Here is a 255948-nt window from a genome sequence, read left to right on the forward strand (position 1 = left end):
TTAAGGCATAAGGCATAAGACCTGGATCATAATAGAGCCCTCAGAGTGACTCAGTGGTGGTCTAGTGGTCGGATGGACAGACTCTCAGCACAGAGGTACTTTGACATTTTCAAGGCTAAAATACAATAGAACAAGTCCTCCTACAGAGAACCTTGACATTTAAATACAAAATAACAATTCAAAAACACTAATAGACATCAGCTCATAGTGACTGATGTCTCATCTAGCAGACTAATGACCAGTCCTATATTTAATCTCTGGAGTATTTTGACATTTTCAAGGCTAAAATACAAAAGAACAAGTCAAAAGCACTAAGTGTCATTTCCTCACAATGACAGTGTGGTGGTCTAGCGGTCTAATGACCTGACTCTGACCACATATGTTCCCTGTTCAAATCCCAATCAACCTGTTGTTCCATGCTAGAGTATTTCACCTTTATTAACTGAAGGCTAACATACAAAAGAACACTTCAATAGTAATTAGAGTCAGTGTGATGGTGTAGAGGTCTAAAGATCAGACTCTGAACATTGTGCTTCTGTGTTCAAATCCCATTATGACATAGTAGATGTAATTTCCTGTTTTCTGGTGAATTTGGGGAGTTTGATTCCAAATACAGGAGAAATTCAGGAGAAACTAGAAGCAGTGCTCTTCCGAGCACAGGTCTCCACCAGGCTGTGCATCCTGGTGGTGCTACTGTATAATAGGCCAATGTAAAAAGGGTGGCATATGTTCTTCACCTTAGATCTTTCATAGCAATCGGACGCTGCATGCATGATTTGAAGCATTGTGTTCCAAAAATGTGTTTTGCTAAAGTCTACCTGCTGGTGGCGCTATAACAGGCCAATGTGAAAAAGGTAGCATTTGTTCCTTGACCTAGTGGGAATATGTGTGGCAAATTTCACAGTAATCGCAAGCTGCGTTGATGATTTGAGGCATTTTGTTCAAAAACGGAGCAATCCTGCAAACTTTGGAAGCCAATATTAGCCAATCAGGATGGAATATGAAATATCAGACGGATTGGACTTGATCACATGACTATAGAGATACTGTGTACCGATTTGCATGATTTTTGGATAAAATCTCAAGGAATAATAGGAAAAATTGTGTTTTACATAAGTCGGCCTCCTGGTGGCGCTATAAAAGGCTGATGTGAAAAATGCAGGGAAAGGGTTTTTCCTTGGCCTCTAGGGAATGCGCTTACAAAGTTTGAAACTGATCGATGGAGTTATAGGTAAAACCACAAATCGGCCTGTTATAGCGCCACCATGAGGCTGCTTTCAAAGATTTTAAGTGGCATGTCTTCTTCGACCTAGTGGAAACGTGTGTGCGCGATTTCATGATAATTGCACTTTGCGTTTGGGATTTGAGGCATTTTGTTCCAAACGGCTCAATCCTACAAACTTTGGAAGCCAATCTTAGCCAATCAGGATGGAATATGAAAAATCGGACAGATCCGTGTCGATCACATGACTGTCGAGATACTGCCTACCGATTTGTAGGATTTTTGGAACAAATCTGTAAGAGTAGTGCACAGAAATGTGTCTTGCGAACATCGGCCACTAGGTGGCGCTAGAAAAAGCCCATTTGAAAAATTTAGGGCAGAGGTTCTAGATTGGCATCCAGGGAATGTGTGTGCTCACTTTGGCAGCGACCGGGCCAACGGCGACTGAGATTAGCTGCACACAAACTGCGAGGACACACACACGGACGGACACACGGACACACGGACGGACGGACGCACGGACGGACGGACGGAGGGGAAAACATACTCTCCCCTGATTTCATGATAATTGCACTTTGCGTTTGGGATTTGAGGCATTTTGTTCCAAACGGCTCAATCCTACAAACTTTGGAAGCCAATCTTAGCCAATCAGGATGGAATATGAAAAATCGGACAGATCCGTGTCGATCACATGACTGTCGAGATACTGCCTACCGATTTGTAGGATTTTTGGAACAAATCTGTAAGAGTAGTGCACAGAAATGTGTCTTGCGAACATCGGCCACTAGGTGGCGCTAGAAAAAGCCCATTTGAAAAATTTAGGGCAGAGGTTCTAGATTGGCATCCAGGGAATGTGTGTGCTCACTTTGGCAGCGACCGGGCCAACGGCGACTGAGATTAGCTGCACACAAACTGCGAGGACACACACACGGACGGACACACGGACACACGGACGGACGGACGCACGGACGGACGGACGGAGGGGAAAACATACTCTCCCCTCAGCCTTCGGCTGGTGGAGACAATGACTATTCAGATGCACTGCAGGAGATGGTGTTCGGGAGAGTTCTGCTGATTCAGGAGGGTTGGCAACCCTGTGTGAGAGATGGTGTAGTTGTATAAAGATCTGACTCTCAGTGCAGAGGACCCATGTTCAATTCTCAGTCCTCCCACACATACATTTTCAACATTAAAATACAAAAGAACTTCTCAAAATATCTGTATTGGCATATGGTTTAGCAGACTGGTGATTAGACTCACAGTTCAAAGGATCCATGTTCTAATCCAAGTCCTACTAGGAATAAAGTTAATACCTCTGATGAGAGATGGTCTTGTTGATTCTGACATTCCAATGTTGCCAACCCTGCATATTGTCTAGTGGACTGATGACTGGTCTCTCAGTTCAGAGGTGTCCTGTTCAAATCCCAGTTCTCCCATAGGTCACTGCTCTTTTACTTGGACCTTTTCAAGGTTCAAATACAAACGAATTACCCAAGAGCACTCAAAAGTTAGTGAGAGATGGTGTAGTGGTCTAAAGATTAGCCTCTCAGTGCTGAGGTTCCAGGTTCAAATCTCAGTCCTCCTATGTTGCTGTATTGCTTGGACCTTTTTCAAGGCTAAAATACAAAAGAACTAGAAGCAGTGCTCTTCCGAGCACAGGTCTCCACCAGGCCACACAAATCGGCCTGTTATAGCGCCACCATGAGGCTGATTTAAAAAATGTGGGGCAGAGGTTCTGAATTAGCATCCAGGGAGTGTGTGTGCTCAGTTTGGCAGCGATCGGGCCAACGGCGCCGGAGATTAGCTGGTAACAACCAGGCCACACAAATCGGCCTGTTATAGCGCCACCATGAGGCTGATTTGAAAAATGTGGGGCAGAGGTTCTAGATTGGCATCCAGGGAGTGTGTGTGCTCAGTTTGGCAGCGATCGGGCCAACGGCGACTGAGATTAGCTGCACACAAACTGCGAGGACACACGCACGCACGGACGCACGGACGGACGGACGGACACACGGACGGACGGAGGGGAAAACATACTCTCCCTCAGCCTTCGGCTGGTGGAGACAATTACTCAAAAGCACCAGGATCTATCTATGTTGAGAGATGGTGTAGTCGTCTAAAGATTAGACTCTCAGTGCAGAGCTTCTGTGTTCAAATCTCACTTCTCCTATGTTGCTGTTTTACTTTAACATTTCTTTCAAGGTTAAAATATAAAAGAGTTAGTCAAAAGCACTGGAAAATGCATCTAGTGGTCTAAAGATCAGACCCTCAGTTCAGTGGTCTCATTTTCAAACCCGAGTACTCGTACAGATCATTGTTGTGTTACTTTTCAAGGTTAAAATACAAAAGAAGTATTCAAAAGCATCAGTTAAAGTCTGCTGTGGGAGATGGTGTAGTGGTTTAAACATCAGACTCTGAATGCAGAGGTCACATGTTCAAATCCATTCCTGTAGTGCTTTGACCTTTTCAAGGCTAAAATACAAAAAAAAGAATTACTCTAAAGCACCAGAAGATATCTGTATTGAGAGAAGGTGTATAGTGGTCCAAAGATTTAACTCTCGGTGCAGAGGTTCCATGTTCAAATCTCACTCCTCCTATGTTGTTGTGTTACTTTAACATTTCTTTCAATGTTAAAATATAAAAGAGTTAGTCAAAAGCACTGAAAAATGCTTAAATGGAGAGATGGTCTAGTGGTCTAAAGATCTGACTGAGTACACCTGTGAGCAACTTGATCTGTGTTTGGAGAGCCTTCTGAAGCCAGGAAAATCAGTTTATTTTCGCCTAAAGACTTGATTTTTTTTCGAATAGCAGTTTGTTATCAGTGTTTCTTTAAATCCCCCAGCAGCTTGCTGTTTGGGGGATTTCTTCGTTGGGCCGTTTTGGTTCTTTTGAGGCAACAATGGAGGTCGGGCAGGGACAAGCACCAGAGGGACCGAATGAGAATGTGAAGGAAAGAAAAGGAGGATATGAAAAGGCTTTGACAATAGGAGTCGAGATACAAGGAAAGGATTCTGTTACGATGATGGAAATGTTGGCGGTGGTGAAGAAAGAATGTGGAATTGTTCTGGGGTGCAGGATTAAAGAGGGACGAAGATATGAGCTGACGATGAAGGACAACAAAGGCAAAGCAAGGCTGTTGGACGGATTGAAGGTAAAAAATAGTCGGATTATGGCAAAGGAACTATCAATGAATGAGTTGGTGGTGTCGTTTTTGAACCTGCCGACATACATTGAAGACAGTGCAATTTTAGAGAAGTTGGCCATATGGGGAGTGAGGCCTCTGTCCCCAATGAGAAGAAGGATGTGGCCTGGAACAAGTATTGCAGATGGCACGAGAATGCTCAAGGTACAGTTCACAGATAAAGTGAAATCATTGCCGTACTCTGCCCGATTCGAAACGCTGGAGGGGGTTGAACATTTCCGTGTCATCCATGACCGGCAGGTCAAAGTCTGTAGACTGTGCATCCAGCCTGGTCACATACTTAGGGACTGCCCAGACTTCAAATGCCATAACTGCGGGGGCCAGGGACACTACGCGAGAGAGTGTGGGCGCTGTGGAGGCTGCCGAGCATTGAAAGACAGCTGCATCTGCTACGCTGAAGAGAAAGGGGCTCCTGAGGCTTCTTTTGGTGAGGACAGCAGCGAAGAGGATGAGAAGATCGACGATGTGGAGAACAACGGCAATGAGGAGGGAAACGGTGACGAGGAGGGAAACGGCGATGAGGAGGGAAACGGCGATGAGGAGGAAAACGGCGGCAAGGAGGAAGACGGCGATGAGGGGGAAAGCAGCGAAAGGGGGGCTCAGGAGGAGATGGAGATGCAGAGAGAGGACAAGGAACCGGAGCCTGGGGCACCAGCCCCAGAGAATGCTGTGGATGGAGATGGGCTTTCTAGTAGTGGAAGCCAGCTGCCCGCCGGGCAGGGCAGGGGCACTGCCAAGGATGGAGATGCTGCTGGAGTGGGAAAGGGCGATCCAAGCAGTAAGCCGGCGGGATACTGGTCGCAGTTCCTGCCGGATATCGGACATGAAGAAGTTGAAAGCGAGATGGCGTGGAGGTATGGAGAGAGTGATGGCAAGGGACAACAGGGTTTGGGGGGGAAAGGGGAAAAGGGGGCTGGGGAGGAGGGGTTGGCTCAGAGGTTGCGTGCAAAGAGGAAGGCAGAAAAAGACAAGGCATGGGAGAGCAGGGTCAAAGGGCCGCGGAGCGGGATGTAAAATGTGTGCATAATGTCTGGCTTTAATTTCTTTTTTTTGTTTGCTCTCATGGCCACTGTTACTTCTGTAAATGTAAACGAAATGTGGGAATTATAGACTTATTCAAGTCGTTAATGAGGAGAGATGTAGGGTTAATTTGCAAATATGGAGGGGAGGGAGTTAAACAGTTTTTTATGAGTGGGAACACATTTGTTGTTGAAGGAGAGGCAGGGGGCATTAAGTTTGACTGGTGAAGTGTTTGATTGCTGTTCAGAATTGTGTCCACTTGAGGGAGACACAGACCACGGGTTGATTTCAAGGGGTTTCTGGGTGTTTGGTTGCTGTAAGAATTATGTCCACTTGAGGGAGACAAATATCATGAGTGTTCTTTATTTTTTGTTTGTTCCCATGCTGCATAAATGTGATTGTGGACCTGTATATTGAAGATAAAAAAAAAGATAAAAAAAAAAAAGATCTGACCCTCAGTTCTGAGTGCTCAAGTTCAAATCTGGGTTCTCGCACAGATCATTGTTGTTACTTTTCAAGGTTAAAATACAAAAGAACTACTCAAAAGCACCTGATAAAGTCTGCTGTGGGAGATGGTGTAGTGGTTTAAACATCAGACTCTGAATGCAGAGGTCACATGTTCAAATCCATTCATGTAGTGCTTTGACCTTTTCAAGGCTAAAATAGACAAGAACAATTCAAAAGCACCAGGAGAAACCTGTTGAGGGCCCAAAGGTGCCTTGGCTCAATGGTATGGTCGCTTGATCGGTTGTCCCTGCTTCAGGCAGGTTTCAGACAGGTTCAAGTCCCATGCCCAAGGTACACGGAGGACCATCGTGGAGGGGTGTCCCTCCCCCTGTTTCCTGAGAGCTAAAGGTGGGGGGTTATATCTGAAAGAACTCTGTCCAACAAAAATTTTACTGAAAGAATCTTACCTACATGCCTTGAGAGCTCTTGTAGAAGTTGAGAAACTTTTAGCCTTAAAAAGGTCAATGTACCCCTGAGATGGACTGTAGGTTCAGTGGGATTTGAACATGGAACCTCTTAACTGAGAGTCTGAGCATTAGACCATTAGGCCATCTCTCACGGTAAATGTGTTCTCACGGTAAATGTGTTCTGGTGCTTTTGAGTAATTATTTTGTATTTTAACCTTGAAAAGATCCAAGTAATCGAGCAGCAATTAGTAGGGTGACTGGGATTTGAACACAGAACCTCTGTACCTAAAGTCTGATCTTTAGACCACTACACCATCTCCAACCTAAAAAACATCAGGTGCTTTTGAGTAATTATGTTGTACTTTACCCATGAAAATGTCAAAGTAAAACAGCAATGTAGGAGGACTGAGATTTGTACATGGAACATCAGCAATGAGAGTCTGATCTTTAGACCACTACTCCATCTCTCACTAACTTTTGATCGCTCTTGAGTAATTCTTTTGTATTTGAACCTTGAAAAGAGCAATGACCTATGGGAGAACTGGGATTTGAACATGGTACCTCTGAACTGACAGACAGATCATCAGTCCACTAGACCATATGCAGGGTTGGCAACATTGGAATGTCAGAATCAACAAGATTTCGATTTCTATTTTTTTAAGGGGGTAGGGGGAGATTCCCTAAACGGGGTCTGAGGATCCTCCCCCAAGAACTTAATCTTAACATATATATATTTTCCTGTGTTTTATTGAATTTTACATTAATGATTCGCCATGCAACTCCTTGCAACAAAACTGTTCTAACTATGTCCAATACTCCTCCCCGACATAATAAGATCGCCTTATCTCTTCTCTGTGTAGGTGGACGGAGGTATTAAACAGTTGAGGTGTGGAGATGGTGTGCGCACGCGAGGGATAAATATGGTTCACGTTTGCGAGGGCACAGCAGCTTGCCGACGGAGATTATATCCATATGCATGCGTCCATCTCTCATTATTGTGGCACACAAACACGTTTAGGGAGATTCCCTAGGTCAACCGCACTAAAGCAACTCTTTGCAACTGCCATAATGGTTGCATGATGTTAGGCCAATCGTTGGTGTCAGGGCATGACATTGAAGCTTGGCCTGTTGTCCGGGACAATTAACACATGTTTAAACGTAGCCTTCTGGCTCTTGGTTTCACCTTTTCTGTGATGCTCCTAGCAGCTTTTGCTGTCTGCAGACTATGGACGGTGGAGTGGAGGGGGCCAAGGGGGGTCTTATTTATTTGTAAAAACAAAACAAAAAAAAAGAGAAGAAGAAAACATATATTTATAGGGGTGCCCTGATCCAAAAGAGTTTGGGAACCACTGGTCTACATATATAAATCCTGATTGTCCTGTGGTTCAATGCTGGAGTCTTTAACTTTACCAACTCAAAGCTAACATACTAAAGAACACTTCAACATTACTAAGAGACGTCTGGTAGGTGTATGCTACAAACAGACAAACATATAGCTTGCTACAAGGAGCGATGCATGCAGCAATCAAAAATTATGTCACATCAGAATCAAGGCCAAACACCTGGAAAAAAGTGAGTCCCAGTGACATGCGTCCCTCAGTGCTGCAACCACAGCTTGCAATTTCCCAGAAATGCACCTTTCTAGTTTGGGCATGTTATTGTACAGTAGGCTGCATTTTAAAATTAAAAACATTTAATGTTAATACAAAAATAGAGAATATAGCAGTCTGATTCACAATCTCACAATGCATCGTGACATGTTGTGAACTTGTAGATCAGCTATTTTCACTCCTTTTGCATGACAGAGTGTATACAGTAGAACAGTTTGAAAATATTGTGGTTAAAGAAAATGTTCCGTGGCAGTAATAATGTTTTCTTGTAAAGTTCCCTTTCTTTCTCTTTTCATTACACACATGCACTTGTGTGAATGTGTGTGCGTGTAGGCGTTACCAAGCAGATGACGTGTGGGAGGCAGGCGGGGGTGCCTGCGTGTTTGTGTGCCACAATAATGGGAGATGGACGCATGCATATTATGAATATAATCTCCGTCGGCAAGCTGCTGTGCCCTCGCAAACGTGAACCATATTTATCCCCCCGCGTGCGCACACCATCTCCACACCTCAGCTGTTTAATACCTCGGTCCACCTACACAGAGAAGAGATAAGGCGATCTTATTATGTCGGGGAGGAGTATTGGACACAGTTATTAAGTTTGGGAATGGGTAATGAGAGGTGATAGTAATCTGGCTGGACGGTCATTCGAGTCTGTTTCAGAAGGCTGGTTTAGGCTCACTTCATAAAGCCTGCTCTGAATCACTGGGATTTACTGTACTGTTCAACACCGCTACTCCTACGTTTGGAAGTGTCTATCAAAGTGGTACTACCGAATTGTTTAACTGCATGGCTGTGACAAAGCATTTTAGGACCCAATCACGGTAATATTTTGCTGTGTTACGATAGTATTTGGTGCAAATTAATCTTAATGTCACATTTGATACGTGTAGGAGGTCTTGCAGATGGAGAAACAGATGGGCGGGAAGTTACTGGATGAACCAAAGACCCTCAACTTTAAAGACAGCACCCACAACCTGAGACTCTCCATCCATGACGTCCCCCACTCACTCTGGAAGAGCAAGCTACTAGTCAAGTACCAGGTACAGTTATAAGAGGAAGGGGACACGCCATCATTACCCATCATACCAGTGGGCAATTTATCGAGAGAATATACCGGTAGGTGTGAGTTTGACATGGTCAGTGACACAAATGGGAGCGGTCCGTAGGAGATGTGTTCTCCGGTGGTTTCCATTTCTGAGGGACTGACGATTTCATGTCATCTGGAGCCTTCATTTATAGATAATTATAGTAACCATTAACCATCTCATTAATTAACAGTCTGATAGTGAGGTGTACAGTAGCACATGAATTAATTACCTTGTCCCCCAAAGTGTGTCAGTATCATGGTCAGTATCATGTCAGTATCATGGTCAGTATCATGTCAGTATCATGTCAGTATCATGTCAGTATCATGGTCAGTATCATGGTCAGTATCATGTCAGTATCATGTCAGTATCGTATCAGTTAAAGGGGCATTTCACGTTAAATTTGGTTCTTTAACGTGAAAAGCTCACAAAAACAGAAAATACACTAGCATAGAGCCCTGAGGGACTACGCACATTATGGTCAGTATCATGGTCAGAATCATGTCTCTGTCTCTCTGTCCCTGTTGCTCTCTCTCCCTCTCTCTCTCTCCCTCTCTCTCTCTCTATCTCATACAGTTTGACAGTTGAGTAAAACCTACACCGTCCTCCCCTGTCTCTCTCCCCTTATAGGAGCTGTCCTTCCAGCAGGTGTGGAGCGGTTCTCACAGGAATCTCCACTGTAGCTTTACCCTGGAACGCTTCTCTCCCAGCACTGTAGACCTGGCCTGTAAACTGTGTGTGCGCCAGGTGGAGGGAGAGGGACAGATCTTCCAACTGGACACCACCCTCTCAGAGGTGCAGTATATATACAGTACACACAGTACAGTATTAAATATATTTGAGGTTAACTTTAACTAACAAAAGTGGAATTTAAATATGGGAAGCTGAAAACAAACACATCTGAGGGTACAGGCCCTTGCTACCCGTCTGATGAAACCGTTCATTGGTCAGTCAGTTTTTAACCTAGTGTCCATGTCGCCCCAAATGATGTGACATTGCGATTCGACAAGAGCTTGTAGATTGGCTATTTTTGCTGTCCATCAAGTTTCGCTATCCATCAAGTATATAGGCCTTAACTGGTCAATTCAAAATAGTATTCAAAACAGTATGGCAACATATCCTGTGAGTTTTATTTGGATGCATTGGTGCATTCTCTTGGACTACAGATTCCATGTCACAGCCATGAATAACTCCTCCCTCCCTCCCTCTGTCACACTCCAGGACACCCAGAGCATTGACACATCTCTACTGGACCCTGCCAGTAACATCACCACCCTTGTGGGACCCAATGCCTTCCGCATCCCTGTCTCCATCCGACAGAAGCTGTGTGGCAGCCTAGACGCACCGCAGACCAGAGGCAATGACTGGAGGATGCTGGCACATAAACTCAACCTGGACAGGTGTGTACAGTTTGGTGTGTGTGTGTGTGTGTGTGTGTGTGTGTGTGTGTGTGTGTGTGTGTGTGTGTGTGTGTGTGTGTGTGTGTGTGTGTGTGTGTGTGTGTGTGTGTGTGTGTGTGTGTGTGTGTGTGTGTGTGTGTGTGTGTGTGTGTGTGTGTCAGGGACGTGCAGAGAATGTTAGAGAAGCAGGGGCTGACATTTTTAAAAGGGCCTTTTGGTGCAGGGCTGGATTAACCATTGGGCCGGTGGGGCCGTTGCCAGGGGCCCTTTGCTCTCAGTGGTCCTTGGGAGAACTGGGCCACGTGGTCATTGACAATTTACTATTACATTTATATGTTAATTAAAAACATATAAATGTATAAACGTATTAAAGTGTGGGCCCCTCCTCTGTTGCCTACAGGTGTTTTCTTGGCCCACAGATGATCATCGTGGCTTAAAATCCGAGCTGGGTAGTGCGCGTCAGGAGGGAGGGGGGGTTATGGTGGAGGGGCCCTAATTTTTTTAAATTATTGACCAGGGGCCCTAATGGCCCTAGTGGTCTAATGATCTGACAGAGAGGTTCCATATTCAAACCCCAGTCTACCTGTAGTTTGATGATGGATTACTTTGCAATGTTCTTTGTAAAGATATGCATAAGTAACTCAAAATGTCTTTGAAAATGCACTGGGCACTAGTGATGCGTAGATAGGCTTTTGATGTCGTCCGAATCCATCCGTGCAAATTAATTATCCGCCCATTATCCAACCGCATTAATTATATTATCCAATTTATATATCCGCATCCATCCTCATCCGCAACTTCCAAACTATTATTATTATTATAATTTTCTGGTAGGCTATTCCCCGTTAGTTTTCTTAGTTGTGCGATCACATGAATGCATATAGCCTACGGAATGTCTGTTCGTCTTTTTTCCTTTTTTTTGAGTCGGTGGTGCGCCTGATGCGAGACAGACAGCAGCCAGAGTGGTGGCGTAATGGTCTAAGCATCTGATTTTATGTGCAACCAGTCCTTGTTCAAAACCCAAGCCTCCTATTATTCAATGCTGGCGTAAGCATACCTGCCAATCCTCCTGTTTTAGGAAGAAGTCTCCTGTTATTTGACCACGTCTCCTGTTCCAGAATGTACCCCAAAACAGGAGATTTTCACCCTTTTTCAAATTATAAAGTAGCCTTAGTAGTAGTTTTTTCTTTTTCTTTTACCATTTCTCATTTCACACTTTTTGTGTGATAAGTAGGCTAATGTGTCAAAGACCCACTGATATGCAGCCACGGCCATTATACTGTAGTTCCTTGGCTATTTGATATGGGGGGGGGGGGGGGGGGTTATTTGATTGTTCTTTTTGTTGAAAGGTGTGAGATCTAGCTCTCTCTCTAAAATCAAGGCGAAACACCTGAAAAAAGTGAGTCCCATCAAGGCGAAACACCCGGAGGAAAAAAAAGTCAGGCTAGAATCTCTCGATTACAGACAGATTGGCCTTCTAGAGGTCTGACTTGGACCTCATTTGCATGATTTTTTTTCCCTCCGGGTGTTTCGCCAGGTTTCTCCTTGATGGGACTCACTTTTCTCCGGTGTTTCGCCTTGATGGGACTCACTTTAGAGATGAAACCACAAGCCAGTAGGCTACGTTTAAATATCTATTAGTTGTCCCGGACAACAGGCCATCTCTCAATGTTATGCCTTGACACCAATGATTTGCAACATCATGAAACCATTAAGGCAGTTGCCAAGAGTTGCTTTGGTGCGGTTGACCTTAGAACAGTTTTGTTGCAAGGAGTTGCATGGTGAATCATTAGTGTAAAATTCAATAAAACACAGGAAAATATGTTAAGATTAAGTTCTTGGGGGAGGATCCTCAGACCCCGTTTAGGAAATCTCCCCCCTACCCCCTTAAAAAAAATAGAAATGGAAATCTTGTTGGTTCTGACATTCCAATGTTGCCAACCCTGCATATGGACTAGTGGACTATTGATTGGTTTCTCAGGTCAGAGGTACCATTTTCTAACCCCAGTTCTACCATAGGTCACTACTCTTTTACTTGGACCTTTTCAAGGTTCAAATACAAAAGAATTACTCAAGAGCACTCAAAAGTTAGTGAGAGATGGAGTAGTGGTCTAAAGATCAGACTCTCATTGCTGATGTTCCATGTACAAATCTCAGTCCTCCTACATTGCTGTTTTTCTCTGACATTTTCATGGGTAAAGTACAAAATAATTACTCAAAAGCACCTGATGTTTTTTAGGTTGGAGATGGTATAGTGGTCTAAAGATCAGACTTGAGGTGCAGAGGTTCTGTGTTCAAAACCCAGTCACCCTACTAATTGCTGCTCTATTACTTGGATCTTTTCAAGGTTAAAATACAACATAAGTACTCAAAAACACTGGAACACATTTACAGTGAGAGATGGCCTAATGGTCTAATGCTCAGACTCTCAGTTAAGAGGTTCCATGTTCAAATCCCACTCAACCTACAGTCTATCTCTGGAGTACATTGACCTTTTTAAGGCTAAAATTGTCTCAATTTTCTCAACTTCCTCCAGTGCTCTGTAGGCATGTGGGTAAGATTTTATTTCAGTAAAATTTAGTTGGACAGAGTTCTTTCAGATATAATCCCCCACCTTTAGCTCTCAGGAAACAGGGGGAGGGACACCCCTCCACGATGGTCCTCCGTGTACCTTGGGCATGGGACTTGAACCTGTCTGAAACCTGCCTGAAGCAGGGACAACCGATCAAGCGACCATACCATTGAGCCAAGGCACCTTTGGGCCCTCAACAGGTATCTCCGGGTGCTTTTGAGTTGTTCTCTTCTAGTTTAGCTTTGAAAAGGTCAAAGCACTACAGGAAAGGATTTGAACATGTGACCTCTGCATTCGGGGTCTGATGTTTAAACCACTACACCATCTCCCACAGCAGACTACACCATCTCCCACAGCAGACTATATCTGGTGCTTTTGAATACTTCTTTTGTATTTTAACCTTGAAAGGTAACAACAATGATCTGTACGAGAACTCGGATTTGAAAATGAGACCTCTGAACTGAGGGTCTGATCTTTAGACCACTAGATTCATTTTCCAGTGCTTTTGACTCTTTTATATTTTAACCTTGAAAGAAATGTTAAAATAAAAGAGCAACATAGGAGGAGTTAGATTTGAACACAGAAGCTCTGCACTGAGAGTCCAATCTTTAGACCTCTACACCAGATAGCTCCTGGTGCTTTTGAGTAATTCTTTTGTATTTGAACCTTGAAAAGGTAGACCATCTCTCATTAGAGGTTGATTGTTCTTTTTGTTGAAAGGTGTGAGATCTAGCTCTCTCTCTAAAATCAAGGCAAAACACCTGGAGAAAAAAAACTCATGCAAATGAGGTCCGCCTAGAATCTCTCGATTACAGACAGATTGGCCTTCTAGAGTTTTTTTTTTTTGTTTTGTTTCGCCTTGATGGGACTCACTTTTCTCCGGGTGTTTCGTCTTGATGGGACTCACCTTTTTCCAGGTGTTTTGCCTTGATTTTGGAACTCACTTTTTTGGGTGTTTTTTGGTATTTTGGGACTCACTTTTCTCTGGGTGTTTCGCCTTGATGGGACTCACTTTTTTCCAGGTGTTTCGCCTTGATTTTGGGACTAAGTTTTGGGGATTTTGGGACTCACTTTTCTCCGGGTGTTTCGCCTTAATGGGACTCACTTTTTCCAGGTGTTTCATCTTGATTTTGGGACTCACTTTTCTCTGGGTGTTTCGCCTTGATGGGACTCACTTTTTTCCAGGTGTTTCATCTTGATTTTGGGACTCACTTTTTAGGTTTTTTGGGGGATTTTGGGACTCACCTTTCTCCGGGTGTTTCGCCTTGATGGGACTCACTTTTTTCCAGGTGTTTCGCCTTGATTTTGGGACTAAGTTTTGGGGATTTTGGGACTCACTTTTCTCCGGGTGTTTCGCCTTAATGGGACTCACTTTTTTCCAGGTGTTTCGCCTTGATTTTGGGACTCACTTTTTTGGGGATTTTTGGGGATTTTAGGACTCACTTTTCTCCAGGTGTTTCGTCTTGATTTCGGGACTCACTTTTTTACTCCGAGGCAATTATCATAACAACTGCACCACTGTGGTTCTTATTTAATCTGTTCTCTTGCAAGCTGTCGTCATGTGAAAAATTAGAGGTAAAGGTACAAGAGCCAGGTTAAACCCGGTTGAAAAATCCCTATATAGGGTTTGAACCAGAAACCTCCTGCATGTCAGCACTGTATCTACTCCACTGCACCACCATGGCTCATACATCAACTGTTCTCTTGCACTATTTCAAGTAAAGATTAGTTAAAGGTATAGGAGACAGTTAAACTTTGAGCAACACCCTTGCCAGGTTTGAACTAGTAACCTTTTGGCCACAATGCCATCACCTTAACCACTAATCCGTGAAGGTTTGCACATTTTCAGTAAAAGATTAGGTGCAAGAGTAAGATAAAAGTTGACAGAATCCTCTGCTGGAGTCGAAACCAGAACCCTATGGGTAGCTAGTCAGGGATCTTACCACTGCACCACTGGAATATTTTATGTGTTTTCATTCAAGACTACAAAAAGGTAAAATAACTAGTAGATAAAAGATGGAGAAAATTCCATGCTAGTTTTGAACCCATAACCTTCTATATATAAGGGCTGCAGTTTAACCTCTAGTTTACTGAATTAAACATGTGGTCTTCTCAGTTTTTCAGTTTTTAATGAAAGATTAAGTTACTAGAGCCAGACAAAACATGGGAAATGTTCTTGCTGGTTTCAAATCAATCATCCTGATTGCAAGCCCTGTATCTTAACCACTGCATCACAAATCCAGGTAAAAATAGGAAATAAATAAAAATAAACAACACATGGTTTTGCTTGTGGTAATGGTTCAAACTTGAAAAATCAAACTTCGGTTCGAAGTGAAGCGGTGAACTGTTATTCTATGTGTTCTAGAGTTATGAACTCTGTGATCTGTACATTCTTTATATTCTGAATGATTGAATGAATGATTTTATCTGGAGGGCCGAATTGTCATGTGAAGCTTGAACACACATTTTGTTTTTGAAAAAACCTGTTCATTCTGGACTGAAATGACCATATATGGGCGTGGGACACACAAAGCCAATCATTGGAAGCGGTTTTCACCGCTTCAAAAACACACCTAGTGGTTTGAAACGGAGAACCTCCAGATAATAAGACCTGTAGTTTAACCACCGCTCCACTCCACTTGCATTTCTTTCACCATGGTAAAAACTGCATTCATGGTCTGGAGAGGGCCCCTTTTTACAGACGGATAGAAGGGCCCCTGCCCTTCTATCTTCTATCTGTGCGTCTGTATCTGTGAGTCGGACCCATTATTCAATCTCTTCATAATAGTCAGCAAGGTGCACAATGAGAGAGTACATCAATATGAGGGAAAAGAAAAATGTCCGACAGCCAACTGTATAAATCATTGACAATGTGCTGTCACCCTGAGAGCACACTGCTAGAGAGACATAGAGGGAAAAGATGAGATGGAAATATAGATTCAAAAAGACAGAGAAAGGAGCTCTCTCCACTTCTGAGACACCTGCGGTGTGAGCCCCCCAGGGTGAACCGACTGACCGAGTGCTTATGACATGTGGATTGAGGTCCCAGGGATTTCAAAAACAATTATAATAATAATAAAAAATATGTCTGCTTTCCTTCCCTCTGCCTACCTAACCTCCCAGGCACGTGTACACATAGACATGAAAGGAGGCTTGAGCCCCTGCCCTTTTATCCGTCTGTAAAAAAGTGCCCTTTCCAGACCATGAATGCAGTTTTTACTATGGTGAAAGAAATTTCGATGCCATACCTGAAGGCAGCATTCAAGACAATTGCCTTGTCCAAACTCTCCTGAACTAAATGCATCATCTTATGTTGAAAGAATTGCCCTCTGTGTAGAAATCCGTGCCGTATGCAACGTCACCAGTATTGGCTTTTTTATGCTTAGTTTAGTGTGGTATCAAATACTGAAAATAGCTGACCTCCAAGCTCACAACTGTGACGCGTTGTGAGCTTGGAGGTCTGCTATTTACAATATTTTCATCAAAAGGCCCTTTTAGAAATAAACATCCTAACCTCGCTCCCTCTCCTGTCGTGCGTCCCTCCAGGTATCTGAACTACTTTGCCACCAAGTCCAGTCCTACAGGAGTTATCTTGGACTTGTGGGAGGCTCAGCACTTCCCCGACGGCAACCTCAGCCGTCTGGCCCACGTCCTGGAGGAGATGGGCCGACATGACAGCCTTTTTCCCGCAGCAACCGAGCACTGACATCTGTCTGTCTGGGAATATAACATTCCGGTGGACGGGGGAGACGGGGAGGGGGGATGAGGAATAGAAGGACACCAAAAGGACAATTGGAGAGACAGTCAATCTATACTCAAGCTGGCACTGCGGTGATAAATGCCCTTGCTCACACGAACACGCACACGCACACACACACACACACACACACACACACACACACACACACACACACACACATTTTAGGATGCCGATTTTATGCAAATAGCCGATCTACAAGCTCGCACAACGTGTCACGTTGCAACACGTTGTGAGTATGTAGATCAGCTGTTTTCAGTGTGCGACATCGGTGCACACCTAAGTTAATCAGGTACAATTTTAACCGTAACCCCCTAAACCTAACCTACTAAATTTCTCATTTTAAACCGCGAAACGACTCTTGGAATATGGTATTTCTCAAATTCTGGGGACATTTGGTCCTTACAAGTATATTGCATTAATACAAGTCCACACACACACACACACACACACACACGTGCGTGCACGCATACAAACACACACACACACACACACACACACACACACACACACACACACACACACACACACACACACACACACACCAAATAGTATGTGGAAAGTACACAAAATAGGGTTTTCTCAGATATGACTCCTCCTTTTAAATTATTGCCACACGGAGTGTAAGAACTCGGAAAGAGGACAACAATCTGTGCCAGTCATCTCTCTGTCTCCCTGCTACCACTAACTCTGAACCACAGTGTTTGTGGCTCTGCTATTCCTTGGACATACAGCTGACTGGGGGACTGTCCAGATACGTGGCTGAGGTCCTAGCCTACAGGACAGCAGACTCAGCAGTGTTAAGACCCATTCAGAACGGGTACACATTATTGTGTATCAGTATTTTATGCTTTAACTATTGAAAAATAGCAGATATACAAGCTCACAGCGCGGCACCGAGTGCCGCGCTGCGAGCTTGTAGATCTGCTATTTTTGAAAAATCGTGAAAATTTGAAATTTGAAAATAAAAAAATTGAAAAATATGTTTCTATGTCAGCAATCGGTTCTTGAGAGACTACTGTGTCAGTGGTTCTCAAACTTTTTTTTCATGTGAAGGACCCCCAAAATGATATTTACCGGTATTTGGCCACGGACCCCCATCTCAAAATATTTAGTCCCAGGGACCACCCAGAAGCAAAAATTTAGTTACAATCGTTCGCTTTGAAAATACATATATTCAAAGATTTGCTCACATTTTCACGACTTTTTCAAAAATAGCAGATCTACAAGCGGTGCCGCGCTGTGAGCTTGTATATCTGCTATTTTTCACTGGTTAAAGCATTCAATAATTCTAGGCCTAAATGGGTTAAATTAAGACCCCAGTGATGGACTGACTGCCAGGGGTCTCAGGGTCGAGGAGAGCGGGTTTGGAGCGGACCACCTCACTCCCCCCTGACACCTCAAACCATTCTGCGTTGGGTAACTTGTTCAGTGGATAACATAGTATTTAATAACATCTATTTATACATGAATATCTCTTTGCTTTTGTATTTTTTTTTCTTCCATTTCTTGTCTTTAGTTTTTTTGCTGCCTGGTATGGATTACTTTGTATTACTGCCATGTGTCCTCCCAGCCTTCTTGTATTTTGTTACTTTTAAATTGTGTCACAGCACCCCCTGGTGGACTCTTGACGTTAAGACAACATCTGTCAGCCTCAAAACATTGCAACATGTACATAAAGAAGGTGAAAAGCTGTAATCATTTTACACCAATTACGGTTTGGTATGGCTGTCATAATTACAAATATTGGTTTTAATTCATATTATTATTATTAATTGTATTATTTTAAATGTATGTGTGCTTTCCTACATTGAAATTATTTAGAGAATAATTGTCTAGAAGATTGTTTTGGTTATTTTTTATTTAGTGGATCTTTAATATTTTGGGCCACAGGTGAGATATTTATCTTAGCCATCTCCAGCCAAAAGAAGCAAAGAAAAATAGACCATTAAAGTTCCATAAAGACATAATAAATCATTGACATGAGAGTTCCATGAATAGAGCAAAGGAAGATACCCTAGGGGGAGGGAAATATGTGGTTTGTTAATATAAGTATATTTTTTTAGGACCAATGCAACCGAATACAATTGCCTTTTACCAAATAATTGACATACATTGTTATGAGGTAAATTTAATACAGATGTTGATAATCTTAATACAAAGTGTTGTTGTTCTTTTTTTGTATGTCAGAATTGAATAGCATTAGTCATATTTGACTTTGGATGGAGGAGAAATAAGAATACATCAGATTCATGTTTTTTTTTATTGATTACAGTTAATGACAGAAAAAAAACATCAATATGACGACGTTGACTGTGTATAGCAATTAATGATAATTGTAATTACAACATTCCCTTGATGCAGCAGCAACACTTCTGGAAGTGTTCTTGATTGACCCGATTGATTTTTTTATTTTTTATTTTTACATGACAGTTGTACCAGTTTCTTAAAGCCGTCTATGCAAATTTGCATTGTTTCTAAACAATCTGTACATTATCATTGCGCAAGCTGTTGTATTCCAATCGATGTATACTTTGTTGCGCACTGGTGTCTCGTGCCAGAAATAACTGATCGTACAAGCACCTTGCGATTGCTTGTGTGTCGTGAGCTTGTACTGTTAGATTGCCTATTTTCAACATGCGACACAGGCACGTAACAAAGTATAAATTACGCATTACATTTCAAGGCTATTATTGTGTATAGTGAGAATGTGGCTTATCCGTTTCTGGCACTCTCATGATGTTAATGGCCACCGCTTGCATTTCGTCTGTCAAGTTACTGTACAAAGTGTAAGAAAGAATTTTTAAGACTAATAATAAATTATATTTATATGCAACACTGAAAATGATGTCTTTGGTTCATTTATTGACTACATTTCTCTCCGATTCAATAAATAACAAGAATGAGACAATGTTGTATTTTAAACCAAAACAGAGACAAACATATTTTATTGGGGGGAATGTTATCCAGATCCACTCACACACACTCACAATCACATAATGTACTGATTAAATAAGGCACATGCCATAGTGGTAGAGTGGATGGGGACTTACTGTATTTCTGTACACAAGTTACAGACTAGGGATGGGACGATATGAAAATGTCATATCACGATTGTTGTGACAAAAGAAATCGCGATTTACGATATTATCGCGATAATCAAAATCCATTATCCTTTTTGCCAAAAAATAGCAGACGACGTCGCCTATTTTTTGGCAAAGACATTTGATAGAGAGTGAAAAAAAGACTGTATCAAGTAGTTGTTGTTGGCTGATTTACCACTGTTTCAGGGTTGTGCCACGAGCCGCAGGCTGTGCCACCTTTTCCTTATAAATGAAAGAAAACACAGTTGTAACTTGCAAGGATCTTTAGTTACAATCATTAATTGTTTCAGTGGGCGGGGTCTATGAGCCAACTCAAGGCTGTTGGCCTATTTACCACTGTTTTAAACCAATCAGAATCCAGTATTTGAACATGTGACTAGAAAAAGTGGTAGAAGTATCTTTTACCAATTCCAGAGGGTTTAAGTGGTACCAGATGCAGCTCAGCAAATAAAAGGTGAATTGAACCCAGTGCATGACAGAGAACGATATCACCATGAATTAAATCTCCACGATACGATTATCGTGAGTGTTTTTTATCACGATATATGATAATAACGCGTATCGTCCCATCCCTATTACAGACAAAATAAATCAAAAACACACATCGTTGCTGTCGGGCAGAAACATCTCCATACATGTTTTCCTTTTGTGTGTGTTTGTGTGAATTAATGCCCTACTTTGTCGCACACGAGTGTAGCAAAAATAAAATATCTACATGCACGTAGATTGGCTATTTTTGCAATTTTAACATTTAACATTTTGAGAAATATGATTAAGGGTGTCTGGGTTTTATAAATATTGAAACAATGTGACTAAACAACTACACTGGATGCATTGGATCACAGTTTGTTGTTTGTTTCTTTTCCATTTCCTTAAAAGTAAATGGTTTTGGATGTGCGCGCTCTCCGCCCGGCAGCAACAGTATTTAACATTAGTGCCATTGAGGCAAGAAAATAATTATCAGTCGATTTCAATATTTTCTATGTAGGCCTACAGTATGTACAATTGAATTGCCAAGAGAACGGAGAGAATGACAGAGACAAGGTCTCAACGTTATACTCTGCAGTGCAGGCCTGAGGAAATACACATCAAATCCAAATTTCTGTGAAACCACAGTAGTTAAATAAAAAATACTGGATTACCCAGAGAGTCTGATTTAAACATGGCGACATGTTCCAGACCAGCCAATGATAGGCTAAATAAACTCAGCACAAAAAGAAAGGAAACATATTAATAATGAATTATATCTCCCCTTTAATAATACCAAATTGTATTGTATATCATTTTTATTGTTGATTCGTTATCTTTACAACGAGGTACAGCTTGTAAGCATCGGGCATTCGAGGCATGAGCTACACAGCCAAACGTGTGGGTAGTGCCGACCAGAATTTTGTGCTGAGTTTATCTGTGGGCATAGGAATGTGGATTTTAATGCAGCTGGACTAATGGGTCTTCCTTGTTATATCGTCTGTTCTGTTGATTGTCTTTCTGTATTTTTCTCAATAATAATAATAATAATAATAATAATAACATCAACAACAACTACAACAATAATAATAAAATTTGTTTTTGACATATAAGTTTCTGAACATTAAGCAAAACATTTCTTTGGGTGGCTGAAGCACTAAATGCAGGCTGAACAGCCCTTATACGTTTGTGCAGACAAAATAACCAAATGCTATTGGCCGTTGCGTCCGTCTCCAGTTTACACAGTCTGCGTTGACAGCGCAGGTATCGTATACAGTGATTGAGAAACAAATACAGGCAGCTGTTACAGTACAAAAAAATGCCAAACATATTGTACATAAAATACTGTTATATGGCTTTAGATTAGAAGGACAGAGCAGGACCGAGGACCGAACGGAGGCAATTAGTCCTCCTCTCCCACAGGGGTCACTGTCTGCCTGTCTTTCCAGATCCCTTCACAAAGCTGGACCGGACGAGCACTCAGCTTTCACAGAAAGCACCGCCTGAATACGTCCACAGGCCACTGGGTCTGGGGTCACAGGTGACTCAGGCAAAGGGAAGGTAAACCTGGCCCCCGACATCGCAGATCTCCTGTTCCTCTTTGTGGCAGCTCTCCGTCCCCTCTTCATTAATATTCATTCGCCCTGTCAGCTTCCATTGCGCTCTCTTTCACAGCCTTTTAGTTCTTTTTTTTCTTTATTCCCTTTCTGCAGCGGGCCAGTGTTGAGTGGCGCTGGGGCCAGTGGCAGTGACATGTCTGAATGATGAATGAGTCTGTCCGTCACAGTTTGATGTCCTGGGACTCCAGCATTTTCGCCATGGTCTTCTTAACCCTCAGGGCTGTGAGCCGACATGCTGGATTGTGGTTCCAGCACTCTGACATCAGCTTCCCCATCTGCCGTAGACACTGGAGACACACATGCATGCAGATTCCAATTAAACACAACTATTATACCATTATGTGGGTCAGTGGCAAAATGGGGTCGGCAAGATGACAAATTAAATAAATATCAAAAGCATCGCACTGTGGTGAAGAAAAAAAGAGTTGAGCCGGAAGGCAAAGCTCTCTGTCTACCGAGCAATCTTCGTTCCTACTCTCACCTATGGTCATGAAGTGTGGGTCATGACCGAAAGTATAAGGTCACGGGTGCAAGCGGCCGAAATGGGTTTCCTCAGACGGGTGGCTGGTATCTCCCTTAGAGATAGGGTGAGAAGTTCAGTCACCCGAGAGAGACTTGGAGTAGAACCGCTGCTCCTACACTTGGAAAGGAGTCAGCTTAGGTGGTTCGGGCATCTAGTACGGATGCCCCCCGAGCGCCTTCCTAGGAAGGTCCTCGATGCGCGTCCTACTGGGAGGAGACCCCGTGGCAGACCAAAGACCAGATGGAGGGATTATATCTCCAAACTGGCTTGGGAACGCCTCAGTATACTCCCTGAGGGAGTGGAGGAAGTTGCTCAGGATAAGGAAATCTGGAGGTCTCAGTTGGAACTGTTACCCCCTGCGACCCGATTCCGGATAAGCGGTTGAAGATGGATGGATGGATGGATGGATGGATGGATGGATGGATGGATATCTCCAGATGTATTTTAGGATGTTATTGTTACATTGAGCAGGTCATAATGCTGAGAAAACCATGCATTATTAGATGTGTAATTTTTGATTCATCCCCCCAAAAAAATGTCATGATGATAAACAACAACAACGTGCGCATGTGTTCCCTGGGTATCTCTGTTATGCCCATATATGGGCATTTCAGTCGGATCGGCGGAGATTGACACGGTGCTGTGGGTGTGGTAGGCAGGGGTCTTAACCTCTATACAAAATGGCTGCTTGGTTGGTGGAGCAGGTGGACACCATGTTGACACTTCACTTAGTTGACTTTACTGACCTAATTCACCAAATCAATTATTATATTCAGAGCTTTGAATATTTCAGACCATTTCTTTGGAATGACTATTAAATATCTCTAATGATAAGATCACGCCCAAATATTTGTTTGGGTTACACCAAGTTAAATTTTCGTCATAATTCCTCAATATTCCATCCATATTGAATAAAACTAGACATTTTAGACTAGGACCAAAAATAACTGGCTTTAAAATAAAAGTTTTAAAAAGCTACATTTATATAAAGAAACGATAAAACATCTAGAAAGAGAAATAGTCAGGGATTTGGCCAACTGCTGAGGTGTAAAAGCAAACGTACCTCGTCACTGCTCCAGCGGTTGGCAAAGGAGGGTCTCTGTCTCTTGATGCAGACCACCTCTCTCATATCCTCATAGGACGGATCTGTGGGAACCAGTTCATGATAGGGCAGCTGGTACTCCTCCACGATACCTGCAGGATGGGGCAAAACAAACATGCACGTCAAGTACATGCTAGCAATACAATACACAAATTATATCAATGGCAACATGTGGTTGGGCTGGGCGATATGGACAAAAACAAAGACACATCACAACATTTCTATTTGAATACCTGGATATTGATATTGTGAAGATAATATCTTATTGTGACGATAAATAATTTTTGTTTATTTAAATAACTAAAATAGGTAATCTACAGCTTGTAGATCATACATCTCTGCTATTTTATATATTTTTTTTAAATTGAAAGTATAAAATAGAACACATAGTGTCTATGACTTCAGTGTTTTTTTTTATCCTCGAATTGTCTTTTTAACCTTTAACCTTTGTATGTTGGTTGTGAACAATTAACCCATTTAGAATGGGTACACTTTATTGTGTATAATTATTTTATGCTTTAACTATTGAAAAATAGCAGATATACAACACCGAGTGCCGCGCTGCGAGCTTGTAGATCTGCTATTTTTGAAAAATCGTGAAAATCAGAATTTTTACCCGATTCTATAAGTGTCTTTTGAATCAAGAGACATCATTTTTTGAAAAACCTATGTTTCTATCTCAGCAATCTGGCTATAGCCATCGTCAAAGAAAAGGTCCTTTTCACTTAAATGGAGCTCAGTTAGTCTGTTCTTGAGAGACTACCGGTACTCTGTCAGTGGTTCTCAAACATTTTCATGTGAAGGACCTCCAAAATGACATGTATTTGGCCACGGACCCCCAACTCAAAATATTTAGTTCCAGGGACCACCCAGAAGCAAAATTTGAGTTGCAAACGTTCGCTTTGAAAATGCATAATATTCAAAGATGCGCACACATTTTCATGACTTTTTTCAAAAATAGCAGATCTACAAGCTCGCAGCGCGGCACCGAGTCACTGGTTAAATAATAATGTAAATATACGCTGATATCCAAATATCCAGTCTCATTTCAAGTATGGACTACTATGGATATATTGCCAGAACCCTATAATGAGTATGAACAAATGGAAGTACTGCATTGTGTCGGACCTCCAGAGGTGCAGCGGCGTGTGATCTCCCAGAGGATGAGGCCGAAGCTGTACATGTCGGCCATCATGAAGGACTGGAAGAAGTTCCTGTTCAGGGTCTCGTCCAGCACCTCGGGTGGCATGTAGCGCTTTGTGCCCACTCGCAGGTTGGGAGGGATGTCCACTTTGTTGGTATCACTGAGGGGCAACAGATATGGAAAGTTTAGTTGATATACTGTAAATGAGATTGTGTGCTAGACTCTAGAGCAGTCAGATCCCCAGTTTTTTTCTTCTAGATACACATACGTGTATCCAGAAGATACACCCCTGGGGGTCCCTGGGCCCCATGTTGAGAAGCAATGTGCTAGAGGACTGCATACTGATGATATTTTCTATTTGTCCCATTGAATATGACTCCCAGTACACTTGACATACTGTAAGTGCTGACCAAAGCATAATGTCATAATTTTCAAGGAAGCCTTTGGATTCAATTCATTTCAGTATGATATGAAAAACAAAAGAGACTTGAAAGTTGCTTAAAAATGTAACACTTTTTTAAGCAACAGTCAGTTATGATATCGTTGATTTCTAAAGGATTTTTGGTTTCGTTTTGTTCAGTTTAACCACAAAAGATTTATTCATACTATAGCTTTAGTTCACATAGTTTCACATGGGGTTCCATGTGTACATTTACAGACTGGTAAGGGTCCATTTGGACCTAAACCATTAATCATTTAGCTGTGGAATCCCCCTGGAATCCCCTCAAGGAGAACCCCAGCCGCCCCCCTGGTTGTCCTACCTGTTCAACTTGACAGCCAGTCCCAGGTCAGCTATGCAGCACACGCCATTCTTCTTCACCAAGATGTTCTTGCTCTTCAGGTCTCGGTGGGCGATGGCTGGCTTGCCCTGGGTGCCGTAGATCTCGGTGTGTAAGTGGCAGAGGCCTGATATGGTGGAGTAGGCCAGCCTGAGCAGAGACTTGATGTCCAGGGTGTTGCCCTTGAGGTAGTCGTACAGGGAGCCGTTCTCGTGGTAGTCAGTGATCAGGTAGAGCTGCGTCCACGAGCCTGTTCCCTTAATGTCAGCTGCTATGAAGCCTGAGGGGTGGGGAGGGAAACATGAGTGAGAGCTGACTTAACGCAGACACACACAACGAGAAACAATACAGACATCACAATATAACAACAATAAAATGTGTGTGTTAACAATAACACTCAAGGTACAACTCCAATCAACAATAGGTATTATATTAAAATCTAATTTAAAGTGGGCCAAGTCTATAAAATATTATACGTGATTGCGTGTCTGGTTATCTCTCAAGCGCTGTTTTAACTGTCCTTTGAAGGCTGAGAATGTGAGGCTCATCCTTAGGGTAACTGGGAGACGGTTCCAGTCCGAGCAACCTTTGATGGAGAGGACATTTTGTCCAAAGATGGTCCGCCTACGGAGGACCTCGCAGTCCCCTCTCCAGTCCCACCTACAGTAGGGCCACATCCGTGTCCCTCTTGGGGAGCCAGTCCATGTAGGCATTTGTAGATAAAACAGACACTTTTGAAAGTTCTACATTTTCAAAACGCAATAGGTGATGTTTTTCCAGAATAGTACAGTATGAGCTAGAATGGTATGAGTTGCGTTTCTTATCAAACACCTTTTTAAACAGTTTTTCTACGCAATTTGATCATTGTGACACCAGCAAATGATCCGTTTGTGAAACAGTATTCTACTGTATATGAGATAGGAGCATATATTTTCTGAAAGGTTCACATTAACAGGACCATACAAAGCATCATATTTGAAAACAGCAAAAAAGTCAAATCTATTTTTGATTTAACAGATGACATTTGATATCTGTCCAGTGTCTTGAATGTGCAGCTGCTGTTTGTTCCGTTTTATACTACATTTGAAAAATGTAGAAAATAGCTATTTTTGGGCATGTACAATTGTAGATCAGCCATTTCTGAAAATAGGCCACACTCATGCTCATGCTCGTGCTCACACGCACACACACAAACACAGACACTCACAGTGTGATGTAACAACCACCTCTTTGCACACCTGATACAACATCCATTCCATTGTGTTGTGATATCTCAATGTTGAGCCTGAGCTGGATGAACTGATGCACCCTGGGTAATAACGACACCCAGACCACCCCTGTTGTTATGCTTGGAGCGTTGATAACCGCATGCTGCCCCTGCTGTTCACACACATTCTGACAAGAATGTCAAGTTTCAAGCTTTGTTTACTGTCCATAATATGCAATTATGCTCGGTATGTTGGATTCAGTGTCCCTATTGTGGATGATGGAGACAGCGTGCAAATGGACCCGTGGGGCTTTGACTGTTGCTTTGAGCAGGTTTTTGACTTGATGGCAATCAGTATCATCATTCCTGATATGGACAACATCTCTACCACCGTCCCTCAAGGACAGAAGGAGATCTTTGTAACCACAACCAGCACTTCTAAAAAGCATTATTTTAAATGGTTAACCATGAACATTTTGTTATTTTTTGTTATCACAAAGTCTTGTGGCCCTCATCTTCAAGTCACTTTACAATAAGTGGTCCCCGTGCCTACAGTAATCTAGTTGAATTCCCTTGACCTGAAATATACGTATATGGTGTTTTTGACCAGGTCCCCCCTGTGGTCTGTACTCGGTCCCCTCCTTCTCTCCCTATCAAATCTCTTTGCTGAAAAAAGCTCACAAAGCATTCAGATCTACAAGCTCACAATGCATCACAACGTGACATGTTATGCTATTTTTGCCAAATATCCAACCTATTTTCAAGTGTTCGCCCTAATATGCCCAGAATAAGAACACTAGGTTCCATGTGTGTTTAAGATACAGTTTGTTGACTCAGTTTCCTTTGAGGTCAAACTGTGGAAGGTCCAAACAGAAAGAGTCAAATATGGAGAGGTCAAACTGGGAAAGTTCAAGCGAGATGTTGCAGCATCTCTTGTGGAGACATTAATGGATGAGGCTCCTTGACCCCTTGCACTTTGGCTCCAATATTGTCAATTGAGGGCTTCTATAGAGGGAAAACTCTAACTCTAGTCCATGTTATGTTCAGTATGCTTTGGATGCTGTTACTTTATGATTTATGATGATTATGTATGAAGTACAGCAACATACAGTAACACACACAGACAGCGTTCCTACCCGCCTCCAGTCCTTACCCAGTATGTTGTCATGTCTCATCAGGAAGGTTTGATAGATCTCGGTCTCTCTGAACCAGCTGTCCTCCTCGGTGGTGAAGAACACCTTGACCGCCACTCTCTCTCCTCTCCACTTGCCCATCCACACCTCTCCATAGCGGCCCTTCCCGATCTGCTTCACCATCTGGATCTGTTTAGCGATAGTGCGCTGCACCTGGTGGTAGGAACGCATTAAGACTCATGAATGATCACCCTTAATGTTTTTAAGACTCATGAATGATCACCCTTAATGTTTTGAATGGATTTGATCAACTGCAGGCGACATTCATTTGCAGTAGGAATGTCAATAGGTGCTGTGCACTGGTGATTTGTGCCAAAAATAGCTGATCTACAAGCTCACAACACGCCGCACCATGATGTGTTGTGAGCTTGTGGATCAGCTATTTCCAGGCTTAAGGCTTCAGTCAGGGTTCATTGCACTTCTAACTCCAGCTTTATGGTTAATATGCAATGACGTGTTCTTACCAATAGAGGGAGTCCTGACCCTGAGCCGGACCCAACACTCCGAGAATGTTCAATCAGGTCTTTCAGAGACTCTCCAGGAGGGATGAAGGTCTCGTCCTGCTCAAGATCAATACTGTAGCGAGGCCGGGACTCCTGACGCTTGTACCTGCCATGGTGGGATTAGATGAGGACAAATTCAGCGTGCCTGAGTGCTGCATTTTCTGTTTCTATATTCTCGGTTGGCAAGCTTGTATATAGTAGGCAGTGTACATTCATTGTGTGTTTTTGTGTTGTTATTTACCTGAAGTAGCAAAAGATGAGGATGACACCGAGGACTATGCTGCAGACGGTGATTGATATAAAAAGAGCCATATGGTGGATACTGTTGTCCACGTAATCTGCAAGGAATAAACATAACACAGTATAGAACATCAATTGTCTCTTGTGATCTTGTCATTGCCTAAATTGAACTGGTAAATACTAGCCTCAAGAGGGCACACTTTCTATGTCTTTGCCTCCTGCAGGACTCTCATTCCAAGAGGCATTTAGTAAAGATTATACCACTGTTCTCAGCGTGGTGTACGGGGACCCCCAGGAGTCCTTGCCACACCGTTCCAGGGGTTCCCAAGCTAAAAGATTGATAGCCAGGAACCAAATGTACAAATGGATCCATTTGATTCCACTCAAAGTTAAATTAAGACAAGGACTTTACGATGTACTGTAGCTTGGGATCCCAGAGATAACATAATCGTATCAAAGGGGGGTCCTTGAAATTAAAAAAGAAAGGTTGAGAATCACTGAACTAAACAATAAAATTCCCTGCAGAGAAATAATGAGTTGATTTTGCCTTTACTTGGCTTACAACAGTGGTTCTCAGAGTGGGAAACTCAGGGTTCCTTGGGGGAGGGGGGTTCCAAGTGGACCCCCGCCTTGTCTGTAACACAGAGTGCACAAATGGAACCAAATGGACCCTTACGGTTCCATTTGTACACTCTCAGAGTTACAGGGGTCCTTAAAAGGTTTGAGAATCAATGCTACAGAGTGTTTGTCCAGTAAAAGGGGGCTCCGGAAACGATGGGGGTACATTTATCGTAATAAAATTATTGTCTTAGGAATGCGACAAATACAAAAAATAGATTATTGAACTCAAGTCTCCATGGCATGAGTAATCAATAGAAAAATGTCATTTTGGGGGTGAACTACTCCTTTAAATAAGACGGAGTACCCATTTATCAGCTTACATTTTCTAGCATTCCAATGGAAATTTTGTCTGCATTCTTTACAGGTCCATTTGGTCCCAATTGTACACTCTCAGATTTATGGTGGTTCTAGAAATTAAGACGTTTGAGAACCACTGACCTACGATATTCCAATCACTACAATATTCACCCAATCATTACCAAGAGCATTGGCTCTGTGTCAAATGCAACACCGTTTCCCTTCCACTGCCAATCCCCCCGCCCCCCTCCCCCCCTCCTCCCACTGCAATGATCGATCACATCCCCTTCCTGAATCCAGCAGATCGGGTGTCACACCCACATCGCTACGGCAACCCCAGAGGCCCGCAGCAGCTCTGGGGCTCTAACCTTTCTGCCATGCCACTGTCAATCAAACACACACACACACACACACACACACACACACACACACACACACACACACACACACACACACACACACACACACACACACACACACACACACACACACACACACACACACACACACACACACACACACACGTGCACAAGTGTTCAAAAAGCCAGATATCATACACAAGCTACTACAGTATGGTACATCAGACACGGATTGAAGTGGTTCACAATGATTCAGTTGACACCAGCATTTGTGTGAGATTGTGAGTGAGCGTGAGAGTGTGTGTGCGCGCGTGTGTGTGTGTGTGTGTGTGTGTGTGTGTGTGTGTGTGTGTGTGTGTGTTTGAGGGAGAGAAAGAGAGAGAGACAGAGAGAGAGAGAGAGAGAGAGAGAGAGAGAGAGAGAGAGAGAGAGAGAAAGAGAGAGACAGGGAGAGAGAGAGAGAGAGAATGTTGGTGTGTAGCAGAGTGACAGATGGACAGATATCTCACATCCGTGTGCTGGGGGAGGAAACTCAAGCAGGCCCTGGGGAGAGGCTGTCCTTTTCATTAGAGGGTGAGAGAAACAAGCCAAGCCTGCAGGCTCTGTTTCACCTGCCGTTCTCTCTCTCTCTCTCTCTCTCTCTCTCTCTCTCTTTCCAAGTTCCTCTCTCTCTCTCTCTCTCTCTCTCTCTCTCTCTCTCCAAGTTCCTCTCTCTCTCTCTCTCTCTCTCTCTCTCCCTCTCTCTCTCTCTCCCCCCGTGACCCCAGAGCAGCATGCGCCACTTCACTCCAGCACCACACTGTGGTTTGTAACAGTTTAAACTGTCACTACCCATCACACCCCAGTATGGACTCTGTGAGTGAGCGCACTCTAAAAGCCACTCATGCTGGAAAGCGGTAGAGCAGGATTTCAGTGTGTGTGTGTGTGTGTGTGTGTGTGTGTGTGTGTGTGTGTGTGTGTGTGTGTGTGTGTGTGTGTGTGTGTGTGTGTGTGTGTGTGTGTTAGGGCTGTCCCCGGCCCTCATAGTCAATTAAGCACTTAAACCCTATATACTTGACCGGGTTACCCCCAGGTCACTATACTCCCAATGCGTCGCAACATGCTGTAAGCTTGTTCTCCCCCCAGAACACGGCTGCTAGGGTTCATTTGGTTAATCAGTCGGTTTGGTTTAGTAGATTAATTGTGGTTTTTTCCTTTTTTTTTCACCAACGTCTTTCTGCCAGTCTATAACTTTCAATAGCCAGTAGACATGATTATGAGGTTCAAAACGATGTCGTCATAATATGAAAGCATGTGTGAGAGACGTTTATGTATCTTACCAGGTGTCCTCAGTGGTGGCAAAGTAGGATGCAAGTCTCTGTTGCAGAAGTCATCTGTACAACACTCGATCGCTCTCCTAGGACGAGGATTCCGTGTGTCCTGCACACACACACACACACACACACACACACACACACACACACACACACACACACACACACACACACACACACACACACACACACACACACACACACACACACACACACACACACACACACACACAGTGAGATTTGCAAATACTTTTGCAGGACTAAAGATTATTTACTAAGGCACTTACAGTATATCTTAGAGAGCTGGCTTTACAAACAACTGCAGACTCCTCACACGTCTCTTCCATTAAAGTTTAAATCCGCTTTAGTGAATAAAACCTTAATTAAATCTTGGGTGTTGGGAGTTTACAAAAACGTACTAGTTAGTGCTCACACACACACACGCGGACAAACAGACACTAAAGCGTGAGTTATACTTTGTTGTGTATATTTTCCAACCAACAGCCAGTGTATGAGCTCACATCGCAACGCGCTGTGAGCTTCTAAATCATCCATTTCGGTTGAGGGACAAGGTTGTATGATGGAGAATAAATGAAGCATTAACAGGACTTACTCTGCACTGGAACTCAGAGCCGTCGCGGCCCAGACAGCCTGCTGTGCGAACAGCCATGCCACCATCCTCCTCCTCCACCATGGTGAAGCAGTAACCGTCCGTTCTGGGGGGAGACAACACCTTATGGTCACTATCATACCAGTAAGACTCCCTAATCGGGAGATAAGCGACTGTCAGGTCGCATACACAAACTTTAGAAGGCAATGGTAGCCAATCAGGAGGGAATATGGGAAATGGATCCATGTTGATGACATGGATCCATGTTGATGACATGACTTTAGAAATACTGTGTACCGCTTTGCGTGATTTTAGGGCAAAATCTGTAGGAGCAGTGTCCAAAAATGTGTTTTGCAAGAATCTGCCTCATGGCGGCACTAGAAGAGGGACATGTGAGAAATGAGGGGTGGAGGTTGTGGTTTGCCAGCCAAGGAGTGTGTGTGCAAAACTTTGGCATGGATAGGGGCAACGGTGGCGGAGATATGAGTAGGGCAAAAGTGTGACGTAACGTGACTGACTGACAGACTGATTGACAGATTGACAGACAGACAGCCGCCAGTGGAGGTTTTGATAGTAACTGCAACCTGACAGTCGCAATAACCGTCTTCATCATCCTCCTCCTCATCATCACCAACATTCTCTACCTCTGTGCAGTTAATTACAGTTCTTAAGGAAAACTACTTTGAAAAGCTAATTGGGTCAGTTAATCAGTTAATTGGGCACCCCTGTAAATTACCTTTTCATCCACAGCACCCCTGAATTATATATTGTTACTTTATAGTACCTTACATTTATGTTAAAATTATTTAAATCTTTCCCCTTAAGATTACAGTATGTCACCAGGAAAACTTGAGAGAATATCTGTTTACATTAGGACAGATCCAAAATAACTTTTATACTTGGCGTTTAGCCACTTAAACGTTAAGCATTAAACCATTAAACTAAGCATCTCTAATCTAGGGGAACATTCACCAAAAATAGCCGATCTAAAAGCTCACAACGAGAGATTCGGCGTACTGTAGGCTGAAAAAGATCTCCCCAAGTACAGTTCAACTCAGGTTTTACTAAGTATAAGTGGTTAAGCTGAATTGATATTAATAAATGCCAAATATTATCGAATCCTCTGTACCCACTTTAAAAGAACCCTGATCTATCCACCTGTTTCCGCGAGAATTTACTGTAGCATTATCTGTGGAACACTTCCGTTTAACAGCAGACACACAAGCTCACGTCGCGTCGCAGATGCAACAGTTGTGAGCTTGTAGATCATTCTCGGCTGCAACGCCGGAATAAACTGCCGCACACCTTCTGCGCAATGCACGACGGGACGTGGGAAAGTTGTGGATACAGTACGTACATGCATGTGTCGTTGATGGTGTTCTCAGGACAGTGGTGGTAGCAGTGGCACCAGATCATGTGCTGTGGGACCACTGTGGCCGCGCCGCCTCCGCCACTGTCCTCCTGCCGTCGCTCCGACTGCCCCTTCCAGCCGCTCCTCACCAGCATGTCCAACTCGTTGCCTGTAGGACCCACAGAGAAAACACACTGTTAAACCACCTGTCGTCTTACGAGCACCGTTTCCCCAAACAGTGGACGCTGGGGTTTAATGTCACATCTCAGGTTTACAGGTTTTGTTTTGTTGTTTTCAGGAAGACATAAATTAAAAGACAGAAAAAGGAAAAGAATTATCAAAAGGTAAATAGAAAAATTGGTGGTAATTTTTTAGGCAATTTTTTGGGTTATAATGTATGTCTGTTTGGGCTGTTGTTCAAACTATATCAAAAATAGCTGATCTACAAGCTCACAATGTGCCATGATGTAATGCGACATGTTGTGAGTTGAGGATCGGATAGTTGGAGGCACGACCACGTGTTACAGTGGTTCTCAAACTAGGGTCAAATGGGCTCCTGGCAGGTCTGTAACTCTAAGAATGCACAAATAGAACCAAATGGACCCTTACGGGTCTGTCCGTTTGCCATGGAGGTCCTCGGACTTAAACAGTTGGGAGAACCGCTGGATTCTGCTGGCTGTGCCAGAGCACCAAAAGCGAGATTTCCCCAGCACCAGTAAAACTTAAGTACACGTGGCTGAGGTAAATTAGAGGCGGAATAAATCAGGTGATCAAAATGACAAATTTGTGTTATTTTTCGAACGGGGGCCTTTTGAAAAAACCCATGAGCATGAAGAGTTAGTTCTGCCCTAGCTGTACACCGTCCGTCGCCATGGCAACCGCTAGCCACAGAAAGTGTGACCGAGTGTGTTGTTGAAAGCAACCCCGCTGTTCTGGGCCAGACGACTCCATGTACCTGTAAGCTGCCCCCAGTCTGGAGGCACAGCCACACTGTACTGTACACCAGAAAGAGCTCTTTGTGCTGCGTGTGCGTGCAGTACGTGCATGCATGCATGTATGTGTGGGCAATGTAAGTACCGTGTGTGTGTGTGTGTGTGTGTGTGTGTGTGTGTGTGTGTGTGTGTGTGTGTGTGTGTGTGTGTGTGTGTGTGTGTGTGTGTGTGTGTGTGTGTGTGTGAATGCCAAATGTACCCACGAGTATAGCAGAATTTGGGAAACTCACAATGTGAGGACACTTTTTCCTGGTTCTCACAGGAGGAGTGGTTGTTTTATGGGGTTAGGGCAGGGGTTTCCAAACTTTTTTTGACTCAGGGCACCCCTGTAAATAACTTTTTCATCCACGGCACCCCTGAATTACACTGTTCATTTTTAGAATCTTACATCATATTGGAGAAATATCGTTATACTTGACGTTTAACAACTTAAACCCCAGCATGCCTATTCTGGGGGGACTTGACTTAATCCTCTTCACCCCGTTGAGGGGCATAGGGCGTCCACCAGAGCTCTCCATCTCACTCTCTTCTGGGCCAGGGCTTTCTGGGGGAGATTAACCAAAAATACAAGCTCGCGTTGTGAGCTTGTAGATCGGCTATTTTTGGTGAAGAGAGTTGTCGTAGATAGAAAAAGAATTCATCAAGTACAGTGCAAATCAGGTCTGTTTTACTAACATAGTGAAGTGATATTGATGTACTGATATTGATGAATTCCAAATATTATCAAATTATCTCGCGGCACCCCTGGACTGGCATCACAGCACCCCAGGGTGCCCCGTCACCCACTTTGAAGACCCCTGGGTTAGGGTTATGATTAGCCATTTAGAGCTTACAGTAGGTTTAGAGGTTGGGGTCTGAGTTATGCACCGAACTAGCCAATGTACATGAATTCCAGACTTTTACTTTACTTTTACGTATTATTTCTACATTGCCGTATTGATACTTTTACTTAAGTAAAACATTTGAGTACTTTTTTCCATCACTACTCACAGCAGCAATATTTTGCTTCAGGGTTTGGTAAACGATGTCAAAAAAAGTAATTCATAAAAATCGTCATCTTAAAATTCGTGTCCTCACAAGTTTAGTAATACAAACAAGTGTGTTTGTGTGTGTGCATGCGTAGGCCTAAGTGTGCGTGCATGTGTGTGTGCATGCATGTACACACTGGTCTCTTAAGAGAAGTTGTTGGAAAATAGTTTGTGGCATGTCACCGCAATATTTAAGACTATATATCTAACACTCTATTTGGCAGAGAAAGTGAACAGTCAGTGTGTCTTGTGCTTACTGTACACTACAGTATACTGTACTGTGTGTCAGTGTTTATCACTATGTGACTTTAATGTAACTGAGCCCTCCCATCCAACTACAAACATTACTGTCAATAACGACGGCCCTGCAAGAGTACACAGAGTACGTCAACGTTAATCTCCTTAATTGGTGTTGTATATTACGGCCATATAGTTTAATTTTCCCCCGCCCATGACACGCTGTGAGAAAAAGGAGACATTTTAATGTAACTCTGGGCTGTTAGTCTGAGACAGAATTCTCCACCCTCACACCTATTTCCTCCATTTTGACAAAAACACACATTTGCCGTTGCAAACTTGTATTAGTTTGGCTATGAGAGTGGAAATGGATCTGCTTAAGGCTGAGTCGTACTTTGTCGCACATCTGCGCCGCACACTGAAAATAGCCAAACTACAAGCTCACAACGCGTGCAATGTATTGTGAGCTCGTAGGCTAGCTATTTCCGGCATCTGACGAAGCATAAATTAGATATTAGGTCAGTTGTTTTGTGCATAATCTTGTGATTATACTTGATTGTAATGCTGTACATGTGTGAAAGTTTTATCTACTGATTTCTGTTTTTTCTCCTTATACATTTCTATTAGCTTATTTTATTGTACTGTATATATTTCAACGTGTCAACTCTTTGTATATATTTGTACTATGTAACCGGCTTTCCTTTTTACATTTCTTTTCTAGCGTAGTAAAAGTCGTCCCTGGGACATGCTTAACATTTGCTTAAGCTACCATGGTATAATAACATGTCTGATGGTTGCATATTCCAATTGTCAATGTGTAACGTATACCTCCCTCATCAAATAAACTATAATAATACAAATAATAATACTAGCACCTCAAGAGTCAACCGAAACACACAGCAGAACAAGGGCCTCCTCATATCGTTTACTAGAAAAACTAGAGCGCTCCAGTTAGCCGCAAACCTCGCCTTTTCCAGGCTGTACAATTTATCCACTCAGTCACACACTATAGTGTATAAGGCACATAAAAAAGACGTATTTCCATGAGAAAACTAAAGTAACAGCACTGGGCTTCATCACTGTGGGTGTTCTTATGGCTGGAAGGAAGGTAAAATGATAAGTCAATGGGTGAATGTATTCCTTATGCTCCAAGGAGAAATACAACTCCAACCGTGTCATACCTATGAGTGAACTACTGTACCATAACATTCCCTCATATTCCTGGAGCAACATACACACTTCAGTCATATAGTCACAAGATACATGTGCATCCACTTAGGACATAGGAACAGGATAAATATTGTGCCCTGGACTTGCTCAAGCCTGAAAGTGTTAACAGAACAACTTGTGGAGTTGTTCTACACAAGCCACCTCAGAGAAAATATCTAGTCAATCCAGGACTGTTTTTGTGTGAGGTAATGATCCAAGGTGTTTCAAGGTTTATTTATCATAATCTCACTCATAGTCAAAATTAATAATTCTTGCAAAATGTGTTGAATGCATGGACAGCTTTCAGGGGTTTTCATTTCATTGCACTATAGTAGCTTATTATTGGTACTATCCTGACAAACTATCCTGTCAACGAAACAGAAGATATGAAAAGTAACTTTTCTTTTCCTGCTGCAAATGCTCCAATGGGTTAATGCAGAGGATACCTTGCAGGTATGGTAATGGTAATAAATACACATACCTTTACAAGTCCCTAAAGGTCGCTCTGGTTAGAGAGTCAGACCAGTTGTTCTGCTGTCCCATTGTCTCTTTATTTCTATATATGAGAAGATCAAAACGCTTATGACTGCTGATACGTTAAGCTGCCAGAAGACTGGTCAGAGGTAGGCGTAAGTCTTAGTTTTACAATTAGCAAGTACGTCTCTAGTTCCAAGACAATTCCCAAGATGAAAACATAAGTGTCTAAAGTCAAAAGTTATAACGATCAAGTCAAAGACCAAGTCCCTGACTGAGTTAAAAACTTTACTGTAATGAACATTTTTGAACTTTAGTGTATTGGCAAGTCTAAAGTCAGCAAATGAATGACTCGAGTTCAAGTCACAGTGAATAGTGTCCAAACCTCTTGGATGGAAAATAATACTAAAGACAAAAAGGATTCTTTAATCTTCACAAGGCTCTGCACATGCTTTCAGTCAGCAGAACTTCATGAGGACAAACACACCCCTTATCTGCCTTTGTCTGTCCATCTCTCTCTGATCTCTCAGCATTGTACAGTCCAAGACACTTAGAGTAAACCACCATGTGCTCTGTGCACAACTATGCTGCTTGTCACAGCAGGAAAGACAAGTTCCACATGAGACAGTTACTGCACACAATAGTATTGAAATGCTTTCTTCATTCCATCATATGCAAAAAAAATAAGTAACAAAACAAAACCAAGACCCTTTTAAACATGGTTATTCTTTTGAATCATGATGAAATCTTCTACAACTGGGTAGCAGAAAGAAAACCAACCCATGGCCTACAGGCCTAGTTATTCAGAACAAGATCTGAATCTTGTATGTTTGTGTGCGTGTGTGCTTTGTTTCAACCCACACTAAACATCTATTCTATTCCAGCCAAGGAGCAAGTGTACAGTATAGTAGTTTGTGTGCGTGCATGTGTGCGTGCAGTACGTGGGTGTGTTTGATAATAATGCCAAGGCAGAGCCTGGCATGGGAGACAGAGAGTTCTTTAAGCAGCACACTGTGTCTGTCTGTGCACCCTAATCTGTGTTATTTGAAACATTGAAAGCAAGTTTGCAGAAGGTGCCGACACTCCCTAGCTCTGGCCATGGGTATTGGATCTTACAGATTCTTAACTTTTCCTTCATTTCAAAGACCCCCGGCTTGATATGACCGAGGCCACGGGCCCCCATTTAATACGATTTTTATCTCTGACACCAGTCCCCTGTCTACAGTACACTACTAAAATCCTCAGTGTTCATTGAATTCTGGACACTTACTGTACATGTACATGTACAGGTCCAGATGCAGTCTATAACCATGTGGAGAACCACTGCTCTATCACACTTTCCATTTCATCTGTCTATCTGCTCGGTACAAATGTGGAAAAACAAAGAAGGGATCCCTTCATGGATATTTCAGGGCAACGATTCCTGTTGTGATTCAGTTTTTGTTTTATTGAAACTCACATAAAGGCAGCCAGCGAGAGAACATGACGGAGAGCGGCTCCTTTTTTTCCACAGAGGGAGTCAACAGGAAAGCTCCATCCATTCCAGATCAGTGTTGTCATTTGTCTTGTAAGCGAAGGAGAAAGAGGGAAAATCCCAGCACGCGGCACAAGGCCAGTGTGCCATGATTTCAATCTATAAGGCAGCTCACGCTCACATCGCTTTCTTAACCGAGTACCAATTAAACACTTCTTGAACCCTAGTGTCCCTATTCTGGGGCTAACATTCTGTGAAAACATCCAATCTACAAGGTCGTAATGCGTTGACTGTTTTGAGGATGATAGTGTTCGGGAAACTAAGTAGAGGGTTTAAGTGATAGGAAATAGGACCAGGTGAGATCTGGGATTCAGGGACTTGGTGTTTTTCTCCATGGCAAGAAGCAAGCTATTGCTATTTGAAGTTACCTTGCCTGATTTCAGACTCAGCTGACGCTTGAGTCTGACATTGTGCCCCGTCTGAACGATTTCTGGGGGAGGGAATTTTGTGCGAGCGTGCACGCAATTTTGGAATCGGGAAACTTCTGATTCATTTACTCAACTCCAGACCAGAGAAACAGTCCACTCTGAGAGTGGGCGGGGTCTATGGGCTGGAACCAGGCTTGAAGTTACCCTTACCCTTACAGTGTCAACGTATCTGTGCATGTGTGTATATCTACACCTGTATGTGTATTTGTGTGTCTCTGTGTGTGTGCTTGTGTGGGTGCGTGCGTGCGGCCGTGCGCGTGTGATGCTGACGAGGTTCTTCATGCATGGTGTGTAAGGGCAGGTTTACTACAGAGTTGCTGTGTGTTCGACAGACTATTAAAGAGTCTATGGGATGTTAAGCCAGCGGGAAACCCAGGGCGACTTCATCTCAGTTACATCAAGCCTTCTTTAACAAAGAGCTTTTCTTTCTGGACCTAAACACCACTCTCTCTCTCTCAACGGCAACAAAAATCATCCAAGTTTAAAGTCATACCGTTTTATTAGGTTCTAACACTGACAAAATGGCGTGGGGCTCCTCTGGAGTGCATACAGTTACCTGCGAGTAAATCACTGGATGCAGAGCATACGACACAGTAAAGAATACTCAGTGTTCGTTTACTGAGGGTTTTATTTCTCCATTACTGTGTGTTTACCCTCGTACGGCGTTGCCAACAACCTGAAATTCAAATAAGGAACACCCCGGCCGGGCGGCCCTCATTTCTAAGAAAAACAAGGGACGCCCAGAAAAAGATAAAAATCTCGATGCCTGTTTTTTTGTACATCATATGAACCACTTGAACCCCAGCATCCGTATTGTGGGGGGAACATGCTCCAGAAATAGCTGCTCGATTTTTTTGGCAAAGAGATTTTGGTGTAGACTTTATTAAGTCTAGACGAGGGTTTACAGTAAGTGTTAACAACCTGTATTATAGCATACACTAGAACAGTGGTTCTCAACCAGTGGTCCTTGAGGGGCTCCCAGGTGGTCCCCAGCTAAATGATCGAGAGTTGGTAACTAAATGGACTCTTATAGATATTTAACTCTTGAGTGTAAAATTAAACCAAATAGACCCTCTCAAGAGATGTTCTTAAATCTTACATCTGCATTACTTAATTTATGAGAAGTTTACACGATTAGTGAAGAATTGTTATTTTTGATCCACGTTTGCCTGTCATCTCTCCTATAGCACCACATCAGTAAAGCATGAAATCGTGGGGAAAAAATCGTATCTAGAAAAATGTTCAAAGTTTCGTGGCTGAGAGGCTAACCCTACGTTTTAACAGAGGCGACTCTGCGATGATTATCGCGAGTGTTTATCACAATAAACGATAATATCGCTTATCGTCCCATCCCTAGCATCGACGTACATGCACTACACACACACACACCACCTACTCGCACACACACTGACGCACAGTACAGTACATGCACGGCACACACACATCCAACACTCAGTCACCCGCCCACCCACACACCCACACAACACACACACCCATACAGACCTGGTGTTGTGTCAGCTACAGGGCTCTCCCAAGGTCACCCCGAAACCTGATCCACATCCCCCGCACATTCCAGAGGCTGTTCCACTAACTAGGTAGGCCAACACATGCACTATAACACTATATTACATGCACACACACAGACAGACACACACACCAAAAAAAATGCACCAAATGCACAAAAACTGCAGGCAGGGGTCATCGCCATGTTGGCTTGTGGTGTGGTGGACATTTTTGTCAAAATGATTTTTTTTTTGCCATGGACATACCAAACTGAGTGGACAATAATATTATCAGATACAAAAAGAGCTAGCCCTGAATGACCATAACAGGTCTGTAACTCTGAGAGTGTACAAATGGAACCAAATGGACCCGTAAGAGTTATGGGAGTGCTTGCAAATAAAACATTTGAGAACCACTACACTAGTACAGCGTCAGACACATTCAGAAGAAAACCTGGAGACCTGATATTCAGTAATTGAGTATTATGACCAATAAGAAGAACATTTCAATGTCCACGGACAAGGACAAGTCTTGCCACGGACACATTTGTCCGTGTACGCACGGACAGATGTGAGGATAGAGCTTAACAGTAGCTTGAGACCCAACATCCCTATAATGGAGTCCTCAACAGGGGATCCGGGACCCCTAGGGGGTCCTTAGAGTTCCTAAAGGGCAGGGACCGCCAAATCTTTGTGGATTTTTCACATTAACCACTTGAATCCCAGCATCCCTATATTCTGAAGAGAACTTCAGCCAAAACTAGCAGATCTTTCGGCAAAGCAGGTTTGGTGTAGAAGGACAAAAGAGCAGACCAAGTACAGAGTGAAAGATCAGGTTTACTATGTGTTGACAATTTAAGTGGTTAAATGTGTGAAATGTACACATTAACATGAATACAACATACACTGATGATACAGTCTATGATATCAATGAAAAAGTATAATCTGCAACATAGTTTTATACAATATGTAGTGGGGGTCCCTGCTTCATGTCTCAGCTAGGGGGTCCGTGGCCTGAAAAATGACCTGTCCTCTGAACTCAATGGACGGGGGCGGGGTGGTCGCTCGTTCTATATTCTGGGGGAAACATTCGCCGAAAATAGCAGAACTTCACGCTCACAACGTGACTCATTGTGAGCTTGTAGATCAACATAGACATTTGTTGTAGAGGGGAGGAAAAGAGCGCACCAATTACAGTGGCAACTCAGATCCGTTTTACTAAGTAAATAGTGTTTAAGTGGTTAAAAAGCTATCCTTAATTTGGGATTTCAACTGCCTAACCCTGCAAAAAAGGAGAACATGTTATTATTAGCAGTAGAAATAGTAGTCTCTTCAGCAAAACATAGGTGAACCTTGATAAGATGCCAGGGACATTATTAACACTTATGTTGCTATGATTTTTTCTCTTCAATGTCCCGCGATGCCATGGTCTCCATAGACTTCCATGTAATTTATAGTGCACGGATCGTGCACGCCCATGCCTAGATGATGCACCACGTGTGTGCCCACTGTTCACAGCTTTCAAACAAAAAAATCTGCTTGGAAATCCGTTCAGGAATTCATGATTTATCAGCCATTATGTTTTCTTCAGATGTAAACAAACATGGCTGCCATGTTTGAAAGAATATGGGGGTTAAACATGCAATTTCGCGATCGCGATCATGCCTAACACATTTCTGGAGGTCCAAAAAACATTTTTGAAAAAAAAAAAAAAAAAAAGGAAATCTTCAAAAACGGCCCAAACTCGGGAAACTCGGGGTTGGCACAGCGGTGGTACCAATACAAACTCGGGAAACTCGGGGTTGGCACCATATGTGTTAAGAGTCAGCTCAACAATATCTTCTTCGTAGAAGCAAGAAGAATGCAGTGATCTCTTGCAGTGACTTTTATGTGAAGCATGATGTAGCAGGTCAATTATGATAAATAAACAGTAGCCTAAACCAGTGGGGTCCTTGAAAGGGTTCCAGGGATCTCAGCAAAATGAGGAAAATATTTGAAAGATATTTGAAAAATCCCTTCTGGGGGTCTGTGGCACAACATTGTTTCACATGGGGGTCCACAGGCAAATAAATATACATTTGGGGCTCCTTGACATGAACATGTTTGAGAACCAGGAACAGCAGAGAAAATGAATCACGCTAGAGACTTTGCATTGGTTTTGCAATGTCGTTATATGTTCAATAATCTCTCAATTGTTTTCACACAGTTTTAGCCACTATATTGAAATCAGATTGGTGGGGGAACCATTCCATTAAAAAAAGATAGTTTTTAACAAATACAGCATAGTTAAAAGTTCCCCATTTCAACTAGCAATGTTGTTACCAAGGTTGGTACCCACAACAGAAAACTGTGTTTGGGCACCAAAAACATCTACAAGCTAGGGCATTCACCAAATATTCGAATATTAGAATATACGAATATCAAACTCACTATTCGACGTTCACCCAAGTCGAATTTCGCTTTTTTTTTCTCTCTCTTTAAAAAATATATAGTTTATAAAGCTTGGCTAGATAGGAAGTCATAAGAATGAGTTGTCAATGGTTCTCTAAACTTTTTAGGCCGTGACCCCCAAAATAACCATATTTGAACTGGGGACCCCCACCCTGACAAGCACTTGAAATTGTAGCTATTACATTTAATGTGACTCGGTTCCACAGATAAATATTGTGAAAATAGCAGATCTACATGCTCACAACGCGCGTTGTGAGCATGTAGATCGGCTATTTTCACAATGTTCGCCTCTTGCTTACTTAATATTTGACAGTTTGGCCAGTCCTGTCGAATATTCGACTATTCGTATACTTTGAGGTTGAATAATTCTAATACTAAAAATCACTATTCGTGAATGCCCTACTACAAGCTCACACCGCAACGGATTATGAGCAACAAAGTGCAAATCAGGCTTAACTTCGCGGCACTGAGATGTTATTACATCTGTGGGCTGAGGCCTTCACGTAGAATCTTCATCACAAAGCAGCCCGAAGAGGAGTTTGAGGAGGAAGGAAGAAAACACAGGGATAAGTTACTCCAGGTGGTCATGGTAAATCACCTCCTCTTCCCCAGTGGATCCAGAGTGCACTCTGACCCTGCGGGGGTCACCAGCGAGCTGCGCAGGAGCCATACATCAACCCCCATCCCACCACCCCGCCCCAACCCCTCTTAACCTCTATAGGCTTCAAAGGCCTCTGTCACACTAGATACGTGCACGCGTGTAGACGCGCACGCACACACATTACTATACTTGCGAGGACATCAAGTGCAGGACGCCGGTGTCGCTCACCCAAAAAAGCCAATCGCTCGCGCGCACACACGCACACAACACACACACACACACACACACACACACACACACACACACACACACACACACACACACACACACACACACACACACACACACACACACACACACACACACACACACACACACACACACACACACACACACACACACACACACACGCTAGATTGAACACAAGCTAGATTGAATCCTGTCCTAATATCAATCATCCATGACCTTGACATTTCACACAGTGTCACATCATGGTCACAATGCAACACATTGTGAGCTTGTAGATCTGATATTTTCAAAAGTTTTTTATACATTTGAAAACTTGAAATGGGACATTCTGCATAATGAGTACTTTCTATTTTTGTTCTCTAGTACAATTTTGACACTTTTGTACTTTTACTCAAGTGAATTTTTAATTCCAGACTTCTACTGTACTTGTAACATATGATTTCTACATTGCATTATTGATAACTTTACTTAAGTAAACAATCTGGGTACTTTTTCCACCACTGTGTCAAAGTGTCCTTGAGTCAAAGTGACTCTGAACGCCTAGCTGCTCCTGATGGGTGTCTTGGATAGCTGCCTCCATCGTCGGTGCGTGTATGCGATGTGTACCGTGTGTAATGGTTTTCCACCATTGCAGTGTGTGTGAATGGCTGAAAGTGAAGTACACTGTAAAGCACTATTGATAATGAGTGGTCCGAAAGACTGGAAAAGGCAATATATAAATGCGGTCCACTTGCCATTACTTGCATGTTGCGGTATATTTGTCAAGCACACTCGAACATACTTGAAATTCATTCTCTGCATTTAACCATCCTAACTATTAGGAGCAGCGGGAGTCTTTGTTAACTGCCCTGGGAGCAGTTAAGGGTTAAGTGTTTCGCTCAGGGCCACATAGACTGGGCATGCCAAGGGTTCAATTAGTGACCTTCCAATCCCCAAACTGCCTTTCTACCAGTGTAGTCCGAGCGTTTCAGGCAGACATCGTGCACTTTATGAAAGAAGCATGAAATTTGGCACACAGTTAGAACATGCCATATGGAACATTTTTGGCTATAGGGGCATCGCAGATTTGTCTTGGGAAACTTGTGGGAGCCAATCAAAGTTGCTCTCATAGACTTTGCTATAGAGTCAAATAAATATAAAAAATAAATATGCTTTAAGTAGCATGTGAGAGGTCAAACTACCGGTAGGTGTTATTCGGGATTCTGAATCCAATGCAAGCATTTGTTTTGCACGAAAAACATTCCTTTCCGAGAAACGGCCGCCACTAAACTTTGAAAAGTGATGACTCATCACTAAACCATAGCTTTATGGGGTCCGTTTTTAGCCCAAGGAATGTTTTTCCTGCAAAACAAATGTTTGCATTGGATTCAGAATCCCCCAAAACACCTAGTTTGACCCCTTACATGCTACTTAAAGCATAGGTATTTTTTGTATTATTTTACTCTATAGTAAAGTCTATGAGAGCCCAATTTTAATTGGCTCCCACAAGTTTCCCAAGACAAATCTGCGATGCCCCTATAGCCAAAAATGTTCCATATGGCATGTTCTAACTGTGTGCCAAATTTCATGCTTTTTTCATAAAGTGCACGATTACATCAAAATACTGCCCAAAACGCCTGGACTAGTGGTGGGAAAAGTACTAAATATTTGTTTTACTTGAGTACAAGTATCAATACCGCAATGCAGAAACACTCTGTTAGGGTGCCCTCACACCAAAATACCTAGAGTGGAATCTGCCAATGCATTTCATTGAGAATGGAGCGTTTTTTGCAGGAATCCTCTACTGGCAAAAAAACGCTCCATTCTCATTGAAATGCATTGGCGGATTCCACTCTAGGTATTTTGGTGTGTGGGCACCCTTACAAGTAAAAGTCTGGAATTAAAAATGTACTCGACTAAAAGTACTGGCACAAAATGTACTTAAGATGCAAAAAATTAAAGTATTTATGCAGAATGTTCCATTTCAGATTTCAAATGTATAACAATCTTTTGAAAATAGCAGATCTACAAGCTCACAATGCATTGCATCACAACGCATTGTGAGCTCACTGTGAGCTGGACAATTAAACAGTATGGCTGTAATATACATCATCAATCAATTAGATTAACATTCATTTATTTAGATGGGAGCCAAGGGCCCAGTTACATTAAAGTCACATGGACACTGGTCATCAATCCCCTCGGGGATTAATAAAGTATATCTCATTTTATCATCATCATCTGACATACAGTATACTGTAGTGTACAGTAACTAAGCACAAGACACTTTCTCTGCCAAAAGGAGTGTTAGATCATATATAGTGAGCTTGTATAGCTGCTATTTTTAGCGAGCTTGTATAGCTGCTATTTTTAGCCAACGCAAAAAATCTAAATTGACACAGATGCTTTCGCGTTTTGAATAGATTAAATATCACAGTGACATGCCCCACACTCTTTCCAACACTGAGTGCACACTGGTCTTACATGCATGTCTCACACATACAGCCCTCCATTCATCTGTCTGATCCCTCTCAACATGCTTCCCATCCAGCAGGTCATCTGTTTCCACGCTGAAGCCACCATCAACCTGTTCTGGGTTTTCTGGCCGTGACCAGAGTACTTTTACGGAGGAGCAAGAGGGACAAGCCCAAGGTTCAAACACCTGTGGAATTAATTCCTCTGCACATGTACGGAAAGCATGGAATGCGTGGAAGAGAAGCCCGCCCCAGCCTCGGACAAATGGCTGCTAATCAGATTAGCACTGTTGCTCAGTTAGTTAAACAAGTGTGTAACCACAGATTACTAGGTGGGTATTTGTCACACACTGTACACACATTAGTCTTCTCCAGTATTTAGCCATCCTAACTATTAGGAGCAGTGGATCCCATTCAGGTTCAGGTTCAGGTTCGGTTTATTAGTCAAATGCGTATCTATACAAGTACAGACAAACAATGAAATGCTTGTGCCAAGAGCACTCTCAGCCTTATTGCACACAAAACAATACGACAACAACAGGTCACCCAGGACAACCCAAAAAACAACAAAACAACCATACAGTGTGACAGTGTACAGTTTAAAAACTGCGTATATTGCACATGACTACCTACGTCTCGCTTCCATCTCTTCGTTAAGCAACCTGATTGCTTGAGCATAAAAACTATTACTGAAACGGGTGGTGTGAGATTTGATGCTCTGGTAACGTTTTTTTGAAGGGAGGAGATAGAACAGGGAATGGGCGGGATGACAGCTGTCCTTTAAGATGTTCTCTGTCTTTTTCTTACAGCGTGTGTTATAGATTGTGTGTAGCTGTGGTAATTCTGTGCCAATGATTTTGGCAGCTCTCTTCACAATTCTCTGTAACTGTTTACTGTCTTGAGCAGTCACGTTACCAAACCACACTGTTATGCATCCTGTCAATACACTTTCTATGGTACAGCGATAGAAATTAACAAGAGCCTTGGTGCTTAGGCCAAATCTCCTGAGGCGCCGCAGAAAGTACAATCGCTGCTGCGCTTTCTTAACACTTTCAGTGCCAGGGCGTCATATGACGTCCGACACGACCTTGGCAATGATGCCAGAAAATAATATTGGCGTCATATGACGCCAGATGCTTTTTTTTCATATTACAGTAGTACAGTGTTGGATCTATGCGGTAACCAAGATACAGCCCTTTTGGACGATGGGACGGTCGTCATGCATGACAATTCAGTGGCGTCAGTTCAGAACAAGCTAAGGTATGGCAACATGACTGGTGTCTGGTGAAGACACCAGTCATGTTGCCATACCTTAGCAACAGGCACGATGAAAAGTACATTTTTATTATTTCCCCCTGTCAAGGTATGGCAGCTGCATACCCCTGCCATACCCAATTGACGCCCCTGCATGACATCACACGCTTATGTGACCAAATTCAAGCATGCTGATTGGCCGGTTCCCCCCAGAAACAAGGGTCTCAAAGAATTCAGTGACTTTTACCGTAAGCGGACACACAGCAATCAGAGGGAGAGAGAGATATATTGAGAGAATGAGCTAGAATTAGTTATAAAATCATTAGATGTAGTATTATTTAGAGAGATAGAGATAGAGAGAGAGATCGGAAGGTTTTACCTAGGAGGAGTGGGGGAAGGGAAGGGCTAGTTTCTTTGTAGGTTGGGGTCCATTTTGTAGAAAAAGAAAACGCCGTCCCAGTTACCGGACCGTTGCTCCGCTGATCAGAGAGCAAGTCATGGCCGCACATGGAGACCAAGCAGGCAGCCGAACCATGCCCCGTGGCCGTGGACACCAAGCCCGCAGCTGCCCAGCGCCGCCACCGACCATAATCAAAACCCGAAGCACCAGTTGGACTTTCGTTTGTTGCTGCGCGGCTGCGTTTGGGACTTGACTGAGGCGACGCGTGAGGATGAACGGTGATGCCGTTGAACGCTGATGCCGGCGATTTGAAGAGAATTCTGTGTTTTTGCTGCTGTGTCGGGGGAGCCAAGGAACGTCGCCAGCCATCCACAGTGGACGGAGGAGCTACGGCGGTGATCCGGACCGGAGGCAGGCTGTTTGGAGCAGTGTATCATCTTACGGCGCCCACCGGCTGCACCGATAGGTATGGCCCCGGAGAGCGGAGTTGCAGCGGGCGCTAATACACCCAAATGAGGCCGTGCGTGGACTTAGCCAAGGAGGACGACCCGGTCGCTCGGTGTGCTGCGATCAGCGAACCGGGTAAGCATTATAAAGCTATGCTTTTTACGTTTCAATATGTTCTATACGTCTGTCTGTCTTTCAATGTTATATGAGATCAGTGCTGTGTTCTGGGGACTCACCGGGGACTACCCTCCACACCTCGCCCGACTTGGCACACCCTCGCAGGCACGGCGCCGCCAGGCGCCGGCCTCTATACCTCCGTGATGGAGGAACAATAAAATATGAACGGCGTCTGCCCTCGTGAACCTTTCAAAGTAGCGTATTTGATAGGGATTATGTACTATAGCGTCTGCCCTGGCCAAACGAATAGTAGCTGATCGTATGCCCTCAAAAAAAGTCTAGAACACACCACTGTATGCATATCATAAAGTGTGTTCCTGTGGAAATGAGCCATGAATCTGTAGGTCTACTCTAATGCAAGCTTGTAATACATTCTTCAATCAATCAATAACCGATGTCAATAAGCCTGACCTGCTATTGTTTTTTTTCCACGTAGGGTGCATTTGGTAATATACAATTCAATTCAAAGGAGCGTTATTGGCATGAGAAAACATACGTTTACATTGCCAAAGCAAGTATCACACATACAATAAAACTAGACCAGGTCAACCTGGTTGTGCCAGACCCCCTGTCTGTCATCATCATTTATGACATCATGCCTTTTGTAGGCATGTCATCATCATGTCATCATCATATATACCCTTTATATAGAAAACCAGGACAGACAGACCGACATTTGCTTATGTAGGCCTACCCATTTCATGGGTCTGGCAAAAAACAGTTGAAAATGCTATGTCGCATTGTCATTGCCAGACCCATGAAATGGGTAGGCCTACATAAGCAAATGTCGGTCTGTCCGGTTTTTCTCCATAGATGGTCATGATGATGACATGATGATGACATGAGGGAGGGATAGACCGACAGACAAAGCCTTCATGTCATCACAATGTCACAAATGATGATGACATGAGGGAGGGACAGACAGCCTATAAAGGGACAGACAGCCTATAAATGTACCATTAAATTTATAGGCCCAGAGGGTTGGCAGAACCGGGGTCTGGCACAACCAGGTTGACCTGGTCTAGTTTTATATATATACAGGGTACAAATAGCAGCATTATTTTCCTCATAGTACATAAAGGTATCAGCTCTGTTTCATACTGTATGTGCAGTAGGTCTAGATGTCAATCCATGGTTTGTAGTAGGTGTATGAAGTTCCTCCAACTTCTTCCAGTAAGAATACATTTCTTTATAGTTTAGTTTTTTATTGTGTGTGTATACCTAGATAGATAGTTTAGTAATACAATCAGTGTGTGTGTGTGTGTGTGTGTGTGTGTGTGTGTGTGTGTGTGTGTGTGTGTGTGTGTGTGTGTGTGTGTGTGTGTGTGACATAATAATCTATCAAATCGATCTCAAATCTGTATCAAATTTGTATCAAAGCAGAGCCTATAGAATTCAGTGGCCACGTATATATACATATATACATTTGAAATTATTTAGACTAGTGAAAACAGCCGATCTACAAGCACACAACGCCTCGCTTGTAGATCTGCTGTTTTCACTACTTTTGTGCGACAGCCTTTGCTAAAGAACATACAAATTATACAGAAGCACGTTCATTTAGTATTTTGTATTTATTTCTATCATATACAGGGCCCGTGGAGTCTGACTGGATGGAGGAAGGATGGGAGCCCGATCTGCAACCAGACCAATGACAACGCAGAGGACAGTATGATGGCGGAGATAGCGAGAGCGGAGGAGTCAGACTTCTCTTCCTCACAGCTATCGTTCACAAGCCGGAGATTGCCATGCAGTGGTCAAAAAAACATTGCCATGCCGTACTTTCCCAGAACAATGGCAAGGAACAGGTACCAGGCCATTTTGAGGCACCTGAGGTACACACACACACACACACACACACACACACACACACACACACACACACACACACACACACACACACACACACACACACACACACACACACACACACACACACACACACACACACACACACACACACACACACACACACGGTGAACAGTACCATCTTTGACCTTTATTTGTGGTGCCTTTGACTCCTGAATGTTGGCTTGTTGAATGCCTTTTTTTGAGAATACAGTACAGTACAGTACTGACTTTTATATTATTTTATTTATTCTTTACTTGCTGCACATTTATTTTATTTTACTTTTATCCAGTTATATTTTATTTTTGTGAAGTCATATTTGTGATTTCTTTTTTTTTGGAAATATTTGTAAATATTGTTGAACATAAATATGTTCATGCTGGATGTGTGAGGTACTCACCAGGGTTAGGGTTCGATGTTGCCATAAAATAAAAGGTTGACATCGCTTTTCTGACTTTTTGTCTTCCTGACCTTCTAGACCAGGTAAAAACACAGTGAATTCACAGTGCATAGTTCTATCAAAATGTAAGGCAATTTCTACCTTCTGAGTCATTTCATACTTTTTCACTTTGCCCCCTTGAAACTAGACGATGGTACAATATTTTTTTAACTTTTTTTGCACATAATGAAAGTAGGCATGTCATTCTTTCTGTCAAGGGTACTTGTGTTCCGTTACCATTTACCAATTTGTTGCTATGGCTTCCTAAAGTTTTTTTTCTTTGAACTCAAATATCTCAGAATCTAGATTTCTGAGGTTATTGACTGGTTTGCGCAGTGCGCACTCTCGAGCACCTATCTCCAAAACCGCTCACCGAAATCACTCCAAAATTTTTTTGGTAAAAAAAAAAATCCTCTTTTACCAAACCTCCCATTTTTGTTCCGATGTGAATATCGGATCATTTCCAATTTATTCCCTGGAATTGGGGCAGAAATGAATGGGACCTAATGGTGGCACTGGTAAGGGACGGGGGGCAGGGGGGGCTGGCACTCAAAGTGTTAAGGATACCTTCGCTGTTTTGAGACCATGTGAGTGAGTTTGTTATGTGAACACCCAGGAATTTGAAACTGTCCACTATGTCTACAGGTGAACCATTTATGGTTACGGGACTGTGATTGACTTCAGATTTCCTAAAGTCAACGATGATCTCTTTTGTTTTACTAACATTTAGAGAGAGATTGTTATTCTGGCACCATAGGGTTAGCTCTTCAATTTCCCTCCTATAGGCCCTCTCATCATAACGTGCCCGGTGCCCGAGAAGCAAAAAAAATACAAACTAGGGCATTAACGACTTGTGATTTTTGCAAGTCGACTCAACTCAGTAAACAGTTGAGTTGAAGTCGACTTTATCATTTGATGATGTCATCACATCACACACGACCCCCCAGTTATTTTGGGTGATGATTAACTTAATGTGAAACATTGTTTTCTAACTCAACTGTAAACAAACCAACATAAAGTTAAAGTTTAAGTGTATAGAGGGTATCTTTTTTAATACCTCTAAAATGACAAATTAAACATTGGCCAAATTGTCAAATATATAGAGGCAGACATTTTGAAAATAGCCGATCTACATGCTCACAACGCCTCGCCTTTCTACTTTCTCTGGTGGGAGTCGACTTGTGTAATGAAGTCGACTGAGTCGACTTGTCGACTTTTTCGTTAATGCCCTACTACAAACAGGACAGGATTTGGGATTCTGGACAACTGCCCATCATGTCTCTAATTATTTGGGCTGGGACATCTGGCTACCATAGTTGCAGGATGCAGGCTACATTGTTTGGCTATAAAAAAAAGGTAAATATTACAGGGCTTAAGTGGTTAAAACCAGAAAAGACATCACTTGCCATATCGCGAATTGATACTACGATATTCAAAATCCCAGGCGATATCTAGTGTCATATCACTATATCAATACACTGTAATATCAATACATTGCCCAGCCATAAAGTGTGGACTGTAGGCTACAGAACCGTCATTCCATGAGTTATAGTGAATATTATGGCATCGCTATGAACATATACTGCATATCATTAAATGCTTTAACCAGAACACTACTTTGCATGTTCCTGTTCACTTATCACACAGAACACCTTTAGCCAGAGGCTGTGCTCGCTGCAGGCAGCGTGGTGGTGAGATGATGATAAAGATAAGATGTTACAGTACGTCACACTGAGGATTGTGTCTTCTCACATTCTCTATCAGTGATTGTCAGGCTCCCACAGCAGGATGACCGCCATATAATTGAAGAGCAATAAATAAATTGTGTGTATGAGGGTGTGCGTGTGCCTGATTTTATGCACGCGTGAGTGCATATGTGTGCATTTAAATAACTAGAGGGCTGCATAGCACACACACGCGCGCGCACACGCACGCACGCACGCACGCACGCACGCACGCACGCATGCACACACACACAGTTCAACAGTACAAACCCCCTTGTTTCATGCCAGCATCAACAACACCTGTTGTGTCTGTCAGCCTGTGTGTGTGTGTGCGTGCGTGTGTGCGTGTGCGTGTGCGTGTGTGTGTGTGTGTGTGTGTGTGGCAAGAGGGGGCAGAGGGGCATTTGCCACAAACACACAACGCCTCACAATTCAAAGGCGCTAATTCGGCGTGGATCAATTTACTTTTAAGGTCCTATTTACTGTATTGCTATCACAATGAAATTGTTTTTTATCCCACAATTCTTTTCATTACATTGTCTAATGTAATCCTGGGTGCTACGCTCCCTCTGCCAACCTGGGGAGGCCCATATCTTGGTAAACAATGCTATAGGCCACTGGTTCCCAAGCACTGGGTCGGGAGTCGGGACCAATTTGTTGGTCGCGTACACATTTTATGTTTCCATTTGTCAAAAGACATTCCCGAAAAAGCAAAGATTTTCATGGCAATGATTTTTCGAAGTAATTTCATTAATAAATAAAAGAAAAATCCACGAAATTCCATAAATTAGAAAACAAATGTCTTAGAAGTAGTGAAAATAGCCGATCTACAAGCTCACAACCTGGCGTGTTGTGAGCCTGTAAATCAATCAATAAATTTTCAGTTTGGGTCCCTGGGGTCTAATTTCTCTTTTGGGTCTCGAGCTAAAAAGTTTGGGAACCACTGCTATAGCAGTGACGTCATTACGTGCGCATCCCGCGTCTCTGACGCATTCACGTTGCCTAGAGACGCATTCACGTCAGTGTTCTGGGGTCCCACGGACGCATCGCCTCCATTGGAGTCCACGTGAAAATAATTTACCACGTCGCGAAAAAAAAAATATTTTAAAAAGTCCACAGACGCCACCATTGTTCATGGGTGAAGGCATGCTACTGTACCCTACGTTAACACAAATGAAATCCGCGTAGAAAGTCTTAAAACAGACGATAGAACTAACGACAGTGTGTGTTTGGAATCCACCGACGCTATTGTGTGCTCCTTGCATGGTCACAGAATTCAATGGGTGCCTTAGTTTTAGCGTAGCACCGGGCCGCTCTCTGACCATAGTGGCACAGCGTGTTAGGTGATACACCAAGAAGGGTTCCCCCACCGAACGTGGGTTTGGCTTGTCGAGCCTGTTATCGGGTAAGCGTCACGTCATGGGCTGCTATAGCGGCCGGGGGCCGGGAGGTACAATGTGTCATCGATAGTTGTGTGCTTTGGAAGTGCATGCGTGCCGCGGAACAACGGTGGAACGCGTGAAACACTAAAAAGTTTGGTTACCTTTTGGAAAAGACAAGGGGAGAGCTAAATACAATGGCTATATGCAGCACGGTTGTTACATCATGCTCGGGAGGGAACACTGTCTTCGACAATGCAGACGGAGCCAGGCACTTGTCCATAGTGCATCACATAAGACCCAAGTGCAATCAATAACTTTGCACGTCTGCGACTAGCTCTGGTCCATAGCGTTAGTGGAGTTCTCCTCCACTAACGCTATGGACCAGAGCTAGTCTGAGACGAGTTGAAACAACTCCAACGCGGGCTGTTGAAGCAGCGCGACACCCGTTCTCTACCCACAGTATGTGGTGCTTGAAAATATGAATGATTCCATCGATAATAATCCGTTTGGGACACTCAAAATCACTGCCATAGAGTTATAATGTATCGCTCCGTGCGAATGAATCCGTAGCGTTGCCAGCGCGACTTCTGAGTCTACCGAAAATAGCAGATGTACAAGATCACAACGCGGTGCGAGCAGACACGGTTTGAGCTTGTTGATTGGGTATTTTTTTTGTTGCGTGACACCGTCTTACTATGCATTATAAATTACACTGTTAAAGAGACGGTACACATTTAGTTTCTTCAAATATTTTCCAAAAATAAAAAGGTTGACTTGCCTTCTGTCTGTTAAAGTACTGTATTTGAAGGCCCTGGTCAAATGTATTTAATGGAAAAAATAGATATGCATTTACTGTAAAAAAAAAAAAAAAAAAAGGAGAGACATGGAAATGTTAGCCTATAGTTTATAGTATAGTTTTACAGTAGGCTATTATTATTAATTCATGAATAGTACTGTAATTATATATATATATATATATATATATATATATATTAGTGTCTCATGTCTTTCCACAAAATAACAGAAAAAAGCTCAATAGTGGGCTCGATAAAAGCCCGGCTCGATAAGCAACATCGATAAAGTGCTCATTATCAATAAAAATTAACGAGCTCCATCCCTAGTGCTTCTTCATCTCAAGGTACTATTATAGTTTAATTGTTTCATTCGTTTTTGTATGTATTTTGTAAGATAAACAATGTAAATAACCATATAATAACCAATTCAAGTTAAATGCTGCACTTTGTCAAAAATGACATGACGCGTTGAATTTTTGTGGGACCCATAAAATATCCCTGGGACTCATCCGAAAGACCCTCCTTGGGTCCCGGGACTCATTACATTAAAAACCTATTAACATCACTGCTATAGGCTATGGTTGGGTGCTCTGTCGGTGGTAAATGTGTGTGTAATGTCTGCCTATACATACATGTCCCTGTGTGATGTACTGGTCAACCACTATCAAACTGCTGTCCTCATTATCCCCACAAGGAGGCCGGAACGGCCAAAGGCAGGGGATCATGTACTCACTCATGTGTGACAGACAGACAGACTCCTAGTGCATGAGTCTGTCTGTCTGTCCGTCTGTGAACAGCTAATCTCCAAGCGGCGCGGTTGGACTGATTGGAGTGAAACTGTGCACGCCCACTCCTTGTATAGTAGGCCAAGGAATAACCTCTCCCCCTATTTTTTCAAATTGGACTCATGGTGGCGCTATACCAAGCCAAGACACATTTTGGCCTATACTGTAATTCTTGAAACGTGAGGCATACATATAAAACAAATTACTCTGGATTCCTTGGATCATGGCACAACTTCCCACATAGGCCACGTCCATTTCCGCCTGACAAGATCTTCCGCCATTTTGCACACTTGTCGTACTACTCCAACAGATTTAGTCCAAAACGCACGCAAAGTGGTACACATCATCTCTGAGGTCACCTGATCATAATGTATCAATCGGTAAGCTTTTTCAGATTGGTTACGATTGGCTTTCCAAGTTTGCGGGAGAGGCTGTTTTGGGCTTGTTTGGGCCCCTCCAAACAAATGGAAGTATTTCTGTGACCTACAGTACCTCTCACGCATCTAAGGTTTGGCAGTGATTGGTTCAGTGATTTGTTTGTTTAGCTCCGCACGCACGCACGCACGCACACACGCACGCACGCACGCACGCACGCACGCACGCACATGTTTGTATGACTTTGTATATACTTGTGAGGACGTCCACATTTTGGCCGATCAACAAGCTCACGGTCACAACACGTCACACATGCACCTAACCTCTAAATGCCTAATAATCCTAACCCTAACCCCAGAATGAATCTTTCCCTGTGCGTAAGCTTAACTCCCCAAATATCTGAAAATATCATAAGAACAAAAAAGAGTTGGTCGGGCAGAAACCTTGTATCTCCAAGTTTCAAATGTGTACGTTTTTTCGTAAAGTAAAGACCCGCTTCATCATACCAGACTAGTAAAAATAGCAGATCTACAAGCACAAAACACAGCCACACCACAAGGCGTTGTGTACTTGTAGATCGACTATTTTCACTATTTTAAATCATTTTTAAAATGATAAAATAGAATACAAAACGGACGGTTTTGGACATACAAGGTTTCCATCCAACAACAACGATATACTGAACGATATACTGGGAAATTAAGGTCCTCACAAGTATAGTAATACAAATATAGACACACACACACACACACACACACAAACACACACAAATCTTCACTGTCGCGCAGAAACCTTGTATCTCCAAGTTTCGAACTTTTTTTCCGTAAAGTAAATCGTGCTTCACCACACCAAACAGTGGTTCTCAAAGTGGATTCCAGGGTCTCTGTGGGTTCCTTTATGGGGGTCTAAATTGACCCATAGAAGTATAGAACTCTGACTGTATCAAATTGAAAATGTGGACAATGTATCAAAATGAACCCTAACAGGTTCATTTGTTCCCACTGTCAAAAGAGTTAAGTGGAGACCTTGAAATTTGAAAGTTTGAGAAACACTGACGTAAGTAATATCATTCTAAAAATCACACCCGTGTGAAGTGGAGCTGTGTGTGTGTGTGTGTGTGTGTGTGTGTGTGTGTGTGTGTGTGTGTGGATCATGTGTACCAATTTTTGTGACATTTGAAGAAAATATGTAGGAAAAGGAGCAAAAAGTGTGTTTTGGAGAAAATTCAAGATGGCGGACAATCTATCATGGCGCAAATGGGCGTGGCCTATATGGGGAGATGCGTCATGGCCCAAGGAATCCAGGGAAAAAATATTTTTAATTTTCCGACCTACGGTTCAAGAGTTACAGGCCAAAACGTAAAGTGGGGTGTTATGGCGCCACCATGCGGCCAAATGACACAATTATTTTTCATTTAATCCTTGAAATCATTATGAACCTCCTCTCCAAGTCTTGAAACTCTAGCCCCTATGGTTTGCGAGAGACAAATAATTGAATGTGAGTTTTTGCGATTCCCATTATAAGTCAATGGGGAAAATTAATTCACTAATAAATTAATATCAATTAAACTATAGAACCTTTCTCTTAGAAAAGTAATAGCCCACGATTCCCGAGTAAGCCGGTCGATTTGACATATGGCGCGAGTGTGTGGTGGCAAAACTGTGGGACTAGTGGCGTGCCGAAGTTTAGGAAGTTCAGGCTACATACACACACACACACAGACACACAGACACACAGACACACAGACCCACACAGCCACGTATAGGGAGCCTGTGCTTCACACAGCTCCAAAAAAAGGGGAGGTTTCGGACATACAAGGTTTTCCACCCGACAGCGACGAAACGAAGTGGCTGCTGCACGCTGGCTGCAGTGGCGTCAGTTCAGAAAAAGCTAAGGCATGGCAACATGACTGGTGTCTTACACCAGTAATGTTGCCATACCTTAGAAACAGGCATGATACATTTATTTTAAGAAGTACATTCTATTTCTACGGTTTCTTGGGCTGGATACAGCCTGGAACGGTTGTTCAAGTGCAGCTAAACTTGGCATGTTAGTAAACGTACCACAATTAACAATAATGCATTGCACCTGTGCAGCTGACCTGTGGAACCTGGGAATATACCATTCTGTCAAGATGGGGAGAATAAAAGTGTGGAGAATACAATTATAATACCTTGTTAAAGTGACCATTTTGTTAAATTTATAGTTATTTTACTGTAAAATAGCTTTACTGTAACTTTTAAATATAAAAAGTAACTTTTATTTTCCCCCCTGGACCCAGGGTATGGCAGCTGCATACCCCTGCCATACCCAATTGACGCCCCTGGCTGGCTGAGCTCCCATGCCCCACCGCTGGAGCAGCACATCTGTCCAGGGATCAGGTTGTGTTTGGGGAACCCAATCCACATCCTGACAGGAAGCAGCTCACAGGAGGCTGAGGGCCCTGCCTGGGACCTACGGTACACAGTCCAACCCTCACTGTTGATTCAACCACTTAAGCCCCGCTGGAGACTAGGGACGGGACGATATGAAAATTTCATATCACGATTATTGTGTCAAAAGAAATCACGATTTATGATATTATCACGATAACCAAAATCCGTTATCCTGGGGGCGGAACATTTGCCAAAAAATAGCAGATCTATAAGCTCACAACACGTCACAACGTGACGCGTTGTGAGCTTGTAGATCGGCTATTTTTTGGCAAAAACATCTGATAGAGAGTGGAAAAAAGACTGTATCTTTTACCAATTATAGAGAGTTTAAGTGGTACCGGAAATGCAGCTCGGCAAATAAAAGTTGAATTGATGATTGACATTGATGATTGACATTACATGACGGAGGACGACATCACGATAAATTAAATCTCTGCATTACGATTATCGTGAGTGTTTTTTATCGCGATAAACGATAATATCACGTATCGTCCCATCCCTACTGGAGACTCTGCCGTACCACGCTGCCGCACAGAAAAATAGCCCCGATCTGCAAGCTCACGACGTGTCGCATCGTGATGCGTCGTGAGCTTGTATATAAGCTATTATTTTTTGGACAATCTTCACCGTGCCCAAAAGTGTGACACCCCAGATTGAAAGTGATTAACTCTCAGAGTTAAAGATGGATAAATTATCACTTAAAGATTTTACTGTGTACGGTTTTTGCTCCTTTGCAGCTACGTAGACATTCCAAATCTTCAGAGTTAATTTAAACATAAGAGTTATGAGTTGATTTGAGTCCATTGTTCACACGTTCAGAACAAAAATAAATAAATACAACGATTTCAGGATCCTCCAACAACCCCATTTAACCCTCTGACCGACAGGTCAACGGTTTGACCCCTGGCTGTGTAGGTTTGGAAGTGTCCCTGAGCAACATACTGTACTTAATATAACCCCCAATATGAAAACACACATCATAGCCATCTGAGCAGCTGGTTGAATCCTGCCAGGGACCAGAAAATACTACTCCTGTCCTTTACACCAGGAGTTTTCAAAGTGGGTGACGGGGCACCCTGGGGTGCCGTGACGGCAGTCCAGGGGTGCCGCGAGATGATTTGATAATATTTGGAATTTATTAGGACACTTGAAAAAAATATTTATTATCATTTATTATCAAGTACAAAGTTTTTTTCAGTCAGTTCTAACCAAAATGGCTATTATCTCAACGTTTTCCTTGCAACATAATCACTAGAATATCATCACTGTCGGGCAGAAACCTTGTATCTCCAAGTTTCAAATGTGTACGTCTTTTGGTAAAGCAAAGCCCTGCTTCATCATACAAGACTGTCGCACAAAACTAGTAAAAACAGCCGATCTACAAGCACACAACGCCTCGCATCTAGTTTTAGTACATTTTATAGATAAATACAAAACGGTTTTGGACATACAAGGTTTCCACCCGACAACGACGATATGCTATAAATATAAGGTGACGGGAGTGAAAATTATAAGTGTAATAATTAAACTGAGTCTGTTGTTCTAAGTGCTACAGGGAGTTTATTCCACAGCTTGGGGGCCAGGAGGACAAACTGTCTCGGACGAGTGGGTTTCTGTCCTGGGGCTTTTAGCGAGGGTTCTGTCAGCATCCCTGTATTGGCTGATCTAAGTGAACGGGTGGGGGTGTAGGGGTTGATCAGGTTTTGGAGGTATGGAGGAGCCAAGATCACTGAGCAGATAAAAAAAGTGAAAATACTCCTTTTCTTTACAATGACACCTACTGTGCAGTGTGCATCACATTTACCTCTTATCTGATCTCATAAATGCCAACTCCTTTAGTTCTAAGGCAAGGCAGTCTAAAGACATTCGTTTCCTCATTCTGCACATAAAGTGAACTACAACTCCAGGAACAATCATATAAATGCCAGAAAATGAGTGTATGAACCCAGGGGACGGTCATAAAAATGTCACCGGCATCTCCTGGGCCTTCTGAGAGCGACGAAATCAGCCCACAGAGAGAAGCGTGTTGTCCTCCGTGCGCTCTGCTCATTCCGCCTATCATCACTCCCAACAGTCAGAGAAGGATGGCGGCAGCGTGACCTTGTTGTCAGCCGTCTACATTTCTCAGTCTAAGGCTGAGAGAGACATTAAGAGCTCGTATTTTTAAACAGCCACTCTCTGCATGTCAGTCGGTCTCCTGGCTGCCACGCAAACGCGTGCCATCTCGCCGTCTCAAATTATACGGGATGTTTTGTTCATTTGAATTGGATATCAGTGTTTTAAGTGATGGGCTTATTGTGGCCGAGGCTTTCTCCTTGACTGGCGGGCGGTAGGTACTCATATCATCGCCCACGGCGCCAGTAGACTAAGATTTCACTGTCACTGAGCACTTCTATCTACCAAACGTGAGACATACTGTAGTAGGAGAAAATGCCAATATGAGGGAAGTGATTTGTCATTTCTCGGCACAGACAGCAACACAAGACAGACAGCTTGACTTTGACTTATGGTCTTTTTGTCTTCTATGAGGAAAACAGAAAATGATGCTGGGGAATCTCTCTCTCTCTGAAAGGTTCTATTTTCAGTTGCACACCATCAACATAAAGAAACAGGTGGTAAATGATCCACACTATCTAGATTTATGAGCGGCCTCCCATGTGTTTTATTCATTTGGGAGGGAGACCCTTGAAAGATCAGTCCCATGCATGCACAGGGCAAAGAAGATGCAGACAATTCAAGGGGAGGCTAAAGTGTGATTTATACACTGAGGTATGACGGTGTCTCGCGCCGTAAATAAGGGATCTACAAGCTCAAATTGCGTTGCTTTGCGATGCATTATGAGCTGGTAGATCAGTAATTTTCAACATGGGAGATTGTCATACGATGCCGTATGAATTAATCATGTGGCAGCGGACTGAGACATATTGGGCAGAATTTAAGTGAAGCAGTGGGACTGAAGAAGTTTGCACCATTTTTCTGAGCTGGTCCACATTTTCAATGCTTCTAGTTCTTCTAAAGACTCAGCAGAGAAAATATGAAGCACAGGACCTTGTGTCCCAACGCATTTCAGTTTGTCAATCTGCCAATGGGATTTCCACATCTCTTATTACAAGAGATATAAGATACAAGAGATATAAGATAATAGAGTCGTATGTATGCATACCGGTATGTGTACTGACTAACACACTGGCCTTAGTCTGGATGAGAAGTTAAGAAGTTTTAGTTGACATAGTCCCCACAGGAGATATTCTCTGACCACACATTCATCATCCACCAAAGTATTTCAAGACAAACTGTGAAAAACTGCCCTGCACCAACAACTGAATGGTCTTTCAAAGCTGGCCTTGATTCCTGATGCACTTTAGGTATTTGGCATATTTAGTCCATAGTGCATGAATATCAAAACCTCAACACAGCATCCCAAGGTGAAGTACAGTATGCAGTACATAAAATGTTTTTGTTGTGTGCTTTTTCATATGATAGATACACTGTTACTCACTGTTCTTTTCTACATTTGTTATGGCACGTAATGTGATGAGTGGGTTACTATATATTCGTTGTGTTTAATACATACGTAAAACAACTTGTCGTGTGATACTGCCTGGTGTCATATCTCTGATCTGTCTGCTTGCTCACAGAGGAATACTACAAAACATACATTAACCACTTCAGGTGTATATACAGTACGTTTTGGCCATTTGGCCAATTGCCGATCAACAAGCTCACAATGCGTCGCAATGCGACGCATTGTGAGCTTGTAGATCTGCTTTTTTCTAAAGATTTTTATACATTTGATAACTTGAAATGGGACATTCTGCACAATGAGTACTTTTACTTTTGGTACTTTTAGTACATTTTGATACCAATACTTTTGTACTTTTACTCAAGTACATTTTGAATAGAGGACTTCTACTTGTAACAGAGTACATCTAAACTGCAGTATTGATACTTTTACTTAAGTAAAGAATGTAAGTACTTTTTACACCACTGCATCCAAGGTCTACTTAGTTCACAACTATTTGATGTGAGAACGTGGGAGGCCAAACTGAGGTAAGTCACTTTTTGTTTTTGACAGTCGCAATTATTACACAATAGCCTGATCGCAATTACTTGAGATAATCACAATTAGTTTTCATAATGGACATAATCATTTCCACTATGAAAAATATTCATACATAAAAATTTAAATAAAGCGGAAATAACAGATCTACAAGCTCACAACGTTGAGCTTATAGATAATTTTTTTTAAATAAATGATTTAATGTAATTTTTATGTTCCAATGTTAGATGCCAAAACACAAATAAATCGTTAATCGCAATTGGTTGTGGTACAATTAATTATCAAGTAAAATGTCATCATGATCATCACAGCCAAGATCTTGCTATTTACCTCCTCAAATCCCCCACATGACTATCAACCAGAAAAGTTAGCTGAAAAACATCTTCAAAAGTGGACCGATGGCTAACACAGCACAATCAGTGGAAACAGGCAGATAGTGAAGTGAAGCTGTATGGGGGTGAGGTGGTGATCATGTGTGTGGAGAATGTAAACACATTTTGAGAGAAAATAGTTACGATATCAGAGAAACTGATCTGATCCGAAAGAGATCTCTTTGTGTGTGTGTGTGTGTGTGTGTGTGTGTGTGTGTGTGTGTGTGTGTGTGTGTGTGGACTCACACATCCAACAGATTGTGAGATTGGTTTTACAGCTTGACGCCCAACTGTGTTCTTAACAAGTGAGTGACGACCGAGCACTTGTGCTCAGGTCAAGCCCATCCGTCCAGCAGCAACAGGCACTACTGTCGGGTTCATCATTGTTTATGGCTAAACTAATTGGACTGTCAGAAACAACGGAAATTATTGTTTTGTACACAAAACAACCATAAGACAGATTATGATTTGAGTATATTAGAGAAGAGGTTTTGTAACTTTGGGATCCAAGTGATGCTCAAGGGGAAAAACTTTCATGCTCACATGGAAGATGACGATTTATGTTTTTATTGTCTTCTTTCTTTTATTTATGTCTACTCTGGGTCTTGTATTTGAGTTAAGTACCTTTTTTGTTTTAGGTTAATGTTAAGTGTGTACGATTGAAAGAAAGAAAGACAGTGATTTGACACACTGCTATGAACAGAATTCATATTAGACATACAATCTCAGCTTTTCACAACAACAATCAAATATAAAAAGTTTATGATTTATAATTGGTTGCATGTCTCCCACCAAAAATAGCCAATGTACAAGCTCAAACTTGGCCGTTTTGTGAGCTTTTAGTTCTATTTTCGGTGTGCGACAAGGTGCGCAACCAAGTACAAACCAGGCATTATGGGCCAATGACTCTGATGACATTTATTGTAAAAGACAACTGGATGTCTATCTTAAAACAATTCAAAACATAACTGTGGGGGGAGGACAAGGCAGAGGACAGGCCAGTTGAACTTACACATGCTCACATGCTACTCCCCGCGGAGATGATAATAGCTTTTGCCCATCATAAATACCAGAGGGCAAAAAATAGACAGCCAGCCAGCCAGCCGCACAGCAAGCAAAACCAACTTCTCACCCAACAACTGACATGCTCAACCTGCAAACCACTCCATGAAAACATGCCTCCACTCTAGAATAAAGCCTTGGGAGGTGGGAGAAATGCAACTCTAATACATCTTTAACTACCTACATTACTTTGAAATAAGTTCAACTGGATGTGCTACACAGAAACCACCCACAGCAGTTGCTAAAGGAAAAGGTACTTCAGAAAACATGTGATAACAACAAACAGTGAGTGTTTTGCAGTGTAGTGACATATGATATAACATAACAGTGTGCCGATAAGACAGACAGAGGCATCAGAGGCAGACAGAAATAAACTCACCCTCAGTGCCATGGTTCAGCCATGCCAGTCCAGTCACCAGGAGGATGGTCCGCCAAGCCAAGTCGCGATGCCACCACAGCGTCACCATCCTTGCCGGCGATATATAGTCCACTTGCCTGCCTTGGGTAAATCCCTGAGATGCTGCCGACACACAGCAAACACACCCGCGCTAAGAGGGGGTGTGAGCCTGTGTAGTGGTGCGAGTGAGTGAGTGAGCGCTAGTCCCCTCGCTCTCGTTCTGTGGCGCTCTCTCAGGAACTCCCTACAGCGCACACACACCCTGCAGCCTCCAGACCAGCTCCACACTGACAGCCTGGGAGAGACACAGACACAGAGAAAGGGGGAGGGAGGGGGGGGGGGGGGAAGGGGGAGGAGGTTGTCACTTAGTTGCTCTCTCTAGCTGTGCTATTTGGCCAATCCTGTCTCTGACCACTTCATGGGGCAAACAACAGAACAGCTGAGCTTTATGTGCATGTGCACGCACGCACGCAAGCACGCACAACCTATAACCAGAAAGGGGGACAGAGTGGCAGAGGGGCACCAGCGACGAGAAGGGGCATGGGTGGGTGTACAGTAGGTGTTGGGTGTCCCTGGTGGGTGGCAAAGGGGAAAAGAGAAAAAGCATTATGAACCTCAGGCAGTGGCACGCAAAGTGAAACATGTTCGGGAAAACATAAATTCTAAGCCTATTTTACTTTGTTGTGCGTCGGCTTGGCATGCCGAAGATAGCAAGCTCACAACACGTTCTGAGACTGGAGATTGGCTGTTTTTTTGGGGGTGCGACGTCGTGTATAAATTCAGCAGCAAAGTGCCTCCAGACAATGTTAAAACATGCAGGGGACAGAGCCAGATATCCTACCTACCATGAGTGCGTTGTCTTGTGTGAAGCCTGTCTATGTGTGACAGCTGTGTCAGAGCTCATTACGGAATGTTTCAACAGCCATGTTGAGCAGGGTGAAAACACACACACACACACACACACACGCCTCCAGTGTTACAAACAGGGATCAGCCCATCACACGTCAGGTGATTAGAACTCACACCTCCAGGCACCGCCGTAGTTTCACTCACCCTAATCCTGAACACACACACACACACACACACACACACACACACACACACACACACACACACACACACACACACACACACACACACACACACACACACACACACACACACACACACACACACACACACACACACACACACACACACACACACACACACACACACACACACAAAACAATGCCTGTGTGCACGCATGCAAATACAAGTGCCTGTGTGCAAATACAATGACACATGAAGGCAAGCGCGCACACATTTTGACAAATTAACGTGCGTGCATATGTGTGCATGCAAACACATGCAAACACACGTACACACATGCATGCACACGCACGCACGCACACGCACGCACACAAAACTTGACAATAGGGACAAATTCCACCAGCGAAAGTCTCATGTGGGTTACAAGTTAAGAGGATTAACCAAGCTATTAGCCAGATTACATCAAGTCTACAAGGGCACCCACACAAAACACCAAACAGCCCGAGAGATGACTGAATTCACACATAAAGTCCCTGTGAGCATGAGAAGCTCTGCCAAAGCGTTGATTGGCCGCGTGTTCTTACTCACTCCAAATGGTGGGCGGTGTGTGTGTGTGTGTGTGTGTGTGTGTGTGTGTGTGTGTGTGTGTGTGTGTGTGTGTGTGTGTGTGTGTGTGTGTGTGTGTGTGTGTGTGTGTGTGCGAGGAACACAACCAGAGTTAAGTTGGACCGTGCTGTAAAAGCTTTAACAGGGAGGTAACAACAACAACAACCTGACAGTACATGACACCAAAATGGGCTCCTCCACCCCGCACCTGTTGCTCCCCAGAAGGCCTGACAGCCTGCCTGGGTGGAACGACAGCTTCTCTCCTCTGGTCCTCCAGTACAGTGTTTCTCTAACTTTTACATTTCAAGGTCTCCCATTAACTCTGACAGTGTACAAATGGAACCAAATAGGGTCCATTTGGTTCTATTTATCTTCGGTAAATAGCTGATCTTCAAGCTCACGCCACGCAGATCTGCTATCTTTGAAAAAACGACATTGTTCCATTGTTGTTACACAGGTTCTTTTTTCCCCCATTTGCCGAAAAGTAACTTTTTTTTTCTTCTTTGGACATACCCGGTTTCCACCCGGCAGCGCGGATGTGTAATAAGTCAGACTATTATTGAGCAGGAGTTCATGGGGAGAGATGTGAACGGGTCAGTGCACCTCACACACCCTTCTGCGCTCCATCAAACGCCCAGCATGAAGCCACGCAGCCCGCCTGCCTTCTCAGGGCAGCCAGCCTTCTGAGCCCCAGTGGTGTAAAGCGCCAAACAGTACACATTTTTGGGTCGCAGACCTTTTTTTTAATGAGTCACAACTATAAAAACATTTTCAGAAATGATAAATATAATAAATAAAAAAGAGAATTCCATAAAGAATTCCGTTAAAGGAATATAGTTGATCCCCAAAATGACTTTTTTTCTATTTATTACTTACACCATGAGGACTTGAGTTCAATAATATTTTTCTGTATTTGTCGCATTCCTAAGACAAAAGTTTGGATAAAGTAAATGTACCCCCATTGATTCCGGATGGGGACGCAAATGCATTTGGGTCCCCATCCGGAATCAATGGGGGTACATTTATTATAATTACATTATTGTCTTAGGAATGCGACAAAAAACTAAAAAAATGTATTGAACTCAAGTCTCTGTGGCATGAGTAATCAATAGAAAAAAAGTCATTTTGGGGGTGAACTACTCCTTTAATCCCTCTCACAACCGATCACGATAAACGTAATCAGAAACATTGCAAGTGGCAAGACCAAGACGTCATGAGAATGAGTCATGTTTCGGTTTGAGAAGCAGCCCGTGTCTGTGGGAGCAAAAACACCTTTCATCACGCAGGGAGAGCAACGGGCTGGATGTCTGTGAAAGATCCCCGCTAACCTGTGAAACAAAACGCTGTGGCGGAACCCAGATGATGGAATTACAACGGGCAGCGGTGGAATGCGTATCATGAGCGATGTTCCACCCTTGGCCACACTGACCCTCAGCTCTGTGAAATTAAGGGGATTTTCAGCAGCTCAGTAGTTAAACCTGCCATCATAGAACCTCGGAAAGCTGTTTAGAACCGTGGCAACACAGCTGTCTGCTGCAAGCGGTCCAATCAGGGCGCAACAGTTGAGAAAGTGTGACATCATTAACATTGTAATCATCAACGTCATCATAATCAATCTTGATCTTCATAATCATCATCATCTAGCCAGACAATGATTTGTTTCTTCCCTCTTTTCAGTCATCAACTAGATTTCTCACTGTAATATGTATGACATCTTACTTATTACATAACATTCTCAGGCTCCTTTTTATTGCAAGCCATAAGATTTTATTATTACAATATAATCAGCAAACCATATTGATTTGTAGATCCTGATTTAAAAAACAGCTAGTTCCATTCCTTGATTCTGATTGGCTGGTTTCCATTTAATTCCTGTGTTCTGCCTACAAAATGATGTCATACTTAACAGCCCCTATCAGTTTATGTCAAACCCAGGTGCGTTATTTCTTTTCACAGTGTTCCACAGTGCACCAATTATCTACACCTGTGTCGTTGGCAAAAAAGCTGGGAACTACTTTCTTGCTGACCTTGTAGTGAATTTGTGAAATAGAACAGTTTTAATTAGTACATGTTGGAGACAATCGGCTTCGCCTCATGTCTCACCACGCCTCTCAGCCGTTATAAAATACCAGGTAACAACATGCCTCTTGTGGCTTATTGCTTCAGTTTACAACAGTAAAGTATAGGGCGAATTATACTGTAAGAGCAAGTTAGTTGCTGATTATTCGTACATTTTGCAAATATTTATGAACTGGCATATTGATTTGTTTTTTGTCCGGTCGACAGCATAAAGGCAGGGCCATTAGCCAATGAGGGAGCACCACCAACAAGTGCGACCTGATATAAATAACAAGGCGCAAGTTGGCACCTCGCCTCATGACTCGCGTCAGGGCAAGCACACTTGAAAATTAATTCTGCTCTTGTCCCTTTTATGCCCAAATATGGAGATCCCTGGTGTCATCAATATTAGGCCCATATCTGGGAATGCCCATATATGGACATATTGTTTCAGTCTCATGATAACCAGTGTGGTCGTCGCGAAGCGAGTCACACTTGCAAAGGAATTCCGTCCTTATCCCCTTCATGCCCATACTGTATATGGAGATCCCTGATGTGATCAACATTAAGTCCATATCTGGGAATGCCCATATATGGACATATTGAGTCAGTCTCTGTTGTTTCAGGGCGACCTCCCCCTTTAGGGCGAGGTTGCTTCTCGCCTTTAGGGCGTCTTACTGGTTATTATTATAATATTATTAATACATATATCTTGCATGTAAAACCAAGTAAACAATAGCACACACACACACACACATGTACACCCATGATCTCTGGGATGACTGCATATGGTGAGATCCCACACCATCCCCTGCATTCAAGAGACTTTCTCCCACAGCTTCCACAGCTCCCCCCAGCAGCGTCTCAGTCCTCCCAGAGAAAGAAACGCTCTGATGAATATGCAGGATTCACACAATAGGAGGGACAAACCACTCTGCTGGGACTGATGCTTTGAACTCTAAAAGAACGCTGAGAGGGAAGTCACAGCGAGAGTCTCCCTCTCTGTCCCTGTGACTTTGTCCGTCTGTCAGTCTCACCTATTCATGGGTTGCATTTGTAGTCCAAAACGGCCATGTTGAGGACCAACACAGGTGTTTTATTTGTCTGACTGGCACAGAACTAATGTTCTATGCCAATCAGAACACCTGTGTTGGTCCTCAACATGGCTGGTGTAGGACTACAAATGCAACTCATGAATACTCTAGGGATGGGACGATAATCGTTATTATCGTTTATCGTGATAAAATAATCATATCGTGGAGATTTACATTTATCATGAAATTATCCTCCGTCATGCACTGGGATCAATTCTTTTTCACACTCTACCAAATCTCTTTGCCAAAAAATAGCCGGTCTACAAGCTCACAGCGCGTCGCAACGCAAAAAAAGAGCTTGTAGAGAAATTAAGGTTCCGCTTCAGGATAATGGATATTGGGGATATTTTGATCGTGAATCACAGTTTCTTTTGTTACAATAATCGTGACATGAGATTTTCTTAACGTCCCATCCCTACTGTCCGTGTACGGACAAATGGGTCCGTGGCAAGACTACGCCTTGTTCGTGGCAAATTTTTGATTTTGTTCTTATACTCCATTTTAATGTTCTTATTTTGATCATGAGACCCAATTACAGAATGTCAGTCTCCAGGTTTTCTATAGATTATGACACTGATTTACTGTGACATGTATAGCACATTAGGAGACCACTGGGACAGTACGTGGTTCAAATGGTACAGGTCCATTTGGTTCAGAGGGGGAAAAAGAGAAACAAGTTGACGTTGGATATCTATCTATAAATGCGAGAAGTCTCTGCGTGTGTGTGTGTGTGTTTGTAATCCGCGTATCTCGAGAACCGTTCGTCCCACCGGCTTCAGATTCGGCACGCGCGTTCCCCGTCGAGAACCGTTCGTCCCACCGGCTTCAGATTCGGCACGCGCGTTCCCCGCCGAGGCACGGAGTGCAGTGCCGGGTCTCGACCCGACCCGACGCGCGGTTTTCCCAAACCGGCGCGAAACGTTCGGAATCTCCTTATGCGGGGTTGATTGTTGACATCAGGCTGTTTCTGAGGAAATCGGCGAAAGCTCTGACTCATTGTGACATCACTTCATAAAAGGCTCTGACATCACGTACGCCACATGAGTCAACAAAAAATCTCTGTGAGTGTGTATGTATGTAGGTAATCCACGTATCTCGAGAACCGTTCGTCCCACGGGCACGCGCGTTCTCCATATGGGCATAAAATGAATGCCCCCATATGAGAACCGTTCGTCCCACGGGCACGCGCGTTCCGTCCCACGGGCACGCGCGTTCTCCATATATGGGCATAAAATGAATGCCCCCATATATGGGCATAAAATGGATAAAGGGACACAGACAGACAGATTCAGAGATCTCCGAGAACCGTTCGTCCCACGGGCACGCGCGTTCCGTCCCACGGGCACGCGCGTTTGACAGATTCAGAGATCTCCGAGAACCGTTCGTCCCACGGGCACGCGCGTTCCGTCCCACGGGCACGCGCGTTCTCCATATATGGGCATAAAATGAATGCCCCCATATATGGCCACGGCACGGAGTGCAGTGCCGGGTCTCGACCCGACCCGACGCGCGGTTTTCCCAAACCGGCGCGAAACGTTCGGAATCTCCTTATGCGGGGTTGATTGTTGACATCAGGCTGTTTCTGAGGAAATCGGCGAAAGCTCTGACTCATTGTGACATCACTTCATAAAAGGCTCTGACATCACGTACGCCACATGAGTCAACAAAAAATCTCTGTGAGTGTGTATGTATGTAGGTAATCCACGTATCTCGAGAACCGTTCGTCCCACGGGCACGCGCGTTCTCCATATGGGCATAAAATGAATGCCCCCATATGAGAACCGTTCGTCCCACGGGCACGCGCGTTCCGTCCCACGGGCACGCGCGTTCTCCATATATGGGCATAAAATGAATGCCCCCATATATGGGCATAAAATGGATAAAGGGACACAGACAGACAGATTCAGAGATCTCCGAGAACCGTTCGTCCCACGGGCACGCGCGTTCCGTCCCACGGGCACGCGCGTTCTCCATACTGTATATGGGCATAAAATGAATGCCCCCATATATGGGCATAAAATGGATAAAGGGACACAGACAGACAGATTCAGAGATCTCCATATATGGGCGTGAAATGGACGCAAATAGACAGATATCTCCATATATGGGCATATATGGGCAGACGTACGCCACATGAGTCAACAAAAAATCTCTGTGAGTGTGTATGTATGTAGGTAATCCGCGTATCTCGAGAACCGTTCGTCCCACGGGCACGCGCGTTCTCCATATATGGGCATAAAATGAATGCCCCCATATGAGAACCGTTCGTCCCACGGGCACGCGCGTTCTCCATATATGGGCATAAAATGAATGCCCCCATATATGGGCATAAAATGGATAAAGGGACACAGACAGACAGATTCAGAGATCTCATACGGCATAAAGGGACACAGACAGACACACAGACAGACGGATACAGAGATCTCCATAAATGGGCATAAAATGGACGCAAATGGCATATATGGGCATAAAATTTACGCAGAATCACAAAGATCTCCATATACGGGCATAAAGGGACACAGACAGACAGATTCAGAGATCTCCATATATGGGCGTGAAATGGACGCAAATAGACAGATATCTCCATATATGGGCATATATGGGCATAAAATGGACCCAGAACTATATCTGCAGTGATCTCCATATATGGACATAAAATGGACGCTGACAGACAGACAGATAACAGATATCTCCATATATGGGCATAAATGGACACAGGCAAACAGATGGTCAAAACGGGTCCTATGACAACAGGTATAATGGGGGTTTGCATTAAAGGGCGGGGCATTCATTCCCTATTTACGTTGTTCCGAGTTGGCCAGGTCGCCGACTAGACGCTGGGAAGGGCGGCCCAGCTTCTAGTATTTATAATTGTAATAAAATCACAGAACAGGCCTCAGAAGACGGAGACACGTCTTCACATATTTGAGTCAGACAAACTGCGCTGTTGATGCTGATTTCAAATACAAATATCACATCTAAGAAGGTAGCTTTTTGTCCTGACAGAGCTGTCAGACTCCAGCTAACGAGGAGTCTAACAGTCTGCACCAAACAGACCTTGAGAAGAGAACACTGAAAGGGAGAATCTACTCAAATGACTTTGAAGAGTCTTCCTCCTCCAAGAAAAAGATAAGGAGGGTTTGCATGATCTCCTGCTTAAACCCATCAGAATCTGACGCGCGTGCAAGCCAGGGTCAAGCGTAGGATTCTAATGAGTTTGGAATGTTTCAAAAGCCAGGTCATCTTAACATGAATACAACAGAAGGTCAATAACGACCTTGCCTGATTGTAATGTTTTTTAGAGTTGAGAAGAGTTTTATATTTTTTACTTCATACCAACTCAAACTCTAGCTATCATCCCTATTCTGGGGTGAGTGAACATACAGAAAATAGCCGATCTGCCAGTGTGGCCAGATTTGGTGTGTCGAGGGGGGAAAGAAATCTGATCAAGTACAGAGCCGACCCCAGTGAACTAAGAACCAGTTTACTAAAAACAGAGGGTATAAAAAGTGGAAAAACCTGGAAATAAATAACCTCTGGCTATGTCAATTTATTCAACAATGTTTATTCTACCAAATGATTCCATATACAGTATGTGTCATCTGTCTTTGTGTCACTCAACAACGGACCCGTCTGACAGAAATGAACTGTAACGTCTTTACCGGGCGCTATAATCCTGTGTTCCAGTACATCGTGTGTATTCACATACTTTGACTTTGCTGCCATTATGTATGCATAACGATGTATAGTGTATAGGTAATAATTAGGTTGGATGCGGGTCGGGTGTTGAATGACTCTGTCTCACAGAGTTCCTGTGGGCTGAGTGCCAGCGTTGGGTAGTAAATGTCATGATGTTTGTGATGCTCGTAAACATTTCACCCATACACACACACACTCACACACAGCTCCAAGCCAGACAGCTTCCTTAACATTAATCTCAGCTTTCTTATGAAAACACACACAAAACAAATAACAACCCGAATAAAAAAGACTAGACAGGTTTTTCCAGAACACTAAAAATGGTCTACATGCTCACAATGCACTTGCAGAATAGGCTATATATTGGCTATACATTTTTTTTTTTTTTTTTTTGAACTTTTGTTTATTGGGTTTTTTAACAAGCATTCATTGTATGAATCAAGAAAATGTTTTAACGCACATGTTTTGGTCATGTCCAAATTTGTCCAACTTTTGGAATACTATATTTAAAACTCTCTCGGATATTCTGGGATATAGAGTAGATCCCGACCCTGTTATGGCAATGTTGGGGATTCCGGGAGAGAATAGTCCCCTTAGAGGACGTGACTCCACAGTGGCGAGATTCGTGACCTTTATGGCACGCAGGTTAATTCTAATGAATTGGAAACAAGCTCAGCCTCCTTTATTTAAAATGCTGGTTAATGATGTCATGCAGCACCTTAAGTTAGAAAAACTAAGATTTACTCTACGGGGTTCTATAGAAAAGTTTTTTAAAACCTGGCAACCTTTCATGGACTATGTAAAGGCCAGGTGTTGAATCTCTTCTGGCTTACGGTGGTTCGAAAATGGGCCAATGGTCATCACGGAGAACACATGAAGAATATATAATGATGAAAATGTAACCTTCATGCATTGTTTTGTTTTTTTCTCTTTTTATTTTGTCTCGTCTTTGGCTCGGTTGTGTGTTTTTTTCCTTTTTGTTCTGTTTAATGTATATGTCTGATGTATGTTTCTGGGGTGGGGGGGAGAAGGGTGTGTGTTTGTTTTGTGTGGTATATTCATCTACAAAGTATAACCAATATTGTATAGATTCATTTGTATGCCTGTATGTCCTTAAAAAACTTGTATAAAACCAATAAACAGATAAAAAAAGAAAAAAAAAGAAAATGTTTTAACAATGCCTCGTATATCCCCATTATCACAAAAAACATCTTAATTATATATCATTTTTCCCCCCCAAACAAGAGAAAAAGAAAAAAAAAACACTTACAAGAACAATAAGACAAAAAGGAAATAACAACAATAATAATAATAATAAAATAAAATGAACATACAAAATAGACACCTCAGTCCGCTTAACCATACAGGTAGGATTATTGTACAGTATACCCGACAAAGCTCCCGACCTAACACACATTTTTCAGAGTTTACACATCACCAGACCTCGCACAGTGCTTTAATCTGGAATGAAAGGGAAGCGTATCCTATGTAAATATAGGAAGAAAGGACTCCATATTTTCGAGAACTTTTCGCTCGAGCCATTCAAGGAAAGCCTCATTTTTTCCAATTTAAGAAAGTAAAGAATATCTCTCATCCAGTGCGTATGTGAGGGAGAGACAGGGGATTTCCATTTTAACAGGATAAGGCTATACATTTTTTTTAAAGAAAACATTACAACTATTTTTGCACTATACAGTGGTCTCCCTACTCAATTTTCCAATTTAAGAAAGTAAAGAATATCTCTCATCCAGTGTGTATGTGAGGGAGAGACAGGGGATTTCCATTTTAACAGGATAAGGCTATACATTTTTTTAAAGAAAACATTACAACTATTTTTGCACTATAGAGTGGTCTCCCTACTCAATTGTTTTTGCATGCTCAAAAAGGGAACGGAGAGGTGTAACTATCCTAATCACGTCAACTAATCACGTACACACATACAGTATATTGGTCCATGAGGTACACTTCGTATGACTCACCCGATTATGTCAGCGAATTCAATTTGGATTAGTTATTTTAATTGACCTTTTTTTGTTTGTTTGCTAAAGTGTGGTAATCTGGGTGAGAACAGCCCATTCTACAGAGCCCAGGGGAAGTGGCCGGGCGAGACGGTGACTCAGCCCCTCATACGCTTACAGTGTAAGCAGTGAAGCACGCAGTGGTGGAAAAGGTACTCAATTACAAATGTTACTTTAGTAAAAGTATCAACACTGCAATAGAGAAATACTCTTAGGGTGCCCTCACACCAAAGTACCTATAAGAGTGGAATCCGCGTTCCGCCAATGCATTTCAATGAGAGTGAAGCGGTTTCATGCCAGCAGAGCAAAAAACGCTCCCTTCTCATTGAAATGCATTGGCAGAACGCGGATTCCACTCTCATAGGTATTTTGGTGTGAGGGCACCCTTACAAGTAAAAGCCTGGAATTAAAAATGTACTTGAGTAAAAGTATGAAAGTGTTGTCATCAAAATGTAAGAGTAGTTCACCCCCAAAATGACTTTTTCTCTTTTGATTACTCACGCCATGGAGACTTGAGTTCAATAATAGGTTTTTGTATTTGTCGCATTCCTAAGACAAAAAAAAGTCATAGTAATTTTAGCCCCATTGTTTTCGGATGTGGACCCAAGTGCATTCGGGTCTCCATCCGGAATCAATGGGGGTACATTCATTGTAATGTCATTTTGTCTTGGGAATGCGACAAAAAACTAAAAATATTATTGAACCTAAATCTCAATTTTGTGAGTAATCAATAGAGAAAAAGTCATTTTGGGAGTGAACTACTCCTTTAAAGTACCAAAAGTAAAAGTACAAAATGTTTGAAAATAACAATAGCAGATCTACAAGCTCACAATGCGCTGTGATGCGTTGTGACGCGTTGTGAGCTTGTAGATCTGCTATTTTCAAAGAGTCTAGGTATAAAATAGGGCTTAAGTGGATTAATGTTTTATAATATCATCATTTATATAAGTAACTAGTAACGAAAGTTTTCAAATAAATGGAGTGGAGTAAACAGTACAATATTTGTATCCGAGATGTAGTGGAGTAGAAGTAAAAGTATTCGAAATTGGAAATACGCAAGTAAAAAAATACCTCAAAACTGTACTTAAGTACTGCACACTATGCACAGTACTTAAGTAAATGTACTTAGATACTTTCCACCACTGGCAGCAAGTGGGCGATCCCCGGCGCTAGCTGTAAAACGTGAAATGAGTCTTTGGCGTGGCCGAGACTACTGAAAATTATGACATAGCTACGTCTGAGGGCATTTTAACTACACAGGCCTAGGTTCATTTTACGGCCTCCAGACAATCTTCCTAATTGATTTATGGCCTTATATTTTAAGAAAATAGACTTGCCTCGCTCGCTCCCAACACCAACAATGCAATGCTGTTGAATCGTGGAGGTAGGAGTATATCTAGTGTGAGTGGTACTGTCAGAAATGACGGCTGCATTGCCTGCCTTTTGGTTATAACTTCATTTGCTCTGTAGGGGAGTGCACTGATTCTTAAAATGTTAAGACAGGTGGAGAGTTTTTCAGTCTGAAGCATTAAGAGAAAATACAATCACTCTATTTATTACAAATTCCATTTTCCACTGCAAACATGAATTTCTTTCTTAATCACTTAAAAAGGCGGTGCCATAGTTTTGCACTTTTTGTGTCTATGGAGTTAACATTACTCTAATAGACCCCTAGATGTGGTTATAATATGCTCGCTGTGTATTTTTGGTTTCTTCTTGAAAGCTGAATGCCTCTGAGTCAAAAGGCCCAATCGAAATACACAGCTTTAGTGACAATAAAATCACCCTCTCCCCTTTTTTACCATACAACAGCTGTACGTGGGTGGCTAGCTTCAGGTGGGTCACCATACCAGGTATACTTAATCGGTACACCTTTTTGGAAAAAAATGCTATGTTTGCTTTTTTGAGTGTATGCGTGTGTGTGTGTGTGTGTGTGTGTGTGTGTGTGTGTGTGTGTGTGTGTGTGTGTGTGTGTGTGTGTGTGTGTGTGTGTGTGTGTGTGTGTGTGAGAGAGAGATTTCTATTCAAACAAAGTGAACTTTTCAACCTGCTAGGTCTTACGTTTACTACAAAACAGCTGTGATCTATCACACCAGTCAGCTGGGATCTCAGGTAAGTTGAAAGCTCCCCAAGTGGTTCAGGTCCTCTCATATTTCCCCGTAAAATGTTCATCCTCACGTGGTTCAAGCCACCGGACCCTCCTCTAAGCACCTGTCACAATACAAGCGACAAAAGGTGTAGCTTCTTTACTGGTAATCTTAGCAATCTTAGCATCAGTGGACGAATCCGAGACAAACAAACACGTTGTAATCTCTTCATATCAGGCGTACCACTGAAGCTCAGTGAATGGCTGTTGTTCTAGCCAGGCACAAGGCCCCTTTTCTTTGGAACAGCAAAATCTTTAGTGTTCGTTTAACTCCAGAGGATGTAAAAATAGACTTACAAGGGTTCATGTTATTACACTCTCAGAGTTAAATAAACACTCTGTATTTCACCGCGAGCCTGCCCCTGAAACACACCTGCATCTCGGGTTTCTCCCATGCATGGACACACAAAACAGCCACACAACACAAGAGATGGATTTCCTGTGTCACTGTTTGGCCATTTGTTTGGAGCGCCATTCTCTGATTTTCCAAGAAGTCGTCCACATCCTGCATAAGCCAAGAACAGCATTAAGCAACTCTCTCTCTCTCACACTGTATTTGTCCCTCCATCCTCTCTCACCCTATCTCCCTCCCTCCCACTTTCTCTCTCTCTGTCTGCCTTCCCTCCACAGGCTGGGTCTTCTAGCTGGTTCTCTGATATGTAAGGCCCCCTTGTTTATGTCAGCAGAGTGAGCAGACCTGCAGTAGGTGCCAGAGAACCATACCTCAGTTTCCTCAAAGACCTGCTCCCATTCACACACTAGTTGCCACGTGATCACTCTCCCCTGGCACCTTACATAATAGCAAAGACAGAGAGATCTACTAACATAGCAGGTATCCAGTCACCAAGAGCACTACAGGCACATACTTCATTTATAATTTCAAGACTTTACCGAAACTGGCCTGGTGTTCAACAAATAAAACACATCAACAACTTGCAGAGCACCTTACTGCATGCAGTATCTGTGTTACTGTAAGTATGCTGCATGCAGTATCTGTATTACTGTAAGTATGCTGCATGCAGTATCTGTGTTACTGTAAGTATGCTGCATGCAAATGCATCAGTATAAAACAATGTGATTACCTGAGCTTAACCATTTAAACGTATATACTATACTACTTGACCTCTCTGTACTTGGTCTCTTCTTTTTTTTCCTCTACACCCAACCTCTTTGCAGAAAATAGACGTTACAAGCTCGCTGTGAGCTTGTTCCAGTGTTTTAATCTGGATCCACCACTTGCCCTATACATTATTTATTATTATTTGGTTTTATCATTACTATTGACGAGTTGTTTACACGCGAGTAAAATAGTTATAATGATCTGGTGTCAATGACATATTGACATAGCAAGTAGAACACAAAACAAGTGTAGTACTTCCACATGATTAAAAAATGCAGCATTTGTCGATCAGCACTGTGCTGTGAACATTCCTCCAGTTTTCAAACCTTGCCATAGAAAACTTGGCGAGTAACGTGGAGTGCAGTTCTAGACAGGGGAAAAGCCAATTTAAATAGTCATTTCAGCTTTAAGCACAGCACAGACAAGCCCTGCGTAAATAAATATTTGGACTGCGTCTGGGAACAGGTGCTCTCAATTACAAGTGAAAAATTGGAGGAGATTTTTCTTAACATGGCCTTTTGTGCGGGAGGGAATTGGAAAAGCGAGGGCTCCTCTTGCCAAGTCAACCAGGAGCATTTAATGAAGGGATTGTTCCTGACTGTCTGCTGGGCCGGCGTCGGGTGGACACTACAAACCAGAGGCTCTAATTAAGCGGTTCCTCTGACGCTCAGACCATTCAGACAGCGGGGGTCACAACACTGGCCCACAAACCGGCGGTGACCCTCACACCTGCCTGCTTGTATTATGTTGCAGTGTGTCTGAGCGCAGCACACACACATACACAGATTACACACACCACACACACACACCACACACACACACCACACACACACACACACACACACACACACACACACACACACACACACACACACACACACACACACACACACACACACACACACACACACACACACACACTTTCCAATACTTTTACTCCGCTACTGTACATCTCGGATCCAAATATTGTACTTTTACTCAACTACAATTATTTGAAACCTTTAGTTACTAGTTACTTTGCAGATATACATTTTAAAACATTTTGTACTTTTACTTTTGGTACTTAAGTGCATTTTGATACCAATACTAATTTTGGACTTTTACTTGTAACAGAGTATTTCTACATTGCAGTATTGATACTTTTACTTGGATACTTGTTTGGGTACTGTTTTCCATCACTGAGTGCGTCAAAAGTTCATGCCCTCCTTCCAGTGTTCACACTGCAAAAGAAAAAAAAGAAAAAGAAAAGAAAAGAGATCACCTAGTGTGAGCCAGCATTGGGCACTAATGAGGCTGAATGCTACAGAGCAGAGCCACCTGTCTCCCGCTCCAATTAGGCCTTCTAAAAATGTGAGTGTGATTTAGATAGTATGGGATTCAGACAGATACTAGCTTCATTGTTTATCTGGTGGCCTAGTTTCTCTGAGGCGCTAAATTGTAACAATAGCTAATTAACCAGCGGAGAGGTCTAAGAAGTTGCAAATAACAGGATCACAGCCATGGAAGGTGTGTGAAAGTACTGTGTGTGTGTGTGTGTGTGTGTGTGTGTGTGTGTGTGTGTGTGTGTGTGTGTGTGTGTGTGTGTGTGTGTGTGTGTGTGTGTGTGTGTGTGCGTGTGTGTGTTCGCATGCGTGTGTGCGTGCGTCCGTGCATGCGTGTGAGAGATGGTGGGCAGTGTGAAATATCTGTTATCATCAGCACAATGCGTTGCATGTTGAGCTTGCGACACTGTCGTACCACGCGTTATATCGTAAATGAGGCCTTAGACGTGTAGTGCGAGGCACCCTGAACAGTTGGGTGCTATTGGGTTCAAGGAAGCTGTAATTATGGGAGAAAAGGCAGTGTATTTACCATATCACACTCCCCTTAACGAGCACTAATTGTGTGTGTGCACTGAGCGCGTGCAGGAATGCATGAGCAAACCCAGGGTGCAGGAGGAGTTCAATGAAGAGTTTGCTGCATGGACGCAGTGGTTTGTGTCAAAACTGTCAAAAACAATATTGACTGGTCAGTGTGGTCCTGAGGTAATTGGGACAGCCTGGAATGAATGAAGTTCTATCAAAATGACATACAGTCTGGTTGTTAGAGATTATTATTTCTTAAAGACAATAAGGGAGACAGACGCTTCCTGTTAAGTGCAACAGTTGCTTTTTTGTATGCTTCAGCATGAGTTTATTTATGAATTTTAGCACACTGAATTTGACCAGCTTTTCTTTTCTAAATAACATGCTACTGTACACTGTAACCTGTTATAAGCTTGTTGTAAGCATGTTATGAGCTGCAATCGATATGTTTCATGTTCTCAGACCAAATTATGACTGCTCTTCTTGGAGAGATGCGTACATTATTTCAATGGACAAGTAGCGACACCACCTCCAACTACTGCAGTTGTGGTAGTTATATTCAATTACATACTGTACCATACATACTGTAATGATTCAAATAAAGTATTCATTAAATTACAACAGCATACGGGTGAAGACAAACGTATGAAAAGCCAAAGTACACTTTAGTAATAGAAACACTTGTAGCCTACTATCAATGGCAACTGGAACGCTCAGCCCAAAACACACTTGCCACAATCTTTTGCACGCAACTCTCTTCCCAGGCGGGGGACCACTCGGCCCGCTTGGTGTTAAGTTAAGAAGTAGTCAGGCGAAATAACTGTTACAACAAATGAGGTGCGCCCTCTGAAGTCTGCTGCTGCAGCCCCCGGTTGAGTGACGTCAACACCCCCACCTCCGCCCCCACCCAGAAATACCTGGTCAGGTCAGTCTGACCGTCCCAAGGTTGCCGGATTTGACGAGGAGACGGGGCGAGTGTGTTTTGGGGCGAGCATTCTTGTATTCCTATCAAACATAATGAGGGCAAGCAGCTTCTGTGGCCCAGCACTGACGGTATAGGGTCATCATCTGTTACGCATGGCCTCCCAAACATAGTCTGCTCTCTGTTCAGACAGGACCAGGGATTTCAGCGTCCCTCTGCAGTGCACCACACATCCTGGTCTGCTCCGGACGATCATGTTAGGAGACGAGGCAAAACACGTGGACACAACCAGTGCTGCGTGCATGTCATTGTTTGCAGTTGCGCACTATGTCGACTAATTCCTAGATTTGTTTAACCACATAGTCCACAAGTAGCTATCTGGGTATACTTGGTCTGCTCTTTTTTCCCCTCTAAAAAAAATGTCTTTGATGAAAATAGCTCTACAAGCTCACAATGCATTTCCAAAGCATGCAGATCTGCATTTTGCAGAATGTTCACCAGGAAAAAGTGATGCTAGGGTCCATGTGGTTGAAGTACATTGAACTGATTCAGCTAGCGTCCCGCTCGGGCGCACCCCTCACCCCTCACCGCTGACGGAGGAGCCTGCCTTGAAGTGTTGAGATGCAACATGTCCGTGGTTTGCAGAAACATACAACAGCAAACCATAAATCTCTCTGGTGATTGTGGTTGCATGTTTAACTGCACGTGAACATCATTCAGAACTCAAAACTGTGACACACTGTCAGGTTACACTGTCAGGTTACACTGAGCCTAGGTGGCCCAGGCCCCAACCAGGTCTTTTTATGTGGAATCCAGCAACATGAACAGAAGTGAAGCGTAATCAATACAACTGGTCCATTACAGGTCAATTTGGTTGCACTCCAATTAACAGAGAATTTGACTGCGTAGAAGGGCCTGGTGCACACCCTACGGGCCAAGATAGAACTGTAATACCTGCCTGTATGATTTTGATTGAGAGGGAGTCTAGAGGGAAAGTGAAATGAGACTCCCTGCTGCATATTTTCCATGTGCACCCGCACCCCTCCCTTGGCTGTAGTGCTGAAAGCTCTTTTGTTTGGTTGTGTGAGTGGTGTACAGGCTGCAGTGATACACACACACCTCGGCCCCTTGACCACATGTACGCTTGTGTCTTCTCAGCAACATTTTAACGGTACACACCTGCATTCGCTTGACTTGCTCCTCTGTGTGTGTCGACAGTAGGATGTGAGAATGTGGGTTTTTGAGCCATGGTTGGGGAATGGGATCAAGTGTGTCATTCGAGTAGTGTTTCAGCATCCATTCGCAGATGTCTTTAAAAATGTTTTTGGATAAGCCATGTTCACAGAGGCTGTACCCGAGTGGGTAGAGAGGCTGTCATGGAATCAAAAGGTTGCTGGTTCCAACCTCTGCTCGTCCACTATGTGTAGAAGTGTACCTGATAAAGACATGTAACCACTACTGCTCCCCCAAGCACAATCTGGGCCATCTGATCAGCTATCTGAAGGGTGACGCATTCAAAATGTTGTATTATATAATATTGTATTAGTCTATTTACCTCCCCCAGGGACCAGGAAATATCCCATTTCAGACTTCTAAAGACCTAACGAGGACAGGAGCATGTGAGGATGCATATACAGTATCTTTGGGCTGAAACCTGAGCAATGAGACATGAATACAATTCACACCATAAAATTCCTCATTATGGTAGAATATAATGTTTGTTATGTTGTTCACCCTTATGATATGTTCTGTCCATCTGAATATCACAGAGTCAAGATGCCATGGCATACAGTAGGCCTGGTATTTTTTGTTTTGGGTACAGCTTGCTCCCATCACACACGCCTCCCTTTGTACCGTATACTGTATATAGCTACGTATGTTTTCTCCCTGCCGTCCTCAGACCTCAACCACACACTTGAACAACTACCAGTGTTCAATGAACTACTCCCATGAGATCAACTCACTTTGCCTCATCAATTACTGTATGATACAGAATTCCTCAACAGAGACCTTCAACTTCAGCTCCAACTCCTAACAGCCCAAACATCTAACCTCAACCTCAGTGTGTGAGACACAACAGGAGAAACAATAAAGCTGCTTACCTTTCGCTGACAAAAAGTGACGTGCATTCAAATGAGACCAAATAGGTCATATATTGACAGGCTAAGGATGAGACACTCACTGAGTGGGACCAAAGTGGACAACCAGTGAGGGCAAAAAGAGAAAAAAAGACAAATGTTTATGTTTGGGAATGTGTGGTCCGGTCCGGCGGCGGCGCTGGGTTACTTGGAATCGCACATTCTGGGAAAACCCCACCCACGCTGCTCACAAGCCCCGACATCATCGAGTTGAAGCGATGCTGAGGAAAACCTCTTCAATGAGAGCACTTCCAGACTACCTGAATCTCCGAAACAACATTTTAAAGGGGTGTGGCTACTGGCTAGCGATTCAGGGTCTGGAACCAGGCTAAAAATATACAGGTATAGAAATTAAACAATGAACATAACCCACTGGGAGGTACCTATAGATGGATTCATGGCCTGCCCTAAAGGACCCCTATCACCAGTAGGGATGGGAGGATATGACATTTTCATATTTGCGATTATTGTGACAAAATAATTTTTTTGATTAGATTTACGATATTATCGCGATAATCAAAATCCATTATCTTGGGGCAGAACATTTGCCAAAAAATAGCCGATCTACAAGCTCACAACGCGTCGCAATGTTGTGAGCTTGTAGATCGGCAATTTTTTGGCAAAGACATTTGGTGAGAGTGAAAAAAAGACTATCAAGTTTTAACAATTATAGAGAGTTTAAGTGGTACCCGATATGCAGCTCAGCAAATAAAAGGTGAATTCATCCCAGTGCATGACGGAAGACGATATCACGATAAATTAAATTTTCACGATACGACTATCGTGAGTGGTTTTTATCACGATAAACGACAATATCGCGTATCGTCGTCTCCATATCACTGTGTCATGTTCTGTTAAGATGAATCCACAATGCAATTGGGCTTGCTTCGAGGCTTTAATCAAGTGCACACCAACAAAGACTAACTTCACCAGCTCTACTTGTCCATTGTTTTCTGTATTGCTCAGTATCTCTGCAGGAACTTGACTTCCAAGCACCACCAACATATTTTGGCAGTAGCGGTGCCTCGAAATACTACAGCCTGTGGATCCATACTCTTACATTATGAGTACACTGAACAAATACTGTACAACAAGAGGCTGCCGCTGCCCTGCTCACAAGAGATCATTGGTGAGGAAGAATCTGAGCTGTGTCAGGTTTGAGAATGTTACGAAGCTACTGTGACAGGAATTCTGGTATTCTTGTAGTGTCTATTGTTGGGAAAGTTCCAGCAGCAACACCTAACCTTGACCAAGGTCCCTGCTTTTCTTGGATAACTATTTTAAGAAGAGCAGCTGTGTTTACATTCCTCAGAGAAACTCAGTGGAGTACAAATTCACAAAAAGGAGACAATAGTAGTTGATATATCAGAGACACAATCCAATCCACAGGCCACACAAGTAGAACTCATCATCATGGTGTAAAAAAGGTGGGTGTCATGAGCCCCCTCCCCTGCAACCATTTCTCCTATCATAAGTCTGGTAATGAGATTATGATTGATTGAGGTAAGGTTGGGAAATAGCCTTTGTCCTATTTTTATTCTAGCGGCAAAAGCAGGTGAGACGTCCCCGTTTCCCTCTAGGAATGTTTGACTGTTAAAACATCTGCTCCGGTGGCTGATGGGAAGGCCAGGGGCCCTTGAAGTCTTGGCAGGGAAACCCTGTCTTTAGCCGGCTTGGCTGACCCAGAGCTCATTTGTCAATCAGACGCCTTTTTCCTTAATTAGGAGAAACACTCCAACAGTTTGGGTCGAGCCTCGGCAGCAACGCGTGACTTAGCGGAAAACACAAGCTGTTTTACAACTTTGTTTCTCAATCAGTCTGTACAGTATGTATGTACAGGTATGTCTGTCTGACACTCGCCCTTACTTTATGTCCCTTTTAATGCTGCACAATGGACACATGGTGGAAAAACAAGCAGCTATTCTCTGGCATGACTAATAAATGTTGAAATAAACGGTAAATGGTGCATTTCTATAGCGCCATTCTCCAAAGGACTTTACAATGTGCATTACGTTTGCCCACAAATTCACACTGCGATGGCAGTGGAAACCATGGCTGCTGACCTGTGCATAGAAAGATTATTTAATTAGAAGCTTGAGAATAACAAGGAATTTTATGTTTGCGATGGACTGTCTGCAAGGCAATAGTGGGCCACATGAGATGAACAATAGTTTGTTTTAACGGTTCACATCTGTCTGAAATTATGGAGCACTTTGGAGCATAATTCATGTGCAGTGGCATGAAAAGTACATGAATCTTAATCTCTGTTGTCCAAAAAGGTGTTTCTCTCTATCATCCAGAACCTCCAGTCCTGACACAGGTCTTCTCTCCACACCCTGCACCAGCATGCTAACGTTTGGCGAGAGAACCTTCAACTGGACACATTTAAGCCAGCCCTGGAAAGGCATCTGTTCACCAAGGTCTTTTACTGCTAGTTTTATTTTGTTAAGTTAGAGTACTTGTTTCAGTGTAAAGTGTCCTTGTGTTTATTGAGAGGTGCTATATAATTTGGTATAAACATTTTACATAATGGTATTTATAAAATGGTAAAAAAATATTTGGTGTACAGGGAGAAAATGAGCGGGCCAAGTATAGACCCCTTGGGGACACCAGTCAATGAAGTTAAAACTTAAACTTTAGTGTCATGTCAGAGGTTTACAGGTGTACAAAAGTGGGTAAAATTCTTTCTCCTACAAGCTCCCAACATTTGCAGTTTCAAGAAAGGGGGAAAGAATAGAGGAAGAAACCAGAAGAAAGTCAAATGTATCAATATGAGCAGTGTAAAGCTGTTCCAGAAGATACAGCGACTGTTATTAAAGGAGTGAGAGAGACCCCCAGGGGTCCTTGAGGAGGTCCCTAGTTAAAAGATAGTTAGGAACCAAATATCTCTCACAGTTTTGTAACTCAGGTTCTGCAATTCCAAGAATGGACAACTGCAACCCTTACATGTCCTTTGTACACTTTCAGAGTTAAATGGACAATGGACATGGACGGATTTTACAGTGTGGACTGAGGTCCCGGAGATACAGATCTGGGGGTGTTTGAGATTAAAAAGCTTGAGAAACACGGATCTATTCTCGTACAACCGGTTGTGAGCCTGTGTGTGTGTGTGTGTTTGTGTGTGCGCACACGTGTGTGTGTGTGTGTGTGTGTGTGTGTGTGTGTGTGTGTGTGTGTGTGTGTGTGTGTGTGTGTGTCATGAATGATGCACACGATAGTGGTACAATGTTGATGGATGTTTTTTTCTGATTGTGTGTTCTCAGAAACCATACTGCTCCCGTTCCATCAAATACTAGTGTATACACGAACAGCCCATTCAGTGACATCCAGACATAATTCATCCTGGGTATGATGCACGTTACCCCGTCTCCCCGGGGATCTGAGTGCATTACATATGGAGCTATCAGTAGCCTTTCCCCTGACATGGTTGTTTGCTCTTTTCCAATGATCGCACAATGAAAACACAGGAAGCAGCATGGAGGGCGATGGAGGCTACGATCGATGCCTCCGTGTCTGACTATAAGCTGGGTGATGTCTTTACTTTTGCCCTCTTCACTTCCTCACTCCCGCCCGCCACTCCCCCCCACTCCTCTGACACGCCGGTCAAGCCTCTCTCTCTCTCTCTCTCTCTCTCTCCTGCTAATGTATCTGAATGCAGCAGCGTCCCCGGCCGCCTCGCAGCAGTCGATAAGTACTGGAAATGCTCTCCGTCTCTGAAACATCACTCCTTCACTTACTGTAAGAGACGCATCACTGTGGGCACCAGTCCCCACACTGCTGACAGCGAGGAACACAACACCAGGCGGCCTGCGGTCCGACGACCTGGCATCATTCACATACTGTAGAGATATATGCGACCACAGAGATGAGATGATAGTTTTCAATACCAAACTCCCAGGGAACAGCTAGACTGTGTCTGGATTGAGTTCACTTTTGTCAAATGTAATCCCAATTTGGTTCCCCCTCCCGCAGCGTTCTAGGAATAGAAAAATAAGCTACAATTGGCATTCTTCTTTAACCACATGAACCATAGCATCCCTATTCTGGGAACATACAGGAAAAAATAGCACATCTGCCAGATAACGCAAAGTGTTGTGAAGACTATTTTCAGGTAAAGATTTGGTGTACAGGGAAAAAAGCAGAGGACCACCAAGTACAGAAGAGTTAAAGTGGTTAAAGCTGCAAACCGGAACTTATAGTAAGGAATAAAATGTTGTGGTTGTAGACTGTCTCCCTGCTCTTCTATTGAGAAAGGTAGACACTGTGTCTGGGTCGGAAAACACTAAAAACTGACAAGACGTATCACCTGAAACTCAATGTGCAACATCTCCCCTGCCCATGCTGCCGTGGCCTCTTAGCTCACTGGTAGAAATTTGGGAGACTTATGGTGACAATCAACAATTTAAGAAGCATGACAATATGCAATGTATATGTTTTGTGTGTGTGTGTATACAGTATACTGTAGTCTCTGTCTTTTCTCTACTTTTCAGGATTCAAATCGCAACGTGGTTCGAGCTTGTTTGATGCTTGTGTGACACTGTAGTATCATCAAGTAGGGCATTAATTCACGAAAAAACACAAAAAGTTAAAATATGGAGATGAGAGGTTTCTGCCCGACAGCAACTACATCCTCTTAAAAATCCAAAAATCCCTTGGGCCTCAGCGTTGACATTTATTAGTCCTTGGCAGTTGACTGATCAGAGTGAGCCATCGACTGGCAAGGACACAGCCTTCCAAATCTAAATCAGAGGCTGATACACCGCCAGTCAAATACTGGGCGGTGTTCATTTAACTCAAAGTGTGTCAGTAAGGGTAAAAATGTACCCTTTGAGAGATACATTTAATTAGTCTTGGTTTGTTTGCTAGATAACCCGATATCTCCGTCTACTGATAACATCTGGTGATAGTTGCAAGTCCGCTGCAAAGCTACGCTCCATGCTTTGTAAACCAATCCTGTCACTGTCCCAATATATAGGCGCGCCCTGAAGACTTTGCATTGGTTCTGCAATGCTGTTATGTTTTAAATCTCTGAATTGCTTCGACCCAGTTTAGGCACTACACTGAATTTAGATGTGACACTGACCACCAGACGTATTAGTAGGCGGAGATCTTTGATCAGCTGGCTACAGCACACAGGACTAGAGTTAAATTTGATCTCTTAATTACTGTTTACATGTGCATGAGCATCGACAGATAGAACACTGGATCGGGGCCTACCACACCTGTTACAATTAACATAATAGAAGACTCCTTCGATCTTCAGTTCAAGTTCATGAATTATTTTATGTCTATATCTATGGTGAAACTGGTGACCCTAACACTCTGACCTGCTTGTAGTCCTGTGCTAACACATGAAGAATGCGCTCTCTGTCCATCACACAAGCCACTGTTGATTGATTTCATCTGATTACCTGAAGAACGGCTAATCAATCACATGTTCTCACAGTAATTGGATCACTCTGATTTGATAGTCCCGTCTTGAAAAGCACAAAAGCCCTGAGGACAGAGACTCACATGTTGAATACTAGATCTGTGTACTCCAGGATGCAGTGAAGTTGGACTTTTACTGCTAACATGGCATTAACAAAATATGAAATATTATGAAATATTACAATTGGTGCACCAGATTATGTTTTTTTATCAAATTAATGTATGATATCAAATAAACCACTTTCAACTAGCGCCCTATTTCGTCCATGTCATTATAGGTGAAAATGTACAACGATTTTCTAAACAATTCTAAAAATAACAACAATAGCAGATCTACAAGCTCACATTGTGTCGCACTGCGACACATTGTGAACTTGTGAGCTTGTAGATTGCCCATTTCCCCACCCCACACCATCGTATGGCAAAGTACAAAATATGTTTTGGTGGTTTTAATTTATCAATTAAACAATTTGCATATAAATTGTGCATATTTGTCCAGACAAAAGAGAAAGTTAAAAAGTGATAATTGCCTTGTGGAAAAAAGTTTCTCTCAAATACCAGGGCTATGTGTCAATCAAGGCAAGGTGGGCGGAGGGAAGTGGGTGTGGAGCCGGAGGCCTTTCCAGAGCTGCAGAGAAAGGTAGTGCAGATAAACGAGCCAATAAAACAACAATAAATCCATACAGACGGCTATAAATCTTCTGTGGGTGTTATCAGATTGCTTCACACCCGTTGCCGGCATGGCAACTCCTATTACACAGGCTCCATTGTGCTGCTATGAATTCATAATGCAAAAGGAAGAATGTCATGCAAACTTTTCAATTTAGATCATTGTTTAGCTTTGAGACACTATCTTGATTTCATTCATTATGCCTATTGTTGATTTAATTTGTCTACATTGAAATGCTTACCAGACTGATAATACTGGTGTGAATTACTTTAAGTTGTCTCTGGAGAGCCCAGTAAATAGTAGTCTTTTAGTTCATTTCAAGATTACTCCAGACTATTATTACTCATATTATTATGTTTCCCATTACCATGTCTTTCTGTGTGAGAGCAATGTACCAAGTTAGATTCCTTGTACAGTATGTTATTAGCCAATACTGATTGTATTCTTATTGACCTGACAGTTACTCTATTTCCCCCCAAAAATAAAAAGCTCTCAAAATATAATGAGACAACCATAAAATAATAAAACCTATTTCAACCAATTTGTTTAGTCTAAATTCATCACCATCAATACACAAAAAAAAGCGATGAAAGCTAATCTCATCTAATCTATAATTCACACCTAGACTTATCAAACATCACCTCTTGGTTTTAATGACAGTGCACCAAATAGCACCACTGTAATGAAATGCTGAATTCACATCATCAGCAGTATTCCACTCCCTTCCGCATTCTGAGAAAGATGTGTTCCATGCATTGTCTGCGGCGAGGCGCCTCGCTGTGGCAGGAGGCAGCGCCAGAAAAAAGCGGTATTAATGAAAGTTAAACTTTCCTCACAAAGCGGCAACCAACCAGAAGGTTGTTGTGGTCAGATTCTGAACTAGGCGTGGACTAGTCGTGCACATGAAGGTGATGTGGATGTTTTCTACACGCTGTTGGAGCGAATTGTGCGTAAAGATGCCTGGCGTCAGAACAGACCAATAAATACATAACTCCTTGGAAAAGGGTTGAAGTTGTGTAAATAATTGTGTTGTATTTGTTTTCATGCCCTCTTGACTGGGGATGTTGGCTGTGAAGAATGGAAACTTGTTGGCAAGAGTGTCTCATTAGTGTGTCTCCACCTCCAATGGGTCCTGCTCCCTCTGTGGTTAACCAGCAAGACAATTAAACAGCACTTTTAAATCTGATAATGACAGGTCTCATTCACGGTTATATCAGGGTGGTAGCGATAGTAATTAAGCAAGAATATCTGAAAACTACATTTTGTTGGGGATAGTATATAATAGCACATGAATAGGCCTAAAATCTCAAATTGCGTAAAAAAAAAGAAATCACACCTAGTGTGAAGTGAGTAGTGCTATTCATGAGTTAATTTCATTAAGCGTCCCGTGAAGCTTAGCTCCTTCCACGAGCACCGTTCAAAAACTGATAGTTCCGATGCTTGATTCTGATTGGCTGAGGCATATTCAAAGCCAAAAAACACACACAACTGGACCGCATGCATCAGTATCACTGCACCAACGGCGTGTTCACAATATTCACCATGCCATTCCATGGATTACTGTTCACAATGTACTTTTCCCTATGGAGGCACGGGAAGAGGAGCGATCGTTTGGGTTCCCTCGACAGTCCTCCTGCGTACAGCATTGTGCAGGGTTTTACAACAAATGCATTGCTGAATGACGTTAAAACAAGGTGAGCCAAAAAACTGTTCTAGAATCACTGTAAAGCACAGCCTCTTGGGTCCTATTGCTACAATAGGCTACTATACAATTTACTATTGTAGCATGCGAGACGATCCTAAACACATCAATATGACCATAATGTCAAATGCAGATAAAGGAGGCAGCATTAGACACATGATAGAAACCCCTCACAGACCAGAGATTTGTGTCATTATCTGTCCAAACTGAACCATACTGTACACCAAGGATTCTCAAAGTGGGGTCCTGGGACCCCCAGGGGTCCTTTGTGAGGGTTCCAGGATGTCATTGTGTAGTCAAACTAGCCAAACTGTTATGTTAATCTTCAACATCATCTTATGTGAGCTATATGCAACTTAATGCAGGGAAGTGAAAGAGCTCTCACGATGAATAGCTCAGAACGTAATGTACTGTATTGATCATGTGTTAATTTAATCAATAATTTAATTTCTTGACCTTTGACCACCAAACTGCAACATAATGACAGATATTGAGTTGCAGATTTAATGTACAGTATGGATGAGGTTTCATGGCATTGTGTTGTGATTTGAAGATGATACGTATTATGTAATGATAATGTATTGGGTCATTGAGGACAGTGTGACATACATACTGTTCCCACACACACACGCACGCACGCACACATGCACGCACGCACGCACACACACACGCACACGTACGTACACACACACACACACACACACACACACACACACACGTGCGAGCACACACACAGACACACACCATACCATACTTTACATACATACATGCATACCTACCTACAGTACTGTACATTCATACCTACACAAAACCAATGTTAACTAAAGAAAATAACTATAACTACAATTGAAAAATAAACATGTTAACAGAAATACAAATACTAGGCGTTACAAGATAGGCTATTAAGGCTAATGAAACAGTATCTGACTGAAACTGTGTTCTTATACAACATTAAAAAAAGGAAAAGTTTGAGCCTATTATTGTGGTTGCAAATGAAATCTACCTTCCATTTGTTGAACTGTGCAACTTTTAACTGTGAGTACCTCTTTTTCAATGAAAAAATACTTTTTCTGACCTTTTGGATTCTCACCCCTCATACTACGATAAAAAATAATAATATATATATACATATATATATATATATATATATATATATATTCAAAAACTAAAACAAATACAAATTAAACTAAAACTAAGCATTTACACTAAATTAAAAACTAAACTTGCAAACCCACTATAATAACAAATACCTGAAATTCATTCACATAAATTCAAAACTGTAAACTAAAGAACATTTTTAATATAATAACATATACATGTAGATATAATAACCTTCACAGCGACACAAACACTACATACTTGCATACATACATACGTACAGTACATACACAGTACATAAATACATACACAAAAAATAAACACATACCGTATGTAAGTAGGCCTATGTGGGTATAATACCCACATACATACCCTCATACATACATACATGCATACATACTAACCCTTTATTATTTATAGGTGGTGAGTGATGATTCAGTTTGAAGTATTCCTCTGAAAGAAAGCAGCGGGCCCGGAGAACGAGATGACACCATCACACTGAGGTTTATTACACATATAGATATACTGGTCACATACTGTTCTAAAGAACAGTATGTAATAGCAAAACACCACAGATGCATCTGGTATCATTGTGCGTCTCTGTACTGATAAAGCGGTGATGGCCATGGCATCGTTTATGGTCGCCGTCGGGCAGAAACCTCTTACAGTATCTAAATATTTAAAATTGTTGTGCTTTTTCGTAAATAAGTGCCCTACTTGATCATACTACAGTGTCACAAAAAGCATCAAAAGTAGCAGGTCTGCAAGCTCGAAACGTGGCACTACACGTTTTGAGCTTTTAGATCAGCATTTAATGGTCAAACGGATAAATCTCAGTCACTGACTATAGATAAAACACATACATAAGCACATGCTGTGACACACACCTACACACACATACTGTACATACATACAGTGGTATACCCCAGTGGTTCTCAAAGTGGATTCCAGGGACTCTGTGGGTTCCTTTAGGGGGGTCTAAATGGACCCATACAAGTCTGTAACTCCTCTGACAGTGTACAAATGGAACCAAATTCATTTGCATACTGTCAGAGTTAAGGGGAGACCTTGACATTTTTAAAGTTTGAGAAACACAGGTGTAGCCTACCAGTCAAAAGTTTGGACACAGCTTCTCAATCAATGTGTGTGAGAAGCTGTGTCCCAACTACTGACTGGTAGGGTACATAAACACATACATACAGTAGACACACATACATTATTACATACACACACACATACTGTACACAGACTACACTCTCGTACACACAGACACACTGCAGCTCGGCTAAAGATCAATTATGGCACACCCTCCCGAAGCAGAGCCCCAACATCCTACCTTTATTTGCAGTGATTAAAACGTGACTCCAAGCTGATTCTGACCAGATCTAGACTGCAAACGATGGGGACCAAACATCGGTGCAGTAATGCGCTAGACTGTGCTTTGGCCGCATCCCACCATCACAAATGTATGTAATGGCGCCATGCGTTCTATGAGAACGGGACCAGCTGTGTGTTATGTCTTGTGACCGGTCCCACTCGGTTTGACACCTTCGGCCACTTCCCTCTTTTCCCTTGCCAAGAGCACTGGTCTGAGGAGCCTCTGTGCCCACCCTCGGAGAACAAACACGGTCAAGACTTTCACAGTGCGCCCCTTTGCCCATCCCCAGTGTACGGGCAGTGCCAGCACTTGTAACTGGAGAGCGAGGGGGGGGCGAAACAGCTGCTGCTAGTCTCCCCCTGCATCTGCCACAACTGTGATCTCATGGAACAAAGCTAGAATGCAACCACAAGGCTCTGACTGCTCCCGCCTTTGTCCTCGGTCTGTCTGTCTGTCTGTCTGTCAATCGATTTATGGCTTATCGTGCGACGGTGTCGTGCGACGTAGAAAAAAAAGAGAGCTGCAAGCTCACGACAGGCCGTGTTGTGAGTAGGGATGGGACAATACGCGATATTATCGTTTATCGTTATAACAAACACTTAGGATAATCGTATCGTGGAGATTAAATTTATCGTGATATCGTCCTCCGTCATGGGATCGTCTGGGATCAATTCACGTTTTATTTGCTGAGCTGCATATCCGGTACCACTTAAACTCTATAATTGGTAAAAGGTACTTATAATATACGTACTTGATAGTCTTTTTTCACTCTCTATCAAATGTCTTTGCCAAAAAATAGCAGATCTACAAGCTCACAACGCATCGCTTGTAGATCTGCTATTTTTTGGCAAATGTTCCGCCCCAGGATAAAGGATTTTGATTATGGTGATAATATCGTAAATCTAGTTTTCAATATTCTTTTGTCACAATAATCGTGATATGACATTTTCATAGCGTCCCATCCCTACAGTAGTTGTGAGCTTGCAGATCGGCTATTTTCGGCACGTGACACCATCGTATGACGGACCATAAATTAAGACTGCCTCTCTCTCGTCTGGTGTGTCCCCCCCCCTCCCCCACACACACACACTTTCTCTCCCAGAGACAGTACAGACATTTATCTTAAATCTTCAGTCAATCATCAGCCGTTGCTACTTTGCCTCTTTATTTTACATGTTTAACCTCACTATGTGTCATGAGGGATCCCGCTGTAGCTGAATGCTCAAGCCAAGATATCCTTTTTCTTTTTTTCATCTTCAGTATAATCTCTGCCAACTAATGCGCATATCCAGTAATGCGCTTTCCAGCGTTCCCCTATATGCTTCAGCAGCAAACTGTTGTGCGACGTGTCGCTTGAGAGAAAACAACATATTTTCAACCATGATTAATATACAATGTTATTTTTATCGAGCAACCCAGCACACAGTCGCCGCAACCTAAATCTGGCTTCAGAGGGTGTCTCAGGCAAATTGTCGGCAAACATTTTTGCCTGGAACAGGCTTCCTCTAATCCCATTCACAGATCCTGCAGGCCTCCTTAACACTTACTCAATGAGGTGATGACAGCTGCTTTTGACAGCACACCTGAGCACAGCTACCTCGCTCTCTCTCTGTCCGTCTCTCTCTCTCTCACACCCTCCCCTCCACACACACACACTCACTTTCTCTCCTCCAGTAAGAGATTCAAAGACGTTTGGGAGACCGACAGACCGTTCCTGTGTTGCATTATCCAGGCACAAAGCAGAATTATGGCACTCATCCACATCTCTGCAAAGGAAATACCAGCTGCTTATGCATTCTCACACACTGACACACATACTGTATGCACAGACACACGTAGACAAATATAAATCCACACACACACAATCCACACATGTACAAGCGTGCACACACGAACGCACGCACGCATGCACGCACACACACACAAAATGAAGACAAAAATGAGGACACCTATGCTACCAGCAACAGCATCATATGAACAGTTTCCAAATGATATTCCGCTTGTCACCTCACAGTGTGACAGGAGGATTAACACCTACTGTACCACACAATGCCACAAACAGAGTGTGTGTGTGTGTGTGTGTGTGTGTGTGTGTGTGTGTGTGTGTGTGTGTGTGTGTGTGTGTGTGTGTGTGTGTGTGTGTGTGTGTATGTGTGTGAAAGAGTCAATAAAAAGGTACACGGGGCACACACACATGGACACATGGAGCTCCACATTAACTGAATTCATACATTACTTACACTTCTGGGACCTTCACCATCATCGGCCACTGCTGTGTTTGTCCCTCGTCAACGAGTAATTGGAAAACAAAATGGTGATTAATGACTCAGCGTAACAATTCCGCTGTGATCCATTAAATCTGCCACAAATAAGGCCTGGCACGTGTGCTTCTATTGTTAGATATGGTGAAGGTGAGGCACGCAGCCAGCTGTGTGTGCACTGTAGGTATGGGACAGTGTGAGTCCACCAGACACTCTTGTGTCTAGGAAGGCTCAGCGTGGGATTAGGGACAAATCCCTCCTTTCAGACATTGTTTATGAGTATAGCTACAAACTTCTGACTCTGTCCGGCGTTAAACACCGTCCCTCAGGGAGCCAGGTGACTCCAGAGTAGGGATGGGACGATAATCGGTAATCGTTATTATCTTTTTTTCACTCTCTAGCAAATCTCCACCCCAAGATAATGGACGTTTGGGATATTTTGATTATATCGTCCCATCCCTACTCCAGAGATGTCCAGCGTGGGCGCCTCCACCCTGCAGGTACTGCGCTGTCACAGAGGCACATTCCAGGTGCCTCTCCTCACATGCTGCACACCGGTGCACTAGTCGGGACTAAGCATAGTGGATTTATGATGCCGTGAAACAAGTTCAACATGCTTCCAGGAGGTGACATACACTATGACAACTAGGAATGGAATCCTTTAGGATTTTAATGATTCCTGTTCCTTAACGATTCCCTCTTAATGGTCCAAACAGATTCCTACTGTATAGGGGAGTGGTTCTGTATGGTAACAATGAACTCTGTTCCCGGAAACGGTACCAAATGAGATGGAACCGAATTTGTTGTATCCGGTTCTCCTGGGTCCTCTGGTTCTGGATCCCAACTCTAATGGGGTCAGGGTACTGTACAGTAGGTCTAGCAGCTGCTATCATCAGGTCAGGTGTGCCCATGCAAGTGACTGGAGAATACAAAAACAAAGGCTTGGGCCCAATGACCCAGTCTGTTTATGTATTACTAGAAGCTCGGGCGGCCCAGCGTCTAGTCGGCGACCTGGCCAACTCGGAACAATGTAAATAGGGAATGAATGCCCCGCCCTTTAATGCAAACCCCATTATACCTGTTTTCATAGGACCCGTTTTGACCATCTGTCTGCCTGTGTCCATTTATGCCCATATATGGAGATATCTGTATCTGTCTGTCTGTCGGCGTCCATTTTATGTCCATATATGGAGATCACTGCAGTTATAGTCTGGGTCCATTTTATGCCCATATATGGAAATATCTGTCTATCTGCGTCCATTTTATGCCCATATATGGAGATCTCTGTATCTGTCTGTCTGTCTGTGTCCCTTTTATGCCCGTATATGGAGATCTTTGTGATTCTGCGTCCATTGTATGCCCATATATGCCATATATGGAGATATCTGTTTATCTGCGTCCATTTTATGCCCATATATGAGATCTCTGTCGCTTTTACATGGTCAAAACGGGTCCTATGACAACAGGTATAATGGGGTTTGCATTAAAGGGGTAACCGGCACTGTGTCTGCAACACAGTCGGAGGCACAGACAGATACAGAGATCTCCATAATGGGAATAAAGGGACACAGACAAACAGATGGAGGAGGAGACAAACTTAATGCAAACCCCATTATACCTGTTGTCATAGGACCCGTTTTGACCATCTGTTTGCCTGTGTCCATTTATGCCCATATATGGAGATATTTGTATGTCTGTCTGTCTGCGTCCACTTTATGCCCATATATGGAGATCTTTGACCATCTGTTTGCCTGTGTCCATTTATGCCCATATATGGAGATATCTGTATCTGTCTGTCTGCATCCATTTTATGCCCATATATGGAGATCTATGCAGACACAGTGCCAGTTCCGGAAAATCCTGATGTCAGACATCAGAATCCGAACCTTTCGTGCTGGTTCCAGAAAATCGTGTATCGGGTCGGGTTGAGGCCGAGCACTGCACTACCTGCTGCGGTGGGGAACGCGCGTGCCGAATTTGAAATAGGGAATGAATGCCCCACCCTTTAATGCAAACCCCATGAATGCCCCACCCTTTAATGCAAACCCCAATATACCTGTTGTCATAGGACCCGTTTTGACCATCTGTTTGTCTTTGTCCACTTATGCCCATATATGAAGATCTCTGCACACACAGTACCGGTTGTGGAAAACTCTGATGTCAGACATCAGCTCTGCATACGGGCATTCATTTTATTCCCATATATGGAGAACGCGCGTGCCGGTGGGATGAACGGTTCTCGAGATACGCGGATTACATACATACATACACACTCACAGAGATTTTTTGTTGACTCATGTGGCGTGCGTGATGTCAGAGCCTTTTATGAAGTGATGTCACAATGAGTCAGCGCTTGCGCCGATTTCCTCCGGAACAGCCTGATGTCAACAATCAGCCCGCATAAGGAGATTCCGAACGTTTCGCGCCGGTTAGGGAAAACCGCGCGTCGGGTCGGGTCGAGGCCCGGCACTGCACTCCGTGCCGCGGCGGGGAACGCGCGTGCCGAATCTGAAGCCGGTGGGACGAACGGTTCTCGAGATACGCGGATTACAGACAGACACGCAGACACGCACGCACGCAGAGACTTCTCGCATTTATAGATAGATATACAGTGGTACACTGTTAAGTCCAGAGCATCCATTTTACTCCTTCAAGAGTGTTTAATGTAAAGTTACAAATGCATAATAAGGTCATCCATACAGTATGCATAAGTAGACAGATAATTGTGAAATCCTTTTATCCTCGATTAACTGAACCACCAAACAATATAATGACAAGAACACCACATGCGGACGTGCATAATACAAGCGGCAATTACTGTACGGTAACAATGAACTTTGACCTTGACCTTGGGCACAGGAAATTGTGAACTTGAGCTGCAAGGCCATAACATTGTCTTTTTTCAAGCGGATTTTTTTATTTGGAAGCTGTTTGATTCTATTACCCGCCTGGCATATGATCTGCGCACAGATCGTCTGTATGTGCGCGAACGTGCCCTCGCAGGATATAGCCCACAGCTCGGCGTTTTACATGGTTTTTTCTGTAAACAGCGGCAGATACAGCCTGACAACGGATATTTCTTTTTCCAATGGGATTGTTTTTTTCGAAAGCTGCGGTCCGGTCTGCAACGCTGGTACATGTTACATGCACAGATCGTGCGCGATGCCTGCACGTGCCCACGTTAAAAGGTAAGGACAATTTGGCAGTTGCGGAGTTCAGGCTATGTTTAAAATGGCAGAGAAAAGGTTAACGCTGTTCACCCGTTTACCTGTATTCCATTTGTTGCAATAAATGGTTAAATCTACTTTGACGTGAGTGTCTCTGACTAAAACTGTGTCCGCAGGGTTGGAAGACACTAGACAAGTCTTGGCATTTTCTTTCACCTACGTTTTGTTTGGTTCTGAAACTACCATGCATGTTTTTTTTAACATGGCTTTCACTCAGTTTCAGACAATTTAAACACAATTTCAAAGGTCTCTCCTTCTCTACCTCGCACACACATGATGTCATCCATCTCCAAAAACGGTGTGCTGGGCCCCTCGCATGGAAAAGACAGAGGTAGGTGCACGCACGCACGCGCGCACACACACACTTACACTTTAAAAAGGTGTACAAAACACACTTCCCAACCATATTAACCAGCTAACGGGGAAAGGGGGAGCCACGCAATCAAAGTATTGTCTTTACTGAACTAACTGCAGAACTTTTCAAACATAACACCAGCTAAACTATCTGGAGGAGAGGAACAGACATCTGCCTCATCTGTCAACACATCATAACTGAGCCAATAACACACTCCAAGCTCCCAGTGAGGCAGCGGAAAGGTCACAGAGAGAGAGAGAGAGAGAGAGAGAGAGAGAGAGAGAGAGAGAGAGAGAGAGAGAGAGACTGAGACAGAAAGAGAGAAGGAGACGGAGAGACTGAGACATACAGACAGAGAGAAGGGGGGGAGAAACAGGCAGACAAACAGGCAGACAGACAGACAGACAGACAGACAGACAGACAGACAGACAGACAGAGACCCTGAGACAGACAGACAGACAGAGCGAGAAAGTCAGAAAGCAGAAAGACAGAGGCTCTAGGGCAGCGGTTCTCAACCTTTTCAGGCTGTGGCCCCCAAACTAATCTTATTTTAACTGGGGACCCCCCTCCCTGACGAACACTAAGAGTTGAGGAATTGCATTTTGTATAACATGGTTCTATTGTGAAAATAGCAGATCTACATACTCACAACGCCTCGCACTGCGAGGCGTTGTGAGCATGTAGATCAGCTATTTTCACAATTTCTGTCTCTAATATTTGACAATTTGGCCAATGTATAATTGAGAACCACTGCTCAGTGAACCACTGCTCAGTGTAGCTCCATGCTGCTCCATTCTCTGCAGGTCTCAGCTCCAGTCCTCTCCTGGGAGTGTGAGCCCGCAGAGGGCAACCTGAGCCCCATGATGTCATCCTCAGAGAGAGCATGGACTACCGGCAGCCAGTGAGAAAGTGTACCAAACCCAAAATCAACATCACACAATTACTGGGGTTAATTGTATTTACTGTAGAACAGCTGGGCTGGATTAGGAAGGCCACTGATAAAAGTATGGTACAAGTGTTACTGTAGCAAGTTCTAACAGCCTCACCAAGCCTGCTGCCTTAGCAGAGGTGGAAAAAGTACTCACACCAAAGTACCTATGAGAGTGGTACAATGCATTTCAATGGGAAAGGGGCGGTTTCATGCCAGTAGAGGATATCTGCGCGCCGCGCCGACCTTGCGTTTATGCTGGAGTAGATGAATTCTCCACGCAGATTCTGGTTTCCCCCTCTGTCCAATCAGGTGAGTCGAAGGCGGAATGGGGAGGGTTCTGGGAGTGACTGACAGGCGCGGCACTGGCTTTGGGACAGAATGCGCTCGCTGTGTTTTCAGTCAGCCGCGCACCAATAAAGTTTATCCGCTGGCGACCATATTTTGGTGTGTGCGCACCCTTAGGCTGCACCCACACCACAGTACCTATGAGAGTGGAATCCCCATCCCGCCAATGCATTTCAATGGTAAAGGGGCGGTTTCATGCCAGTAGAGGATATCTGCGCGCAACCTTGTGTTTATGCTGGAGTAGTTACATTCTCTGGTTTCCCCCTCTGTCCAATCGGGTGAGTCGAAGGCGGAATGGGGAGGGTTCTGGAAGTGACTGACAGGCGCGTGACTGGCTTTGGGAAAGAATGCGCTCTCTGGGTTTTTAGTCAGCCGAACAAAAATAGTTTATCCGCTGGCGACCATACTTTGGTGTGTGTGCACCCTTACTTGTAAAAGTCTGGAATTCAAAATGTATTTGAGTTAAAGTACAAATGTATTGGCCTCAACATGTACTTAAAGTACCAAAGGTAAAAGTACTCACACCGTGCAAAGTAAATAGCAGTCTACGTAGTGTTGATAGTCCTAAACAAAATGCATGACAAAAAATGTTCAAAAATCTCGACTACCTTTTTCCGAAAAGGAAATAAAAACGAAATAAAAGATAAGCTATGGTGACTAAAAATAAGACCAACTATATTGACAATTTCATCAACACATAGAAACTAGATTAAAATGTTAGGGAGGGACTTGTGAAGAACAGATCCAGTACCAGTAGAACTAAAAGATTTTATGTTTAGTTGCGGTTTGCAGATCTACAAGCTCTAGTTCTACGTGAGCTTGTAGATCGGCTATTTTCAGCATGCAACCAAGTGTGAAATCAGCCATTATGACGACGCCATCAAGGCCTGTCAAGATACACTTTAGTCGACAAAATCAACTGTAGATTTAAGGCTGGAACACACTGCAAGATATCGAAGTGGTCGGGGAATCATCAGATCGTTAAAGTATTTCACACTACACAAAGTGTCTTTCTTGAAATCGTCTGTCATAATATCGTTGTGGTTTTCACAACACGGTTGATCCCCGAGAAGGGATAACAAACTAGAAGCAGTGCTCTTCCGAGCACAGGTCTCCACCAGGCCGTGCGTCCTGGTGGTGCTACTGTATAATAGGCCAATGTAAAAAGGGTGGCATGTGTTCTTCACCTTAGATCTTTCATGGCAATCGGACGCTGCATGCATGATTTCAAGCATTGTGTTCCAAAAATGTGTTTTGCTAAAGTCTACCTGCTGGTGGCGCTATAACAGGACAATGTTAAAAAGGTAGCATTTGTTCCTTGACCTAGTGGGAATATGTGTGGCAAATGTCACGGTAATCGCAATCTGCGTTGATGATTTGAGGCATTTTGTTCAAAAACTGAGCAATCCTGCAAACTTTGGAAGCTAATATTAGCCAATCAGGATGGAATGTGAAATATCAGACGGATCGGACTTGATCACATGACTATAGAGATACTGTGTACCGATTTGCATGATTTTTGGATAAAATCTCAAGGAGTAATATCCAAAAATGTGTTTTACATAAGTCGACCCAAAGGTGGCGCTATAAAAGGCTGATGTGAAAAATGCAGGGCAAAGGTTTATCCTTAGCCTCTAGGGAGTGCGCTTACAAAGTTTGAAACTGATCGGTGGAGTTATAGGTAAAACCACAAATCGGGCTGTTATAGCGCCACCATGAGGCTGATTAAAAAAAAATTAAGTGGCATTTCTTCCTCGGCCTAGTGGGAACGTGTGTGCGCGATTTCATGATAATTGCACTTTGCGTTTGTGATTTGAGGCAATTTGTTCAAAACGGCTCAATCCCACAAACTTTGGAAGCCAATCTTAGCCAATCAGGATGGAATATGCAAAATCGGACAGATCCGTGTCGATCACATGACTGTCGAGATATTGCCTACCGATTTGTAGGATTTTTGGACAAAATCTGTAAGAGTAGTGCACAGAAATGTGTTTAGCAAACATCGGCCACTAGTTGGCGCTAGAAAAGGCCCATTTGAAAAATTTAGGGCAGAGGTTCTAGATTGGCATCCAGGGAATGTGTGTGCTCACTTTGGCAGCGACCGGGCCAACGGCGACTGAGATTAGGTGTTCACAAACTGCGAGGACGCACGCACGGACGCACGGACGCACGGACGCACGGACGCACGGACGGACGGACGGACGGAGGGGAAAACATAGTCTCCCCTCAGCCTTCGGCTGGTGGAGACAATTACACGACATTTCACAGGACTTATAACCTTAGGGTGTTTTTGCTTTTTGGCCAATGGGGGGTGAAGTTAGGAGAATGGACATTACCAGGGATTGGTTGTTGAGAGGGATGTTTTGGTGTGTGCGCTCACCAAGCGCTCACTCAGTGCGGTGCTGGAAGTTTGTGTGTGAAACTCAGAGAATAAAGTTGGAACGATAAATTGAGGATACCGTCTCTGCCAGAGGTCAACCTGACGATTCTCCTTTTCTTGTGTCCATGTGTTATTGTCTCCACCAGCCGAAGGCTGAGGGAGAGTATGTTTTCCCCTCCGTCCGTCCGTCCGTCCGTGCGTCCGTCCGTGCGTCCGTCCGTCCGTCCGTCCGTCCGTTTGTCCGTTACCAGCTAATCTCCGGCGCCGTTGGCCCGGTCGCTGCCAAACTGTGCACACACACTCCCTCGACACCAATTCAGAACCTCTGCCCCAAATATTTCACATGGGCCTGTTCTAGCGCCACCAGGAGGCCGACTTTTGCAAAACTAACTTTTGCCAGTAGTCCTACAGATTTTGTCCAAAAATCACGTAAATCAGTAGACAGTATCTCTACAGTCATGTGATCGACATGGATGTGTCAGATTTTCCATATTCCATCCTGATTGGCTAAAACTGGCTTTCAAAGTTTGCAGGATTGGTCAGTTTTGAATAAAATGCCTGAAATCCTGAACGCAGTCTGCGATTTTGGTGAAATTGTGCATGCACATTCCCAATAGGCAGAGGAATAAATGCCACTTAAGAAAAATCAAATCAGCCTCATGGTGCCGCTATAACAGGCCGATTCATGTTTTCACCTATAACTCCACCGATTAGTGTCAAACTTTGTATGCGCACTCCTTAGAGGCCAAGGTAAAACCTCTCCCCTGCATTTTTTACATCAGCCTTTTATAGCGCCATCAGGAGGCCGACTTATGTAAAACACATTACATGCCTGACCTGGTGGAGACCTGTGCTCGGAAGAGCACTGCTTCTAGTTGTGTTGTGCATTTTTAGTTTTATGCGTCGCTTTCTTTGGAAACATCGTCTTCTCCTGTTTGTTTTGGTTTTGATACAAAAACAACACATGATGTACCCAAGGGAAGGAGGATCGGCTGGTACTGTTGGCGATAGAGCCAAATATCTAACCTGCCAGGTATTCAGAGATGCTCGGGAAGCTCTTGCAGAGCGCCGGAATCGCGCAATGATCTTGTCGCAGAGGCTTTCACACACAACGAGCAAAACCTCGGCGAGCAAAGACCGATCTTGCGTCAGATCGCGGGTTTTGTCGGCGAGCGCCCAAAATAGTCGGTGACAGCATAATCGGAGAAAATATCATATCTTGCTGTGTACGAGCACTTAGTCGACTAAAATCTTATGATATTTAGTTGACTAAAACTAAATCTAAATTTGCGTCATAATCAACACTACGCCAACGTAGACGTACACTCAGCTTGTTATCACACACAGGCACAATGCTCCACCTCCTCAGTTAAATATCAGTACATTTACCCTGGCATTTCCTCATGTCAAAGGATGGATTAGTTAATCAGACAGAGGATTTGCAGACGCTATCAAATGATTCAGAGACTAATGCCAGCTGTCCCTCCCTATGCCCTCTCTGTTGCTGTCAGACACACTGATTTCTTTGTGAGTACTGGGATGCACCAAAAACATAAATCCTCAAACTTGCCAAATCCAGCGTTTAAATAGCAATGTGCAAGGTGCAGGTGCACCTGGCTCTTAAAGAATGGGAACAGGAACACACCCATGACTAATTCAGAGACAAATTACAATCACCTTGCAAGTTACTTTATGTCCAGATGATGTGCCATCTATCTAGCCAAATTGGAGTTGGACACACCCCCTTAGGCACTTGCAATTTACAGTATGACACCGTATGGCTTTAATGTTTAAAGATTTTCTAAAGTTTGGACAATATACCACCCTGTGCCATAGAAACTACCGGACCGGTGCACATCGTTTCCATATCCGCTCCAGAGTCCAGACCTACACCCAATCAGCAGCCTGAAAAACAACTCCATCCCAAGTTAACCCAGTCTACCATTTAGGGAAAGTTAGCCGAGTGTTAGACCAATCTGGGAGCTAAATCTAAATCAATAGCTTTCTTCACAAATGTGCTCATAAAGGTGTCTACTATCACCTCTGAACCTTTTCAATCACAACTCCCTTCGGAAACTTTGTGGGAGCCAATCAAAGTTGGGGGTATCCCGAGGGCCTAGGATTAAAGGGGGAAAAATAAGAAAATGGCCAATATGAGCATGTGTGTAATTAGGGTCTGCTGAATCCATTCCAACCATTAGTTATCAGTAAAAATTACTCCTTGGCCATAAAATAGGCCACACCTACTTTTGTGTGTCCACGAGACACGAGATAATATTGGCAATAAAATAATGGTTGGAGTAGGGTTTGAATTCATGAAAACTATTCAAGATCAGGCGGGTAAGCGCACATCATGACACACAGGATAACATGATACAATCTGACAAGGAACACTCAAAAGGCTTTAAAACATAGGGACTAACAGGACACAGGTGAACTCAAATGACATGATTGGCTAAGCCTTAGCCAATTAGGCCTATTTTATGGCCAATGAGTCATTTTAACTGAAAACTAATGATTGGAATGGATTCAGCAGCCCAAAAATTACACACCCCATATGCTCATATTGGCAATTTATTTAATTTTATCCCCTTTAATCCCAGGCCCAGGTATCCCGATACCCCCAACTTTGATTAACTCCCACAAAGTTTCCGAAGGGAAAAAGGTAATAATATTCCTTTTTTGCGTTAAGTTACTTTAGTTAATTTCCAACACAACATACAACATACTTTTAACGTGCTAAATAATACATATAAATAATAGAATTGCCTTCAGTAAAGCACAAGAAGCACAGCTGTTGAATACATTCCACAGAATAGGCTACACAAAGCAAAGAGTGTCCTGATATGAACTTGACACCCAACCTATAGACACTGCTCTGGGCAATAATACAGAATGAGACTGAGCTCTGTTTACTGTCTCATTGAACTGAAATAACATACAGTATATCAGTACAATCTACAGCTTAAAGGCTTAACGGTAAAACATACTTTATTTACACTATTCAACCAGCACAACCAGTTAATCTGTTCACCACACATCCACTGATCCACAACATCATGTTTACAATACACTGCTCAGCCTGGCCCTGTGCCCTCACTTTCCTGTACAAATAAAGCCAAAAAACCACAACATGCACAGTAGAAACAATGATCCAGAAAAATCAGGACACCAAAAACAATTCAATAAGTACCAGCTGAGTCAGCCGGCTAATGCTTGTTTGGTGTTCCCCAAAAAGGTTGAAAGATACAGTATGCTTAATTTTGGCTGCGTGCTGGCGTCTCGTGCCAAAAAAATAGACGATCTACAAGCTCACAATGTATTGCATATTGGGAAATTCATCTATTATAAATCAGTCTTTATATTGACAGACATGGTGTCTTCTTAAATAACCATTAATAAATGTTTTACTATGCCTACTAATATAACAGTGATGAGACTAAAGTCAATGCCGACATGCGTTAATCTGAAAACAATGACACCCTCCGGCCAGTCAGAATTGAGTATTCTCTGTGACCAATAACCATGATATAAATACATATATAATATCGTTGCTGTCAGGTGGAAACCATTTTAAAAATGATCTAAAATAGTGAAAATAGCTTATCTACAAGCACACTGATTGATGTCTGTCTGACATGCATGCTGAAACAGTCTGGAGTTGACTGACATCACTGATTGAGTGCCCAAATTTGGAGATACTGACATCACTGATACCACCCCCATGGTAACAGCCGCTTGCTGAAACAGTGCCCAAATTTGTAGAGCATCGATACGTCTTACTGTAAATCCTACTATCCTACGAGCCGATACTTTCACCTCAGTACACACCACAACAACGGGCAAGGACGAGTTTTCACTAGTTTTGTGCGACAGTCTTGTATGATGAAGCAGGGCTTTTATTTACGGAAATAAACGCACACATTTGAAACTTGGAGATACAAGGTTTCTGCCTGACAGTGACGATATCATACTTTGGAGACCCTGCGTGATGGAGCTTCAGTGATTCTTCATGGCAGTATGTTCTGAGACAATGTGATCCTATGTGAGGTGCTGGCAGACAGACAGGGTTTCAGGCAGGCAGCACATGTGTCTGTCTGTTGACAGAGGACACAGGGTCAGACATGTCATCTACACGGAATCCATGATGGATGTTCCCGTGTCCTTCCACTCCCCCAGCAGTCGGCCTTTACAAAATAACTCCTGTCCCCGTTCCACCCTATTATAAGCAGTGGTGTAAAGTAACGTAGTACATTTAGAATTATTGAATGCTTTAACTATTGAAAAATAGCAGATATACAAGCTCACAGCGCGGCACTCTGTGCCGCGCTGCGAGCTTGTAGATCTGATATTTTTTTGAAAAAGTCGTGAAAATGTGTGCAAATCTTTGAATATATGTATTTTTAAAGCGAAAGTTTGTAACTCAAATTTTTCTTCTGGGGGGTCCCTGGAACTAAATATTTTGAGATGGGGGTCCGTGGCCAAATAAATATCAGTTTGGGGGTCCTTCACATGAAAAAGTTTGAGAACCACTGACATAGTAGTCTCTCAAGAACAGACTAACTGAGCTTCAGTTGAGTGAAAAGGACCTTTTCTTTGACGATGGCTAACCAGATTGCTGACATAGAAACATAGGGTTTTTCAAAAAGTCTTTAGAAGGATTCAAAAGACACTTAGAATCGTTTTCACAATTTTTCAAAAATAGCAGATCCACAAGCTCGCAGCGCGGCACTCGGTGCCGCGCTGTGAGCTTGTATATCTGCTATTTTTCAATAGTTAAAGCATAAAATAATGATACACAATAATGTGTACCCTTTCTAAATGGGTTAAGTGCTGTGCTTAAGTACAATTTTGAGGTATCGGTTCTTTACTTGAGCATTTCCAGTTGCCAAATACTTTTACTTCAACTCCACTATATCTCGGATCCAAATATTGAACTTTTACACCACTACCATTACATAAAAAACTTTAGTTACAAATTACTTGTAGAAAGGCCATTTTCAGAGTGCAACCAAATGTAAAATCAGGCACCACCAAAATACGTACTAAATCAACTGTAGATTTAGTAGACTAAAATTACACTAGAACTAAAACATTTCATATAACTAAAATATGACTAAAAAACGAATTAAAATGTATTCAAAAGACTATGACTAAAACTAAATCAAAAACACTATGTTGACGTCTAGTCTTCCAGAGTTTACAGAGTCTGAAAATGGTTCAAGTGTCATTGACATGTCAGCGTGATCTCCTGCTGGGGGTTCACTGCATCAGCAGTTATGCCTCTTATTGTTTGTGAAATCCCTATCAGTGGGCCTTGTGAAAGAATGTAAACAATCTTGGCAGGCTGTTTTCCCCTCATGTTTAATTGTTGTTATCTCATCCGTCCTTGGCCGTCAGGACAGTCATAACTGTTGGGCTGCGGGTGGGTTTTAATGAAGTAAACAGTAGTGGCTCATCACTTGGACTGACAGCGTACAGGTCATTAGTCACGCAATGCCAAACAGTCGGACGTCTCCGAAATCTGTGAATACTGTACAGCAGGGGTTTTCAAAGTGGGTGACGGGGCACCCTGGGGTGCCGCGGCGGCAGCCCAGGGGTGCCGCGAGATAATATTATGATAACATTATGATAATATTTAATGATATAATTTATTTGGACACTTGAAGAAATATTTAGTATCATTTTAAACTTGAAGTACAAAGTTATTTTCAGTCAGTTCTAACCAGAATGGCTATTATCTCAACGTTTTCCTCGCAACATAATCACTAAAATATCGTCACTGTCGGGCAGAAACCTCTGTCGCACAAAACTAGTGAAAACAGCCGATCTACAAGCACACAACGCCTCGCGATGCGAGGCGTTGTGTGCTTGTAGATCTGCTGTTTTCACTAGTTTAGTACATTTTATAGATGATAAATACAAAACGGTTTTGGACATAGGCCTACAAGGTTTCCACCCCACAACGACGATATGCTATAAATATAAGGTGCTGGGAGTGAAAATTATAATGTAGGTGTGCCTCGGATTAAAAAAATATTTATGGGGTGCCCTGAGACAAAAACGTTTGGGAACCCCTGCTGTACAGTACCTCACTGCCACCGATACAAATGCCATGTTCAATGTGATGTTGTTTAATGTCCCCAACAACCTCTGTAGTCTCATTTGACCACGTGTTAGCAACAAGCCTTTCTTAAGACACATAAAAGCTTAAAAGTTGGGGTATTAACACATTGGGTGCCCCTAGATGGCACCACGTTTATCCCCTCTGGATGCCCAGACCCACCACCATTGTATTGCACACGGCCCTGCTGCGTCAATGCATGCGCCATGACGTCACTTGGTCACATGACCGCAGACAGGATGTTGTTGTGTAACATACTGTATGGGCCAGTGTTGATCATAGCTGTTGATTGCCGAAAGTTGGTCATTTTGCCACAGCTTGCCACAGTTTTAGCCATAAAACAAACATCAGAGATAAAGGGCGTTTAAGATGGGGAAATGCATTGGAATATATGGAGAAAAACGGCCGCGCGATGCTCTCAGCGTCCATTCGAAGCAACCAGCGGTGAATGGGCTACATCCCGGCGTAGCCCGACCTTACGGTGAGATTTAAAGTTGTTACTGTAAATACAGTAAACGCGGCAAACGCGCCGTGGGCCTCCAGCGACATCAAAGAGTTTGACGCGTGGGCACCCGCTGTGTTAACAGACTTATTTTTTTGTCGAACAAAACGTGAAACTCTCTTAAACTTGTGTTAACCACAGACCTTATTTCAAGCATCTAACCACAAACCCATTCAAAAATCCAACAGACTTCGAGACGAGGGAACCAGAAGTGCAAATGACATCTTTTTCAGGATCTAGGACTTCAAACTTAAGCTTTTCTTTTTTTTTTTTGACCAATCAAGAATCCCATCCTAGATGAGCGCACCCTGCAACTGTTCCAGAGCAGCACGTATCGACCCCGCACCATCATCGGAGAACCCTAGGATCAAAGCTTCGCTGAGAATCCCTTGGTGATTATTAACCCTAGGGTCCAGTGTCAGCCTTAGAGGCTGGAACCAGAGGGCACAGGCTGTTCAGTAAAACAAAACACATGACACGCGTCAGCCACGCTAGAGCTATCATATGCACGTACGTTTGTACTGGCTCGCACTGGACATGGACAAAGCACGGCGGCAGCTGTCCCGTCACCCTGTGTCTAATACAGACAGACGGCGGGTGAAGAAACGATTGGATGCAGTGAGATATCCATCCATCTCGACTGGAGATGAGAGGGTGAGGAGGACGTTGAAGTCAGACGGTGACCCCGGGGGGGAGTGGTCCGCGGGGAGAGTGGTCCGCTTGGGTTACTGCAGTAACATATCAAACAAAACAGCGCGCTGTTGTTTTAGAACCATCTCTTCAAAGTCCCGACCGCAAGTCAGATTTATGATTATAAGGGAAGCCTAAAGAATGGGAACAGTATTCTTGTCCATCAAGAATATTCTGTCTTTCTTTTCCTTATCCAAGCGCGCACACACACACACACACACACACACACACACACACACACACACACACACACACACACACACACACACACACACACACACACACACACACACACACACACACACACACACACACACACACACACACACACACACACACACAGTGCCATTCCAGACCTGTTTACACAGACATGGCCAGAGATCTGTGCGCAGGAACCCAGGGGGCTTTGCAGCAGATTTAGGTTTGCTAGAGGATCCCCTCAGTGCTCCCGTGGACCCCAGTGCAGGTCCAGTCTTAGGGTCTAACTACTGCCTACCCCCTCAGGACTGGCTGTCTCCCTTCTGTCTAGTCTGCTTGATTCAAGCCAATTTACTGTCTGAAGCATGCTGTTAGCGGTGGAATGTCGACCCAATGCGCAAACATTCCCACAGTGCACTCACCCAGATGGCATCGACTTCTACACGGTTCACAAATAACGACATCAAAACCTAAAAGAAAAAAAACAACAACAATCGATGGCTATACGTCCACATTTTACTCATACAGTACAGTAGGTGTTACTGACAACCCGTGGACCACTGGCCTGTTGTTAAGCCTGATTTACACTTTGTTGTACCGCAATGTCGCGTACTGAAAATAGCGACAAGCTCACAAGCCGTGAGCTTGTAGATCGGCCATGTTGGGCACGCGACACACCGTCACTTGTCTTTGAAGTGACCTGTCATCTATCATTCCTGAGCGCCTGGGCCCTATATATCTACCCGCGCTGTGATGTTGCTGCACTGGAAGCCAACAACACTCCTCCAACCAGCCCATCCACGCCCATAGGGACGCCAGGGAATCCCCCCCGCCTCCTCTTACCCTGTCAGCAGTGACTGAGGGCCTCCAGCCTGTGATTGATGACCAGGCTTCTGGCCAGGGCTGCATATTCTTGAAGTTGACACACGCTGGCTCTCCTACCTGGGAGTTTTCTCTGCTCTATTTAGCTTGTATTATTCTTATTATTTCCCTCTGACCGGCCCAGATGTTGCTTTGACTCCAGTGTGCGTGTGTGTGCAAGTGCGTGTGTGTACTGTGTATGCGTGCGTATTTGTGTGTGCGTGTGCGAGACTGCGAGTGTGTGTGTGTGTGTGTGTAAGGTTTTTTCCATGCTCTCAGCTGTCCAGGTATGTGTAATGAAATCTTGAGTCTTGTTTTGAAAACCCTGGGAGTTCCACTCATTTTCACATTTGAGGGTTTTCTGTCAACCCCCTGGTCTCCCCTTCCTCCTTCTCGCAGTCCGCTGGAACAGACCGAACCCAGGTTGCTTACCTCTTCACTTTGTGGCTGCGCTACAAACTTAAAACAAATACAAATGGTCAAAAAGCAGGGAACACCCACCATCTTGACCACTTGCACCACACGAAAAGAGAGACAGCCATCGATTGTGTTGAGATACCGAACAGACTGGGGTGGACAGTGGTGTGTGTGTGTGTGTGTGTGTGTGTGTGTGTGTGTGTGTGTGTGTGTGTGTGTGTGTGTGTGTGTGTGGGGGGGGGGGGGGGGGGGGGGGGGGCGGGCGCGTGCGTGTGTGTGTGTATGTGCGCTCACACGCATTCCTGTGTGTGCATGCAGGTGTAGATTGTTACATTAGACCAGAGCTTGATCAGAGAGAGAGAGATGCTGAAATGCACAAAATGTAGCTAGGCAATGGTTTCAGTTTTGTGTGACATCAGCAAGGGAGTCACAGAGAGACAGAGAGACAGAGAGAGGGAGACTGTGAGGTGAAGGGAGGGAGAGGGCCTCCTATGCCACCTAAGCCAGTGGTTCTCAAAGTGGGTCCTTGAGGGGGTTCCAGGTGGTCCCCAGCTAAATGATTTAATACAGCATTAAATCTGTTTATCCACTTCATTTTGTACTTCAACTATTTGAAAATGGCAGATTTGGAGCTCACACACACAACGCATCACGATACATTTTTGAAAAATCTGGAATAATCTTGAACAATTTTAACAACTAAAATCTTATGGGGGTCCCTGGCACAAAATATTTTCAGATACAGTATATTCGACATATTTTCATATCAATGTGAGGGTCCTTGACATGAACATGTTGGAGAATTAAGCAATAACCCAGACAATGTTGGGTATACTGACCATGAAGACCAACAATGTGTCTCTTTGGGGAGAGGGATAGGAGGGAGGCAAAGAGCCTGACCAATGCTGGACACTTTGATCTGCGTGTCGCTGATGTGTTGTCCAATGACCACAATAACCCGAACATGTGTATGTATGTAATGTGTATGTTAAGTTAACAGTAGTCCGAGCAATAAACCCATGGCAATGCCAGACGTTTTTTTTTCTCCCCTGCTCGTGTGTTTGCAGTATATCAGCTCAAATGGGAATCAAGAAACCAATAAAGGCATGAAAATGTTGGCCCCTGTGAACAAAAGCAGTTTATCCTCCAATTTCCTGCTACTGAGACTCCCATGCTCAGCGCTGCCTGGGACGTCTATTAATTGCACTTGATCTGTAAGAGAAGCACAAGAGAACTACTGTACTGCAGCTCTGCTGCACCGCTCTGAGCCACCGGACACAGGTGGAAGAGAGAGCGAGAGAGAGCAGCTGTTCTCTCCTGCTAAAGTTTATACCGTCGTACGACGGTGTCGCTCGCCGAAAACTGTCGATATACGAGCCCACAGACAGTGTGCCACATGGTGACGCGTTCTGGGCTTGCAGATTGGCTATTTTCGGCGCGTGACACCGCTTTACAACGTACTATAAATGAGGCGTCAGACACGCACGAACGCACGGACACACACTATATACAAACACACACGTTAAATCGCTTCGGCAGTGGAGGCACACAAAGAGGGAACATTTGTCCAGAGTAGTTATTTTCAACACTTCTCAGACAGATGTGTTGGGACTGCAACTGGGCTGCCGATCTGCAGATGATGATACTGTATGCACTGTGTCAAACGACCCTTTGGCAAGATAACCAAAATCTCAGTATGTAAATATACAGTATATATATATTATATATATTATGTGTATTATATAATTATCAGAAAACATCCTGCAATGACCAAGTCCTGAGCATATGATACCATTCACACGTCTTGTCTGTAGCTAAGGTACGGTCATTAACAGCTGTGTTGGCCCCATAGAACACCTGCAATAACAATTCTGTCTGTAGCAGGGTAGCTAGCAGCTTCTCTCTCTCTGTCCTTCTCTCACTTGCCTACACTACAGCCCATGAGTCACATATGTAACCTGATCCAGCCTCTCCTCTACCTACTCTCCTCTCGGAGCTACCACAGAGGCCAGACTCCAGCAACAACACAGGAGCAGGGAGAGAAGCCTCTCTGTTAGAAATGGACAGAGGATTGACTAAAGATAAGGTTTAAAGGTGTCTTCTTCACCTTTAAGTGTGAATTAATGACTACCGCTAGTGCTTTTAAATCTGATCTGGAGGGTTAACCACTTAAACCCTATATACGTACACCAGTAGACCGAGGTCCCCAGGGGTCTAAGTACCTTCTTTTTGAGCGGTGGTCACACCGTCTCCATAGCGTGGCCGTGTGTGTAGGTATGTTTGTTTGTTTGTTTGTTTGTATGTATGTATGTATGTATGTATGTATGTATGTATGTATGTATGTATGTATGTATGTATGTATGTATGTATGTATGTATGTGGGTGGGTGGGTCTGTATGTAGCCTCAAGCCTGTGGTGTAGTACCTTTTCTGACCACACATGTTAAGGGAGGGGCGTTGTTGTTCCGGCCAGGCCAGAACAGGCAAGGCACACTCACACTCACACGCACGCACGCACGCACGCACACACACACACACGCGCGCACAGACTCCACCGCTCAGTTCACACGGGTGTGATTTTTTACCCTCTACAGCACATCGATTCCACTCAAAATAGCTGATATACAAGCTAGCCATGCGCCGAGTTGCAATGTGTTGCGAGCTTGTAGATCTGCTATAATCGCTGAATGGTCATTTATTTTCGACCAAAGATCGCCTATTATGACTTGCCCAGAATAGGGACACTAAGGTTCATGTGGTCAAAACAGGGAATCCGGGAATGAGGGGGAGGGCAGTTCCGCAGTAGTCATGTCATGGTCCACGTCCTTGGTGGTTCTCGGTTCTAGGAAAATGATTGCGATCATCGTTATGTTATTGTCCGAAATATCTGTGTGGCTGGACCGCTTCCGTCTCCCTTTCAACACTTGCCAAAAGTCAATGATGACAGATGAAAGCAGAGGAGACAAAGCATGAGCAAGGGAATGAGAGCTGAATCACAGAAAGATTTGGCATCCATACTGTACTCAATGAGGCACTTATAATGACTGACTTGAGTTGTATAGGGGCAGTCAAACCAGAGAAATATTAACAGCATCCATCTGTGTCAGTCTTATCTGTCTGTCTGTCTTCTGTCCATCCGTCCAACAATCCTTCTGTCTGTCCTTGTGTCTGTCTGTCTATCCACAGTACACAGTAGACACAGTCAGACGACAGTATCTATAAAACACTGGATCCCATTGTCCAGAGTAGTCCAGGTGGATAAAGCAAATTAACATGTGTTTAAAGCCATGCTCTCACTGAATACGTGTTTAGAAGGTAGGGAACAGCATGGTAAATAAGGTGGTGTCATTCCACTATTAATATTCCTATTGGCTTATTGAAAGGGGAACCAGCCTGGCCTGGACGTACATTTTCCAAGCCTGTTTCCAGATAAAGTGTTGGGCCAGTGTTGGTTGACTGGGAGCTATTGTTGGATGTCCTGAGAGGCCTACTGACTGACTCAGTCAACGTCATCACAGCACCTGACTGAAACAGAACTCCAAACACGCAGCACCAATATCAAATTTTGTGCTCCAGTTATCCTCATTATTATTAAAAGCTAGAGTAAAGGGCTGTCCATACAGTCTCCGACCACAAACTTTTTGTCGGAAAGTTCTGACTTTCCGACGTGCAGCTTTCTGAACTCCTGTATTGGGCCGGTCAATATATCAAATTGACTGGATTCATCGGGACACGCATGCGTGCATTTTGCTAAGAGATACGTTATATAGTTTAATTTATGAATAAATAAAAATGTATTTGTGAATTAATTTTCTCCATTGACTTTAATTAAAATTAAATTAATTAAAAAAACACCCTATAACAATGATTATTATCAGATGCTTTAAAATGTCAAGAAAACTTTTTGTATATATATATATATATATATATATATACACTAGTAAGACACCTGAGGGTGGAATGCGACCTCAGGGTGACATGCGACCTCGCCCTAAAGGGCGAGGTCGCGCCAATTCTTGACTATCTGGCCAACCACAGCGTTTCTCTGACGATTCTAGTTGTTGTCATTCTGGGGGGAGTTTGTTCATGTTTTTGTGAGGGTATCAACCCTAGGAGACACGGGGAGAACATGCAAACTCCACACAGAAAGGCCCTATCGCCAACCCCACCTAGGGTGTGAGCGATAGGGCCTAAACATGGAGATGTGGAGAACACTATATATGGAGATGGTCCAGTCCATCATGTCATATGGGACTACCGTCATAGACAGTAGCCATTGTTAGGCCAGAGTCAATGGCTGTCTGTCTGACTGTCTGTACAGGAAGTGATGTCACATGACATACTTTTTATGCCCATATATTCTGTACCACATCTCCATGTTTAGGCCAAACAGGTTCGCTCCATTTCTCCATGTATAGGTCCAAATGCCCAACGTCGAGCTTGACAAGGAGGATACCGCACATTGTACCTCATCCACCCTTTCTTCTCTCTCCTTTTGGTATCTTTATCCTCCTCCTCCTTTTTTTTATTTTTATTCTTCTCTTTTTTTCACAGCCGCCCCCATATTTACTTTAGAAAATATATATTAAATTCTAAGAACGTTTCGAGTACCAGTTTGATACAAGAGCGAATAAGCGCTACACTTCTGGAATCCTGTGTGTCGACTTAAAGTCGGATCCAGGCCTAATAACTTTATCTAGACACCCCGTTGCCACCTCCTTGTTACATTTTCTTTTCTGAGACACATTGTACCTCATCCACCCTTTCTTCTCTCTCCTTTTGGTATCTTTATCCTCCTCCTCCTTTTTTTTCTTTTTTATTCTTCTCTTTTTTTGTCTTTCTTAGTCTTGTGTATCCTTCTCTTTTGGCTACTGTCTATGACAGTAGTCCCATATGACATGATGGACTGGACTATCTCCATATATAGTGTTATCCACATTTCGTGTAGCCGCCCCGTACAGGAAGTGATGTCACAACTCGCTGACATCACACTGACATCACTCCCGTACAGAAGGAAGGTTACAGAAGGAAGGTTACGGAAGGAAGGAAGGAAGGAAGGAAGGAAGGAAGGAAGGAAGGAAGGAAGGAAGGTCACTCAAGCGACACGGTTTTTCAGGGTATATGCGACCTTCGGTCGCAAATAAAAAAACACTTACCCTACCTTTAATTAACTATTTTTTTGCCAGACCCATGAAATGGGTAGGCCTACATAAGCAAATGTCGGTCTGTCTGTCCGGGTTTTCTATATAAAGGGTATATATGATGATGACATGATGATGACATGCCTACAAAAGGCATGATGTCATAAATGATGATGACAGACAGGGGGTCTGGCACAACCAGGTTGACCTGGTCTAGTTTTTTAACCACCCGCTCGAAATGTTCTTGCTAAAGTTCACTTCATTCTGCATTGCTTGTTCCAGGATGTCACTCTATAATTAGCAGATTAGTGCAGCTATGGATAAGAGATGGCCTTGTGATGGTGGTGGTGGACCCCCATGATATGATCTATGCAAACCTCCAGCGGGTGTCCACCTCCTCCTCCTCCACTAGCCCTGGGATCTAAATGCAAAGCTCTGATGTCAGCAGCACATTTCCTTGCAGACACACTCACAGGCAATGGTGTACATAATACCTGAGTATTTAAGTGTATTTGTTGAGTATCCGTACTTTACAAATATTGTCGTTTTGACTCGACTATTTCTAGGAACGGAACCACGGGATACAAACTTGCAAAAATACATCATGAAATAACCACATTTTTTAAAAAGTAGTGGAAGTAGCTCACTTCTGAGCTTGTCGATTTTCACTATTTTCCCCTCTTTTTTAAAGCAAGAACAAATTTGACAGAGCAACTTTCACTAGCAGTTGAGTCATATTTGACCAGAAGTATCTATATTTTGACTCAAGTAGTACTGGGGTCAAGTACTTTGTTCACCACAGCTCACAGGTATTGTAAGTACAGTAACACTCCCAGCACCCTCCGCCCCGTCCGTCTGTGTCAAGAATGCACATATGAAATACATTTAAAAAACCTGTCATCAAAGACAGAGGGTTGAGCAAGGAAAACAACACGAGCAAGAGAGAAATGGATTTCATCTGTTTCCCCATCTCCGCTCACAGCTTGAGTGGCACTCACTGTCAGAGTCATTTAGTGGACACGCGTGAGGGTCCGCTTGCAAATTCACCAAAGAGACTTGGAAAGGAGTTTAGAACAAAGGCGTTCAGACGAACTCTTGTGCTTCAAAGGAGAGTCAAAAGATGTCTCATTGATATATTCTGAGTGCGGCGGGGGGAAAAAAATCCTGTGTGATACAGATTTACGGAATTGCGCGCATTAAATTCTCTAAACGCTGTCTATGCATGTGGCCGCAGAAGGGAGGGTGTCGGTGAAGAATGTACACAGGGTCATAAAACCAAACCGTAATAATCTTATGCCAACACTGTATCAGTAGAATAACATAGTATATCACAGCTGGGTGCCCTGTTGAAACAACACGGAGGAGGATTGAATCTTTGGACTTTCCATTGAAACAGGTGTCACTGTACAGCTGGGTGGTCTCCACCATCCCACAATAGATCTAACTGCCTTGTTTTAATAAACCCACTGAGTTACAGCATATAATCATAGCCTAACATCCTGCATGCTACCTGTCTGCCAGACGCGCGTGCGTGAGTGCGTGCGTGTGAGTGAGAGAGAATGAGAGTTGATCAGTTCTGACTGAGACTTTCTATTTAACTTGAATCAACTTAAATCAATGACCTGAACCTTTTCTCTCTCCCACACACACACACACACACACACACACACACACACACACACACACACACACACACACACACACACACACACACACACACACACACACACACACACACACACACACACACACACACACACACACACACACACACACACACACACAAAAAATGGCTCTCACACACAGCTGTCTTTTATTTACCAGGATCCAGGATCCAGGCGCAGATGGAGATACAGTGTGAACTTTAACACACAGATTCTTGACATTCTTTACGGGTGTGAGTTACTTCACCAAGCCTACACTGACCCTCTCTCCTCTTCCCTTCCAGCGGGTCACTGTCATAGCGGCCCGGGACGCCAGTCCCACATACAGGCTGCCATTGTCCTCTACCCTATCGGAACCTTTCTATCATTCACAGGTACACTGCAGAATCTGCAGTGTTTAAGCTGAAATCCGGGGATTCAAACTCAGGGCCTCTGCACGAAGGTTGAACTTTCTACAGCGGAGACAAGACTTCTCGAATGTCTTCTCAAGGCCAACATATCGTCGTTGTCAGGTGGAAACCTTGTATCTCCAATTTTCAAATTTGTAAATTCTTTCGCGAAGCCCTGCTTCATCATACAAGGCTGTTGCACAAAAGTAGTGAAAACAGCCGATCTGCAAGCACACAACGCCTCGCGGTGCGAGGCGTTGTGTGCTTGTAGATCGGCTGTTTTCACTAGTTTAAATCATTTTTAAAATGATAAATGCAAAACGAACGTTTTTGGACATACAAGGTTTCCACCCGACAACGACGATATACTCTTCCGGTTCTGAAAGGCTTTTCGAGCTATAGTTCGGACTCTGAGAGTAGGGACATCTGGCGGTGCACGGGTTTCTGAGGAATTATGATACATAAGTGTACGATTCATGTATGAGGCTCATACGACCATATAGGTATATTATGTGAATTACTGTCTGAACTTACAGTACAGGTCATTGTTACCCTGAGACCATGTTTTGGTTGTACCGTAAGTTCTGGTTAGTGGAAAGTTACCAGGACCCTACGTGTCTCTGTATTCTTGTTATGATCTGTGAACCAATCAACGAATCCCACGGTGATATTGTACTTCATATCTACTGTATGTTTAACCTCCATTTTAGGAGAGAGAGATTAGAAAGCTGCCACTAGGATGGTAGCTCACTGTTTTGTCCTCCTTGTCTGCTCTCCTCTAAATACGACAATTTATTGATATAGTCCTTTGACTCTGAGTCTTATTTGGTTATGGATTTATTCATCCATATTTATTAATCTAACAGCCTTTTTCCGGAGCTGGGAATGACGACAATTTGTAGTTATATTAGCTCCCTTTCAGAAGGAAAGTTCGAATGTCGGAAGGAGTACAGTATGTATTGCGCTTTATGTAGGGGAGATATAGCGTTCAGGTAATAGCTCTTAATCAATAGTGTTCCTACCTGAACTCAGGGTCTAAATAGAAGTGTATTGAGAAACCATCCCCAACCACCACAGTTGTGTAAGTTCTGTGTAAGTTCTATTATAGTAACATACTCTACCATACAGATCACACAAAAAATTCCAGATTGCAGCTTTGATTTTACAATTAGTGTACAAATGGAACCAAGTGGTCCCATAAGGGTTCATTTGGTTCCATTTGTACACTCTCTCCGAGTCACAAATTAGCACTGAGGTTTACCGTGGCCTCAGTTTCTACTGTACCCGACTGTCCATGTTTGAGCTGTGTGTCATCAGCATTATTTATGATGATGAACCTTGTGGCGGCAAGTTCATTGCTTAATATTAAAGGAATGCAAATTAAATTATATTACGCACTGGTTCATTGTACTGTTGCAATCAAGGTAAGAGAATAATGAAGAATATCATAGGCCTTGACAGAATTACACAATGTCTGCGCAACAGAATAATATCTTAGCCAATAAAGTTCTGTTTACTGGAACAGTTCCACCAAGCAAGTGAGTCTTCAAGTCAATGTATTAGTACAATTAAGCGCTGTCCACTTCATATGCAATCGTGGGATATTGTGAATGCATAGGATTCTTGAGGGTATTAAGTAATTCCTTTTTCTCTTACAGCTTGTAAGACGAAGGTATTAACACTGTTACTTAAGATTCAGGGTTTGAGTCCCACTTAAACCACTTGTACCGACACTGCATGGAATCAACATCCACCAAATGCATTTAACTTAGTTTGGATTAATCTTGCCCTTACTAATGGAATCTGCCCTTTCATCACTCACTAAGGTAATAAAGACAAATATTATGATGAATAACAGTACTGTTTTCTTACATCCACACCAATTAGTGGTGTATACTCTGACTGCCCCATTTCTCATATCACGTTCTTCCCTTTCAAACAACCAACACATATAGGAATGTTTATCCACATATAGATTTCAAATCATCAGAGAGTCCCTGTTGTTTTAACAGTATCACAATGGTGAGGGCGGCCATGATACGGTTGCAATTCTAATCATCTGATACTGTGATATATTATTTATCTTTCGTCATCTCCTCTACGACAGTGAAAAGCTGAACTACTACAATCTCTCTTTAAGCTATAACGCAATTATTGAGCACTTGTGATTATATGCCATTGAATTGCACAATTCATTATGAATTGTTCATTATTTGTTGTTCTACTAGACTAGACTCCATTTCCACAACTTTACTGCATAACCGCTTCAGCAGATTATTTGAGAATTTAAAAGCTGCTAGCTCCTGTCTGATATTGATCTCTTTAACTTCTAGTGCAGCTGTCTGTATTGCACACATATATAGTCTGTGTCTAGTCTAATAGGCTACTCCAGTTCAGAAAAGGACTGCATGAGAATCAGCATGGTTTGTTTTACATGGCCATCGATACGCTCAGCAATTAGTCAATTAGTCTGCCACTCTGGAGGCCCATTGCCATCCAACAAGCATTCAAGCCTTAAAACACACATTCTCTTCCTCCAACACAGGCACATGCTGACACGCGCACATACATACACACCAGCACAATGAATACTTATGTCATTCTCATGCTGATCAATACTGCTTTTTAGCTTGTGAGTTTGTCCACTCGCCACAATATTATCTGAGATATTATGTGACCTGAAGACATGAATAAAATCACTGAACTATCTTCACTACAGTATATTTCCCCCCATCAAGGAAATATCATCTCTGTGTTACAGCCCATAATTATGTAAGGAACATTCTTGGAAATAATTTAATTTAAAATGAATTCAGCAACTTTTTTAAGTTATAAAAATAGTCCACGTGAACTTGACTCACCATCCAAAGACAAGACATCAGAAAGCATTCCGTCATTGTGATGGTCCAGTATTCAAGATGTCCTTCTCTGTAAAAGACAGAAGTTGTTGGAAACAAATCATTAATTGGAAGAAAAGAATTAGAAGCAGTTTAAACTAGGTCTGACCATCCATGAGAAGATCATCAAAATGTAATTCAAGCTTGAATTTGGAATAATTTCAAACTTGTGTTGTCACCTCATTATGTAGAATATGGTATTGTACTTATTGAGGAATTCTATATCAGTCCGTAATTAAGTAGTCAGAGACACTTCACATTATAGGATAAAGGTTTAATACATGAAGTTGTGAGATAAGTACAGTATAGTAGTTCTCTAACAAAGGCAGGGAGCTGTATATGATAAAGGACAAACTGCTTGTGTCACAAGACCAAAATGTACACAGAACAATACTGTAAATACCAGGCCTATGCCAGGACATCTTGAAGCTTTGATATTTAATTGGTACAGTAATGTGTCCATAATCTTTCCACATACAGTAGGCCTACAGACATTTAGGTGAATACCTTTATTCACTGGGTCTTTTAGCCCCGCCTACAGCCCCCCATTTCTGTACCCCTCTTTCCATCCCTAATAACAGGATGTCAGTTGCCTCTGTCAGGGTTGCTGACCTCCAAGGCAAAGAGAACACCAGCTTGCAGCTTGAAGCAATTCCTGCATGCCTGCTTTTTCCCCCTCATCAGTCACTGGAGACGAGAGCGTATGAGAGAAAGAAGGGCGTCTGTATTTTGGTCTGAGGGTTGGGTCTGGATTAGCGCTAATTATCAGTGAGCCAGTGGACCCTAAAGGAAAGGAGAGGATTACTCAAAAGTGGAACAAGATGAGCCACACTGCTCCAGCATCTTCCGATAGGAACCAGAGCTGGTCATCTGGACTACTGGCATTCTCTACCAAATGATAAAACCATATCAAACCAAATCCTGTCTAACAATAAAGATATTCTTAGATTGGGGTCCCAATAGACCCCCAATAGAAAATCTCATCAAATTGGGCGTCTGTGAGACTCACTGATGTCTGATTATCCATAACTTAGCCATCAGGGATATCAACAATATTATTTATAGTGTATTGGTGGTGTGTTGTCTGATAATCCAGTAAAGTTTACAAGATCTTAATCACCTCAAGGTGATCAAAAGTGGAACAAGATGAGCCACATTCCTCTAACATCTTCCGGCTGATGGGAACCAGAGTACTGAAAGGAAGTCCTCTGGATTACCAGGTCATCAGGATATTACTGACTGATTAACTTTTTTTGCTAATAAAGTAACTAGTTAAAAGTGAACAGGCTCAGTCAAATAAAGATTACCAAAGATTGAAAACTGTGTCAGATCATAAGACGTGTTGCATAACAATAAGCTCACCTTCCAGGTGTAATGATGAAATGATAATAATTTGGTGGGTTTCCAAGAGCTACATAAATAAAGCTACTCAAGTCGAGACTCATGTACACATTTGTTATTCTGCCTGACACATTTATACACATCACATTTTACAGCATAAGAAGTAGACAGTCTCCTTTGCCTTGTCTAAATGTTGATCAAAAGGGTTATGAGGGATCGGAGCAGCAGAATGATGCATCTCCTCTATCTGCTCTCCATCTCTCCATCCTGCCTCTCTATCTCTCCTGGGGGAAAGAGGGGTGAGGCTGTCTGGACAGAAACACAGTCCTGCAGTGCAGCATCCTAAGCAGCAGCATCTATGGCGCCGCTGTTGTAGAGCGGTGGGAAATTAAGCTATCTGTGGTGATTCCATTGGGGCGCAAGGGTGTGCATGGGGACTACAGAGTGTCAGTGTGTGGAAACAACATATATCCACTGGCAGAGAGAAGCAATTGAATGATGGATTGAATAGCCATACATGCGGACAGCCTCACTACTATCGGATGCTCCTAGACCTAGATCAGATGTGTAATGTATGTGTGCTTGTCTGAGAGTGCATGTGCAGGTGTGTAATGTATACAGTATACGAGTGCATAGACCCCCACTCTCCCTTTCAAACACAGTGAGAGGAAACAAAAGGGAATCATAAAGAAGTGAAGTCTAAAGTGTTTGTGACTGGAAAAGACATTGAAAGAATACCGATATCCCTGCCTTCTGTTTTTTGAGTGTCTTCTCCTCTGTCAAGCCCCTGGGAGGTAGAGCTCTGACTAGGGCTCTATAAGGCCTGGTCTGGCTCTCTGACAAGCTATGTCTCTCTCTGGCTCCAACACTTACTCTGTCTGACAGTCTAATGCCGACACTGCACTGCAGAATGAATAGAACAGCAGTCAGTGTGAGATGATAGACGCCTATGTCACTCATACTTTAGTACCTAGTTTTACATTTTTTTCTTCCATCCTGTGAGCCCAGAGTTCATTCTATCTTTTATAAACACCATTCAAAGTTTAAGGAAAACCACTCCTCCCCCCCCACCATCCCCCCCTTCTTATCCTCTCCTTACAAATACTGGGCCTATTTAGCTCGTTAATATGCACCCAGATTCTCTGCTATGATTGGCTGTCCTCACTTCCTGTAATTATAAGGGAGGAAACAGGGGTGAGGGGTCGCAGCTTGCTAAGTTTAGCCCTGCGGACAAACCCAGACTCGGACCAATATCTGCTTGTGTACTTTTGCATGTGTGTGTGTGCGTGCTTGTGTGTGTGTGTCTTTGCCTGAGCATACAGATCACCCCTTAATGTGCCTCCGTGTGCAAGACCAGCTGGTGTCCTCCTTGTGACAGTGTGTTAAGATGCAGATGTGCCTTCTGGCCCAGGTATAGTTCATGCTTCGTCGTATGACAGCATCACGTGCCAAAAATAACAGATCTTTAACCTCACAACTCGCCACGTCCGTGACGTGTTGTGAGCTTGTAAATCTGCCATTTACTGCACACGACACCGTCATGTGCCAAAGTATAAATCAAGCTTCAAAGTCGCACAGTTTAAAAAGCTGGGAACTGATTCATCTAAACCTGGCCAATCTGTCCTAATCTTGAGTTCAGGTCTTCAGGATATTTGTGATGTGCAGGAACGCTCTATAATCTCTCATGGATAAAATAATAAAAACATGGAAAATGGCTTGGGAACTAGCGTTACAAAATGCCCTGTTTGTTCAGGTAAATTTATATATTTCCTACAGTACTGTAGGTGAACTTGTTAAGTTTGGAAGTCTGAACTTTAGATAAGGTTCTGTGACAGGAGATAATTCTCTAGTTCAATGGTTCTCAACATGGGGTCCGGGGACCCTCGGGTTTTTTTGAGGTGGTTCCAGTGGGTCCCCAGGTAAATGATCACACTTAATTCAGTCACCATTATTACAAGTAGATAATCTAGAGAATTGTTTTTATTAGTGCAGTACAGAGACTGATTTCTGGACCAAGTGACAAGCCATATTGGACCATGTAAAACATCTTGTCAAGAAGGAAATTGGTGTCCTTGAAGTTGAAATGACAAAGGTTGAGAATCACTGATGATGTCTGATCATCTACTGTATGACTATATACAGTAGTGTGTACTTTGTTGTGTTGTCAGAGGATTCAAGAAGGAATGCTGTTTCGTGTCAACCTCAGATCTTGGTTACCTCAAGGCTATACGCACAACAACAACAAGCAGTAGATCCTGGCCGGACCCCAGCATCACAGCCGTTTTCACAGAGGCATGGCTGCCTTCATTCTGCTACCATAACAAGACCTCCCAAGCTTGCTGTGGGTACAGTTCGCACACGCACACATGGTCACTAACACACGCACACACACACCATCACACAAACACACTCTCATCCACCAGTGCCAGCTAGGGAGCCCAACACACTGAAACACTCCATGCTTCAGTCTGTGGTAGGCCACAGAAACACTCGCTTGCCAGGAGTGCACGCAGCCCTGCCTGACATCCCATCCCCATCCTTTGCGTCTCTGATGACGGCCCGTGTTCCCGCCAGGGGCAGAGTCGGGGCAAGGACTGGGTGGTAGTTGGATCTCTCTCCCTGTGGTTAATGTTAAGCCCACACACTGAGGCCCGATTCATACTTCGGCACACGACGGCGTTGTGCGCCAAAAATAGCAGACCTACGAGCTCACTAGTGTCGCGTCCGCGACACGCTGTGAGCTAGTATAGTAGGTCTCAGCCATAACTCAGCCATAACTCAGCCCTCCTTCACTTGTGTAGAAGTACTGGTCAAATAGGGATGGGACGATAATTGCTATTATCGTCTATCGTGATAAAAAGCACTCACAATAATTGTATTGTGGAAATTTTAATTTATCGTGAAATTATCCTCTGTCATGCACTGGGATCAATTCACCTTTTATTTGCCGAGCTGGGTTAATTCTCTATAATTGGTCAAACGGACCTGGACAATATACTTGATATAGTCCTTTTTTTCCCACTCTCTACCAAATCCTTTGCCAAAAAATAGCCGAACGCGTTGTGAGCTTGTAGATCTGCTATTTTTTGGCAAATGTTCCGCCCCAGGACAATGGATGTTAGGGATATTTTGATTATCACGATAATATTGTAAATTGCAATTTCTTTGGTCACACTAATCGTGACATGAAATGTTCATATCGTCCCATCCCTACCGCAGACCAACATGAAGTATTATATGTGGCCACTTGTCAATGAGAGCTGCCGATATGAACGTTATAGCAACTGTATGGAGCTCAGTGATGTTAAAGAGATCAGCTGTGGTCTGCTGGAGCTCTGTGATCCACTGCAGAACACAGAGAGGCTTTTGTGTCATTCTTTAAAAGAACAGTTCAGCGGCAGTCAAATGTTGCCGTTGACCCCGTGCCACAATATGTCTTGGCAAGAATGGGTTGTGTATGTATGCTCACTACCTCACAGTCACAGAAATACAACACAAAGACAATGTTTAATTTCTCTCTTGCGCGCGCACACACACACACACACACACACACACACACACACACACACACACACACACACACACACGGCAAATGACAAATGCACATTACACAGATATGCACACTCAAACAGTATAGTATGTTTTATACAGTAGTAGTTCTCTAAATCATGTTATTGAACACTCATTATTAAACCACAACTTCCACACCCATTTAAATAACATCTGGCTACAATTGAGCATCTATTTCCATGCTCTGTTTTTGAGTATCGAGTAGTAGTAGTCTATCTGTTGAAAACAGACAAATGATCTACTAAATGGGTTAATTCTGCCCAACATAACTATTATTAGAGCTTAAAGTTTATTGATAAGCCTATCAGCTTATTAAAGCATTCAATCAATATACCTAATATGTCTCTTATCCCTGGTTCTCAAAGTGGGGTCCGGGGACCCCCAGGAGTCTTTGAGGGAGTTCAAGGGGGTCCCCAGCTAAATGATAGTTTGGAACCAAATGGACCCTTATATGGTTATGTAACTCAGAGAGAGTACACATTTGGTTACATTTGTAGACTAACACTCTCCGAGTTAAATGAAAATTGATTACAATATAAATTAATTGGGGTCCCAGAGATATAAATGCCATTAAATGGGGTCTGCAAATGCATGTCAAACTTGGGGTCCTTGAATTTAAAATGTTTGAGTCATAAGAATCTCAGCTATAGAGTCGTAAAAATCTTCTGTTATGGGGGGTCCCTGGCTTATATCTTTTCAAATGTGGGTCCATTGGGGGTCCTTGACATGAAAAAGTTTAAGAAGCAGTGTCTTTAGCCTACTACTCGACCCCCATGTGTCCCGAGTTGATCTCAAAGCAGAGGAAAATAGCTTCTTCTGATCCCTATCGCTGGTGACATCAAGTTTTACTGAGTGGTGATAATTGAGCCAATTGCTGATAAGCAGCAGCAGCAGCAGCAGCTTCCTCCAATCTCAGCATAGGGGGTCCCCCGCTGCTGATAGCGCCCAGCTGCTGTTTCGGGGTCATCAAACTCAGTGCACGCGTTAAAAACACCCAGTTTGGGAGTAACACCATCGCGAGAAACAAACAAACAAACCGTTGCAGCTTCTATGGTTTTAACAAAAGCAGGCAAATATGATGGAAGCTCGCCACCGCAACAGCAATAACACTGTGGTTTAAAAAAAAAAAACTGCAGCGCACTCCGAGAGGTACTACAGAGAGAGCGCGCTACTGTTTAAAAGGCAACACAAACCTACCTCTTCCTCCACAAAACACGTCGACAGGATCCAGTTGGGTATGTAGGCTGTAGCCTTGAACTTGACGCAACGGTCCCCTGTTGTGGTGTTTGCATGTGCGGCTCTTTCTATCTTACGGCAGACTCTCCCAAGTGGACCAGGCTAAAGCTCTTTCAGACTAGTTCGTCTTGTGTCGACTCCACTCCGCTGCGTCCAGCGTAGGGCTCCCACCTCTGTCGTCTTGGAGAAGTGCACAAAGCTATAGGACTGATTCTGAACATTCTTTAATTGCAGTGGTGGGGGGAAAAAAAGCACTAACATTTTTTACTTGGTTTTTACTTATAGTTACTTAGTTTACACCACTGGTTTGATGTGCATTAAGTCCATGAACCCCCGTTTTAAAAATATATAGATTCTATCTACACCAGGGGTCTTCAACGTTTTCAGGCTAAGGACCCCTTAGTTAAGAGAGTGATGAAGCAGGGACCCCCACAACCTTTTCATAGATTCCATATAGTTTAATTGTTGACTGACAGCACAATCATCAGTGTAGTTTGGATTCATGTTAATGTGGGTTTTCAGATATTTAACCACTTGAACCGTCAATACGGAATATGGACACTATAGGGTTTAAGTAGTTAATATAAAAAAAGGAGAAAACAGGTTTCTATCACTCAAAGATTTGGAGGACCCCTGTAGTAACTCTGGGTCCCGGACCCCCCTGATCTACACTATGGCATCCTCAGTGTTAATCTAACTCTGAAATGCAGATCTATGCAGAGTAGAGCTAAAGGGTCCATAACTTATCATATTTTAACTGGGGGCCCATGGGGGTCCCCGGACACCACATGGAGAACCACTGGCTTAAGACATTAGTATATCGTCCCTTTTTCCTACATTACATTATTGGTCAAAACTCCACAGACCAGTCAGCATAACCATGCCAGCAGGTGTTGTTGCCATTATTCCCATAGTTCCCCCCCCCCACACACATATTAATGTAACAGACAGTTTTTCACAGCATGCCATATTGACATGACATTACAGTTGCCTAGTAGCCTTGGGAATAGGCTACTCACACAGGTGTTACCAATGATACATTATTAAGATTGCATTAGTGTAGCAGAGTATTTACAGCATGCATAACATCAGCACCTTGACTGTTTGCCCTGCATGGAACACAGCCTGAAATAGGCCTGTCATTGGTGCCACCTATTTTTGTGTACCCTAGTATTTCACAATGTCTGCTGTGGAAAAAGGTCCATTGTACAAGGATTGATTTATTGAGTGATTGAAAATGTCAGACTAAAGCTTCTTGCATCATTTTATTTGACTTTAATTCCTAAATGAATGACTATAAACACTGACATATAACATACTGTAGGGTTTATGTAGGCCTATGTAGTCCACTATACTTGAATTCATAAAAGTTGTAGGGTGTATGCAGTAGAGCAGTGTTTCTCAAACTTTCAAATGTCAAGGTCTCCCCTTAACTCTGACAGTGTACAAATGGAACCATTAGGGTTCATTTGGTTCCATTTGTACACTGTCAGAGTTACAGACTAGTATGGGTCAATTTAGACCCCCATAAATGAACCCAGAGTCCCTGGAATCCACTTTGAGAACCACTGTAGTAGAGCAACACATTTGCTGTTCCTGATTTATTCTAACACCATTACCGGTATTTGATGAATATTAGATTCAAGGCTCTGATCACAGAGCCATGTAGATATACAGTAGCCTACAAACTGTACGCATGACATACGTTTCTTTATGTTTAACTCTTTTATTTAATTTCAGAAGAAAAATGTGTTCTTTCCCCCCATGAAAAAAATAACAACTATACATTGCACGGAACGTAAACGGTATGCGTATATGTTTTTAAACAAAACTGAAAACAGTAGAAACGAATATTGACAGCCGAGCTCAGATTGTCTTTGTGTAGGCTATATGTTATGTCAGGGTAAATGTATGGAAATTCAGGAAAAAAAGAAAAAGAAACATGTAACAGAAATCATTTAAAAAGCAAAACATGAAAATGTATCTTTTGTCTCTTGATCCATATCTAATTTTGTGGTAATGTCATGTGGAAACCAATTTGAGCCATTTATATATTATAAAACAAACTCGATCAACAGAATAGCACTTCTCATTCACCCCTATCAGTGTGGCAAACTAACCTAGAATGTGCAAAAATGAGAGCAGAAAATCAGAGAGCCCAAATCAGAGAGCCCAAACACCTCCTGCCCCAAATAAATAGCCCAGGATAAATAGAAACCTAACAGACCCGAGAGACAGTGCTCAGAAAGGGACATACCTTCAGACATACTTCCAATATATTCATTGATATAATTACTGTACTTTGATGACGTAAGCCAGTGGTACGCAAACTCTTTCATTTCAAGGACCCCAATAACACAGAATGTACAAAAGGGTCCACTGGTTACATTGGTTGAATACAACCCCCTCATGGTCATGGAACACTGAGGGTCCCTGGACGCCACTTTGAGAACCACAGACGTAACCAATACTCCGGTGACATTAAGGCAAACGGTGAATTCAAACTATACCAAGATGACTAAATAATATAGAGTTACTGAATGAAGAACCCATAACCCAACGTCTAAATAAACAGTCCAGGGTTCCATTTGCTGCCTCTGCTTTTGATATCCTCCTCTGGTCATTAATTCTTACTGCCAGTGGGGATATGCTTTATGCCTGCTTCTGGTCAGACTGACTAAATACACACATTTCCTCTTGAGAAATGAAGACTGTCTGATATTTATGTTTGATGAAGTCACAATTTAAGTATTTAATACAAAAAGTAGGTCAACCACATAATTAGCCCTGGTAAATTTGACAATATTTGTCACAAATTGTCAAGATTTTCCAAAATCTTTAAAAAAATAAAATGTCTATAGAATTTCACAAATGATGGCTTTTTTTTTGCTATACGTCAGGGCAAAAGTGGTTGATAAAACATCTCCCTTTTTTTAACTAATCTAACCCTGGAAGACACAGTGAATTAAACCAGAACAGTTTCCTTTATGATAAAATGACAAAAGAATATAAACAACTGACGGACATATTGTTGTGACTCTTGCCCTTGGACAATCTTAGTGCTGAGGGCAGGTTAGATTTTGACAGTGTTGGCGTGTTTCTTGCACAGAGGCTTGTCCTTCTTAGAGAAGAATGCTTGGCCTTCCAGACTGGTGCTGCACACCTACAGAATGGGGAGAAAAAACATGCTTTGAGACACATACGTATATTGCAGGGGTTCCCAAACTTTTTTGTCTCAGGGCACCCCATGAATATTTGTTTAATCCGAGGCACCCCTACATTATAATTTTCACTCCCAGCACCTTATATTTATAGCATATCGTCGTTGTCGGGTGGAAACCTTGTATGAAAATGTACTAAGTGAAAACAGCAGATCTACAAGCACACAACGCCTCGCATCGCGAGGCGTTGTGTGCTTGTAGATCGGCTGTTTTCACTAGTTTTGTGGGACAGTCTTGTATGATGAAGCAGGACTTTACTCTACCAAAAAACGTACACATTTGAAACTTGGAGATACGAGGTTTCTGCCCGACACTGGCGATATTTTAGTGATTATGTTGCGAGGAAAACATCGAGATGATAGACATTTTGGTTAGAACTGACTGGAAATAACTTTGTACTTCAAGTTTAAAATTATACTAAATAATTTTTCACATGTCCAAATAAATTCCAAATATTATCAAATGATCTCGCGGCACCCCTGGACTGCCGTCACGGCACCCCAGGGTGCCCCGTCACCCACTTTGAAAACCCCTGGTATATTGCACAGGTATTCGGGGGCATGGCCAAATTCACCATCGTCTTGGAGGTGCAAACAACACAGCAGGAGTCATCGACATGTCCGTACACGGCCACATTTGTAACGTGGCAAAGACTTGGCCCTGTCCACGGCAAATGTGTAATTTTTAGTTTTACACAATTACAATGCTCTTATTTTTATCATAAGACCCAATTACTGAATGTCAAGTCTTTCTTTCAGAATTTGTATGACAATAATTTACTACGACACGATGGCACCTTATGAGTCCGCTACTAATACAAGTGGTTTTCAAATGTTTTATTTTTACAAGGACCACCATAACTCTGATAGTGTACAAATGTCACTCAATCCATTTGGTTCCATTTGTACACTCTCGGAGTTACAGACCTGTTAAAGGAGTAGTTCACCCCCAAAACGATTTTTTTCTCTATTGATTACTCACGCTGCTATGGAGACTGCATTAAGAGTGTCTAATAAATGCCTAAATTCAATTGTAACTGTAAATTGTTATCATTGGCACCAAAACGTAGCCTCGTAAACCAGACTCCTCCTGCCAGAAGATGGGAGGAGTCAGTTTACTAGGCTAACCAAAACTGGCTTTAGGGTTTGTACCTACCGCACACACAAAGCAGGTGTCATGCCAGGTGAATCCCAGAGCCTCCAAGAACTTATCTCCTGCCTCGATGGGGAAATCACAGCCATGGCAACTGGTACCAAACAGCATGTAGTAGTCTGCAGAGAAGATGTTCTTTAGCATTCACTGTGGCTTTTCTTTATAAAGTGAAATCCTCAGTGTTACTTTATCCATGTCTAACAGTACAAACAACCCCTGTACACTACAGTGCAATAGTGTACAGTATAACTAAGCTACTCTCAGTTAATTTGGTGTAAAGCTCAAGGAAGGTATAATTTCTTGTAAAAGACATTGCAATATCTACTTTTTTCCACTGTATGTGTATTCTAATCTAGTCTGCTGTCTGACGAGTGCCTAACACCAGTTTGATTCCTGCGTGTTTTTTCGGAATGCATTAAAAACGGACCAATCAAAAATTGCATCAGACTCTTTGCGCAAGGCCTGTTGGTCTCGTACCTCTTTCACAGTATGGCTGTCCATCTTCCATATGAAATGTATTACTTCTGATTGGTTGCTGGCAGGAGGCACATACAAAACAGTACACGTGCCAGGTCTGTTTCAGGGCGTTCATCACCTCCTGCATAAATAATAGAAATACATAAACAGTGAAATCATAACATATTAAATCTTAATGAAAACTCCATACTGCATGTGGCTGAAATAAACACTGATTTATGTAGTAATGTATAGTTTTCAAGTCACGTCTTTTGTTGTTACAAAAATAATAATATTCCAGATGAGGTGAAAGGTAGACAGCCAGCCAGCCAGCCAGCCAGCCAGCCAGCCAGCCAGCCAGCCAGCCAGCCAGCCAGCCAGCCAGCCAGCCAGCCAGCCAGCCAGCCAGCCAGCCAGCCAGCCAGCCAGCCAGCCAGCCAGCCAGCCAGCTGTGTTCTTCACTCACCCCTAGGATCTTCTGCTGACAGCGGTTGCAGGTGGGAGCTAGAAACTCCTCATAGCAGTGTGCACAGTACACCTGACCCCTCTCCTCTACAAAGCCACATTCTACCAGGGAAGCATGGCAGTGGGCACAGTTGAATTCCTCTGGGTGCCACGACATGCCCATCGCCACCAGGAAGGGGCCCCTACAAAGAACAAGCAGGGGACAGAGCACAGAGACACCAAATGATTGGTACAGCTTTCTATAATCCTATTAGATAGATACCTTTATTATCCCAAGGGGGAAATTCAGTCCTTAAATAAAATAGACCTTATTGTAAATAGGTCTATTTTATTTTATTTTAAAAATAAATTAATGAATTTTAACCAATCTGCATGGTAGAGTGTGAAGTAAGCAATTTACCCCGAGTGAGAGGACATTATGCTCTGATAATGTCCTGTGTGAGGGGGTGATCGGACGAGGCGAAGCCGAGTCCGATAACACCCTCACACAGGACATTATCAGAGCATAATGTCCGACCCCGAGTGGTAAATAGCTTTTCTACCACTTTTTTCCGTATACATGAAAGAAGACACATAGTTGTAACTTGCAAGGATATTAAGTTACAATCATTATTGCCTATAAAACTTCCGCGACGACAGCAAATAGTTCCACAAACAACATCTTCTACTCACCACCAGATGACGCCAACTCCATGCAGAGAAAGATGTCTAGCATACAGCTAAGCTAACGTCAGTTAGAAGGACCGTTCCGGCCGTAAATAGAGGCTGTTCGCTTCCAGAAAGGCATAGGTTCAGAGAAAAGGGGCTTTAAAGTTGGCGGATTGCATTGGATCCAAATAAATCGGCGACGTCGTACGCACGTTAGTAAACATAGGACCGCTACGACCGTCATATGTTGGTTGGGGGAAAGGTGTTCCGACTACCTCCTGAAGTCCCCGGATGTACACTGAGGCGCATTGATCTCGTCCTCACACAACTGCGGCGGTTGTTCTGCCATAACCTCCGGAATTTAGCCAATCAGAATCCAGTATTTCAACATGTGACTAGAAAAAGTGGTAGAATACAATATAACTATCACCTCTGCAGTGTTTGGATGTGATCTGTCAACTCTTCTACTGAGAAATGTAGGCCATTGTGTTGGTAGAACAACTAGTACTGCCTAGAGTAGTACTGACTGAAGCTCGTAAGCACACATTTCCCCTGATCAAGTGGTAACTTCTTATTGGCACATTTAGTCTCTCATGCAGGATATCCGGACATGATAGTTGTGGATTGTAGCTTCAATTTATATTTTATCTACTGTCCTAACAATGTCAAATGTGGGGGGGGAAATAAATAAATATTAGCTCAGTATATTATGCACTGAATTCCTGCACTTCCACCGGAAAGTTTTCCTTTCAACTTTCAAATGTCTCAAATAACTCGATATCGTGATAAATGGACACTGATGCCTAATTTATCTTGTGTCCCATGCTGAAAATAGCTTGTCGTACGACTATATATAAATGGTAAATGGTAAATGGTGCATTTATATAGCGCTTTTATCCAAGGCTTGGATAATAGATTGTGCATTACATTCACCCATTCACACACACACATTCATACACCGGTGGCGGAGGAAACCAATGCAAGGCACCAACCTGCTCACCGGGAGCAACTAGGGGTTCAGAGTCTTGCTCAAGGACTCTTCGACATTAACTCAGGGGGAGCCCGGATTCGAACTGGGAACCCTTCGTGCTCTAATAACGGTTTCTCTACCTCTGAGCTATGCCCCCCCCCCCCCCATATATATACACGTCAGGCTTGATGCTGTTGTTTACCTGATGATATTGTTGCATTTGCTACACATGGGGGTCCGTGTGCCAGCAGGGATGTGCTCAGCCATCTTCACCAGTGAGTCCAGGTCCTGTGGGTGTGGCTGTGGGATGGGACGGTCTGGGCCTTTGGGGACTGTGTTGGTAATGTTGCCGAATGAAGGAGCCGGCCCTCCCTTAGGAAAACCTAAAATATGAAGATGAAAGCGTTGGTATTTAAATACTGTAAAACAAACAGCTGAGTTACTTGCTCAGCATTTTAGCTGTATCTGAGACATCAAGTGTATCGCATCTTTGCAAAATATAAAACACAAACGAGGCATAGCAACAATAAATAATATATTACAATGATGATATTATTATTAATACTGTTATAACAATTTCTGCATTTTGCAGATACTCTTATCCAAAGCGAGTTACAAGTGTAAGAAGGCATGAACCCTAGTCAACAAACAACATAATGCAAAGAAAACAATTTAGTGCTACAAACTAACTAGGTTACCAGGTAAACATCAAACACAGCGTCAGTCTACAAACTAGCATTTGTGGACAAGCAGAGAGTATGTCCATCTAATTAGCATAGCGTATGTGAACAAGAAACCAACATGTATCTGAATAGTACTGTATAACTAGCATCTATCAACATGTCATAGTCAAGTAGGTCGGGAGTGGCTTATTGTCGGTATCAGCCGGTAACACGCGAGAGTCTGTCCCCGTTACAATGCGCTAGACCCCTGGGAGATGGACTGCTGAGGTGGAGCGCCACACCTACCATCAGCTCCCAGTACTTGCCGCACAACTTGCCAAGCCGTGCTACTCATACGCTGAGTTGGCGGTGCCCGGAATCGAACCCATGACCTTGCGGTACAAAGGCGAGAGCTCTACCGACTGAGCTACCCGGGATCACTAGTGACTTTGCATTCCCCTACAAAAACAGGTGTGCGCAGTATACAGGTGTCAAATATTCCTCTCTCTATCGTCCATGTGTGAAGCATGGGACAGACAGCTGGGCACATCCACCCCGCAGCAGCCAAACAATGGATCAATGTTTCACAGGAGGGGAAAAGACTTTCCCAGAGACAGAAAAGACACCTGGAAAAATAATCCCTCTCCTCTCCTCTCCTTTCCTCTCCTCTACTCCCCTCATAAAAAGAGAAAAAAATACTTCCAAGAGGGAGGTCAAAATGTTAGCGTCCATCGGGGGGACAGCAGGGGGGCAAAGGGAAGAAGGACAGAGACAGTATTGAGACAGAGCACCATCCTCAAGGGCCAGAGGGTCAGCAGTCAAGTGCACCCCCCCCCCCCTTCCCCTATTTCCTCATAACCAAGAGCAAACTCACTGAATAAACATAACCAGGCACTGACGGGGAGGTGAGAAGAGAAGGAGAGTGACAGAGGGGCAGAGACGAACAACTGCTTACAGAGAAACTCTGGCCTCATAATATAGAGCAGTGATTCAGACACAACGTTAAAGTGATGAAATGGGCCATTCGGCATAATAGTACACAACATTTATGTTTGGTGCTGTAGGATATTTTTATGCCAATACTTCTACACTATTATATTTCTACATTGTGGTATTGCTACTTAAAAAACAAATCGGATTACTTCTTCCTATTGGTGTAACAGTTCATTTAACAAAAAGATTTAATCAATTCAATTTCGATAATTGATTATTTTACCAAAGTTAAACGATAAAAAATAGATCCCTATTTTGGGGCGAGTAATAGGCTATGTAATATGCTACTTTAAAAACGTTCAAAAACTAGTAAAAGTTACAAGCTCACAACGCATGGTGATGAGACACATTTTGAGCTTGTAGATCTGCTATTTTCACAATTTTTTAACTACTACAATGTGACAAACTATATAATAGGGCTTACTGATTCGTTGCAATGCAATACATTTTAAAAACCTGCTCCTCAACTATTCGATTAATCGAAAAGGTAATCAATAGAATGATCCCTAAGGAAATAATGGATAGTTGCAGGCCTTCTTCTTCCACCACTAGATGGAAGCGATGTGGAGCGTAGATAAGGAGACGGGAGGAATGGCCAGGCTGTGCACTGCAGGACGTGTGACTGACAGGCTGCAGGTACAGGCTGGAGATCTGTATCCACTTTCTAATTGAATCTCAGCCCGTCTGCTTCCAGTCAACCCCTCTCTGCCTGCCTGGTCTGGGAACACCGCTCAGTTTAGCTCACAGATCAGTCAGTTCTCAGTGGCGGAAAAAGTACTCAAATATTTTACTTAAAGGAATTAAATGTAACTTTAAGACTATTAAACAATGTATATGTATATACATTTTTAGCAGTCATTTCCCTTCATCAGTAACTATATTATTGTGCTGGGGTGTTTCCTTGCAGAAAGACACATCCCCTGGCTGTATTTCTGTTCTGTTCCACTCTTTATGTTGACATTAAATGTCAACAGAAACAGTGGAGGGACGTTTTTGCCAGGGGGAGCTCAGCCAGAGCTCTTAATTTCTCTCTTTGAACTTCAAAGGGGTTGTGCACTAAGGTAATTGATTGGGCCATAAAAGTGTCAAGTCCTTGTTAGTGATCTCTTTAGTCAATGAAAGCATCAAAGACAACTACCTATTTGATGCCTGTCATAGAGGGGAGGGGGAGGGGGAAATGTTTTTGTGTACACATAAGCTTGCATATTTTTCCTTTAAGTGAAAGTATCAATACTGCAATATAGAAATACTCTGTTACAAATAAAAGTCCAGAATTCTAAATGTACATATGAAAGTGTTCATCCAAATGTACTTCCGATCTACAAGCTTGTATTTTCAAATAGCCTAGGTATAAAATAGGGCTAAAGTGGTTCATCTGTTTTATAATATTATAATTTATTATAATTTTGATACTTTTGTGTGACGCTGTGTTATGATCAACAACAAAATGTTAAAATATTGTGATACTGTTCCTGCCCAACAGCAAGGATATTCCGATACAAGCTTTCTGGCCAACCGCGGTGATGTTGATGTTTTATGGAATAGACAGGAACTGAGAGAGGAGGCATGGGGATGATGGGATGAGTCATCTTTACAGCAGTCTTATCTGTTATACGATAAACATCTGGGGGAAGTACTCCGGTCTGTCACCAACGCTGCTGTCTCTCTGCTGCCGCTACACAGATGGCCCTGCTGCTCTCACACTGCATGAGGCACTGGACTTTCAACCACTTCAAACCTCTGGACTTTGACTGCGTTTCTTTGGGGGGATTTTTGTTTTGTCCACACCAAATCTCTCCGTCAAAAATCTATATTGCGATGCATTATGGCGTTGTAGATCTGTTATTTTTTTTTACTAATGTTCCCCCCAGAATATGGATGCTGGGGTTCAAGTGGTTAACCAAATCAACCCTGGCAGCCCTATTTTGGTCAAATATTTCAGAAATTGTCAACATGAAAATCTAAATCAAAATCTTTTTTTTCTGTTTTTGTTGAGAGATCAGTCTGTCTTTGTCTTTCTGTTATATATATTTAAAAATGCCAAGAAATACTAGAACTCAGATGCTCTGGTCATACAATTCCTGTACACATAAGAAGATACAGTATACATATAGGGTGTTTTTCCTAGCAATCGGTCACGTTCATACTGTACCTCTTAACAGAGGCCAAATATTATTAATGCACGCAAATACTTCCTGGCAAGATTTGGCTCCCTTCCACACGGTCAGTATGAGCAATGCGGTTGTTTACTTGAGCTCAAATGAGTGTTAATCCGAAACATAAAGCATCTCACAGAGACCTGACTATGGTCTTTGCTGCTTTCACCCTATGCCTCCTTTCAGTGGTCATGACTTAAAAGCCTCCAGGGAGGTGGTGGGCAGGCAGGGGACCTCACTAGCCCCACACCCAAACCACTGCACAGAGAACATACTGGATCTGTTCATGTATGCACAGTATCAGTGGTGCAAAGTAACTAAGTATGTTCCGCTTACTCAATTACTGTACTTACAGTAAGTACAATGGTTTAGGTCAGGGGTCTTCAATGTTTTCAGGCCAAGGACCCCTTAGTTGAGGGGAGAGAGATGAAGCAGGGACCCCCACAACTAATAGATACCATATAGTTTCATCCACCTCAGCAATCCATCTCCCAGTGGTCTACTCTAGAGCATTTTAACGGGGATAGCCTCCTGCGTTCTCTGACTGACAATAAGCCTCTTCAACCTACTTATACTTATACTCCACCACATCGCAGAACACCAATCTGCGACGCATACTGTATTTTTGAAAGATTTTGTCAAATTTTGAAAACTGGGAATGGGGGACATCCTGCTTTACTTTTAGGTACATTAAGTATGTTTTCATGCCAATACTTTTGTTACTCAAGTAAACATTTTAATAGAGGACTCTTACTTGTAACAGAGTATTAAACTGTGGAATTGCTACTTTTACTCAAGCAAATAATCAGAGTACTTCTTCCACCACGGCACCACCTAATGGCCCCTGCTTAAATATGTACTCTGAGTGGCCTCCGATCTCATGACCTGGATAGCCCTGCTTAAAGAGCAGCCTCATGTAAAATAAGATCAAAACAAACTAAACTAGAAGCAGTGCTCTTCCGAGCACAGGTCTCCACCAGGCCAGGTGTCCTGGTGGTGCTACTGTATAAATGTAAAAAGGCTGGCATATGTTCTTCACCTTAGACCTTTCATGGCAATCGGACACTGCATGCATGATTTGAGGCATTGTGTTCCAAAAATGTGTTTTGCTAAAGTCTACCTGCTGGTGGCGCTATAACAGGCCAACGTGAAAAGGGTAGCATTTGTTCCTTGACATAGTGGGAATATGTGTGGCAAATTTCACGGTAATCGATAGCTGCGTTGATGATTTGAAGCATTTTGTTCAAAAACTGAGCAATCCTGCAAACTTTGGAAGCCAATATTAGCCAATTAGGATGGAATATGAAATATCAGATGGACCGGACTTGATCACATGACTATAGAGATACTGTGTACCGATTTGCATGATTTTTGGATAAAATCTCAAGGAATAATCGGTAAAATTGTGTTTTACATAAGTCGGCCTCCTGGTGGCGCTATAAAAGGCTGATGTGAAAAATGCAGAGAAAGGGTTTTTCCTTGGCCTCTAGGGAGTGCGCTTACAAAGTTTGAAACTGATCGGTGGAGTTATAGGTAAAACCACAAATCGGCCTGTTATAGCGCCACCATGAGGCTGATTTCAAAAAATTGAAGTGGCATGTCTTCCTCGACCTAGTGGGAACGTGTGTGCGCGATTTCATGATAATTGCACTTTGCGTTTGGGATTTGAGGTATTTTGTTCAAAACGGCTCAATCCTACAAACTTTGGAAGCCAATCTTAGCCAATCAGGATGGAATATGCAAAATCGGACAGATCCGTGTCGATCACATGACTGTCGAGATACTGCCTACCGATTTGTAGGATTTTTGGACAAAATCTGTAAGAGTAGTGCACAGAAATGTGTTTTGCGAACATCGGCCACTAGGTGGCGCTAGAAAAGGCCCATTTGAACAATTTAGGGCAGAGGTTCTAGATTGGCATCCAGGGAATGTGTGTGCTCACTTTGGCAGCGACCGGGCCAACGGCGACTGAGATTAGGTGCACACAAACTGCGAGGACACACGGACGCACGCACGCACGCACGCACGGACGGACGGACACACGGACGGACGAAGGGGAAAACATACTCTCCCCCATGCCTTCGGCTGGTGGAGACAACTATACATTTCACAATCCATTTAACTAAGCGATAGTGGAGGTGAAAGCTCCTAAGTTGTGCTCATTAGCTGAACAGCACTCATTTTATAGAGCTCGTAATCTTAAATGACTCTGAGTATCAAACATCTTATCTGCTATAAAAGTAACTAGCCTACAGCCCCCTGCGGGGGCCTGGCCCCTTTGTGTGTGTGCCTGTTAGTCCCCCTTGGTGTGAAGCAGACAGACTGAGATGTTGTTCTCTCTGGAACTGCCCCCGGACTGGGAGTGTGCTGCTTGGTGACGCCCATTTGTGATGTAATTCGCATCACAGGCGGCTGTCCCCCTTGGTGTGAAGCAGACAGACTGTGATGTTGTTCTCTCTGGAACTGCCCCCGGACTGGGAGTGTGCTGCTTGGTGACGCCCATTTGTGATGTAATTCGCATCACAGGACAAAGCCGCCTACAGGCCAAAATTTGGGAAAATATTTTAAACATTTGGGGATTATGAGAAGTAGAGACACATCTGAAGGTGATAAAGTTGATGTTGGGCAAGGTACATGCGTTATTGATTTTTGTATTATGTTTTTTAGACAATTGAACAACTGCTGAACGTGGAGTTACAGATGGAAACACACACACATACACACACGGAGCAATTCTAATTAAGGTTGTGGGATTGTGGGATGACTGAGAAATTAGGGTCTACGATAGCATGGCACTGCCCTCTGGAGACCAAAAGAAGCAACTACAGATTGACAAGCTCCAGCAGAGATTAACCAAGCTTAACCAAGCCTGAAGTTTCCTGATTCAGTATTTGATCGGACAAGACCCTGACCCATATAAGCCCATTCAACATCAAATTCTCTATCAGATTGAAAACACACATCCCTGATATTGTCCTTCTACTGTTCTTTTTTAGTGTGGTTGCCCCTGCAGGGCAAGCTATGGGCTTAATATTGATGACATCAGGGATCTCCATATATGGGCATAAAAGGGACAAGGACTGACACAGAGATTTCCATATATGGCCATTAAAGTATTTGTGACTTGAAAATTCAAATGGCAAGACGGAATTCATTTGCAAGTGTGGTCACGGCAACCACATCTTTCTAGTTTATTATACTGTAGTTTACAGTATTTCATTATTTAAATATTTCTGTAATGTAATTGTAATTGTTGCAATCAAGGAGTTAGTCTATGCATGAAATCCATGAAGTCCATGCATGAAAGTCTGACATATTTTGTTGTTCAGCAAAAAGCCAATCTACGTTGCTATTTTATTTATTATTAGTTTTATAGTTAAATAGTTAAAAGTATAATGAACGCTACACTAACAAACGTGAGTGTTGTTGAACTTGACTTGTGAGCCAGGCTGAGGTGTGTGTGTGGGTGTGTTGACTTTCACAGTACCTGCGGGGCCTCCGGCCTGCCAGGGTTTGCTCTGTGCTGCAGCAGGGCTCTTGAACATGGATGGAGGCCCAGCGCTGCCATTCCTCGGGGCCCCGGACGATTTGGAAAAGGTCTTTGCTGGAGACGAGACGTGGGTGCTGGGAGTGGCGTCTTCAACCACTTCACTGGAGAATAGGGATGGGACGATAATTGTTATTATCGTTTATCGTGATAAAAAAAGAACATTCACAATAATCGTATCGAGGAAATTTCAATTTATCGTGAAATTGCAATGCAATGGGATCAATTCAGCTTTTATTTGCCGAGCTGGTACCATTTAAACCATCTATAATTGGTTAAAAGGACCTGGAAATAATTTCTCTCTACCAAATTTATTTGCCAAAAATAGCCGATCTACATGCTCACAACACAGCGCGTTGTGAGCTTGTAAATCTGCAATTTTTGGGCAAATGTACCGCCCCAGATAAATGGATGTTGGAGATATTTTGATTATCACGATAATATAGTAAATCGCCATTTCTTTGGTCACAATAATCGTATCATCACATTTTCATATCGTCCCATCCCTACTGGGAATAGACAGTCACTCCATATGGATCACAGATCACTACAGACAAGCACACTGCAAAACTGTGTTCATTGAATGGAGTATAAACATTTATTTTGACAGACGTGTATAATTAAACTCTCAAAGAGAAAATGGATTTTGCAACAAACAAACAAGCAAACACACACATGCACACATGAATATACAAACGCATGCACATGCACGCACACACTTTCATCCCCATTCAGATGCACGCACGCATGCACAAGCACATGCACACGCACACACACGCACACCCACCTCCCCATGGCAGAGACAGAAGTAGTACTGTAGCTACCAGACCACACAGAAAAATAAGGTCATAAGTAGTGTTAATTTAACCCTTAAGGCATAAGAGTGAGGGTTTAACTGGGTGTGTGTGTTTGTTCAGGAGTCTCTACACTGCATTCGCAGCTTATGTCAACCGACGCTGTTCACAGTTCACACTCGTGTTTGCTGTTGCAACAGCCGCCATGGTTACATGCCGAGATGTCACAGCTGTTCGCCCGCCATATCAACACCAAACCATCACAAAGACACCACCACTGTCAAAACTGCAGCCAGGTCAGTGCCTCCATGTGGCCAGGCCCTGAAGCACTGCTTCTCACTGTGGTGTCGGAGGACACCTCAGGGGTCCTTGAGAGGGTTCCAGGAGGTAATATAGAAGTTGTAAATCGGCTATTTTTTGCCAAAGACATTTGATAGAGAGTGAAAAAAGGACTATCAAGTACGTATATTATAAGTACCTTTTACCAATTATAGAGGGTTTAAGTGGTACCGGATATGCAGCTCAGCAAATAAAAGGTGAATTGAACCCAGTGCATGACGGAGGACGATATCACGATAAATTGAGTGATATACGATTATCGTGGGTGTTTTTTATCACGATAAACGATAATATTGCTTATCGTCCCATCCCTACATAGAATACGGTCTATTGTGACCGGGCTGACTGCACATCATCCCAACACAGATACTAAACATTACAATCAATTATAGCAGGGAGCCCCAATGACACACTGGACCGATCAAGCCAGTTTATGGGCTGCACTGATTGAATTAAAAACTGTGTGTGATGAAAACCATGGGCAGATTGATTCAATAAGGTCTTACAGCACTGTCTGGTATCCAGATGGCTCATCAATAAGAGACACACAGGAACAATTAGAGCTGCCGCTGTCACTTTCCCTGAGCCTCGATCTCGGTTACCCTCCTAATTCCCTCATCACACTGAAACGCTTGGAGAGACAGCACTCCACTATAAAGCAGGGTATTATGAGTCGGTCGGGAGTGGGACCCACTTGAGCTAAAACGTTTTGGAACCACGGTCCACGGTTAATAAGCTACATTCACAGGAAGGTCACTGTGATTCCTCTGTATTATTATGAGTGTAACAATTTACAGCTTTTACTCGCACTGCCTGTCTGGGGTCAGCGGCAGCCTGTGTGTCAAACCAGTGGTTCTCATCGTAGGGTCTGGGGACCCCCAGGTGTCCTTGAAGGGGTTCCAGGGGGTCCTAGCAAAATATGTTAAAATAACATCATATCTGTTTATCCACTTTAACCCTATAAGGTGTACATTGGATATCTGAAAATGGCCTATCTAAAAGCTCACAACGTGTCGTAGATTTACTATTTTTGACAGATCTTGAAAAGAATGCGATGACCACCACCACAAACAGACATTCAAGTACATATCTTTTGGACTAAACAAGGTAGACACTTGAAAGAAATGTGCTTTTGTAGGTTTTCATAAAACCAATGCCATATTGTGATTTGAGACTGTCGTCAACCAATCATCAAGGACGATGATACACGAAAGAAGAAGAAGAAGATATACATTGAAAATGTTACTGTATGTGAAGGCATTCAGATGCTTCAGAATACTATTTATTATAACAACCTATTCAATTCTGACTTAATGTCAGCAATAAGGTCACTCTTATCCAGAGTGACTTACAATGTAAGAAGTCAACATAAGTTCTATTTAATATTTGTCAAATAACAGTGGTCAAGGAGTGCTCAGAGAGCAAGGCTGTGCTACAGTTCCTTTCATTACATTGAGCTTATACATACAGCAGTGGTGTAAAGTTAAGTACAATTTTGATTATATAATAAAACATACATCAATCCACTTTAGCCCTATTTTATACCTAGACTATTTGAAAATAGCTCACAACGCATCGCATAGTGACGTGTTGTGAGCCTGTAGATCTGCTATTTTCAAACATTTTGTAAGTATATTTTGATGGTAATACTTTTGTACTTTTACGTACATTTTGAATTTCTGACTTTTAACTTGTAACAGAGTATTTCACTGCAGTATTGATACTTTTACTTAAAAACGTGATTACTTTTTCCACCACTGACGTACAGTACATTCTCTGTACCTTCCATACAATTTGAGTGTGTATGACTATATTTGCTTGGCTTGTGTACATAAGATTACATCATATTTCATAATTGAATGATACACCTGGGTTACCACAGACAAGCTGATCTCATCTTAACCTGCAGCTTAATTCCAAAGCAAACATCCATGAGTTCCTTCAGTAAACAATTGTAACCTCTTCCATAATACTGACGGAGAGAACTCTGTTGCTTCTTATGCTTCATTTATACTTAGCTGCCCACCGGTGTCATACAGCAGTGGTTCTCAAACATTTGTACACTGTCAAAGTGACTTGCAAGGGTCAATTTAGACCCCCACGAAGGAACATATAGCAAGTCCCTGAAATCCACTTTGAGAATCACTTTCATACAGTATGTGAAAAATAAGTTTTTACATAATTATAAAGAGAGACTGGTTTGGTGTTTGATGTGACTGGCAGAGTGCTGACTAAATGAATTACTGGAGACCGCAATATTCATATTCATATTCATATTCATATTCATCTTGTATTAATACATTTTATTTATTGAATTTCTAAGTTATAGTTTGTTTTTGGTCATTAATACAAAAATAAAACTTGCCTTGGTAATAGTGCCCTCTACTGTCTGAAAACATCAATTATACACCGAAGAGATTGTGGTTGAAAATATGGTATTACTTTATCATTTAAAAGAGACTTTGAAGTTATACACCATTTTGTTATGAACCGTTTACTTTCTGCCATAGACTGCTTTTAACCATACTTTGTTTCCCAGGAAAGTAAGAAAGAAAGAAAGGAGGAAAATAAACAACAGTTGAAGTAAAGAGAAAGATTTTATTCAGACAAAAAAGAAGAAAGAAAAACAATCAAAAATCTGTGTTAGTGTACAAAAGAGATCAATACATAAAATACAGAAGCACACAGTAAGTAAAAGTAAATAGAAGATAGGTAAAGAGCAGTTAAGTCAAAGCACTAAGGCAGGCAGTATGTTAAATTCCTAAGTGTTAATTTAATTCTGACAGTGTAAATATCATCTCTCAGAGTTAAAGGGATATTACACTTTCAAACAAACTTTTAGGTCTAATCAGGCTTGTATGAACACCCTGAACAGTTTTTAATTTGCTTCATTCAGTATTTAGATATTTGATGTAAATGTTACCAGCTCCAACACGCCCAGGCCCTCTCCACATACACACCCATTGTAACTTCAAACTCCATTTTAACCATGATAGATTCATTAAAAACACACATTATTTTTTCTGGTGACTCATAATACCCTCCTAATACGTGAGCAGACCGTGTTTTTTCAATAACTTTTTTCATTTATTTTTAATAATTCTTTGGGAAAATGGAAAATATTAAATACAATAATATTTTATTGAAAATAAATGAAAAAAGTTATTGAAAAAACACGGTCTGCTCACGTATTAGGAGGGTATTATGAGTCACCAGAAAAAATAATGGGTGTTTTAATGAATCTATCATGGTTAAAATGGAGTTTGAAGTTACAATGGGTGTGTATGTGGAGAGGGCCTGGTCGTGTTGGAGCTGGTAACATTTACATCAAATATCTAAATACTGAATGAAGCAAATTAAAAACTGTTCAGGGTGTTCATACAAGCCTGATTAGACCTAAAAGTTTGTTTGAAAGTGTAATATCCCTTTAAATTAATCCTAAGGATTTTGCAGTGCAATGCTGTAAAATGTACATCTACACTAGTCCATTATAATAATAGTCTATTTCTAACTTGCTCCTATATTATATGTACCCGACTTGTTCCCATCCTGCTAATACTACAACTAACTTGCAAAGTCTACACAATTTCCCAAAATATGAATGAATGAATATAAATGTTACATTATTACTGTAGAAAAGCCTTCCACGGTTCTGATTCTTTCATTCTATATAGCTTCAGTAATATTTGTCACCCAGGTGTTAGTACAGTAATTACGAAACAGATTTAAGTTGATTCGAAATATATTGTGCATTAGGGTGTGTGTACTGATACACAAATTCTGTTCTTATTATCCAATCAAAACGATCTATTTGCCCATAGGTGCTGTGTTATTATTCTTTCTGTGCCACAGTGTAAGGACCGATAAAGACATGCTACAGTACGACAATGTTGCTATACAAAGGGAGAAAGTTAGTGGCCCAAGCATAAATAAATAAAAACAAACTAAACGGAACACTGAGGAACAAAAACACTACAGTCTACTGCAGTGGTTCTCAACCTGTGGGTCGGGACCCTCAGGGGGGTCGCCAAATTATTTTGGGGGGTCCCCAGAAGATTAGCTTAATGTGTGCAACATTGTTTTCTCACTCAACAGTAAACAAACCAAGATAAAGTTTAAGTGTATAGTGGGCATCTGAACATTTCTAAAGTGACAAGTTAAGGACTTTTTACTACCTCTAAAATGACAAATTAAACACTAACCAAATTGTCAAATATTAGAGGGAGAAATTGTGAAAATAGCAGATCTACATGCTCACAACGCCTCACGTTGCGAGGCGTTGTGAGCATGTAGAATTGTAGAATTTCACAATAGAACTGTGTTATACAAAATGTAATGCCTCAACTCTTAGTGCTCGTCAGGGTGTGGGGGTCCCCCCAGTTAAAATATGAATATTTTGGGGGTCGCGGCCTGAAAAGGTTGAGAACCACTGGTCTACTGCACGTTGAGCACCCGCGCTGAGACGCCATGATGCCAGTCCCTCAGCTTGTTGTACTGTTGTCCTATAACTTCTGGGTCCAACTTGTTCACCCTGATCCACCCCACAAGACAGGAGCAACGCAGGAAAGGAGAAGAAAAGGAGAAGAAAAGCAGAAGGAGGAAGGAAGGAAGGAAAGAATGAGGACACAGAAGATGACACAGAAGTAGAGGAAAGAAAAAGGATTAGAATGACAGAAACACAGGAAACAGCCAACGTAACAAAATATAACGTGCCCACCTCTCCTTAAAGGACAACTTTGTTTTTTTACAACAAGGGTTCATATTTTAGATTGTAATTAGAGAAAAGAAAAAGTGAGTGTTAAAATGTTTTCATTTGCTTCGTTCGATTGTTTTATCGCGTTTACTGTGCTAAAATGTGGGGCATGCGTACGCATGGGGGCATGCGTACAAGTGGCAAAATATGTCTTTTTTAGACACAATAAGCCAGCAGTTTCTTTATTGCTATTTACAGTAACACTTCTAGCCCCCATAAGTCACATCCAACCATGAAAGGTTCTGTTGTATCTTGGGAATGGGCTTATTCGGTGTGAAATGACATATTTAGCCACTTGTACGCATGCCCCCAACCACTGAAATAAGAATCTCTAAAACAATAGAAAGAAGTAAATGAAATAATTTTAACACTCATCTTTTATATTCTTTAATTACAATCTAAAATATGAACCCTTGTTGTAAAAAACTAACGTTGTCCTTTAACCCATTAATACCTGGAATTATTTTATACTTTAGCTATTGAAAAATAGCAGATATACAAGCTCACAGCGCGGCACATGAGCTTGTAGATCTGCTATTTTTGAAAAATCGTGAAAATGTGTGCAAATATTTGAAAATAATAATTTTCAAAGGAAACCCTTGTAACTAAAATCTTTGCTACTGGGGGTCCCTGGAACAACCTATTTTGAGATGGGGGTCCACAGCCAACTACCTATCTTTTTTTGAGAACCACTGATGATAGAAACATGAGTTTCGGTGCCGCGCTGTGAGCTTGTAGATCTGCTATTTTTTAACAGCTAAAGCATAAAATAATGGTTAAAGCGCTTAAAATCTAATGTGACAGAGGTCTATAGTTTAATTTCTTAATCCCAGTTGAGCGCCGAACATAGCAGATCTACAAGCCTGTTTGTAGATCTGCTGTGATCGGCGCGCAACTCTGCGGTACAAAAAAAGGGTATAAATCATGGCTTAAGACAGAATCATAAGGTACCCCTGCCTTATGAATAGTGCATTCAGCGAAATGTCACGGACAGGAGTCTATTTTTGGCAGGCTCTTATTACCCTCAGTACCACCTAATTACCCTCAATTTCGCTGAGTGACATGCTGATTGGTCAGGAAAACGGGCTCGTTTCTCCTGCAGATTGAAGCATCTGTTGTAAGATGGAATGTACATTAAGCATAACGTTGCTGTCAGGCAAGAAACCTTGTACATCCATATTTCAACTGCTTTAGTTTCTTCATAAATGAATGGCCTACTTTGTCGTAAAGGAGTGCTGCGCAACACAGTTATGAGTTTGTAGATCGGCTAGTTTAGCTATTTTTGAAGGAATCGGAAGGTTAAAGTGGTTAATTATGTCTGTTGGTTATAATACATAACAATGAGCAATAATTATTATCAAGAGCTTTTGACTAAATTCGTTATTTTACCTATTGCCTGAAAAGTTACAGTTTTGGACACAACGTTTGGACCTGACAGTGACGATAAGTGAATAAAGGGCAGAGAACAGGAGTCTTGCCTAGGGATGGAACTTGTTGATTTTTATTGATAACGAGCACTTTATCGATCCTGCTTATTGAGCCGGGCTTTTATCGAGCCCACTATTGAGCCTTTTGTAATATTTTGTGGACACGACAAATTCTGAACAGAACTTTATTGGCCAGTTGTTGTGACTGTGAGTTTGTGGCTGACCACCATCTACACTAGTATGAAGATGACAATTGACAAAAATAACAAACATAACCAGTAAGACTCCCTAATCGGGAGATAAGCGACCGTAGGTCGCTTATCTCCACAAATAGGGCAAAAATGTGTTTTGCCAAAATCTTCCTGATCCATGTTGATGACATGAGTGTAGACATACTGTGTAGTGATTTTCGTGATTTTAGGGCAAAATCTGTAGGAGCAGTGTCCAAAAATGTGTTTTTAAAAATCGGCCTGGAGGTAGCGCTATATGGGAGAGATTCATGTTGATAGGATGAGTGTAGACATACTGTGTACCGATTTGCGTGATTTTAGGGCAAAAATTGTAGGAGCAGTGTCCAAAAATGTGTTTTGCAAGAATCGGCCTCATGGTGGCGCTAGAAGAGGGCCATGTGAGAAATGAGGGGTGGGGTCTCCGCGCCGGCAAGGCGGACGAATAGGTACCGGCCCCGGCTGTCCCGGTCGCTCCTAGCCGGAGTTACGGCATTTTATGTGAGCTGCAGTGTAGGGGGTCCTCCAGTGGGGGCGCCACCACTTTTGCATCCGTTCTGGAGCACCAGGAGTCGGTGGTCCCCGGGAATTCCCCGTGAGCAGCCCCGTTGGGGTGGTCATTTGGTCAGTTTAGCACATTTGGTCATTTTTTACATCTGGGGGTCCCCCAGGGACCTGGGGGTCCCTGGAGCTCCGGGGGTCCTTGGAGGTTGTAGTTTGGCAGGTAAGGAGTGTGTGTGCAAAATTTGGCATGGATCGGGGCAACGGTTGCGGAGATATGAGCAGGGCAAGAGTGTGACGTGTGAGGTGTGACAGACAGACAGACCGACGGACTGACGGACTCACTCACAGTTTGTGCAGGTTTTGGTAAGTGCGACCTACGGTCGCAATTAAATATCATTAAAACAATCATTCATTAGTGTTAAACATGATGTCATGGGCCACTATGCTCAATGACAAGCTTGACCCCAGGGGGGTCCCCAGAGTTACTACAGGGGGTCCTCCAAATCTTTGAGTGATAGAAACCTTTTTCTCCTTTTTTATATCAACCACTTGAACCCTAGCATCCATATTCTGAGAACTTTAGCCAAAAATAGCAGATCTACAAGCTCACACCGCCTTGCGCTGTGAGAGTGAGTGAAAGGTCAAGTTTATTAAGTATTGACAGTTCAAGTGGTTAAATATCTGAAAACACAAATTGACATGAATCCAAAATACACTGATGATTGTGCTGTCAAACAATGAAACTATTTGGAATCTACAGGTTGTGGGGGTCCCTGCTTCATCTCTCTCTCAACTAAGGGGTCCTTGGCCTGACAACGTTGAAGACCCCTGCACTAAAGTGTTCCCCCGCAGGGGGATGTTTAGATGTGGCTCCTACTAAATTTAACCAAGCATGATACTGTGACTGGTCCACAGAGCACAGCTCTGAATGAGATACTCCTCCTGAGAGGATGAAAGCCAAGTCTCAATCTAAATCCTCTGGGAGCAATCAAAGAACACACATGCCGCACGCACAGCACTTACGCACACACACTCACGTGCATGTGAGCACGCACACACACATGAACGCACACAGTCGCGCCACACACACACATGCACACACACACACGCACACGCACACAGGAATGCAGACATAATACACTTATCTCATGTGATTATAATTATAGACTTACTTCTTGGTTCCACTGTTTTCTGCTCCTTGTTCTGCAAAACAAGCAGAAGGACAGACGCTGTAAACTCATTCACTCACTAGAGTATTATAACATGCACAGTAAAAGTCCACAATGTCTATGGGTGTAACAGTTAATCCAACTAATAGATTCAATTGATAAAAAAATTGCAGAACTTTTAGATCGTCTATTTTGTTGTACACCAAGTATAAAATCGGGTTTAAATGGTTAATCAGACTAAGTGATTTGAGTTGATTATTAAAAAAGATTATTCAATTTAGTTTGGTGTTGATTTGATGATATACGTACATAAAAAAGGCATCTTTATTGAGAATTTGATTAATCAAAAAAAGTAATCGATAGAATAATCACTAAGATAATACTGGATAGCTGCAGCCCGGGTAATGTACACCGTGCTCTCCCCACGGTATGGCAACCCTACTCCAGATCATTCTGATGGCTGGTGCCAGCAACACCATGTGAGGAACAGGCATCACTAAAGGGGACAACCAGATCCTGATGGGTCATCCCCAGGGGTGTCGCACCAAATTCTGGGCCCTGGGTACAAGGATTCACTGCGGGCCCCCCATGAACGTTCTTCATAGGGGGAGGGGGTTTAACCCATTTAGACTGGGAGCGCATTATTACGCATTGTTTTGTGCTTTAACAGATATACAAGCTCACAGCGCAGCACTCGTAGATCTGCTGGTTGAGATTAAATTAATCAGATAACTATCACCATATGTTAACACATCGGATGCCCACGTGGTGTCTACAAGTCAATTTCTTTGATGTCGCTGGAGGCCCACGGCGCGTTTGACGCGTTGTACAGTAAACTATACTGTACTGTAGCTACTGCACTTGGCTACCGCGGTGATGAAACAAACTCCATTTCCCAACATGCAGCGCGCAATTACGTCACCCGGACGTGCTGTGTGTCTCGTTGACTTCCTGTTTAGCGGCTGCACAAAAATGCTGTTTTCTCCTAATCTAGCTTTTAAATCACTTTCATTTCAAAACGGCAGCCTCTTCTACCTGCCGTAACACAAACACTGTGGCTTAGAAATGATAAAAAACGGTCCTGACTGAAAGAAAAGATTTTCGCGAAATAAACAGGACATACTCGGATTACATTTACTCGGATTACTTTTCTCGCCAGTACTCTCGCCGGTAGGTAAAATGACGCGTTGCCATGGGCACCAGCAAATTAAGACACGTTAACCACGTGGGCGTCCGATGTGTTAATAATAACCAAGTTATGCTTTCATAATGTTTCCATTTTTGCGTTTTCTCGTGGTATGAAGTCACGCTTTGACATCAACCTTCAACCTTTTTCATGTGAAGGACCCCCAAAATGATATGTATTTGGCCACGGACCCCCATCTCAAAATATTTAGTTCCAGGGACCCCTAGAAGCAAAATTTGAGTTACAAATGTTCGCTTAAAAATATACTGTATATATATTCAAAGATTTGCACACATTTTCACTCGGTGCCGCGCTGTGAGCTTGTATATCTGCTATTTTTCAATAGTTAAGGCCCTCCACCGTGGGCCCTTAGTCCCACTCAGTCCCACTTTTCCCCCCCGTGGGACGCCCCTGACCATGTGAGGAACAGGCATCACTAAAGGGGACAACCAGATCCTGATGGGATGTCCCGACCTGTCTCCGCATTCATTACAGCTGTACAAACACTTCTGAGCATGGATTCATGTGGACTATGAATGGCTCCAGACATACTGCACTCTCCACACAGCGCGCAACTCTTCAGCGGTGTCAGAGGGGAACGAGAGGAGGGGCAGAGAGGCAGTGATGCCGACAACAGCAGACCGAGAAGCTCACGGCGCGTCCCAAACGCGACCAGTCGTGATCTTATAGATCGTCTATTTTCGGTGCGAGACACCGGCGCGAGGCTAAGTATAAATTAGGCGTGAGGATCATGCAGGATAACATGTCAGCTATGTGTCATTATGTATTATTAGAGCAGGCTTAGACATGCACGCAAACACAAATACACGTGTGTGTGCACACACACACACACACACAGAAACACACGCTGTTGAGGTGATGACAGCGAGATGGAGATAATGGATACTTAGCCCCAGAGGGACTAACAACATCACACTACCCTCCACAGCTGACTTATGTAACTGTCCATATCGCTACAAGTCAAAGCGTCACTTCATACCACGAGAAAACGCTAAAATCTAATAATATGACGAATGGTCATTTTATTTATCCTATTTTATGGAGACACAAGACAAAGAGTCTCCATAGGGAACCACTGCTGGTCATCAAATTATAGGCTTATGGAATGCGACAAAAACTAAAATATATCCATGAATTCAAGTCACCATGGGATGAGTAATCGATAGAAAAGGGTTTTCAGGGTGAACTATCGCTTTAAACGACTTTTTCTCAACTCTCAAATGAAAGAAAAGTTGATTACAAAAGTTGATACAGTGCAGATTGGGATCCCAGACATAAAAACATCATATCAAATGGGGGTCCATGACCTAAAGCATATGAAATTAGGGGGTCCTTGGTATCAAAAGGTTTGAGAATCAGTGGTTTAAAGTTATGTGAGAGCATCATTAAGCTGGTACCCACCGTTCTCTGTGCCAGTGAGCTGGGCGAGGATACGGAAGGAGCGTGACTGGGAGGTGCCTGTGCGTGGGTGCCAGTCCTCTGTGTCCTCAATCAGACGCTTCTTACTGGCATCACTGAGTGATGGGCTGTGGCTCACCTCGGGCTCCATGCCGGGCTTCCTGAGAGGTGCACACAGTTAAAGACATGGTCAGCATCTCTTTCTGTAAAAACCTTTAGAATACATGAATGAATACAACTAATACAAAATGCTAGTACAATATCATTAGGTCATCACTGCCTAATTAGTTGTTAAACGTTAATTGTTTAGCTTAATTAAAGTCCCCCTCAAGACACATTTTAAGTATATTAACCCCATTCAGTCCGGGAACACATTTTTGTTTAGTAAAGTACATGTACAGTATGTAGCAACATACTAGCCTGACACTCAGCCTGAATTGACATTTCGTTTCACTTCATTATTCAGTCTGAAGTCAGTTCCGCCCACAGCCTTTGCAGGGATGGGCGTTGCCGAAATGAGGCACTGTTCAGCGTGACATAGTGTTGTTATGTGTGCCTGGCTGGCTAGTGGCTAACCTGTTGCTTGCTAGTGCTACTTGCTAACCAAAGAAACAGTCAGAATAGGAGCACTACGAACTAGTAATCAAACACAACATAACATGCCTGCTACTGGTGTTTCATAGCGAGATCGATACGATCGCATTTTACCGCAATTTACCGCATTTTACCGCGACACGATGTGCGGTACGGTACGGCGGCGGCGCTGGTGTACTTGGAAACACATATGAGTTCTGGGAAACCCCCACCCACGCTGATCACAAGACGCTGATTCACAACGCTGATTCGCCCGTTTGGATTTTCAACCGAGGCAGGCCTCCTCATTGAGAGCGATTCTAGACCTGAATCGCAGAAACAAAAAAATTAAAGGGGTGTGGCTAGCGATTCAGGGTCTGGAACTAGGCTAGCAACATACTGTATTTGTTTGTGTAATCTTTGAATAATATTTGATGTTTTTTTTTTCAGAAAACTAAATGGGTTAAACCACTCTCTCTGCTATGATTAATATTTAACATACAAAAAAGATTTGCATACTGGACAATGATAGGTTCAGGGGATTGGTCACAAGTATAGTGAAGCTGCCCACTCCACTGGACCAATGTGAAAAGGGCACTCTGGTGTTCAGATTCTGAACATAACAATGTATAAACTATAAATCATGTCACCTAGATAAGTTTACTGTAAAAAATAAACAAGAAAGGAAAAAAAAAGAGAGAGACAAGTGTTCATTGAAGGGGGACTTTAAAGTAAAAGCATAACCACATTCATATCGTATACACATCTCTAAAAGACCGTCCACACAAAGCACTATAATTACAACTACGTCATTCACCACTGTTGTCTTCACATTTGTGATGTGGACTCTGCCATCAACTTGATTTAGAACGATTTGTAAAACTATATATTTATAGCTGTAGTGCTTTAGCGCGGACGGCCATTAACCCTGAGATTAGAATTAACAGAGAAACACAAGAGTTACATGCTGAACCTCTTTCAAGTGCTTCAAACCCAATCAATACGTAATCAATACACCTTGAGGCTATGGGTTTTCCAGTCCAACACTCCTGTACGCATGTGCACATACACGCAAAAGAAACAAACAACTGTATAAAGTGCAGAATGAAGGGCATGTTTCACACTGTGAAGTGACTGTTGCTACTGTAGACCTCAGATTTACCTCCTAGGTTTAACCGGAGGGGGAATTCTTGTATTGAGAATAGATAGATGGAAAAAGGAAGAAAAGCAGAAAAATAATCAGAAACAGGAAAGATTATAAAGGTACAGAGTGCAGTTTGCACAAAAATATGAAAATAGCCACTGTGAACTTTACTTACTTAACACATTTCTGTGGCTCACTATTTAGAGAGAGAGAGAGAGAGAGAGAGAGAGAGAGAGAGAGAGAGAGAGAGAGAGAGAGAGAGAGAGAGAGAGAGAGAATGAGCAGTCAGCTACAGTGTCAGCTAATTGAGTAAAATGACACTCATAGACATAGTATGAATTGAAGCAGCTGGTTAGAAGGTAGAGCAAGATGGTTTACATGGAATTCACTGAAGTGCTTTAGTGTTGATCAGGGGTGTCGCACCAAATTCTGGGCCCTGGGTACAACGATTCACTGCGGGGCCCCCAGGAATGTTCTTCATAGGAGATGGGGGGTTAACCCATTTAGACTGGGAACGCATTATTTTGCTTTAACTATTGAAAAATAGCAGATCTGCTATTTTTGAAGAATCGTGAAAATGTCTGCATGTCTTTCAAATCCTTCTAAGGTTTTTTGAAAAACCTACTGGTATGTTTCAATATCAGTGGTGCTCAAACCTTTTCCTGTGAAGGACCCCCAAAATGATATCTATTTGTCCACGGACCCCCATCTCAAAATATTTAGTTCCAGGGACCCCCCAGAAGCAAAATTTGAGTTAGAAAATGTTCGCTTAAAAAATACATATATTCAAAGATTTGCACACATTTTCACGACTCTTCAAAAATAGCAGATCTACAAGCTTGCAGCGCGGCACTCGGTGCTATTTTTCAATAGCTAAAATATAAAATAATTAAGGCCCCCTCCACCTTGGGCCCTAGTAACTCAGTCCCCCCCTGTGATGTCCCTGGTGTTGATATGGACAGTATTTGTGTGAAAATGGAAGTGACCATATCTTGCCACAAGGTGGAACTACTGGGCTTTATTTGGTACTGCTGAAACCCTTAGAATCCAATGTGGATGAATACACACATACTGTGGACAGTTCTTCATGTCACTGTTCAAGTGCGTGTAATTTTAATTTAGCAAACATTTGCTCAATGTGTGTGTGTGCACAGCTCAAGTTAAATGCGTTAAGGTGAAGGGTGATCAAGGTGAATGGAGAGGCAAGTCTATTCTTAGCCACACAGTGACATTCAGTGGTGGAAAAAGTACTCAACCCTAGTACTTGAGTTTGATTTGATAGATACTCATGGCCAAATATGACTCAACTACAAGTTAAATCTGCTCTGTCAAATTTGTACTTGAGTTAAAGTACCAGAGTATTTGCTTTTAAAAATACTTAAGCATTCAAAAGTACAATTACAAAGTATTTTTTATATCAATGCATTGATGTATTGAAATAGTAAACAAATGAAAACAAAGATTTTCAAAAAAGTAGTAGTAGTAAAAATAAAACATCTACAAGCTCACATCGTGATGTGTTGTGTAGATCAGCTATTTTCACTATATTTGAAACATGGCTAATGTACTTTCCCCTGCCATAGTGCACAATTACTATTTTTTACTTAAGTACAGTACTCAAGAAAATCTACTTTGTTACTGTCCAGTCTCCAACCACTGGTGACATTACAGTACTGTTGGCAGTGATTTGACTGTGGCCTTGAGACTGTACTGCCAACAGTAGCAGATGGAATCAGACAGATGTAAATGCCACCAGTCCTGCCAGCGTTGGGTGTAAATGCAGTGATAGCATACATGGATCAGAACGCCACGGGAGGAATGAATGGAGGTTATGACCTCATCCTGCGGACCATCATGTGGAAGCCTCGGTTTTACGACGGTGTCGCACGTTAAAAATACCGCTTACAAGCTCACGACATGGTGCACAGTGACACGTTGTGTGAGTTTGTGGATGGGCTCTACTTGCAGATTGGCTTGTAGATTGGATTGTGTAGCTAACTTGCCATGATGTACAGTAACTCCAAATATGTGCGAGATATCTTCAATAATCTCTCGGTTCAATTCAACATATTATCAATGACTTACAATGCATGGTGAAAAAGATCTCATAGTCACTCTTTTAGCATACAAATGAACGCAAACTAAGTAGACTCTGACAATCAATACAATTACGAAATGCCTATTGAAATTAGGAAGAAACTCCGGATCCGGATCCTGCATGGAATGTAGGTGAATGGGGAGAATATTGAATTCTAATGAACAGTCACTATTGAAGCTTTCTCACCAATGTTTGGGGTTACTTACATCATGGCAATTCAACTACACAACCCAAAACTCTACCAACGTTTAACTTTGCTTTCAGCCTTCTAGTTGGTTATGTACTATGAATGGATTCAGGGATTATCCGACTGTTGAGTAAGTAGATCAGTAAGAATGTGAGATTCATGAGGGTGAGGTGACAGCATGCCTACAGTAATCATTAACTGTAAAATGGTTGAGAGCTCAGTAATCACATTCCACACCGTGCACATCTACAGCGGCAGCAGACATAACGTAAGTCTCATCACTAACTTGGTCTCTGCCTCTTCCTCATCCTAAAGTAGAAGAAAAGGGAAATTGAAAAAGGATGAAAGAAGGCAAGTAGCAGAAGTAGAAAGCTAACAGTCCTAAAACCAAAAGACCCTTCTGAGAGGATGTCCAGGTCAAAAGAAAGAATGCAGGTCAATATGCTCAGATGCAATGCACACACATGCACAGTCATGATTCATGAACAAACATGATGCTGCAAACATGAATGCTGTACTTACTTTGCTGCACTGACAAGATCAAAGATTTGTTGCGCGCAGACGTGCGGAAAAGAGCTGATCAAGTATAAATCAAGCCTTCAGAGTAGAAATATACTGTAGTTCCTTAAAGATTTAATGAAATATAGCACAGGATAATAATGATTTATGATGGATAATATATTAATAATAATATATCCTTGAACATTAATGTCAATGTTCATCAACCACTGATACTGTAAGTGCTGCAGAACGTTTTTCCTCAATTCAGTTGTTTTTGTTGCTTATCTCGATTTACTCTAGCAAGCCAAGTCCAGATTAAGAGATAGAACATTGCCAGTAGCATACTATTTTAAGAGTTATAACATTTATGTCCACCGCATGGAGAGAGGTAAATTCTACATTTATGGAAGACTTATCGAGTTACAGCAGGCCACAGTGAAACTCTGGTCACTTAAAGCCAATGAACTTTACTTGCTTTTCTGGCATGATCAGATAACAGAAAGTAAAATCAAGTGACACATCTTCTTGAGGCCTAGCCCAGCCTTCCAAACCCATCCAGTCAAAACAAACATTGCTCCACCAAGCCTAGCCCAGCACACAGCAAATTAACTCTGCTGCTGGTCGCTACAGGCATAGAGCTGCCAGTACAATGGACTAATTAGAACCAAGTGTCACACACAAGTAGTGCGGCATTACGCACAGACTGGGTGTTTGGCAAGACTATTAACCCCACTGTCAATTAGAGGGAGGCAGGCAGTAGCAACAGTTTGCATGTTGCTTGCCCTCTGTTCTCCTTCCAACCTCCCTACAGCAGATTGGGACAAGATGTGCAGCACGCCTTGGCTTTTTCCTCTTTATGTAGCTGTGTGAAGAGTTGGAGGGTTCTGGCTTGTGTCTGTGTTAGCTTTTTAAATGAGAGACATCTTTCGGGGTTGAAATAAGCCATGAGGCAATGCGGGAGCTGTCTGTCGGAACTGAAGAATTTATTCTCTGCAATATACTGGATCTTCTCTCTCCCAGGTAGTCTGCATTGCAAGGCAGCAAAGGCAGGAAACGTACTGTACATAAATAATGTACGGCGACTCTCTGTGGTCTGTGCAAGTAGATCCTTCTACTACTGTAAACATAATGCACCTAATGGATCTTTTGTATTATGTTGGCTACTGTAACACTTTTACCCCCTGGGGATCAATGAAGTGAAAACGAATCCAATAACACAGGGAAGAAAGGAATGGGCAAAAGGGTCTATTACAACAGGTATTGAGAACATTGAACCACTGCTACCCATGGTTGAGCCATCCTTCTTTGAGTGAAAAAGAGGCCAAATGCAAGCACATGTGTATAGGAGGGGTTTCCCTGCTTGATGGATGGCACTTACCCATTGAACTGCTCCGCCTGCCCCTGGCTCTCCAACAGACCCCGCCTCTGACCGACCGCCACCTCACAGGCATTGACATTGGAGTAGAGGTTGATAGGCGTGTTATAGACAGAGGGCTGTGGGACAGTGGGAACGGAAGAGGAGGAGGAGGAGGGGGGGGCTGTCACTCTGGCCGGAGAGGAGGAGTTAGATGAGGAGGAAGAGGCAGAAGGGGAGGTGAAGGCGGAGCGGCCAGAGCTGCCGGGCCTGATGGTGGGCACAGAGCCGGCTGCTGTCGGGGGGGCCGGAGACCTCGACTTCAGGGGGAACGGGGGCTGCGGTGGCTGAGAGGGGGCGGCCGGCGTGAAAGCAGATGTCGCGGAGGGGATGGAGGCCACCTTGGGGGCAGTCATGGAGGACGTGGGGCTACTACCGACACTGCGCGCCCCGCCAAAAGGGCGGGCTGTCTTGTTGTAGGCAGCGCTGGGCTGGGGAGAGGGTCTGGTGAACGCGGTGCTCGGTGCAGGGTGGGTGATGGGAACAGGCTTAATGATCTCCTGAGGTTCGTCCTACACAAACGTGGGTGGGGGGGAAGCACAATTTGCACAAACACACACACACACAGCAAATCCCACAGTGAACTCATGCAGGAAAATTGCCCAAAACCATCATGCCACAGTGTTGTGTAACAACCACTTAAACCCTGGGGTCCATATTCTGGGTGCATGCCATACAAAAATAGGCGAACAGCGAAAATAGTCGATCTACCAGCTCACAAAGCATCACATTGTAATTTGTGATGCATTGTGGTTCGGTGCAGAGGCCCCCTGGGGGCCCAGTTATTTTAGAAATAGTTTTGAAAATATTTGAAAACGTGTGCCTGTAATGAATATGGACGCTGTAGGGTTGTAGTGGATGATTAGAACAAATGGAGCATCACGTCATGCCATTGTTGTATGAATGTCACACATGCGCCAGTCAACTCATGGAGCGGTGCAAAAATATGTGGTCAATCCAGTTTTAGCATGCAATACCAAAAAGTCTCCTGACATCATCTCAGAAGGGCTCAGTGAGCGGATTTGCTTAGCTTACTATACAAAGTACAAACTGTTACCAACACTATACAATATACAATATCCATTATTATTTTGTATGTGTGTGTTCTTACTGTACCTTGGGGGCTGCTTCTTTGGGGACACTGGAGGCTCTGTGAAGGCAGAGGGAGAATGATGAAAATACACCATATCACAATGCACAGTTCCGGACAAGCATTTTGATTGGTCAAAATAGGCTTTACAGCCATGCTAAAATCATGGTAAAAGTTCCAATGTAATATTTTTCATGACTGCAAATATGACTCCAGCATTGTTACAAACAGAAATATAAACATACCTCCACAGTAACAGAGATGTTAATCTGTCTAGCTAACCTTACGTTGTTTACCGGTACGGTACCGGTATGTTATTGGAATCTTTGAAGAGTAAGGAACTAGGCATATTCACAAGTTCCCACCATAGAATGTTTAATGTTTAGATTTTGTTGAACAACATTAATAAAACAAGACATTGTGAGCTTGTAAATATGCTATTTTCACATTTGAAAACTTTAGTTACTAGTTACTTTGTACAGTAGATTTTGATTATTATTACAAAACATACATTAATCACTTCAGCCCTATATACATTTCAGTCATGTGAAAATAGACGATCTAAAGGTCACAATGCGTTGTGATGGATTGTGAGCGTGTAGATCTGAGCTTGTAGATCTGCTATTTTCAAAAGCTTTGCATACGTTTGAAAACTTGAAATGGGACATTCTGCATAATGAGTAACACCGGTACTTGTACTTTTGGTACTTTAAGTACATTTTGATACCAATACTTTTGTGCTTTTACTCTGTTTCCTTGTAACAGAGTATTTCTTCATTGCAGCAGTGATACTTTTACTTAAGTAACATATGCGAGTAGTTTTTCCACCACTGGAAGCACGTGCCCGTGGGGCCTCGTCTTACTTCTCACCCTCAAGTCCTTTTTCAACATACAGTGAAACTAAATGGGCCTTGCAGGTATAACGGTGAGCTGCCTTACGCTATATAAGACACCATTAGTCATGCCTCGCCGGACGGACTGACAGCATATTGCACTACCTGGACAAACATCTGAGAGAGAAAGGCAGGCAGCCTGGGGGAGTGGGGGCAGAGAGACAGCAGTCAGAGGGGAGATGGGGGTTGGGGTTGGGGGGGGGGGGGGGGGTAGTGCTGCAGGTGTGGAAAGGCAAAGCAAAGCATAAAAAGAACCTTTCTACTAGGGATGGGACGATATGAAAATGTCATATCGATATTATTGCGATAATCAAAATCCATTATCCTGGGGCGGAATGTTTGCCAAAAAATAGCAGATCTACAAGCTCGGCTATTTTTTTGGCAAAGACATTTGATAGAGAGTGAGAAAAAGACTGTATCAAGTACGTATTATTATAAGTACCTTTTACCAATTAAAGAGGGTTTAAGTGGTACCGGATATGCAGCTCGGCAAATAAAAGGTGAATTGATCCCAGTGCATGACGGAGGACGATATTACGATAAATTAAATCTCCACGATACGATTATCGTGAGTGTTTTTTATCACGATAAACGATAATATCGCTTATCGTCCCATCCCTACTTTCTACAGTGTACTGCCGAGCTGCCATTGCAGGAACCCACGACTAAACTCTGGAGGCTCTAACAGATTATCTGCGTGTATCTGGCTGGGAGCTCAATGCCACAGAGTCAGCCAGGCATACAGCATGGTGGTAGACACATGTGGGAAAGCAGATTATGCTCTATTACTCTGGTATGTTTCCCTAATGTCGGCTCAATTTACGCTGGATCCTAATTCCTCTCAATCATCCACTCACTCTCTCTTAGATTTCAAAGAGATGTCAGTGAGCTCTGGAATATCGATATTCTTGCCTCTCCTGAGATCTAATTTTGTAATGTTGATTTGTAAAATGAGCATAAAGCCTCTTTCCATGACAATCGGCCAGAATGCAGGCAGGCAGTACTAGCTACCGGCCCGGGTGCTGCTTGTTCGGTTTACGTCCTTATGAGGAAAAATAAATATACACCCTTTGGGAGAAACAATCATTTTACATTTCAAGGAAAATGGTTCTACTGTATCTCTTGGGGCAAGGTTTAATGTTGTATATCCCTGGTGGTCATGGTTTCAAAGGTTTTCAAATTGAGAAGTGTGGAATGAACAGCAAGGGAAAAATAATAAAATCTACAAGGCATAGCTAAATGATTATAGCATACATATGGATACATTATTTTGAATCCCAGCAAGGAAAAATGCTAAGTCAACACATCAGATACAGCAGGCTGACATTTACTATTCATCAAATGAAGAAAACTTCAATTAATGTTAACATATAATAATATACTGAGATGAAGGTAAATGTTGCCTTTACACCGTTGATTAGTCATGCAAAGAACCAATAAATAACAAACAAACGCATTAAGAATAATATCATTTTCATTAGTATCATGGCCTAATGGCAGTCAACAGATTTGTATCTTTCCTATCTTTCTTCGTGTGTGTACCGTACATGTCTGTGTGTCTCTTTGTGTGTGTCTGTGCATAGCCTGGTGTGTAGTAGTGTGGAAAACCTCAGATTTATAATCATGATCAAAACAGATGTTACAGTTTTATCACCTCCATGAGAGGGAGGTGGTGTGTTTGTCCCCCTGAGATGCATCCCTTTGTGACAGAGAGCAGCCCACTCCCTCCACCCAAAACACTGCATCCTCCTCTCTAATGCAGCTCACCCTCTATCAGTCCACACATCTGAGTCAGTCAGTCAGTCAGTCAGTCAGTCAGTCAGTCAGTCAGTCAGATAGATAGATACACTCTCTCTCTTTCTGCGGATAGTCTTGCACATGCACATCACTGGACTGATCCACACAACATTTCTTGTGCACCTTACCAGTAGTCTAGGGAAAATCTTCTGGAAAGATTTTTAAGCCACAACGAGGCCTTCAAATCTAGTTTAACGTGGTCTCCATGTTAGTGACACTTTGAGTTAAATTATAGTAACCCTGAGGATTCTACTGTGTAGCATCGGGCAAAGAGAAGCACATGACATTTCCTATCAAGGGAACAGTGCAGTTCTACATAAACAACCGCATCCTCTTCGGCTATGACAGCCAAACGACAAAGCATCAATTAGTTTTCTTTTTTAATAGAAAAAACTCAGTGACTCTCAGCCAGATTGTTCCTGTTCTGGGCTGGGGCAAGAAGTAAACAAGGAGAGGTCACACAGAACCTGTTCTATGCACTGGGAGTCTGGGAGGCAAATTGGAGCTGGATGTTTGATGTAATGCATTGAAGTCAAGGAGCCATGTCCGAGTCATTTGTCAAATAATTGGTTCAGGAAAATAAAAGAAGACATATCACACTTTCTTTCACAAGTTCTTGTTTTTTTGTGTGCACGCTATATCTATATTGAGGTATCTTAGTAAGATCACAGTTTCACAGTAAGATCACAAAATAAATTGTGATATGTGTTCTTTAACTTTCATGAACAGATTATTTGACTAATGTCGCAATAATAAAATAAAGAAAAGCTGGCCCTCATTAACATCCATCAAACATCCGGCTCTAGGTTGCCTCCCAGAGCTTAGAACCTGTTCTGCATGAGAGTGACCTCTCCTTCTTCATCACACTCCTCGGACTTGGGCATGTCCTCTGGCATCCTCCCTCCCCTTTGCCATAATAGGAAGAACAGACAGCTATCTCACGCTTTCCCTTTGTAGTTCACTTGAGGTTGAGCAACTAAAACACGCTCACTCAAATACTCTGTTAACGTATCCATTTATAAATGTGAGTGTACAAATGTAGTCACTCAGTTAAATTAACACTGAGGATTTTACTGTATAACCTTACACTGGCTTACTGACTTACAGCCCCACCCTGGCTACTACCAGATGCTGATGTCATTTAAAAAAAAAACGTGCCCACACATGTGGGTAATCTTTCCCATTTACAGTACATCACGGCACGTGTAACCTTATTTTCCAGTGAGCGTACATGTACTTGTAATACTGTTATTGTGGAACTTACATGAATTAAAAAACAACATGCTCCATAGCCTGAGAAAACAGTGAAAGGACAGGCTACAGGATCAAACCGGCACTTTCCATTAAAAACAAGGGCCAGCCTATAATAAGCCACAGTACAGTATATCTGCCATCGGCGGGCCAGAGGGGGCAGCTGGGTGGGATCGTGACTCTGTCTGTTCTCAGAGCGAACTGAACAAACAGTGAAGTGAGTCAGGGTGGTCCAGTGTGAACATCTGCTCTGCTCTGCTCTGCTCAGGCCCCATCACTGCTATCCTGTCCTCTTTCAGCCAGCCAGGCCTCCTGCTGATCAGCTCCGACACCCAGGCCAGCGCTACATGCTGTATGTGTGTATATGTGTGTGCGTACTGTATATGAGCGCGTGCGCGTGCGTGTGTGTGTGTGTGCACTACGTAAGCGTGAGTATGCGTGTCTATTTATTAGCCAACTCATGTGTGCGCGTGTACTAGGGAATAATTGAGAAGGTTGTATCACTCGATACGGGGGGCGCTCTCCATTTCGACATGTCGCCACTCCGACAGTGACTTCTTATTGTCGGAGTGGCAACACTTCCATAGAGGTTAAGGTTAGGGTTAGGGTAAGAGATAGGGTTAGTGTCGGAATGGAGACATGTCGGAAAGGAGACATGTCGGAATGGAGAGATCCTACGCTAATCCTAACTCAATCGACACAAATACAAAGTTGATTAGTCTGAACTTTAGCACTGTATTTTAATTCATTGTACAATGGCGGTGTGCAAAAAAGCAAAAATAGACAATCTACAAGCTCACAAGCTTGTAGATTTTTAAACATAAAAGTTTGTAATAATTGTGCAGCCTTAAAGTGTGTGCACTGTGTGCAGGCATGTGCATGTGTGTGTCTGTCTTAGCCAACTCACGTGCTGCGTACAGGCTTGTACTGAGATAGACAGCTGTGGGTGGGGCAGGAGATTGAGAGGTATACAGTGTATGAAATGGGCCCGCATATCTCTACACACTATGATCAGATAGTTACAGGCCATGTGTGTTCCTGCTGCTTTGAAGCTACCAATCAGTGGCTGCTCCCCAACCCAGTGTTGACACACAGCCTCCTGGGTAGGCAAGGTAGTGTTTTTACCTCAGAGCTAGCTTCTTCTTCCAAATAAAATGTGATTTCAAATAAGAATAGCTGAAGAAACTCCACCAAGAACACACACAGAATGGTTCTAATTTCAGCTGTTCTTACACTGTAGCAGCGCTGCCATAGTAAAGACTTCTTTATACTGTAGGTTGATTCTTCAACTTAGTTTAGGTACCTCTAATGGTTCTAAATTATGTCACATGAATTGACAAAGGTGCCATTGAGCACCCTTAATATACAGTAGGTGCTGTATAGCAGCAACAACAAGAACAACTATTAACTATTATGTGTTTGGAGTGAAATGTTTAGTTGTATCTCCATTAACATAATGTATTAGTCAGTCCATTTGTTGTGAAGGAGGCTTGATTGGAGCCAGGTGACCAAAAGGATTGATTGCCATGGAAACCAGAGGCAAGCAGCTTACATTTTTATGTTTCCATGTTGTCTCAATTAATGTAACCTTTTGTACAAAACAGGCAGCTACTGTGATAAGGAGCATTCCTATGCTGACAGCCACAGGTCCTGCTTGGGGATGTTGGGACAGCAGAAATGGGCATACAGTACAACAAAACAGTAATTCATTCAAGGATAAATAATCTAATATAGAAGTTAGGAACTATTGAATAGAGATTAGAAGATGTTTTTCCACATAATCTTCATCACAATATTTGTCTTTTTAGGCTTTGGGGAAAAAGGAAGCAATGATTCACACGAATATGCCAGGCACCAAAGAAATATGAGGCGCGTTATGACATTTTGGCAGCTCATCCACAGAAGACAGAACCCATAATAACAGGCCTTTCAGACACAGGCTCTTTATTTCTCTGTCATATCTGGTCTAAATGTTTCATTTACAGTACAGTATTGTGAACTTGTAGATCGGCTATTATTGGCGCATGACAATAGCTAGTATATCAATCTCTATGTGACTTTCAGGCACATAGAGAACTCTTTGAGCCTGTGTCGGGTACAGATCCACTCCCATGGGCGCTGCTCAGACCAAGAACACACCTCAGTGACCTCCGTCTAATTCAATCAGGATGCCGTGCTTAATTCGATTACAGATGCTGATATAAAAGTTAATAATATCAAAACAGTAACAAGCAAGTCCCAGTGTTTCCCTCTATTTGCAGACCCAGTTCCATAAAACTGTTCGACCCTCGACTTGCCCTGTCGAAGTGTCTGAGCAAGACCCTTAACCCCTATATCAGGGGTCTTCAACGTTTTCAGGCCAAGGACCCCTTAGTTGAGAGAGAGAGAGATGAAGCAGGGACCCCCACAACCTTTTCATAGATTCCATATTGTTTTATCGTTTGAAAGCACAATCGTGTATTTTGGAGTCATGTCAATTTGTGTTTTCAGATATTTAACCACTTGAACCATCAATACTTAATAAACTTGACCTTTCACTCTGTACTTAGTCTGCTCTTTTCTCTCAACACCAAACCTCTTTGCCGAAAATAGCCGATCTACATGCTCACAACGCCTCGCGTTGTCAGCTTGTAGATCTGCTATTTTTGGCTAAAGTTCTCACAATATGGACGTTAGGGTTCAAGTGGTTAATATAAAAAAGTAGAAAAAAGGTTTCTAACATCTCCCCTCGTACACTCAACTGAGCCATGTGAGCAGCCACTGTTGTATTGCAAAGAGCAGGATGTAAATAGAAGGTAGGATTAGCTTAATTGCAGTTGAGTTTTCTGACAATTGGTTGCCCATAAAATAACCTGCACAGTGTGTGGTATTCACAGTGTGTGGTATTCATTTGCCAAAAAATTGCAGATCTACAAGCTCACAATGCGTTATGTTGTGACGCGTTGTGAGCTTGTAGATCGGCAATTTTTTGGCAAAGACATTTGATAGAGAGTGAAAAAAAGACTGTATCAAGTACGTATATTATAAGTACCCTTTACCAATTATAGAGGGTTTAAGTGGTACCGGATATATGCAGCTCGGCAAATATAAGGTGAATTGATCCCAGTGCATAACGGAGGACGATATCATGATGAATCTAAATCTCCACGATCCGATTATCGTGAGGGTTTTTTATCACGATTATAATCGCGTATAGTCCCTTCCCTAACACACACACACAGGTCCAGTAGGAGGCGGCTGACTGGAGGAAAAGGCCTGAAGGCAACGCAGACAGACGCATTTCCACCCTGGCTGTCTGACATCCGAGGGCCAAGAGCAACAGTCTGGCACATGGCAACTGACTGAGTGATCAAGAGGCTGCTAACAGAAGCCCCAGCTCTCTCTCAACACACACACCAACACACACACACACACACACACACACACACACACACACACACACACACACACACACACACACACACACACACACACACACACACACACACACACACACACACACACACACACACACACACACACACACACACACACACACACACACAATTACCTATATATGTACAGTATCTAAAAACTATTCTTTCGACACTTGGCTCATTTCAATAATATTTATGTAACGTTTTATCAGATGGCTTTCTTGTGCTGTCTGTATCATATCACCATATAAGTATTATGAATTGTAGAATAGTAAGCAGTTAAAGAAATGCGGTTCAAGACGATCACTTATGTAAAACCACCTGATGGGAATGTTATACTTTCGCTAAAGTGTGTTTGTTATCTAAACAACATGCATGCCAGGGGAAGTGTGGATATTAAGCCCTCCGTCCTCACAGGACTTGGCATATCGCAACAAGAAAATCATGCGGCGATTATACACGCAGAGAGATGGATTACATGGATGTGGAAAACAGCTTTTTCCTGCTAAGGCAATCTACAGTTAAACAGGCAGCCTAGTGACAAAACTCACAGCTTGTGCCGGGGGCACAATCTCTCCATGTTTTAGCTCTTACTGTAACGTCAGGAGAGATGTTTAATTCTGTGTACAAATGGACCCGTGGAGGCGTACTGTCGAGAAAGAAAGAAAAGAAGCAGGATGGACATCGTGGTCTGAAGTGAGGACTGCAGCAGCTGACCGGGAGAAGTGGAAATGCTCTGTGAAGGCATTATGTGCCACAAGGCACCAAGTGGATAGGTAACAGTACTGTGCGTAATTTTTAGGTATTTTGTACTTTACTTGAGTGCCCATTTTCACTACTTTTTTTTTATCCCGCGATTTTGTAACCCATTTTCACCCAGTGCCAATTGCCTATATAATCCTGGGCTCTGCTCTACCTCTGCCAACCTGGGGAGACAAGGGACTGACCTCATGTTTCCATCTATGCATGAGTAGTCCAAGTTGCTTCTTTTCACCTGAGAGTGGGGATTTCCCCGGTTTGGACGTAGCGCGTGGAAGGAACACGCTATTCCAACCAGTTCCTTTCCCCTCTATCAGGCGCCCCGGCAGGCCAGGGGGAGGCATAAAACAATTTCACTACTTTTACTTCTACCCCACTACATCTCAGAGGCAAATATTATACTTTTACTCTAATAAAATGATTTGAAGACTTTAGTTATTAGTTACTTTGTAAGATTGTAGATTTTGATTATTATAAAAAAAAAACCAATACATGCATTAACCACTTACATTTCAGCCGTTTGAAAATAGCCGATCTGCAAGCTCACAATGGTTCGCAAGGGAGCTTGTTGATCTGCTATTCTCCAAAGTTGTATATACTTGAAAACTTGAAATAGGACACTCTGGCTGCATAAGAGTACTTTTCTACTAGAATTCTGGACTTTTAATTGTAACTTGTAATACTCATAACTTGTAATGAGTATTTTTATAATGTGGTATTGATACTTTTACTTAAAGGACAACTTAGTTTTTTTACAACAAGGGTTCATATTTTAGATTGTAATTAGAGAAAAGAAAAAGTGAGTGTTACTAAAATGTTTTCATTTGCTTCTTTCTATTGTTTTATCGCGTTTACCGTGCTAAAATGTGGGGCATGCGTACACATGGGGGCATGCGTGGCTAAATATGTATTTTTACACACGATAAGCCAGCAGTTTCTTTATTGCTATTTACAGTAACACTTCTAGCTCCCATAAGTCACATCCAACCATGAAAGGTTGCGTTGTATGTATCTTGGGAATGGGCTTATTCTGTGTAAAATGACATATTTAGCCACTTGTATGCATGCCCCCAACCACTGAAATAAGAATCTCTAAAACAATAGAAAGAAGTAAATGAAATCAATTTAACACTCATCTTTTATATTCTTTAATTACAATCTAAAATATGAACCCTAAAAACGAAAGTTGTCCTTTAAGTAAAGAATTTGAGTACTTCTTCCTCCTCCAGATGTCACAGCTAGTGTCCTGCTCCCTAAAGCCTTCTTTTTGATCACTTAGCTGCATGCCAGTGTCACACAACGAATCTACAAGCTCACAATGCATCGCGTTTGCAGCATGTTGTGAGCTTGTAGATAAGCTATTTTCGGTGCACAACACGGCATGGAACGAAGTATAAATCTGGTCCTATAAATCAGGCCAACTCTGCCATGGGAATGAGTAACTTTCTAGCACGCTGGGAATTTAATACACAGGCTTATCAATCAACACAAACACTGACATTTCACTGTGAGGGAAGGGAGACAACAGGGAATTGGGAACTTTGACCATATGTGAAAAGGTTTGAGAGAGGGGTAGATCATACACAGTAAACACTCGTTAGTTCAACTCTGTAATTTAATCGTACAGGTCCATTTGGTTACATTTGAACACTCTCAGGGTTACAAACGGATGAACTACCACTGAGGATTTCACTGTGTAGCAGCATAAAGCAGTCATTGTAAAACCGATACCAGTTGGGTGAAGAGAGACGGAGCTTTAAACCTGTAATAGTGGTAACTATGGAGAAGACGTGAGTGCTATTTAGGGAAGGCCTGTAAATATATAACTGGGCGGCCTGTTGCTATTGTCAGTCTCCTGGAGACGTGGCTCACACAATGCATGCGTGTGTGTATATGTGATGTATGTGTGCGTGCGTGTGTGTAATATGTGCATCCGTGGGTGCCTGTGTTTCACTATGTCAGCACACACACACACATGCATCACATGCATGCATCACAGGTCTACATGGACTGAGGGCATTCATTCATAGTCAGAAACACAAGACATGCCTCATGCTGTACACCAGGGGTTCCCAAACGTTTTTGTCTCAGGGCACCCCATAAATATTCTTTTAATCCGAGGCACCCCTACATTATAATTTTCACTCCCAGCACCTTATATTTATAACCTAACATCGTTGTCGGGTGGACACCTTGTATGTCCAAAACCGTTCGTTTTGTATTTATCATCTATAACATGTACTAAACTAGTGAAAACAGCAGATCCACAAGCACACTGTGCTTGTAGATCGGCTGTTTTCACTAGTTTTGTGCGACAGAGGTTTCTGCCTGACAGTAATGATATTTTAGTGATTATGTTGCGAGGAAAACGTTGATGTAAAAAATGACCAAATGTGCAAAAATGACCAAATGACCACCCCAACGGGGCTGCTCACGGGGAATTCCCGGGGACCACCGACTCCTGGTGCTCCAGAACGGATGCAAAAGTGGTGGCGCCCCCAGTGGAGGACCCCCTCCACTGCAGCTCACATAAAATGCCGTAACTCCGGCTAGGAGCGTCCGGGAGAGCCGGGGCCGGTACCTATTCGTCCGCCAAGGCAACGCGGAGACCCCACCCCTCATTTCTCACATGCCCCTCTTCTAGCGCCAGCATGAGGCCGATTCTTGCAAAACATATTTTTGGACACTGCTCCTACAGTTGCCCTAAAATCACACAAATCGGTACACACTATGTCTACACGTCCCCCTACACCCAGGAACCAATGCCACTTACAGCCCTCTTTGTGTATACATGTCACCTGACGGTCGCTTATCTCCCGATTAGGGAGTCTTACTGGTGATATTTTAGTGATTATGTTGCGAGGAAAACGTTGAGATAATAGCCATTTTGGTTAGAACTGACTGAACATAACTGTGTACTTCAAGTTTAAAATGACACTAAATATTTTTTCAAGTGTCCAAATAAATTCCAAATATTATCAAATTATCTCGCGGCACCCCTGGACTGCTGTTGCGGCACCCCAGGGTGCCCCGTCACCCACTTTGAATACCCCTGCTGTACACACTGTCATCTCAGGAACTTTGCTATCTCACCCAATATGCACTCAACACTTTTATGGTTCCATAACGCAACAACTAAACAGGAATTAATTACAGCAGATGTTTCATAATGTCTCTCCCAGACAATACAGCATCATCTATTCCATGTGAATGACGCCAGGCCAAGAAGTCATAAACCCAGAGGACAGGATAATTCATACCATACTTAATCTCTCTCTTTCTCTCTCCCCTCTATCTGTCCTCTTCCAGTCCCTACATTGTGTCACCTCTCCTTGGACAAGATATTAAATATAAGATCATTGAAATAACTGTAATTTGCAAAATTCAGAAAGACAAATTCCAGCTTCTCAGGGACTGCCACATACTTTTTACTACATCTTCGTATGGTCAAGACACAGCCTCCAGATGTGATTCAACATCCTGCATTGTTGCTCCAGAGTCACCTAATAATAATAGATACTTATTCCAGAACACTGATCATATAGTTTGACATTTGGGTCATTTCTTACTGCAAATGCACAGTGAAATCCTGAGTGGTTATTTAACACCGAGAGATTTAAATCAGAGTTGAGTTAAATTAACTCTCAGGATTGTACTATGTACTATTCAGGTAATAACTACTTGAACCAGAGTGGTCTTATTTTGGGCATGTCATAATAGGCAAACGTTCGCCGAAAATAGATCTACAATTTACCGTGTACATCGGCTATCAGGGGCCACGGATAGACCCCCTGGGGACCCCAGTCAACAAAGTATATAGGATGTAAGTGGTTAATGGCCACTGGAGTCAAAGAGAATACAAGTCAAGCGTGCCCCATGTGTCAAGAATGACTAGATAGTCACTTGTTATTGCATCTGGTATTGGATCACATGCAGCAAGTGGAGCACAGACATAAACAGGAGTGAATCAGCATCATTTGAGAGTGGATCCAAGCCAGTGGACCTAATAGCCACCACCCTTCTTCTCCGTTCACCTCCTCACCACATCTGGCCCGGGAAGCCAGGAGGGAACCTCTCTGGGTTGCATTAGGATGGTGACCTCTGCTTCACCCCCCGTTCGCAACACAGTAAACTCCTCAGTGTTAATTTGTGCTTCACCCCATTCGCTCTACACACTCTAAAGTCCTCAGTGCTAATTAATCTGTTTGTAACCTCATCCATTTGGTTACATTTTGTATAGGCTCAGAGTTAAATTGGTTTTGCTGTGTACAGTTTGAGTTTCGCTGGGTGAACGGTTGCCATCTGTGTCTGCAGCTCTGCAGCTTCAGAGCTGCCTGGTAGCTCGAAAATATGCAGCTGACTGACCTTTATGTAAACAACTGCCTTCTGCCATACTATAATATATAGGAGGTCACCCTGGGGGGGTGACATGTGGTATGTCAATGTGGGCTAAGCGGGCGTCTCACATACTGAAGAAAGTTTTCATCATAAATTTGGCTTCGTACGTTTTCCGTTTGTTTGGCAACTTAGTCTGGTCTTAGCTGCATCTCTCTACTCTTATCGGTATAACTGAATTACCCTTCTGTCTGTCTATTTGTCTCTATCTATCTATGCGTCCGTCTGTCCGTCCATCTGTCCGTCCATCGGTCCGTCTGTCAAACATGACACTGTCGTGCGAAAAAGTATGCACTGGGCTTTACAAGAGGAAGGAAGAAAGCACTGGGGCTTATTGAAAACGTTCCGAAATAATGTCACGTGTCATTTCCACTTTGTGTCTCTCAAGGAACTCAACTCTGTGTTGTCTCTCTGGGCTTTGGGTTGATGAGAGACCAAGGAAAAGGGCCATTCTGACAAGCCCTGGATCTCAGTGTGGGATTAGAACTGACAGAGAAACACAAGGGTTACATGTTGAACCGCTTTCAAGAGCTTCAAAAACGTTGTTGTAATCACTGACTACACCTTGAAGCTTTAGAGTTTCCAGCCCAACAGACACAGACACAAAGACTCACACACACACGGACGCACACGCACACACTAGAGTTCTCAAAATCTGACCGAACCCGACCCTTCTGGTAGGGTAGGGCCTAAAATGTATGCTAATTAGTCGGGCTGGGCCGGGCCTCAGACAATGATATTGCTATTTTCAGAGTGCAACCAAACATAAATTACTTGTCTTAGGTCAACTGGATCTCTTCTCCCTTCCTCACATTTTAGTCTAGTTTTTATTTGTTGACGAAATTGACATTTGTCTTAATTTTAGTCATCATATGGTTTTTATCAGTTTTCGTCAGCGAAAAAAGGTAGTCGACCAACATCTCTAGTCATAGTTTTAGTCAACGAAATCACCACTGGCTAGGGTTCATGTGGTTGATTTAAGACTGAGGGTTTGACAGTGTGCATTCATGGTTGGTTCTTGGAGTAAGCTGTCCTGGGCTGTTTTATCTCTGAGGTTTTGGAACCAGGTGCAGTCAGCCACAACCTTGGAGGAGTGGTGTTTGACTGCACTGTGTTGCATATTTCAATGACAATAAATAAACATCAATTATCATACTTTCCTCAGGCAGCTCCCCGCAACCTTCTGGCAAAACCCAGTGCTCACTACTAGGGGAAAAATGTCCCATAATATTAGAGCTGAAAGTAACCAGCTGACGTGTTGATTTTGTGACGAAAATCTGCTTTAGCCTACCCTACCGCTTGTTATAACAATGTATCTACTAATATTTACCTCCCTCTCTCGCTCCACACACACACACACACACACACACACACACACACACACACACACACACACACACACACACACACACACACACACACACACACACACACACACACACACACACACACACACACACACACACACACACACACACACACACACACACACAACACTGTGAGCCAAGACTTTCTCAGACACCCAGTTCTCGACCGATATATTGGTCTGGCCGATATACAGTGTTATTTGACTTTTGTGATGATGTCAGTATCAGAAATTATGCAACGGAAGTGTCCTAAATTGAACCACTTAAACCGATTTTGGGTAAGTCATTATTGGCATTTTTATAAATTGCATTTGTGTTGTGAGCTTGTAGACAACAAAAGAAAATGTAACATGGCTTAGTGGTTCCGTTTATATGCATTTCATATTTACTTGATTGCTTATTCATTGTATAATTAATTTTAAGTGTTCTTTTTGTATGTATATTGAAGTTTAATACACACACAAACATTTTGTCCAACTTAAACAACCAACCGCAACTCGAATCACACTTGCAAATGAATGTTGTCCTGTGTGAATTCCGTCCTGCTTTCTTAACTTTTATTTTATTCTTTTGCATATACTATACTGTAGGTTAAAGGTTCTCAAATAGGAACGTTCATCAATTCTACGTTTTGCAAATCAATTAGAAATCGTTGCACTTTTTGACAAAGTACGGGTCAAAACATCAGCTATGGATGGACTTGGTGGACTCCTAGTCGGTTGGCCTCTACCCATTGCCATACCTTGTAGTCTGCTCATCAAAACAGCCAAGGCTCCAGTTCACATGCTAGCTTGTTCTCTGAGTGTTCTATGTTAGCGTGTGCTCTTGCATTTATACATGTGTGGGGAAGAGTCCTAAGCATCGCAGCGTGGCCGACCAGGAACCACAAAAGGCTAGTTCTAGCGGACTGAGCCTGATGGAATATTTAAGTTTGTGGTCTTTCTGCACGCTGAGATTTCCTCACAACGCAGGCTACAATTCAAAATACTTTCATCTCTTGCTCCGCGAGGCATGCTATTCCTATGAGCATATAGACATGAGTTAAACGTCTCTTGGTGGCTAGGATTCTGGCAGAAATGAAGACAGGCTGTTTTCTCCCTCATTCGCAGAACGGATAAGCGTTCTTATCTCATTCAAACACTATCATCTCATCAGATCTGTTATGATCTATGGAGCAACAACAGGATGAGGAGAGCACTTTCAAATACATAGTGCCTTTCCGGTCTGAGTGAAAACATGTTTTCCTTCACCCGGCCACTCTACAATAACTTCAACAGATCAACACCCGTGACCCCGAATTACTTTCCTGTCTGGGGAATAAAACTTGACAGTGTGACATCACGTGACAAACCTTAGTCAACCCTAAGGCGCTCTTGGAATGTTATCATGACACTTAGACTTATCAGTCAGCATCAGTCATAAATCATGTCCATACATAAAGAGAGTCAGATGGAGCCGCTTCCCGAGGTACAGTTGAAGCATTGTCTAACTTACAATTTGAAATAAAAGTGTATATGAAAGTCAGCAATAACATAGTCATTATTGACTCAGGTGGAATTATTAATACCGATTTTAATCTAATAATCTGTTGTTTTTTAGTTTAGTTTTTTTCTGAAAAAGGAATATTTAAGCACTTAAACTCTACTTCATTGAGCTGGGTCCCCCAGGTCTCTAGACTCTTTCCGCTCCTTTTCCCCCTGTACACCAAATGTCTTAACCCAAAATAGTTGTTCTACACAACGCTTTATGTTAAATGCATTATTGCAAGAAGTAACTGCTTCTTGGCAATCCAATTACAATGGGTTTATATTGTGGCTTTATTAATCTTAACCCAAATTCTACCGCCTGTTGTCCATGGAAATTTCCTTGAAGAAAATACTGCCAGGAATCAAATGTGGTGAGATGGTTGGATGGAACCAAAGCATTATTTTCACATTGCCGAATGACGAGAAGTACACATTTTGCCAGACACTTAAAGGAGTAGTTCACCCCCAAAATGACTTTTTTTCTATTGATTAGTCATGCCATGGAGACTAGAGTTCAATAATATTTTTTGTTTTTTGGCGCATTCCTAAGACAAAAATGTGATAACAATACATTTACCCCCATTCGTTCCGGATGGTGACCCGTTTCGAAACGGGTCACCATCCGGAATCAATGGGGGTAAATTTACTCGAATCAAATTTTTGTCTTAGGAATGTGACAAAAAACAAAAAATATTATTGAACTCTAGTCTCCATGGCGTGACTAATCAATAGAAAAAAAGTCATTTTGGGGGTGAACTACTCCTTTAAGGAAAACAATATCCTACAGTATAAGAATGTAGTCTATTTGGGTGACCAAGTAACATGAAACGGCATCAAACACAAGTGACTCACACCTAACGTTTCACTTGCTTTGCAATGTGACATTATGGGCTCTATGTTGATTGTCTTAAGTACCAGCTCTTATGCCTTAACTTAAAGGCCTGTCCATACCGTCTCCGACCACCAAACCTTTCGTCTGAGAGGTCCGGTTCAACTACAAAATGACGTCACTCGCATCTTCTGAAAAGCATTACCCCAAATTAAGAGTTTGGAAAGACGCACGTCGGAAAGTCGGAGACAGTATGGACAGGCCTTTAAGTTAAAGTTATACCATGTAACTTTTTTTATAAAACAAATCTTAAAATTGTCCTAACTGTTAAATCGCTAAAGTTTTAGAACCCCCACTCCGTTATTTTCAGCTTCTGAAGCCTTCTCTTTATATGTTTTCTACTTAGCCGTGACAGGGGCGGGATTTCCCGGCAAAATTACGTCATCACACTACCGGCCAATCACAGCGAGGGTTATACACTGCCGGCCAATCACAGCGCATCTTGAAGTGGGGTCGCCATATTTGTAGTCGCCCGTGTGTCTCTTTACTCAAAAGGTAATCTCGCCTACCAGGCAGGGTGAAGTAGTCCGTTTCTCCGGAATGCCTGAACGCACAGGAACCAGGGACCCCTCTAAAGATAGCTCTCGGCGTTGTGGAGGCAGACGCGGGGGCTACTGACCACTAGTTGAGCATCTTACACAGTATAGCTTTAAGGCATAAGAGCTGGTACTTAAGACAATCAAAATACAGCCCTATGTGTCCACATTTTTCATGTGTGGGCTGCCTACAGGTACAATACACGGGTTCCAAAATACTGCCTGAGCATAAGACCTGGAAGAGAAGTGTAATCGACAGATTCGAACACTATCAGAAAGTGTGCCCCTGAACATTGAAAACTTTCCACCTGATCTAAGGATTCTGTGTCTTTCCAAGGGAGAATGTTACATTTTGCAACAGTTGCAGGGATGCAACTATTTGGATGGTACGATAGTCTGAGGAAAAAACACGGTTTCACAGTTTCACGTTTATTACGCGTACATGTATTCCACTAGACTATGGATGTAGATGATGAAATCACATGTACATTCATAAATCTAAGGTTTTAATGTATTTTCCTCACATCATATTTTGTTGGCTTTTTCTCTCCTTTTCACAGTTGCAGCCTTTCAAAGCACAATACAGTAGCCAAATACATACACAATAATAAAATAAATACACACATAAATAAAAGTGTAATGAACATAAACAATATGTATGGAGAATGGATATCTAGTTAGAGGTTTTAGTTGTAGTTTATATGCATCATGTCTCACATAGTCGGAATGTTTGATGTTTCATTGTGCTTTCATTACACTTGCTAGATTACATACAGCTGTGAGAAGGGGCTATTTTAGGGCTATTTCCCCACTATTAAAGTAGAAAGGCTCCTTCATCTTGCAATGTGGTGATGGCATGAAAAGACATGGCGAACTAAACCACTACGCTTTTCTGTCAGCAGCTTTATCGGCTCGGGAAGCATTAGGTGTTCCCCTCCATCTGTCATGTGACAGTCTTGGTCTTCAGGTCGCTCTTTTAAGCTTAGCTAAAGAAAATAGAGATGGATCTTTTCTACAAACAAAAAGCACCATCACACAATGCTTGGTGAATTCCCCACTCCAGAATCAAAAACCCTTTGAGGAACGTGTCGAGAGATGAGGTAAGGAGCTCGTCGCTTGTTAGCTGTTGAACAAATATTTATTTTTGCCGAATGGGTTGACAGATTGGTTAGCTGGTTATGCGTGTATCTGTTATTATGGTAGTGATTCTCCACCTTTTTAATTTCAACCCCCAGTTTGATATAATTTTTATTTCAGGGACCCCACTTCCATTAGTACACTCTGATTTCCAAAGCTGAAAATGTCCATTTGGAGCGCAGGATTTCTAACTATCAATCATTTAGCCAGGGAACCCCTGGCACCCGCCTCCTCCTCCCACATTGAGAGCCAGTGGGTTAGGAATAGGGATGGGTATCGTTCACCTCTGAATCGATACGATACCTTTTTCGATACCTGGGAATCGATACGATACCTGTTTCGATACTGTTTTCGATACTTTTTTATTTATTATTATTATTATTATTAACTTTTTTCCATAGGCTATTTTACACACCACAATAGGTTATTAAGGCCGCCTAAGACAGCCATTTTCATGTCAAGTAGTAGGCTTACTGTAGTTGATGGGACTACTATTACTGTTACTATGGCTGCTATTTTATATACAAGTGTTTGTCTGCAATAGAACACATTCTTTATACAGCTATTCTATGGCTATACTGTTGACGGTTTATTGTTTTTACTATTATTGTTATTATTATTATCATCATCATCTTACCTTATCTTAGTTTTTCTTATTATTATTATCACCTCGATCACAACATTGCATTTTGCTTCTTGTCCCTGATTAGTGACAATAAAACCTTGCTTCTCTTTTTTCTTAAACCTCACATCAACAATTTGCGTTGCTGAATGCAACTCCATTGAACGCGAATGCGCGTTCGCGTCTACTGCATACATGAACGTGCAGCATGGAGTTACACAGAGGCAGGGTGTCTGCCCTGCGCTGGCGAAACAAACACAAACATGCGTAAAAAGTTTGTTTCAACCGATCAATTACTTTTTCTAGACGGTCGGAACTAAAGACACATGTACCGCCATACTACACATCTCTCCTGGGACTGTATTGTTTTTTTTATACGACACAGAAAAAGGCTTTCACTTCTTCAACACGGAAAGGGTGAAAGCCAGACAGAGCAGCGAGCGGAGAGGGGGAGAGGCTATGGGGAGAGTAGCTCTGGTCCAGAGCGTTAGCGTGGGACTGGGGAAAGGTGACGATCGATGCTCACACAGTGTCACAGCTGGAGATCATAGACGTTGGATCATCATAATAATATTATTGGCTATTGTCGGATGTTTTCAGTTGTGGGCCATTTTCACAGTAACGCAACTACGCAAGTTTACTAAAGCAATTCAATGTTGTTACGGATGCGACCGGCCACGGGTACGTTCAAGAGTATCGAAACGAGGTACCGTTTGTTTTTACGTGAACCGATACTCGATAGTACCGACGTCATGCATTCGATACCAATAAAAGTACCGACTTCGGTACCCAACCCTAGTTAGGAAGCATCTTTACTGCATCACTGACGGTCACAGGCCTTGAAATCTGCCTAGTGAAGTCTCTCTGTGATGGGTTGAAATATAAGCATAACCGATCCCTCGGTTCTATTTTTAGTCTTTTTAAACTTGTATGACTGCACAGAGGAGTTTAAAGCTGAAATCCGTAAGGTTTAAAACCAGGCCTTTTATTCACACGAAAAAGTTCCGGACTGCGTCTTTGAGAGCTTTTCGTCACAGAGGTTCAGTTAAAGCCAGCCGATGCTGAATGAAATACAGTATATGGACCACATCAATCCCTCCATCTGGACCAATATACATGTAGCTGTAATATTCACAGTGGGTTGCTGTAGTAGTTATACGTGTAATCAGGCACAAGTAGCACTTAGGGACCCCAAAATACCAAGGTCTTCCGTCTTGTTTCAATACACAGCAAAAGCCTCAGTGATAGTTTAACCTTGACGGTGCCAAGATGCACCCATACTATGTCATTTATTAGCAGTCTCAGGGATAAACTATCACTCAGGATTTGAGTGTGTGTATCAAGCACAGTAGTTGTGGAAATCCGTCCAGAACCTGATGGTTTCCACAGATTCAACTCTGTGGTGAGGGTGATGGCTGATTCAAAGTGGCACTATGTAACTTATTTTTTTTTTTGTTAATAAAATGAGATTTGTCCAATCTTTATGGTAGAGCATTGGTTCTCAAAGTGGGGTCCGGGGACCCCCAGGGGTCCTTGAGGGAGTTCCAGGGGCTCCCCAGCTAAATGATGGTTGCCAAATGGACCCTTATGGATCTGTAACTCAGAGTGTGTTTAAATGGAACCAAATGGATTTGGTTCCATTTGTACTCTCTCAGAGTTAAATTAACATTGATTTTACAATATAAATTGGGGTCTCAGAGATAGAAATTAAATGGGGTCCGTAGCCTCTAATGCCTCTCAAACTGGGGGTCCTTGGTGGTTGAGAATCACTGCTGGAGCTGTAAAAAAATCTTCTATTATGGGGGTCCCTGGCGTTTATTTTTATAATTCTTTTTTTTTTATTAAATGGGGGTCCGTGGACTAATAAGAGTCAATTTGGGGGTCCTTGGCATGAAAAAGTTTGAGAACCACAGTGGTTAATACAATATACCTTATACAAATGGGGTGACTGTAATGTGTCTCCCAGTTCTTCTATTTAGACATTTACAGTAGATCGTGTCAAAGGACCTGATAGTCAAGACTTTTATCCCCTGAGCAAGCAGGCAGGCTCTATTAGCTCAATGGTCAAAAATTTCACTTGCTCAGGAAACCTGGGTTCAAATCCGGGGTAGAACAGGAAAGTAGAACATAGGGCAGCTTTAAGCAGTCACACTCTGGCCTGGATCCAGACCAATTTGACAATGAGCTGGGTGTAACTGCACACCTAACTAATGCACACAGGATATATCAGTCATCCCACACTCAAGAGAGAGCCTCTGTCATGACAGCATGATCATCTGCTCTGGCTTGTAACATCTTGCCACTCTAGTCTCTACAATAAATGTGTTTGAAGTAGGACCACAACTATCAATTATCTTCTTGGCGACTATTCTATTGATTACTTTTGAGGAATCAAATCATGTGTTTAAATAGACAAGTTATACACAGACAGACAGACAGACAGACAGACAGACAGACCTTTATTGATCCCTAGAGAAATTCAGCATACTGTACAAGAGTGTGTGTGCTTGCATATTGTATACGCATGTGTTATGGTTACCTTTGCAGAGTGAGGGTCAGCTCATCTGTACAGCCTTTGATCTTATTCTGGGCCTCTAGGTGGTTCATACTGTCCGTGGCGATGCCATCAATAGACAGAACAATGTCTCCAACGCTGACCTTTGCCGTGGCTGCCTTGCCTCCATCTGTAAGCTGTAAAGACATTACACACACAAATTAAACCACTTTCAACCTAGCATCCCTATTCTGGGCATGCCATTATAGGCAAAATATCAAATAAAATATTTCCCCCAAATTTCAAAAGATACAATATTCGCTATTCATGGTAAAAAATGTTTGTTATCTCTCTCGCGGTGACAAAGAAGTACATTTTGTTCAATCTCTACTTTACTGTAGTGAGGAAGTTACACTATCTCAGATTCTGAGAGGATCTGAGATTTACAGTCCCAGCCTATCAGAGCAACAGCACATAATCTTATCAAAGACTGTAAAGAAACTCAGATCGCGTTTCACTCTCACTGTTGATACAGTACAAATTTCAGAGCCAAATTCAAGATTTAAGAAATGCTATGAATTTTCTGTTTTGCCCCATTTCTGTTTACCAGTGAATTTATTATTACTCAAAGCAGAATAAAAGACTATAGCCTGAATAATACCTTGAGCAACTTCTAACAATAAACAATAAGCAGTTGATCACACAGTGAAGAAAAAATGGTAACCAACAATGATTTATTTCCTGTAATAAGCTTGTTTTTGGTGTCTTATGTAACTGTAGTTATATAAGAAAGGTATTTTCTTCTCTTCACAACACCACTTATCAACAGCAAATCCCTTGCTAACATTCCTGTGGTAGGCCTCTATTCTGCTGTTTATTTGTGTTGGTAACTTGTTTATTTGGACCTCTCCTAAAACTCCGGAACTTACTAAGAAAAATAAAGACATGCATAATACGTAAATGGCACTATACCAACTTGATCATATGACTCTTTAGGCATGTGAAGGGCCCTGAACTACAGAATGTGCTAGGGTTGTCAAAAGTATCAATAATCTGATACCTTTTTGGTGTTGTTAAAACCATATAATTCCATGAATCCAAATTGAAAGTACCAAATCTATTAAAAATCACACCCGTGTGAAGTGGAGCTGTGTGTGTGTGTGTGTGTGTGTGTGTGTGTGTGTGTGTGTGTGTGTGTGTGTGTGTGTGTGTGTGTAGATCATGTGTACCGATTTTTGTGACATTTGAAGAAAATATGTAGGAAAAGGAGCAAAAAGTGTGTTTTGGAGAAAATTCAAGATGGCGGAAAATCTATCCTGGCGCAAATGGGCGTGGCCTATATGGGGAGATGCGTCTTGACCCAAGGAATCCAGGGAAAAAAGAATTTTAATTTTCCGATCCACGGTTCAAGAGTTACGGGGCAAAACGTAAAGTGGGCCGTTATAGCGCCACCATGAGGCCGAGTGATGTAATTATTTTTCGATTCATTCTTAAAATCATTATGAATCTCCTCTCCGAGGTTTGAAACTGTAGCTCCTATGGTTTACGAGAGAAAAATACTTGAAAGTGATTTCTTGCATTGTCCCATTATAAGTCAATGGGGACAATTAAGCGTCGTTTTTTGCCGATTACGTCGGCATGGTAAGGCGGATCGGAACGAAAGGTAATAGAACACCATTCCCGGCCGAGCCGCACATTTTGATGTATATATTGCGCGAGTGGCGTAAATGGTGCGTCACTAGTTACGCGCCGAAGTCAGGCTACATACACACAGACACACAGACAGACAGACAGACACACACACACACACACACACACACACACACACACACAGACCCACACAGCCATGTATAGGGAGCCTGTGTTTCACACAGCTCCAAAAACAAATGTACAATCAGATTGTCAACCGACGGCTGCACAGATGAAACAGCAGCGGGGAAAAAGGACAAATACTTTTAGACATTTACACCATTCCCACTTTCAATAATAAATACATAAATACAAAATACAAGACAAACAGCCGTTTAGTTAAGGTGAGGGAGAGAGGGAGTGGGGTGCTGAGAGTTCGTATGGCTGTAGGGAAGAAACTGTAGCATTACGCGTTATTGAATACAGTTTTTTATACTAGTATTGTATTGAAGTGTAACCACTTTAACCCTGGCATCAATATTTTGGACATGTCAGCGCATGAAAATATTGTGAATGTCAATGATGTTCTAAAGATAATCTGAAATAGCAGATCCAGAAGCTCACACAATGAATCGCACACAACCTAATTCTGCTGCTCGTACCTGTTGACCCCTCTCACGCTGGATATTTTCGACTTTGAGGATAGGGACAAAGTGGTAAAACTTCTGCTATCGTGACAAGCCTACTAGCCTAGTATGTGCTGAAAGTGTCGGACATATTGTTTGTTTTATCAGGTCATCAGTGGGAGCTTTGGCAGAGAAAAGCTTGAAGGGGCCTGTTGCTTTGGAGGAAGGATGTGATCTTATCTCACGCAGAGTAATAAACTCGAAGCTGGTCCTCTCATCTGGCATGGAAGTAAGGCATGCTGAGAGACAGGTACTGTACATCTAGGGTATCTGATCTCTAATAAAAGTTTTGATTTCCGATACTATATTAGATCTACAGTATAGTATAACCATAAATGGAGCGTAGGATTAGGGACGTGGAAACTGAAACAATGTAGATCAAGACCAAAGTGATGCAACTATATAATTGTTAATCCATGTTTAAACAAGCAGTAGCAATATTTGAGAGCTAGAAATAGTCAAACATTGTGCACACTTCAAGGTGATGAGAAACCAAACAGAAATGACATAGTATTTATCTGCAGAAGAAGCAGTTTAAGTCTGCAGTACCGTCATACGACAAAGTATAAATCAGACTTATAAATAATTGAACAAATTAATTAAATTCTGTTATATATATATATATATATATATGTTTTTCTGTATCCACCACTGGCATTGTATGGCTTGCACAACAAAAGTAATAATCATGTTCAATGCGTATAAAAAAAAACTTAAATCAGGCCAGGTGCTGGATAAATTAATGAATCCAGAAAGGATGACAATATATCTGCAGTGCAAACTAGAATTCAAGCTCCCTTATTTATTCCCAAATTGAAAATTAAATTGAATAAACATTTATTAGTTTCAACCAAGCTACTTGTCTTCCAGGCAGTCCGGGAGCCGTGGGGGTGAACGTGGATTCGCCTGTAAAAGTTTTTTTCTCAACTGATTCTTTTAGCTTGGGGTCACCTCTTAAGGATTCAAGAGGATGACCAGTGATATCCATTGAGCATTTTTTATTATTAACCCCTTAATGCCTGAAACATGGGCTCCCATTGACTTTCTATATAGGAGGAAAATACCCAGAAAAAGATTATTTTTCTGGGTATTTAAGGAGGATCTGAGGGGTTGCAGGCATTTGTTTTGCACAAAAAACATTCCGTGGGCTAGAAATAGCCTCAGAAAACAATACACGTATGGGTGAGTATTCATGTTAGTCGGAGGCCTTAGGGTTTTTTTTCTCGTGCTAATTAGTCTAAAAGTGCAAAATTTTGCACAGATGTAGCTCAGGGCATGCTCTAATGATTTAGCTAGGGCGCCCGAGTCGGCGACCTTCGGGGTCACCACAACACCCACAAAAGTGATGACTCATCACTTTTCATCACTAAAGTCGATGGGAGCCCAACTTGATTTGGCCGCTGTGGCGATCCCGAATGTCTCAGACTCGGGCGCCCTAGCTAAATCATTAGAGCAAGCCCTGAGCTACATCTGTGCAAAATTTTGCACTTTTAGACTGATTAGCACGAGAAAAAAAAAACTAAGGCCTCCGACTAACATGAATACTCACCCATACGTTTATTGTTTTCTGAGGCCATTTCTAGCCCACGGAATGTTTTTTGTGCAAAACAAATGCCTGCAATGGATTCAGCATCATGACAAACACCTAGTTAGACCCCTCAGATCCTCCTTAAATACCCAGAAAAATAATCTTTTTCTGGGTATTTTCCTCCGGTATAGAAAATCAATGGGAGCCCATGTTTCAGGCATTAAGGGGTTAATAATAAAAAATGCTCAATGGATATCACTGGTCATCATCTTGAATCCTTAAGAGGTGACCCCAAGCTACAAGAATCAGTTGAGAAAAAAACCTTTACCGACAAAACCACGTTCAGCCAAAAATCACCCTTTTTTTCCCGGTTTGTGCATGACTGTGTTCCTGTGTTTGTGTAAGAGCGTGTTCCAGTGTGTGTAGATGTATTTTCATCTTTTCTTATACTAAACATTGGCCATATGACAAAGGGAAGAAAGCAGATAAAAGTATGACGACACAATGACTGTTAACCAGGTGTGGCACACTGCTAGTAATTACGCAAGGCTATCAATCATCAATCACTCAGCACTCCCTGACACGCTCAACACTTGTGCAATGTGCAGGAAAAGTGGCTAGCATCATGTTGCATCATGTACTGTAGTAAGTAACCATAAACACTCTTCTTTTGCAATATCACTTTCCTATTATTGTACACACATTAAAATAATATATATAGAGCCAGGATTCTCCAAAATCGGGATCGCCATTGGACCAAAATAAATCAGGCATTGGTCAAGCTCTACTCAAAACATTATGTTTTGTGGCCATGAACTGAACACCATTTTTCTGAAGCCTAATTGATGAGGAGCTGAATAGGTGCTGTATAGTATTGTACATGGGAAATACCTGTGCATGTAAGGTAGATTGTAGCATTTAGAAAAAAGGCTGCAGAAATGCTGAAAGGCAGGCTACAATGAAGAGGGTAATGAAGCGTTTCTATGTGGGACAGGGGAGGATTTATCTGCCATCTTTGTTAATTGATCATTACAAGGACAAAGGAACGTGTTTCAAGTGTACCAACAAATAACACGCTGGTTTGACATGAGCAACAATCACACGCTGCTTCACAACCTGAAACCAATTGAATTGCCAGGAATTTGCGTGCGTCACTCGGCAGCTACCACAAACATTTTTCATGCCAGAGCAACAGTTGTTGTTATGTGTCTCCAGTGTGCTCACAGGGACCGTGACTCACGCCGGTGACTCGTTATTCAGATGACCAACGTCATGCCTGGCAATGCCCCATTCACTTCCATTCACAGAGCTGTGCGAGGGAGAGGGAGGGAACATAAGGATTGGAGCTGAAGAGCATGACGGTACATAGAGACGCACAGGATGCTTTGTCTTCTCGTCGCTTAAAAAAAGAAAATCGCCCCAGTCCAGGAAGTTAGGTCACTGTGTGTGTGTGCAGTACGTGTCAGGAAGCACAAGACTCCCCCACTATTTCAATAAGACTCAAGAGCATGTATTGGATGAATGGAAGCAAAGACTGCCATTGTGTACATTATAATGAGAGGGAGAGAGAGAGAGAGAGAGACAGACAGACAGAGAGAGAGAGGAAGAAAGGGAGGGAGGGAGCAGGGACGTGCTGGGCCCCTGATTCAGCCCAGGAAAAAGAGTTGGAGAGGCCCTCATTGCGCGCTATAGAGATATCTCTCTCTATAGCACTGCTGCTACTCAAAGATTTGCCATTTCAGATCACGACAAGTGACAAGCCAGTGGGCCAATTACATGAGTTATATTTTGTCGTTGTCGGGTGGAATCCTTGTATGTCTAAAACCGTTTGTTTTGTATTTATCATTTAAAAAATTATTTAAACTAGTGAAAACAGCCGATCTACAAGCACACAACGTCTCACGGTGCGAGGCGTTGTGTGCTTGTAGATCTGCTGTTTTCACTACTTTTGTGCAACAGTCTTGTATGATGAAGCAGGGCTTTGCTTTGCGAAAAGAATGTACAAATTTGAAACTTCCCGCTTTTCCCAATGGCCAGCACGTCCCTGGGAGGGAGAGAGAACAGAGGGAGAGAGAGGGGGAAAAGGGAGGAAGTGATAGAGGGAGGGAGAGAAAGGGATACGGGGAAAAGGGCAGGCAGACAAGAAGGAGACAGAATGTCTCTACATACAGGGCCAACACTCCAGGCACAGAGGACAATGACTGGAGGGTCCACTCTGACACAGTTTCTTGGAGTTCTCCTTATTTGGTGTTATCAAGCGGATCAGAATGCTAGCAGGAAGTATCGGACACATAGCTGAGGTTAATGCATGCATACCAACAATATGGGGACCAATTAGACTAAATCAAGCACATAGGAAATTCTGCGCAACAAGCCACCCATAATATAGTGGAGTACATGCACACATACAGTACAATACTGTATATCTCCTAGACACACACAATCTTGCACAAACAAGTTTCTGACTGTCAATGATACTGACATTAGTCAATTACGTGGATGGCTCCGTAGAAGTACAATACTGTAGATCTCCTAGACACACACAATCTTGCACAAACAAGTTTCTGACTGTCAATGATACTGACATTAGTCAATTACGTGGATGGCTCCGTAGAGACTGTTGCTTTGTGTCATGTGGAAATACAGAACCCATTACAGCCAGCATGAACACTCTCTAGAGACTGCTAGCTGGATTGCCTTTCCCACATAGCACTCTCTGACACTCACAAATCAAGTGCTCTCTTGCCACATCACATTGAAGGTCAATGGCAGAATCATTGTTGTTGAAGTATTGTTGGAAGGGGCTAGATTAGAAGAATGCTCTCTTTATCTCAGCATACACCAAACACAACAATATCTATATATATATTTTTTTATATCTATCCACCTCTTTCCGCGGGAGTTTACTGGAGATTATTTGGACCACACTTCCGGTTTAACAGCAGACATACAAGCTCACGTCGCGTCGCAGATGCAGCCCGTTGTGAGCTTGTAAATCACACTCGGCTGCGGCGCCGGAAGCTCGGTACAACGTCTGCGCAATGCACTATGGGGCGTTGGAAAGCCGTGGATATTTACTGCATAGTATTTTCAAAATAAAATAACATTGGTCATCAAAAGTTAACAAATATGTTGTACATGAATGTGTGTGTCCACACATACCGGCATACGTTTCAGTTAACTACAAATCCAAGTTGAGCCTCAAGTCTTCAGTTCCCAGGTCACCCAATCAACAGTCCAAACTCGCCGCTAGTGGCTCAGGAGGTAGAGCGGCCATTAGGGATACGAAAGGTACAGTAGGTGACAGTAGGTTAAATGAAATCACTTAACCTACCTTTAAGCAAGATACGTAACCCCTAGCTGCTCCCTGTGTGCTCACTCTGAGCAGCCCACTGCTGGGTCAAATGTAAGAAAGTAATTTCCCCTCTGGGATTACTATAAATACACTCAGCTTATGAAGTACAACACAAATCCTACATCATTCCAAACACACGCAATGTAATTTCCCCTCCAAACTTTTTAAAATAGCTCAGAGCTATTTTTGTACAGCGATTCGACGAAGAGTACAAGGCTTAAAGTGGTCAATTCTTTTTATTACTCATTTATAAAATTTGTACTCTGACAGAAAGGCCATGTTCAAGTCTAAGTCCAGTCCAAAGTCACAGGTTCTTAAGATGCAAGTCAGACCTGAGCTCATGTCATGGTCTTACTACAAGACTGGTGTGTGTGTGTGTGTGTGTGTGTGTGTGTGTGTGTGTGTGTGTGTGTGTGTGTGTGTGTGTGTGTGTGTGTGTGTGTGTGTGTGTGCGTGCGTGTGTGCGTGCGTGCGTGCGCCCATTGTGTGTGTGTGTGTGTGTGTGAGTGAGAGAGAGAGAAAGATCCTAGTTCTTTCCTTCAAGAAAAAGGGGAGAAGAGAGCACCACATGCCATAATAGTCTACGAAATTCTAGTAGTCTATATTTGGTAAAACCACAAACACTTATCATTCCAAGACAGACAGAGAAGCTAAGTTACCCATAAGATGCTTAGGGATAATACACTGTGTGGTTAGCAGTCTGTTTAATGCTTTAGAGACAGAACACTCAGTTCTGAGGAGTATCAGCGTCAAACAAAAAGCCCACTGTCCGTATTTCCCACAGGGGTACAAAACAAATAGATGTTACGGTACGAATCCCTATCATGCCTACTCTACAAATAGTATACATCTACATGCCACTTTGACAGGGACCAGATAAGTACGGAATAGAGATTCCACCTGCAGTTCCTTCAATATAATGTGTGACTGATAGTATTTTATTTTTATTTGAAGTTTGAAATAGAGAAAATATATATATATCCAAACATTTCTCAAAATAACACCAAGGACAACCATTCTTTGTTTCATAAGAAGTAACCAGAGGGTTTCTCATTACATTTGTTTGGCAGATGACAAAATGGCACTCTCCCAAATAAACAGAATGCTTTTCCTTCCTCGCCGTTTTGGTGAAAGGGGGTCCAAATCTTCCAATATGTTGTGGTTACTGTGGTGCTGCTCTGACTGCACGCTAGTTATTGTTAATGAGTAACTAACTGCTTTAAGCAGTGGTGGAAAAAGTACTCAAATGTTTTACTTAAGTAAAGGTATGTATATACAGCAATGTAGAAATACTCTGCTACAAATAAAAGTCCAGAATTCAAAATGTACTTGAGTAAAAGTACAAAGGTATTGGTATCCAAATGTACTTAAAAGTACAACAAGTAGAAAGTATCCACTATGCAGAATGTCACATTTCACAACTTTTCCAATGTTTAAAATAAATAAAAATCGTTTGAAAATAGCAGATCCACAAGTACTAAAGTATTGAATATCGATTCATTTTTATAATCTATTGATTGAAACCTTTATTTATTCTCGAAAAGAGCATTGAGGTTCACCCTCATTTGCAATGCTGACGAGATTACATACAAAAAGATCAACAATTAGCATACAAATATATAAAAAACAAAAAACAAAAACATCATAGACATCAAATAAGTTAAAAACAATTGCATACCGAGGTAGGGAGATCTAAGAGCATGTTATTAAATTGTCCATAGGATATTGGAGCATTAATTTTTAGCGTGAGTTGTAGAGTGTTCCATGAGTCAGGGGCATCAAAACAGAAAGCTGATTTACCTAGTTCAGAGTGAATCGATGGAACCTCAAGTTGAAGCCAGTCACTTGAGCGTGTCTGGTAAGTATTCTTTTTCCAATCTATCAACATTCTAATATAGGGTGGTAATTTCCCGTCAATAGCCTTAAAAATAAACTGGTACCAGTGTCTTGTTCTTCTCTCATTAAGGGAAGGCCAACCTGCTCTCTCGTAGAGAGTACAATGGTGGGTGTTATAGCTTTCACCAGACATAAATCTCAGTGCTGAGTGATATACTGTATCTAAGGGTAAAATTAAATCAATTAGGTCGATTAACACCTCGATCCAAGTCTGACCTCAAAATTGAGTAACTTTGTGTACAACCTGAATTCACAATATTGACTGCACTCCATTGTGTCATGTACACACTCGCATATACGTGAATACATTTGTGCAATTTATAAACAGACGCAAAACAGGAAGGTTTACTGGAAATTCCTGTACCTTTTTTTACACTTTTTACTCTTTCATGTACAGAGGAAGGAACAGAAAACAGTGCTCAGTCTTACTCTTGATATAGTTTAATATAAGATTTTTAATTATGTATATTTTTGTCTGTGCGCCGATGGGCACTGTTGATGCTGATGCTCTGTTTGCTTCAACCCTGTACAGCACTTTGGTCAGCTTCTGTTTGTTTTAAATATGCTATTTAAATAAAGTTTGATTTGATTTGAAAATGAAATGAGAGGTCCCTCAATTTGTCTCCCATCTCTCAGGTATAAAAACAGAGTATGACAAATCAAATTATTTTTAACAAGCCAATTGAAAAAGATTAAATCCCAGACAGCAGTTCCTTTCTGAGATAAAACAGCAGTTTTAGATTAAGCTAGTTGTTACAATCAAATTTATGCCTCACCGTGTCTTCCCAGAACATTCTTTGTTCAGTAACCTGAGCTGGAACACAAAAATTATTTAAATGCCAACAATAAGCGGATGAATATTATTTTCATCAAAACTTTGATCTAGTTACAGACGTCACTTCTACAGATTGATCGGCTATGCTTTACATACATTTAGTTAAAATTGACTTTAATAAAACAAACATTCACAGTTTTATTTTTTCTTTCCGGGTGCGAAAGACATCAATACGAAAATATGTATACATACATAAAGCTCCTATTAGAACACAGACAAATCCATAAACACTACAATCACTAAAAGGAATAGATCTGCTGAAGGAACATGTTACTGCTCGCTTTCCCCTCAGTTACTCATAGTAGCCGTTCCTTAAAGAATGTCTAAATTACTGAGCGAGGCGCTGTGTTTGTGGCTGTTTCATATTTGAGAATTCATGTCACAGGAAGCGACTTGCGGTGAGGCTGAAGGGCTGGGAGAAGATGTATGTGACGTCTGTACGGGCCAGACTTAATAGTCGTACAGACAGAGAGGGCCTTATATGGAAAGGCCTTCGAGGCCTACAGTCACTCAGGGGCGTCACAAGGGGTAGGAAAAGTGGGACTGAGTTACTAGGGCCCAAGGTGGTGGAGGGGCCTTAATTATTTTATACTTTAGCTATTGAAAAATAGCAGATATACAAGCTCACGGCGCAGCACCGAGTGCCGCGCTGCGAGCTAGTAGATCTGCTATTTTTGAAAAGTCGTGAAAATGTGTGCAAATCTTTGAATAATATGTATTTGTTAAGCGAACATTTACATTTTGCTTCTGGGGGGTTCCTGGAACTCAATATTTTGAGATGGGGTTCCGTGGCCAAATACATACCATTTTGGGGGTCCTTCACATGAAAAGGTTTGAGCTCCACTGACATAGAAACATAGGTTTTTCAAAAAACCTCAGAAGGATTTGAAATATTCAAAGATTTTCATGATTTTTCAAAAATAGCAGATCTACAAGCTCGCAGCGCGGCACTCGGTGCCGCGCTGTGAGCTTGTATATCTGCTATTTTTCAATAGTTAAAGCACAGGGGCCCCGCAGTGAATCCTTGTACCCAGGGCCCAGAATGTGGTGTGACGCCCCAGCCTACAGTACCTCCCTGACATTATGTCATCACAAACACAGTCATGCTTTCCAAAGAGATCAACTCACTCTCACTATATGTAATCGCTCACCATTAATTCACAAAACATGTATTTGTGTGAAGGTAACTTTTTCAACACGTGTTCCTTCTCGTATGTATGGTCTCCATACCAGTAAACTACCTCGCTGTTAGTGCCAAGGTGAAAATCATGACAGACATGGGGGTTTAAAGATCCACGGGGGTTCAAGGTGTCTGGCTTGACCTAAACCCAACCGCTGTAATAACTTCCAAATGCGGACTCTCACTTTTGAGAGAGTCAGGTTCCTGTTTCACAAGACGGTGAGAACACGGAAGGGCCCACACATCCCCCGCATGGCTCCTGCCCAGGGGGTGATGAATAAGCAAGGCTCTCGAAAAGCAGTGGTTCTCAACCTGTGGGTCGGGACCCCCAGAGGTTTTTCTCACTCAACAGTAAACAGACCAACATACAGTATAATGGTATCTGCTAAAGTGACAATTTAAGGACTTTAAAGAGCTTGTTAGCACCTCTGGTCAAACATTGGCCAAATTGTCAAATATTTGAGGCAGAAATTGTGAAAACAGCCGATCTACATGCTCACAACGCCTCGCAACGCTTTATTTTTTTGTTTCCTACATTTATTTTTTGAATATTATTATTTCAAAACATAGAAAATAATAATAATAATAATAATGCATACCCCAAAAAGATAAGATTTACACAAATAAAACAAATGCAATGATTGAAATGAGTAATTTCATTAATTAATAAAATAAAAAATCTAAGAAATTCCATATTAGAAAACAAATGCTTAAGAAGTAGTGAAAATAGCCGATCTACAAGCTCACAACGTGGCGCGAATGTTTGGGAACCACTGCTCTAAAGCACTGGTTCTCAGCGTGGGTTATGGGAATCCCCAGGGGTCCTTGAGGGGGTTTCAGGGGGTCCCCAGCTAAATGATTGATAATCTGAGAGGTACAAATGGAAAATGAGTGTTCCATTTGTATACTCTCAGAGTTGAATTAACACCAGAGATGAAAATGTTGCCAAACCACGTCAAAAACGTTGAGAATCACCGCTCTAAAGCAAGAGTCTGAAACCTTAACAGCAGATAATCTGTTTTACATCATTCAACATTCTGAAAGTCATTCTGCAACTTTAAAGCATCCTGCTGTGCTAGTACAGTACAAGCAGAAATATTGACCATAAAGTAAAAGTACAGTGTGTAGTGAAGAGGTTGGACAGTGGTCGATGTCCTTTCTTTTACGTCGGCACACCTGCAGCAGTTTGCATGAAGTACTTCAGCAGATGGTATAAGATAAGTGAGCAGCAGAGCAGGGGTAAAGTATGGTGGCAGTGGGAGTATACAATAGCAAGTGCTCTTTTCCCTGAGCCAAACATCCCAATTAAAGGCATTTGAACAGGGCCAGATTCTTGGTCGTCTTGGTCTGACTCCAGCCTTCTCACTGCAGCAGCAATCAGGCAGCTGAAAGACAGCGAGATATGCTGGGCAGGATCACGCTGGCACTCTGATGGAAGTCACCATGACAACGCAAACAAAACAAGACATTCCTAAAACAGTACCCACTACCGGACTGAATACTGAATGCACTCTAGTCCGTTCAGAGACAAACCTAGCTGGCAAGCACTGCTGAGACCCGAGCTATATCAATAGCCTCTTATCCAGAGCTGCGCTCAAGTTGTCAATGCTGGTACATCATTCATGGCTTATTGAAAGCTCCAGCAGGCTTTGGACTGAAGCTTTTTGATGTTTCATTAATAACTTTTTTCCCTTTTACAAGCCTTATGTTTTTTGTTCCCCCAAGAACATTGAACATCACATGAAATCGCAGTGGATGCCACAAACGCCCTGACAGCTGTGTGTGACAGAGAATAAGCCATTCACATAATAATGGCTATTATACATGGTCATTGACAGTGTATTAATGTCTCTCTCACTCTCTCGTTCTCTCTCTCATAAATATTATAGACAGTATATAAACTCAAGTGTTTATTGTGCGTAGTTTGTACAGTATTCCTTCTTTTATGCCTTCTTGTCTTCTTCCATATCTTCTGAGCAAATTACCAAATCGTTTTGTTTTGTCACATTAAACAATACAATAAAATAAAACTAAAGCGAGTGATATATGTTGTAAAGCAAAACAGGGTGTTCTTTTTACCTGCGCCATGGTATCATGGTTATTGGAAGCAGCTGTCCTCAATACAACTCAGACAGACACCATGCAGATCACACTGGGATCAAATGCATAACAGTCTGCATAACAGTCTTCTATGAAACCCATATGCGATCTGAACACATATATCGTCACTGTCGGGCAGAAACCTTGTATCTCCAAGTTTCAAATTTGTAGTTTTTTTTCGTAAAGTAAAGCCCTGCTTCATCATACAAGACTGTCGCACACAAGACTAGCGAAAACAGCAGATCTACAAGCACACAACACCTCGCATTGCGAGGCGTTGTGTGCTTGTAGATCAGCTATTTTCAAAATGTTAAATCATTTTTAAAATGATAAATACAAAAGAAACGGTTTTGGACATACAAGGTTTCCACCCGACAACAACGATATCTAGGATCAGCTTGAGAACCACAGACTCTCCAAAGTGCCCAGTAATAGCTACTATAATGTAGACCTCTAATAAACCGTTTCACCCATCGCCATGAATGTTAATTTGGCGGTTACACCTGAATTATACTTTGCTGTATGATGGTTAGTCACAGGCCAAAAATAAGAGCTCACAACACGCAACATCATGCCGCGTTCATGTATTTAATTCAAGTACTTATTTAAGCGTTACTGTGATGGACTTTTCTATATTCTCCACCATCTGACATCCATCAAGAGCCGCAGAGAGAAAGTGTTGATCTGGTTTTGGATCCATATTCTGGCCTGTGAACATCATGGCTTTACTGTAAATAACATCTGCCTTCAATCAACTTTTTTATTAGATTTACTAGCCTTCTCAAAGCTATACTTTTGGTAATGAAAAAATCATATTAAGGTAACTTGGTTAAGGTTTGTAAATAGAGAAACAGGAGTTGGTGATTTGCCACTGATAAGATCAAAGATCCACGCTGACCAATGTAGATCACAGGGTTACATGTTGATCACATCAAGTAAACAAAGCTTATTTCAAAATATTGAAATCAGAAGAACGAAACAGAGCACATCAAAGTTGCAATCCGTAACTTCTATTAAGAAATGTATATCCTGTGGTTGGGTAGGCCCACTACTGGTTAACAAGTGGTATTGCATTAAGGTCAAAATCCACTCTATTCTCTATCTGTTTTTGAGTGGTGCAAGCGCTCCCATGCTTGACCGAGCGTGTACAGTATGTCTCTTTGTCCCTTTGTCCCTATGTGTGTGTGTCTCTTTGTTTGCAGTATACTCATACGCCTCGTATGAGTAGCAACAACTACAATACCGGGCTGGGTGACCAAGTGGCACTGTTGAGTAGCCTTGACATTAATGGACAACAGAAGAATTCATATCGTTTAACACTGCTCAAAGGTACTGCTCACTTCACAATGGGTGTGATTTTTATTTTTGTTAAAGCTCAACACTAACAGTAGAAATGTCAGGATTTGCACGTGGGAACTTGGTTTAAATCCCAGCTATAATAAGCAAGTCTCAGTGGGGATATATATAACTTATATATATTTTTAAAACAATAGCAATGTCACACTTTTCTGCATCCATCAAATCTTCCCTGAGATATGGGGAATGTACATTATAGGCCAGGGAAAGCCTAACAAATTCTCGCAAATTGCTGAGCCAAAGTTATAGCTATAATATTGTGAGGCCTGAATCAGTCGAGGTGTAACCAGTAACCACACATAATTTAACAAAACCATAACCACATAGTAAAAAATCTAAATCTTACATCTGGACATTTTGTTCATTTTTTACTGCATTTCTCACTCTGTTTTCAGTTATGTGTACTGCATATGTCGTACTGAATGTTACCCTCTAGTTTTTCTCACCCAATTTGCATAAAATCTTTGTGTGAAATGGTGAATCCTTCCATGCAATATAAGAATGCATCCAAATTAACGTTATAACTGATATTAGTGAACTGATAAGTAAACAATACTGATACTAAAGTACTGTAGGTGTTCTGGTCAAACTGAATCATAGTCGCTTGCCAGAAATAGTCGCCCACGCTTGTCGCTTGTTAACGACTCTGCTCACACTGGACGCATACTGTAGTGAAGCGGTGTGAGCTCGTAGATCGGTAATTTTCGGCACACGACGGGGTATAAATTAAACATAAGACACTGTGTGGAATATTGGATGAACTCTAGCAGTTTCAATGCCATTACGCCACAATCCAGTTTAAATGTCCATGTAAAAACCCACCAGGGAGCTTAGCACAAGAACAGATAACAAATACAGAAACACTGCTAATAACATTTCTCTGTTTTGGAAGTCATTACGTGTGGCCTCTGCATAGCACAGACCATAAGCTATCTGTCTCAGTGGTTTCCTGAAAAGCTATGGGGAGTTTTTCACTGCTTCTATTTATTTTCTCTGGACCTAGACTCTGGCAAAAGTTACGACTCTATGTTAGATGTGACCAGGGGCGAAGACTAGGTTATTCTTTATCTTATCAGCAGGGCACATAATATTTACAAAAAACTCACATTACAATTATTTTTGAGGAGAAATGTTAGTACAACGTGAATTGTGATATACAATAGCCTATATAAACACATATTTTTGGTCACTGAATAAAGCGTTGTATCATAAACAATACAGGCTTGTTTTAGCTATACTATTACAGATGTTGTTTTGTTAATAATCCAGTATGGACAAAACTGGAAAAAAATGGACTTCTTCATGTTCTAATAACGTTGTGTCCTTCTGCAAAATGAGCCAAAATATTATGCCTTCAAATTAATATTGTGAGCAGAGAATTCAACAATGCCTCTGGGTTGCAGATACAAGGGAAGTGCGTGCATGCCTATGAAGAAGAATGACTGGTCAGAAGATGTTTACTGTTAGATCAAAGAGCCACGTGAAGAATGGTCCAGACCATGTTTCTGAAATACGCAGCTCAAGTAGCCCGTGTGGGTTCTGCTGCACACGGCTCCAATAATCAACTGAACATTCAATCTCCACACTGACGAGCATTAGGCCTCCTGAAACTAAATCCTCTTAATAAACCCTTAAAGGAGTAGTTCACCCCCAAAATGACTTTTTTTCCATTGATTACTCACGCCATGGAGAGTAGAGTTCAATAATATTTTTATTTTTTTGTCACATTCCTAAGACATAAATGTGATAACAATACATTTATCCCCATTCATTTCGGATGGTGACCCGTTTCGAAACGGGTCACCATCTGGAATCAATGGGGTAAATTTACTCAAATCAAATTTTTGTCTTAGGAATGTGACAAAAACCAAAAAATATTATTGAACTCTACTCTCCATGGCATGAGTAATCAATGGAAAAAAAGTCATTTTGGGGGTGAACTACTCCTTTAATATTCCATTCCCCAAGCCCATGTTAACTCATTCCCTGCCAGGCCCGATAGTCCCGAGATTATTCCAATGTCTTTCCCCGCCAGGCCCGATAGTCCCGAGAATTAAAAAAAAAAAAAAAAATCCCGAGAATAAAAAAAAAAAAAAATCAAAAATAATTTTTGACCCCCAAAAATGGAGTAGGCATGATAGCAATCGCGAAATTGCATGTTTAACCCCCATAGCAACCCCATCTTTCAAGCATGGCAGCCATTTTGGCAGCCATCTTTGTTAAACATAGTGGCTGTTATCTCATGAATGCCTGAACGGATTTCCATTCGGATTTTTTTGTTTGAAAGCTGTGAGCAATGTGGACACACGTGGTGCATTATCTAGGCATGGGTGTGCATGATCCGTGCACACCCAATTACATGGAAGTCTATGGAGAAGAATGGCAGGTGGGAGTACGGAGGTATGTTAAAATGGCGGTCAATGTGTTAAATTGGGCAGCAAAGTTGTGTATTATCCAACATGACCTTTTACTTTAAATAGCCCCCAAATAGTTTTGCTAAATGAACTTACCAATGTAATTTATGTACCAGCCATAAAGTACATTCACCACAAATCAATCTTACAAATGCGGACAGACGTAATTCACATAATGAGTATGACACTCCAGCATGGTATACTGTTGTATGACCCAAAATGTCATATGGAGAAGGATTCACGTTCTGCCAATATGTCAAAAGGAGCTCTGCTCAAGCAGCAGACTGAGAAATAAAGTGTCTTGTGTTGTTGTGTTGTTTAGTTCTTCTGGCCACAGTCTAGTCTAAATTACATCTTAATCCTGTTATGTCCTGGCAAAAGCTAAGGAATAGCAATTTTCTCTTTATGGCAGGACTTCTGTGGCTCTGAAGGATCACAAAAAAGGAAAAGGAAAAGCTACTGTATTTAATCTAGATGATGAATCTTCAGAATCATTGCATCCAACTATTAATTTACTGAATGTCTGTCCGCCGCCCACCGTTTGACCGCCTGTCTGCATGCTGACATCAGTATCCTAAACATACTAAACAGTGTCGCCACCATGGTAACAATGCAAGGACTTCCGACGTAAAAAAGGACTTATTTGGGATGCTCCTTTTAGGCAGGGTGTTTAACTGTACTTGTACTGTAAAACATTATTTTATTGTATTGACTATAGTTGTTCTGTTCTCCACTTTTGTCTTATAAAATACTCAATCAATCAATCAATGCCCAACTGACTCAATCAATCAATCAATGCCCAACTGACATCAACAAAGCTTGACTGACATCACTGACTACAGTGCCCAAATTTGGAGATGACATCGCAGACTGGCCTGGACACAGAACACCATGAAAGAGCGCCGCCCAGACAGACGGAGACAACGGATATTGCACAACTGGACATCGATGGTGACTATTCTGCCCAACGGGCAACGGTCTGGGACGGTTCTCCAACATTACTTCTGAGACTCCTACATTCAATCTCTCATCGCACACCCCGTCCCCCGGGCACAGGACTAGTTTATACTAACAACGTTTGATCAGTTCAGTTTCAGTCACATTAGTTTTGGCCTATGGTATGGAGGTCCAAAAACATGTTGATATCCCTGCTCTTTGGGACAGCTCACAGCAAAATACGGATACATTTTTGCGCTCAGACTTAAATTAACAGTTGGGATTTCTATGTGAACATACATGAACTATATGCCCCTTATCCATACCGTATGCACATGTACTTGCATGCTATAAAGAGACAGACAACTGCTGACATAATCTATCTATAAATGCGAGAAGTCTCTGCGTGTGTGTTTGTAATCCGCGTATCTCGAGAACCGTTCGTCCCACCGGCTTCAGATTCGGCACGCGCGTTCCCCGCCGCGGCATGGAGTGCAGTGCCGGGCCTCGACCCGACCCGACGCCCGGTTTTCCCTAACCGGCGCGAAACGTTCGGAATCTCCTTATGCGGAAATCGGCGCAAAATCGGCGCAAGCGCTGACTCATTGTGACATCACTGCAGTGCCGGGCGCAAGCACTGAGTCATTGTGACATCACTGCAGGCAGATACAGGGGCCTAGCCTCGACCCGACAGACTGAGATCTCCATATATGGGCATATGGGCAGATACAGAGATCTCCATATATGGGCAATACAGGGGCCTTGCCTCGACCCGACAGATATCTCCGTATATGGGCATAAAAGGGACACAGACAGATATATCTCCGTATATGGGCATAAAAGGGACACAGACAGATATATGGGCATAAAAGGGACACAGACTGAGATCTCCATGACAGATATCTCCGTATATGGGCATAAAAGGGACACAGACTGATACAGAGAATGGGCATATGGGCAGATACAGAGATCTCCATATATGGGCATATGGGCATAAAATGGACGCAGATATATGGGCATAAAAGGGACACAGACTGAGATCTCCATATATGGGCATATGGGCAGATACAGAGATCTCCATATATGGGCATATGGGCATAAAATATGGACACAGATAGAGTATATGGGCATAAAAGGGACACAGACAGATACAGAGATCTCCATATAATGGGGTTTGCATTAAAGGGTGGGGCATTCATTCCCTATTTACATCGTTCCCGAGTTGGCCAGGTCGCAAACTCCATATATGGGCATAAATGGGCACAGGCAAACAGATGGTCAAACCAGGTCCTACAGAGATCTCCATATATGTCAGAAAATGGACGTAGACAGACATATCTCTCCATATATGGGCATAAATGGACACACGCAAACAGATGGTCAAAACGGATCCTATGACAACAGGTATAATGGGGTTTGCATTAAAGGGCGGGGCATTCATTCCCTATTTACATTGTTCCCGAGTTGGCCAGGCCGCCGACTAGACGCTCGGCCGCCCGAAGGGCGGCCGAGCTTCTAGTGTATATAAATGCTCTATAGGCGATCGTGCAACATGAAGATTATGTTCTGAGCTTATCAGATGGCTAAATTTGGGTACTTGACTTAAATAAATCTCAGCATGAAATATTCTAGTGAGGAATCAGGGGGGCAGAGTCAGTGCCTAATATGCAAACAGACCCAGCTAAAAATAGCTTCTGTAACGCTCAGTCCGAGTATCACATGTCACTAAAAACAAACAACAAGAGTCCAAGAATAAGAGGAGGAAAGGGAGGCGGGGAGTGAGATGCACTAACACATACTGTACATGTCATACTGTATACAGCAAAGATCCAGAGTGTTTATTTAACGCAGAGAGTGTACAAATGGAACCAAATGGATCCTTAGAGGCCTCTCTGAGTTTTGGACCAGTAAGGGTCCAGTTGGTTCCATTTGGAGGCATTTGGAGTTGGTGCACTCGCTCCTCTGGCCATTTGTACACTCTGTGGTTTCAGTACAAAAGGGTTTAGAAAATGGATAAATTAAAACTGAGGATGTTACTGTGTATGAGCAACTCTTTGCTGTGTTCTAAAGATTTACTCAACAGGGGGAAGTCACTATTCTTGGAAGTCCTCGCTTCACAGTATTCATGTATACATTTTTTCCGGTTGTTGTCGTTTCCGTTTGACGTCTTTACTGTTTTATGGGCAAATGAAATAGAGATATCTGCGGGAGTTTCTACTGAAGCAGGACCAGCTACAGGTTGGCTGTGAGAGAAACAGGGAAGGAAATCAGGCACCTAATATTTCCTTCCTAAGGGACACAACAGGCTCACTCTTCACTATAGCAGCTGTATATTCAGGGACATGATTACTGAATGGAATCATGTCCCTGAACACTGGACTGTAAAAATATAGCTTGACATCTTACTACAACTTACTGTGTCATTTCATGTTTTAAACTATCACTTCAAAATGATACAAGAATATTGCGCTCATTTCTAGAGACTACTATAATTTACACAGTTTTTTTACTATACATATTCAGCCAACTATGAATATTCAGTATCACTTCCAGGCTGATGACAAGGGGAGACATTATGTTAGTTTGTCTGTCCAGGGTTAATCTCACAAACCACTAGACGAATCAGAAACAAATCTTTTGTGCACGCTGTCAGTACTAGGCAATGGAACTATCTCCATGCTTTTCTTTTCAAATCTTGTGTATTCTACTGAAATATTTGACTTTAATGGAAGTTAGTGGTAGTAGTTGGATCTGGGTGAAACCGTGCCCAAATATGGAGTCATACGTCTTAGCTGACTGACAGACTTGCAAGCATTCCACTGAGCATACCTTTTTAGTTTTTAATTTTAATTAACCTTCAGCTATGCAAGCAGAATATTTGCTCTGGGATGGCTGCTATAAGAATTCACTTTGGATGAAACTTGAACAGCAGGCTTTCGCACTTCACAGTGTGAGCACATCCCATTCCATCACCATATCATTTATGGCTCTTACTCCTCCTCATTCTTTGTACGGTTTATTACAATTACCAAGCCCAGACCATGTCACACACAGAAATCAGAGACGGGCTACAACATCTCCTCTCAACCCTTTGAAATGGCGGCCTGACTAAAGCCAGACAAATGCCAAAATACAAACCCCATAACCCAATGAACCACTTGTAGCTACTTCCCTTTATTCCATGTTGTGTAAGTAATACTGTAGTGCATCCCTTTGGCTGTCTTTAGTGTCTTCTAAACAACAGCAACTCTCCATTGCATTTGTCAGGTTCAAAAGGTTAAAGCAAGTTTCAAAGGCCATGGTTTGTTCAACAACATAAATTAAATTACACATTGTTATATTATTATTATTATTATTACTTATATTAATTGCATGTGTGTGTCAGTCAAACTTTGAATCATCAGAACAATTGCAAAGTGTCCAACACAGTGACATGTCAAACACGTCACTGTTTCAAATTAACCTTCTAATTCTAAATGACTGTGCTCTACATTGTTCTCATTTTTGTGAAAAAGGCAATGGACAAAAAGTAAAAAAAATGTAGGCAGTGTTCCAATCTGCGATTTGTGAAACAGCTAAAGGAGGAGCCCCCCACACTAGCACTGTTTCCTAAACAATTCGCACAATACGGTATGTAAACCTATAGTTCCTGCTCTGTTCTATTAGCCTGGCATGGCCAGACTAATCACTGTGTACTGTATATCAGTCTGGAATCTTTCTTTTTAAGATATGTATCGATAGTATACAGTGGATAGACAGGAAATGAGGAGAGAGAAGGGGAGTGAGACGCAGCAAATGTTGTCAGGATCTGAACATTGCAGCCTAGGTGCCCGGACCGCAAGGCCAGCTGTCCGGGCCATTCGTCTGAAATCTCTGTGTGGAACCTGCATTTCCAAGGGGCAGATTACAAAGATTCCTCTGGTGATAAACCCGCCCCATATTTGCACACTGGGCCTTGATTTTTGCCCCACAACTTCAGGGGCAGCGGAATCCAATCACAACCGAGCCGTGCCAGAGTAATCTGCAGAGGGCTTTTTTGCACTGGCAGATTCGTCTGGTTTCCAGGCTACTGTTCACAGCCAACCAGTAGAAGAAATCGAAGATTGTGGCTTTGACCTTTGCTTTTAAATATCCAAGACCATTAGTATTTAATATGGGAGATGCTTGAACATGTATGCTAATTTGATCAATTCAAATACTCAACTACTGTACGACATGGTGCAAGCTTGTAGAGCTACTATTTATGGTGTGCGATGCCAGCGTGGTGCATAACTACGTATAAATAATCCTTTTAGAGAAAGCCTAAGAGTTGGCCAAGAAACAGACATGCTGACCTCTATGGAATGCAAATGAGTGAAATCATTCGTGGTGACTGTTGAGGAAATTATTGAGAATATAGATTGGAGAACCAGTAAACCCAAAAGGTTGGATTTACATAAACAGTTGACTTGTACTAACATTCCTTAGATGAGAAAGGTCAGAGGGCCTTCCATAAGGGGACCAAGTGAATAATCGACAATAAACGACCCAAGATTAGGATATGGCACTTCAAGGCAAACAAAGTTGATATGTGGTCCGACAGTTTCCCACCAAAGCTGTGGGTCTTTAACTTTTATATATTCATCAGAAGATAAAGCGTCATCATTCTGGTGTCAGCCCAGAGATGTTTTTCCAATTAGTTTAGACTTAACACAACTGTTAGATGAGTTAGGTTTTAATACATGGCCTACATTTCTATTGAAAATACAGTACAGTAAAGCATTGTGTAGCTTTCCTTTGCTGTTACTGTATACGGGTGGTAAGACTGTGTGACAACAACATGCATTCCCCTTTTGCACCCCAGACTTCCAAAAAAGGAATCTCGTCTCATGTGAGACACACAAAGGGATGAGGGCCTGCCCCACTCCGGCAGATGTAGGACAACAGATGTACCAGCGTCTGTGCTGCACGCCAACCAAAACAACGTCTTGGACTGGTTATGTTGGCTGTGCATTGCACTGCATCAGAATAGGATTTGGTTTAATGGACAAGCGGTGGACTCAGTCAGGACATCTGAATGCATGGTTGTGACTTTTATACAATCACTGGACACATCCTAGAATGTCACTGAACAGTTAATGCATGCTGTGGCATGCTCCAGACCACCGATGACTCTCAGGAATCACAGGATCGCTGTTGGACATTCAATATTTTTATGGTCCCATAAGTGGTGGCTTGCCACCATAACCCATAAAAAATGTCTCGTCTAAACTGTCACAATATATCTATCGCAGAGGTTGCTCTTGGTGATTTAATTGGCACGCAGTGTTGTGTAAGAGTCGTTATGACACCAAAACGCCCAGAAGAAATGTTTTGTTCCTCAGACATGCTTTATCTTGTGGTGGAAGAGGCATGTTCTAGCTCACACTAAATCAACAAACATAGTTTTCTCTCAAAGCATAAAACGATGCGCTGCCAGACAGCTGAATCAAACTGCCAATTTGTGTCTTGTTGCTTTCCACTAACGATAGGCTTTCAATTCTGCCGGATAAATTAAATGGATGGGAGATTTCCTTGTCAATATTAGAGCTAACTCTGCTGGAGTGTTAAAAGATTCCATGCTAGATGAAGCATAACGTGTGCTTTCTTGCAAATACAGTCGAGTTATCGAAATCCTAGAACATTCTCTGCAGAGTCTCTGAATATTCTCTGAAGTCCTTCAAATGTTGTTCATCCTGTTATATTTGATAGTTTTTTTGACCGACCAAAAATATTACAGAATAATATCTATTTTCATTGTCAACAAAAGAAGGAAAATAGTCGCCATAGCAACGCCGGGCGTGAAGTCTTTGATTTCTGATGAAACATGTGCTACAGCAAGTCAAACATTGTGCTGCTTCCACTGCATTCATCTCAAAGTCAACCTCCCATGACTCTCACTACTCTTGTACTGTTCACCCATCACTCTCACTACTCTTGTACTGTTCACCCATCACTCTCACTACTCTTGTACTGTTCACCCATCACTCTCACTACTCTTGTACTGTTCACCCATCACTCTCACTACTCTTGTACTGTTCAAAGATGTTGGTTTCCCACCCTTCCTAACTTTTCCCTAAATAAGTGGTTCTCAAAGTGGTATCTGTGGATCCCCAATTGAGGTGGATCCAGGGTGTCCCCAGCAAAATGTGTTAATATAGCAAAATCCGTTAAATCCCTTTAACCTTATGTTATACTTAGGCTATTCAAAAATATGCATGCGCATATGCATAGAAATGTGTTTGTGAGCTTGTAGATCTGCTATTTTCAAAAAATATTTTCAGATGGCAGTCTGCGGGCAAAAACATTAATTTAGGGGTCATTGGCAATTTGGCATGAAAATGTTTGAGAACCACTGCCCTGAATCCCCTTCTCTTTACCTCCCAACTCCCATCTCACTTTTATCCACCTAAAGTTCTCCTCAGAATAGGGATGCGAGGGTTCAAGTTGTTCATTTAAAAGAATGATCCTATAACAAAGATTTGGCGGCCCCCCTGTAGTAACTCTGAGGACCCCCTAGGGGTCCCAGACCCCCTGTTGAAGACCCCTGCTTTACAGTATAAAAATAGCTCCAAATAGGAAGAACCCCTTATCTTCTTAAAAGCCTACCAGCGGTTACAGTGCCGGCATCACCCCACCGGCTGCTGTAGTACAACCCACCATGGCAGCAGCACACTGCCACTTAACTTCACATGGGCACGGTGATACTCTACATGTGCAATCAACCACTTCAAATATCCACAGCAACCAACACTTAGCATGCCACAGCGTGGACATTCTGTACGATATGTTAACCCTGGCATGTTCCGGTCTGGTGTGGCATAAACAGAACCACATGTTAAATCCCGGGCCTGGTACAACTCTTGGCGAGGGTTTAATTGGACTTTACAGTGAATACTACGGAAAGGGCAGGACCTTTCAGACTACACTCTGGGTACAATGGTGTCACCTACTGTACTGTAAAGCCTGTTGGACAGGTTGGGCAATACGCATGATGACCAGTACAGTATAAAGAATATATAAAACAGAGCAATGTGCAGGTCGAGTCCATCCAAAACTTAATGTACAGAAAACCTCAGTAGTTTTCCCTTACACATGACCTGTATAATAATGGGCCTCTCTCGCTCTCCGTCTGTCTGTCTGTCTGTCTGTCACTCTCTCTCTCTTTATCTGTCTGTCTGTCTCTCATTCTGCACAGAGCAACCCATGTGGTCAGGAAGACATGGTTAGAAAGAAAGATACACAGACTCTAAGTGATACAGTGGTCTGTTGTCGTATTCTTCTGGGTGGGCCAACACCACCACCACCCTGTGATTAAGGCATCTAAACTCTTTCTAAGGGCTTTGCTAAAACCCCAGGAATTGAGAATATTCCACACACAGAGATACTAATACCATATAAGCTACAGTATATACCGTATACTGTATATCTCTTATATATATATTCTCTCTCCTCTATATCCTAATGGCGTCTCTATGACAGTGAAGATTGAATGAACCCAATTATCCATTGAACACAATTGCATCATTCACTGCAGATTGCTTTGCATATATGAATAATTAATGTATAAAAAAAATGAATGCCCCAAAAAAGTTCAAAAGCCCTAAAGGGAAGCCATAAATAGTATTGTTGGAGGGACACATGTCCTGGACATGTGGACATGACGTCCATCCCGTTATTGTTGTAATGTTCTCTGCCTCAGTTTTATCATTCAACACAGCTTTACTTCCCCAAGTTCAGTGCAAGGGCTTTGTACACTAAATTAAACGCTAAACGCCAGAAAGTTTGATATTAAGAAATAGTTTGAGGAAACTTACTGGTCATTCACATTCAAAACTCATGACAAACTGTCTATGACCAAACTCAGAAGATTGTGTTTCCATCTGACAAAACACACTTCTCATCTTCATAGACCACATTGTTATTTAGCTGTACTCCTACCACTGAGGGGAGAACAGAGAAACTTCCCCTAAGCAAAACATTCGGATTTCACTTTCATGAAAGGAAGTGGAAGAACCTGAATACTGGCCTAATAGTCAACAGACATAATCAAAGCAAACAGACCACACTGGCTTGAGGATGAGCTGTGTGGTTTCGGTGCCACTAGCCAGCGAGCAGTCAGACAACAAAATCCCATATTAAAGACCAATGGAATGGAAAGGAGTGAGTGTCCAGTGATCAGTGCCCAGTGATAAGGCCTTTCTGGGCCGGGTTTCGTATAGTAATAATTTAAATAGTATGTTCAATATACTATGGAATGTTCCATATTATTTTTAGGACATATAGATTTTCAGACAAGGAGACCTGAAGAATATTTGTTTGGCATCTTAATATCTGCCTGCAGGAAAGTCTTTACAAGGCATCGGTTGCTTCCGAGGCTCCCATACAGGAATGGGTAGATAGCAAATGATATTTGCTATGGAAAGGATTACTTTTTCTCTACAGCTCCAGAAATATACATTTATTCAGTTCTGATTTAGTTGGGTCTAATATGTAAATCCTCTGGGACTGGATTTTGTAGAGGCAAGAATGGAATGACTTTACATTATGTCTTGCTCATGTAAACTACATTAATTATTTATGATTATAGTTTTTCTGTACTCTCTAAGGTCCTCTTATGGGTAAAATGTATTGTTTTATGTACACATTTTATCTCTCCCAATTGTAACTAAATAAATGTTAATTTGAAACTGTATTATTGATATTGCTTTCTTGTCAATAAAGTTGGACATATTGTTTAGTTCAAAGGACATGAGAGGACAACTCTATGGACAATAACAGATCTGAATGTGATTCTCAAATAACCTGCCATCATACCGACTAATTTCAGTTTCTTATCATTGCTGCAGTAATAAGTGTGTCTGGTCGAGATTCCCCTCTTTAATCCATGAACATAAACAGTGTAACCATGGAGAGGAGGAAGCCGGACCAATATCAGCAGAAGATCCATTTTTCAAACCGTGGGCCTGCCAGAAGTCTCCCTCCCGGCCCGGCCAGAGCCATGGCCAGCCACTTCCAAAGCCTGGATTTATGAGACCCCAGGCGTCTCAAGACAGATATTGCCAAACCACTGCTGCTCTGAGGGCTTCCAGGGAGAAGGGTCATTGTTGGAGAATTCCTAAGACTTCAGCTGCAGATCCAGTACAGCGGACCTGACAGCAGACACCGAGCCACTCTGCTAAGGCTTCAAACTCTATAAACCCCAGAACGTGATGGGAGACAGCCAGAGCACTTAGCACTATCTCCTTCACAGGACCAAAATAACAGCCGCTATTAACAGCTGTGGGCTGAATGAATGCTCCATGCCCCATGGAGGTCTGTGGAATAGGTTGAAGACAAGTGGCCCGGTCACAATTCAGTTATGTAACATTATTAACATGACAGCAGAGTCACGGTCATGGAGGAAAACAGGCAAGGACTGGGGAAGAGTGACTGAGAGGGGGTCCATGGCGCGTGGCAGGTGACGTGTGGTGGGTGGTGGCCGAAACCAGCACGGGGTGTCAGTCAGGGGATGGATGGCACACGCGCTTTCATCACTAACCACACAGATGGCATAGTGAGAATGCCTGTCATTCCACAGAGGTGAGAGTGTGAAAGAGTGAAGAGAACGTTTGTGTGTTTATGCGTGCGTGAGTGCATGTGCGTGCATGTGCGCGTAAGAGAGAGAGAGAGAAAGACTCACCCGTGAGATGGTGAGGGGAACACAGAAGTCCTTCCCTCCCTGCAGTCTGAAGCCCCATGGAGCTGGCCCCACTAGAGAAACACTGTAGCTGTTGCTCATGATGAACCTGTAGACACAAAAGCTTCCATATATTATTCACTTTACTGTACCTGCACTGCACCCATACATTTTTTAAATAAGTGGCTTAGCTGGCTTAGCGGTCCGGTCAGTCTCAATGTAGCCTGACAGCACGACCCGAATTCGAGTCCCGATCCCGACAGCCTTAGCTGCGTGTAACTCCCCCCTCTCTCACACCCCCATTTCCTGTATATACTATACTATCAATAAAGACATAAAGAAGTCCCCCAAAAAGCACACAATAAAAGCAATACAACAATGTAAAAATGACAGACACCAGTACACACTCGGGCCTGTTCAGTGGCATGGCACCTCAGTTGTTTACACTGATGAATGGAGTGTAATTCATCAATTCATTCACCCATGTACACTGACCACAATGGAAAGAGGCCCCCCGGACTTTTTGTGTAATCTTTTAGCATAACCTTTGACCGTGCTACCTGTACTAACACACTTGTTAATAAAGTATTCAATCAATCAATGACTGCTATGACTGCACAGTGCAGGTATGAAGCTTTTCCCAAAGGGTGCCCTTTTGCTTGCTCCTCGATGTTCTGTACCAGCCCAGAGTAGGGCATTAGGGGAAGGTGGTGATTGAGTGGGTGTGTGATGATGATTGTTCTATTGAGATTGCAATGCATGCAATGGCTTTATTGTTTTGTTTTGAACTGTGAGGTTGGGTGTGGGGAGACAAATTATCCTGGCAGCAGTGTTGGCTGTGCATGTGAGTTTAGTTAGTAATTGATAGCATGTTTAAAAATCACACCCGATTTTTGTGACATTTGAAGAAAATATGTAGGAAAAGGAGCAAAAAGTGTGTTTTGGAGAAAATTCAAGATGGCGGAAAATCTATCATGGCGCAAATGGGCGTGGCCTATATGGGGAGATGCGTCATGACCCAAGGAATCCAGGGAAAAAATATTTTTAATTTTCCGACCTACGGTTCAAGAGTTACAGGCCAAAACGTAAAGTGGGGTGTTATAGCGCCACCATGAGGCCAAATGACACAATTATTTTTTATTTAATCCTTGAAATCATTATGAACCTCCTCTCCAAGTCTTGAAACTGTAGCCCCTGTGGTTTGCGAGAGACAAATAATTGAATGTGAGTTTTTGCGATTCCCATTCTAAGTCAATGGGGAAAATGAATTCACTAATAAATTAATATCAATTAAACTATAGAACCTTTCTCTTAGAAAAGTAATAGCCCACGATTCCCGAGTAAGCCGGTCGATTTTACATATGGCGCGAGTGTTTGGTGGCAAAACTGTGGGACTAGTGGCGTGCCGAAGTTTAGGAAGTTCAGGCTACATACACACACACAGACAGACAGACACACAGACAGACACACAGACAGACCCACACAGCCACGTATAGGGAGCCTGTGTTTCACACAGCTCCAAAAAGCAGGTGGAACAGTAGGCTACAGTAGGATGGGCTGAATAATGTGCTGGTACAACAGTAGGAGATGGGGGCAAACAGTGCTTTAAGCTTGTGGGTGACTGATAGTCTTTGGTGGCTCCTTTTCTGGATGTCATAGGTGTGCCGAACTATTGTCTATTGTCACTCCCGAGGTATATAAGCTGTCAACTATTTCAACTGTTTGGTTATTGAAGATAATGTTATCCCCTTTAGTCTTGCTAACGTTGAGGTGTAGATGTTTATCCTCACACTCACACCACTGGGTGAAGTGGAAAAAATCACACCCGTGTGAAGTGGAGCTGTGTGTGTGTGTGTGTGTGTGTGTGTGTGTGTGTGTGTGTGTGTGTGTGTGTGTGTGTGTGTGTGTGTGTGTGTGTGTGTGTGGATCATGTGTACCGATTTTTGTGACATTTGAAGAAAATATGTAGGAAAAGGAGCAAAAAGTGTGTTTTGGAGAAAATTCAAGATGGCGGAAAATCTATCATGGCGCAAATGGGCGTGGCCTATATGGGGAGATGCGTCATGACCCAAGGAATCCAGGGAAAAAATATTTTTAATTTTCCGACCTACGGTTCAAGAGTTACAGGCCAAAACGTAAAGTGGGGTGTTATGGCGCCACCATGCGGCCAAATGACACAATTATTTTTTATTTAATCCTTGAAATCATTATGAACCTCCTCTCCAAGTCTTGAAACTCTAGCCCCTATGGTTTGCGAGAGACAAATAATTGAATGTGAGTTTTTGCGATTCCCATTATAAGTCAATGGGGAAAATTAATTCACTAATAAATTAATATCAATTAAACTATAGAACCTTTCTCTTAGAAAAGTAATAGCCCACGATTCCCGAGTAAGCCGGTCGATTTGACATATGGCGCGAGTGTGTGGTGGCAAAACTGTGGGACTAGTGGCGTGCCGAAGTTTAGGAAGTTCAGGCTACATACAGACAGACAGACACACAGACAGACCCTCCCACACGGCCACGTATAGGGAGCCTGTGCTTCACACAGCTCCAAAAAAGATAGAAGAACAGAAGACATTCCAAAGCTCCATCTAAAACAAAACTGCTTTTTGACAATGCATGAATAATGAAATAATAATAATGAAAATTAAATTTATAATTGAATAAATGTAGCTGTATAAATATTAATTTTACCTGTGAAATGTGTCTTAGTTCAACGGTGGTCACAAAACATACAAACCATATCGCCCCTCAGTACTTGATGCCGAGGACGGAGGGTAAAGCAACAGCCACAACTATTTATACTGCCATGAGTAGAATATAATTATAAGACTCCTTCGTACAACGTGTCTGTGGCGAGTTGGGAGCTTGTAGATATTTCGAGTGTGCGACACTGACACACAACAGAGTATAAACCAGGCTTAATAGGAGGGAGAGAGAAAAAGAGAGCGCAAGAGGCCATGAGATCGCAATGTACATAGCCTATAGCTACACCAGAGCTCATCAGGTCACACACAGTAGCATGTGCAGCCAAGAAGTCTGGCATGCAGCCAAGTATTTCAGGGAGTCCATAGCCGCGGCGCGGTCAAACGTGATGAAATGTGTCACGTTTTCTCAGTTGAAAATCAGTTATTGTCGGCGAGCGGCACAGTCATGTGACCCAAATATGAATTATGCTTTACCGTTGTAGTAAAAGTACAAAAGTTTAAAAAGTACTCATTGTGCAGAATGGCCCATTTCACAGGTTTACAAATGTATAAAAAGCTTTTGAAAATATCTGATATTGTAGAACCCCTATTTTCAAATGGCCGAAAGGTATAGGGCTCAAGTGGGTAATGTATGTTTTGTAATAATTATCAAAATCTACAAAGTAACTAGTAAGTTTTCAAATAATTGTAGTGGAGACTATAAGTCCAATATTTCCCTCAGAGATGTAGTGGAGTAGAAGTAAAGGTACTGACATTTGGAAACACTCCAGAAAACTAAAAGTACCTCAAATTGTCCTTCAGTAACAGTGCTTGAGCAAATGTACTTAGTTGCTTACGATGGAGGGCTCGTCTGAGGACGACCGACCTAGAGAGGTGCAACCGTGCTCAGCACAACCAAAGCCGAAACATAAGGAGCTGTATAGATAGAACGAGCTGAACACCTGCTGGTCTATCATTACAGCCAGCCTATACACTTTATCAGTACTGGAGGCCATAGGGTAGAGAAGTCGTCTGGGAATCGGAAGGTGTATAGCCTGGTTCGACCTCCAGCTCACTTAGTCTATACGTGTCAAAGTGTACCTGAGGTCCTGAGTGACTCAGGGCGAGACACTTAAACCCATTAAGACCTGCAATTATTTTATACTTTAGCTATTGAAAAATAGCAGATATACAAGCTCACAGCGCTGCACCAAGTGCAATGCTGCGAGCTTGCAGATCTTTGTAACTCAAATCTCTGCTTCCGGGGGTCCCTGGAACAACATATTTTGAGATGGGCGTCCGCGGCCAAACACATGTAATTTTGTATAGATTTTTCAAAAATAGCAGATCCACAAGCTCGCAGCGTGGTACTGAGCGCTTGTATGTGCTATTTCTTTGAGCGGTGGTCACACCGTCTCCATAGCGTGGCCGTGTGTGTGTGTGTGTGTGTCTGTCTGTATGTAACCTGAGGAATGTGTAGCCTGAGGAATGTGTAGCCTGAATACCACTGAGTGACCAGAGAGGTTGAGCATCAACTGCAATACACACACACACACACACACACACACACACACACACAGGCACCCCCCACCACCGCTCAGTTCACACGGGTGTGATTTTTTATAGTTAAAGCATAAAGTAATAATGCGTAATAAGGCTTTCCAGGTCTTTAACCCTGACCCCCCCACCCCCGGTTGGTGCCCATTTTACGCCATCTGAGCAGCCATCACCTGTGTGAAGCTGTAAAAGCAATTTCCCCACCCCGGGGGCGAGAAAATACTCCCTGCCCCTTCTCAAACACTATTTAATTCATTCCCATCATATACAGTAAAGCCAACTCAAAATTACATGATGTTACTCTCAAACTCTCTGGACTTTCTGAGGCTCTCTGTCAATAGAACAATCTAACTTCATGTTTAATAGAGCATTTTGTTCAATAATGCTCCAGTCAGGAGGAAAGCAGAGTTTAGTGAAGTCTTTAGGTACATAGGCACTGGGGCAGGTCAAACATATCCACAGCATATCCTCTAATAAAATGCTAGTGCAAGCTGTTAAGCCTGATTTATGCTTCTTTGCAAGACTATAAATAGCATATCTACAAGCTTGTGAGCTTGTAGATCGACTATTATCAGTACGAGACCCCATCTACAACAAATAATAAATCAGGCTTCAGACCCTTGAGGCTGCATGCAGAGCTTCAAGGTAGAGGTCACGGGGTCATATGGTTTGGACAATAGAGCAGTATGCTGGGCCTGGGCTAGCCTGGAGTGGTATCCAATCCCCATAACATTTTAAATAGATTTATTGCTTTGGGAGGAGAACAGTTTAGCTATAAACAACAGTGGTTGTTAAAAAGAAATAAGGTTGTATTGCAGACATGAATATACTGGTAGTTTTCCTCTGTTTCCATGAAAAAGACTCTCAAATCAGCTGTATTTTACTCAGTGAACTAGAGCTGCAGAGCTGAACTCAATACCCATGTAGTAAAACAAACTGATGTCACACTGGGATCCAGACTTAGACAAACTAAGCTTGAGTTGATATATTTTGTCACAAACGATAGAATCATTGTGTTTATTATTCAAATACTTCCTGCTGTTCCTGCCTAACACTACAATTGTGACTTTTACTATACATTCCAAATTTCTCCTGGTCTGGTTTATCATATCCTGTCGCCAAATTATTTTTGTCTCAAGGCTGATATATGAGCTCATGACTAAAATGATGAAACCATGTAGCTTCGTACATAAAAGGACACTGCACACAACTAGGACAGGACAACAGAGCACCCTCTGGGAGGAAATGGCAAGGAAAATATTTTGAACAAAAAGGAAATGGTAAAATTCCACCAGTGGGTTGTTTTTAATACTTTCATTGGACTCGGTTCTACAACAGTTTCGACTGAGGCCGACAAGCCATATCAATCTTAAAGGTGCAGTACAGTAAGTGATATTCTTCAGTTAAAACAAAACGTTACAAAGCTCTATATCGGTAGGTACTAGGCAGTGTTGATTTCGTCGACTAAAACTATGACGAAAAAAGTTTGTCGACTGCGTTTTTCTCACTGACAAAAACGAAATAAAAACGAAATAAAAACTAAGCTGTGATGACTAAAACTAAGACTAAATATATTGAAAATTTCGTCAACAATAATCGTGATATGACATTTTCATATCATCCCATACCTAGTGTGTTGCCAATTTCATACAAAGTATATAGTGTTCCAGGTAAACATTTGTCTGCTGCTCATGTCATCTCTTCCAATGCCCTGTGTGAGTTCTCTCTCCTGAACGGATACAATTATTGGTACCAACTAGTACCAACTCACTGCCAGAAAGGTTGTTCATTGAAAGCCAAAGAGTACCTGGCACTCCCATGTCCTTCACACACCTCACACTGGCAGACATGGCATTACTTGGATGACAGCACAAATACCATACCCTGATTACACCCATGTGGATACATGAAATGGACAGGTGACAGTTCTAACCGAGGCATAGAATACCACATTTCATGCACTGCTGCGTTTCAAATGCATTTCAACACTGCCATAACAGTACGCATTCATTTTCTATTAAAAGCAATCTGCAATATTTTAGAACAAGCAAGCCACTTGTTGTAACCCAGGACCCAGGAGACAGAAATTAAGCAGTCAAACATCTAGACAGGTTGTTATGATCATGCCCTGAATATATACGTATTGTATATGCAACAAAGCATGTCTACAAAAACAGAACACAGCATATTTACTAGAATGTGTGCGTGCGTGCGTTCCTGTGTCAGTCTGACTAACTCTAAGTGCCTTTGTGAGGAAAATTACACTGCACATCATGTGTGAACACATGACCTTTGCCTGCCTTGACAGGCAATGATGGTGATGGCGTTGACACCAAAACATGTCTGAGACCTCTAAGCATCACACGTCGTCACATTGCACAGTGAAGAGCAGACAGTAAAGTTTAGCAACTCAACAAAACGTGACAAACGTGGGATTACAGTATGTCAGGGTTCCCCAATAGGCGGCCCACGGGCCATTTGCGGCCCGCGGGGGGCTACTGTCTGGCCCCCACCAACCCCAGTAATAATGGTGGTATAAGAGCAGCAACAACACTAGTATATCGTCGTTGTTGGGTGGAAATCTCGTATCTCCAAATGTGTACGTTCTTTCGCAAATCATACAATGCCGTCGCACAAAAGTAAAAAAGAAAAAAAAACATGAACATTCAACATTCAGTGGTTTTTCTGTAATTTGTTGTTTTTTGAATAATTAGGCTCAGAAAAGTGAGTTCATTTTCCTCTGGACGTACGTACGCATCATCATCCAGGGGAGGATGTGGTTGTAGGGGAGGGTGTATCACCTTTGATGTTACTTTCCACTATGTTTTTATCGTTCCAATGCACCATTTACCAGTTCAGTTGTTGCGTTCACCCTCACCTACAACCACATCCTCCCCTGGATGATGATGCGTACGTCCAGAGGCAAGGCAAATGAACCCGCTTTTCTGAGCCTAATTATTCCAAAAACTACAGATTACAGAAAAACCACTGAATGTTGAATGTTCATTTTTTGGGGTGTAATTGAGGTCAGGAAACATGAAAAAAGCCACACAATTCTTTTTATTTTTGTTGATGTCATGACCGCTACACAACTATGTCAAAACCCTGTAGTACTGTAGATGGCTGGACAGTGTATGAAACAGAGTGGAGGGCTTTATATTTATCAGTCAGTGATGTTCAGGTTTTTGTGTTATCCAATGCAGGTACAAGTTTAATAGATCATCATCCAGGCTGGCTGGAACCAATGGTCAGAAATGTGTACTTATGCAAGCAGAACCAGGCCCGGGCATCAAATGAAAAGACATGCTGATTCTTAGGATAGACCAGGGGTTCCCAAACTTTTTTGTCTCAGTTTTTTTTTTAATCCGAGGCACCCCTACATTATAATTTCCACTCCCAGCACCTTATATTTATAGCATATCGTCGTTGTCGGGTGGAAACCTTGTATGTCCAAAACAGTTTGTTTTGTATTTATCATCTATGTTGCGAGGCGTTGTGTGCTTGTAGATCTGCTGTTTTCACTAGTTTTGTGCGACAGTCTTGTATGATGAAGCAGGGCTTTGCTTTACCAAAAGACGTACACATTTGAAACTTGGAGATACGAGGTTTCTGCCCGACAGTGACGATATTTTAGTGATTATGTTGTGAGGAAAACGTTGAGATAATAGCCATTTTGGTTAGAACTGACTGAAAATAACTTTGTACTTCAAGTTTAAAATGATACTAAATATTTTTCCAAGTGTCAAAATAAATTCCAAATATTATCAAATTATCTCGCGGCACCCTGGACTGCCGTCGCGGCACCCCAGGGTGCCCCGTCACCCACTTTGAAAACCCCTGGGATAGACTACATCCCATAGCCTAGAAGAGTGATTGCTCTACGATTGTCTAGTTTGTTGTTAGGCTAACCGGCCAACCAGTGGTGTAACTTGAACTTCATCAGTCAGTGCCTCAGTCAATCAGACATTCGCATAAGGGCTGGCAGTGGCCCCACAGTTGCGGTATACAGACAAAAAAAGAGGTGAGTAAACATGTCATCATGGATGTTTCCCCATAGCCTCCAGATCAGCTAAGTTCTCACCATTTCAATGCGTTTGCGGTGGGCAGTAAAACAGTAAAAACGTGTCTCCTCTGGTGAGTATTTCATGAGTAATTGTGCCTTGTCATTGAAGAGCCACGCCATTTGTGGGCTGTAAGTCATGTTCCTGTTGCAAAACTCTAGCATGACCATACCCCTGGGGCACTAATAACACCTGCTACAGCCTGTCACCTGAACACGCACACACTCACACTCACACTCACACTCACACACTCACACCCACACACACTATCTATGCATGCCCACTGGCTGTCTTATTTACATCATCACACCTGGAGTAGAGCATTCTCTTTTAAAGAGGCCAGGACAAGCTTTATATTAAAGGGTGATGGCGGGGTGTGGCACCTATGCAGCATACAACCCATGACTCCAACTCACAATCATAATCACACACAGACACACACACACGCGTGCGCGACTGCGCGTATGCACGCACACACACAATATTTGAACTCTCTAAACTCTAAGTGAGACAGATAGCCATGTCACCGTATAAGGTGACCAAGAGTTGAGGTGTTATTTAGTTTCAGTGAAAATTACAAGGTCTACATAAACAGACAGCTGACTATGGCTGAAAGAAGTTGGAACACAAACCGTTGTGTATTCAATCTGTCAACAGTGTAACATTGTAATGGATTAGTGAGGTGATATGGATTACAAGACTACTCTTTCAACAATGACAAAAGGAATCATGCAGCACAACGGCTAATCCTACCAAGTCAAATTATAACAAACAAAGCTCTACAAATCCTCACAGAAATCACAGTCCAGTAGCAACAATGATTCTTTGACACCGAAGCTGGCTGAATCATAGCTTACAAGACTATTGAATTCCTAACCTCATAAGGAAGCTGTGAGTCAGAGTTCAAGTCACCAAGTTTATCTGACTTTGACACTGCTCTATTTCAAAAGTTCCTTTTCAGTGGCTTTGGGGCATGAACTTCTGCTCTTGAAAGGCAAGCCATTATCCACTATTTAACCTATGAACAATACAACATAAAACGGCTTAAAAAAAACTGCATTTGGACAACACAGATTTGTTTCCCCCCATTTATAGACATCAACGTGGCATCAATGTGAGTATGCAAGTAAAAATAAAATAAAATAAAAATAAAGTACAATTTCATTAGATCTTTAGTTGGGAGTCATACTATATACTTCACTTACAACTATGCCCACATTACTTCGTTCAAATCTTCATAACAGAGAGAACGAGATTAACCCCATCTCATGTCCCTGCTTGTTTTCCAGGCTAATGATCTCATGCATACTGTACTAGACATGATTAGACACACCTTTTAGTAAGTTCCCACACTGTGTGTGATCTAAACTGTCTCAGCTGAAAAGATGAACTTTGGTCCGTGGTGCAACGGTAGTATGCCAGTTAGTGGATGAGCCCTGGTGTCAGTTGTCAATTTTTTTTACAAAATGCTATAAAGTTATCTTCCTTAATGATCTGTGTTTTCTAATGATAAAGTCTTACTTGAAAATGCCTTTATTATTAGTTTTTATATTTTATTTCAGATTGATCACAGATTAAACATACATAAACTACTTTGACAATACAGTAGCATTATAACATATTGCCATTTAAATTTTGCAGTATGGCAATATTGTCCCATGTCAGTGATTTCCCTGTGTCATGAATATAGAATTTGAGCTAATCATTATGTTATTTAGCTCCTCACAGTACAGCTGTCTTTTCTTTTTGTAAATGTTTTAACCAATTTATACAGCAGGCCTATTAAAAAAATCTAATAAGATGTTTAGGCCCTACATTTCATTTTGAGAATAGAAAATGCAGAATACAAACAAAAAATATATAATGTATATTATAAATAAGACACACACTTTGCATATGGTGCAACTGCAACTTTTTTGTTTGTTTCAGTTAGGCCTACAGTCATTACAAGTGACAACTATGGCCATGTGACAGCTTCTCCCTAGAAAAGGTACAGAAGGCTACCTGAGGCTTTCAGCCCTCTAGCGCGACTATGGGCGCGTTTGTGGTGGGTGTGACTAAAATATTCTGGTATTTGTATTTTGTATAATATTTTCGTGCATAGGTTAGTATAGACGGTATAACTTCGTTTTGAAAAGCATAATAATTTAAACCATCACAAGACGCACCATTCTCTCATACTCTTGTTCATTTAATTGTGAACTGTGGAACTTTCTAGCAGAAAGAAGTGAAAGTGACTCCAAAGTTATGTGTCTAACTAACGGTTCCCCAGTCATTACTAGTATCCATGCATCTGACTCACATATGTTCACAACTCACCTTGCTATGTAAAGCCGGGTCTGGTGTTGAGATAGAGGAGCGTGTGGTGTGTGCGACCGTCGTACCTCAGAGTTTGGGAGTGAACTGAACTGAACGGAACTGGGACTTCCGCATAAAACCCTCCCCCATGCATCTGACAGCCCGGAGGAGGGGTTGTAATGTGTAGCAGCCTGAGCAGCCTGGCCGGGCATGTGGTGCGCTTCACTGCACGACACAAGCCCAACAATGCAGCAGTAGCGTATCAGGGGTTCTCGAACTTTTTCATGACCCCCAAATTGACACACTTATTAGCCCGCGGACCCTCCATTTGAAAAGATATGCCAGGAATCCGTAAAGGGAAGATTTATAGCAGTGATTCTCAAATCAACCATTTTAATTTCAAGGACTCCCAGACGCATTAGGTAGACTATTGGCAGGATCGACCCCCATTTAATACTGGTAGGCCTATGTCTATCTCTGAGAGTGAGAATAGACTGTTTATGCTACAACTCCAGGCTGTTGACTTGTCCCTCCATGGCCTCTCTATCAAGTGTGTCAGAACACAACATGGCACTTGGCAGTTGGCACAGCATGGCAGACAAGACAAAGTTCTTATGTGTTCAAGAGCTACAGTTCTGGTAGGCTATAGGAAGACAATGTTAGGCCAAAGTTCCACTTGCATAGACTATCTAATAATCTATTGAGTGAAATGCAAGAGGAACCCTTTTATGACTATGACACCATGGCCTTTTTCTTCTATTGCGCAGTGGTTTTCAAAAGAGATAGACCTGAAGTTTGCAAAGCATGATGTAATGCATAAGTTTAAAGTGTTTTAAGTTGTGCAATATCAAATAGGTTACTTTATTTAAAACAGAAACATATTGCACCCATCTCATGGAATAACCATTAAATATAAGTATTCAACTCCATTCTGTCTTGGAGTCTTAGTCAATGCAGTGTAAGGCGAAATGTGTGCAACACTGCCACCTCCTGTGCATAATAATGTACTACAATAATGAACTAACTGACTCTTGTACATGATTTTCCAAACTAGGAGCTAGCTAGCCTACTACTCCTGGTCAAATGAATTATTATTTATCATTGTCTCCACCAGCCGAAGGCATGGGGGAGAGTATGTTTTCCCCTCCGTCCGTCCGTCCGTGCGTGCGTCCGTCCGTCCGTCCGTCCGTCCGTGCGTCCTCGCAGTTTGTGAGCACCTAATCTCAGTCGCCGTTGGCACGGTCGCTGCCAAAGTGAGCACACACATTCCCTGGATGCCAATCTAGAACCTCTGCCCTAAATTTTTCAAATGGGCCTTTTCTAGCGCCACCTAGTGGCCGATGTTCGCAAAACACATTTCTGTGCACTACTCTTACAGATTTTGTCCAAAAATCCTACAAATCGGTAGGCAGTATCTCGACAGTCATGTGATCGACACAGATCTGTCTGATTTTGCATATTCCATCCTGATTGGCTAAGATTGGCTTCCAAAGTTTGTAGGATTGAGCCGTTTTGAACAAAATGCCTCAAATCACAAACGCAAAGTGCAATTATCATGAAATCGCGCACACACGTTCCCACTAGGCCGAGGAAGAAATGCCACTTATTTTTTTTTAAATCAGCCTCATGGCGGCGCTATAACAGGCCGATTCGTGGTTTTACCTATAACTCCAAACTTTGTAAGCGCACTCCCTAGACTAGAGGCTAAGGATAAACCTTTGCCCTACATTTTTCACATCAGCCTTTTATAGCGCCACCTTTGGGCCGACATATGTAAAACACATTTTTGGATATTACTCCTTGAGATTTTATGCAAAAATCACGCAAATCGGTACACAGTATCTCTATAGTCATGTGATCAAGTCCGATCAGTCTGATATTTCATATTCCATCCTGATTGGCTAATTAGCTTCCAAAGTTTGCAGGATTGCTCCGCTTTTGAACAAAATGCCTCAAGTCATCAACGCATGTTGCGATTACCGTGAAATTTGCCACACATATTCCCACTAGGTCAAGGAACAAATGCTACCTTTTTCACATTGGCCTGTTATAGCTCCACCATTAGGTAGACTTTAGCAAAACACATTTTTGGAACACAATGCTTCAAATCATGCATGCAGCGTCCGATTGCCATGAAAGATCTAAGGTGAAGAACATATGCCACCCTTTTTACATTGGCCTATTATACAGTAGCACCACCAGGATGCACGGCCTGGTGGAGACCTGTGCTCGGAAGAGCACTGCTTCTAGTTCAACTATGTGGAGGTTTCTCTGGTCAAATTTGTTGTACTTATGCGTAGCCTACTTGAATTAGGTTAAAGGGATATTTCACTTTCAAAAAAACTTTTGGTCATTTTAGTGTTTAGTCAGGCTTTTATGAACACTCTGAACAGTTTTTAATTTGCTTAATTCAATATTTAGATATTTGATGTAAATGTTACCAGGCCCTCCTCCTGCAGGAGGCCTCCACATACACACCCATTGTAAATTCAAACTCCATTTTAACCATGATAGATTAATTAATAACACCCATTATTTTTTCTGGTGACTCATAATACCCTCCTAATACGTGAGCAGGCCGTGTTTTTCCGATAATTCTTTTAATTTATTTTTAATAATATTTTATTGTATTTAATTTTTTCCATTTTCCAAAATAATTATTACAAATAAATGAAAAAGGTTATTGAAAAAACACGGCCTGCTCACGTATTAGGAGGGTATTATGAGTCACCAGAAAAAATAATGGGTGTTTTTAATGAATCTATAATGGTTAAAATTGAGTTTGAAGTTACAATGGGTGTGTATGTGCATGGAGAGGAACTGGGCCTGGAGGGCCCGATAACATTTACATCAAATATCTAAATATTGAATCAAGCAAATTAAAAACTGTTCAGGGTGTTCATAAAAGCCTGATTAGATGATAAAATGACCAAAAGTTTTTTTGAAAGTGGAATACCCCTTTAAGGCCACTGGAGTATTTGCTTAAAAAATACCAAGTATTACTTTGGCCTTGAAAAGGAAATAAATTCTTTCTTTCAAATATATTATGCATTATTAAGCAAAACCAACAAATAATAATGAAAATAGCAGATAAGCTCACAATGCTTTGCATCAACATGTTGAGAGCCTACTCTTTCTTCATAGAAATGTAATGGAGTAAAAACGTTTATCTTTGAAATATAATGTGAAAGTCATTTGGTATCCAGCAATACCAATACTCAAGTAAAGTAGGCTACTTTTACCCCAAAACTCAAGTAAATATGATTGTGAGTAGGCTTAGTTGCCCAATGATACTTTATAGACTTACTAGCTCCTACTGTAGCCTATACTGTTCTGAATTGAGGGAACATTATACAATAATCACCAAAAAATCAAGAGCTGGGAAACACTAAATCTAACAAATCAGTAGGCCGATTAATTTTCAGTCACACATCCAAGGCAGCCAAAAGCAATTTTCTCATCATTTGATTTTTTGAGAAGAGGCCTAATATAATCCTATAATCGGAGATTAGAAAGCTGACATTAGTGACACCACCCACTATTTAAGATTATTGCTTGTGAAATGGATTATAAGCTTATCTTTTTAATAAAATAAAATGAAGGCCTACAATAAACCATACTGCAAGCTCATGGCCGTGTCGGCCTGCCCTCTAGTGGTCAACTAATAGATTAGCCTATGTTTGAAGCAAGTGTAAATCTAATTCTAAGATGTCAGGTGGCAAGTGGGAGACCATATTAAGCACTGGATAAAAAGCCTAATTTGTACTCTGTATGTTGTTTGCTGCATGGAAAACATGTATTATCAGTATACAGACCTATTTAACAATTACAGTATACAAAAATAATTATTATAGTTCAGTCAAGACAACTCATGAATGGATAAAATATTTTTATTGAATATAAAATTAGCAATATTTGTTTTGGTTTGGCCAAGAATTGGAACTGCATTTAGGTACCGACTACCGAGAAAGCACATTATCTCCCGAGTCCCTACCGATAGGGACACAAAGTACATTAATGTAGATCCAAAACCACAGGTGCTAGCTGTGGTGGTGGAGGGTGAGCAGCAAGTTTTAAAGCAGCAGCAGCACAGACAGCAGTAGGCAGCAGCAAATCGCAAGTAAGGAATGAGCATTTAAATAGGGCGCTCTATTATTAAGTGAGTATGTGATTGGTTGAGAATAAAAGCATGGAGTTGAGACTGTCTGCCAGCAGCAACTGCACTGTTTTGCACTGTGCACATGTACCATGTGCAACACAACACTCATTTTACACAGCTGGAGGTGCGCCAGTCCAGGCGAGTTCTCCAGGGCACAGTGGAAAGACCCAAATCGAGCTCGCCCGGACAAATGTGTCCGTCATCAATGACCAGCGCTGTGAGGGGGTGAGTATGCTTTATAATGTAAGAATGACTATTATACAGAGTGCTAAAGACTTAGGGGGGATGACATAGTCGTAGAGCAATTGTTGGTACCTAAATACTTTGTCTCCTGAGTACTGTTCTTAGTACACACGCACCAAATGGGGGCCCGCCTTGCTGTCCAAAAGACTTATTACAGACTGTTGGGGCTCTTCTACTGGCCAAGGTAAAAAAGTGCTCTAACCGTACGCTGAAGCAGATGCTGAAAGAAGATGATACATGTAGATTTCGATGGTAAGAATTGGGACCAACTCTTGCTGTGCAATTAAGTGGTGCAAAAAGCTGTGCAAGCTGCAAAAGCTGTGTAAAGAAGGTAAAGAATATGCTTGAACGAGGGGTTATCGAAGAGCCTTGAACAGATTCCCTGGTCGAACCCCATAGTAATATTTTAGGAAGCTGAATAATGCCTCCCTACTGTATTTGAAGCCTACCCAAAGCCACGTGAGAATTAGCTAATTGAAATACTAGGTCCGGCTCACTTTATCAGTACCCTAGAAATGGCAAGGTCCCCTGACACTGCTAGAGGCCGCCCAAAGACCACCTTTCCACCCCAGGTGGCTTGTACCAGTACAACATCCTGCCATTCAGTGTCCATGTGGTGCCCTGGAGACCTTTCAACGAACGATGGACTGCATCCTTCGGCCCCATCCTACGCAGCTGCATACCTAGATGACATCATCGTCCACAGCTCCACGTGGTCAGAGCAACTACTTCACCTCAAAGCAGTAATGGGGGTGCTCAGACAAGCTGGGCTGAGAAAATGCAGACTCCAAGAGACAGATTACCTACAGTAGGCCACCGCTATTGGTTGGGGGTGTGTCAAGCAGCAAACTCGAAAGGTGGAGAGGTTTTGGAGTTACCCGCGTCCCGTAACAAAAAAAGACTAATCTCTCAAGAACAGACTCTCTGATGCTAAGGAACAAAACAGAGAGGGTGCTGTTTTCCCCTTTTCTTTGACGATGGTTAGCCAGATTGCAAAAAGACAGGTACGGCGTACCTAAGTTTAGTATCATACAGCAAAAAATGGATCAACAACTTCTCTACGGTTGCATCTCCGCTCTGATCAGCAGCCTGTTGCTGCTCAGGCAGAAAAGGCATTCCAGGCCCTGAAACTTTGCGTGAGGAACCGGTGTCACCTGACTTTGACAAACCCTTTGTGCTGCAAACAGATGCTTCTGGAACAGGGATTTGCTTTTGGAAGATCCGAGACCAGAGAGCGTGTGAGCTCTCGAAGCCACTTGGAGCGTATAAAATAAATAAGTAGGAGTCATACTAGCGGGTGAGAAACCCCACACCATCAGGGTGGATACTGTAAACAGTTTGAAACAGTAACAGTAAACAGTTTGAGTTCCTTTAACCAGGGTCTCCCAGCCAGGGGCTAAATGATGCCCTCCTTTTTCCCTCTACTAGATCTACAGATCTACAAGCTCACACGCTGAGATGCATTGTGAGCTTGTACAGTACTATTTTCACAGAATGTCCATGTCTAGAATAGGGGTGCCAGGGTTCATGTTTTGTAGATGTAAGATGCAGCTTTACATTCTGCTGTATATGACACAGCTTGACTTTGCTTGCCTTCAGCTGCCTGTGTGCCACTTTAATACATGACTACTAAGCTGATGGGAAACCCAGCCGTCTAATGTCCTAAGACAAGCCAGGAGGCCATGGAGCCACTGAAGTGTAGTAGTTCTCATTTGTGGAAGCAGCGAGTGCACACTGTTAGAGCACCATTACATAACAGGATGAACCAAACCGTGCAAGACATTCTGAAATCAAAAGCACAAGTTCAAAAGGAGGAGAGTTCAAAGTGGGACTTGTTGAGGGTTTGAAAGTAAGAAAGCTGTTGTTTAGTGGCCTCACAATATTTGAACATTTCTAGCAGGTGTAGCGTGTGATTATGTGATCATTTTACTTTTAGTCCAGATGAAGAGGGCTTTTTAAGGTAACGTGGTTCAGAAACCTGAACCTTACTGCTCTCACAGAGTCTTACAGTACACACGTCCATTGGATTAATAGGATACGCAGAGGGGAATAAGGATAAAAATGCAGATCAACAAAACTGTCAGTTGTTCAAGTTGCTTCTTAATGGCATTCATGACATGGCTTTAAAAAGTGTTCTCCCAATAAATTAGTATACATGATAGAACAGAGAGGATGTGTGATGCGTCCGAAGAGAGCAGTTAGTATCAAAACCTCTGCCTCATGTCAGTCAGTCACGCCTCATGTCATGCGCTCCATATATGGCCATCCTTGTCCCTTTTATACCCATACTGTATATGGAGATCCCTGATATCATCAATATTAAGCCCATATCTTGGAATGCCCATATATGGACATATTGTGTCTCAGTGCGACCTCGCCCTAGCTTCTCGCCCTTAGGGCGTCTTACTAGTATTGGATGGCCAAAGGTCAGTTATTATTACTTGCACGAGCAGAGCGCGTAAGTACTGCGATCGGCTGGGTATGTATGTCTGTGATCTTCTTTGTTTAAGCCTGTTGATGCCAGTGGCGATGCCAGTGGTGAGCGTACCTCATGGCGCACTCTGCTGGAGTCTCAAGTAGGTCATACATGGCCTACTTGTGCACAAGGCGCAAGTTGGCACCTCGACAGAGTGCAGTTCTAGTTGTTTCTTCAGTTTACCCGTTGCATAGTAATAATGCAAAGGACCTGTTTCTTAAAGCTTCATTATAATTTTTATGAATTAAATGTTGAAATGTTTCAACAAACCGGTATGGTATAGTAATACAATATAACTAACACATCTGTAGTGGTTGGAGCTGGTCCTCCTACTCTTCCACTGAGAAATCTAGACCCCATGTGTCAGGTTCACCTACAGTACAGTGCTGGTTGACAACTAGTACTGCCTGAAGCTCATGCTCGTGCAATATCTTCCCAGACCCAGCAGGGATGCCATCTCTGCAGGCATCTCTCATTGGCAGAGTGGTAGTTATGGTGAAGTTATGGATTGCAACTTCTACCACTTCAGCCCAATTTCATACTTGAGTGACACTTGAGGCAAACATCGCTGTAAACACTTGTTTTGCATTCGATTGCGGTACATGCCGTACTTCCCGGTTCAATGAAAGGTAAGAATATCAACTGATTTCCAACCTAACCATTCATTCAGATACTGTGTACAGTACTGCACTGCACATACACACATGTTCGCCGTTTAGCTTCCTGATGTTTCAGGAGAGAAATCTTTCGACTGACTCCAGCAGTTCAGGAGAGCAATTCAAGCAATTCAATTTTTCCCCGTTACATAAGGCGTCCTCCGGGAGACTGCTCTCAGACACAGGACTGACGGTGGCACAGGCGTCCTTGCGTTCCTCATCGTCCGGGGACCCTGACCCAGAGGGGCCCTGCGTGACATTCCTATGTTCCTCCTCTGTTGGTGGGGTTTCTGTCAGCGGACATTCGCCCTCCTTCGCTACATACTGTTCCGTTATGTCTTCCGCTCTCCGTCCCTCCTCGCTGACAGGAAGGAGCGACACGGTGGCCTCATTGGCGGCACCAGACGCCCGGTCGTGGTCACGCCTGCTCATTGTCCCTCGGTCTGGGGCGGCAAACTGAGAAGGGAAAAAATGCAGTGAAATCAAGAAGGCAAAAGGTTTTTAGTTTTAAAAATGGCACATGCTGAGTGAAGGATTAATTGAGACATAACGTAACTGACCAATATGAACACACACAACCCTAACCCTAACCCTCTTTTCTAAAGCATGATGTCAAAATCCAGGCAAACTAAGGTCAGAGACCCCGTTCCCAGATCTGCTGAAACACCTTAGTACCATATCCATACTCTTTATGGGAGATTATTCTAGACTAGAACCCTAGAGATGCTTAATTTATGCTCTGTCAAACGCTCTTGATGCACACCAAAAATAGCCGACCTAAAAGCTTGTACATTGTGAGCTTGTAGATTGGCTATTTTCTGCACACAACACAGTCATGTATGACAAAGTATAAATCCTGACGTGGTACAGTAGTTCTGTACTTTAGTGTAGGTTTGCCTGGCTTTGGTTGCCAACTGCCTTTTTGGCTTTTAGATAATAGGGGCTGCGTATCACACAATCAGGCTTATAGTCAGTGTGGTCATTATACCCTTACTTTCACCTAAAACATCTAACTGCTTTTACATGATTAAAAAGAAAACCCTACATCATATGATATATTCTGATGACCTTACCTGATCCTTATTTTGGCTGCGCTTTGTCCTGATCCACTGAACTGAAAACCTGTGCTCCTTCTTCATCAGAAGTCCTCCCAGGGACTGGCCAGATCTGAGAGTATTTCCTTGCTGTTGTATGGGGTCTAGCTCTACATCACTCCACACCTGCTGTAGAAGACATGGATGTCAAACTAAATGAATAAGTTATTAGTGAAACTGTGGTATATCTGTATATCTGCTAATCTGTTGTGTGTACCAGTATGTGTGTGTGTGTGCATGCAACAGTATTTTAGCCTTTATTATAGTATAGCCATAATCATTTGTAAAATCAATTTACAAAGTATTTTGATAACTATACAAGTATTAACTTAAGGATAGTATACACAGTATGGCTTATATGATGCAGTGTGTGTGATGGGCGGATATACTCTATCTATCTATCTATCTATCTATCTATCTATCTATCTATCTATCTATATATCTATCTATCTATCTATCTATCTATCTATCTATCGACATACACACAAAGCCAGATGTACCGAGCGGTTAGCGACGCTCAAACATGGTGCCATATTATTAGGAGCATTAGTGAGGACCAATTATAGGTTATAAGGATAGGTTGACCTGGGGTCCCCCACAGGTCTGTTCTTGGTCCTCTCTTTTTTTCCCTCAACGCCAAATCTATCCAATCTAACAAGAAATGAGATGTGATGCGACTTGTGAGCTTGTATAGCTATGCACAGAATCGAATTATTTTGTATTTTTATTTCTGTATTATCTTGGACTGACTGTATATATTTGTATCTGTTGTTGTGCTGCACTGTACCATCACCACATTTTGTATTAAGAAGGAAAAAAAAAATCATTTTAATTACAAAAAGGAAAGAAAAAAAAAACATACACTGTTGATTCTGTTCCATGTCTGTGGTGTGCTTGTTTCCCCCGGTCATATCTTACCTTTTGAATTTAACACAGATGCTGAACTCACCGTGTCTGCAGTATGCATGGAGGAAACTCGTTGGAATTTGATCTTAGATCCAGAGGAGGATCTTCTCAGCAGTGAGCAGTCCCTGAAGGAGGTCTCACTGTTGGACACTGATATGCAATCCTTCCTGGGAGTTTGGGCTAGGAAGTGTAGACAGGGGACCTTCTGTGCTAGGGTATCCCTGTTGAAAATATTTACAGTGTATTGTCACTCTGTGTCACTCAGCAAGAATGCTATGTCCTCCTCAGGTGAACAGCACACCGCCACGATGGAGCCTGAATGATGACTGATGAGCCTATACTGTATAGGTCAGTTATAGGATGTAAGATAACCACACTCACCTGTATTTGGAGTGAATGATGGCATAGATGAAAGGGTTGTAGATGGCTGATGCTTTGGCTATAACAGCAGGTACGGCTTTGGAGTAGGGATTGAGGATGCTTCCATATCTGAAAGGTTGAACAAGGAAATCTGTACTATACTGTATATTGTCATTGTGTTATGTATGTGAATATACATTTTCCGGCCAATCACAGCGTGTCTTCTTTTTTTTTTGGCCAATCACAGCACGTCTTTTGCTTTTTTTTGCCTTGTGAGGCATTGTGAGTATGTAGATCTGCTATTTTCACAATGTCTTCCTCTAATATTTGACAATTTGGCCAATGTTTAATTTGTCATTTTAGAGGTATTAAATTCTCACTTTAAAAATGTACAAAAACCCTCTATACACTTAATCTTTATGAAAATAATTTGGCACAGGTTGAGAACCACTGCTATGATATTTACCCTGCCCAGGCGATGAGAGTGACGCATGCGTACGGCGACCAGGAGAGCACAAACACTATGATGACCACAAAGGCAATCTTGGCAAGCTTCCATTCAGTCTTGATGGATTGCTGCTGAATCAGGGTTGAATTCCCCATCTTGTCCACGTCTCTGATCACATGGATGAATATGTGTTAAACATCACAATACTTAGTTGTGAGTCACTTTCTGAACAAAAATAGATTTACCTCTTTAGGCCTAATTTATTTTGTGGTTAAACTAAAGTACTTGATTCATTTTGATGAAATTCTCTACTGTTCTAATCCAAGGGAAAATAATTAGCTCATATCAGAGAGCTTCACTTTCATAAAATGAAAGCTTTACTAAGCACAAGAAGTCTATGATTGTGAAGACACATTAGTCCAAGATTGAAATGTTTTTATTTTATTTTTTAACATTTTTAACAGTTTTATTGAGGGTACCTTGCAGATTACAGACAAATGACAATGGTTCAGATTTCCCTTTTGAATAAGAAGAAACAAGGACAAACATACACCCCCACCAGAAAAAGAAAAAACAGACAAAAGAAAAAGAAAGTTGACAGCTTAAAGGACAGAAAACGTTTAGTTGACAGCTTAAAGGACAGAAAACATTAGATAATAACTTAAAATGGTATTCAGAAGAACATAACCCGGACTGTTCTCAGGCACTTGAGGGGCCACCCCGAGCACTGGCTCTGTCACAGGAGACCGACCACCTTTCCAACAGAGGCTGCCATATTTTCAGAAATGTGGTCTTTCTTGATAATTGAGTAACAAATTCCCTCCATATGGGGCAGGTTGCCCAAGTCTCTGAGCCATTGCTGAAATGAAGGGCTAGATTCTGATTTTTTTCCATTTTTTTTTAAACAAAATACGAGTGTTCATCAACAAGACCTTCTCCAGGTTTAATAAAAGGGGATGTAATAGATTTGTATTTGTTAAATTAAGTGTTAACTAGCGCTATTTTCCAATAGCAACCATTGCTAATTGACTGTATAGAAGAACTATATAAATCAGGAGAGAGAAATCATACTGCCTATGCTACGGGATAAACAACTGAAATTGAAGGTGATGATATATTGCAGGCATGATGACTGTGAGTGCTGCGTGTGGCTGTGGGCGTGTGTGTTTGTGCTGTGTTTGTATTAGGTATGGGACGCTAAGTGATATTATCGTTTATCGTGATAAAGAACAAGCACGATAATCGTATTGTGGAGTTTTAATTTATCGTGAAATTGTCCTCCGCACTGGGGATCAATTCCCCTTTTATTTGCCGAGCATTTGCTGCATACCATTTAAACCCTCTATTGGTAAAACGTACTTATAATAGGCCTATACGTTATTCACCCAAATCTAAAAAAATAGCCGATCTACAAGTTCACAATGCGTCACAGCGCGCATCGAGTTGTGAGCATGTAGATCTGCTATTTTTTGGCAAATGTTCCACCCAAGGATAATGGATGTTGGGGATATTTTGATTATCGCGATGATATGGTAAATCGCGATTTCTTTGGTCACAATAATCATGATATGAAATTTTCATAACATCCCATCCCTAGTTTGTACAGTATGTACAGTATGTGTACATACCTGGCAGCACGACGAATAGCCAGGAACATGCAGAGGTAGCAGTAGGAGATGATACCCAATGGGATGAAGAACACAAAGCAACACAGCATCAAGGTGTAGCTCTTATTGGCTGGAGTCGACGTCACATAGTCCCATGTACATGAGGTCATGAGGCCTTCTGGGATATAGGAACCTAGAGAGAGAGAGAGAGAGAGAGAGAGAGAGAGAGAGAGAGAGAGAGAGAGAGAGAGAGAGAGAGAACAACATGAAGGAATGATGTCAGGTGGAAACCTTGCATGTCCAAAACCGTTCGTTTTGTATTTATCATTTTAAAAACGATTCAAAGAAGTAAAAGTAGCCAATCTACAAGCACACTACGCCTCGCGTAGTGTGCTTGTAGATCGGCAATTTTCCCTAGTTTTGTGTGACAGTCTTGTATGATGAAGCAGGGCTTTACTTTACGAAAAAACTTGTGAAACTTGGAGATACAAGGTTTCTGTCCGACAGTGACAGAAGGTTATGGTGAAAATGTGAAATGTTGTGGCTGTCGGACAGAAAACCTTGTATGTCCAAAATAACTACATTCCAGGAAGTGGAAATGGAAAGAGAACCTGTTCCAATGGATCCCAAGCAGTTAGTTGGTCAGTCACAAGCTCTTGTTGATACTTTTCATTGGTTTTCAGTATCGCGAAGCGATGAGTTGTGAGCTTGTAGATTGGCTATTTCCATATGTTTTACCCTTCACACTAGTACGACAGAGCAGGTCATTAATGTAATAATTAAAACAACTATTTTCAATGGAGAGACATCAAATTTCTCTTTCGGGTCTCAAACGAAAGAGTGTGAGAACCACCGCTGTGGCAGAAGGAAGCAGGGTCACTCACTCCAGCCCAGGAGAGGTGCCAGGCTCCAGGCTAGTGAGTACAGCCAGACCAGGAGGATGACGATGGAGGTGCGTCTCTTGGACGTCCACTGGATGGCCTGCAAGGGCATGGTTATGACAATGTAGCGGTCTATAGAGATAGCCAGCAAGTTGATCATGGACGTGATTCCAAACAAAGCTCCACAGAAGGCGTACATCTTGCACCCTGATGACAAAGAGGAGAGCGAACATCATAACCTGCATGGGTGTGATGTGATGTGACACGGTCCTTATAAAAAAAATCCTCATCTCATTGGAGGATATATTGTTAATGTTTACCAGCATGTTTAAACACTTTAGCCCTATATATATAGGTGCTGTATATATTATAATATTGTACACAAAAGTTGTTTGTTTCTGACATTTTCCGAAAATGTCGCTTATAATGACATGCACATAGAGTAAGTTGAAAGTGGTTAATTCATGTGACAGACAATGTGACTTACAGTAGGACACTCATTAAATTAGCACCTTAAAGGGCTTTGCACACAGACGCGTTTTTTCGCATGGAAAAGACGGACGATTTAACTTTTTTTAAAGAAAACTATGATTCTCTATGACCTCATGCACACCTGCTCCGAATTTGCTGTGCGGCAAGTGGCTGTGGCAGTGTTTTTTTTCCCGATCGAACCCAGTTCGATTCATGCATCTTTTCGCATGTGGTAAAAATTCATTGACTCCTTTTATGACTCATTTTTTGATCCGCAGTTCGGATTCCGCACAGCATTGCACACCAAATCCAATGCGTTTTAATCATGCAGCAAACAGAAAAAAAAAAAAAAAACGCAACGGGCATGTGTGCAAAGCCCTTAAGGGTATGCATTTTGCACACTATGAAATGCTTAAATGAGTTAGATGAGTTAAATGTGTCTTATTGGACAGACACAGAATCTGATGTGGTTACATAACCTCTTGTGTTGTATTTCATACTTGTGCTGGCTATACTGACACTGTAAAATGCAGTCTAAAATAAAATATTTATGTCATTCACATCATGAAATATTGTGCATTACATGTACTTAGTATGTATTATACACTTTCACGTGACTAATTGATACATAACTAGAAAGGGGAAAGCTTTCTTATGATGTCTAAAGATAAAATATAAATACATGGTAAAGGTAGGTACCTGTTTCCCCAAAAACCCACTCCTTGTAAAGTGAGTTGACAAAGAAGATTGGTGACTGTGTGATAGCCATGAGGAAGTCACTGACAGCCAGGTTCATGATGAAATAGTTGGGTGGAGTACGAAGCTTCTTGTTACTGAAACACAGGGCACGAAGATGTTAGGCTCGGGTCATGTTGTAATGTACAGATTTTACTTTTTTTTAGCATTTTATACTTTTAGGGTAGAGTAGTGGTTCTCAACCTTTTCTGGATCAGGGCCCACTTGATAATCTCAAAAGCGAGGCGTTGTGAGCATGTAGATCGGCTATTGTAGGCTATACGGTATGTGCGTTGGCTCTCGCCAACGTGCCTGGCACTTTAGCTGACTGGTCAGCGTGCATACCTGGCATATCGGGGTCCCGGGTTCACCTCCCGGCCGTGACGCTACATTGGTGGCAGCGGTACAGAGGGGAAGTATTCATCCCCAGCGGCGGTGTAGACCTGTCCGGCTAGTAGTCGACGACTGTTCCCCCCCCTGAGTTGCGTTTGAACCCCCCGGTTTCAAAGTCGATCTTAGATCCTGGCCGGCGCGCGTGGTCGCGCTTCCAGGTAGAGGGGATGACTGTAGGCTATACGGTATGTGCGTTGGCTCTCGCCAACGTGCCTGGCACTTTGGCTGACTGGTCAGCGCGCATACCTGGCATATCGGGGTCCCGGGTTTGCCTCCCGGCCGCGACGCTACACTATTGTCAAAATGGAATGGATCGAGTCAAACTAATGCCAATTCCTACAATTCCAAGTGTTTTTGCAGGTTGGGGGGTCCCCAGTTCGAATGTGATTATTTTGGGGGTCGCGGCCTGAAAAGGTTGAGAACCACTGCTTTACACCACTGCCACCCAGCATGACCACTTAACCTGGCAGCCGATATGACAAGTGGTCACTCAGATGGGTGTGCCACGTGACTTTTCAGAGCATGTTTAGTTGAATGGTCAATCAAACCATTGGGTTTCGGCTTGGATTAATGGAACTAACATAGTATTCATTCAACCTTTATAGTATACTTATACATAGTATAGTTCTTATTCATTGGTATCACAAAGAAACCTTTTTTTTTCTTCCAAGGTTTAAAAGAAGAAATAGCATAAATAGTTTTTAATATTCTGTATATTAATGTTATACACTATCATTACAGTCATAGTGCTTTGGAAATTATTAAGGGGCCCACTTGCGGCCCACCAGTGGTCCCTGGCCCACAGGTTGAAAACAACTTATGTAGAGCAGTGGTTCTCAACCTGTGGGTCGGGACCCCAAGGGGGGTCCCCAAATTATTTTGGGGGGTCCCCAGATGATTAACTTAATGTGCAAGATTGTTTTCTCACTCAACAGTAAACAAACCAACATAACGTTTAAGTGTATAGAGGGTAATCTGCACATTTCTAAATTTAAGGACTTTTTAATAATACCTCGTAAATGACAAATTAAACATTGTCAAAGATTAGAGGCAGAAATTGTGTTGCGAGGCGTTGTGAGCATGTAGATCTGCTATTTTCACAATAGAACCAGCCGTGTAATGGTTCAACTCTTAGTGATCGTCAGGGTGGGGGATCCCCAGTTCAAATATGATTATTTTGGGGGTCACAGCTTGAAAAGGTTGAGAACCACTGGTGTAGAGAGACAGGGAACAGGGCAGAAAGAGAGGGGAGATATGGGAGACAGGACAGATTCTAATCCAGTTTGTCACACTCACAAGAAGCTGTGATCTGTGCACTAACTGGCTGAGGCACCAGGCACCAAAACAGAGAAAATAGCCTTGCTTGCAGATCATCAATTTTCGCTAATTTTGGCTGCTTTTTACCCAACCAACAATGTAATAACCAGCCAATAATGTAATAACTTAAAACATTATGCAAGCAACAAATTGTGTTATCGATTCATACAATTTGGTCAGTCATCCGAACATCCTCTACTAGTATTACATCAATAATTTGAAGGGGGAAGTTATTACATTTTTTTACATTATCGTCTACTACAGAGAGACAGTAAGTATGGTGACTGGTTGAGTTGTTACTAAGAAGCTAATCATGCCAGACTACCGGTATGGTCCTTTCCCATTTAGGCCTAGAATTATTGAATGCTTCAAAGATTTGCACACATTTTCACAACTTTTTCAAAAATAGCAGATATACAAGCTCACAGCGTGCCACCGAGTGATGCGCTGCGAGCTTGTAGATCTGCTATTTTTGAAAAAGTTGTGAAAATGTGTGCAAATCTTTGAATATATGTATTTTCAAAGCGAACGCTTGTAACTCAAATTTTGCTTCTGGGGGGTCCTAGGACCTAGATATTTTGAGATGGGGGTCAGTGGCCAAATAAATATCAGTTTGGGGGTCCTTCACATGAAAAGGTTTGAGAACCACTGACATAGTAGTCTCTCAAGAACAGACTAACTGAGCTCCAGTTAAGTGAAAAGGAACTTTTCTTTGACGATGGCTGGCCAGATTGCTGTCATAGAAACATAGGTTTTTCAAAAAACCTTAGAAGGATTCAAAAGACACTTATAGAATCGTGTCAAAATTCTAATTTTCACGATTTCTCAAAAATAGCAGATCTACAAGCTCGCAGCGCGGCACTCGGTGCTGCGCTGTGAGCTTGTATATCTGCTATTTTTCAATAGAAGCATAAAATAATGATACACAATAATGTGTACCCGTTCTAAATGGGTTAAAGACTGTCTGAAAGACAAATCAGAGCCATTTATAACATGGTGTGTTTTGATATGAACTGGTTGAATGAGACCACCTCTCACTCGTTGTGGGAGGATGCATTGTCTATGGAAAAAAGCCTGCCATCCCCACCTCCCCTGCTCTCCACCCTACTCCACCACCAACGATCAATGAAGGACACATCAATAGTCTCTGTGTCTCCATTTACCGAACCACTGTGCAAATCAACTGGTCTGGCACCACTTTTCACTGACATCTTTATGTGTGTGTGTGTGTGTGTGTGTGTGTGTGTGTGTGTGTGTGTGTGTGTGTGTGTGTGTGTGTGTGTGTGTGTGTGTGTGTGTGTGTGTGTGTGTGTGTGCGTGCGTACACAGTACCAGTAAGACGCCTAAGGGCAAAACGCCATCTGTCTTGGCCATATATGGATCTATTAGTGTGGTTCTCCTAACAGGGCATCATGTGGGATACAATCCCTTTCATGCCCATATATGGAGATCCCTAACAGAATCCCTTTTATGCCCATATATGGAGATCCCTGCTCTGAGTATCTGACATCACTGTGATGTCACTTGTGATGTCACAGTGGAACTACAGTGTCAGGCATCTGCATTACCCGTACGGGCGTCGAACAGATGCAACCGCGTATTTCCCGGTGAACCTGTGCGCAAAGGTGGGGGCCGATGGGCAGGGAGGGTTGCGAGCTTATGAGAAACAACTAAAATAAGACCTTAAAACCTGGCGAAAACAGTTGCGTGCATTAGCGGAAGATGACGATAAAGGAAATCATTAAATGGAAAACATTAAATTAACTTCTGAAAAGCCTACACGGCCTTAAAACATGGCAATAACAGTTGCGTGCATTAGCGCAAGATTAGATGAGGATAAAGGAAATCATTAAATGGAAAACATTAAATTAACTTCTGAAAAGGCTTCTAAGCCTACACTATAGCCTACAAAAAACTAGTGGAACCGCGATCTTGCCACACGTGAATAATTGTGGTGCGTGTTTCCCAGTCCCCACACTCCCAAGCCCCCACCGTTGCTCTTAGGTTCACCGGGAAATATGCGATCGCCAAACAGATACAGTCAAGCTGTGATGGTTCTGAAAGTAAACTGCGTGCTACGGTCGCAATGAGTGCATACTGTATTCGTGTATGTGTTTTAATGGACACACATGTGTTGAACAGAAGAGCCTGAGTGATGGGGGGGGGGGGGGGGGGGGGGTAGCTGTACATTGTCAAACCTTAATGCAAAAAGCATGTCAGACACATGCCCATAGGAGAAAGTTTTTTCTCACTGCTAGACTGGCATCCTGACTGACTGACTGACTGACTAACTGACTGCACAGTGCACACGCTTCGTTCTCACCACTCACTACAGTCAAAGATCTGCAATATATTACCAAGATCATTCATTGAAAAGCAGAATAAAAAAATCTGATACGGTTTACAAGCTCACAATGTGACGTGTTTTGAGCTTGCAGATTTAGACTTTGACATCTTTGTCAAATTGTCACATCATTATGAAAAGGATAAAAACTCAAAGAAGCCAGAGGCTTATTTCCATTGATTGATTGATTGATTGAAGACTTTATTAGAAGTTTGCATAGGAAAAGGTACAGTTTCATGACGGTACAGTTCACTGGTACAAGGTCTACTAAAAGGAGATCCATGAAAAGACTAAGCTTATTTCCACTGGAAACCATTTAAGTATCTCATATAACATTGAATGACAGACAAATAGAACACAGTACTATGCAGTAGATATGTAAAGAAAAACAAAAAAGAAAACAGTAAGTCTAAACAAACAGTATATACAAAGAAGGGGCAGGGGAGGGTAGGGTTGGGCTAGGTTCATTTTTTACCAGTTGCGAACGGCTGCTGCCTGTAAGTGGTTTTTTAGGGCAATTTTAAAGGATGCTAGTGATCCACACTCCTTTATGGCCTTCGGTAAGGCTTTCCACATTTTGGTGGTATAGCAGAAAAACGAGTTTGACCCTTTGTTGGTTTTGACTCTGGGTTGGAAGTGATCTGTGGCGCTGCCTCTGGTGTTGTAGTTATGGACATCCTTAATGTTTATAAAGTATTTTGACAGATACTTGGGTATCATAGTGGTGTAGTGTATCTTGTACACCAGGCCCATTGCAAGTTGCTGTACTCTGTCATCTACTCTGAGCCACCCCACTCTTAACTGGTGAGTAGCGGTGAGGTGAGTCTGATAGGGAAGGGTAAGCAGGACCCTAATTAGTTTATTTTGGGCTGTTTGGAGTTTAGTTTTAAGGGCTTGTGGGGCGTCACGATACCATACGTGAACTCCGTAGTCAAATAGGGGCTGGATTATTGCACCAGCTATGGTCTTCAGTGTGCTGAAATTGACCATTGGGGCGATCCTCTGTAGGAAGCGAGTTCGTTGGTTGATTTTATTTATTACTTTAGAAGTCATCTTTTCGCTGGAAAGATTAGCTTCAAGGATACATCCTAAGTAAGAGATTTCGTTTTTTCGTGTTATGACCTTGTCACCCACTTTGATTGTGAAGTTATCGACTTTATTGAGGTTATGATTTGTTTCAAAGAGGATGGACTCAGTTTTTCCCAAGTGAATTGATAATTTATTATCGTTAAGCCATGTGCAGATCTTACTTAGTTCAGAGTTAAGTGTCTTTTCAACCTGCAAGTGGTCCTTGCCCGAGACTAGGAGAGCCGAGTCATCCGCGAACAGGAACAGATTGCAGTCGCAAGCAGATGCCATGTCGTTCACGTATATTAGGAACAACAGAGGCCCCAGTATGCTACCTTGAGGAACACCACAGCTTACTGGGAGGGGGGGGGACAGGGTACCGTTAATCTCCACCACCTGTTCCCTCCCCACCAGGTAAGATTGCATCCAACTCACTGCTGCGCTGTCAAGACCGATGGCTTTTAGTTTCTCAATCAGAATAGAATGATTTACGGTGTCAAATGCCTTCTGGAGGTCCATCATGACCATGCCGCTATATTTGCCGTCATCCGCTTCGCGTTTGATTTGGTCAGTCAAATAGAGAAGGCATGTGTCAGTGGAATGAGATTTTCTGAATCCAGATTGGAACTCGTAAATCAGATTATTCTCATCAAGATATTTTGCAATCTGTTCGTAGACTATTTTCTCCATGACTTTGGATATGGAGCTAAGAATGGAAACGGGGCGGTAGTTTCCAGGGTCTAGTTTGCTACCTTTTTTATGCAGGGGGGTTACTTTTGCTAGTTTGAAGTCCTGGGGGACATGACCCTGTTCAATGGAAAGGTTAATTATGTGGGTAATGATTGGAGCAATGGTGGCGGCTGAATCTCTGAGAAATCTAGCTGGAATTTTATCAAGGCCAGTGGCCTTGTGTTGAGGTAGGGCACTCAGTTTCTTAAACACTTCATCAGTTGTCACTGTGGCAAGTTTAAAACAATTGCGGTCCTTTCATATACGTATGAGCAAATTGTGTTGTGTTCAGTAGTGTGATATGGATTTTAGAAGTGTGGGTCCTCTAAATTCATGACGTCATTCGCGCACGCTGTTTTTATTGTTAATTAGTGTGTGCCAGTGTGCATATGAGGCGCGCGTTCATGCAGCAAAATAAGTGTGGGCTCGCCGAGCCCACGGCATCTCACCCCTGGTTGTGTTGCATGATGTGTATGTGTAATGTATGTTGGTATTGGCACTTAAGTCCACATACCAAATGGTGCAATACGTTTCCTTGTACACAACGGCTATTTTTGTTGTGCGACATCCGTCATATGACGAAGCACAAATCAGGCTTACAGTATGTTATGTCTGAATGTGGCCTACCATGAGAAGGCGTACATAACCAGGGCATTCCCAGTGACCCCCACAGCTCCGATCACCAAGACAAAGAAGGCAACAATGTAGTGAGCATGGTCGTGAACATCCACTTTGCGGTAGAATCCTCGGTCCAAGTCCATGCCTGGGAAACAATCACACAAAGATGTCAGTAACAGCACATCCATTTGCAGGATCCAGCATTTCCTGTAGACATGTTTATCGTCCTTGTCGGGTGGAAACTTGTCCAAAACCTTCCCTTTAAAAAAAGAAAAATTTAAAATAGTGAAAATAGACGATCTGCAAGCACACAACGCCTCACATTGTGTTTATATATCGGCTATTTTCACTACTTTTGTGCAACACTTTTGTATGACGTAGGACTTTAATTTACAAATTTGAGACTTGGAGATACAAGGTTTGGGTTTCTGCCTGACAGTGACTATATGCCTAACAGTAACTAGAAAGGAGAAAGAAACAACATCCCACTAACCTAATCAGGATCGCCCCAAAAAAATAGTGTGTATGCTGGTATGCTGGTTTGTCTATCTGTAACTCCACGTTCAGCAGTTGCTCAATTGTCTAAAAAACATAATACAAAAATCAATAACGCATGTACCTTGCCCAACATCAACTTTATCACCTTCAGATGTGTCTCTACTTCTCATAATCCCAAAATGTTTACAATTTTTTCGCCACATTTTGCCCTGTAGGCGGCATATATTGCGCAATCCTTAGTTGTCTGGCGACGCGATTCACGTCACAAATGGCGTAAACACAACGCACTCCAAGTCTCCAACTGCCTGCACGTGAGTGCCCGCGAAGAGCGGGCCAGGGCCGCGCGGCCGGCGGAGCGCCGCGCGGCCGGCGGAGCGCCGCGCGGCCGCGCGTTACGAAGCCGTGGTGAATGCAATCATTATATTTATGCCCAGGCCGTAAGGCCTGGGCAAGCGCACGATAAACGCAATGATAATTGGGTTTTGGTGCACCTCGCGCGGTCCAAGTGACTACAACGGAGCGCTCCCTACGTCCGGTTCAGCCAATCACAAGCTTCAAAAATGAGTCCGGGGCGTGTTTATCCATCTTTCCCAGTGGGATCCATAATCACGCCGCAGCCAACATGTTGTCTAAACAGAGGCGTTCTAAAGTCTGGCTGTATTATATTTCACGAGAATGTTCATGTTTTGATAATGAGTGCCCAAAAAAGTTTGTTTTGCAAGCCCGCCTGCCGCCGCCTCCCACGTTCTTACTACAAAACGCGCTACATGTCCATGTGCTCCGTGTTGCTAAATGCTCCCCTATAAATCACATGTGCAAGAAAGAAAAGTATGTAAATCCTTTGATCCAAACTGTAGAAGACAGTGCTTCAGCTTTAGCTGTTTACAGCAGCAGCTCCGCGAGCTTCGGCGAGCCTCGCAACCGACATAGAGTAGGCTACAGGGGCGCTTGAACAGCCTGGAAGGGGGGTGCTGAGGGTGTTTCAGCCCCTGGTTAGGCTACAGGGGCACTGCAAGGGGGGTGCTGAGGGTACTTTTTTTTTTTTTTTCCTTTTTTTTTTTAACTCATTTAGTGCCACCCCTTTCACCACTAGAGGGCGCCCAGTGGCCATAGAAAATCCCATAGAGATATGCTGGTATATGCAGAAGCCCTGCAGCCATGACTTGCCTGAACACTTTCCTTTGTGCATGTACAGGAAGAGGATGAAGTTAGCTTGAAGTTAGCTATTGGCTACCAAGCATTTTAGAAGCCTTATTTTCGTCAACTTAGCCATGATTAAACCTTGCACACCTCATGCATGGGAAAAAAACAGAGAAGAATGTGCTCTAAAAAATCCAATGCAATCCTGGATTGCATTGGAGTGGATTTGTGCAGTTTGTTCACAGCTTTCAAACAAAAAAATCCGATTGGAAATCCGTTCAGGCATTCTTGAGATAATCGCCATTATGTTTTACATGTTATGTAAACAAACATGGCTGCCCTGTATGTTAGATGGGGTTGTATGGGGGTGGAACATGCAAAATCGCGATTGAAATCATGTTCACCAGATTTGATGGGGTCCAAAAAAAAAAAAAAAAAAAAAATCAAAAAAAAAAAAATTCAAAAAAAAAAAAAAAAAAATTTTTTTCTTTTTTTTTTTTTAAAGCCGAACTTGTTCGGGATCGGCACTCTGCGATACGATAATAAAGCCGAACTAGTTCGGGATTGGCACTCAATGAGTTAAGATATACACAGAGCTATATTAAAACAATAATGTATTTGACTTTGGGGAATACACTATGTTGAAACAATGAATTAATAACAATTAGTTTAAATCATAATTTACTTTTACTCAATTCATTTGATAGTCTAATACAATATTTATTTCAAAGAATAATATTGTATATTACTTTTTTTAATGGCCCTTAGTATACAAATATACATATAGGCCTACTCTATATACTTTTGATTTTTTTTAACCCTGTAAGGCCCAAATTAATTTCTACTTGCCAAAAAAAAGAACAGATGGTGTTAGGAGTCCTAATCAGAGGAAAATACAACAATTGTAAGGTTTTATAGACATAAAATATAAATCATAACTCATGCTCTAATTTACAGGTACATCAACATGTATGTACATCCCAAAGAAAACATTACAGCCACGTAACGTTAGTCCTTTTAATTTGCGCTGTTTCTAGATACATAGATGGATACATTAGATAAAGATAAAGATTGGAATCTCGGAATAATAATAATAATAAGGGTAATAATAATAATATCTGGAATTTACATAACACTTTTACAGTTCACTACAGTAAGGCACAGAACAGTACCATAAAGTACAGTACACTACCATACAGTACAGTACAGAAGATACAGTACACTACGGTACAGTAAGGTACAGCACAATACAGTACAGTAAGGTACAGTACTCTACAGCACAGTAAGGTACAGCACAGAATAGTACAGAAGATACAGTACACTACAATACAGTAAGGTACAGTACACTACAGCACAGTAAGGTACAGTACAGTACAGTACAGTACAGTACAGTACAGTACAGTACAGTACAGTACAGTACAGAAGATACAGTACAATACAGTAAGGTACAGTACAATACAGTGCAGTAAGGTACAGCACAGTAAGGTACAGTAAGGTACAGTACAGTACAGTGCAGTAAGGTACAGCACAGTAAGGTACAGTAAGGTATAGCACAGTACAATAAGGTACAGTACAGTACAGTAAGGTACAGTACAGCACAGTAAGGTACAGTACAGTACAGTACACTACAGTAAGGAAGCGGGCGTGGACTCTAGACGTGAGCGGCCCGAAGGGCCGCGAACTTCTAGTTATTATTATTATTATATGGTATGGTATAAGCCAAACTATGAGCAACAACTACAATATTTGGGGGCAAAAAACAATGGTCTGATGGTGTCCAGCTTTGTCTTGGCAACACATTATAGTCCCATACTCAACCATCCCCGAGGGAAGTAGGGGTGCTGTGGGGGCGGCCGCACCCCCTCCCCCAGGTTTGATCTGAATGAATGCATCTGAATGCAGAGTACTAAAAGTACAATGTGAGAACATACTGCATCCAACAATGTTAAAATGTGATGGTCCACTCCAGCAGACCACAACTATTACCCTGTTTGTCTTTGCATTCTGTAACTGTAAAAACTTAAAACGTAGATATTGTGATTTATCACGCAAATAAGGTCAACAAGGTCAAGATGCACAATGTAAGCTCATCCCAGACTGCCTGCCTGTTTATAGTTGCACAACTCTAGTCTATTGCCATGGAGCTATTTTGCAACCACTCCAGTGATTGTCCTCATGGTATCTTAATAACAAGGTCATTGTAAACAATAAGGATGGAGCTCGTTACTCTTTATTGTTAATGAGCACCTTATCGATCCAGGTTATTGAGCGTTTTCTATTTTGTGGAAAGCCGCGTGAGATGACAAATTCTAAACAGAACTGGTATATTGTTTTGTTGTTGTTGTGAGTTGTGACTGTGAGTGTGTGGCTGTCCACCATCTATGAAGATGACAATGACAAAAGTAAAAAAATATTATCATTAAATAAAATTAAAACATCCTTTCAATACCTTTATGTGCAATACGTTTTAAATGTTGTTTATATTATGTACTGTAATAATTTCTTGATCGCCTTGTTTTGATTGTTTAAACATGACGTCATGGGCCGCTATGCTCGATTACAGGCTTGATAAGCCCAAAGCTTATTGATATATTATTGATCAAAATATATTAAAGTACAACAATACATGGCAACTTGAGGTACCGGTACTCTTCTTTAATATTTCAACTAGACATTTCACACAAAAAAACTAAACTAGTAAAAACTATCATGGAGGGGGCAAAATCTGTGAAAGAATTTGATATTGTTTTAAAAATATTCCTAATAAATAGTAAAGGAGCTGGGAACTTCCTGGAGGTGACTGCTCTCCATTCCGACATGCTGCCATTCCGACATTGACTTCTTTTTGTCGGAGTAGCAGCACTTCCATAGAGGTTAGGGTTAGGTATAGGGTTAGTGTCGGAATGGCAGCATGTCGGAATGGAGACATGTAACCCTTCCTGGACATGTTCAGAATGGTCTAGTGAAGGCACAGTCAACTGCCAATTGTGGGAGAAAGCTATCACTAACACTGGGTGAAATTCACCCAGACGCCTGCCTGTAGAAAAAAAAATCGAACCTCTGTTCGAAGTGGAGCTGTGTGTGTGTGTGTGTGTGTGTGTGTGTGTGTGTGTGTGTGTGTGTGTGTGTGTGTGTGTGTATTGCAGTTGAAAACAGCGCCCCTCCCTTAACATGTGTGGTCATAAAAGGTACTACACCACAGGCTTGAGGCTACATACAGACAGACCCACCCACATACAAACATACATACCTACACACACGGCCACGTATAGGGAGCTTGTGTTCCACACAGCTCCAAAAAAACAGGGATGGGGGCAGCGAAACACACCTACCTTCTATGATGTCACTGAGCATCCTGAAGGTACCCAAGGACCCACCCACCTCAGACATTAGCAACATCATGAAAATCAACTGGCGTTAGTGTTCAAGGTTATGTATCCGTTTCACTTTCTGTACTGTATACTGTAGTGATCTGGGTGATTTTTCATATAGCCTTATCCCCTAATTAGTTGGCTCAGTATTGATCAGAAACAAGTAGACTGTGGTATGGTACTTGAAGTGAACTGGACCTGTCATTACATGTTTGGTGTAAAAGGAGACCAATTCAATACTATTGAGAGTTGTCAAAGTATGCAGGGAATTACAGTATGCTAGTGCAACTAAAAGCTTGTTCAGGGCATTTGGTCAACAGACAGATTTAGCAAGAGTTTTGTTCCCCAAGCCATCAGACTTGTGAACTCTAATTCTCTAAACAAGTGCAAGTTCTATCCTTTCTCCCACTGTATACAGTATGCTACTGAGGACTCCTTGCAACGCAATATGTTTGTCGCAACTGTGTTTTTATTAGTGGTGGACCGTGGTTTTAGTATTTTAGTAGGTCTATTCTTTTCTTCTTTTTTTTTTAACTAGGAGTAGTTTTAGATTCCAGTAAGCTAGTGGAACTGAATCATTCAATCTGTCTGTCTGTCTGTCTGTCTGTCTGTCTGTCTGTCTGTCTGTCTGTCTGTAAATTGAAAAAAAAAAGAACAGATATAATTAGCCAAATTATTATGTAAACACAGTATCAATATGTAAAGAATATAATGTAAAACATATAGTGACATTGACAGTACACAAAAGGTACTATTTTCCTCAGTGACAAATACCCAACAAATGCTCTTAATCACTAAAACATGTTTATTAAAGAGGCGATTACGCATTAGCCATTTCTGATAATGAAAATGGATGTATGGAGAGTGGGTGTGACTGTAACTCAAATGAGGTGGTCATTATAAGAGGATTTATTTCTTTTGTTAATATGATGAAATCAAGAGTGCACATGGTGTCACGCAAGCCTCAGACCTTTTACACAATATGGAGTCACTTTCTCTCAGCATCCCTGTACTAAATTAGAAGAGTGACATATTGTCGCTGTCGGGTGGAAACCTTGTATGTCCAAAACTGTAACCTTTCAAAAAAGAAAAAAAATGGATAAAAGAACAATGTATTCAGTTAAAAGCTCTTGTTAATAATTTTCATTGGTTCTATATTCAATAAAACCCACAGACACACTTGACTGTACACACTTACTGTACTCTGTACTCTGTTCTTGTTTTTTCTTTTTATCTTTTTCATACTTCTCTGTAACTTTGTAAATAACCTTATACTGCTGTGCTGCCTCTGAGCAACAAATTTTCCCCCTTGGGATAATAAAGGTATCTATCTATCTATCTATCTATCTATCTATCTATCTATCTATCTATCGACCAGTTTTACTTCCACTTTCAACATTCTTAGAAAATAGGCGATCTACACATGCAGTAGGTTATAGATCAGCAATTTTGTGCAACACTCTTATGTACGATGAACTAGACAGGGCATTCATTTGCAAAATAATGATTTCAAAATACTGAGATAAAATGTTTCTTCTTGACAGCGACAATATGGGGGGCAGGGCAGCACCCTATGACACCTCTTCAAAACAATGGCACTGCTCACCATAGTAACTTAAACACAGAACTGTTGATTTATTGCTGCGATTCATTTAAAATTCTCCAGGACCTCAAGCTGTCTTGTAAAATATATATCATGAATTCCTTTTTAAACATTCTGTGTTTGGAAGGAGATTGTGTTGAGTGCTGCCATCTTCAAATCAGACACTTGTTTTAAGTTAGAAGTCACTTTAAGATCTTACAGCTGTATTGCCCACACGTTAACATGTCCTCTGTAAAATTGTCATACCCTAATCCAACATGGACATCTACAGCGACATGCTCTCGCCTCCAGTGATAGAATTTAGGGCACTACAGCAGCGGATAAATTATTTCCATATATAAATGCAATGAAAGGTTTCTATGAATTCACTTACAGTATTGATTGATGTTATAGCTTTACAGTGTGCTTGCATGAGTTAAGTCTATTATCTAAAGTAGGCTACATGTAGGCAGGCTACTCTAGCACTGAATTACTTTAATAAAGCTTGACTGACCTTGGCTGTGTCTATTCATCATTAAAAGAAAAGGAGAACAACATTGTCGCTGTCGGGGAGAAACCTTTTATCTCCACATTTCATCTTTTAACGTTGGCTTGTTTTTGTTGGTTCAGATCTGATCTTCAGTTATGTAGATCAGATCGACAAGTTCACAACATATTAGATTGCTGGAAAATGTGTATATATGTAGATATCATTATCACATATCTACAGCATAATGACGGGTCCAAAATATGCACACCAGGTTGGAAGCGGTTAAGTCTATGTTTTGTTTTGTTTTGGTTGCCATGCAAAAACACAACCCTTATGGAAACTGTAGGTCTACGGTACTTAGCCATCGCACAAATCACTGTCAAGTAGTATTGTAAAAGTTACACCACTGTACCTGCTACAGTGAGTAGGGCCATCTATTCTCCTCTGACCACGTCTATTTGTTTGGCATAACAAGTCAAATTGGAAGTGATTGGAAATGAGCAAACAAAATTGGAACTATAACACTATATATTTTAAGCTGATAAATGGGTACTCTCTCCTGATTGTCTGTAAATTTGCCACCCACCTGAAAATGTATTTTCTGTTTATCAAAGAGCTGAAGAAACAGGAAGGGAGACCCCTATTACTGAACAAACACTCTAGCAATGGTTACTATTAGAATTAATATAATGCAAGACGACAAGAGATTGTGAATAAATTACTACTTTGATTTGTAATAGGTTCCATTTCCTGAAAAGTAACGTTTTTGGACATACAAGGTATCGGCCCCACAGTGATGACATAAAGAAACGTGTTTCACTGAATGAAGGACATTCTCATGGTGCTCTCATTCACCTGCCAGCATCAACACGTTTCCCATAGCAAAGACCGAAGGCTAGTAAGAGCACTCAAACATACAGCAACTGGACTGCCTGTACAGTATACTCTTCTAGTCTTGTGAGAGGTATCATAATGGTGTGAAACCATCTCCAGCAAATGGTTACTGTATGTGTATATTTTATGAATCTGTATGACTGGTACAGATGCATCAAATGTGAACATGTTCATTCAGAAGTCACTAATACAATGTTCACATCTTATGAAAGGAAGACAGATGCGTTGACCATGGACATTATCATTTAACAGAGAGATGAATGTCTGCACCTACTAACAGTTCCCTGTGATATACAGTACAGTATATGATATTTATGATACAATTGTGTATGCTACATTGTGAAAGCAGAAAGGGGACATGTGATTTTTGTTTTCTTTATGTAATGTACTGTATATATTGTGAAATGTTCATGGAAATCATCCCATGGTTTCTGTGAAAATGATAGAGAGTTATAATGTATTGTTAATATATTCATTGAGGGTCATTCTAAGACTGGGTCCTCCTTGGTCCCTATTAATACTAATGTTCCCATCCATGGGTGGAATAAATACAGTAAGAAAACGGATCTACAGTACTTAGTGATAAGAGATATGTGATAAATATCCCTTGGCTTACTGCATAAATAGTCTATTGGTGAAATATAATTTATGAATATGAATAACTTAACTTGTTTTTTACAATATAGTACATGTGCTTAAATGTTGGAAGTAAAACACTCTAATGGAATGGCTCCTTAATAGACACATATCGAAGGTTTTATGCCAGTCTTTCTGAGGCAATATATTTACTCTCTGTGAAATATGTAGCAGAGGCATATAAACAACCTCTCCAAGAATAGCCCAGTCAAGAAACTGCAGTTGAAAACAACAATGTTTTGTTTTGGTTGCCATGCAAAAACACAACCCTTATGGAAACTGTAGGCCTACAAATCACATTGTCAAATATTATGGTTAAAGTTACCTGCTACAGTGAGTAGGGTCTTCCTTCCTCCTCGGACCACGTCCGTTTGTTTGGCGTGGCGAAGTGATCCAAAGAGAATTCAGCTTTGTAGCATGTAGGAGTGCTGTTGGGAAAAGCCACCCCACAGCTGGTTTAAATGGACAAGTCTGGTAGAAGCCTCCTCACACACCAGTTAGATGGAGCCTCTCTCACAGCAGCAACAGGAGGCAGCCGCTATCAGTGCTTGTTGCTCTGGCTGCGGAGGAGGATAGCGAAGGACAGAGAGACGAAGAGTGGTAGCACATTGACCCACCCACCCCCTCCCTGTGTGACCCACATCACAGAGCTCTTATGTGTAACAGCTAGTGCATTGATCAAACCAAACAGACACACAAAGTATATCAGAGAACATGGGGAATAGCGTGAGTACAGTTGGTACAGTAACCAGATTAGTACAATGCTTTACACTTCATAGACTTATTGTGTTCTATATGTTTATATCCAGTATACAGTATATCCTATGTTTATATCCTCAATGAGGATATAAACAAAGGCCAGAGGATCAGGGATATAACTCAGTTGGTGCTGTTCCCACTTCCCACTTCTTGAATAACTGTTGTGGAGAGAGATCATGCACTTCTGGAGAGTAACTATGCAGTTTTAAACCTGCATCATTCTTGTTCACTGCTCAGCCTTGTGTGAGAGGAATCCTGTGAAAGGAGCAGTCAGCCACATAAAAGCCTCCAAATGTACTTACTGTATAGCATCACACGCACAACTGAACAGGCACTTTCCTCTGTGTTTCTCAAATGGGGGTAGGGGTACTAGGCTACCCCTAGGGTACTTTGGGGGAGTCCTATAGTTAGTCAGAAAATCAGGTTCTTGTCTCACGTGTACTAGAAGGGTCTATTATAGTTGCTGCAGGTCTCGGGTAAGCTAAATGTCTCCGCCAGGCCGAAAGGCATGGTCGAGAGTCCCACCCGAGACTATGTTTTGCGCCCTGTCCATCGGACGTCCATGGTTGCTGCCAAACTGTGCACACTGAGCACACTCCCTGGATGCCAATTCAGAACCTCTGCCATTTTTCACATGGGCCTGTTATAGTGCCTGAAATGAAGGGAATATCCGCACTCTCTTGAACTATGAGAAACGGACGCATTTCGGCCTAAAGGCCTTCCTCACGTTTGAAACGCTGAGGAAGTCATAATTCGCTTAAAGTCATAATTCAAGAGAGTGCGGATATTCCCTTCATTTCAAGTTCTACATGAATCTGCACCCAAAGAAACTACAGACCTCTCCACAAGACTCCTGCAGAGAGCGCGCCTTTTCCTAAATGGTATTGAACCAGATAGGAGTATTGCCCTGTTATAGTGCTCATAGATACATCACGTTTTATATATACATAATGTACAGGTAAGTGCACAAATATGAACCCTCCAAAAGGACTAAGGCCCCTTTGAAGTGAACCGGTTCGCTTCAAGTCCCTGGTGCGGTTGACTTTGCTTTTGCCTTCTAGGCTGTGGATATGCTGCAACAGCTATTACTGATTTTACAGTACAATGTTGCAAAACAGTGTTATAAAAAGGTTTAATTTATTTGAAAAGCAAAGCAATAATAAAAACACATGCTGGTTACAGCAATTTGAAGATGTCCTGAGACTTGTTTCCATTGAGGTCCTCTAACACTTACAAAATAGAAACTAGAAATGTGCAATTCTTAAGTGTGGTTGCCGTGACGTGAGTCACAAGGAATCCGCTGGGAAATGAATTCCTTCTTACAATTAATATTAGATATTGTTATGTCAAGTGAAGCATGACCAAAACCTTTCTGTTGTGCAGCGCAGCCACCTAACCCAGATGACATTATTACTTAGAAAACATAGACTAGTAAGACGCCTCAGGGCGACATGCGACCATCTGGCCAGTGATGTATATCGGACCAGTTACCCATATATGGAGACCCCTGCATGATAGTCAACAATGTGATGTCAGAACATGCCCATATAGGGGCATTACCAAATATGGGCAATCCCAGATATGCGCTTATTGATGACATCGGAACAGGGATCTCCATATATGGGCATAAAATGGACAAGGATCTAATTCTTTTGCAAGTGTGACTTGTGATGACATCAGCGATCTCCATATATGGGCATAAAAGGGACATCAAGCCAGAGCGTGATGTCAGAGCGGCAAACCCATTCTGTTAAGAGTGGTTCCCCTGACATCACAGTGACGTCAGAGCATGATGTCAGAGCGACAAACCCATAGAACCACATTGTCAGGCGTGACAGACAGAGATATACACATATACACATACGGACAAGCTGTGACCGTTTACATACTAATCTGCGACCTATGGTCACAATAACAAGTGCTCCCTTATCTTTCCCTAGACTAATGACCCTCTATAGGGGAACCTTTTCTAAAAGACATGCTTTTGTCTGCTGCATAAAAGACCTCAGATTGGTTGTCAGTTTGACATTGGTTTCAAGGTCGTTCCACATGCGTGGCTCCTATGGAAGTAAATTAACCCTTACCCACTTTACTTTTAAAAGCTGGGTGGCTCACATCTGCTACACTATCTCTGGTGAAATGTGTGTGCACTTTGCTTGACCGAGTCAAGCGATAAAGTAAGTTAAAGGTTTTATACAATATTGTATTAGATACAACAGCACTGAAGTACCTGCCTGAACTAATATTATGTACAGTACATACCGGTAGGAAGTACAGCAATGTACAGCAACCATCATCTTGTTTCAGTTGAAAACTACACTTAGATCAAAGCAGGCACAAGTCTGAGCTCCACAGGAATTGTGTGAACAGAAATCTAAACTAAGTGGACAAGAAAGAGAACTGACAATGTGAACACAAAATAAACAGAGTCCCTTTTCTGTTATCCCACTTCTTGGAAGAGGACTGTTTATTTAAAAGGGGACACATACAGTAGTATAATTTGTGGTCAACATATTATTTATAATCCTATTACACAAGATTCTGTAAAAAAAGCTTCCACAAATGGCTGAGGAAATAATAGGAGGAGATGGGAAAGAACCACTTTTTGAATGACAGGTGGGATTGTTATTTATTGACCACTTCTGCCTGCCTGAAGTGACCCCTGCCACGACAATCACCCATCCAATAACTGTTTGACGCCCCTGTCCAGTTCCTGTGACGTGTGAAAAGGACAAATACAACACATTCCATTTGAACAAGACAAAGTATTGCCATTTGCAGGCCAATCCATAGTCCCCGCCGCCGCCGCGGACAATGCAGTGATTGGGTTTTTGAGTTCAAAATGACGTACTTAGTTTTACCCAACACTCTGCCTTTCATAAGCGTGATTTATTCTTAGTTGCATGCAGGTGTCATACTCTGAACATATCAGATGTACAGAACAAGATCACAATGCATTGCAAAACTTTGCTTTGCAGCACAGTGCATTGTACTGTGTAGATCTGATGTTGATATTTTAGAAATATTTGGAAAATGGTATGATTATAATATTTCTTTTTACACAATATAATAACATTGATTGACTGATAGAGTATTTTATTAGACATTTATTAGACAAAAAACAGCAAAAGTATAGTCAATAAAATAAAAAAATGTACAGTACAAGTACAGTTAAACACCCTGCCAAAAAGGAGCATCCCAAATAAGTGATTTTTACGTTGGAAGTCCTTGGTAGTCCTTTGTATTCACATGCCCCTAATATGCCAGGTTGAAAGTGGTTAATGTACGATTGTACGTGATCTTATGTACACACTAATTGCCAATTTATAATTTGTTGTTCAATGGTGTTTTCAGTAGAAAATCTTTTATTTGATGTCACATTGAGTCACATAACATTTTTTAATTGGGCTTAAAGGAGTAAGCTTTTAAATGACTTTTTTTTTCTTCTAAAAGTCATTTTGGGGGTGAACTACTCCTTTAACAGATTTGAGTCTTGGCCTGCATTTAAGTCTCTTCCATGATCTCAGACAGGGCTGTTCTGCACTGAAACTAGCCATCTGTATCTTGATCCTGCTCTTTTCTTGGGGTTAGTGGTCTGATCTTCATGGCAATAGACTTCAGGTATGAAGGACCCCATGTCCAACATGTAATACCAATACCACGGGTGTCACCAGCCCACACATAAACTCCATTGGGATTTGTATTCTCACAATTGTTGTACCAGTACCCCCCCATTCTTTCTTTAGCACAATGTACACTGCTAACATCCTGGTCTCGGTCTAGAGTGGAGAATCTCTGTCCATTGTGATAGCTTAGTGCATCACCTGTGTGGGAAGAGATCAAAAGGGAAGGTAAGTGCAGTACAACAATGTCCACATCATCATCATCATCATCATGGTGATTTCAATGAAAATGATTGCATGTGTGGGTTTCAAGTGACTTGGGCTACTGTTGGGTGGTCTGGATTTATTATAGAATGAGCTTTAGAAAAAAAAAATCACACTCGTGTGAACTGAGCGGTGGTGTGTGTGTGTGTGTGTGTGTGTGTGTGTGTGTGTGTGTGTGCCCCCTGTGTGTGTGTGTGTGTGTGTGTGTGTGTGTGCCCCCTGTGTGTGTTTGTGTGTGAGTGTGCCTGGCCTATGCCTGGCCTATCCTGAACAACAGCGCCCCTCCCTTAACATGTGTGGTCAGAAAAGGTTACTGCAGGCTACATACCCGGAGACAGACAGACAGACAGACAGACAGACAAACAGACAAACAGACAGACAGACCCACACACACGGCCACGTATAGGAGCGTTGTGACCACCGCTCAAAAATTACATTTACACAGGAGATCACAAAAGGAGCTATACGATGTCATAACCAAAAGAATATTCAACAATAAAATACCTGAGTAATCATTCAACTGTGAGTGGGTAAGAAAAGACCCTTCATGGTACACTACAGTATACTGTACCTGTATATATGTTTTTAAATTGAGCTCGATTTACTCATGATTTTGCTGTGTCGGATTGCAGTTTGTGGAGATCACCTCTTCTATTTATCAAACATACCTGCTTCTCCACCTTTGAAAAGATCAACATGCAGCTTGTATCCATCGTCCTCTGAGTGTATGTAAAATGAGGTGTAGTGGGCAAATGCACTGCTCCCACCAAAGTCTTCCATGTCCACTCTCAACTCGCATCTTCTCCGTGTAGTCAGATAGTAGATGTTCTCCAGCCCTAGAGTACATTAAGACATACCATATTATACCAATGGTACAAAAAACCATTATATGTCAAGTAGTTTATGGTTTATGGTTACAGTACATCTCTGCTCCTGGACATTTACAGTACTCAACATACGGTACTGCTGTAGCTTCTCACCTAGCCAGTATTCTCCATCAGCATTGCCAAAACCTCTCTTGTAATGGTCCCAGGGTCTGTAGAATAACACGGTGCCATCCATCCGTCTTTGAAAAACCTTAGCAGTAAAACACAAGAGAGGAAAAGTGAAAAACGGAAAGGGAGTAACAAAAAGAGGGAAATCCAGAGAAGGGACAGAAATTTGATTGACAAAAAGCTCTGCTTGTACAATAAAAGAACACTGAATGTTATTGTTCATTGACAACACTAGGAGTCGGAGATAATGTGTATAATAAAATAAGTAGTTAAACCGAAACTGTTTAATTGACATTCAAAAACCATATCAGCATATTAGTATTAACCTGGCAGCCCCCGATCTTTCAGACACCAAATCAAAAGATGGGAGTAAGAAACAAACTCACCCACCCATGGATATGACATTCCACCACACACATTGCATTCAGTAAACATGTTCTGCAAGCTGAAAATACAACTAAACAAGCATCATGAAGGACTTTTAAATATTATTCTTACCGTCCACTTCCCTCCATCAGTGTCCATGTCACAGTAGACCTCCACAGCAGTATCAAAGTCCACGGGATAGATGTTATAGACCCCACTGGGAGCACTGTTGTTGAGGTAGTGGATGTCATCACAGTCCCTTGGCAGGGAATGCACAACCACAGGGGCCAGGAGACACAGGACAAATACTACCTTATCTAATGACTAGGATCAAAAAACAAAAACAAATAATGATGAACTTTTGCTGGTCTGCCGAAAATTGCCACAATTACCAAAGATTTGTAATTTAGTTATATCAACAGAGATGATCATAACATACACAATACCTACATTGAATAACAATACAATGATAGCTCTGACATAAATTTCCATGCAAACAGAATTTGGTTGTACTCATTTGAGTGAAGAAATATTACATTTCTAGTCAAACATACAGATCCATCTCTAAGTACGGTTAGAGAAATGCTGCTTACCATCATGGTTCAGAAATGACAGATGCAT

At 42.3% G+C, this 255948-nt stretch overlaps 5 protein-coding genes across 6 annotated transcripts in view; 1 reads left to right on the top strand and 4 right to left on the bottom strand.

Moving 5' to 3' along the window:
- unc5cb (unc-5 netrin receptor Cb) overlaps nucleotides 1-16734 on the top strand; it is a gene marked incomplete at both ends in the record, with an annotated part of 120649 nt that extends 103915 nt beyond the window's left edge. Inside the window, 4 exons of the mRNA XM_080743435.1 lie at nucleotides 8862-9011; nucleotides 9687-9851; nucleotides 10278-10456; nucleotides 16575-16734. Coding sequence (XP_080599561.1) covers nucleotides 8862-9011; nucleotides 9687-9851; nucleotides 10278-10456; nucleotides 16575-16734 — 654 coding nt within the window. The remainder of the gene's footprint in view (nucleotides 1-8861; nucleotides 9012-9686; nucleotides 9852-10277; nucleotides 10457-16574) is intronic.
- Nucleotides 16735-21863: 5129 nt separating this feature from the next.
- LOC308300051 (bone morphogenetic protein receptor type-1B-like) lies at nucleotides 21864-64440 on the bottom strand. Its single transcript, XM_080743816.1, has 11 exons — nucleotides 64310-64440; nucleotides 33225-33387; nucleotides 31871-31973; nucleotides 31264-31363; nucleotides 28669-28765; nucleotides 28389-28533; nucleotides 27885-28077; nucleotides 25507-25804; nucleotides 24730-24905; nucleotides 23563-23693; nucleotides 21864-22263 (listed from the first exon to the last, which is right to left on the bottom strand). The coding sequence occupies exons 1-11, from the start codon at nucleotides 64395-64397 to the stop codon at nucleotides 22138-22140; spliced, it is 1620 nt and encodes a 539-aa protein (XP_080599942.1). The 5' UTR covers nucleotides 64398-64440; the 3' UTR covers nucleotides 21864-22137.
- A 65082-nt stretch (nucleotides 64441-129522) lies between these two features.
- On the bottom strand, nucleotides 129523-220295 carry pdlim5b (PDZ and LIM domain 5b). 2 transcript variants are annotated; one of them, XM_080743252.1, is made up of 14 exons: nucleotides 220226-220295; nucleotides 209603-209708; nucleotides 182033-182184; nucleotides 160932-160965; nucleotides 159780-160327; nucleotides 155791-155811; nucleotides 153902-154059; nucleotides 151297-151327; nucleotides 142021-142184; nucleotides 134925-135105; nucleotides 133106-133286; nucleotides 132661-132781; nucleotides 132187-132302; nucleotides 129523-130973 (listed from the first exon to the last, which is right to left on the bottom strand). In XM_080743252.1, the coding sequence occupies exons 2-14, from the start codon at nucleotides 209699-209701 to the stop codon at nucleotides 130884-130886; spliced, it is 1896 nt and encodes a 631-aa protein (XP_080599378.1). In that variant the 5' UTR covers nucleotides 209702-209708; nucleotides 220226-220295; the 3' UTR covers nucleotides 129523-130883. The 2 variants fall into 2 exon arrangements, with proteins under 2 accessions (XP_080599378.1, XP_080599379.1); XM_080743253.1 differs by lacking the exon at nucleotides 155791-155811.
- opn4xa (opsin 4xa) lies at nucleotides 218102-240852 on the bottom strand (the record flags this gene model as incomplete). The annotated part of the gene is made up of 10 exons (XM_080743436.1): nucleotides 218102-218115; nucleotides 227888-228194; nucleotides 228812-228958; nucleotides 229782-229959; nucleotides 230120-230227; nucleotides 230565-230714; nucleotides 232175-232346; nucleotides 233038-233241; nucleotides 234205-234338; nucleotides 240719-240852. 10 exons carry the CDS (start codon nucleotides 240850-240852, stop codon nucleotides 218102-218104), a joined length of 1548 nt encoding a protein of 515 aa, XP_080599562.1.
- A 12306-nt stretch (nucleotides 240853-253158) lies between these two features.
- The window catches only part of LOC308299477 (microfibril-associated glycoprotein 4-like), a 2944-nt gene continuing 154 nt past the window's right edge, over nucleotides 253159-255948 (bottom strand). Inside the window, exons 1-5 of the mRNA XM_080743258.1 lie at nucleotides 255921-255948; nucleotides 255460-255651; nucleotides 254947-255043; nucleotides 254635-254802; nucleotides 253159-253903 (exon numbers count right to left, since the gene is read on the bottom strand). The exon at nucleotides 255921-255948 is cut by the window's right edge and continues 154 nt beyond it. Coding sequence (XP_080599384.1) covers nucleotides 253629-253903; nucleotides 254635-254802; nucleotides 254947-255043; nucleotides 255460-255651; nucleotides 255921-255926 — 738 coding nt within the window. The 5' untranslated portion in view covers nucleotides 255927-255948 and the 3' untranslated portion in view covers nucleotides 253159-253628. The remainder of the gene's footprint in view (nucleotides 253904-254634; nucleotides 254803-254946; nucleotides 255044-255459; nucleotides 255652-255920) is intronic.

This window comes from Nannobrachium achirus (genome assembly GCF_963921795.1).
Source record: "Nannobrachium achirus genome assembly, chromosome: 15".
In the NCBI taxonomy this organism is placed as follows: domain Eukaryota; kingdom Metazoa; phylum Chordata; class Actinopteri; order Myctophiformes; family Myctophidae; genus Nannobrachium; species Nannobrachium achirus.

Bases quoted from the DNA above. Each gene is read 5' to 3' on its own strand.
- LOC308300051 (XM_080743816.1), bottom strand. From the start codon at position 64,397: ATGGTGACGCTGTGGTGGCATCGCGACTTGGCTTGGCGGACCATCCTC. The intron at 28,766-31,263 runs GTAAGATACATA...TATTCCTTGCAG, and splicing joins GCCACCACTGAGGACACCTG to ATTACGTGGACAACAGTATC. The intron at 23,694-24,729 runs GTCCGACACAAT...CCCATCCTGCAG, and splicing joins ACGCCGCTGCACCTCTGGAG to GTATCGTGGAGGAGTACCAG.
- pdlim5b (XM_080743252.1), bottom strand. From the start codon at position 209,701: ATGAGCAACAGCTACAGTGTTTCTCTAGTGGGGCCAGCTCCATGGGGC. The intron at 155,812-159,779 runs GTAAGTGCCATC...CTCTCTAAATAG, and splicing joins CAGGCGGAGCAGTTCAATGG to TGAGCCACAGAAATGTGTTA. The intron at 154,060-155,790 runs GTAAGTAAAGTT...TGCACCTCTCAG, and splicing joins GAGCCACAGAAATGTGTTAA to GAAGCCCGGCATGGAGCCCG.